The sequence below is a fragment of the Phyllostomus discolor genome, chromosome 12 (genome assembly GCF_004126475.2).
Source record: "Phyllostomus discolor isolate MPI-MPIP mPhyDis1 chromosome 12, mPhyDis1.pri.v3, whole genome shotgun sequence".
In the NCBI taxonomy this organism is placed as follows: Eukaryota; Metazoa; Chordata; class Mammalia; order Chiroptera; family Phyllostomidae; genus Phyllostomus; species Phyllostomus discolor.
The window spans coordinates 24,532,964-24,819,036 of NC_040914.2; the positions used below are offsets into that span (position 1 = coordinate 24,532,964).

At 48.4% G+C, this 286,073-nt stretch overlaps 5 protein-coding genes, 4 long non-coding RNA genes and 8 pseudogenes across 12 annotated transcripts in view; 2 read left to right on the forward strand and 15 right to left on the reverse strand.

Annotated features, from left to right (window-relative positions):
• Window positions 1-32,517: 32,517 nt before the first annotated feature.
• On the reverse strand, window positions 32,518-70,197 carry LOC114510929 (leukocyte immunoglobulin-like receptor subfamily A member 6). 2 transcript variants are annotated; one of them, XM_036012657.1, is made up of 7 exons: window positions 50,058-50,194; window positions 49,541-49,837; window positions 48,980-49,285; window positions 34,180-34,464; window positions 33,733-34,035; window positions 33,218-33,514; window positions 32,518-32,960 (listed from the first exon to the last, which is right to left on the reverse strand). In XM_036012657.1, the coding sequence occupies exons 1-7, from the start codon at window positions 50,158-50,160 to the stop codon at window positions 32,626-32,628; spliced, it is 1,926 nt and encodes a 641-aa protein (XP_035868550.1). In that variant the 5' UTR covers window positions 50,161-50,194; the 3' UTR covers window positions 32,518-32,625. The 2 variants fall into 2 exon arrangements, with proteins under 2 accessions (XP_035868550.1, XP_035868549.1); XM_036012656.1 differs by lacking the exons at window positions 48,980-49,285; window positions 49,541-49,837; window positions 50,058-50,194 and adding exons at window positions 70,004-70,039; window positions 70,159-70,197.
• On the reverse strand, window positions 57,663-61,330 carry LOC114510676 (annotated as a pseudogene).
• LOC118497643 lies at window positions 67,615-69,944 on the reverse strand (annotated as a pseudogene).
• On the forward strand, window positions 70,098-78,594 carry LOC118497616. Its single transcript, XR_004900155.1, has 3 exons — window positions 70,098-70,108; window positions 72,221-72,229; window positions 78,525-78,594. It is a non-coding gene; the product is annotated as an uncharacterized LOC118497616 (long non-coding RNA).
• On the reverse strand, window positions 76,068-209,480 carry LOC114510963 (annotated as a pseudogene).
• Window positions 79,780-81,120, reverse strand: LOC118497612. Its single transcript, XR_004900151.1, has 3 exons — window positions 80,747-81,120; window positions 80,536-80,571; window positions 79,780-79,923 (listed from the first exon to the last, which is right to left on the reverse strand). It is a non-coding gene; the product is annotated as an uncharacterized LOC118497612 (long non-coding RNA).
• Window positions 102,449-113,338, reverse strand: LOC114510927 (annotated as a pseudogene).
• On the reverse strand, window positions 144,144-164,798 carry LOC114510678 (leukocyte immunoglobulin-like receptor subfamily A member 6). Of its 3 annotated transcripts, none has more exons than XM_036012654.1 (7): window positions 164,645-164,798; window positions 164,490-164,525; window positions 154,672-154,956; window positions 154,226-154,528; window positions 153,721-154,017; window positions 153,172-153,439; window positions 144,144-144,168 (listed from the first exon to the last, which is right to left on the reverse strand). In XM_036012654.1, the coding sequence occupies exons 1-6, from the start codon at window positions 164,676-164,678 to the stop codon at window positions 153,195-153,197; spliced, it is 1,200 nt and encodes a 399-aa protein (XP_035868547.1). In that variant the 5' UTR covers window positions 164,679-164,798; the 3' UTR covers window positions 144,144-144,168; window positions 153,172-153,194. The 3 variants fall into 3 exon arrangements, with proteins under 3 accessions (XP_035868547.1, XP_035868546.1, XP_035868548.1); XM_036012653.1 differs by lacking the exon at window positions 144,144-144,168 and adding an exon at window positions 150,864-151,064 and having other exon boundaries at window positions 153,172-153,474; XM_036012655.1 differs by lacking the exon at window positions 144,144-144,168 and adding an exon at window positions 151,015-151,064.
• Window positions 146,341-155,306, forward strand: LOC118497613. Its single transcript, XR_004900152.1, has 4 exons — window positions 146,341-146,424; window positions 148,948-148,952; window positions 151,342-151,345; window positions 155,297-155,306. It is a non-coding gene; the product is annotated as an uncharacterized LOC118497613 (long non-coding RNA).
• LOC118497644 (leukocyte immunoglobulin-like receptor subfamily A member 5) lies at window positions 160,514-164,343 on the reverse strand. The gene is made up of 4 exons (XM_036012750.1): window positions 164,013-164,343; window positions 163,558-163,863; window positions 162,778-162,839; window positions 160,514-160,703 (listed from the first exon to the last, which is right to left on the reverse strand). Exons 1-4 carry the CDS (start codon window positions 164,341-164,343, stop codon window positions 160,554-160,556), a joined length of 849 nt encoding a protein of 282 aa, XP_035868643.1. The 3' UTR covers window positions 160,514-160,553.
• Window positions 169,727-173,875, reverse strand: LOC114510679 (leukocyte immunoglobulin-like receptor subfamily A member 5). The gene is made up of 6 exons (XM_028529204.2): window positions 173,842-173,875; window positions 173,686-173,721; window positions 173,221-173,505; window positions 172,774-173,076; window positions 170,052-170,102; window positions 169,727-169,909 (listed from the first exon to the last, which is right to left on the reverse strand). Exons 1-6 carry the CDS (start codon window positions 173,873-173,875, stop codon window positions 169,773-169,775), a joined length of 846 nt encoding a protein of 281 aa, XP_028385005.1. The 3' UTR covers window positions 169,727-169,772.
• On the reverse strand, window positions 180,169-184,536 carry LOC114510964 (annotated as a pseudogene).
• On the reverse strand, window positions 202,987-203,795 carry LOC118496645. The gene is made up of 2 exons (XR_004900150.1): window positions 203,554-203,795; window positions 202,987-203,474 (listed from the first exon to the last, which is right to left on the reverse strand). It is a non-coding gene; the product is annotated as an uncharacterized LOC118496645 (long non-coding RNA).
• A 5,610-nt stretch (window positions 209,481-215,090) lies between the features above and the next one.
• LOC118496651 lies at window positions 215,091-219,817 on the reverse strand (annotated as a pseudogene).
• Window positions 219,818-227,678: 7,861 nt separating this feature from the next.
• On the reverse strand, window positions 227,679-245,674 carry LOC114510681 (annotated as a pseudogene).
• Window positions 245,675-250,456: 4,782 nt separating this feature from the next.
• LOC114510682 lies at window positions 250,457-254,667 on the reverse strand (annotated as a pseudogene).
• Window positions 254,668-265,675: 11,008 nt separating this feature from the next.
• Window positions 265,676-286,073, reverse strand: part of LOC114510683 (leukocyte immunoglobulin-like receptor subfamily B member 3) — a 21,533-nt gene continuing 1,135 nt past the window's right edge. Inside the window, 16 exon segments of the mRNA XM_036012899.1 lie at window positions 265,676-265,873; window positions 266,620-266,736; window positions 268,330-268,629; window positions 268,925-269,206; window positions 269,428-269,733; window positions 269,890-270,174; window positions 275,783-275,903; window positions 275,905-275,946; window positions 275,948-276,087; window positions 276,336-276,455; window positions 276,458-276,631; window positions 276,852-276,948; window positions 276,950-277,059; window positions 277,062-277,154; window positions 277,297-277,581; window positions 285,976-286,073. The exon segment at window positions 285,976-286,073 is cut by the window's right edge and continues 205 nt beyond it. Of these exon segments, the coding sequence (XP_035868792.1) occupies window positions 265,722-265,873; window positions 266,620-266,736; window positions 268,330-268,629; window positions 268,925-269,206; window positions 269,428-269,733; window positions 269,890-270,174; window positions 275,783-275,903; window positions 275,905-275,946; window positions 275,948-276,087; window positions 276,336-276,455; window positions 276,458-276,631; window positions 276,852-276,948; window positions 276,950-277,059; window positions 277,062-277,154; window positions 277,297-277,581; window positions 285,976-286,073 (2,722 nt within the window). The 3' untranslated portion in view covers window positions 265,676-265,721.

The window sequence follows — 286,073 nt, forward strand, 5'->3', positions numbered from 1 at the left end:
GTGTCTGGAGCTGGAATATGCACAGCAGTATCTCCCTACACTGTTGGGGCTCATGGACTTAATGGGGAACTTGGTCTTGTTTCTGGAGGCCTGTGGTATCCTTGTGTCCAAGTTCTGAGAGTCCCTGTCTTTATACAGATTGTAGCAATCTGCCTGCAGACACCCCTGACACCAGATGGTCACAGGATTCCCCTTGCTGACCATGGGACCTGGGTCAGCCCAGATGGAGGGTTTGGGGGGAATTCCTGGAAAGGAATCAGTCCTGCAGTATCAGGGGGTGTCCTTTTCCCCTCAGCTTCCCCAGCTTTCATTCCAAGACCCTCCCACACTGGTTACCATCAGCCCAGACCCACTCTGTGTCCCTCAGCTGCCCAAGGGCATCATTGGGCTGAAGCAGGAGGTCTGGGGGAGGACTCACCTGCTGGGACCTGGTCCCACGGGCCCGGACACAGCCCTGGAAGAGTCCCTGTGAGTTATCCTTCACCCCCTACACAGAAGCTCCAGGCCTGTCCTGGGCCCCTGAGCACTGGGGTCACACATGGGTCTGAGCCATTTCTTCTTCCACCAGGAGGTCTGTCCACACTGAGCCTCCTCAGTCTCAGGGCCCTTCAGGGAATCGGACCTGGGAGGGAAGGGCACCCCATCCCTCTCTTTTTGCCAAAACTCACCAAGAGCGAGAAGAGTGATGAAGGTCAGGGTCATAACGCTGTCTCCCAGGGTTCCCAGTGGTGCAGATGATGTACAATGTCCACAGCTCAGCAGGACAGACACACCCATAGGGTGTAGCTCCGTGTGACAAGTCTCAGTTTCCTACTCAGTGGCAATCTGCCCTTCCTGAAAGGTAGTGGAGGAGACAGCAGGTTCTGGGACTTTTCAGTAGACCTCTGAGTCTCAGCAGATGCCACACGCACTGCCTCCATGTCATGTGACACTCAAGTCCAGAGGGTAACACCTCAACATGAGGGCAGAAGATGCTGGGTAGGATGCAGGAGCAGCCCAATTTCTGTGTCAGTTCTGACTCTGCCTTTTCTAGAACCCACATAACCGTAGGCATTCATTTTCTTTCCTGAGACAACGTAAATGCAAAGTTTCTTTCAGCCTTTCTCGATTCTGGCATCTGGCTGATGTTGACTGAGCAGGTGCCTGTCCAGCAAAAGACAAGCCCAGGGGGTGAGAGGACATCACCATGGACCAGAAAGAGGGTGATTATTCTAAGAGCTGTGAGTCACCAAGGTATGTGGTGCCCTGGTGACATGGGGCCTCTGCTCCCTACAGGGACTATTGGGTTTGATCGTTACAGTTAGAGAAGAATTCAGTAAAAAAAATGTGTGAGCAGATTGGTGTGTTCAGAAGATACCACTGTGTGGGAATAGACTGTAGTAAGATTTGTGGATAATAAACAGTGATAAAACTACAACACCATAGGATACCTGGTGATGAGTTAATCAGCATTCTAAGTGGTTTGTGAGGATTTGTTATGAAATCTTAAGCAATCCCTAACACAAAAGTGTGCGTAGAGTTGAGTGAGAAGTGCTGGAAGTCTTCTTTGTGTTTTTTGGTCTAGGAGGTGTGCAGTGGAGTCTGCACAGAGCAGACTGGTTCAGGGGCACCCAGGACAGGCCCAGTGTGTCCATGACCAAGGTGTGTGAGTCTGGGGAGGGGAGGTGGGCACTGGGAAGGGTCCGGTTTGTAGGAAAGAGTTGACTCTGCTGGGGATGGAGACTTTAGCCCAGACTGATCTCCAACAACATGGACCATTAGGTGGGGCTCCTTGGGTGTGCTGGAGTGAGGTGGAGACCTGTGGAAAGACTTTGTGCAGGGAGGACCTGCGACAGGTAAGTTCAGGTCCATGGGAGTAAACCCCTCAACTGGGAGTGAGGGTCTACAGGAGGCCAGGCAGAGGATGATGGGCTTGCACTCACTCAATGTCTTGGGTCTTCACCTGACTGTGACTGTGGAGGGGAACTGGGTCACAGAAAGAGGGTCTCAGGGTCAGAGCTGTGGGTGTGTTCATCATGTGGGGGGAAGAGAGGGAAGAGCTGAGGGCATGTCAGCTCTCTGCCTGGGTGGCCTGGGCAGCTGATGGGGCTGTCTCCAGACTGACCACCCACTGAAGGGCAAGAGGCATGGGGAGAGGATTACAGCACGGTCTCCTGACCCACAAAGAGAGCCACCTGCCCTCCCGGTCATGTGTGTGGTTTGGTCTCTGCCTCACACCTCCCATATCAGACTTCCTCATCTCTGTGAGCAGGAGACCTTCTCTCCATCCCTCCCATCCAGGCCCCTGAGCATGTCTGCCTCCTCACTGCCCTGCTCTGTGAGGGGTAACCCTGCATCTGACACTGGTCACTCTGTGTCCATAAGCTGAGCAAAAGTAGCAGTTGCACACTACTCACAGGTTTTAATCTAAGAGAAGAGGAAACATTTTTGACCTTCGGTTCTGAGCCAATCACTTCCTCTCTCCTTTTTCCCTCATTGCAAACAAGGGTAAGAACTCAGCTCTCATGGGTGTTGTGAGGATCAGCAGAGCCTGAGACCTGAACAGGTTCCCTTTGTGTGATTTATGGGTCCTGATTAAGATACAGGTTTGAGAGAGTTGTGGGAGGAAAGGCTACTTGGAAGCCACATACAAATCCCTTAAGCTCTCAGGAGGCATCAGAAGCTATAAGCCATCCTTTGTTGATTGGCACATGAGCCCAGACTGAGAAGAAACAGGAAGGACGCTGTTCATCCTGGATCCTGGACTCACCACACTCAGGAGTGAGGGTGGGACTCCCACCAGGGACTGAGCCTGAGCACTGGGAGCCTCTGACCTGGTGGGAGTCCTGTCTCTCATGAAAATGCCTGGGGACGTGGGGTCACTTGTAAGGCAAAAAGGATCCATTGGGGGTCATGGGTATTGACTTGCATTTGTTATTAATGCGGTAAAATCACATAACATAGATTTGAGCCTTTTAAAATGTAGAATTCTCTGGAATGTAGTAAATACAGTATCTCAATCACAACTTTTATGTTGTTTTAATAAGGAATTTGTGTAATCCTGCCCCCAAATTACACAAAGCTGTCAGTCTCTCAACTCTCCTCCTCATCAGCCCCCAACAAGCCCACCTGACTTCTGTCTCTGTGGGTTTCCTCCTCCTGGATGTTTAATACAAACACAGTCACAGAAAATGTGACCCTTTCTCTCTGGCTTCTGTCACTTAGCTGCAGAATGTTGATGTTCACCCACCAGGTAGCAAGTGTCAGTATATTGTTTTTATGGCATAAAAAAGGAACTCCAGCCTTGGCTGATGTAGCACAGTGGATTGAGCACAGGCCTGTGAACCAAGGGGTTGCTGGTTCGATTCCCAGTCTAGGGCACATGCCTGGGTTGCAGGCTGGGTCCCCAGTGTGGGGTATGTGAGATGCAAACACACACTGATATTTCTCTCCCTCTTGTGCTCCTTCCTTTCCCCACTCTCTAGAAATAAATAAATAATTTTTTTTTTAAAGAAAAGAACTCCAGGGTTATAAAGACACAAGATTTTGTTTATATGAGTGGGATCCAGCATGAAGGGGTGTGTAGATGTGAACCCAAACCTGCCATGTGGGGTGGCCTCTCAGGTCACAGGGGTGAGAACAGAAGGACTGTCAAGGGGAGTCAGTGAGAATGAGGAGGGACAGGCCCACAGTGGGAGGCAGGAGATATCTCCACAGGAACATGGCTCACGTTTCCTGTCCCCAAACCTCATCTGCCACCTCTGTTCTCCTGGACACATCAGCAGACAGTTTCCCCACCTGTGGTCAAGCTGTCATCCACCACCTCCTGGGTCATCAGATGGGCTCCACGGTTCTCCCCTCTCTGAATGGTGCCCTGTCCCCTCTGTGTCCAAGTCCTGGCTGCAGAGTGGGCCCTCCTCTCAATGTTCAGAGGCTGAAACAGCAGGACCTGAGGTGTTCTGACTTGTTCTGTGATGGGCTGATGCTGTTGGCTGTCCCTGAGGATCATGACATGGGGGTTTGAGTGAGGACCTGGGGAGACTCGAGCTGCCCTCCTGGGGTCTGTGCTCCCCGACGCCCCACTTCTCAGAGTGTAACTTTCACACAGTTTTGTCATGAGCCCTGACTCAACTCTGCCAGCTTCCTGTCTCTTCCTGGATCATTGCAGCCTCTTGTTGTCTCTCAACCTGCACAGATTCACTTTCTTTTTAGAAAATATATTTTATTGATTATGCTATTACAGTTGTTCCATTTTTCTCTTACCTTTATTTTCCTCCATCTTGTTGCCCCCTCCCATCAGTATTCCCCCACCTTCGTTCATGTCCATGGGTCATACATATAAGTTTTCTGGCTTCTCCATTTCCCGTCCTATTCTTACCCTTCCCCTGTCTATTTTGTACCCACCATTATGCTTCTTACTCTCTGTACCTTCCCCCTCATTTTTCCCCCTCCTTCTCCCTGCCTACAACCCTCCATGTGATCTCTGTTTCTGTGAATCTGTTCCTATTCTAGGTTGAATTTTTAGTCTGTTTTTGGTTTTGTTTCTTTAGGTTCACTTGTTGATAGTTGTGAATTTGTTGTCATTTTACTGTTCATGTTTTTGATTATCTTCTTTTTCTTAGATTAAGTCCCTTTAACATTTCATAGAATAAATGTTTGGTGATGATGAAGTCCTTTAACTTGACCTTATTTGAGAAGCACTTTATCTGCCCTCCCATTCTAAATGAAAGCTTTGCTGGATAGAGTAACCTTGGATGTAGGTCCTTCCCTTTCATGACCACAAATACTCCTTTCCAGCCCCTTCTTGCCAGCAGGGTTTCTTTTGAAAAATCAGCTAACTGTCTTATAGGAACTCCTTTGTAGGTTACTGTCTCCTTTTCTCTTGCTGCTTTTAAGATTCTCTCCTTATCTTTAATTTTGGGCAATGAATTATGATGTGCCTTGAAGTGTGCTTCCTTGGGTCCAACTTCTTTGGGGCTCTCTGAGCTTCTTGGACTTCCTGGAAGCCATTTTTTTTCATATTAGGGAAGTTCTCCTTCAATATTTTTTCAAATAAGTTTTCTTGCTCTTCCTCTTCTCCTTCTGGCATTCTGATGATTTGGTTGTTGAATCATTTAAAGTTTTCTTGGAAGTTCCTAATCCTGTCCTCATTTTTTGACATCTTATTTCATCATTCTGTCCTGGTTGAATGTTTATTTCTCATTTCTACTCCAAACCATTGATTTGAATACTGGTTTCCTTCCCATCACTCTTGGCTCCCTTTATTTCACTTTGCATAGCCTTCAGTTCTTCCTCTATTTTATGACCATACTCAACCATTTCTGTGAGTATCGTGATTACCAGTGTTTTGAACTCTGCATCTGAATAGGTTGGTTATCTCTTCATCACTTAGTTGTATTTTTTTTCTGGAGCTTTGATCTGTTCTCTCATTTGGGCCATATACATTTTTTTTTCTCTCATTGTGCCTCTTATGTAGTAAGGGATGGAGCCTTAGGTATTTGCCTGGACACGACCATCCATATTGTTATGTTGTGGTGCTGTATGTGGGAGAGGGGTCCAAGAGGGAACAATGCTGCTTGCTCAGCTCTCAGTGGGCTTTCAGTCCCTTCCTCTGCAACCCACAAGCAAATTGGGCCCTTCTGGTGCTCATTCCCAGGTGGGTGGTTTTGTGTATTTCTAGCATCCAATGGGTCTCTGCAAAGAACTCTCCTGTGAGGCTGGGAATTTCTTCTGCTCCCTCTGCCCCCGCAGGTTCTTTCAGTTAGAGGTGTTGATTCTTTATTTCCCCACACTGGAACCCTGGGTTGTGCTGTCTGTCTCGCTCCCCAGTTGTTCCTCCTGGTTTATCTGCACACAATTGCGGGACTGCTCACTCTGCCAGTTGCCACCTCATTTGGTCTTCCATCCACTGCCTTGGTGCAAGTCCTCTCCACTCCATCTGCCTGTCTCCACCCCTTCTAGTGGTCTGTATGAATGTTTCTTCTTCAACTCCTTGGTTGTCAGACTTCCACAGGGTTCAATTATCTGGAAGTTTTTGTTATTTTTTGTTTTTAAATTATGTTGTCCTTCCTTAGGTTGTTCAGGGAGGCAAAGTGTATCCACCTATATCTCCATCTTGGCCAGCAGTCTGCACAGATTCACTTTGGACTAGAGTTTACTGTGCCTCAGAGCTCAGGATTAGTAATAAATGGGCACAATATGGAAATGGTTAAGTTGGGTGATCTGGGTTCTGTCTGAGAGTCAGACCCTAAGAGCTCATTCCCCTACAGCTGAGAGATCCACTAAAAAGAAACAACAACTGATGAGCCAGGTTCTATGAATTAGGGGTTGGTGGGAGGGGCTCCTGAATACCTTCTCTATGAAGCCCCTTAAATTCCCCCATGTAATACAGTTTCAAACTGAAGGGACAGAGACCTCAGCTGAGTGAGATCAGAATGGACAGGGTTTGCATCCCCTCCCCTTAGACCAGGATCTCCAGGGTTCCCTACAGCTTGGGGAAGTGTGGTGTGAGTTGTAGCACCTGTAGATCCCACCATGGGCTGAGGTCAAGGGACTCATTAAGAGTTGGGGGAGGTGGGAATGGGCTCACCCTTTCATGGAAAGAAGGAAAGTGGCCCTCGGGCTCTGTGACTGACACAGCAGGGTCATGTTCCCTCTTCAGACCACCATGGGGCTTGGCTGGACTGAGAGGGATGGTCTGTGAGGGGGCCATGACAGAGAAAGGAGGTTCAGGCTGGGCTGGGCTCTGCCTTTCTGAGCTATGTGAGACCTCTTATGTCACCACAGGCGTGTGAGGAGCAGGGAACCAGGGATGAACAGATATGAACCTGACACTCAGAGAGAAGAAGGGATGCCCCCCCCCACCCCCAGCCTAACAACAGAAGCAGCAGAGCCAGGACCTGGACCAGGCCTGACTCCAGCCCTTGTTCCCTCCTCTGAGCTGAGCACCTGAGCTGAGGGACAGAGCCTGAAACCCCCGACATTGTCTGCTTATCCCTCCGTGTGTACTGTCACTGTCACTGCTACAGAGAAGACAGTCTCCAAAACATCACATTCTAGGGCACTTCCCTGTGAGGCCCCCCTCCAAGGATATCAGAGCCACAACTGAAAGAATTTAAAAAAGAAGAAGAAGAAGAAGCTCTGAACCACGATTCTCTCCTTTTACACTTGGAGACACTAAGGCACAGACAGGGGAAGGGTGTGTCCAAGTCAGAGCCTTCAGAGGTGCCTGAGCTTGCACAGGACTCAGCCCCTGTCCCCATGGACACACCCACCACCTCCCCACAGAGACCCTCACTTACTGCTCTGTGGGCCTGACTGTGTGACTGGGGCTTCTCGATCCTCAGAGACTTCTGGAAATCCAGGATGGGGGTGAGTGGTGGGTGCTGCCTTCTCCCCATTTTATCTGACTGTGCCTCTGGCAGCCTGGACCCAGCATGTTCCTCTGCCATGCCCACCCCTCTGTCACCTGTCAGCCCCAGAGCCCCAGGGGCCCTGTGGTTCCAGCATCTCTGCTTGACTCCCAGTCCCTGGGACACAAGCCCATCCCTGAGTGTCTGGGGGACATGAGACCCCCTGATGGATGCTCAGAACTTCCTGGGGCTGTTCTGTGCTCCCTCTGAGCAGAGTTCTCAGGGACTCAGCAGCTGTGGGGATGGGTCCTGTGGGTAGAGGGCAGGGGCCTCCAGAGGGTCCTGGGAATGAAGACAGAAGTGGGTGGAGGTCTGGGACTAACCCTGGAGTCAGCAGTAACCCAGGATCTTCTGCCACATAGCCTCTTTGGCCCCCTAGACATGCCTCCTGCCCATCTGTCATCTTTGGAACCCACATGAAGGGGAGGGGTGGGCAGGACTGGGAGGGTCTCTGGGGGCAGATCTCTGTTGGGCAACCACCACTCAGAGCCCCTCACTTTCATCCAACTCCAGACATCTCCTGGGGACAGGACCCTGAGCTTACTGTGCACTCAGAGAGGATGGGGTCAGGGCCCCTCACCTGAAATGGGGAGATCCAGGGTGTCTCTATGCCCTGACCACACCTGGGGAGGGGTGTTCCTATAACAGCCATAGCACCTGAATGTCCACCCGTGGCTGGGGGTCACAGGGCTCACAGTGAACTGGGCCAGCATCTGCCCACTGGGGTGAGGCTGTGAGTTCAGGGTCCAGGAGAGCCTGTCTTCTCCTTCCTTAGAATGAACCTGTCAAATTCCTCCCATGTGCCACACTGGAGGGTCACAGCTCCTCCTGAGGTCACCACAGGGCTGGGCAGGGCTGAGAGCCTGGGTGTGCTATAGGCTCCTAGGAGAGAAGGAGGCAGTGTGTTAAATGAGGCTTATACCTTCCTCACATCCCCCAGGTCTGGGCTGTGAAAGGGAGACACTCTGAGAGCATCCCCCTTCCTGAGGGCAGAGCCTGAGGCTGGGACTCCTGGTTGTCCCCTCACCTGTCACCACCAGGTCCAGGAGGTCACTGTGGTCCAAGAAGTCAGAGGGACAACAAAATATTTCCCTGCACTGATGTCTTCCATGAAGAACTTGGCCTGGTTCCCGGGAACCAGAGGTTTCTGTCTGTCCAAGGGTATATCCATTTCTTCTGCATACGCACAGCACTCTGGGTCCCCCAACACATGATCATCACAGGGTTCCCTAAGGGGATCACAGAGCCTGGCTCAGGCCAGATGGTGGGTTTGGGGAGGGTCCCTGGAAGGAATCAGAGGCTGCATTCCCCACTCCCTCATTCCCCCAGCTCAGCCCATGTCCCTCCTCTTTTATCACCTAATCCCTGGACCTCTGTGCCACCTCCTGAGCCCCAGAGGTGAAGTAGGAGGAGGGACAGGGAGATTGGGGAGGACTCAGCATTCTGCTCACAGGTTTTGTGGCCCAGATTCAGCCCTGGAAGAGAGTCCCTGTCAGATTTTCACCAAAATGTCTCAGCTGATTCCCTGCTATTAGGGCCTCATCTGCTCCAGCTGCCTGAGCCCTGAGGTTCCCCATGAAACAGCCTATGAAGCTGCCCCATCTTTTCCTGCTGCCCCATCTCTGTGTCCACAATTGACCAAGGCAGAGAAAAGCAGGGATGATGGACATCTGCTCTGAGTGCTCCTGCTCTGCAGGTAGATGAGACCCTAGGTGTTTCTCTGTCCTCCAGGCTCCAATCCTGAGCCTGGAGGACAGAGATGCACAGGATGTGGTGAGTCAGGGGCTGCTGCCACCCTTCCAGGTTCCCACAACTGTGGACCCACAGCAAAGGGTCAGCTGCACCTTGGACCTGGCTCTGGGTTTTTCCATGATGAGGGCTCAGGAGGACATGAGGCACTCAGGAAGCTCTCAGTCCAGATCTGGGGTCTCTTCTCACTGCCAGGACCCTCTGCCTGGTCTGTGCTCCTGTCAGAGAGGGCGGGACCCAGGCTATGGTCCTCCATCTACCCTCCACAGACTGATGCTAAATAGAACTTGCTACTCATTGTCTCAGCCTCCCACAAAGAGGATATACTTCTTTACTGATCACCTTGTAAAGCCAAGTGTGTCAGAGCTAGAAATACATCCATGATCCAAGAGACTGATTTTCTGCATTTTGAGAACTCTTATTAGCAGAAAATAAGCATCGTAAGTCTAAAGTGGAAATGCCTTTACTTACAAAGGAGAAATGAGAAAAAATATGAGAACTCCTGGGACCATGAGTGGTCTGTGGCTGAGGGAACAGCTGTTTTTTTTCATCTTCATTGAGGGATATGTTTATTGATTTTGTAGAGAGACGATGGGAGAGACAGTTAGAGAGGCATTGATGAGAGAGAGAAACATTGATCAGTTGCCTCCCCTACATGTCTGGACTGGGACTGAACTCACAATCTTTTGGTGTACGGGATGACACTCCAAGCAATTAAGCCACTGGGCCAGGGCTGAGGGAAGAGCTGTTGAATGAGGTGGAACCCTAGAAGGTGGGAGTGAGAATACTCTGGAGAGGAAAGAATATTATAAAGAAATTCAGAAACAGAGACTGTCTGATAGCAGTAAGGGAAGGTGAGGTGGTGGATGGTCATGGGAATGATCTATGCCACACAAGGATGTTGGATTAAGTGTGTAAGGGCAGAGGAATATACAGGAATGAACTGTTACAGTCACACTGGGTTATGAATCTCATAGGTGCTGTGTGTTACAGAGGAGCTAGAGCAGTGTAATCTGTGTGTGTAATGTATAATGTGAACAGTACTTGAACTCCAATCCTGTGTATCCAACAATATTAGATGAAAGGCTTCCATGGATTCACCACACAATCCATGCATATTTTCAGCTGTCACAACACATGCAAAGAAGAGAAATAATAAGAAGAAATCTCAGTGTTGCTTCTAATCCTGTGCTTTTAGCTGGAAACTTGGGAAGGAATATGCTAATTCTACAGAACTCTAAGCAAGCAGAGATGGAGGAGAACAGATGGTCCATAGGAGGTGGTGTGAGTGTGTCTCTGAGTGCAAGTATATATGTGTGGGAGTGTATATGTGTGAGTGTGTGTATGTGTGTGTGTGTGTGTGTGTGTGTGTGTGACTGTGTGTTCACAAAGTAACTTTACCTGTGTGGTTGAGGGAAGCAGCAGTGGGAGCTGAGGATGGAGGGTCACAGGTGGATGATCATGAACAGCTGTAAGTTCAGAAGAGTTAAAATTTACCCTAAAGACAGTGAGGACCATGGATGGATTGGAGAAGAAATGGACAGATTCTGAAAAAGAGGTGGAGAGACTGATAAGGAGGGTAAACTGCAGAAGAGAGTGAGGACGCAGGTGGTGGATGTGGCCATTGCTGTGGGGATGTGAAGGATGACCTTCCCTCTCCACTTTGTTGACTGCAGACCCCAAGGAGCCCTCATGACAGAGAGCCATGGGGAGGGGCAGGGACAAGCCTGGGGTCTGTGCACACACTCTGCTCCCACAGGAGAGCTCAGCACTCCCTCTAGGCCCTGGAACACAGGGGCTGCATCTCACACTGTTTCCACATGACTCTGTCTCTGTGAGATGTGGTCTCTTTCTCTCTTCCTCTTGGGGTTAATCCTTTGGGTTATTTCTGCCTCAGAGCAACTTTGATGCTGGGTGTCACTCTTTTATTGAAATTGTTAAGACTTTGAGGATTTGGAAAACAATGGACATTTGTGAGAGTTCTGTTGGAGGCAGAACAACACCCCCAACACTTTAAATGTCAGTTGCTTCAATACTACATCGTGAATGGCTGAAGGACCCTTGAGCAGCTTGCTTCCTCTGCTGCTCTCACTTTTCTCACTCATAGCTCATTGATACCAGCACCACCACCACAAGTGTGATCAGAATTCACGCTGCCTGAGATATGGGGCAAAGGAAACCAGGAATTCAGATTTAGAGACATTGGAAGTTTGAGAAACTGAAAGGCAGAGATACCTCATCCAATGGAGCTGAGGAAAAGATCAGACTCAGACCACAGTGCAGGGTCACGTAATCAGGACAGAGACCCTCGCAGTGCAGTTGGCAGCTCCTGGTCTTTCTGTCACGGGTGCTGGGCCAGTTGGGGGCGTCTGTGGAACAAGGTGAACTTTATTCCACAAATGAAATTCACTCCATACACAAAATGGATGCCAGATTTACGATGGACTGAAGAGGAAACCAATTACTTTTTCTTTAGCAAAATATGTAGGAGATGTCTTTGTGTTTTTTTTTGAGAGAAGCTTGTTTAAAAAATATTTTAATTTTTTTTATCCTATTACAGTCTTCCCAATTTTCCCCCTTGGCCCTCCTCTGCCCATGCCAGGCCCCCACTGCCACAGTCAATTCCCACACTGTTGTCCATGTCCATGGGCCATTCATACATGTTCTTTGAGTAGTCCCTTCCCCTTTTCCCCACTAGTATCCCTCTCCTCCCCGCTCTGTTAACTGTCAGTCTGTTCCATGATTCCATGCCTGTGGTTATACTTTGTTCATGAGTTTATTTTGCTCATTAGATTCCTCTTATAGGTGAGATCATATGACATTTGTCTTTGACCAACTGGCTTATTTCACCTAATTAGCATACTATTCTCCAGTTCCATCCATGTTGTGAAAGGTAGGAGCTCCTTCTTTCTTTCTGCTGTGTAGTATTCCATTGTGTAAATGTACCACAGTTTTCTGATTCACTCATTTGCTGATGTGCACATGGGTTGTTTTCAGCATTTGGCTCTTGTAAATAGTGCTGCTATGAACATAGGGGTGAATAATTTCTTTTGAGTTGGTGAATAGGAAGTCTTAGGTCTATTCCCACAGGAAGAGAGGATGGGATGGGCAGGGGAAGGCAAAGAAAAAACTGGGACAACTGTAATAAAACAACAATAAAACATTGAAACACACAGACATACACACGCACAGAACAGAAATGAGACACAGCTAGGTGGGCTGTAGACAGGGGTGGGAGGTGGGGGGGTGGAGGGATGGAGCTGTCCGCCACCCAGTGCTGAAATCTCCACCACCTCTTGGGATTCACATTCAAAATAGAACAGAATCAGGGGAGACATATGTGGTCCATGGTTTTGAGGAAAGCCTCTTAGATACACGTGCACACTCCTTTTCAAGGCTGGACTCGGTTTTGGTCAGCACACCCTCTGGACAGTAGATGAGCTGTCCTTACTTGGGGATTCTGTGATGACTTTTGTGGATTTACTTTGCAGTATCAGGTTTGTGCTATTCTTACATTAGGAAAAAGGATAAAGTCTCAGTGGACAATGCTATAGCAGAGCTTTTGATGATTTGTTTTTCAGTTGTTAAGGTGAAGCTCAAGATCAAAATGACAGGATGTGGTGGACAGGGTCCCCACACCACTGTGTGTACTGTGCAAGGTGCCAGTCACACAGGAAGAGGACCAGCTCTGCTCACCCTAAAAATAGCAGGTGCTGAGGAGCTGCCCTGAGCCACATCACTCAACACCCCTAGTGTCTAAGCTGTGACATTTGTCTTTCCTCAACTCTACAGTCAGAGATAGATTTTAACATAGTTTGCTGCCATTTGAAAGTGATAACAACAACTTAGTTCACAGTATTTAATATTTCTGGGTCAAGCTGATGTAGGAAAAGGTTAGGGATATCAACTTATTTATAGGAGAAATATGAAGTCTCTCTCTTCTAATATCTATTAGGTTTTATACCAGATGCATATTTTTATTCTCTTGCCAAACATAAAGCAAAGTAAACAGCTTGATTCTGCATTTCTAGAAGAGAAGAAAACCTATGAAGTCTGTTTTATGTTGTTGAAATCATGTTTTTACCTATGAGTCAAAACCCATTTTCTTCTATGAGAGAGAGAATTTTTTTGTTTGGCCACAATAAAATACAGCTAAGTGGGTGGCTTAGGTCAGAAGAAATTAGTTTTATTAGATTCCAGATATCACATGAATTGATTGACAGATGAATATTATATATACTATAAATATATAATATTAGTAAATATACATTTCACATATAAATAGTTATATAATTATATATAAATATGTAATAATATAACAGATATAATTACATTATATATAATTATATAATGAAAATATAAATATAATATAAACATATTATACATATGATATAAATATAACATCATATAACTGTACAATATAAAATATGAATATATAAGTATATAATGTATATGATGCCATGACATGTAAACAATTATAAATATATAACATATAACATGTTTATTATATTATACACTATTATACAATAAACATAATATAATATATCATTATATTGTGCACTATATATCATATGTTATATAATATATACTATACTATACATGATATAATATGTAGTATTTATATATTATAAACATCATATATTACACATAAATTTCTACATTATTTAAATATTTATATTATATATTTATATATTCATAATATATAAAATATATTTATATATTTATGTACATCATATTTATATACTATATAAGCATGTATTTATATATTTATATATTCATATATTCATATATTCGCATATATTATATTTATATGTTTGCATATTATATATAAAACATATTTATATGTTTATATACTCACACATTTATATATTATATTTATATATAATGTATAATATATATTTATATATTTATTAAATATTTTTATTATACATTATATATAAATATATAATGTTTATATATAATATATATTATATGTATAAGCATACACAGGTACATAGACATGCAGATAGTAGATAAACGAGACATATGTCCATATAGTCTAAACTTTTCAACATTTGCTCTAGTCAGCCCCATTAGTTGTCCAGATTTTTAGGTAAGTTGTTTTTACATAAAGCCTGTGGATAATTTTTTCCAGCTTCACTGACATATAATTGAGAAATGTGTTAGGTAAAAATATGTTGATTTGATACATTTAAATAATGTAATATGATACCTTCATAGCTTTAATGGGAGTCGGGGGTACATGGGGTGGGAGGAGGAGGGCAAAGGGGGGAAAATCGGAACAACCGTAATAGAATAACAATAAAATATAACAAAGAGGTATGAGCAAAAATATCTATGAGTCACATAATTGTCACTTTTTTGTGATGAGAACATTTAAGATACATTCTCTTAGCAACTTCCAGGTCCATCACACAGTCTGGTTAACTGTACTTACCAGGCTGTACGTGAGGTCCCAGGATGTACTAATCTCATAACTGAAAGTTGATGCTTTTTGACCAACTTCTCTCCTTTCTCCTCACTCCCTGTGGTCACCACCATTCCACCCTCTGTTTCTACATGTTTGGACTCTTTAAAAAAAAAAGATTTATTCATTTATTTTTAGAGAGGGGAGGGAGGGAGAAAGAGAGAGAGAGAGAGAGACATGAATGTGCAGTTGCTGGGGGCTGTGGCCTGCAACCCAGGCATGTGCCCTGACTGGGAATCGATCCTGCGATGCTTTGGTTCGCAGCCCAAGCTCAATCCACTGAGCTGCACCAGCCAGGGCAGTACATGTTTGGACTCTTTAGATTCCACATATTCATGAGATGATTCAGTCTTTCTCTTTATCTTCCCAATGGATCTCACTTAGCATAGTGCCCTAAGATTCCATCAGTGCTCTCATGAAAGCCAGGATTTCCTTCGCTCTTGTGGCTGATTCACATTTCATTCCATTGACACTCAGACATCCCCAAAAACCACCCATGAGAGCATTCTGAAAGTGTTTTACACCAAGGCAACACTCCTCCAAGCTGTCCCTTCACATGCCAGTGGATTGATCCCAAGTGATGGGATTTCTGCAAAAATGAGACTGGTGACACCTGAGGAAGAGAGAAAGAATTGTGGGGTCCAGAGAGCCTGGCAGGTTTATTTTCTGCACGTGTGTCTCATTTTCCCCACTTATTCAGTGATGGAATTTATGTCAAGTCCTGTGAACTGAACTGTTGAGGGTTCAATAATATTCATCTAGTAATGTGGTTATTAGAAATTTAAAAAAATTGTATTAGGTGAAGTTGGAGGAGGGCATGAGGTTTTAGATGTGTGGACCCAAAGCACCATGGGGGATGGACCCTCATATCACAGGGCTGAGAGTGAAGGGAGCCATGGCAGGGAGAGAAAATACACATTGAGTGGAGGAAGCATCCTCAGCCCCAGGGCTGAAGTAGGGATGGGGCATTGAGCTTGGGGACAGATCCTCCTGCCATCTCCTTTGACCCACACTCAGCCCTGAAAGAGAGTCTGGAACTTCCTAAAGCTGAAATTCTCTACAAACCAGGAAGAATAGCCTCCCCAGTCCCTCTTGCTGCCCTATCCCCATGTCCCCACAACTGACCAAAGCAGAGAAGAGCAGGGAGGATGGACATCACGCTGTCCACTCTGAGTACTCCTGTTCTGTAGGTGGGCAAGACAGTGGGCCTTAGACATGCAGGTTGTGGTGAGTCAGGGGCTGCTGCCATCCTTGGTTCCCACCCATGTGGACCCACAGCAAGGGAATGGCCCCAGCCTGGACCTGGCTCTGGGTTTTTCCATGATGAGGGCTCAGGGTTCTCTTCAACCTTCAGGAGATGCTCGGCACAATCTGGGGTCTCTTCTCACTGCCAGGACCCTCTGCCTGGTCCGCACTCCTGCTCAGAGAGAGTGGTACCCAGGCTCTGGTCCTCAGTTCAACTCTGATGGCCTTGCTGTAAGTAGGACAGTCACTTACTTTTCTCAGCCCTGCATAAGTGAAATAGAGTTTTAGACTTTGACTAGTCAAGAAACAAATAATTAGTGATCACCTACCCTCTACCAGGTATTTGTGCCAGAACCAGAAATACATCTGTGATCCAGGAGACCCACTTCCTGTTTTTTAAAACTCTGATTAGAAGAATATGGGAAGTCTAAGGCTACTATTTTAGTTAAACTATTTGCAAAGGAGAAATAAGTGAAAATATATGAACAACTGGGGACCATGACTAGAACAACTGTGGTTGGGGGAATGGGTGTTTGAAGAGGTGGAAACTAAACAGGTAAATTAGAGAACATTCTAGAGAGGAAGAAACATTCCAGAGAACCCTCAAGACATGGAGACTGTCCAATAGGGAGGCAGAGAGTTTGAGGTGGTGGCTGGTCATGTGAGTGCTATCCATCATGCATGGATGTTAGGTCACCAATGTAGGACAAAGGGAGTATGTGAGGAATGGACTGTGATGGACAGATTGTGTTATCAAAGTCCTGTGTGCCCTGTGTCACAAAAGGACTGGAGACACACAGTATTTGTTAAGAAAAAGAAAATATCAGTATTTGCTGAACTTTAACATTGTGTCTTCAACTATGTTCCATAAATATCTTTCCTGAATATATCACATGATTCTCACATACCCCTAGCAGTCATGAACACATTTAGAGAAGAGAAATAAAAAGATGCTAGCCCCGTGGTATTTCTCGTTCTGTGACTATCTCTGGGGGCTTGGAGTGATTACTGGGTCTACATGGCTCTGGAACAGCCTATATGAAAAAAGAGAGCTGTATTGAGTGGCAGATTGTATTTGAGTCTGTGTAAGTAGATAGTGCAAACAAGTATATGCATGTGAATGTGCATGTTTGGGTCTGAGTGTGTGTGTGAATTTATATGTGTATAGGTTTGTGTGTGTATAAGTGCATGTGTGTATGACTGAGTGTTCTCACAGATAACTGCATGTGTGTTGTTGAGGGAAACAGAAGTGTGAGCTGAGGATGGAGGGTCACATCTGGATGATCATGAATAGTTTTCATTTCAGCAAGAATTGCCTGAATCTGCTGTGAAGACTGTGAGGACCATGGAAGAATTTTCAGCAGAAAATGGACAGATTTTGAAACTGAAGTTAGACTCATATGTGAATGGTGAACAGTAGAAGGGAGTGAGGACTTAGAGCTCAGAACGCAGGCAGGTGGTGGATGTGACCACTGCCTTGGGGACGAGAAGGGTGACCTTCCCTCCCTGCCTCATTGACTACAATCCCCAAGGAGCCCTCATGACAGTGAGCCAGGGGGAGGAGCAGGGATGAACCTGAGGTCTGTGCGAATGCTCTGCTCTGACAGAGGAGCTCAGCACACACTCCTGGTCCTGGAACACAGGGGCTGCATCTCACATTGTTTCCACCTGACTCTGTCTCTGTGAGACATGGTCTCTTTCTCTCTGCCTATTCTTGGGGTGAGTCATTTGGGTTATTTCTGCCTCCTCAGAGCATTTTCAATACTGGAGCTCACTTTCTTCTTCAACCTCTGGACAGTCTAAAGTATTCAGACAATAATGATATTCATGAGTGTTTTTATTAGAAGGCAGTAAACACACACACACACACACACACACACACACACACACACCTTAAATACCAATTGTTGCAATACCACATCCTGAATGGCTGAAGGACCCTCGAGCAGCCTGCTTCCTCTATTGCTCTCACTTCCCTCATTTATACCCCAGTGATAACAGCCCCACTCCCACAGACATGGTCAGAATTCACCGTATTTGAGATGTAGGGGGAAGGAAACCAGCCATTCAGATTTACATGGAGACATTGGAGGTTTCAGAACCTGAAAAACAGACATACCTCGTCTAGTGAAGGAAGAATGAGACTCAGATCACAGTGCAGTGTCACATGATCATGAAAGAGACCCTCGAAGTGCAGCGAGCAAACTGTAGATGTCTGACCACACTGTGCTGGGCCAGCTGGGGGAGTCTGGGGAACACAACTGACTTCATACCTGCCTCACTCCATTAACCTTTCTTCTTTACTTCCAAACCCTGCCATGTTAAGCTGCACTTACAGCTGAAACGTATATATTGCTCATTAACTATTCTTTTTTAAAAAAGATCTTTTTTATTGATTCATTTTTAGGGACAGTGGAAGAGAGCAAGAAAGAGAGAAACGTCAATGTGTGGTTGTCTCTTGTCCCCCACCCTCACCACTGGGGACCTGGCCCACAACCCAGGCACATGACCTGACTGGGAATCAAACCAGAGACCCTTTAGTTCACAGGCCAGTACTCAGTCCACTGAGCCTCACTAGTCAGGGTCTATTCTTAAAAAGTTATTGAAGCTAATGCCTTCCAATCTGTTTGCAGCTTGCCAGACATCTGCCCAAGGGCCAGATATCCAGGAGGTAAGAGGAGGGAAGACATGGTTTTATGGGGGGCATCCCATCCATCTAGGACCAACCTGTTCTCTAAAGGAATAAAGCTTCAGGGGGGTTCCTGCACTGGAGCCAGGTGGAGGTGGAACCAGGGCACCCCAATAATATTTTTACCACAGTGTCACTGTGTTTTCAAGGCATTGTATGGGGTCCATTTGTGGTCCCCCACCCACTGCAGCCCAGGATGCCAGGATCTGGGTCAGAAAAGGGGGTGACAGTGTCTCACAGCAAAGGCCATTTTCCAGGCTTGGTGTCCTAAAGCATCAGCTCAGGGCCTCCCTACCCACACGGTTCCCCGGACAGAGAGCCATGCTCTCGCATGACCATCTGCCTGGTTGTGCTTGGACTCACACCCTGATTCCCCACACACACCCGTGCTCACAAACACAGACAGAAACTCAGACACACTCACCCCCACCCCCAAGCCTGCACCCATGTTCAGGAAACAGCAAGCTCGCCTTTTCCGTGGTATGAACGTTAGAATAACAGCAGCAGGGTTTGTGGACAGTTGTCTCTGTGGGCTTTCCTGTGTGAGCATGCAGAGAGCACACCGTGGTGACCTTATAAGGCACACTGCCATTTTTGAAAATGTCACTCATCATTGACAAGGTACTGAAGTGTACACTGTCAGGGACAGTAAGTTTCCATAATGGCCTGTGATGATGAAATTACTCAAGCCCCAGAATCATGTGCACTTTCCTCAAGTTTCATACAACACATGGCCGAGCAGGGCCTGTCACCCAAGCTGGGATGGGTTCCCAGGTCACAGGGTGCTGGGTCCTAAGCTCAGGGGTCTGGTCAGCCCCCAAACCCAAGCCGTGTTGTTCCTGGACAGGATGCACTGGGTAGGTTTGTTGAAATGCTCTTTTACAACAAAGGAAGGGAAAAGAAAAGATGTTAAGATTACCAACATCTTCCTAAAACAGTTACAGGTCCCAAATACCTTTTCTAGAAAACAGGCAAATAAACCAACAAAAACGTGAAATGGGGTAAAAGTAAAGTGGTGTCACCACTTAGAAGAGATGGGTGGAGGGGTCAGCAAGACTCTGTCTCTGGGCAGCTGGTAATAAACTTGCCCTTGTCAGCGTGGTCCCCTCCCCATGGACCATGTTAAAGGGTTTTCTCTCTATAGACTTTTGGGGCATCTGGTAACACTGCTCTGGGGGGAGTCACTCAGAACTTCCCTTTCACTCCCAGTCAGTCCTGTAGCTGACAGGTGAGCCTGCTCTTTATTGGACCATGGAGCTTGACTTCAAATGACACAGAAACACTGTTCTGCCTAAATATGTCTTCCAGCCTGAGCTCCATATTTGGGGCTTCCTCTTCCTATGGATTATCCTCCATCAACATGGTTATTTTGTATTCAGCATGGTGCACCATGAGCCCTTACTTGTGTCCAGGGAAAGGAGAGTGTTCACACTGCTTGTGGATCCCCACACCTCAGGGCTCAGGTGCTGCACGGAGGTTAATTTTGCACCTTTACTGCAGCCTGTGGGGGAGCCACGGTGATCACTATAGGGATTCAGCAAAATTCAGAGCACAAGACATCCCTGGGAGAGGCGTGGACTTCTGGCCAAGATGGAGGTTTAGGTAGATACATTTGCCTTCTTGAACAACCAATAGAAGGACAACAATGAGTTTAAAAACAAAAAATAAGCAGAACTTCCAGAAAATCAAACTGTATGGAAGTCCAACAACCAAGAAGTGAAAAAAGAAACATTCATCCTACCACTAGGAGGGGTAGAGATGGGCAGTTGGGGCAAAGAGGACTCATTTCAAGGTGGTGGCTGGAGGACTGGATGAGGCAGTGGCTGGTGGAGTGGGTGAGGTGGAGCAGGCAGTCCCACATGTGCATGCAGATAAACCAGGAGAAACAACTGGGGAGTGAAACAGACCATGCAACCCAGGGCTCCAGTGCAGGAAGAGAAAGCCTCAAAACCTCAGTAGAAATTCTCAGCCTCACAGGAGAGCCTATAGGAGGGACCCACAGGGTCGTAGAATGTACACAAAAACATCTGCTTGGGAATTAACACCAGAAGGGCCCAACTTGCTTGTGGGCAGCAGAGGAACTGACTGAAAGCCCACTGAGAGCTGAGCAAGCAGCATTGTTCCCTCTCGGACCCCTCCCCACCAACAGCACCACAATACAGTCATGTGGGTTGCCCCGCCCTGGAGAATACCTAAGTTTCCACCCCTTACTATCTAACACTTGTGCCAAGACAAAAATATGGTCCAAATGAAAAAACAGACCGAAGCTCCAGAAAAAGCTTAGGGGTCCAAGAACGTGGACAAAGAGGTTCCCTGAATGGCCACCCTTGGACAAGATTGTCATCCCAGGTTTGTTAAAAACTTTTTCTCAGGGGACAAGCCATGGACCTGACAGGAGATTGGCCACTTCAAAGACCTCCTTGTTCGGTGGGGTGGTGTTGGGGACAGGTCGGGGGATGACTCTCAGAGAGGAAAATGCTTGGTGTGTCCTGTGGTTGGAATGTGCTGGAGGCACCATGGCCTTGATGACCTTCGTTCTAGTCAGGATCCCACAGACCTCTGAGTGGACCCACCTTAAGGGTGCACAGGCAGAGCTGTGCCAGGATCACAGAGTCCCAAGAATTGTCCTGCTGCTGCTTCATGCAGCTCGCAATCCAGCATGATAGAGCATGGAGAGCCAGCAATTAGAAGTCAGCCTGTTGGGCATGTGAGTGTGGTGGCACAGAGCCTCTGGGGACAAGAGTAACTATGACCATGAGGAAGAGACACTGCAGTGAAAGTAATGTCTGTACCAAAATGCTCTAGAAATCTAGGAATGTGTCCAGTGGAGGAACAGCACATTCTAACACCAAGAGCTGAGCAGGATTTTTTATTGTATGTAGTGCTCTGTGGGTTGTTTCTGTAAATACTGATTCCATTAGAAAGTAAAGAAATAAAGGGTAAGACAGGGAGATCTACAGAAGCCAACATTCACCGGTGCACTGTGTGCTAAGAACAGATGTTTGGAATTTCTCCAGAAGACAGTAGTTGCAAAAAAAAAAAATATGCACAAACAGCAGGTAGTAGTCTCAGAATTTGTGGGACACTATACATGGCAGAAATTTTTATGAATTGAGACATGATAAGACATTTCAGGACAGAGCTTGTTGCTCACATGTCACTAGAGATGGTCATCTCATAAGAGATGTTAAATATGACCATTTCCTGTGGGTCTCTTGCGTCAGGCTGAGACCCACAAGAATGTGGACTCTTTCTTTCTGGGCATCATCAGTCTACAACAGCTATCACACACTGCAAAAATGACAACTCCTGTAGTTGCTCTGTGGTATATGGCATTCCTGAGTGACATGTATATGCAGCTGGTGAGAACATGGGTTCAGGCTAGTGTGGCTGGGGGACTAAGGTTAGGCATTTATTTAATCTGGGTGTTTATCCAAAGAAATGAAACATTAATTTGAAAAGATATATGCATCCCCATGTTTGCAGCAGCATTATTTATAAGAGCTAAGATATGGAAGCAACCCAGGTGCTCATCAATAGATGAACAGATAAAGAAGTGGTACATATATACAGTGGAATATTACTCAGGCATGAAAAAGAATAAACCTAGCCCTTGGGAAAACATGAATGGACATAGACTCATTGTGCCAAGTGAAATAATTCAGACAGAGAAAGAAAAATGCCATATTATTTAATCAGAATTTGTTTTATTTTCCCCAGCTTTTTGAGGAACAATGACAAACAGGAATTGTGTTTCTTTAAGGTGTACATCTTGGTGTTTTGGTATATAGGTACACTCTGAAAAGAGCACCACACTCAAAATAGTAACATATACATCACGTCACACAGTTTCCATTTTTTTGTGTGTGTGTGTGGAGAACACACAAAATTTCCAGTGTATAATTAATTATTTTGAACTATGATCAACACTCTGTACATTAGGTCTCCAGAATGTATTTACCATATAACATAAAGTTTACTTGTATTGACCAATATTTTCTTCTCCCAACTCTCAGCCTCTGGTAATCACCACTCTCCCCTATTTTACTTGAGTTCAGATCCCTAAAATATTTATTCTACATATGAGGGAAATCATGCAGGATTTCCTCACTGTGTCTGGCTCATGTCACTCAGCATAAGGTCCTCCTGGTGCATCCGTGTTGTCTCAAATGGCAGCACTTCCTGCTTTTTATGGCTGAAGAGTATTCCATTGTGTATCTGTACACCACAGCTGCCTTATCCATCATCTTCTGGTGGAAAACTGAGGTGGTTTCCATGTCTCTGCTGTCGTGAATAACCCTGCAGTGAACCTGGGAGTGCAGATATCTCTTTGAGATCCTGGTTTCATGTCTTCTGAATAGAAATTCACAGTGAAAGTGCTGGATCCTATGAAAGTTCTAAGCTGTGCACACTGATACTTACAGAGTAGTCTTGGGGATGTCAAGTCCAGCCTAGGGAACAGAGTTGCCAAAGAACATAGATGCATAACCCATGGACACGGACAACAGTGTTGGGACTGTCTGAGGGACTTGGGGGGTGCTGGGTGGAGGGGGGCAAAGGGAAACACTTGGGATGACTGTAATAACACCAACAATAACATATAATTAAATAAAAAAAGTTCTATTTTCAATTTTTGAGGAACTCAGCATCAGCTCTAGGGTCTGTGGGTGGGCTGGCTGTTGAGACCTACACATCAATTACCCTGAATCCTCCCCATTTCCTCATTCTCAGCTGCCCCCAGAGGATCCAACCTGCAGACCCCTCAGCCAGACAGAGGCTGGCCCTTTGGGCAGTGATGGAAAGGCTGTGGGGGTGGAGGCTCCCTTCCTCCCTGCCCCCCCTAGGAGAAATTGCAGGTGAAGGGAGTTTCCCTGTGCAGAGACCCACAGGAGGGAGGGCTGATGAGGGTAAAGTGAAGCTGTTCTTCTCACCCTTTTCAATGTGATTGTTCTTGGGCTTTTTACTCCATGGGGTGCTGGTTCTGGGACTTCATACCTTCACCTCAGAGTGTGAGTGTAGTTTTGTCCGTGGATGGTGGTTAAATTGTGGCTTCTGTGGGTGAGCAGAGCCCAGACTTCTTATCTTGCCACCATCTTGCTGACGTTGGTCACTGGCATTTTCATGGTCATTCTCCTAATCTGACCATGGGGGAGCATGTTTTCCTGAGCTCATTTTTCCATTTACAGAGCTTGTCTTCTTTGCAGAATATCTTTTTGGTAGAAATGCCTACTCAAGTACTTTGACCACTTTTATGAGTTGGATTTTTTTGTGTGTGTGGTTGAGTTATAAGTATGCTTTAGGTATTCTGGACCAGATCATTATCTGATATAATTTGAAAAAATTTTCTTCAGTTTTGTATGTCACTTTTTTCACTCACTTGATAGTGTTCTTTGATTCACATACATTATTATTTTGATAAAATCTAACATTTGTTTTTGCTTATTGTGCTTTTGGTGTCAATTCTAAGACAATGCAAGTAAGCCCACACTCATGAAGGTTTACTCATTTGATCCTAAGTTTTGTAATGCTAGCTGTTATACTGATCCATTTTGAGGTCATTTTGGTGTGGGGTATGTAGTACATAGCCAACTTCATTCTTTTGCATTTTTTGTACAATCAATTATCCAACACCATTTGTCAACAACTTTGGGTCTTATTGATACTGAGTCTGTTTTTTCAAAGTCAGGCATCCAGGGAGTTTCCATCTGGAATGGAATCAAGTCAAGCCTGACATCAACATCTGGCATCTCCTGCCCACTGCTGCCTTCAACTGAGTCCTCCTCAGTGGGGTCTAGGAGGAGATGAGGAATCCTGAGTACTGTTCACTCTGCAGCCAAAACCTGTGTGACCCCAAACGAGTGCCTGATGGAATTGAAACCCATTCTGTGAAATAACCCACATGTGCATGTTGGTGACCTACAAACATCCAGATGGTTGAAGCAACATGGGATCAGAAGCTGTTGTGGATGTTTAACATGGTCAGTTGCATGTCAGGCGGTGATGCACAGGGTGTCTTCTGAGATCCAGTGTCTGCCCCCAGCAGGGACTCCTCATTTGGTTGGACTTAGTGCAGCTGTTTGGGCAGGTGCTGATCATGTTTTGAGGGAACCGTATTGCCAACATGACACTTTTCCTTTAACACATCAACAGCCATTTTTTAGAAAGTGCACTGCCTAGGTTAGCCCATGGATTTTACCACCCTACTTCATGACGGCTCACCAAATTGTGTGAAGATACAGATGAGTCACCAAATAGAAAGGCAGCATTTCCTATGATGACAACTGGACTTTGAAGTCACCAAATGAAACTTACAAAGGAAATTTGAACAAACCTTCAACATTGCTCTATGTTTAACCCCTAAACAGATCACAAGGGTTCTATTCCTACTTTCGTTCATAGGGCTTCTCTTAGGTGTGCCTGCCTGAGTGACAAATGGTGTCTCTTTCTGAAGTTTGCACAATGGAACAACCCTGCCTGCCTTCTTTTGAGAATCTTCTTTTATTGACTCACCAGCATGTTTGAAGGTTGACATGAATTATTTTGGTGATTTAATTTGTGCTTTTGCACTGCCATGAAGTAGGTCATGGTGAACAAATACCACCCATTTTTCTTTTTTATTCATGGGGTTTTGTGACGTGTGCTTGCTTTATGAAGGTCACACTGGTCCATGTTCTTGTGAGTATAACTGGTGCCTGCATATACAGCTTCTCCAGCATGTGTATGTTATGGTCAGAACTCTGTGTCTCCTCCTTTTACCTAGATAATTCCAATGTACTCCCCAAACAGTTGAAGTAATTTTTACCTCCACCACAAGTGTATTTAAATTCTGCATCTATTTGTCTCAAATTAATATCTTTTCTCTTGACTCTTGTGTGATTATCTGGGATTCTGTTGTCACAGTTTCACTGACACTGCACTCACAGTGCAATAGAAATTATCATCATGTCTAAAAGATGATGAAATGCAGGTCAACAGAGGGCGTGTGGGGAGGTGTGGGGCAGATGGGTCTTACTTGGTGGTGATGATGATTCTGGCATTTCCCAACTCTGCACTAGGTGAAGTCACATTGGCATTTTGGGTTGGTCATTAAGGGAGAATTTACACCACGCTAATTGGCAAATACCACTAGTCAGAACTCTCTAAACAGGTGTTTTCAGAGCAGCACACCACCAGGCTGTCCCTTCGAGGGATGACTTTTCTGGGGAAATGGCACACAGAGCATCTCATGGAGATGGTAGGGACTTTGGGAACAGAGAGGGTGGTGGCATTGGTTTGCATCTATCTGACATAGTTCATTTAATCAGTTATTGAATCCATGTTAACCTTGTGAACTCATGAGATATAGATTCAATAATGCTCATCTGGTAATGTGATTAGAAATAAAGAATGTTTTATTACAGAACAGTGGAAGAGGGTATGAGGTTTTAGATGTGGGGACTCAATGCAGCCATGTAGGAAGGATACTCACGTGAGAATACAAGGTGGGTCATTACAGTCAGCACAGATAAAGAGAGAAAACAGACATTTAATGGAGGAGGAGCCCTGCACAGGGAGCACTCAGACATTCCCTGCATCCAAATCTTGTTCACTGCCCTGGACACATCAGCAGGCAGGCTCCCCACCTGTGGTCCAGATTGTCCTTCACCACCTCCTGGGTCATCAGATGGGCTCCATGGGTCCCTCCACTCTGAATGGTGCCCTGTCTCCTTTGTGCTCACATCCTGGCTGCAATGTGGGTCTTCCCCTCACTATCTCGAGCCTCAAAGATCAATACCCCAAGGACCACCAGGACCAATCCAGTCATGCCCATTCAGATGACAGTCTTCACTGTACTGTCTTGGAGGTGGAAGGTTAGGAAATGTGGGCAAAAAAGTCACAGAGGTCAGAGGAGACCAAAGACACCCTAGGACCTTGATTGTCCACCCGGGACACCTGCCTCCCTCTGGCAGTACATGACCCTCTGCACCCAGCACCATCACTGAGAATTTCTCCCACTCCTCACTCCTGGGGCCTGACTTGTTCTGTGATGGGCTGATGGTGTGGGCTGCCCCTGAGGATCATTACATGAGGGTGTGAGTGAGGACTTGGGGAGACATGAGCCTCCCTCCTGGGGTCTGTGCTCCCCGATGCCCCACTTCTCAGACTGTAACTTTCACACAGTGATGCCATGAGCCTGGACTCTACTCTGCCAGGTGCCTGTCTCCTCCTTGGATCATCTCAGCCTGTTGGGATCTCTGGATTCAGAGCTTGTTCTGAGTCACTTCTGTAGGAACTATACCTCAGGGTTCAGGATGAGGGATGAAAATGGTCTCCATCCAGAAATAAGTAAGAGCTATGTGTTCTGCTTTTAGTGGGAGGCACAGAACTCAGGAGCTTATTCTCCTACAGCTGAGGGATCCCACTAACACAACAGCTGGGGACCCAGGGTGCATGGGGGTGTTGGTGTCAGGGGCTCCTGAGTGTCCAGTCCATGGAAACTCCCTGAGTACTCTAACTTATTACTGCCTCAGACTCTCCAGGGACAGGACCCTGGGCTGAGGAGCCCCAGAACTAGCTGCTGGAGGGGGAGCAAGCACACCCTGACTTTCCCTGTCTCCAGGGTTCCCATTAAAGATACACAGTGGAGCTGTCAGGGTCGTTGAACCTGGCTCCCCAGGCTGTCATCACTTGCACTAGTTCATAGCCCATCAACAAGACCTCAGTGACCATATTCTCAGAGGACTGACCTATCACAAGTGCACTTGTTGCATTGTCAAAAAGGCTTCACAGGGAAGAATGTCTGGATGTCCTGTCTGTTGATGGGAGCTCCTGCTGGCTCTTCTGCCAGGTTCTCCTGCTTGGTGGCACCAGCAGGTGCAGGTTCAGAAGAAGCTGTGGTGGACGCTGGAGAGATAGGTGCAGGGGTGGGAGTGGGAGCCAAAGCAGGGGCAGGGGGTGGGACCTGACCACAGCTGGGGCTGTGCAGGAGCCAACTGCTGCAGGTGCTGGCCACTGGGCAGGGCCTGTGGCTGGGTGGGGCCCTGGGGTGGCCACATTCCTAGTGCCTTGGTGAGGAAGGTGGTGGGCATGGGGGTGTCACATCTGCAAAGAAGAGAGGACTTTTCTCCCACCCAAAACACCTGGGGGATGGGGCCAGGCTGGCCAAACGTGCAGGCATGGGTTGCAGAGAGGCTTTGTGCATGTACAGTTCCATAGTGACTGTTTTTGTACCAGGCTCAATTGCAGGCCAAGGGTTTTCAAGAATTTACTGTTAAGCATTATTTCCTTTGTAAAGCTTTTCAAAGATGCTTTGATAAATGATAGAAAATTCCCTTTTACTTCTGAAGAGTTTTTCATTATAGACTGATGCTGTATTATAACAAAAGTTTTGCATCTATTGATAGGGTTTTTTTTCATTTTCTTTGAAAATTATTTTATTTATTTATTGTTAGAGAGGTGAAAGGAAGGAGAAAGAGAGGGTGAGAAACACCAGTGCATGGCTGCCTCTCACAAGCCCCCCAGCAGGGACCTAGCCCACAACCCAGGCATGTGCCCTGATCAGGACTCAAACCTGGGACTCCCTGGTTCGCAGGTCAGTGCCCAATCCACTGAGCCACACCAGCCAGGGCTTTCTCATTTCCTTCTAATGTTTGAGTTTTACTGATTGATGTTTTGAACATGAAACCAACCGGCATCCCTGAAATCACATACCTGCCTGGTCAGGGTGGATGACACAGTTTATGCTTTGATACATCTTGGTGACACTTTGTTTAGGACTCTGCACCTGAGTTCATGTGAGAGACCTTCCTGTGAGGTCCCCTCTTTGTACCTCCCTTGTTTGGTTTCGTCATCAATTTATTTCTGCTTGATAAAGTTGGCTGGGGCATGTGCCTTCTTTATTCTCAGGACATTGTTTTATAAGGCTGTGATGCTTGTGTTGTGTGTATGTTTGTGTCTCTGTGTGTCCGTGTATGTATGTGTTTCATACATGCATACGTGTTCAGAAGCATTTACCAGTGAAGGTTTTCAGACTTCGAGTTCAGTTTGCAGGAAAATTTTTAATTACAAGGTCAATATAGTTAATACATACAACAGTGCAGAGTTTCACATTTCACCCACATATGAGTGAAGTCGTACGGTCCTTGTGCTGTGGGGTCTGACTTACCCCACGTAGCATGACACACTCATGATGCCTACCTGTTGCTGCACTGACAGGATTTCATCTCTGTGGCCGAGTGACACTCCATCGCACAGGTTGCCACACCTTCATCTCAGCATGTGTGAGAGGACACTGAGGTGGTTTCTACCTCTTTGCCTTTTTCTTTTCTAAGATGTTTATTCATGGTTGTTAATGTTCCATTTTGTAGGTTTAATGTGTAGTATTTACACTATCATTCATTGAAAGCATTCTCTCACTTCCCTTTTGGTTCTAAATTCACACATTGATGCTTGAGAATTTTGTTTCTTTGATTCCAAAGTGTATGGATGTTAGTTATTTCTAATTGCAGAATCAGGGGACTCCCAGAGGGTCCCAGAAGCTGTTGGGGGTCCATATCGGGTCTCCAGGCTGACTGGGGCCACTAACTGGGAATCCTCAGGGGCAGATCTATACCTTCTGGGGTCCCTGCAGGCCCCCTCCCTGGAGTGTGTGACCAGGGTCCTCTCTGGGCTAGTGGATGGCCAGAGCAGCATACACACTCGGCTTATCTGGGGGCTTCCCAGATGGGAAGGAAGGGGGTGTCCTTTCCTCCCGTCTGAGGTCCAAGTGCATCAACATCAGCTGGGCATAGGTCACATCCTTGGGGGCAGCAGATGCAGCAGCCTGGAGCAGGGGGACAGTGAGAGAGAAGAAAGGTGGTTGGGGTTGGGGAAGCCTGGGTCCTGGGGAAGATGGGACCCACTTGACTGTCAGTCATTTTCTGCTTCTCTGCCCTTCATGACCAGCAATCCCCATGACAAAGAGGAAGGAGAGGTGGTCATTTCCTGCCTGAGCCTCAATGTTGAGAGGGTCACCTGGGCACATGTCACTCCCTGGGGGTCGTGACTGGGCCTGTTCTGCTGCAGAGAGACAGTGAGACAGAACCAGTGTGTCCTTGATCCCACAGTTGAAACCCTCCAGTCACGTGTCCACACGGTGTCAGAGTGATGACTTAAACTTCAGATCAGATGAAGTCACTCTTCTGATGGAGTCTGCATGGACTCCCTCAGCCTTGGGACTCCTGGTGCTTCTGTGGATCTGCTCTTAGCCTAACGCTGTCTGTTGCTCATTTAGCTCCAGCCACAGGGCCCATCTGGCTGAAGCAGCAGGTCCTGCCTCAGGGCCTTTGCACCTGCTGTCTCCTCTGTTCTCCCCCCTCACCACACACTCGTCCCTCTTCTCTTGATTCATTCTCCTTCAAAGCACTTGGCTCTCCAGGACATCATCTGCCTGTTTGCAGGTGTCTCCCTTACCCACAGGGGAGCTCGAGGAGGGTGGGGACAGGCTGCTCAGGGCTACACTGTGGCATTGACATGAAGCTGGTAATCAGTGAGCTCCATGTCAATGCCACATGGAGTCAGGTGGTTCACTCATTCAGGCCTCCTCCTGAGACCTGGGGCTGCACAAGGTCAGACAGAGGGCGAGGAACCAGCAGAGAGGACCACCCAGGAGGATCCATGAGGTCACATGAAAGTGGGAGGAGTGAGTCACAGCAGGACGGCCTGGTGCCCAGAAGGAGAGGTCAGTGTGGGTGCTGCTGAGATACTGGGGAGGTGAGGACAGGGAAGTGATCATTGGACTCAACAGGGCAACAGGAAGGTCTTTGGTGGCCTGGACAGGAGTAGAGTTCTCACCTGAGGGTCCAGCTCCACACTCTCCCCAGGCTGTGGGTCCTTTATGACAGCATCTGCTGGGACAGGATGGGGTTTGTCTTCTGAAAGGGTTCCTGAGTTTTCAGGGCTACAGACCCACCTGCTCCCACATGGACCACTAACCCAGGGTGAGGTGACGGGCCAGATCACCCAGTGTGGATTTCAGTCCCTCTCACCCCTGGTCCCACACTATCCCAGGGTGTCCCCTCCCCCATCGCCTCCTGAAATCCTGTTTCCCCTTCCCAAGGGCAGCTGTCCCTTCCCCTCACAGAGGGGCTCTTCCTAGATCTCCACAGCTGTGCTGGAGGACAGACCAAAGCCTCTATCTGGGCTGGTCAAGAGGGACAGTCTCAGCTTTGGGAGGGTAGAACCCCCTCCAGTGTGATTCCAGAGGAAAGAAGGACATTTTTATACTTGCTTGTGCATATATTTCATGTTACAGAAGATTGAAAACAATAAAAAATTAACTTACACTCATTTGTACATCCATGCTGACATTGAGTGTTTTCTTTCTAGATTTTCTGATGTGAGATTCTAGAGAACTCTATTTCTCAGCTGACCTTCCCCATGTACTTGTTTCCTGTGGCAGGTTCTCTGAGCCCTTCTCTCCTGTGACCCAGGTCACCCCCTTCCTTACTCACCCAATGTCCTGCCTTTGCTCTGACACCGATGTCGGAGGAAGAGGAAGAGGAGGAGGGAGAACAGCAAGATGAGGGCCACTGAGACTCCAATCAGGATGTTCAGGGGCTGTTGGACACCTTGGGCAGCAGCGACGACATGAATCAGTCAAAATTGCCATTTAACGAACACCTACTATGTGTGAGGCACAGGCTGGGGTCTGTCGTTCATTAAATCTGACCTCACAGCCCTCATGCACCAGGCATAGCTGACACACCACCCAGTCCACTGCAGCTCAGACAGGTTAGCCACATGCCCCAGGTCCCCAAGCCTGGCTGGGACAGGGCTGGGCCTGGACCCCAGGATGTGGGTTCCCTGTGCTGTCCTCCTGCTGTTGTCAGGTGGACACCAGCTCTGAGTTCTGGGCTCCTTATCTGCAGGGGCCAGTCCTGTCTTGCCTGGACCTGAGGATCCTTCCTTATTACTTGTCCCCCAGCACAGCAGGGATGCAGCAGGGACACGAGAGGAGTTTTTGGTGTGTGGTGAACGTGATGCCCTCTTGGAAGGTCCGCCTTCCTGAGCTCTGTGAGACCCCTTATGTCACCTAATGTCACTGCAGCCCTAGAAGCAGGAGGGGACCAGGGGTGAACACACATGAACCCGACACTCAGGGAAGAGAAGGGACCACAGGTTCCACAGCGGGAGCAGCAGAGCCACGACCTGAACCAGGTCTGACTCCAGCCCTTGTTCCTTCCTCTGAGTGTGCACCTGAGCTAAGAAATAGATCTGGGTGTCCCAAACCCATGTTATTCCTGTCCCTTCATGTCCAGTGTCACTGTCACTGCTGCAGAGGGGACAGTTTCCATAACATCATGTCCTGGGTACCTCCCTTCATGGCCCCCCTCTGAGGAGGTCAGAACTAGAACTGAAAGGAAATCTAAGCTCTGGATTGTGATTCTCTCGTTTTACACTTGGAGACACTGAGACACAGAGAGGGGAAGGGTGTGTCCAAGTCAGAGCCTCCAGAGGAGCCTGAACTTGCAAAGGACTCAGCCCCCATCCCCATCGACTCACCCACCACATCCCCACAGAGACCCTCACTTTCCGGTTTGCAGGCCTGACTCTCTTGGGAAAGGGGGGCAATGGGCCAAACCTTGGAGCCCCTGCCACCCTGTCGTTCCCCCTTGGATTTGTCTTTGACTTCTTGTACCCCTGGGACTCAGTCTGTCCTTCTCTAACATCTGAGGGCATTGAATTCCCTGAGAGACTCAGAATGGCCCTTAGGTAGGCTGTGCCCTCTCTGAACAAAGGGCCCCACTAACTCACTGGTTGTGGAAAGGGGCCCAGTGGGTGGTGGGCTGGGGCCTCAGAGGGCTCTGGGAAGGAGGACACAAGTGGGTTAGAGTCTGGTGTGGACCTTGGGGTCCCACATCTCTCAGACTCTTCCCATATAGCTGTGTGGTGGCCCACTGAAGCCCCTTTTGCTGAGCACCTGGCATCTCCTGTACTCAGGTGAGGGAGAGGGATGAACAGGTGTACAAGGGTCTGTGAGGGGCAGATCTCGTCTTGGTGACCATCCCTGGAGCCCTGTCCCTCCCCTTGCAGCCCACAATTCTTCTGAGGAAGAGAACCTGAGCTCACATCTCAGAAAGACAGTCAGGGGTCTTACCTGTGAGTAGGAGCTCCAGGGGCTTACTGGGCTGTGACAACAGGTAGGGGCTGCTGTGGTTTGTGCTGTAGCACCTGTAGGTCCCATCGTGAGCTGAGGTCACAGGACCCAGGGAGAACTCTGCCTGGTGCTGCTGAGCTCGGGACTGTGATCTGAGACGCAGTGGGGGATCAGCTGACCCCTCCTTCATCAGAAGGAAAGTGTCCCTCTGGCTCTGTGACTGACACAGCAGGGTTACGTTCTCCCCCGAGGCCACTGTGGGGCCTGGCTGCACCAATAGGGAGGGTCTGTCAGGGAGCCAACCTAGAGAGAGGGGGACGGGTGAGGAGTTGCTGCCCACCAAATTGTGACCTGAGAGTCACCAGGCCACTTTCTAGGACCCTCGTTGCTGTTGGTCTCTGTTTTCTCTGCATCTCCCCCTCCCATCCCATCACCTATTTCTCTCTCTGTAACTCTCTTCATGGAGACCCCACACCCCTTATCTTGGCCATCACCACCTGAGACCATCAGCAGGGCCTGAGCAGACTCTGGGTCCCTGACTGAACCCACTGGTTCCTCACCTGCCACCAGGATGTCCAGAGGGTCACTGGGGGCTGACCACTTGGAGGAGAGGCTGTGTCCACCATAGCACCTGTACCGGCCCCCGTGGGTACTGCTCACAATGCCCAGGTGGAATTCGGCCTGAGAGAGCCCAGCCTGGGGCTGCAGGACAGTGCTCTGGGGGATGTCCTGTTGCCCCTCCTTGGACAGAGCGAATCTGTCATAGCTGATGTTAGAGTGACACTGGAGGGTCAGGCTCTGTCCAGAGCCCACAATGGGGCCCTGCTGGGTCAGGAGGGAGGGTTTCCCTGAGCCACCTGCATGGAACAGACAGGAGTGACAGGGCTGCTCCCATGAACCCTTCTCCTGGCCTGATCCCCAGGTCCCCCTGTCTCTCTCTCTCTGTGTCTCTGACCCAGGATCCCCTGTGCTCCCCTCACCCTACCTTTCACATGGGGCTACCCTCCCAGAAAAAGCCCCAGGAACCTATCTGGAGTCTGAATCCATGGGTAGGACCAGGATAGGAATTCCTCACCTGAGACTAGAAGCTCCAGGGAGTTACTGGACTGTGACCACTTCTGGGGTGTCTCCCTGTAACAGCCATAGCATCTGAACCTCCATCTGTGGTTGGGAATCACAGGGCCCACAGAGAACAGGGCCTGGACCTGCCCACTGGGGTGGGTCTGTGAGTCCAGAGTCCAGGTAAGCCTGTCTTCTCCTTCCTTAGTCAGAATGAACCTGTCAAATCCCTGCTGTGAGCCACATTGGAGGGTCACATTTTCTTCTGAGTTCACCACAGGACTGGGCAGGGCTGAGAGGCTGGGTTTGCCATAGGATCCTAGGAGAGAAGGGGGAAGCATGTTAAATGGGGTCACACCTCCCTCATGTCTCCCAGGGCTCGGCTGTAAGGCTCAGTCCCCCTGAGAGCATCCTTCTTCCTCAGTGTAGAGCCTGAGGATGGGACCCCTAAGTGTCCTCTCACCTGTCACCACCAACTCCAGGGGGTCACTGCGCTGTGACCAGCCAGTGGGGCTGAGATAGCAGCAGTGATATTTCCCTGCATCATACTCTGTCATGTGTGTGATGGAGAACTTGACCTTGTCTGCTGGATGTAGTGGCTTCTGTCTGACCCAGGGCTGTGTGCTTCCCTCTTTGTTCAGATGGAACTCACGAGCCTGCAGGGTCCCCTGACACCAGATAGTCACAGATCTCTGCAACAGGATCAGAGGGCCTGGCTCAGCCCAGAGGGTGGGCTTGGGGAGGGTCCCTGGAAGGAATCAGAAACTGGGTCACAAGACATTTTCATCCCTGGTGCCCAAATCTAAGCCCCAGGACCTTCTTTGATATTCCCCATCCATTAACCCAGAACTTCTGTTCTCCATCCCAAGCTGCCTAATGGGGAAGGCCCTTGTTCTTTATGCAGAGATGGTCCTAGGGCCCCTGGGGACAGACTCACCTGCCTGCAGTGGGGTCCTCAGGCCCACACTCAGACCTGCAAAAGAGTCCCTGTGAGAGATTTTCCCTGAATCCTCAGCAGAATTCTCCTCCCCTGGAAACTCCTGAGTGCTGGGATCCTGACAGAGTGGGGCTACCCCTCCCCTCTCACATCTCACCGAGGAAGAGCAGGGCTGTGAGGCTGGGGGGCATGGTGCGCTTCTCTGAACCTGAATGTGTAGAAGGAAGAGACCACGGTGTGCTCAGTGTAGACAGACTCACAGGGTGTGGCCAGTGGGAGGTTGTCCGTCCGTATCACGGGGCTATTACGTCAGCACCCCCTCAGAAATGGGAACAGTGTCTCTACAGGAGTCCAGCTCTCATTCTCATGATGCAGGAAGAATTAAAGCTGGAGGCTTCTGAGATGACTCTTGCAGGTGAGGTGACCCAGGGCCCGACCTTCCAGGTTAGAGTCTTCCCCATAGGCTGCCTTTCCCACCTCACCCAGCCATCAGCCCCTCTCTGTGGGTCCTGCCCATGGACAGCGAGCACCCAGGTTCTGGAGATGTTTCAGGAAGATGGGGTTCCTGTGCCTGCAGAGCTCAGCTCAGCAGAGATAGGGTCTTCTCCTCACTATGCAGTTGAGGCGAGTGTCACTGTGACAATGAGCACGAAGGACAGACACAGGAAAGTGAGGGAAGGACACACTCCCCTTCCCCTGGCCCCAGAGTGAGGTTTTCTTTCTATCACAGCCACCCTCACTGACTTCTCATTGTTTCCTAGCAGCAGCATCCACCCCACCTTCCTGGGGACAAGCCTCTGAGTGCCCCCTGCCCCCTCAGTGCCCCTTGTTTCCTGGTTCAAGCCTCTGCCTCATGCTGTGGTCCTGCCTTCAAGCTTCAGGGGATATTGATTTGGGCTACAGTACTGATTTTTACTTAAAGCAGATATTTACTTAAATACTCATCATCCAATGTTCATGTATCCTTGAGTGGTAATATCCTGTCTGTGCCTCAGTTTCCTCATCTGGATGACGTTGTCACAAAGCCCAGTCCCCACAGTGGCTGTGTGTCAGTGGTGATGGTTCACGGGGGAGAGATCTCCATTTCCAGACCAGATGAAGATATGAGTGGGCTGGGACATGAGACTATCAACATGTCCAGGGTCAAGGGAAAGATTATTGCACTTGCTTGAGACCATGTCTGCTCTGAATACCAAGTCTACTACTCACAACAGCTCTAAAGTATGTAGGCACAGACACATGTGGGAAAAGGGAGATGAAAGTTCCCCAAATGGAAGAGACCCACATGGAGGAAAGACACTGACTGAGTGGCCCCCAGCACTGAGTCCACTTTGCAGTATGTGATTCAGAGAGACTGGAATAGAAAACTAAGCTACATGGAGACTAGGAAGAGGGTGTCCAATGGATCCTGGGAGTTTCAGGGAGAGCGGGGAGACTGATGCCTGTGTCCACCCTAGAGACCAAGGTTTGGGCATTTCACAGAGGGGCAGAGAGACCCAGCAGGGCCAGGGAGCATGCATGTGGTGTAGGATGAAATGTGTGTCTTTTTATTGATGGCAGGAGGGGGAGATTGATGAGAGCTGACTTTCAAACAAACACAATACTAAAGATGGGGGAAGTACACTCGTGGATTTGATTGTAAATGTAGAATTCTGTACTGACCTAAATTTTTATCAAAAGCCAGGAAAAATGTTCAGAAGGGAATGACCCATTAGTATGACCAGATGGAATCAGGTCTGACCTGCTTGAACTCTTGTCTTTGGTGTCAAATCCACCACGTCAGGCTCTGGCTTCTGATGGCTAGGCGTACAGAATGAAACTAACAGAGGAGTCCCACACCTTGTATTGGAATTATATCCTTTATTTGAAAAAAGGAAATGTTTTCAACTATCCTAATGAAAATAAGATATTCTCAGACATAACACGTCTCCAATACTTTATTGTTTACAAGCTCATGGAAAATAAGCAAAAATAGGCACTTAAACCAAAAGAATAATGAACAAAAGTGGAGTCTGTGAGATGCAAACATGAGAAAAATAATGACAAAAAATAAACTTTGCAAAAGTACATGTGTACATACATTCACATATATATATATAAATGTAAATATATATATATATTTACATTTAAGACAGGTTAAAATATTTGGAGTGTGTGTCAGTGAGAAAGAAAGGATATAGACACACACGGAACTTTGGGAATTAGATACCAAGAGTTAAATTAATGTGTAATAACCTTTTCTTATACAGAGAGGAGGAAGCAAAAGAGGTTTGCAATCATAAATTCTAATTCTAACAATGGGGGTAACTACCCTAATTGGAAATGCACATACAATGTCCAAACTGGCTGATGTAATAATATATAACACAGTCAATTCAAAATTGGTCTGGAAAATTTTAAAAAGAACTATTTAAAATCAAACGTACTTACTATTTAAATAAAAAGGTGGAAAACACCCAGAATGATTTATTTATCATCAGACTTTGAGACTTCTGCACAAGATGGTGGCATAGGTAAAGACAGAACTCACACCCTCCCACAACGACCACCAAATGAAACAGTCACCTGAAAGGCAGCTGAATGGAAGTCCCAAAGCTAAAGGTTTAAAATGAGCCACACTGAGACAAGTAGAGGGCTGAAGACGTGCCTTGAGCTGGTGCCACACCCATGTAGATAGTTCAAATTAGGGGGTTATATCTTGACTGCAGAGATCCCCCCTATGGAGTAAGTGATCCCAGCCCCACACCAAGTTCCCTAGCCCAGGGGTCCAGTGATGGGAAGTGATGTCCCCATCACTTCTGGTTGTAGAAACCAGCAGGGATTACAGCTGAGTGAGGCAGAGGCAACAGGAGTCACAGGTGTCCTATTAATGGGCCTGTGCATGGACTTACTGGAACTCAGTCCCTTGGAGCTCCAGCACTGGGGCAGCACTGTGAAAGGCACCAGGGACATATGGGGAGGAAGTGAATTGTCTGACTTTGGGGCCTGGGCTGGAGGGGCAGCTTCTCCCAGACACACATGCTGAGTGCTCCCCACAGGCACAGGAAGGTACCAAATCTGAGTCTCTATAAACATGGCTCACACTGCTCACCCTACCCTGATGATTCCCTGAGGCTCTGCCCATCCAACTTGTCAGCACACTCTAGCCACTTCCAGGCGATTGTCATACAAACAGCCTGTCTTGGCTCACACCAAAGTCTCTCAGAGTCTGCAAAACCCAAACCAGCAGTGTCTGGGCTTAGTGTACCCTGCACCTCAGCTAAGAGTCCCCAGGACAGGCAGTAGTGGCAGCCAGCCTCAGGGGGGAGTGTGGCCTCTCCCTGGCACCTACATGTGGCAGCCTTTAGCAGATTTCTTGGTAGCTCATGCTAGGTGTCCCCGGGATGGGCACAGATGGTAGCTGACCTTGGCCTGCACATCCCAGGAGACCTTGGAGCCAACACACCAGTGGACAGCTTCAGAGCACATCAGAGTGCCACCTGATCACCCCCACCAGTGACACACACAAGGGGTGGAGTCAGCAGACACCACAGCCCTGCTGAAGTGAGTTCTGCCCAATGGGGTGTGCCCCCTCCAAGCTGTTCCTCTGTTGTGGTTGCTGGCCCTATCTTTGCTGTTCACCAGACTGAAGTGAATTCCTCCCATTGATGTGCCTGTAGCAGCTTTGCAAGCCCTCCATGATTGGCATGAAATATATAAAGCAATGAAAGGCAAGTACCTACAACCAAGATTATTCTGCAGAAAAGCTGACATTTAGAATCCAAGAACAGATAGAGAGCTTCCCAGCCCAGAGGAAGCCAAAGGAGTTTATCATCTCCAAACCAGTATTACAAGAAATGCTAAAGGGTCTTCTTCAGGTAGAAAAAAACAGCTAAAAATTTGAAATAAAATGGAAATAAGTATGTGTTTCTGAACCATTAGTTTCAAGGCTAACAGAGAACATGCTCCATTCAAAAACTATAGGGGAGCAGAATGAACAAGGAAACAAGACATGCTCCCTGCTTAAGACTCACTTTAGGGGGAAACACACACACAGACTGAGAATAAAAAGATAGAAAAATAAATGTTCTGAAAATAAAAACAAAAAGAAATCGGGGTATCAATGCTTACAGCAGACACAATCTTCTTTCAAACAAAGGCTATAAAAAGAAGCAAAGAAGGACTGGTACTGAGAAGACTTAAGAAGCAGAAATGTGTAAGACAACACCAGACAGCCATAGAAAAACCACCCAAAATGTTTAACATTCAACTTACAAAACTTGCTATTCATATGTATGGTGAACTTCAAAAAGTTTTTCAGCTTCATATTTCACTAGAGAGTGAACATTAACCCACAGCATCATATCAACACATGCATAGAATGACTCTTACAGTACTTTTCTCATCATGTAAATTTTAGAATCAGCTTGTCAGTATTAAAAGCACAATCTTGTGGTGCTTCATCTTAACTGGATGTTTTTCAAAATGTCCCTGAGAAGATATTTACTCTTGAGACTAGGATTTGAAGGTCTGACATTTTTGTCCTGGAAAATGCAGAACTGGGGCCATTCATGTATCTCAGGCTCATCCACCCAGACACTACATTCTACCCAGAAGTTTCACCTCCTTCCTAACAGGACACTGTTTGTGAAACAGGGGTATTTCACATTTTTAGGCTACAACTAATCCTTTTGATGTGCTTGACAGAAGTCAACAAAGAATCAGCCCCCAGACACTCATGGGTACTTTTCTGTGACTGAAATGAGTATGAGGGGGAATCTCATTCCCTACACAAGGTGAGTCTATCTTCCTATTGTTTTCAGATGAATTACTACCCTACGTGGAAGAGTCTCCATCCCTGGGCCTTAACTGAACTCCAAGTTCCTGTTACGTCTTTTGAAGCAAGATGTATGTTGTGCTGTGGAATGTGTTCTGGCTTCTCAATCCACCCAAAGAGCAAATACCTACATGTGGTTAAAATGAAGTTGTTGTGCATATCAACTATGGAAGAAAGTGTGTACTTATACAGTATCCTGCACAAAACATGGAAACCATGTAGTCCTACTTCTTCCCCTTGTACATTAAGTTCAGGGACCCCTGGATAAGACACATGGGCTGGCTGACCCTTAAAGGGTGGAGCTGCCTGGCTCCCAGTGCTGAATTCACTCCCAGTCTCTCAGGATTGACAAAAGAAAGGAGAGGTGGTTATTATAGGTGGTGGTGGTCCAAGGTCTTAAGGAAAGCATTTTAGATACATATGAACATTTCTGGTCAAGGTTGGACGATGTCTAAAACCAGAGAGCTGTCCTGACATTCAAATTCCATGATTAGAAATTTGAATTTACTTTGCACCCTCAGGTTGGGGCTACTCATCCATCAGGGAATGTGGTGCAGTCCCACTGCAAGGTCTCCAGCAGAGCTCTTGAGAATTTGTCTTTCACTTGTTAAAGTGAAGCTGAAGAGGTGAAGCCACAGGATGTGGTGGGCAGGGTCCCCACACCACAGTGTGCACTGTGCAATGGGCCTGCCACACAGGAAGAGGACCAGCTCTGCTCACCCTAAAAATAGCAGGTGTGGGGGGTTTCACTTGAGCCACATTAGTCAACGTGCCTCAGTTCTCAAGGGTCACTTTTGGTTTTCCTAAACGCTACAAACACATATTGATTTAACATCACTTCCTGCCACTTGAAATGCATACCAATTATACCATTTCTGACATTCAATATTCCTGGGCCAAGCTAATATATAAAATGGTTACTAATGTGAAACTATTTTTAGAAGAAATAGGAAATCCATCCCCCACCTAGTATTTATTACGCCTAGGTCCAGTTGCATATTTTTTTTACTCTCCTGTCTAGCAGAAATCAATGTGTTGGACAATTTGATTGTGCATTTCTAGAACAGGACAAAACAGGGAAAATCTGCTTTTATTGTTTTAGCTGAAATCATTTCTTGCATATGAGTCAAAACTCAGTTCCTCATTCCTTGTGTCACTATAGACACAGAGACAAATTATATATGTGTAGAGAGAGAGAGAGAGAGAGAGAGAGAATGAATTAGTTTTGCAAGTTTGCCTCAGCAAAAGACAACAAACTGGGTGGCTTAAGACAGCAGATATTTCTTGTATTGTCTCACATTCTGGATGCCAGAGAGGTTGATTGATAGGTGCAGATAAATAGACACACTGACTGATACACAGGTGCATAGACACACAGATGCAGAATACTGGTTACATAAATAGATGGGTAGATACACAGCATCTCCAACATTTGCCGTCAGCAGGCACCATTAACTTCCCTTCTCTCTCTGTAAGTTTTTCTAACATCAGGCTAGAAGAAAAATGTTTATCCAGCTTTATTGAAAGTCAGTAGGAAAATATAAGAGTAATTTAAAATGATCATGTGTAAATATCTGAAAAAGAAAGAGAGGATTCAAATTTTGAGCCAAAAATTGTTTTACAGTAGAATATAATGAGTTAGAAATCTTTTTCCTCTTTCTTTAATATACTTTATTGGTTATGCTATTATAGTTGTCCCATTCTCCTTTGTTTATCCCCCTCTGCCCTGTACACCCCTGCCACTATCATTCCCCCAACTTAGTTCATGTCTGTGAGTTGTACTTGTAAGTTTTTTGACTTCTCCATTTCCCCTACTATTCCAAACATCCCTCTGTCTATTTTACCTACCTTTTATGCTTCTTATTCCCTGTATCATTTCCCCCATTCTACCCCTCCCCACTGATAACCTTGCATGTGATCTCTATTTCTCTGAATCTGTTCCTGTTCTAGTGGTTTGCTTAGTTCATTTTTCTTTTTTTTTAATGCTAAGATACTGATAGTTGTGAGTTTGTTATCATTTTACTGTTCATAGTTTTGATCTTCTTTTTCTTAGGTAAGTCCCTTTAACATTTCATATAACAAGGGCTTGGTGATGGTGGACTCCTTTAACTTGACCTTATCTGGGAAGCACTTTATCTGCCCTTCCATTCTAAATGATAGCTTTGCTGGAAAGAGTAATCTGGGATGTAGGTCCTTGTCTTTCATGACTGTGATTACTTCTTTCCAGCCCCTTCTTTCCTGAAAGATTTCTTTTGAGAAATCAGCTGATAGTCTTATGGGAAGTCTTTTGTAGGTAACTATCTCCTTTTCTCTTGCTGCTTTTAAGATTCTCTCCTTAATTTCAATCTTGGCTAATGTAATTGTGGTGTGCCTTGGTGTGTTCCTCCTTGGATCCAACTTCTTTGGGACTCTCTGAGCTTCCTGGACTTCCTGGAAGTCTGTTTCCTGTGCCAGATTGGGGAAGTTCTTCATTATTTTTTCAAATAAGTTTTCAATTTCTCGGTCTTCCTCTTCTCCTACTGGCTCCCCTATGATTCAGGTGTTGGAATGTTTAAAGATGTGCTAGAAGTTCCTCAGCCTCTCCTCATTGTTTTGAATTCTTGTTTCTTCATTCTTTTCTGGTTGAAAGTTTATTTCTTCCTTCTGCTCCAAACCATTGATTTGAGTCCTGGTTTCCTTCCCATCACCATTGGTTTCCTGTAGATTTTTCTTTACTTCACATAATGCAACCTTCAGTGCTGCCTGGGTCTTTTTTATGCTGTTGAAGTACCCAGTGAGTTCCTGGAGCATCCTGATAACCAACCAGTGTTTTGAACTGTGCATCTGATAGGTTGGCTATCTTTTCATTGCTTAGTCGTATTTTTCCTGGTGCTTTGAACTGTTCTTTCATTTGGTCCATTTTTGTTTCTGTCTCAGTGCACCTGTTCTGTAGTAAAGGGTGGAGCCTTAGGTATTAACCAGGGCAGGGCAACCCACGTGGAGGTGCTTGATTCTGTGTTGGGGAGGGGTCTGAGAAGTAACAGTGCTGCTTGCTCTGCTCTCTGCTCATTTTCAGTCACTTCCCCAGCTTCCCACAATCAAATTTGGCCCTTCTGCTGTTGATTCCTGGGTGGATGGGTTTGTGTACTTTCTAGGAACTCATGGGTCTGTCCAATCAACTCTCCTTTGAGGCTGGGAGTTTCTCCCACTGGAGCCTCAACCCCTACAGGTTTTTCAATCAGAGGCTTTGAGGCTTTATTTTCCTGTGCTTGGACACTGGGTTGTGTGGTCTGTCTCGCTCCCCAGTTGTTCCTTCCAGTTTATCTGACTGTCAGTGTGGGACTACCCAGTCTGCCAGCCACTGCCTTCCCCACTCTGCCAGTTGCCACCTTGCTGTGAATTCTCTCCACCTGTCTGCCCATCTCTGCCCCTCCCACAGGTCTGGATGAATGTTTCTTCTTTACCTCCTTGGTTGTTGGACTTCCATTCAGTACAATTTTCTGTCAGTTCTGGTTGTGTTTTGTTTTTAAATTTGATCTTCTCCCTCTTTTGGTTGTGCAAGGAAGCACAGTGTGTCTACCTACACCTCGATCTTGGTTGGAAATCTTTGAGTTAGAAATGTGAGAGGGGAAATACCCAATTGAATAGACACATTCAATCAATTCTTCCTCCCTGTCTGGTTTGGCTCAGTAGATAGAGTGCTGGCCTCTGAACCAAAGGGTCACTAGGTAAATTTCCAGTGAGGACCATGCCTGGGTTGTGGGCCAGGTCCCCTGTAGGGAGTGCATGAGAGGCAACCACACATTGATGTTTCTGTTTCTGTCTTTTTCACTCCCTTACCCTCTGTCTAAAAATAACTAAATAAAAATATTTTTAAAAATAAAAACAATTTTTCCCATGAGTGTTGAGACACAGCTGAAGTTCGAATCATGACAGTGGAGTACCATATTTAGAAAATTTCCAAAATGCAGCATGGGGAGACCAGAAGTTGGGATTTAAGTTACTGGGGATTAGAATAAGGAGGGCCAATGTCATATCTATGGTGTCAGAAGGAAAGAAGAGAGCATGGTGTTTAGTAACAGCTCCAGAGAACAATAATCGAACATTTTACAGAGATGAGGAAGACCAGCTAAGTGACAGGGTGTGTGTATGTAAAAATAAAACCTGTATCTTGTCCTTGTGGTAATTGAAGCAAATGAAAGATGAGTTAAAATAAAAAACTCATATTTTAAACTGGATTGTACACATTAAAAAGATAAGTTTTATTTTATGTGCATTGAACTCAAAATCACATCAAGAGGCTCTGGGAGTAAACTGCTCAGCTGGGCCTCAGCTGGGAATATCTGAGGAGGTTGCTGCTTTGAGAAAATGACATTCTCTGGGGAAAAAAAAACCCTGTAGGAGTGAAGAAGGGATAATGAACTGTGATAAAACTCCAGCCCTAAACTTACACAGAGGTGATGAGCTGATCCGTATTCTGTGTGGTTTATGAAAATTTCTCATGAAACCCAACATAACTCCTGTAACACAAATACATTTGAAGTTGAGTGAAAAGAGGCAGGAACATTTCTTTGTCATTGTCTCAGTCTAGAGGTGTGCAGAGAGTGTGCTCTGTTCCGATGGGCTCAGAGGGTGCCCATGACAAGTCTAATGTGGCCATGACCCAGGTGTGTGAGTCTGGGGAGGGGAAGTGGGCACTGGGAAGGGTCTGCTTTGTAGGGACCAGTTGTCTCTGTTTGGAAGGAGAGTTTAGCTCAGCCTGATCCCCAACAACATAGAAGTTCAGGTGGGGGTCCTTGAATGTGCTGGAATGAGATGGAGACCTATGGAAAGGCTTTGTGCAGGTAGGGTCCATGACAGGTAAGTTTAGGTGCATGGAGTAAACTCCTCAGCTGGCAATGAGGGTACACCAGAGAGGAGGCTGATGGGGTCACATGCCCATGATGTCCTGGGTCTTCACCTGAGTGTGACTGTGGAGGGGGGTTGGATTGCAGAAAGAGAGCTGTGAGCATGTTCATTGTGTGGGGGAAAGAGAGGGAAGAGCTGAGGGTTTGTCTGTACTCTGCTTGGGCCTGGACAGCTTATGGGGCTTTCCCTGGGTTGACCATCCCAGTGTGGGGCAGGAAGCATGGGGAGAGGATTATAGTACTGTCATGTGACCCACAGTGAGAGTCAAACACCTTCCTTGCCAAGTGTGTGATTTTCTTTCTTCCTCTCACTTCCTCTCTCTGACTTCCTCATCTCTGTGAACAGGAGAGCTTCTCTCCATCTCTCCCATCCAGGCCCCTGAGCATATCTGCCTCCTCACTGCCCTGCTCTTTGAGGAGCAACCCTGCATCTGACACTGGTCATTTTGTCTCCATGTGCTGGACAGAAGCAGTAGTTGCAGACAATTCACAGGTTTTCATCTAAGACAAGGGGAAACATTATTGACAGTCTGTTCTGAGCCAGTCCCTTCCCCTTTCCCTTTTCCCTCTTCCCTCACTCTAGGCAAAGGTGGAAGCTCAGCTTTCATGGGTGTTATGAGGATCAGCAGAGCCTGAGACATGAAAAGGCTCCATCTGTGTCATTTCTTCATTTCTGGGCTTGATTAAGAGGAGGGCATGAGAGAGTTTGGGGGCAAGGGCTACTCGGAAGCCACACATGTATCCCCCAAGCCTTCAGGGGACATCAGAAGCTACAGGGCATCCTTGATTGAATGGCCCAGACTGAGGAGAGACAGGAAGGAGGCTGCTCATTCTGGATCCTGGACTCAACCACACTCAGGAGTGAGGGTGGGAATCTCACCAGGGGCTGAGCACTGGGCACTGAGGGCATCTTGGAACTAGTGAGAGTCCCATCTTTCATGAGATTGCCTGGGGATATGAGGCCACTTGTAAGGCAAAAAGGATCCACAGGGAACCATGGCGACTTACATATCTTTTTAGTAAGTTTCTGTAACATAGAATTGAGCATTTCAAACTATACATTTCACTGGAATGTAGTAAATACACAATGTCTGGACCACAGATTTTATCTAGTTTTAGTAACAAATTTGTGTAACCCCACACCCAAATTACATGAAGCTGTCTGTCTCCCATCTCTCCTCCTCATCAGCCCCAGACAAGCCCACCTGACTCCTGTCTCTGTGGGTTTCCTCCTCCTGGATGCTTCATACAAACACAGTCACAAAAAACGTGATCTTTTCTCTCTGGGTTCTGTCACTTAGCTGCAGGATGTTGATATTCACCCACCAGGGGACAGGTGTTGGTACTTTCATTTTATGGCTTAAAAAACCATCCTGGGTTAAGAAGACACAAGATTTTGTTTATATGAGTGGCATCCCGCATGTCACTCATATAAAAAAAGGGGCATGTAGATATGAACCCAAACCAGCCATGTGGGGCAGCCCCTCAGGTCACAGTAGTAAGAACAGAAGGACAGTCAGGGGGAGTCAGTGAGGATGAGGAGGGACAGCCCCACAGTGGAATGGAGGAGGCGTCTCCACAGGAACACGGCTCACATTTCCTATTTCCAAACCTCGTCTGCCCTGTCTCCTCTCCTGGACAAATCAGCAGTTTCCCCAACTGTGGTCAGACTGTTCTTCAGCACCTCCTGGGTCATCAGATGGACTCCATGGCTCTTTCCTCTCTGAACGGTGCCCTGTCCCCTCTGTGTTCACATTCTGGCTACAGCATGGGTCCTCCTCTGGCTGTCTTGAGCCTGAAGCAGCAGTATCCTGAGGACCACCAGGACCAACCCAGCCATGCCCAAGTGGATCAGGTTCTCCACTGTGGTTTGAGAGCCTGCACAATGGGGATACAAAGGTCACCATGGTCAGGCAGCCCCAAACCCCCAGGACTCTAATATCTCCCTCATGGTCCTTCCTCTCATGGATGTCAGCATCTCTGGGATGTCTGACTCCAGGTCTGGCTCTGTGGCAGCATGACAAGAGTGAGCTCTGCCCAAGAACTCAGGATTAGGGAAAAAATGGTCTCAGTTCAGGAACAATGTGGAGCTGTTGTGAGTTCTGTGTTCAGTCTGAGACTAAAGACCCAGAAGCTTACTACCCTGGAGCTGAGAGATCCCGCATTTTCCACATGTGGGGGCCCAGGTCCATGGAGGAGGGGTAGTGTTGGGGGCTCCTGAGTGGCAGGCATACAAGGGGGTGAAAGTCTGGGGCAGCGTCTCCTTCACCCCACTCTCTGGGGTCTGCTGTTTAATCATCACCTGGACATTTTCAGTGTTTATCGTTTCATTAGTTCATTTTATATGATGACAAAACTACCACAGGAGATATAATTACCAGGTTAGATATATGGGCATATGGATGAAAACTTGTAGATGTAGTGTAGACACATAAATTTAATATCTATTTTAGAGTAAATATTGGGTGGGATAAGAGTAGGTTTACAGTTGCGAATTCATGAAATACAGAGTTATTTATTGTGTTTTTAGTATTAATTGTTGCATTATTTTTTGTGCAAACAGCTTTAGTCCTACTTTTCCCTCACTCTCTCTGTGTACATTTTATAGAGTATACTATAAAATGTCATATAAAATGAATCTGTATATATAGTTACACATATATCCACTCTTACATAAATACTAACTTATATATCATCATCTGAATCTACATATATTTGTGTGGTACCAATAATTATTGTTGTGTGTGTGAGGACAGAGGGACATGAAATGAACAGGTGATAAGGAGGCAGATCCCCTGTAGGGTCTAGTCTGGTCTTCCACGGGGAATGAAGTCTTCTCTGTGGGATGTAGGGAGGGGGCAGAGGAGAAGGGGAGCTCGGACTCGGGGCCTTGGAACATGGGGTCAGAGGTCAGGTCAGGGGCCAGAAGGGGCAGGCACCATTTTCTTCTTTTGGACAAACTCTAGGCAGTATGGCAAGATTTCTTGGATGGAGAGCTAATCATGTGATTTTTACCCCAAAACACAATCTCCACTCATTGCTTGTCAATGCTGCTAAAAAAGGAAGCCTGCAGTTGCGGTTTTCAAACTTTAAGGAACAGAAAAGTTGTCCCAAGTTGTACTATTTTGTGAGCACCAAAAGTAGGAAATTATGGGAATCTGCTTCCCCACTTGATATAGAAAACAAAATGTAACAAAATTATTGTCTTGTCCTAATTCCAAAGATGTACACAAAAATTCCAAATATCAGCTCATACAATTCAGAAAATGCACATGGAGAAGAAATGTTATTCATTTGCACTAATATCCAAGTGGTTAAAACTAAGAAACTTCTATAATTGTGACTCAAGTGGTTATAAATCAGACAGAAAAGATAATTTTTAGGAGATCAGTATATGTCAGTTAAAAAAACATCCCTAACAACACTAATGAAACAGAAAAACACATTGAAACATAAAAGTCAATAGTGTATTTGATATAAAATGCAGACATCTTAATGAGTTTGCCTTGAAATAATTTGGGCTATGAATAAAACTCTTTTTCACAGGTAAAGCTGTGGAATGTTTTACTTGGTCTTTTTATTATGAGGAATCTGGAGTGAGAAAAATAGGTATACAGTGTGCAATACGTGAAATGACCTTTGACTTGTGGTTATTATAATTTTCTCAGTGTACCAGTGAGATTATTTGAAAAACAGTCCAAAGAGAGAGGGTTTTAGGAAGCTGTACTGGTCAGGAAATAAATATGCCCAAACCAATAGCTTTCCTATGGGTACTTACTACTATTTAGACTGTAAAAAAGAATCAAAGACCTTACACACAAATTACATTATTAGATGTGCAGTTCTGAAAGTTGGTATAAATTTACTCAGTTTTACAAATATCTATCAAGGTGCTTCTGAAGTTCACTAAAACTTCATTTAAAATAATGTGTAACACAAAGACTTAATAGTAACAAAATGTGATTCTCTGCAGCAAATGTCTGAATTCAGACTTCCCTATGAAAATAGGAATAGCATTACATACATTTGAAGGTTGACTCCATATAATGTAAATTACACTGTTACTCTGTATACTGACACACTGCCCAAAAGTTCTCAGAAAACAAAAAGAACAGACAAGGGCCCCCAGAACCATGGAGCAGACAGGAGACCCTCAGTGTGGGTGGGAGCCCCCAGCTCTTCCTGAGCCTGGCACAGCCCCTTCTCATTCTCAGGTGAGCACTGAGTGCTGGAGGATCCACTTGAGCTCAGGGGTCTACAGAGCTGGACACTCAGGGGAGGGGAAGGGGTTTTCTTTGGGAGAGGGTCCAGTGGGGGCCTGGACCCCAGGGGCTCAGACTCTGAGATGAAGATGCAGGAGGTGAGTGGGGGAGGGGATCTGTCCTCTCTGCTCAGTCTAATCATCTTTCTCCTCACTTCTCACACATCTCACTCCACCCTCCTGCTCTTTCTCTCTGCTGAGATTCAGAACAGGGGGCTCAGGGGTGGAAGGCCCTGGCTGTTTCCACCTCTCAGGGGCTGGACCTTCTCTGTGAAGACTCCTGCACTCATTTATTTCTATCCTTGAATCTCCAAGGGATAGGGCCCAGTGGGAGTCCAGAAAGGACAGTGTCAGGGGCTTCACCTGAGATCAGGAGCTCCAGGGGCTCACTGGGATGTGATAGCAGGTAGGCAGAGGTGCTGAGGTTTGTGCTGTAGCACCTGTAGGTCCCCCCATGGGCTGAGGTCACAGGACCCAGGGAGAACTCTGCCTGGTGCTGCTGAGCTCGGGACTGTGATCTGAGACACAGGGGGGGATCAGCTGCCTCCTCCTTGGTCAGAAGGAAAGTGTCCCTCAGGCTCTGTGACTGACACATCATGGTCACGTTCTCTCCTGTGGCCACCATGGGTCCTGGCTGCATTGAGAGGAAGGGTCTGTCAGGGAGCCATCCTAGAGAGAGGGGATCAAGTGAGGGGCTGCTGCCACTTGGTACTGTCCTAAGAGTCACTAGGACCCTTTTGGAGAACCCTCCTCTCTGTCTGTCTTTGTTTTCTCTGCATCTCCCCTTTCCCTCCTGTTCCCTGTCTCTGTGTCTCCTTCCCTCCCTGGGTACTCCTCACCCCTTCTCCTGGCCATCACCACCTGAGACCACCAGCAGGGCCTGAGCAGACTTTGGGTCCCTGAATGAACCTGCTGGCTCCTCACCTGCCACCAGGATGTCCAGGGGGTCACTGGGGGCCGACCACTCAGAGGACAGGCTGTGTCCACTATAGCACCTGTATTGGCCCCCATGGAATCTGCTCACAGTGCCCAGGGGGAAGTTGGCCTGAGAGGGACCAGCCTGTGGATTCAGGACAGTGCTCCATGGGAGGTCCTGTTCCCCCTCCTTGGACAGAACGAATCTGTCATAGCTGAGGTCAGAGAGACACTGGAGAGTCAGGCTCTCTCCAGAGGCCACAATGGGGCCCTCCTGGGTCAGGAGGGAGGGCTTCCCTGAGCCACCTGCAGGGACCAGACAGGAGTGACAGGGCTGCTCCTCCCATGAACCCTCCTCCTGGCCTGGCCCCAGGCCCCACTGTCTCTCTCTCTCTGTGCCTCTGACCCCGAAGCCCCTGGGCTCCCCTCACCCCACCTCTCATATGGGGTTCCCTTCACTGCAAAGACCCCAGTCACCTGTCTGGTGCCTCTATCCATGGTTGAGACCAAGATAGGACTTCCTCACCTGAGACCAGGAGCTCCAGGACATCACTGGGCTGTGACCACACCTGAGGTCTGTTTCTGTAACAGTCATAGCACCTGAATGTCCACCTGTGGCTGGGTATCATGGGGCCCACACCGAACAGGGCCTGGACCTGCCCACTGGGATGTTACTGTGAGTCCAGGGCCCAGGAGAACGTGTCTTCTCCTTCCTTAGTCAGAATGAACCTGTCAAATCCTAGTCCAGAGCCACACTGGAGGGTCACGTTCCCTCCTGAGGTCACAACAGGGCTGGGCAGGGCTGAGAGGATGGGTTTGCTGTAGGACCCTAGGAGAGAAGGAGGCAGCATGTTCAATGGGGCTCACACCTCCCTCTTGTTCCCCAGGGCTGGGCTGCAAGGGAGGGACACCCTAGAGCATCCCCCTCCCTGAGGATGGATCATCAGGCTGGGACCCCTCGTTTTCCCTCACCTTTTAGCAGCAGCTCCACGGAGTCACTGTGCTCTGACCAGCCAGTGGGGTAGAGATAGGAGCAGTGATATTTCCCTGCATCATACTCTGTCTTGAGTGTGATGGAGAACTTGATCTTGTCTGCTGGATGTAGTGGCTTCTGTCTGCCCCAGGGTTGTGGGTTTCCCTCTTTATCCAGACAGAACTCACGAGCCCCCAGTGTCCCCTGACACCAGATAGTCACAGATCTCTGCAACAGGGCCAGAGGGCCTGGCTCAGCCCAGAGGGTGGGCTTGGGGAGGGTCACTGGAACGAATTACAGCCTGAGTCAGCTCCAGTGCCCAGATCTTAGCCCCAATCTTCCCAGACATCCCCCATCCATTAACCCAGAAATTCTGTTCTCCATCCCCAGCTGCCTAATGGGGAAACACCTTGTCATTTATGTGGAGAGGCCCCTGGGAGCCCTGGGGACAGACTCACCTGCTTGCACTGGGGTCCTCAGGCCCACACTCAGCCTTGTAAGAGAGTCCCTGTGAGAGATGTGCCCTGAATCCCCAGCAGAACCCTGGTCTCCGGGAGCCCCCTAAGTCCTAGGGTCCTGACAGAGCAGGGCTTCTCATCCTCCCTCACATCTCACTGAGGCAGAGCAGGGCTGTGAGGCTGGGGTGCATGGTGTCTCCTCTCTGACCCAGCTGTGCAGAAGAGACCACAGTGTGTTCAGTGTAGACAGACTCACAGGGTGTGGCCAGTGGGAGGTTGTCTGTCCCTATCACGGGGTTGTTACGTCACCAGACCCTGAGGAAGGGAAGAGTGTCTCCCCAGGAGCCTGGCTCTCATTCTCTTGATGCAGGAAGAATTAAACCTGGAGCCTCCTGAGATACTTCTTGAAGGTGAGGTGACCCAGGGCCTGACCTTCTAGGTCAGAGACTCCCCCATGGGATCCCATTTCTTCTCTGCCCAACAATCAGCCCCTCTCTGTGGGTCCTCCCCATGGACAGTGAGCACCCAGGCCCTGCAGATGCTGCAGGAAGATGGGGGTCCTTGTGCCTGAAGAGCTCAGCTCAGCAGAGACACAGTGTTCTCACTGTGCAGTTCAGGTGAGTGTCAGTGTGACAATGAGCACAAAGGACAGACACAGGGAAGTGAGGGAAGGATACATGCCCCTTTCCCTGGCCCAGAGTGTGGTTTTCTTTCTATCCCAACCACCCTCACTGACTTCTCATGTTTTCTTAGCAACAGCATCCACCCCACCTTCCTGGGGACAAGCTTCTGAGTGATCTCTATCCCCTCAGTGCCCCTTGTTTCAAGGGGCACTGAGGTTCAAGCCTCCTCCTGATGCTGTGGTCCTCCCTTCAAGCTTCAGGGGACATTAATTTGGACTAGGCTCTGATTTTTACTCTTAATAAATATTTATTGGAATACCCATCACCAAATGCCTGAGTGATCTGTGTGGTAACATCCTGTGTTTGCCTCAGTTTTCTCATCTGAACCATCTTGTCCCAATTCCCAGTTCTCAGTGGGGCTGTGGGTCCGTGGTGCTGGTTCATGGGGGAGAAACTTCCATTTCCAGACCAGATGAAGATGTGATTGTGCTGGAACATGAGAGGACCAAGGTGTCTAGGGTCAAGGGCAGGACTGTTTCATCCTCTTCAGACTTTTTCTATTCTGAATACCAAGCACAGCTACTCACAAAAGCTCTAAAGTATGTAGGAACACACACATGTGGGAAAGAGAAATGAAAGTTCTCCAAAATGGAGAGGGAACCACAGTGGAGAACAGAGACTGAAACTGAGTGACTGTCCTGCTGCAGAGTGTCCACAGGTCATAGAGACATGATTCCCTCCCCCTGAGAAAAAGGAAAGGGACTCCAGGACCTCACAGGAAGGGGATAAGGATGAAGGTAAAGGTTGGAAGTGTGGTCCTTGCCCCGTATTTTTGTGTGGACTCTGGGATGTCTCGGCCCACTCACCCAAGTTCATGGTCAGCAGTGAGCTGTCTCTCCTGTGTGTCCTGAAACAGACTGAGTCCAGTATGTCAACTGTGGGTGTCTGTCCCATGTGTGCATGTGAGGCTCCCATTGGACTAGCCCTGGTGAGCAGAATGCTGAGCAGGTTCTGAGACTCAGGGAGTGGACTGCATGGGGCAGGGGCCACAGCCCCTGGCCACCCTGAATCAAGGGCAGCCCTGAAGAATCTGTGGGAGACCAGGTGTGTGAGGGGAGAGACTCCTACAAGAGTGAACAGTGGAGAAATCCTAATGATGACAGATAGTGCTGTGGACACTGTCTACTGATACTGGGGACTGTCCCAGACAATGAAAGAGAGCCAGTGGGAAATATGACAGTAATTTAAGATGATCACCTGTAAATATCTGAAAAGGAAAGGGAGGATTCAAATTTTGATCCAAAACTGTTTTATAGAAGAATATAATGAGTTAGAAATCTGAGAGAGGAAATACCCAATTGAATGGACACATTAAAACAATTCTTCCTCCCTGACTGCTGTTGTTCAGTGGATTGAGAGCTGGTCTGTGAACCAAAGGGTCACTGGTTTGATTTCCAGTCAGGACACATGCCTGGTTTTTGGTCCAGGTCCCCAGTAGGGGGCACAAGAGAAGCAAAAACACACTGATGTTTCTCACCCTCTCTTTCTCACTTCCTTCTCCCATTATAAAAATAAATATATAAAATATATGTCTTTAAAAAAACAATTTTTCCCATGAAGAATGAAACCCAGCTGAAGTTCCAATTATTACAGTGGAGTACAATATTGAGAAAATTTCCAAAATGCAGCCTGGTGAGACCAGAAGTAGGGATGTCCATTACTAGGGACTAGAATGAGGAGGGTCAATGTCATATCTATGGTGTCAGAAGGAAATAAGTGAGCATGGCATTTAGTAACAGCTCCAGAGAACAGTAATTGAACATTTTAGAGATGAGGAAGACCGGGTCTCACTCACTCACTGAGGGCTCCAAGGCTCCCCACCCCAACAAGCAGATATCACTGCCTCTGAGACATGGGTGCTATCAGGGTCCCCCCTTGGCCTTGAGTCATAAAACACTTATGTTTTGTATATTTCCAGGGAAGTTTAGCCTTTTAAGGACCCACAATAACAGGGAAAATTCTCCTTGCTCAGTGATCTTGAGAGGGTCCAGTCCCAAAAGTTGCAAATGGTTAATAATTGCAAAGTAATCATGTCTGTATTCTGTAACCCATGCATTGTCTCATGTGAGCTTCACAGCTACTCTGTGGAGTAATACTTACCTCATTGGTTAAGCAGAGGCAGAAACTCTGCCTAAGAAAGGAAACGTGACTTGTCCACATTCCACATGCCAACCTGTGACCCTCTTAGCTGGAACTGATGGTTCAAACTCCCAGTTCCCTGCTGTCCCCACGCATGTCTATCACCTGGAGTCTTGCATTTGAGAGACAGCAGTTTCTCCAGTAAGGAGCCCCAGGGAAGGCAGGTGTGAGGACTCTCAACTGAAGGGCCTTGAAGACCCCCTGCTGGGCCATTGGGTACACAATCTCTCCTGGACTCACCTGGTTTTTCAGGAGGGAAAGACCCCCATTTGGGTGAATATTGTCTCTGTTCCACAGACAGTTCTAGGATGTGTCTCATCATGAAAAGGACAGGCTCTGTGGGGACTTTCATGTGCCCTCTAATGGCCACAGGGGGAGGCTTCATGCAGGAAGACAAGTGCCTCTCAAGACCTAGGGCCCTCCTCACACAAGGCTCTATTCTTGAGCTTCAGGTCCTTGTCTCCAGCCACCTCCTCTGTTTTCCACCTGCATTCAGTTCCCCCCTTAGCTGTGATGTTCAGTGTAGGCTTTGTACCTGCCCCTTTATCAGATGGAGGAAGTCCCCTTAAAGTTCTGAAGATCCCAGAGTTTTGTTGGATTTTGCCAAATGCTTTTACTCTGGCATTTTTCATTAATGCATGGGTTTATCTCCAGAGTTTTAATTCTGTTCCATTGGTCTGCATGCATTTTTTTTTTTGCAATTACCATGCTCCTTTAATTACTATAGCTCTGTATACTTTGATAACAGACAGTGTGAAGTTTTCAGCTTTTTTCTTATTTCTTTTTTTAGATTGACTTAGCTACTGTGAGTTTTTGTGGTTTTGTATGCATTTAATCATTTCCTTCTCCATTTTTATGAAAAGAGTATGTGACATTTTGGTAGGGATTGCATTCAGTTTGGAGACTGGGCAGTACAGATATTTTAATGAATGGTTCTAAATTGTGAATAGGGGTATATTTCCATTTACTTGTGTCTTCAGTTTATCTTACCAAAGTCTTAGAGTTTTCAATGTCCACATCTTTCACCTCCTCGGTCATAGTCTATTTTTATTGATGCTATTGCAAATGCAATCACTATCTTTCTTTCTTTTTCTCAACTTTCATGATTTGTGTGTAGAAATGCAACTGATTCCTGTATTGTCATTTTGTATGCTGCAACTTTACTGTATTCTTTTTATTAGTTCTAACCACATTTTTTTGGTGGAAGCTTTAGTATTTTTTATTTATAAGATTGTATCACCTGCAGATATTTTTATTTCTTTCTTTCCATTTCGGATCCCTTTCATTCTTTCCTTGTCTGACGGCTCTGCCTAGGACGGTTAGTGTGAGTTGCACAGGAGTGGGGAGAGTGGGCTTCCTTGTTCTGTCACTGATCTCAGAAGAGAAACTCTTAGCTTTTCAGTGTTGAGTCCGATGTGAACTGTGGACTTCCACACATGACCTGTATTTTGCTGAGCTGTTTTCCTTCCATTCCCAATTCATCAACAGTGTTTATTATGAAAAGTCTATTATGAAAGAATGGTGTATTTTCTCCAACACCTTCTCTGCATCTGTTCAAAGAAGCTTATGTTTCATGTCATTTATTTATTATTGTACTGAAAACATTGATTAATTTGCATATGTTGAAATATTTTTTTGCCAATATTCAGGGCCCTGTGTTAAATCCCATTTGATCATGGTATATATAACTTTAAACATGCTCTTGAATTTGTCATGCTAATATTTGTTGAGACATTCTACATCTATATTCCACCAGAATATTGGCCTCTTGTTTTGCTTCCCTTTGGTTGATGCCCTCTGTGCCATTGTTCATGTCATTCACTTAATTTTTCAGCCCCAGAAGTTATGGGATTTATTTTAGGATTTCTGCCTCCTTGTTGAATTTGCTATTTGGTTCACGTAAGGTTTTCCTGACTTTATTCAATTGCATTTCTATTTTTGTCTTATACTTCATTGAGCTTCTTTTGTATTATCTACTGACTACACTGCTGTTCTCCATGTCTTTGAGTTCAGTTATTGGGATGTTATTATGATCGTTGGTGATGGCAGACATTGTGATTCTTCGTGTACTTTGGAGTGCTGTGTTCTCTTTTTGTATCTGACATTGTAGTCACCTCCTGCAAGCTTGACCAGCTGCCCTCAGGGCAGAGATGGTTTCTGTTGGTCCTGCCTGTGTTCTGGGGCTTCTGGGACTTTGTGTGGATGGACTGGCTTTGTGCTTCCTGCCTCCTCTTGTGGCAGGATCTCAGGTTGTAGGTCTGGTCCTCATCTTTCAGTGTATCTGGGCAGTTATTGGTAATCTCCCTCCTCCTCCCCTCCCCGTCCTCTTCCCCTCCCTTCTCCCCTCTCCCTCCTCTTTCATGTTTGTTTTTCTTTAAATTAACAGCCCATGGTTTTACAGACATGGTCCCCAGGTCCCATGCATGATGGCCATCGCCAAGGTCCAGCTGACTGCCGTCCAGTCTCAGACCTCTTCCTTGCACTCTTGAGGGGACAGAGGCATCTTAGGGTCCTCAGGGGATCGCTGGAAGGCGGTCGGGACAACAGGCCTGTTGCTGGTGCTCTGGACCAGGCGAGCTCCTCCGGGGAGCTGCATGGGGCGCTGGCAGCAGCCAGGGTTCAAGTTGAGAGTTGGGCTGTTCCCGGGACTCCCTCCAGGCTGCTGGGCCAGGTGCTGGCTGGGCTCCGGGCTGCAGGGGGAGTTACAGGGGACGCTGAGTGGTGGCGCGCTAATTTGGATACTGAGTCGCTGCAGGTGAAGCACTTGCAGCAGGGAGGAAAGGGGAAACACTTCTGGCCCCTGTGCATCCGGCGGTGGCGGGCACCTGCCGCAGCCCGCGAACTTGTACTCGCAGCCAGGCATGTCGCCTGCACAGGGCACTGAGCAGTGTGTGTTCGCAGTACAGTGTGAGGGATGAGGACTAGAAGGAGCTTTGGGGCAGCCTAGGAAAGAAGCCTGGTGGCTCTTGGCGGCAGTGGTGCGGGCCTAGGACCCAGACCTGGTGCAGGAGCACTGGGACCAAGAGGGCGGGGAGGGGAGCATAGCGCAGCATCTGCCCCGGACCCCCGTTGCCCACCTCGAAGTTCCGCCAGGATCCTGGTTGCCAGCAGGGGTGTCGTTGCACTGGCTACGGGTTCCGGTGAGACATCCCGAGACCACTCAGGCTTGTGGGCGGGTTGGGGCCCCTCTGGGCAGGCCTTCCCCCAGGGCTCCTTGAGCCCCCAGAGACTGCCCTGAGTAGGTCCAGGCGAAGTAATCCCTGAAGGTCACTGCAACCCACTGGCCATGAAGGGTGCACAGCTGGGACTCAGTGAGGTTTCTGGAGGAGGAGAAAGACTCAGGCACTGGGGAGAGGGTGGTGGTGGCTCTCCCCGCCCTCAAGGAGCGTTTACACCCAGGAATTAGGCAAATGCCACAAATCCACTGAACCACACCACTGCCCTGCCCAAACTATTTTTGATGATTATCCATTTGTTCAGGTGTTTGAAAAAGATTTTGTGTGTGACCAATCTGACCAAACGAGATGCAAAATGAGTGAATGTGGACAATAAAAACAAGAAAAATGCCCTACATGAAAGTGGACCAGAGATGGAAGGTGAGCCCAGGAGTGAATCTGAACCTGTGATGTGGGCTGAGTCCCAGGTCACGGGGTTGAGAACAGAGGGACCAATCAAGGAAGGTCAGCAGTGCAGTGAGGTGAGACGCCCACAGTCTAACTGTGGAGAAGCCTCTGCAGCAGCAGCCCCGCCTCTCCCTGCATGGGAACCACACCCACACCCTCCACCTTCTCAGCAGACTCTTTCCACAGGTGCCCATAGTTCCCTCCAGAGATTCTTGGGATCACCAGACTCTTCTGCAGGCTCCACCTTGCTGACTGGTGGATTTGTTGTTCCCTGTGTTCAGCTGCTGGCTGCATCGTGGGGTCTTCTTTGACTGTGCCAAGCTTCACATAGCAGCACCCCGAGGACCATGAGGATCAAGCCAGACACACCCAATATGATGAGGTTCTCCACTGTGTAGTCTTGGGTGTTTGAGCCTAGACATAGAGGACAAAGGGGTCACAGGGGTCACAGAGGTCACAGTAATGATAAGTCACCCCAGGACCCCTGGATGTCTGTCCAATGCACCTCAGTTGCATTGACTGGATTGACCCTCTGCCCTGAGCCCTATAACTGGGACTTAGGCCTTACCCACTACTCTGGGAGTCTGGCTCACTGTGTGACGGTCCCAGGGTGTTAGCTGCTTCTGTAAATCAATGACATATAGGGTGTGGGAGAGGAGGTGTGGGAATACCTCAGTCCTCTCTTCTCTCATCTCCAGTGAGTCCCTGTCAATAGCCATGCCCATGGCCTCCCTTGAGATGAGCATCTTTGGCCTCTTGTCTGCATGTAATTAACATGCCAAGGTGACATTTGGGGCCTTAGTTTTTCTTCAGGTCAGGAACATGGGGGAGTAAAGTGTTGGTTCTACGTTTTCATTCCTCCACCTCAGCTCCTGCTTTGTGTCTCCAATTTAGGATTATATATTTTCACATCACTTTTGTTTCTCTATCAATCACTTCTTTAGAAAATAAATGATGGAATATATACAATACACCGTGCAACCTTTCTGTGATTAAGGATACCACACTTACCAGACCTAAGCATTTATTGATTTGTATCCTGGATAGTGAGACTGATAAGAAACAAGCAGAAAAGATACATGACAGAATAAAATATTTAGATAAACACTTGGATGAAAATACAGCTATGTAGTGATGTAAGACAGGCTCTGCTACGTTGACAAATGAAATCAGGAAAGTCCCTGGAAACTCTGGGAGGGGTAAGGGGGCACAGACAGGAGTTCTAATGGGAGGTGTTTTGGAGGATGATCTGACCCGGTTGACCACCTGATGTTTGTGGAAAAGGAGCAGAAACACTGCTGTCCTCCCACACCCACGTAATGACAGTAGTCCCCTATGGAGACAGGACAAGCTCAGAGTGGATTCATGTTCTTTCTCCTACTGGGATTCACTGGTACCTAAGTTGTAAACTGATTGATCTTTTTCAAATCCTGGATTGGATTCTGCTCTGATAGATGGGAGAAGCAAGTCCCAGATACAGGTGGGATTTTGTCACTGGGATTCACTTGAAGGGGATTGAGCCCACTCCACTTCAGCTTAGACTCCAAGTGTACCCACACTTCTCCTGACCCATATAAACGAGAGACCCCTTGACTCTGTCTCCCTTGTGGGCCTGATTCCACAGGTGCCAGAACTACTCAGGGGCCTAGAATCAGCACCACCGGGGACAGAGGCAGGAGTGGTTCCTGCTCTATTCTTCCCTCCTGAGCTGGGCATCTTCCCCTTCATCATTTCCTCCCTGCTGATCGCATGGCACCCAGTGACCTTCCTGCTGCTTGAGACATGAGGCCCCCTCGTAATCTCCACCTTTTTCTCCAGGACTTTAGGAAACAAGGCCTCCTGGAACTATTTGATATGCTGAAGTATAAAGTGAGAAGTAGCAGAAGCCTGGTGGAGTCTGTGTCTCCTCTAGGCTAAGGGGACTCTGCTACCCAAAAGACATAAAGTTTGTCTGTGTGGGGGCAGGTCTGAAGACCCCAGCTGCTGCATGACACAGGAACCAGGGGAGGCTGTGGGTGTGCCTGAGCCTTCATGCCTCCTATAGTCCAATAGATGTTCCACAAATGTTGTTCTTCACATACTTCAGTCTCCTCCCTGCACACACCAGCACTGGATGGACCCTCAGGTGGGGTGAGGCATGGAGAGGGAGGGGGACTCCCTGTTTTCTTGATCTGTTTATGGGGTGGGATTCCCCCTATTGATGACCTCACTGTTTCACCCTCCTTCCCATCCCAGCCCAGAGCTGTCCTGGGACAGAGTCTACTCCCTCAATGGACATGGGGTGGGAGCCCCTCACCTGAGACCAGGAGCTCCAGGGGGTCACTGGGCTGTGACAGCTGGAAGGGGGGAGCTGTTTGAGCTGTAGCACCTGTAAGTCCCATTATGGCCCCAGGTCACAGGGCTTATGGTGAAGTTGGCCTGAGAGGGGGCAGCTGTGTCCTGCAGATGAAGCTGCTGGGGAGGATCCAGGGACCCCTCCCTGTGCAGGTGGAAGCTGTCAGCCCTTTCCTCAGATCGACACTGCAGGGTCACGCTTGCTCCCCAGGACACTGAGGGCCCTGGCTGGGCTGAGAGGGAGGGTTTCCTGTCCATTCCTGAGGAGAGGAGGGCTGTGATGTGTAGAGTCACCCCTCTCCCATACCCTTGGCACTGAGTTGAGTGACCATGTCCCTCCCCAGGAAAGTGACCCCTCTCAGCTTCTCTCAGTCCTTCTGAGTGGCATCTTTTATCTCCATGTCCTTCACTCGCCATTCTCCCTCCTCCCTGAAAACTCAGTCCTCTCTGCCTCTGCTCCAGGACCTGAACCAGGACCCCATCACCACTAAGGTGATGCTGGGCCTGAGCCCTCAGCAGACAGTCAGGACACGGGGAGAGGCAGGGTTCCTCACCTGCGATCAGGATTTCCAGGGGGGTACTGGAGGTTGACCACACATAAGAGAGGTTGTGTCCACTGTAGCACCTGTAGCAGCCCCCATGGGTGAGGTTCACAGGGCCCAGGGGAAAGTTGGGGTTGTACTGCCCATGGAAAATCTGGAGGGCTGTTGGCCCCTTTCCTTGGTCAGAGTGAATCTGTCAAAGCCAGGCTCTGAGTGACACTGGAGAGTCAGGTTGTCTCCAGGCAGCAGCAGGGGGCCTGGCTGGGCTGAGTGGGAGTGTTCCCTCTACATACCTGGGGAGAAGGTCATTGTCACCAAGGACACACACACACACACACACACTGCCCACTAGGACTGCAGGGAGAGCTCTTACTTGTCCCTCCCTAAGTCTGCTTTCTGTGGTTCTGTCCCCAATAAACCCCTGTCACTGAGCCTCGCATCCCCCAGGGCTTTACCAGGCACTGGGTTAGATTAGATATTTGGGACACAGGAAAGAACTGAAGCAAGTGTGGGTCACCTCACCTGTGACCTTGAGGTGCAGAGGGTCACTGGGCTGTGACCACACATTGGGGTAGGAGCTGGAGGAACCATAGCATCTGTAGGTACCCCCATGGGAGGAGCTCACAGAGCTCACAGAGAAGATGGCCACCCACCACCACCTCCCAGCATAGTACTTCAATTCTGATTTCCTGTGTTGGGGAGGCTCAGCTCCTCCCTCCTTCAGCAGGTGGAAAGTGTCCCATGTGAGCTGTGAGCTGTACAAGAGGGACACGTTCCCTCTGGAGTTCATCACAGGACCTTGCTGGGCTGAGAGGGAGGGTGCGCTGTATACTCCTGAGAGAGAAGGAGGATCTGAGTTAAAGGGGATCATCACCCCACCTTCCCCAGGTATGGGCTGTGAGGGATGTGGCCCCTCTAAAGTCTCACTCTGTTCCCTTCATCCTCTGAGAGGAGCCCACACTACAGAGGAGACCCAGGTTCCCCCTTACCTGTCACCACCAGGAGCAGGGGCTCACTCCTCTCAGACAGCATGCTCCCAATGCTGTATGTACCCTGGTACAGACCTGTGTGCTGTGAGCTCATGGACTGAATGAGGAAGCCAGTCTTGTTGCTGAAAGCCTGTGGGATCCTCCATTCCAAGGGCTGAGAGCCCCTGTCTCTATACAGAATATAGGCATTTGCCTTCAGAGACCCCTGACATCAGATGGTCACAGGGCTCCCCTCTCTGACCCCGGGGCCTGGGTCAGCCCAGGTGGAGGGTTTGGGTAGAACTGCTGGAAAACAATAAGACCTACAGGGTCAGGGGTGTCCTTGTTCCCTCAGTTTCCCCATCTGTCACTCCAAGGCTCCTCCCACACTGGTCACCATCAGCCCAGACCCACTGTGTGTCCCCCTGCTGCCCAGGGACATCTTTGTACTAAAGCAAGATGTCTGGGGGAGGACTCACCTGCCTGGACCTGGTCCCATGGGCCCCGACCCAGCCCTGGAAGAGAGTCCCTGTGAGACCCACACATGGAATCTCCAGGCTTGGTCTGGAGCCCTGAGTGCTGGGGTCAGAGTTGGGGCTGAGCCAATATCTCTCTCCTAACAATTTCTGTTTCCATGGAGCCTCCTGGGTCCTGTACTTGGGAGACAAGGAGACCCATCCCTTGGAGGGTCTTTTTTTCCCCAAACTCACCGAGACAGAGAATAGCAATGAAGGCAAGTGTCATGACGTGTTTCCCAGGGTCTGCAGTGGTGCAGGTGATGGACAATGTCCACAGGGTCCTGCAGGACAAATGGACACACGAGGTTGACAAGGTCAGGGTTCTGTATGAACTGAACAGTCACAGTTTTCTCCTTAGCCAAACCACCTTCCCTGAAGGGTGGTCAAGGAGACAGCAGGTTCTGGGACCTTTCAGACCAGATCCAAGTGTCAGCAGACCCCATACATACTGCCTCCTCCTCATGTGATGCCCAAGACCAGAAGGTGACACCTGTCCCAAAAAATGAGAGCAGAGGATGCTGGGCAGGACTCAGGAACTGCCCAGTTCCTGTTTTAGTTGTGACTCTGCCTTTTTTGGAACCCCCCTAAGCTTGGGCAATTCACTTCCTTTTTCTGAGAAGGTAAATGGAAAGTTTCTCTGTCCATTCTCCATCCCTGCATCCAACTGATGTTTCCTGAGCAGGTGCCCAGTCCAGCCACAAATTTCCTTGGGGAAGGTGACCGATCCCTCCCCTTGACACATGCAGTGCTGGTTAGTGACATCAGACGGTACAAATATGTAGGCAATGGATGATGTGGGTGTCGTTTTGGTAAGTTTCAGAGAACAAGAAGAATGGAGCACAGAGACTTCATACTGATGGCCATCACAGAATGTGGGGACCTGCAGATGAGGAAGAGACCAGGACACACTAGGGGTCAGCACAGGGGGTTGAGAGGACCCTCAACCAGGAAGAGGGTGATTATTCTAGGAGCTGTGAGTCACCAGGCTGTGCTGGGCCCTGGTCACACAGGGCTTCTGCTCCCTGCAAGGACTCCTGGGTTTGATCTTTGAGGTAATGGAACACTTTTCAGTAAAGGAATGTATGAGTAGTTGCTACTTTGAGAAGATGACATTCTGTGGGAATTGGCTGTAAGAGTAAGAAATGGATGATGAACTGTGATAAAACTCCAGCCCTAATCTAACACCAAGGTAATGAGCTCATCAGTACTCTCTGTGGTTTATGACAATTAATCATGCAACCCAACACAAATCCCATAGCACAAGTATGTTTGAAGCTGAGTGAGAAGAGCAGGAACATTTCTATGTCATTTTCTCAATCTAGGAGTTGTGCAGAGAGTGTGCTCTGTTTCAATGGGCTCCGGGGGTGCCCATGACAAGCCCAGTGTGGCCATGACCTAGGTGTGTGAGGCTGGGGAGGGGAGGTGGGCGCTGGGAAGGGTCTGCTTTTTAGGGACCAGTTGTCTCTGCTTGGGATGGAGAGGTTATCTCAGCCTCATGCCAACAACATAGAGCATTAGGTGGGGCTGCTTGGGTGGGCTGGAGTGAGGTGGAGATCTGTGGAAAGACTTTGTGCAGGGAGGGTCCATGACAGGTAAGTTCAGGTGCATGGGAGTGAAACCCCTCAGCTGGGAGTGAGGGTCCACAGTGAGGCCAGAGAGGAGGCTGATGGGGTCACACCCCCACGATTTCCTGGGCCTTCATGTGAGTATGACTGTGGAGGGGAACTGGGTGACAGAAGGAAGGTTGCAGGGTCAGAGCTGGGTGTGTTCATCCTGTGGAGGGGAGAGCTGAGGGCATGTGTGTACTCTGCCTGGCTGGCCTGGGGAGCCAATGGGGTTGTCTCCAGATTGACCACCCACTGAGGGACGCAGGGATGGGGATAGGATTACAACACAGTCACCTGACCCACTGCAAGAGCCACCCACTGTCCTGGCTGGGTGTGTGGTTTGGTCTCTCCCTCTCACTTCCTCTCTCTGACTTCCTCATCTCTGTGAGCAGGAGACCTCTCCATCCCTCCCATCCAGACCCCTGAGCATGTCTGCCTCCTCACTGCCCTTCTCTGTGAGGGGTAACCCTGCTTCTGACACTTGTCACTCTGTCTTTATGTGCTGGGCAAAAACACCAGTGACAGACAATTCACAGGTTTTAATCTAAGACAAGGGAAAACATTATTGACAATCTATTCTGAGCCAGTCCCTTCCTCTTTCCCTTTTCCCTCACTGCAGACAAGGGTGGAAGCTCAGCTCTCACGGGTGTTGTGAGAATCAGCAGAGCCTGACTCATGGAGAGGCTCCATCTGTGTCATTTCTGGGTCTGATTAAGAGATGGGCTTGAGAGACTTGTGGAAGGAAGGGCTACTCAGAAGCCGAAAGGGAATCCCTTAAGCCCTCAGCAGGCATCAGAAGCTACAGGGCATCCTTAGTTGACAGTACATGAGCCCAGATTGAGAGGAGACAGAAAGAACGCTGCTTGTCCTGGATCCTGGACTCACCACACTCAAGAGTGAGGGTGGAAATCCCACTAGAGGCTGAGCCCGAGCACTAGGCACTAAGGGCATCTGGGGCCCGGTGTGAGTCCTGCCTCCCATGAGACTGCCTGGAGACATGGGGCCACTTCTAAGGTAAAAATGAACCACAGGAGCCCTGGTAATTTAGTTACATTTGTTTTTAATGACAAGAGTTCCTGTAACATAGAAGTTAGCATTTTAAAATATAGAATTTACTGGAATGTAGTCAATACACAATGTCTAAACCATAATTTCATCTGTTTTTAATAACAATATTGTATAACCCAACCCCCAAATACTCACAAAGTGATTTATCTCTCCTCTTTCTCTCCTTGTCAGCTCGACAAGCCCACTTGACTTCTGTCTCTGTGAGTTTCCTCCTCCTGGACACTTTATACAAACGCAGTCACAGAAAACGTGATTTTTTCTCTCTGGCTTCTGTCACTTAGCTGCAGAATGTTGATGTTCATTCACTCTGTTGCTGGTGTCAGTACTTTGTTTTTATGGCTTAAAAAACCCTCCTGGGTTATGAAGACACTAGATTTGTTTATATGAGTGGGATCCAGCATGAAGGGGTGTGTACATGTGAACCCAAACCAGCCTCATGTCATAGTGGTGAGAACAGGATAGTCAAGAGGAGTCAGTGAGGATGAGGAGGGACAGCCCCACATTGGGAAGGAGGAGGCGTCTCCACAGCAACACAGCTCACATTTTCTGTCCCCAAACCTCATGTGCCACCTCTGCTTCCCTGGACACATCAGCAGAGAGTTTTTTCACCTGTGGTCCAGCTGTCCCTCATCACCTCCTGGGTCATCAGATGGGCTCCACGCCTCCCCCCACTCTGAACGGTGCCCTGTCCCCTCTGTGTTCATGTACTGGCTGCAGCCTGAGCCATTCTCTCGCTGTCCCAAGCCTGAAACAGCAGCACCCTGAGGACCACCAGGACCAATCCAGCCATGAACATGTGGACCAGGTCTCCACTGTGTAGTCTTGGGGTTGGGAGGTTGCAAAATGTGGAGACAGAGGTCAGCATGGTCAGGCAGCAATCTCCTGGACTCTGGTGTCCCCCCAGGCTCTCCCCTCCCCTTGATGTCAGTGTCACTGGGACATCTGAATCCAGCTCTGGCTCCCAGCTGCCATAACAAGAGTGACCTGTGCCCAAGAGCTCAGGATCAGTGAAAAAATGGTCTCAGTTCAGGAACAATTTAGAGCTGTGCGTTCTGTGTTGAGTGTGAGACTAAAGACCCAGAAACTTAGTTCTGTGTAGCTGAGAGATCCCGCATTTTCCACCTGTGGGGGCCCTGGTCCATGGAGGAAGGGTGGTGACATGGGCTCCTGAGTGGCAGGCGCACAAAGGGGTGAAAGTCTGGGGCAGCATCTCCTTCACCCTACTCTCTGGGGTCTGCTGTTTAATCATTACCTGGAAATTTTCATCTGTTCATTGTTTTATTAATTCATTTTATATGATGACAAAACTACCACGGGAGATATAATTACCAGATTAGATATATGTGCATGTGGATGAATATTTGTAGATATATACATTTAATATCAATATACAAGTAAATACAGAGTGGGGCAAAAGTAGGCTTACAGTTGTGAATTCATGAAACACAGAATTATTTACTGTGTTATAATTCTTCTATAATTGTTATATGTATTAATTCTTGCATTATTTTTTGTGCAACTTTAATCCTACTTTGGCCCATACCTTGTATATGTACATTTTATAGATAATATTATGAAATATTTTATAAAATGCGTGTGTATATATAGTTACACATATATCCACTTTTACATGAATACTAAATTATATATCATCATCTTTATCTACATATATTTGTGTGGTACCGATAAATATTGCTGTGTGTGTGGGGACAGAGAGAGAGACTTGAAATGAACAGTTGGTAAGGAGGCAAATCCCCAGAAGGGTCTAGTCTGGCCTTCAACACGGAAAAACATCTCCTGTGTGGGATGTAGGGAGGGGCCAGAGGAGACGGGGGACTGGGACTCAAGGCCTTGGAACATGGGGTCAGAGGTCAGGTCAGGGGCCCAGAAGGGGCAAGCACCATCTCTCCTCCCTTTGGACGAACTCTAGGAAGTGTGGCAACATTGCATGGATGGATAGCTAATCATGTGAATTCTACTTCAAAAACATAACGTCCACGCACTGCTTATCAAAGTTCCTAACCAGGGAGTCCCCAGTGGATGTTCCAAACTTTAGGAACAGAGAAATTGCCCCAAGTTGTCATACTTTGCAAGCACCAAAACTAGGACATTATGGAAATCTCCTTCCCCATTTTGATATAGAAAACAAGATACTAACAAATGACTCACTTATATTCTAACCTCAGAGATCCATGCCAAAATTCTAAATATCAGCTCATACAATATGGAAAATGAACACAGACAATAAATGTTATTCATTTGCATTATTATCCAATGGTTAAAAGCAGGAGGCCTTTGCAATGTGTCCCATGTAGTTGTAAATCAGAAAGCAAGATAATTTTTAGGAGATGTGTATCTGTCAGTAAAAAAAAAAAAACATTCCTAATGAAATAAAAAAACATATTGGAATATTAAGGTCAATAGTGCATTCAGTATAAAATGCAAACATCTTAATCAGTTTGACTTGAAATAATTTGAGCTATGAAGAAAACTGTTTTTCAGAGGAAAAGCTGTGCAATATTTTACTTGGTCTTTTTATCATGTGGGGTCTGGAGTGAGAAAAACAGGTATGCAGTCTGAAAAAAGTTGATTTCCCTTTTACTCATCATTATTATAATTTTCTCAGTGTATCAGTGAGATTAATTGAAAAACAATACAAAGGGAGGAGATTTTAGGAAACTATACTGGTTATGAAATAAACATGCCCAAACCAATAGCTTTCCTACGTGTACTTACTACTATTTAGATTGTATAAAGGAATCAAACAGCTTACTCACAAATTACATTAGATGTGCAGTTCTGAAAGTCGGCTATAAGTTTACTTTGATAGATATTTGCAAATATCTATCAAAGTGCTTCTTAAGTTCACTAAAACCTCATTTGAAATATATGTAATACAAAGATTTAATAGTACCAAGAAGTAATTCTGCAACAAATGTCTGAATTTAGTCTTCCCTATGAAAATAGAAATAGCCTTATAGACATTTAAAGGTTGACTTTATATAATGTAAATTAAACTGTCCCTCTGTATACTGACATACAGCCCAGAAGTCCTCAGAAAAGAGCAGGAACAGACAAGGGCCCCCAGAACCACGGAGCAGACAGGGGAGCCCTCAGTGTAGATTGGAGCCCCCAGCTCCTCCTGAGCCTGGCACAGCCCCTCCTCACTCTCAGGTGAGCCCTGAGTGCTGGAGGGTCCAGGGCAGCCCAGGGGCCTGCAGAGCTGGGTCCCAGGACTGTGGAGAAGCTGTTCTCTGTGGAAGAGGGTCCAGTGGGGCCTGGACCCCCAGGAGCTCAGACTCTGAGATGAAGATGCAGGAGGTGAGTGTGGGAGGGGATCTATCCTCTCTGCTCAGTCTAATCACCTTTCTCCTCACTTCTCACACATCCCACTCCACCCTCCTGCTCTTTCTCTCTGCTGAGATGCAGAACAGGGGCTGGGGTGGGAGGCCCTGTCTCTTTCCACCTCTCAGGGGCTGGACCCCACTCTGTGGAACCTCCTGCACTCCTCACTTATTTCTGTCCCCAGATCTCCTAGGGACAAGGCCCTGAGCTGAGTGAGCACAGAGAAGACAGGGTCAGAGGCTCCTCACCTGAGACCAGGAGCTCCAGGGGTCACTGGGCTCTGACACCAGGTAGGAGGAGGTGCTGTGGTTTGTGCTGTAGCACCTGTAGGTCCCCCCATGGGCTGAGGTCACAGGACCCATGGAGAACTCTGCCTGGTGCTGCTGAGCTCTGGGCTGTGATCTGAGACGCCGGGGGAGATCGGTTGCCCCCTTCTTGGACAGGAGGAAAGTGTCCCTCCAGCTCTTTGACTGACACAGCAGGGTCACCTTCTCTCCTGAGGCCACCATGGGACTTAGCTGCACTGAGAGGGAGGGTCTGTCAGGGAGCCATCCTGGAGAGAGGCGAATGGGTAGGGGGCTGGTGGCTACCTAGTTCTGTCCTAAGAGTTACCATGCCCCTTTTGGAGGACTCTCCTCTCTGTCTGTCTCTGTTTTCTCTAAGTTTCTCCTTTCTCCTCCCTGCAGATCCCATACCCCTTGTTCTGTCCATCACCACCTGAGATCCCCAGCAGGGCCTGAGCAGACTCTGGGTCCCTGACTGAGCCTGCTGGCTCCTCACTTGCCACCAGGAAGTCCAGGGGTCACTGGAGACTGACAGGTTTTGTCTACCACAGCACCTATACTGGCCCCCATGGGAGCTGCTCACAGTGCCAATTGGGGAAGTCGGCCTGAGAGAGCCCAGACTGGGGCTGCAAGACAGAGCACTGGGAGAGGTCCTGTCCCTGCTCTTTGGACAGAATGAATCTGTCATAGCCGATGTCAGAGCAACACTGGAGGGTCAGGCTCTGTCCAGAGGCCACTATGGAGCCCTGCTGGGTCAGAGGGAGGGCTTCCCTGAGCCACCTGCAGGGACCAGACAGGAGTGACAGGGCTGCTTCTCCCATGAACCCTCCTCCTGGCCTGGCGCCCAGGTCCCACTGTCTCTCCCTCTGTGTCTCTGGCCCAGAAGCCGCTGTGCACCCTTCATAGTACCTCTAACATGGGGATCCTATTCCTGCAAAGACCCCAGTCACCTGTCTGGTGCCTCTATCCATGGATGGGACAATAATGAGACATATCTGAGACCAGAAGCTCCAGAGCATCACTGGAGTGAGACCACACCTGAAGATTCTTCCTGTTATATCCATAGCATCTGAATGTCCAACTGTCACTGGGGGGTCACTGGACCCACAAGGAACAGGGCCTGGACCTGCCCACTGGGCTGTCACTGTGAGTTCAGGGCTCAGGAGAGCCTGTTTTCTTCTTCCTTGGTCAGAATAAACCTGTCAAATCCCTGCCATGAGCCACACTGGATGGTCACTTTCCCTCCTGAGGTCACCACAGGGCTGGGCAGGGCTGAGAGCCTGGGTTTGATGTAAGACTTTTAGAAGAAGAGGGGACAGCATGTTAAATGGGGTCACACTTCCCTTATGACAGACACCCAGGGCTGGGCTTTGAAGGGGAGTCCCTCAAATTTTGAGAGAGCATCCCCCTTTCTGAGGGCAGAGGTTGAGTCTGAGGCCCCTGAGTGTCTTCTCACCTGCCACCACCAGCTCCAGGGGGTCGCTGTGCTCTGACCAGACACTTTGGCTGAGATAAAAATAGTAATATCTCCATGCAGTGTGCTCTGTCATGTGTGTGATGGAAAACTTGGCCTTGTTCTCAGGATCCAGTATCTTCTGTGTGTCCCAGGGTGCTGGGTTTCCCTCTTTATACAAATGGAACTCTTGGACCTGCAGGATCACTTGACACTAGAGGGTCACATTGCTCTCCTAGGGGATCACAGGACCTGGCTCAGCCCAAAAATTGGGTGTGGGGAGGGTCCCTGGAAGGAAAGAGTCTGGGTCACCAAATATTCTGCATTTCCATTCCCCAGCTCTCAGCCCCAGCATCCACCCTGATGTCCCCCAGCCATTAACACAGAACTTCTGTGTCTCCATCCCTTGCTGCCTCATGGGCAAGCCCCTAGTCCTTTATGTGGAAACAGTCCTGGGACCCCTGGGGACAGACTCACCTGCCTGCACTGGGGTCCTGAGGCCCATGCTCAGCCCTGCAAGAGTCCCTGTGAGAGATTTGCCCTGAATCCTGAGCAGAACCTTCCTTCCCAGGAGCCTCCTGAGTCCTGGGGTCCTGACAGAGCAGGGCTTCCCCTCCCCCCTCACATCTCACCAAGGCAGAGCAGGGCCATGAGGCTGGGGGACATGGTGCCCTCTCTGAACCTGACTGTGTAGAAGGAAGAGACCAAGGAGTCCTCAGGGTACACAGACTCACAGGGTGTGGTCACTGGGAGGCTGGCCGTTCCTATCACAGGGTTGTCATGTCAGCAGCCCTTCAGGAAGAGGAACAGTGACTTCCCACGTGTCTGGCTCTCATTTTCATGACAAGGGAAGTTATAGACCCTGAAACTCCTGAGATGCCCCTTACAGGTGTGGTGGGCCAGGGCAAGTTCTTCCAGGTCAGGGCCTCCCCCAAGGGTTTCCCCTCACCCTCTGCCCAGTCATTGGCCCTTCCATGTGTTCCCTACCCGATGAACAGTGGTCATCCAGACCATGAAGATGCTTCAGAAAGATGCTACAGAGCTCAGCTCAGCAGAGACATGGTCTCTTCCTCACCGTGCAGTTCAGGCGAGTGTCACTGTGACAATGAGCACAAAGGACAGAGACAGAGAAATAAGGAAAGGAAATACATCCTTTCTTCTGGCCCCAGAGTGTGGTTTTTTCTCATCCCTGCCACCCTCACTGAATTGTCATTTTTTCTTAGCAACAGTGTCCACCCACCTTCCTGGGGACAAGCCTCTGAGTGATCCCTGCCCCCTCAGTGCCCCTTGTTTCCTGGTTCAAGTTCCCCCCTTGTGTTGTGGTCCTCCCTTCAAACTTCAGGGGACATTGATTGGGACTAGGCTCTGATTTTTATTCTTAACAAATATTTATTGGAATACCCACCATCAAATGCCTGAGTGATCTGTGTGGTAACATGCTGTCTCTGCCTCAGTTTCCTCATAGGACCATTTTGTCCCAAATCCCAGTTCTCAATGGGGATGTGCATCAGTGGTGCTGGTTCAAGGGGGAGAGACTTCCATTTCCAGACCAGGTGAAGAGGTGAATAGGCTGGGACATGAGAGGACCAAGGTGTCTAGGGTCCAGGGCAGGATTGTAGTACTTGCTCAAGACCTTGTCTACTCTGAATAGCAAGCACAGCTGCTCACAACAGCTCTAATGTATGTAGGCACAGACACATACGGGAAAGAGAAATGAAAGTTCTCCAAATGGAGAAGGTACCACAGTGGAGAACAGAGACTGAAACTGAGTGACCATCGTGCTCTGGACTGTCCATGGGTCATAGGGATATGATTCCCTCCCCCTGAGTAAAAATAAAGGGACCCCAGGTCCTCACAGGAAGGGGATGAGGATGCAGGTGAAGGGTGGAAGTGTGATCCCTGCCCCGTGTTTCTGTGTGCACTCTGGGATGTCTCTGCCCACTTACCCAAGTTCATGGTCAGCAGTGAGCAGTCTCCCCTGTGTGTTCTGAAACAGGCTGAGTCCAGTACGTCAGCCATGGGTGCCTGTCCCATGTGTGTGTGTGAGGCTCCCATGTACCAGTCCTGGTGGGCAGAATACTGAGGAGGTGCTGAGTCTGAGAGTGGTCAGCATGGGGCAGGGGCAGCTGCCACAGGCCCTGATCAGCCTGACTCCCAGAAGAGCCCCTGAGAAACTGTGGGAGAGCAGGTGTGTGAAGGGAGAGACTCCTACAAGAGTGGGCAGTGGAGAAATCCTAATGGTGACAGACAGTACTATGGACATCGTCTACTGATACTGGGGACTGTCACAGGCAACCATGTAAGGAAATATGAAAGCAAATTAAGATTATCATGTTTAAATACCTGGAGAATAAAGGCAAGATTCAAATTTTGAGCCAGAAATATGAATTGTTTTACAGAGGAATGTTTTGATTAGAATTCTGAGAGTTGAATAATCTGATAGAATGGACACATTAAAACAATTCTTCCCATCAAGGTTGAGACACAGCTGAAGGTCCAATTATGACAGCAGAGTACAATGTTGAGGAAATTTCCAGGATGCAGCTTAGAGAGACCTGCAGTGGGGAATGAAGGCACTTGGGGACTAGAGTGAGGAGGGCCAGTGTTGTATCTACGGTGTCAGAAGGAAAGAAGTGAGCATGACATTTAGTAACAGCTCCAGAGAATAATAAGCAAACATTTTACATAGATGAGGAAGACCAGGTAAGTGACAGGGGCATGTATGTAAAAATGAAATCTGTATTTTGTCCTTGTGGTCAATGAAGCAAACAAAGGATGAATTAAAATGAAAAAATCTTATTTTACATCAAGTGGTACACATTAAAATGGTTAACATTGTTTTGTGTGAATTTCCACTTTAAAAAATCAAGAAGCACTGACCAGGGGTCCCAAAGAAAAGTCCTAACATTATTTTCTATGAAAAATGCAAATTACTATAATAACAAGCTCACTGACACCAGACTTTCTCACAGCAAAGAGTGACACCAGAAGACAGTGGGGACATACCTCCAGGAGCAGATTGTCAGTGAAGATTGTGCTCTGAGCCCCATCAGCTGTGCCATCCCAGTTTCTGAATCCTTCACTCCTGGGATTTCTGGGATCACTGCTCTGAAGTTGTCTGGAGGTGGTTCTATGTATTCCTGTTCCTTTCAAACCTTTCTGCTTTTGAACCAAGCCTTCAATCTCCCATGTGGGCTAAAATAAAAGACCATCCTCAGAGCAACTGCACAGCAAGCCCAAGCCAGGGGTGTTAGCTGCTGCTGCCCTTTCCTGCTGCCCACAGAGGAGAGCCAGCCACAGGCAGCAGAGAGACCCATTTCCCCTGGCAAGCCTGGTCCTGCTGGGTCCTTGGGCAGCATCCCAGCCTCCTCCATCCTGGGTCTCACTCACTCACCTGGGGCTCCAGGGATCCCCAGCCCAACAAGTAGACAACACTGTCTCTAAGACATGGGAGTTACCAGGGTCTCCCCTCAACACTCAGTCAGAAAACATTTCTGTTTTGTGAGTTTCCAGGAAAGTTTAGCCTTGTAAGGACCCACAATGAGGGGGAAAATGTACATCCATGCTCTTTGCTCTCAGTGATCTTGCGAAGGTACAGTCCCAAAAGTTGCAAGTGGTGAATAAAAGTAATTATGTTTGTATTTTGTGACACATACATCATGGTATGGTGAGCCTCACAACTACTTTGTGGAGTAATACTTACCTCATTTTGTGAAACAGAGGCAGAAAGTGTGCCTGAGAAAGGAAATGTGACTTGTCCATATTCCACATGCCAACCTGTGACCCTGTTTGTTGGGAACCCCCTGCCTGGTTTCAGAAGCTGTGACACCTTATGACTAAGGCTGGGTCAAAAGACCTTGGGACCATAAGCCACTAAGGAGACAAAGCTTATCTTCCTGGTAGAGGCACCTCCTCTGCCCCATTTTACTTCACTCTGCTTGTCTCCAGGCAGTTGACTGGTTAGCCAATGACAAGTAAGCTCCCTCAATGGGGGGACCACCTAAGACAGGCATGGTCATGAAGGGGACCTCAGGGAAGCACTTGGGGGGCTATAGAAAAAAAAACCCTCGCCCCTTGGCTTTGACATAGCCTGAGTCCTCATTCTGTCTGCAAGAAGTCTCCTAATCCCTTGGCTGCCTTACTTCCCTGGCCTGACGTAAGCCTGAAACAATGCCAGAGGATGGTGCAGCCCTGGGCAGGAATGGGTGGTTCACCAGAAAGATCAGGCTGAAGAAAGAATGCATGAAATCCTGTGAAACCTACTTTGCCAATATCCTCAATTTAAATGGTAAGAGTCCAAGCATGAAATGAGTTTGGTTCCTTGAGGTTTTTTTTTAAAGATTTTATTTATTTATTTTTAGAGAGAGAAGGGAGAGAGAGAGAAAGAGAGAGAGAGAGAAACATCAATGTGCGGTTGCTGGGGGTTATGGCCTGCAACCCAGGAATGTACCCTGGCTGGGAATTGAACCTGCGATGCTTTGGTTCGCAGCCCACGCTCAATCCACTGAGCTACGCCAGCCAGGGCAGTTCCTTGAGGTTTTATGGCCCTTTGGCTATCTGACTGACTCAAACTAAGCCCTCAGAGTTCTTTGAATTTTATCTATGGTTTGATGGTTACTGCCTGAAAATGATTGATGAGCTTGACCTATAGGCCCTGTGTTACTATGCAGATTGAACCTAGTAACAGCCCATTGAGGAACAGGCTCCTGGCCCTTCTCCTTTGAGACATCGTCCACCTTTTCTCCCCAAGCAGATTATGTCTTGGTAGACTTATTTTCATCCCTGGTGGCTAAGGGTGGGCCCTGTGGGTGGAGACCCCCAAACCTCTTAGCTGGAACTGATGGTTCAAACTCCTAGTCCCCTGCTGTTCCCACCCATGACTGTCACCTGGAGTCTCAGGCACAGAGAGTTGGCAGAGCTGTAAGAGCTAATGGTTTAGGAGAAGGTACAGTTAAAAAGGAAGGAGCCTCAGGGGAGACAGGTGTGAGGGCTCCCCTCCTGAAGGGCCTTGAAGACTCTCTGCTGGGCCAGTGGCAGCACAATCTCTCCTGGACTCACCTGGCTTTTCCTGAGGGCAAGACTCCCATTTGGGTGAACTATGGCCCCTGCTCCTCAGGAAGTTCTAGGCTCTGTCTCATCCTGAGAATGACAGGTTCTGTCACTGTGATCTTTGGTGATGGCAGACATTCTGATTCTTCCTGATCTTTGGAGTGCTGTGTTCTCTTTTTGTATCTGATGTCGCAATCACCTCCTGCAACCTTGATCAGCTGCCCTCACGTGAGAGATGGTTTCTGTTGGTCTTGTGTGTGTTCTGGGGCTTCTGGGACCTTGTGTGGATGGACAGGCTTCGTGCTTCTGCCTCCCTCTTGTGGCAGGATCTCAGGTTGTAGGTCTGGTCCTGACATTTCGATGTTTCTGGCCAGTTGTTGGTAAACTTTGTATTTTCTTTAATTTTTTTTTTAAATGGGTGATGGCTTTATAAACAAGGGCCCAAGCCAACTATTCTCGACGGCCATCACTAAGGCCCAGCTAACTTCAGTCCAGTCTCAGGCCTCTTCCTTGCTTTCTTGAGGGGACAGAGGTATCTCAGGGTCCTTAGGGTATCATTTGGAAGGTGGCCAGGATAATAGGCTTGTTACTGGTGCTCTGGGCCAGGCAAGCTCCAGGCAGGCTGCATGGGGTGCTGGGAGCTGCCCGGGCAAGAGCTGAGGGTCGGGCTGTTCTTGGGTCTTCCACCAGGCTGCTGGGCGAGGTGCTGGGTGGGCCTGGGGATCCAGGAAGAGTTACAGGGGAAGCAGAGTAGTGGCGAGCTAAGTTTGGGCAGGGAGTCACTCAGGTGAAGCACTTGGAGCAGAGAGGGAAGGGTAAAGGCTTCTGCCCCCTGTGTTTTCCCTGGTGGCGGGCACCTCATCTCAGCACTTGAACTTGTACTCCCCGCCAGGCATGCTGCAGGCACAGGGCACCCACTGGTGTGCATTTGCAGGGTGACGTAAGGGACGAGGACTAGAAAGAGCTTTGGGGCAGCCCAGCAAAGAAGCCCAGCAGCTCTTGGTGGTGGCTCTGCAAGCCTAGGATCTGGACCAGGTACAGAAGCACTGGGGCCACGAGTAGGGGGAGGGGACCACAGTGCGGTGTCTCCCCCAGCCTCTGCAGCTCACCTTGCAGGTCGACTAGGATCCTGGTGGCCAGCAGGTGTGTCGCTGCACTGGCTTCGGTCTGAGCAAGACTTCCCTAAGCACACCAGGCCTGTGGGCGGGGTGGGGCCACTCTGCACAGGCCTTTCCCCAGGGCAACTTGAGCCCGCAGAGACCGTCCTGGGCAGGTCCAGGCAACATAATCCCTGTAGGTCACCGCCACCCACTGGCCCTAAAGGGTGCACATCTGGGACTCAAGTGAGGTTGCTGGAGGAGGAGAAAGACCCGGGCACCAGGGAAGAGGGTGGTGGCTTCTCTCCCCATACTCAAGGAGCATTTACACCCAGGAATTAAGCAAATGCCACAAACCCACTGAACCACGCCAATGCCCTGGCCAAACTATTTTGGATATTTATCCATTTATTCAGTTGTTTAAAAATCTTTTTGCATCTGATCAATCTGACCAAAAGAGATGCAAAATGAGTGAATATGGGCAATAAAAACTAGAAAAATGTCCTACATGAAAGTGGACCAGAGATGGAGGGTGAGCCCAGGTGAGGATCTGAACCTGTGATGTGGGCTGAGCCCTGGGTCACAGGGTTGAGAACAGAGGGGCCAGTCAAGGAAGGTCAGCAGTGCAGTGAGGTGAGACGCCCACAGCCTAACTGTGGAGAAGCATCTGCAGCAGCAGCCCCGCCTCTCCCTGCATGGGAACCACACCCACACCCTCCACATTCTCAGCAGAGTCTTTTCCAAGGGCACCCACAGTTTCCTCCAGAGATTCCTGGGCTCACCAGACTCTTCTCCAGGTTCCACCTCGCTGACTGATGGGTTTGTTGTCCCTTGTGTTCAGCTGCTGGCTGCATTGTGGGGTCTTCTCTGACTCTGCCAAGCTTCACACAGCAGCACCCCAAGGACCACAAGGATCAAGCCAGACACACCCAATCTGATGAGGTTCCCCACTGTGTAGTCTTGGGTGTTTGAGCCTAGACATTGAGGACAAAGAGGTCACAGAAGTCACAGTAATGATAAGTCACCCCAGGATCCCTAGATGTCTGCCCAAGTCACCCGACTTGCATTGACTGCACTGACCCTCTGCCCTGAGCCCTATAACTGGGGATTAGGCCTTACTCACCACTCTGGGAGTCTGGCTCATTCTGCGACAGTCCTAGGATGTTAGCTGCTGCTGGGAATCAATGACATGTAGGGTATGGGAGAGCAGGTGTGGGAATACCTCAGTCCTCTCTTCTCTCATCTCCATTGAGTCCCTGTGACTAGCCATCCCCATTGCCTCCCTTGAGATGAGCATCATTGGCCCCTTGTCTGCATGAAATTAGGATGCCAAGGTGACATTTGGGGCCTTAGTTTTTTCTTCAGGTCATGAACATGAAGGAGTGAAGGGTTAGGCCTACCTTTCAGTTCCTCCACTCAGCTCCTGCTTTGTGTCTCTGACTAGGATTATATATTTTCACATCACTTTTGTTTCTTTTATCAATCCCTTCTTTACAAAATAAATGATGGAATATATACAATACACCGTGCAACCTTTCTGGGACCAAGGATTACCACACTTACCAGACCTAAGCATTTATTGATTTGTATCCTAGATAGTGAGACTGATAAGAAACAGGCAGGAAAGATACATGACAGAATAAAATGTTTAGGCAAAAACCTGGACAAAAATACAGATATGTAGTGATGTAAGACAGGCTGTGTTAAACTGAAAAATGAAATTCAGGGAAATCCCTGGAAACTCTGGAAGGGGGAAGGGGACACAAACAGAAGTTGTGGTGGGAGGTGATTTGGATGATGACCTGACCCAGCTGACCACATGGTGTCATGGAAAAGGAGAAGAAATCCTCCCTTCATCCCACACCCATGTAGTGACAGTGGTCCCCTCTGGAGACAGGACAAGCTCAGAGTGGACTCATGTTCTTTCTCCCACAGGGATTCTCTGGCATCAAAGTTATAAACTAAGTGAGCTTTTTCAAATCCTGGATTGGATTCTGCTCTGATAGATGGGAGAACAAAATCCCAGATACAGGTAGGAGTTTGTCACTGGGATTCACTTCAAAGGGCCTGAGCCATGAGCACTTCAGCTTAGACTCCAAGTGAACCCCCACTCACCCTAACCCAGAAAGAAGAGGCCCCCTTGTCTCTGTCTTCCATGTGGGCCTGGTTCCCCAGGTGCCAGGATGACTCAGGGGCCTTGAATCAGCACCAGGACAGAGGCAGGAGTGGCTCCTGCTCTTTTCTCCTGAGCTGGGCATCTTCCCTTCATCATTTCCTCCCTGCTGATCACATGGGACCTGTGATATCACTGCCTATTGAGACATGTGGCTCTTTCCTACTTTCTCTACCTTTACCCCCAGGAATTTAGTAAACAAGGCCTCCTGGAACTATTTGATGTGTTGAAGTATAAAGTGAGAAAGTAGCAGAAGCCTGGTGGAGTCTGTGTCTCCTTTAGACAAAGGGGACTTTGCTGCCCGGCAGACATGAAGTTTGTCTTTGTGGAGGAGGGTCTGCAGACCCCAGCTGTTGCATGACACAGGAACCAGGGGAGGCTATGTGTGTGCCTGCCTCTTACATCACTCTTGTAGTCCAATAGATGTCCCACAAATGTTGTCCCTTCACACACTTCAGTCTCCTCCCTGCACACACCAGCACTGGATGGACCCCCAGGTGGAGTGAGGCATGGAGAGGGTGGGGAATCTCCAAATTCTCCACTCGTTATGGGGTGGGATTCCTCCTATTGATGACCTCACTGTTTTACCCTCCTTCCCATCCCAGCCCAGAGCTGTCCTGGGACAGAGTCTGCTCCCTCAATGGACATGGGGTGGGAGTCCCTCACCTGAGACCAGAAGCTCCAGGGGGTCACTGGGCTGTGACAGCTGGAGGGGGGAGGAGCTGTTTGAGCTGTAGCACCTGTAAGTCCCATGGTGGCTTGAGGTCACACGGTTGATGGTGAAGTTGGCCTGAGAGGGGGCAGCTGTGTCCTTCAGATGAAGCTGCTGAGGAGGATGCAGGGACCCCTCCCTGTGCAGGTGGAAAGTGTCAGCCCTTTCCTCAGATCGACACTGCAGGGTCACGCTTGCTCCCCAGGACACTGAGGGCCCTGGCTGGGCTGAGAGGTAGGGTTTCCTGTACATTCCTGGGGCGAGGAAGGCTGTGATGTGCACAGGGACACTCCTCCCCCCAACACCTTGACCCTGAGCTGGGGGACTGTGTTCTTCCCCAGGGACTCTGTGTGTGACTCCTGTCAGCTTCTCTCAGTTCTTCCAGTTGGCAACTTTTATCTCCATGCCCAGTACCCTCTCTCCTAGACTTCAGCCCCACATAGCCTCTGCTCCAGGACCTGACCCTAGACCTCCTCATGACCCCGGTGACCCCGGAGTAGAGTCCCAAGGCAGAGAGTCAGGACAGGGGGCATGGCAGGGCTCCTCACCTGCAGTCAGGATGTCCAGGGGGGTGCTGGGGGCCGACCACACATAGGAGAGTTTGTGTCCACTGTAGCACCTGTAGCGGCCCCCATGTGAGGGGTTTACAGGGCCCAGGTGGAAGTCGGGGCTGTCCTGCCCATGGAGACTCTGGGGGTGTGTGAGCCCCTCATCCTTGGTCAGAGCAAATCTGTCAAAGCCGGGCTCTGAGTGACACTGGAGGGTCAGGTTGTCTCCAGGCAGCACCAGTGGGTGTGGCTGGGCTGAGAGGGAGGGTTCCCTGTACACACCTGGGGAGAAGGTCATTGTTACTCAGGGGACACACACACCCACTGCCCACTGGGGATGCAGTGAGAGCCCTTACTTCTTCCTTTCTAAGCCTTTTACCTGTTGTTTTGTCCCCAGTAAACCTCTGTCAGTGGCCCCCACATCTCCCAGGGCTTTACTAGGCACAAGGTTTAGATCAGATATTTGGGCATAGCAATGAACTGAAGCCAAGTGTGGGCCATCTCACCTGTGATATCGAGGTGCAGAGGGACACTGAGCTGTGACGACACATTGGGGTTGGAGCTGTTAGAACCATAGCATCTGTAGGTCCCCCCATGGGAGGTGTTCACCGGGCCCACAGGGAAGACGGCCACCAGCCACCACCTCCTACCATAGTACTTCCTTTCAGATTCTCTGTGTTGGGAAGGCTCAGCCCCTCCCTCTTTCAGCAGGTGGAAAGTGTCCCATGTGGACTGTGAGCTGCACAAGAGGGACATTCTCCTTCCTGAGGCCACCACTGGGCCTGGGTGGGCTGAGAGGGAGGGTGTGCTGTGCTCTCCTGAGGGAGAAGGAGGATTTGAATTAAATGGGACCATCACCCCTCTTTCCCCAGGTGTAAGCAGTGAGGGATGAGGCCCCTAAAACTGCACTGTGTTCCCTTCATCCTCTGAGGAGGAGCCCACAATGGGGAGGAGACCCAGGTTCCCCCTTACCTGTCACTCCCAGGAGCAAGGCCTCACTCCTTTCAGACAGCATGTCCCCAGTAGTGTATGCACACTGGTACAGCCCTGTGTCATATGTGCTCATGGACTGAATGAGGAACATGGTTTTGTTGCTGGAGGCCTGAGGGATCCTTGTTTCCCAGGGCTGAGAGCCCCTGTCTTTATACAGAATATAACCATCTGCCTGCAGAGACCCCTGACACCAGATGGTCACAGGGCTCCCATGCCTGACCCTGGGTCCTGGGTGAGCCCAGATGGAGGGTTTGGGGAGAACTCCTGGAAAGGAATCAGACCTGCAATGTCAGGAGGGTCCTTGTCCCCTCAGTTTCCCCATCTGTCACTCCAAGGCTCCTCCCACACTGGTCACCACCAGCCCATACCCACTGTGTGTCCCCCGGCTACCCAGGGGCACCATTGTGCTGAAGCAGGAGCTCTGGGGGAGGACTCACCTGCCTGGACCTGGTCCCATGGGCCCTGGCACAGCCCTGGAAGAGAGTCCTGTGAGTTATCCTCAACGCCCACACAGAAGGTCCTGGCCTGGTCTGGAACCCTGCTGAGCTGATATCTTCTCTCCTTAGGATTTCTGCCCCCACTGACCCTCCTGAATCCTAGATCTGGGAGTGCAGAAGGCCCCATCCTTCTGTTTTCCCCAGAACTCACCGAGACAAAGAAGAGAAATGAAGGCCAGGGTCATAACACTGTCTGCCAGGGTTCCCAAGGGTTCAGATGACATAAAATGTCCCTGAGCCCTGCAGGACAGACAAACACACAGGCTGTACCAAGGTCCCGTCTCTGTGTGAGAAGTCACAGTTTCTTTCTGAGCTTCAACCTGCCCTCCCTGATGGTTGGTGGAGGAGACAGCAGGTTCTGGCACCTTTCAGACCAAATCTCAGTCTCAGCAGACCTCACAAGTCCTGCCTCCACCTGATGTGATGCCCAAATCCAGAGGGTGACCCCTGTCCCAGAACATGAGGGCAGAGGATGAGAGGCAGGACTCAGGAGCTGCCCAGTTCCTGTTGCATTCTGACTCTGCTTGTTTTACAGCCCACGTAACCGTGGACAATTAACTTCCTTTTTCTGAGAAGGTAAATGGAAAGTTTCTTCCGGCCTTTCTCCATTCCGGAAACCAGCCAATATTTCCTGAGCAGGTGCCCAGTTCAGCCACAAAGTTCATTGGGGAAGGTGACTGACTCCTCCCCTGGACACATGCAGTGCTGGTTAGTGACATCAGACAGTACAAATGTGTAGGCAATGGATGATGTGGGGGTCATTTTGGTAAGTTTCAGAGAACAAGAAGAATGGAGCATAGAGACTCCATACAGGTGGATGTCATGGAGTATGGGGACTTGCAGGTAAGGGAGGGACCAGGACACACTAGCGGTCAGCACAGCAGGGTCAGAAGACCCTCGACCAGGAAGAGGGTGATTATTCTGAGAGCTGTGGGTCACCAGACTGTGCTGGGCCCTGGTCACACGGGGCCTTTGCTCCCTGCAGGGACTCCTGGGTTTGATCTTTAAGGTAATGGAACACTTTTCAGTAAAGGAATGTGTGAGCAGGTTGATGCTTTGAGAAGATACTGCTCCATGAGAAAAGACTATACTAATGAGGAATGGATGATAAACTGTGATAAAACTCCAGCCCTAATCTAACACCAAGGTAATGAGCTCATCAGTACTCTCTGTGGTTTATGAGAATTTCTGATGAAACCCTACTCAAATCTCATAACACAAACACATTTGAAGTTGAGTGAGAAGAGGCAGGCATATTTCTTTGTCATTATCTCAGTCTAGGAGGCGTGCAGAAAGTCCGCTCTGTTCCGATGGGCTTAGGGGATGCCCATGACAAGCACAGTGTGGCCTTGACCCAGGTGTGTGAATCTGGGGAGGGAAGGTGGACACAGGAAAGGGTCTGCTTTGTAGGGACCAGTTGTCTCTGCTTGGGACAGAGAGTTTAGCTCAGCCTGATCTCCAACAATGTGGACCATTAGTTGGAGCTGCTTGGATGTGCTGGAGTGAGGTGGAGACCTGGAGAAAGGCTTTGTGAAGGGAGGGTCCATGACAGGTAAGTTCAGGTGCATCAGAGTAAAACCCTCAGCTGGGAGTGAGGGTCCACAGTAGGCCAGAGAGGAGGCTGATGGGGTCACACCCACACGGTGTCCTGGGTCTTCACATGAGTGTGACTGTGGAGGGGAACTGGGTGTCAGAAAGAAGGTCTCAGGGTAGAGCTGTGGGTGTGTTCATTGTGTCGGGGGAAGAAAGGGAAAAGCTGAGGGCATGTCTGTGCTCTGCCTGGATGGTCTGGGGAGCCCGCCCAATGTGGCTGTCTCCAGACTGACCACCCACTGAGGGGCAGGAGTGGTGGGGAGAGGATTACAACGTGGCCACCTGAGAAACTGCAAGAGTCATCCACTCTCCTGGCCATGTGTGTGGTTTGGTCTCTCTGTCTCACTTCCTCTGTCTGACTTCCTCATCTCTGTGAGCAGGAGAGCTTCTCTCCATCCCTCCCATCCAGGCCACTGAGCATGTCTGCCTCCTCACTGCCCTGCTCTGTGAGGGGCAACCCTGCATCTGACACTGGTCACTCCATCTCCATGTGCTGGGCAAAAGAACCAGTTCAAACTATTCACAGGTTTTAAGATAAGACAAGGGTGAATCTCAGCTCTCACGGGTGTTGTGGGGATCAGTAGAGCCTGAGACATGAAGAGACTTCACCTGTGTCATTTCTGGGCCTGATTTAGAAATCAGCATGAGACACTTGTAGGAGGAAGGGCTATCTGGAAGCTGCGTACAAATCCCCCAAGCCCTCAGGGGGCATCAGAAGCCATAGGACATCCTTAGTTGATGGCAGATGACACCAGACTGAGGGGAGACAGGAAGGACGCTGCTTGTCCTGGATCCTGGACTCACTACACTCAGGAGTGAGGGTGGGAATCCCACCAGGGGCTGAGCCTGAGCACTGGACAATGAGAGCATTTCAGATCTGGTGGGAGTCCCACCTCCCATGAGACCGCCCTGGAACACGGGGTCACTTCTAAGATAATAAGGATCCACAGGGGACCATGTCAATTGACTTGCATTTCTTATTAATGTGGTAATATCACATAACATAGAATTGAGCCTTTTAAAACATAGAATTCACTGGAATGTAGTCAACACACAGGGTTCAACCACAACTTTAATGTTTTAATAAGGAATTTGTGTAACCACACCCCCAAATTACACGAAGCTGTCAGTCTCCCATCTCTCCTCCTTGTCAGCCCCCGACAAGCCCACTTGACTTCTGTCTCTGTGGGTTTCCTCCTCCCGGATGCTTCATACAAACACAGTCACAGAAAACATGATCTTTTCTCTCTGGCTTCTGTTACTTAGCTGCAGAATGTTGACATTCATTCACTGTGCTGCTGGCGTCAGTACTTTGCTGTTTATGGCTTAAAAAGGCTTGCCAGGGTATGAAAAGACATTTTGTTTATGTGAATAGGATCCAGCATGAAGGGATGTGTTTATGTGAACCCAAACCAGCCACTGGCGGAAGCCCCTCAGGTCACAGGGGTGAGAAAAGGACAGTCCAGGGGAGTCAGTGAGGATGAGGAGGGACAGCCCCACAGTGGGAAGGAGGTGGTGTCTCCACAGGAACATGGCTCATGTTTCCTGCCCCCAAACCTCGTCTGCCATGTCTGCTCCCCTGGACAAATCAGCAGCTTCCCGCCTGTGGTCCAACTGTCCTCCCCCACGTCCTGGGTCATCAAATGTACTCCACGACTCCCCCCACTCTGAATGGTCCCCTGTCCTCTCTGTGTTCACATCCTGGCTGCAGCCTCAGCCATTCTCTCGCTGTCCTGAGCATGAATAGCAGCACCTTGAGGACCACCAGGACCAATCCAGCCATGCCCATGTGGATGAGATTCTCTACTGTGTAGTCTTTCGGTTGGGAGCCTGGAAAATGTGGAGACAGGGCAGCATGGTCTGGCAGCCCCAAATGTCCAAGACTCTGATGTCCCCCCAGGCTAACCCCTCCCCTTGATGTCAGTGCCCCTGGGACATCTGATCCAGCTCTGGCTCTCAGCTGCCATGACAAGAGCGAGCTGTGCCCAAGAGCTCAGGATCAGGGAAAAAATGGTCTCAGTTCAGGAACAATTTAGGGCTGCTGTTTATTTTGGGTTTCATCTGAGACTGAAGACCCAGAAGCTTAGTGCTGTGTAGCTGAGAGATCCCTTGTTTTCCACATGTGGGGGCCCTGGTCCATGGAGGAGGGGTGGTGTCAGGGGCTCCTGAGTGGCAGGCGCACAAAGGGGTGAAAGTCTGGGGCAGCGTCTCCTTCACCCCACTCTCTGGGATCTGCTGTTTAATCATCACCTGGAAATTTTCATCTGTTTATTGTTTCATTAATTCATTTTATATGATGACAAAACTACCGTGGTAGATATAGTGACCAGATGAAAAATATGGACATGTATATGAATATTTGTAGGTATGTTGTAGACACATAAATTTACTATCAATATTAGAGAAAATACAGGTTTTTCAGTTGTGAATTCCTGAAATACAGAGTTATTTATTGTGTTACTAGTATTGATTGTTGTATTATTTTTTGTAAAAATAACTTTAAACCTACTTTTGCCCATACCTTGTATATGTACATTTTATGGAGTATGTTATAAAATGTCATATAAAAGAAATCTGTATATAGTTAAACACATATCCACTCTTACATAAATACTAAGTTATATATCATCATCAATGCCTACATATATTTGTAAATCACCGATATATATTATGTGTGCGTGTATGGAACTAGAGAGAAGAAGAGAGACTTGAAAAGGTCATAAGGAGGCAGATCCCCAGAAGGAGGGTGTAGTCTGGTCTTCAGTGGGGAATGAAGTCTCCTCTGTGGGATGTAAGGAGGGGGCGGAGGGGGCAGAGGAGAAGGGGGACTGGGACTTTGGGCCTTGGAACATGGGGTCAGAGGTCAGGTCAGGGGCCCAGAAGGGGCAGGCACCATCTTCTTCTCCTTTTGGACAAACTCTGGAAATACTGGCAAAATTTTGTAGATGGATGGCTAATTATGTGATTTTTACCCCAAAACACCACTTCCATGCACTGTTTATCAACCCTGCTAACCAAGGAAGCCTGCAGTTGTGGTCTCCAAACTTTGAGGAACAGAGAAGTTACCCCAAGTTGTAGTATTTTGTGAGCTCCAAAAGTAGGAAATTATGGGAATCTGCTTCCCCACTTGATATAGAAAACAAGATGTAACAAAGTTATTGACTTATCTAATTCCAAAGATCCACACAAAAATTCCAAATATCAGCTCATACAATTCAGAAAATGCACATAGAAAATAAATGTTATTTATTCACAATAATATTCAAATGGTTGAAAGCAGGAAGTTTTTGGAATGGGTCTCATGTAGTTATACATCAGAAAGAAGAGATAATTTTTAGGAGATGCGTACCTGTCAGTAAAACAAAACAAAACAAAAAAACAACATTCCTAATAAAACCTTAAGGAAATCAAAAAACATATTGAAACATAAAGGTCGATAGTGCATTAGATATAAAATGTAGATATCTTAATGAGTTGGCATTGAAATAATTTGTGTTATGAATGAAACTTTTTCAGAGGTAAAGCTGTGGAACATTTTACTTGGTCTTTTTATCATGAGGAATTTGGAGAGAGAAAAATAGGTATACAGTGTACAATAAGTGAAATGACCTCTGACATGTGGGTATTATAATTTTCTCAGTGTTTCAGAGGGATCAATTAGAAAACAATAGAGGGACTTGGAAGATGGTGGCATGGTAGGAGGGAGCAGATTCCACTGCCCTCTACACAGGGAAGAAAAACTAACTGATCAACAGAGGAACAGAGCAAAAAGCCAACAATATCACAACATTTATGAAAATTGGAGTTCAAAAATCATAGCAGACATTGAAAAACCAGACAATAAGGAGACTGCTTCAGGATAATAAGGTCCTAGGAATTAGCGTGGGGACCAGGGAGGTTGTAGCCCCCAGGCCAGGCGCTTCCGGGTCTGTCTCAGGGCACTTAGGAGAGAGCTGGGTCAACCACTCCCTCCCCACCAAACAAGGATTGAGCAGTACTGGGGGAGGCCTCCTTGCTTGAAGGCACAGAGATGGGAATGAGGACTGAGAGACAATCACACAGGAGCTGCAAGCACCCACACATAGCCCTGGGAAGAGTGAGTGCCCCAGCCTGTGCAACCAAGGGTGGCCTGGCTTTGCTCCTGCACCACCATCCCAGAGAGAGTGTGGTTTTGTGGAAGATCCAGACCCCACAGCCCTGAACACAGAAGAGACACGGGTGCTCCACAGGATCCCGGGTGCCCAGGCTGTGAACTCAGTGGGGAAGTGAGCGCCGCCCCCCCCCCCCCCCCCCCCCCCCCCCCCCCGGTATCCCCAGAGCTCACACCGTAAACCCGGAAAAGGCACGGGTGTTCCCCAGGATCCTGGAGTCCTGCAGTGTGAGCTCCAGAGAGTGTGCTTAGGAGGGCCCAGACCCACACACAGGGCCCTGAGAAGAGGCACCAGACAGGCTTTGGCGAGAGCACTCGGCCAGCCCTGGGGACAGTATGGGAGAGACTGATTGAGTTCTAACTTGGAAGGAAGAAAAGCATTCCAATCGCCCCTCAGCCTGCTGAAGTTAGCAAGACCAGAAAAACTGGTTTTGCTGGTTAGAAACCAACAAGAGGTTTTTTTTGTTGTTGTTGTTTGGTTGTTTGATTTTATCTTCTTTTTTGTAAGTAACTTTATTTTTTAAATTCTTATTATTTTTATATCTCTCAATTCCTTATGCTTCTCTTTCTTTCACTCTAGTGTTATTTCTTACTTTCCAAATTTATCTCTTCTTCATTCTATCTTCTGCTTTTTTTCCTTCTTTTTTTTTTGAACCTAGAAGTTATTGCATATTTGTATTACTTTTTTCATTATTCTTACATTTTTATTTTAACACTATTTTGGTATTCCTCTTCTTTCCGTATAGTCTTCTTTGCTTAGCTGCTTATACTGTATCGTTTGATAGGTTTTCCCCTGTTATTCATAGTGTATTGCTAATTTACTGTCCTTCATTTGTGTTCCATTAGCACACCACTCAAGGTCCTATACTCCCTATTCTTGTTATCTAAATCTCATAGATTCTGTCATATGATCATTGCTCTAATATTACTGTAAGTAAGACCTATTCCACATCACTGTAAATACTACACAACATTCCTCCCAGATCTCAGCCCACTTCGCAGTTTCCCAAACTCCATTACTATAGTGATTAACTCTATTCTCTCACACATTACACCTATTTACTATTCTTTACTTTCACCCTACCTCAGAATCTGACCTCCCACAGCCTCACTGCTTTCTAGATCCAACTCACAATCCTTTCCTCCCCAATAAGAGTCTTATCTTCTTTCCATCCTTTCTAAAACATGGCTAGTGGGGCGGAAGATCATGGTTAACACTATATGTAGCCAAAGGATCTCCTATCTCTTTTCTACTGGCTGCTATTGTAAATATCATAGAATACTCTCTTGCTGTCTTAAACCATTTTGCCTTACCCCTCCAACTTATCACAAAAAAGAGTAGGGGGAAGCTGTGAACAACAGGATACCCAAAGGAGGCTGCACCACTGAATCCCACAGGCATTCTACCACAGAACTGCACACCATAAACCCATGGAACCAGAACAGATCAATTTAAGAAACAGAGGCTAACAAGAAGAGTCTCATGAACAATGAGAAGACAAAGAAACAATTCCCAAATGAAGGGAAAGGAGTAAGCCTCACAAAGAATAATAAATGAAATAGAGGCTACTCAACTATCAGAGATCGAGTTCAAAGCAATGATTATCAGGAACCTAATGAGCTCAGAATGAGCTATGAGAAATTACAGAGAAACCACAATGAAGTCACTGCAAACTATATCAACATAAAAAAGGAAATAGAAACTATGGACAAGGGCCAAGAGGAAATGAAGAATACAATTTCTGAACTGAAGAACACAGTAGAAGAAATGAAAAGCAGGATCAATGAAGCAGAAAATCGGATCAGCGAATTGGAGGACAAAGTAGAAAAAAACACCCAGACATAACATGAAAAGGAAAAGAGACTCAGAAAGAATGAAGAGGGATTAAGAGAAATGCAAGGCAATATGAAATGTAATAATATCCATATAATAAGGATACCAGAAGGAGAAGAAGAAGAGCAAGGGATAGAAAACCTATTTGGAAAAGTAATGATGGAAAACTTCCCTAATTTGATGAGAGAAAAAGTCACACAAATCCAGGAAACACAGAGAGTCCCAATCAAGAGGAACCCAAAGAGGCCCACTTCAAGACACATCATAATTGAAATGTTAAAATTCCAAGACAAAGAGAGAATCTTAAAGGCAGCAAGGGAGAAAAAGGAAGTAACATAGAAGGGAGCCACAATAAGGCTAGCAGTTGACTTCTCAATGGAAACACTCCAAGCCAGAAGAGAATAGCAAGAAATGTTTCAAGTAATCAGAACCAGAGGTCTGCAACCAAGGCTACTTTACCCAGCAAGGCTCTGAATCAAGATAGAAGGCCAAAATAAGAAGCTTCTCAGACCAAAGAAGTCTAAAAGAATACACCTCCACCAAACCACCTCTGTAAGACATACTAAAGGGACTGCTTTAAGGAAAGGAAGGAAAGGAGAGAGAGATGAACACAGGCACATAAATGGCAATGAATAAGTACCTATCAATAATAACCTTAAACATATATGGATTAAATGCTCCAATCAAAAAACATAGAATAGCTGAATGGATAAGAAAGCATGACCCACACATATGCTGCCCACAAGAGACCCACCTCAGGATAAAAGACCTACACAGGCTGAAAGTTAAGGGCTGGAAACAAATTTTTCAAGCAAATGGACAGGAAAAAAAAAAGCCAGGGTAGCAATACTCATACTCATGAGACAAAATAGACTTCCAAAAATGGGCCATAAAGAGAGACCCAGAAGTTCACTTCATAATACTCAAGGGAAGAATCCACCAAGAAGACATAAATATTGTAAACATATATGCACCCAACATAGGAGCACCCAAATACATAAAGAAAATCTGAGAAGACTTCAAGAAAGATATTGACAGCAACCCAATTATAGTGAGGGACTTTAACACCCCACTATAAAAAAAATGGACAGATCTTCCAAACAAAATATCAACAAAGATATTGTGGCATTGAACAATATCCTAGAAGAAATGGACTTAATTGATATATATGGAGGTCCATCCAAAAGAAGCTAAATATACATTCTTTTCAAATGTACATGGAACATTTTCAAAGATAGACCACATGATAGGATACAAAACAAGCCTCAACAAATTCAAGAAAATTGAAATCATACCAAGCATTTTCTCGGATCACAAGGGACTGGAACTAGAAACCAACCCCAAAGAAAAAAACCCCAAACACTCAAAATCATGGAGATTAAATAGCATGGTATTAAACAATGAATGGATCAAGAATGATATTAGGGAAGAAATCAAAAGATTTCTGGAAACAAATGCAAATGAACTCACAACAACCCAAAAATTATGGGACACAGCCAAGGCATTTCTGAGAGGGAAGTTCATAGTGATACAGGCCCACCTAAAAAAGATAGAAACATTTCAAACAAACAACCTAACCCTACATCTACAAGAACTGGAGGAACAACAACAACAAAGACAGCCCAGAGCAAGCAGAAGGAAGGAAATAACCAAGATTAGAGCAGAATTAAATGACATAGAGACTGAAAGCACAATTCCAAGGATCAATGAATCCAGGAACTGGTTCTTTGAAAAGATAAACAAAATCAACAAGCCTTTAAGCAGACTAATCAAGAAAAAAAGAGAAAGGATCCAAATAAACACAATCAGAAATGAAAGAGGAGAGATTACAACAGATACCACAGAAATACAAAGGACTGTTAGAAATTACTATGAAGAACTGTATGCCAAGAAATTTGATAACCTAGGTGAAATGCGCAAATTTTTAGAAAAATATAATCTTCCAAAACTCAATGAAAAAGAAGCTGAAAGCCTGAATATACCAATAACAACAAAATAAATTGAAGCAGTAATAAAAAATTCCCAACACACAGAAGCCCTGGACCAGATGATTTTACAGGAGAATTCTACAAAGCATTTAAGAAAGAGCTAACCCCCATACTTCACAGACTATTTCCAAAAATCCAAAATGATGCAAGACTCCCAAACTCTTTTTACAAAGCTAACATCATCCTAATCCCAAAACCAGGTAAAGACACAACAAAGAAAGAAAACTTCAGGCCAATATTGCTCATGAACATTGATGCTAAAATTCTCAACAAAATATTGCCAAACTGCATCCAACAATACATTAAAAAGGTCATATACCATGACCAAGTGGGATTCATCCCAGGGATGCAAGGATGGTACAATATTCACAAATCAGTAAATGTAATTCATCACATAAACAAAAGCAAAGACAAAAATCACACGATCATATCAATAGATGCATAAAAAGCATTTGACAAGGTGCAGCACCCATTTGTGATAATAACACTCAGCAATGTGGGAATAGAGGGAACATTCCTGAACATAATAAAGACCATATATGAGAGACCTACAGCCAACATTATACTCAATACACAAAAATTAAAATCTTTCCCAGTAAGGTCAGGAACACGACAAGGCTGTCCACTTTCACCACTTCTATTCAATATAGTACTGGAAGATTTAGCCACAGTGATCAGACAAGAAAAGGAAATAAAAGGCATCCAAATTGGAAAAGAAGAAACAAAACTGTCACTGTTTGCAGATGACATGATAGTGTACCTAGAAAATTCTATAGACTCTACCAAAAAACTGCTTGACCTAATAAATGAATTTCGCAGAAAAGCGGGGTACAAAGTCAGTATCCACAAATCAAAGGCATTTCTGTACACCAACAATGAGACAGCAGAAGCAAAAATCAAGAAAAAAATCCCATTTGATATAGCAACAAGAATAATAAAATACCTAGGCATAAACCTAACCAAAGAGGTAAAAGTCCTGTACTCACAAAACTACATAACACTGAAGAAAGAAATCAAGGAAGACACAAACAAATGAAAACATATACTGTGTTCATGGATCAGAAGAATTGACATCATCAAAGTGTCCATACTACCCAAAGCAATTTACACATTCATTGCAATACCTATTAAAGTACCAATGGCTTATTTCACAGACATAGAACAAACACTTCAAAAATTTATATGGAAACATAAACAACCCTGAATAGCTACTGCCATTTTGAGAAAGAAGAGCAATGTAGGAGGGATCACAATACCTGATACCAAACTGTATTACAAGGCCATTGTAATCAAAACAGCCTGGTACTGGCATAAAAACAGGTGCATGGGCCAATGGAACAGAACAGAGAGCCCAGAAATAAACCCAAGTCTCTATGGTCAATTAATATTTGACAAAGGGGGCAGCAACATAAAATGGAGTAAAAATAGCCTCTTCAGCAATTGGTGTTGGGAGCACTGGATAGCTACGTGCAAAAAAATGAAACTAGAGCACCGACTTACAGCTTACACAAAAATAAATTCAAGGTGGATAAAAGACTTAAATATAAACTGTGACACTATTACAGTCCTAGAGGAGAATGTAGGTAGGAAAATCTCAGATATTTCACGCAGAAACTTTTTCACTGATATGTCCCCTAGAGCAAGGGACATAAAAGAAAGAATAAACAAATGTGATATCATCCAAATAAAAGCTTCTGCAGAGCTAAAGAAAACAGTATTAAAATAAAAAGAGAACCAACTATATTAGAAAACATATTTGCCGATGATACCTCAGACAAGAGTTTAATCTCCAAAATATATAAAGAATTCAGACGACTCCATTCTTAGAAGACTAGCAACCCAATTAAAAAAATGTGCAAAGGACTTGAACAGACACTTCTCCAGGGAGAACATGCAGAGGATCCAGAGACTCATGAAAAGATGCTCAATATCGCTAGCTATCAGAGAGATGAAAATTAAAACTACAATGAGATACCACTTCATGCCTGTCAGAATGACCATCATAAACAATGCAACAAACAACAAGTGTTGGAGAGGTTGTGGAGAAAAGGGGTCCCTAGTGCACTGTTGGTGGAACTGCAGACTGGTACAACCACTATGGAAAACAATATGGAACTTCCTCAGAAAACTAAAAATGGATCTTCCTTTTGACCCAACAATTCCACTGCTGGGACTATATCCTAAGAACCCTGAAACATCAATCTAAAAGAACCTATGCACCCCAATGTTCATAACAGCACAATTTACAATAGCCAAGTGCTGGAAGCAACCTAGGTGCCCATTAGTAAATGAATGGGTCAAAAAACTATGGTACATTTACACAATAGAATTCTATGCAGCAGAAAGAAAGAAGGAGCTCCTACCCTTTGCAACAGCATGGATGGAGCTGGAAAGCATTCTGCTAAGTGAAATAAGACAAGCAATGAAAGACAAATACCATATGATATGGTATCTCACCTTTAACAGGAACCTGAAAAAAAAACACACAAAGGAACAAGCAAAATATAGTGAAAGATACTGAAATAGAGGACAGGGGTGACCAGAGGGGAAAGAGGAGGGAATTTCAGGGGAGAATGGGAAGGGTTTACAGGAACAAATATAAAGAACACATGGACAAAAACTGGGGGTTGGGGGTGTGGAAATTGGAGGAAGGTGGGGAGGAATGGGTGGGTGGGCTGAAATGGGAGTAAAGGACAGAAAAAAAAAAGAAAAACAATAGTAAGAGAATTTTAGGAAGGTATATTGCTTATGAAATAAATATGCCCAAACCAATAGCTTTCCTACATGTACTTACTGCTATTTAGATTGTATAAAGGAATCAAACAGCTTACTCACAAATAACATTATTAGGTGTGCAGTTCTGAAAGGTGGCTATAAATTTTCTCAGTTTTAGAAATATCTACCAAATACTTCTGAAGTTTACTAAAACCTCATTTAAAATGTGTGTAACATAAAGACTTAATAGTAATAAGAATTTATTTTCTGAAACAAATGTATGAATTTAGTCTTTCCTATGAACATAGGAAGAGCATTATAGACATTTGAAGGTTGACTCCATATAATGTAAATTAAGCTGTTACTCTATATACTGACACACTGCCTGAATGTCCTCAGAAAAGAGCAGGAACAGACAAGGGCCCCCAGAACCACGGAGCAGACAGGGGAGACCCTCTGCATGAGTGGGAGCCCCCAGCTCTTCCTGAGCAGGGCACAGCCCCTTCTCACTCTCAGGTGAGCACTGGGTGCTGGAGGTTCAAGGGCAGCCCGGGGGCCTGCAGAGCTGGGTCCCAGGACTGTGGAGAAGTTGTTCTCTATGAAGAGGGTCCAGTGGGGGCTGGGACCCCAGGAGTTCAGACTCTGAGATGAAGATGCAGGGGGTGAGTAGGGAAAGGGATCTGTCCTCTCTGCTCAGTCTAACCACCTTTCTCTTCACTTCTCACAAATCTCACTCTACCTTCCTGCTCTTTTTTTCTGCTGAGATTCAAAACAAGGGGCTCAGGGGTGGGAGGCTATGTGTCCTTCTGCCTCTCAGGGGCTGAACCCACTTTGTGGAGCCTCCTGCATTCCTCATTTATTTGTGTTCCTGACTTTCCTTGGGACAGGGCCCTGAGCTGAGTGAGCACAGAGAGAACAGGGCCAGAGGCTTTACCTCAGACAAGGAGCTCCAGGGGGTCACTGTGCTCTGACCAGACACCTTGGCTGAGATAGTAACAATGATATCTCCCTGCAGTGTGCTCTGTCATGTGTGTGGTGGGCAACTTGACCTTGTTCCCAGGATCCAGTGTCTTCTCTGTGTCTAGGGAGATGGGTTTCCCTATTTATATAGATGGAACTTCTGGCCTTAGAGAACCATGACACCAGATAGTCACCACGCTACCCCAGGGGATCACAGGGCCTGGCTCAGCCCAGAGGGTGGGTTTGGGGATAGTCCCTGGAAGGAATCAGAGTCTGGTTCATGAAGTATTCTGCATTCCCATTCCCCAGCTCTCAGCACTAACATCCACCCTGATGTCCCCCAGCCATTAACACAGAACTTCTGATCTCCATCCCCTGTTGCCTCATGTGCAAGCCCCTAGTCCTTTATGTGGAGACAGTGCTGGGACCCCTGGGGACAGATTCACCTGTCTGTACTGGGGTACTTAGGTCCACCCTCAGCCGTGCAAGAGAGTCCCTGTGAGAGATTTGCCCTGAATCCTGAGCAGAACCCGCCTCCCCAGGAGCCTCCTGAGTCCTGGGGTCCTGACAGAGCAGGGCATCTCCTCCCCCCTCACATCTTACCAAGGCAGAGCAGAGCTCTGAGGGTGGGGACATGGTGTCTCCTCTCTGAACCCAGGTGTGCAGAAGGAAGACACCACAGTGTCCTGAGGGTGATAGACACATAGAATGGAGGCTGATCATCCTTGTCACGGGTTTCTCATGTCAGCAGCCCCTCAGGAAGAGGAACAGTGTCTTCCCACAAGTCTGGCTCTCATTTTCCCAATAAGGGAAGTTATAGACCCTGAGCCTCCTGAGACGCCCCTTGCAGGTGAGCTTGGCCAGGGCAAGTTCTTCCAGGTCAGAGCCTCACCCATGGGGTTCCCTTCACCCTCCACCAAGTCATCGGCCCTTCTGTGTAGGTCCCCACCCCATGGACAGTGGTCATCTAGGCCCTGAAGATGCTTCAGGAAGACACTACAGAGCTCAGCTCAGCAGAGACACAGTCTCCTCTTCACTGTGCAGTTCAGGCGAGTGTCACTGTGACAATGAGCACAAAGGACAGACACAGAGAAATAGGGGAAGAAAACATGTCCTTTCTTCTGGCCCCATAGTGTGGTTTTTTCTCATCCCAGCCACCCTCACTGAGTTGTCATTTTTTCTTAGCAATAGCGTCCACCCACCTTCCCAGGGACAAGCCTCTGAGTGACCCCTGCACCCTCAGTGCCCCTTGTTTCCTGGTTCAAGCCTCCTCTTCATGCTGTGCTCCTGCCTTAAACCTTAAGGGGACATGGATTTTGGTTGGAGTCCTGATTTTTACTCTTAAGAAATATTTATTTAAGTAACCGCTACCCAATGCCCAAGTGATCCATGTCTCTTGGGCATGGTGTTCAGTCTCTGCCTCAGTATCCTCATTTGGATGCTGTTGTGTCAAAGCCCAGTCCCCACAGTGGCTGTGGGTCAGTGGTACTGGTTCACGGGAAGGAGACTTCCATTTCCAGACCAGATGAAGACATGAGTGTGCTGGGACATGAGAGGATCAAGGTGTCCAGAGTCAAGGGCAGGACTGTAGCACCCACTCAATACCTTGTCTCCTCTGAATGCCAAGCATAGCTGCTCACAAAAGCTCTAAAGTGTATAGACACAGATACATGCATGAAAGAGAAATGAAAGTTCCCAAATAGAGAAGGAATGACATTGGAGAACAGAGACCAAAACTGAGTGGCCATAGTGCTCCAGACTGTCCATGGGCCATAGGGACATGATTCCCTCCCCCTAAGTGGACAGAGAGGGACCGCAGGTCCTCACAGGAAGGGGGTCAGGGAGCAGGTGAAGGCTGGAAGTGTGATGTCTGCCCCGTGTTTCTGTGCAGGGTCTGGGATGTCTCTGCCCACTCACCCAAGTTCATGGTCAGCAGTGAGCAGTCTCCTCTGTGTGTCCTGAAACAAACTGAGTCCAGTATGTCAGGCATGGGTGTCTGTCCCATGTGTGTGTGTGTGTGTGAGGCTCCCATAATCAGCCCTGGTGGGCACAATACTGAGGAAGTGCTGAGTCTGAGAGAATGGTCAGCATGGGGCAGGGGCAGCTGCCACAGGCCCTGATCAGCCTGACTCCCAGGAGGGCCCCTGAGAAACTGTGGGAGAGCAGGTATGGGAGGGAAAAGCCTCCTACAAGAGTGGACAGTGGAGAAATCCTAATGGTGACAGACAGTACTATGGACACCGTCTACTGATATTAGGGACAGTCACAAGCAACCATGTAAGGAAATATGAAAGTAAGTTAATATTATCATGTTTAAATACCTGGAAAATAAAGACAAGATTTAAATTTTGAGCCAAGAATATGAATTGTTTTACAAAAGAATGTTTTGATTAGAATTCTGAGAGTTGAATAATCTGATAGAATGGACACATTAAAACAATTCTTCCCATCAAGGTTGAGACACAGCTGAAGGTCCAATTATGACAGCAGAGTACAATGTTGAGGAAATTTCCAGGTTGCAGTTTAGAGAGACCTGCAGTGGGGAATGAAGGCACTTCGGGACTAGAGTGAGGAGGGCCAGTGTTGTATCTACGGTGTCAGAAGGAAAGAAGTGAGCATGACATTTAGTAACAGCCCCAGAGAACAATAAGCAAACATTTTACATAGATGAGGAAGACCAGGTAAGTGACAGGGGCATGTATGTAAAAATGAAATCTGTATTTTGTCCTTGTGGTCAATGAAGCAAACAAAGGATGAATTAAAATGAAAAAATCCTATTTTACATCAAATGGTACACATTAAAATGGTTAATATTATATTATGTGAATTTCCATTAAAAAGATCAAGAAGCACTGGCCAGGGGCCCCAAAGAAAAGTCCTAACATTATTTTCTATGAAAAATGCAAATTACTATAATAACAAGCTCACTGACACCAGACTTTCTCACAGCAAAGAGTGACACCAGAAGACAGTGGGGACATACCTCCAGGAGCAGATTGTCAGTGAAGATTGTGCTCTGAGCCCCATCAGCTGTGCCATCCCAGTTTCTGAATCCTCCACTCCTGAGATTCCTGAGGATCACTGCTCTGAAGTTGTCTGGAGGTGGTTCTGTGTATTCTTGTTCCTTTCAAACCTTTCTGCTTTTGAACCAAGCCTTCAATCTCCCATGTGGGCTAAAATAAAAGACCATCCTCAGAGCAACTGCACAGCAAGCCCAAGCCAGGGGTGTTAGCTGCTGCTGCCCTTTCCTGCTGCCCACAGAGGAGAGCCAGCCACAGGCAGCAGAGAGACCCATTTCCCCTGGCAAGCCTGGTCCTGCTGGGTCCTTGGGCAGCATCCCAGCCTCCTCCATCCTGGGTCTCACTCACTCACCTGGGGCTCCAGGGATCCCCAGCCCAACAAGTAGACAACACTGTCTCTAAGACATGGGAGTTACCAGGATTCCCCCCTTGACACTCAGTCAGAAAACATTTCTGTTTTGTGAGTTTCCAGGAAAGTTTAGCCTTGTAAGGACCCACAATTAAGGGGAAATGTACATCCATGCTCTTTGCTTTCAGTGATCTTGCAAGGGTACAGTCCCAAGTTGCAAAAGGTGAATAATAGTAATTACGTCTGTATTTTGTGACCCGTACATCATGGTATGGTGAGCCTCACAAATACTTTGTGGAATAATAGTTACCTCATTTTGCTAATCTTAGGCAGAAACTCTGCCTAAGAAAGGAAATGTGACCTGTCCACATTGCACATGCCAACCTGTGACCCTGTTTGTTGGGAACCCCCTGCCTGGTTTCAGAAACTGTACCCCCATGGCTAAGGCTGAGTAAAAAGACCTTGTGACCACAAACCACTAAGGAGACAAAGCTTTCTTCCTGGCAGGGGTGCTGCCTCATCCCCACTTTACTTCACCCTGCTTGTCTCCAGGCATTTGACTGGTTGGCCAATGACAAGTAAGATTCCTCAATGGGGGGACAACCTAAGACAGGCATGGTCACAAAGGGGCCCTCAGGGAAGCACTTGGGGGGCTATAGAAAAAGACCCTCGCCCCTTGGCTTTGACATAGCCTGAGTCCTCATTCTGTCAAGAAGTCCCCTAATCCCTTAGCTGCCTTACTTGCCTTGCCTGACTTAAGCCTGAAACAATGACAGAGGGTTGTGCAGCCCTGGGCAGGAACAGACAGTTCCCTGGGGCAATCAGGCCTAACAAAGAATGCATGAAATCCTGTGAAACTTACTTTGTCAATATCCTCAATTTAAATGATAAAGGTCCAAGCAGGAAATGAGTTTGATTCCCAGGCCTTTTGTGGCCCTTTAACTATCTGACCATGACTCAAAATAAGCCCTCAGAGTTCTTTGAATATTATCTATTGTTTTATCATTACTGCCTGATAATGATTGATGAGCTTTACCTATATGCCCAGTATTCCTATGCAAATTGAACCCAGTTAAAGCCCATTGAGGAACAGGCTCCTGGCCCTTCCCCTTTGAGAGATCAGCCACCTTTCCTCCCCAAGCAGATCATGTCTTGGTAAAGTTATTCTCATCACTGGCGGCTAGGGGTGGCCCTGTGGGTGGAGACCCCCAAACCTCTTAGCTGGAACTGATGGTTCAAACTCCTAGTCCCCTGCTGTTCCCACCCATGACTGTCACCTGGAGTCTCAGGCACAGAGAGTTGGCAGAGCTGTAAGAGCTAATGGTTTAGGAGAAGGTACAGTTAAAAAGGAAGGAGTCTCAGGGGAGACAGGTGTGAGGGCTCCCCTCCTGAAGGGCTTTGAAGACTCTCTGCTGGGCCAGTGGCAGCACAATCTCTCCTGGACTCACCTGGCTTTTCCTGAGGGCAAGACTCCCATTTGGGTGAACTATGGCCCCTGCTCCTCAGGAAGTTCTAGGCTGTGTCTCATCCTGAGAATGACAGTCTCAGTCATTGTGATCTTTGGTGATGGCAGACATTCTGATTCTTCATGTACTTTGGAGTGCTGTGTTCTCCTTTTGTATCTGATGTCGCAATCACCTCCTGCAACTTTGACCAGCTGCCCCAGGTGAGAGATGGTTTCTATTGGTCTTGCGTGTGTTCTGGGGCTCTGGGACCTTGTGTGGATGGACAGGCTTCGTGCTTCTGCCTCCCTCTTGTGGCAGGATCTCAGGTTGTAGGTCTGGTCCTCACCTTTCAATGTTTCTGGCCAGTTGTAAGTAAACTTTCTATTTTCTTCCTTCCTTCCTTCCTTCCTTCCTTCCTTCCTTCCTTCCTTCCTTCCTTCCTTCCTTCCTTCCTTCCTCTTCCTTCCTTCCTTCCTTCCTTCCTTCCTTCCTTCCTTCCTTCCTTCCTTCCTTCCTTCCTTTCTTTCTTTTTCTTTCTTTCTGGCTTTATAGACACAGGCCCCAGCCAACCATGCTGGACGGCCATCTTCAAGGTCCAGCTGACCTCAGTCCAGTCTCAGGCCTCTTTCTTGTACTCTTGAGGTTATCAGAGGCATCTCAGGGTCTTCAGGGGATCACTAGAAGGCAGCCAGGACAACAGGAGTGTTGCTGGTGCTCTGGGTGGGCTGCAAGGGGTGCTGGGAGCCACCAGGGGTCTATCTGAGGGTCAGCTTGGGCTGTTTGGTGAGCTACCACCAGACTGCTGGGCTAGGCACTTGATGGGCCTAGGGCTCCAGGAGGAGTTACAGGGCAAACGGAGTGGTGGCGTGCTAGTTTGGATGGGGAGTCATTGAGGGTGAAGCACTTGGAGCAGAAAGGAAAGGGGAAATGCTTCTGCCCCCTGTGTTTCTTGTGATGGCTGGCAGTTCCTCCCAGCCCACGAACTTGTAAGCACAGCTTGGAGCATTGCAGGCACAGGGCACTCACTGGTGTGCATTTGGAGGGCAACATGAGGGATAAGGACTAGAAGGAGCTTTGGGACAGCCCAGGAAAGAAGCACCATGACCCTTGGCAGCGGTGGCACAGCCCTAGGACCAGGACCTGGTGCAGGAGCACGGGGACCAAGAGGGCAGGGAGGGGAGGATGGCGCGGCATCTCCCCGGGCCTCTGCTGCCCACCTCGCAGGTCCGCCAGGATCCTAGTGGCCAGCAGGGGTGTCGCTGCACTGGTTACGGCTTGGGGTGAGACATCCTGCTCCAACCCAGGCTGGTGGGCAGGGTGGGGCTGCTCTGGGCAGGCCTTCCCCCAGGGCACCTTGAGCCCCCAGAGACTGCCCTGAGCAGGTCCAGGTGAAGTAATCCCCGCAGGTCACCGGAACCCACTAGCCCTGAAGGGTGCGAGCCTGGGACACCAGCCTGGGTGAGGTTGATAGAGGAGGAGAAAGACACTTACTTGCACCAGGGTGGAGGTGGGTGTCCTCTACACACCACTCAAGGAGCATTTACACCCAGGAATTAGGCAAATGCCACAAACCCACTGAACCATGCCAGTGCCCCAGCCAAACTATTTTTGATATTTATCCATTTATTCAGTTGTTTAAAAAAGGTATCTGCATCTGACCAATCTGACCAAAAGAGATGCAAAATGAATGAATATGGAGAATAAAAATGAGAAAAATGTCCTACATGAAATTGGACCAAAGATGGAGGGTGAGCCAAGGTGTGGGTCTGAACCTGTGATGTGGGCTGAGCCCCAGGTCACAGGGTTGACAACAGAGGGGCCAGTCAAGGAAACAAAGAAGTGAAGTGAAGTGAGACACCCACAGTCTAACTGTGGAGAAGCCTCTGCAGCAGCAGCCCCGCCTCTCCCTGCATGGGAACCACACCCACACCCTCCACATTCTCAGCAGACTCTTTCCCAGGGGCGCCCACAGTTTCCTCCAGAGCTTCTTGGGCTCATCAGACTCTTCTCCAGGCTCCACCTCGCTGTCTGGTGGGTTTGTTGTCCCCTGTGTTCAGCTGCTGGCTGCATTGTGGGGTCTTCTCTGACTGTGCCAAGCTTCACACAGCAGCACCCCAAGGACCACAAGGATCAAGCCAGACACACCCAATCTGATGAGGTTCCCCACTGTGTAGTCTTGGGTGTTTGAGCCTAGACATTGAGGACAAAGAGGTCACAGAAGTCACAGTAATGATAAGTCACCCCAGGATCCCTAGATGTCTGTCCAAGTCACCCGACTTGCATTGACTGCACTGACCCTCTGCCCTGAGCCCTATAACTGGGGATTAGGCCTTACTCACCACTCTGGGAGTCTGGCTCATTCTGCGACAGTCCTAGGATGTTAGCTGCTGCTGGGAATCAATGACATGTAGGGTATGGGAGAGCAGGTGTGGGAATACCTCAGTCCTCTCTTTTCTCATCTCCATTGAGTCCCTGTGACTAGCCATCCCCATTGCCTCCCTTGAGATGAGCATCATTGGCCCCTTGTCTGCATGAAATTAGGATGCCAAGGTGACATTTGGGGCCTTAGTTTTTTCTTCAGGTCATGAACATGAAGGAGTGAAGGGTTAGGCCTACCTTTCAGTTCCTCCACTCAGCTCCTGCTTTGTGTCTCTGACTAGGATTATATATTTTCACATCACTTTTGTTTCTTTTATCAATCTCTTCTTTACAAAATAAATGATGGAATATATACAATACACTGTGCAACCTTTCTGGGACCAAGGATTACCATACTTACCAGACCAAAGCATTTATTGATTTGTATCCTAGATAGTGAGACTGATAAGAAACAGGCAGGAAGAATACACGACAGAAAAATGTTTAGATAAACACCTGGACTAAAATACAGATACATAGTGATATAAGACAGGCTCTGCTAAAATGAAAATGAAATTCAGAGAAATCCCTGGAAACTCTGGGAGGGAGTCAGGGACACAGACAGGAGTTCTGACGGGAGGTGTTTTGGAAGATGACCTCACCCAGCTGACCACTTGGTGTCATGGAAACAGAGCAGAAATCCTCTCATCCTCCCACACCCACATAATGACAGTGGTCCCCCATGAAGACAGGACAAGCTCAAAGTGGATTCATGTTCTTCTCCCACAGAGATTCTCTGCCATCAAAGTTGTAAACTATCTGAGGTTTTTCAAAGCCTGTACTGGATCCTGCTCTGATAGATGGGAGATCTGAGTCCCAGATACAGGTGGGAGTTTGTCACTGGGATTCACTTCAAGGGGGCTGAACCAACTCCACTTCAGGTTAGACTGTCAGAGGATCTCCCTGACCCATAAAGGCGAGGCCTCCCTGACTCCATCTCCTATGTGGGATTTATTCCACAGGAACCAGGACAACTCACAGGCCTAGAATCAGCAACACAGAAAGAGGCAGGTATGCCTCCTGTCCTTTCCTCCCCACCTGAGCTGAGCATCTTCCCCTTCATGTATTTGCTCCCCACTGACCACATGGGACTCAGTGTCCTCACTGCCTATTGAGACATGAGGCCCCTCCCTAATGTCTCCACTTTTATCCCTAGGACTTTAGGAAACAAGGCCTCCTGGACCTATTTGATGTGTTGAAGTATAAAGTGAGAAAGTAGCAGAAGCCTGGTGGAGTCTGTGTCTCCTCTAGGCTAAGGGGACTCTATTACCCAACAGACATGAAGTTTGTCCATGTGTAGAAGTGTCTGCAGACCCCAGCTGCTGCATGACACAGGAACCAGGGGAGGCTGTGGGTGTGCCTGCCTCTTACATCACTCCTGTAGTCCAATAGATGTCCCACAAATGTTGTCCCTCACACACTTCAGTCTCCTCCCTGCACACACACCACTGGATGGACCCTCAGGTGGAGTAAGGCATGGAGAGGGTAGGGGGTCCCCCATCTTCTCCATCTCTTTATGGGGTGGGATTCGCCATATTGATGACCTCACTGTTTCACCCTCCTTCCCATCCCAGCCCAGAGCTGTCCTGGGACAGAGTCTGCTCCCTCAATGGACATGGGGTGGGAGTCCCTCACCTGAGACCAGGAGCTCCAGGGGGTCACTGGGCTGTGATAACTGGAAGGGGGAGGAGCTGCGTGAGATGTAGCACCTGTAGGTTCCGTTGTGGCCCAAGGTCACAGGGCTGATGGTGAAGTTGGCCTCAGAGGGGACAGCCATGTCCTGCACATGAAGCTGTTGAGAAGGATGCAGGGACCCCTCCCTGTACAGGTGGAAGGTGTCAGCCCTGACCTCAGATCGACACTGCAGGGTCACGTTGGCTCCCCAGGGCACTGAGGGTGCAGGCTGGGCCGAGAGAAAGGGTTTCCTGTACATTCCTGGGGCGAGGAGGGCTGTGATGTGCACAGGGACACCCCTCCCCCCATGCCCTTGACCCTGAGCTGAGGGACCATGTCCTTCCCCAGGGACACTGTCTGTGACCCCTCTCAGCTCCTCCCAGTCCCTCTGGTGGGCAACTTTCATCTCCATGCCCATCCCTTCTTCTCTTCCCAAAACTTCAGTCCTCTCAGCCTCTATTTCAGGACCCTATTCTGGAGCCCATCACCACCAAGGTGACCCCGGGAAAGAGCCCCAAGTCAGAGAGTCAGGACAGGGGGCAGGGCAGGGCTCCTCACCTGCAATCAGGATTTCCAGGGGGGCGCTGGGGTCCGACCACACATAGGAGAGGTTGTGACCACTGTAGCACCAGTACCAGCCCCCATGGGAGAGGTTCACAGGGCCCAGAGGGAAGTTGGAGCTGTGCTGCCCATGGAGATGCTGGGGGGGTGTGGGCCCTTTGTCCTTTATCAGAGCAAATCTGTCAAATCCAGCCTCCGAGCGACACTGGAAGGTCAGGTTGTCTCCCGGCAGCACCAGGGGCCCTGGCTTGGCTGAGAGAGAGGGCTCCCTGTACACACCTGGGGAGAAGGTCATTTTAACTCAGGGGCACACATACTCACCACCCACTGGGGCTGCAGGGAGAGCCCTCACTTGTCCCTCCATAAGTCTCCTGCCTGTGGTTGTGTCCCCAGTAAACCCCTGTCATTGACCCCCACATCTCCCAGTGTTTTACTAAGCACTAGGTAAGATCAATTGTTTGGGGCTTAGGAAATAATTGAAGCCAATTGTGGGCCTCCTCACCTGTGATCTCAAGGTGCAGAGGGGCACTAAGCTGTGACCACTCATTGGAGTTGGAGCTGTTGGAACCATAGCATCTGTAGGTCCCCCCATGGGAGGTGTTCACGTGGCCCATGGGGAAGATGGCCACCTGCTGCCATCTCCTAGCATAGTACTTCTGTTCTGATTTCCTGTGTTGGGGAGGCACAGCCCCTCCCTCCTTCAGCAGGTAGAAAGTGTCCCATGTGGTCTGTGAGCTGCACAAGAGGGACACTCTCCTTCCTGAGGCCACTACTGGGCCTGGGTCAGCTGAGAGGGAGGGTGTGCTGTCCACTCCTGAGGGAGAAGGAGGATCTCAATTAAAGGGGACCATCACTCCACATTCCCCAGGAGTGGGCTGTGAAGGGTGTGGCCCCCCTAAAACTGCACTCTGTCCCCTTCATCCTCTGAGAGGAGCCCACACTACAGAGGAGACCCAGGTTCACCCTTATTGTCACCACCAGGAGCAGAGGCTCACTCCTCTCAGACAGTGTGCCCCCAGTGCTGTATGCACACTGGTACAGCCCTGTGTGCTATGAGCTCATGGACTGAATGAGGAACTTGGTCTTGTTGCTAGAGTCCTGTGGGATCCTCCTTTCCAAGGGCTGAGAGCCCCTGTCTCTATACAGAATGTAGGCATTCCCCTGCAGAGACCACTGACACCAGATGGTCGCAGGGCTCCCATGTCTGACCCTGGGGCCTGGGTCAGCCCAGATGGAGGGTTTGGGGGGAACTCCTGGAAAGCAATCAGACCTACAGTGTCAGGAGGGTCCTTGTCCCCTCAGTTTCCCCATCTGTCACTCCAAGGCTCCTCCCACACTGGTCACCACCAGCCCAGACCTACTGTGTGTCCCCCAGCTGCCCATGGAGGGCCAGGGGCACCATTGTGCTGAAGCAGGAGTTCTGGGGGAGGACTCACCTGCCTGGACCTGGTCCCAAGGGCCCTGACACAGCCCTGGAAGAGAGTCCTGTGAGTTATCCTCAACGCCCACACAGAAGCTCCAGGCCTGGTCTGGAACCCTGCTGAGCTGATATCTTCTCTCCTTAGGATTTCTGCCTCCACTGGCCCTCCTGAGTCCTAGATCTGGGAGTGCATAAGACCCCATCCTTCTGTTTTCCCCAGAACTCACCGAGACAAAGAAGAGAAATGAAGGCCAGGGTCATAACGCTGTCTGCTAGGGTTCCCAAGGCTTCAGATGACATAAAATGTCCCTGAGCCCTGCAGGACAGATTGACACACAGGCTGTACCAAGGTCCCATCTCTGTGTGAGAAGTCACAGTTTCTTCCTCAGCTGCAACCTGCCCTCCCTGATGGTTGGTGGAGGAGACAGCAGGTTCTGGCACCTTTCAGACCAGATCACAGTCTCAGCAGACCCCAAAGGTGCTGCCTCCACCTCATGTGACGCCCGAATCCAGAAGGTGACCGCTGTCCCAGAACATGAGGGTAGAGGATGCCGGGCAGGACTCAGGAGCTGCCCAGTTCCTGTTGCATCCTGGCTCTGCCTGTTTTGCAACCAGGTAACTGTGGGCAATTCACTTCCTTTTCCTGAGACAACATAAATGAAAGTTACTTTCGGCTTTTCTCCAACCCAGAAAATGGTGAATATTTCCTGAGCAGGTGCCCCGTCCATGCACGAAGTTTATTGGGGAAGGTGACTGACTCCTCCCCTGGGACATGCAGTGCTGGTTAGCGACATCAGACAGTACAAAAATGTGTAGGCAATGAATGATGTGGGGGTTCATTTTGGTAAGTTTCAGAGAAGGAGAAAATGGAGCACAGAGAGACTCCATACAGGTGGGTGTCATGGAGTGTGGGGACCTGCAGGTGAGGGAGGGTCCAGGACACACTAGGAGTCAGCACAGGGGGTTGACCAGGAAGAGGGTGATTATTCTGAGAGTTGTGAGTGACCAGGCTGTGCTGGGCCCTCGTCCCCCAGGGCCTCTGCTCCCTGCAGGGACTCCTGGGTTTGATCTTTCAGATAATGGAACACTTTTCAGTAAAAGAAGGTGTAAGCAGTTGCTGCTTTGAGAAGATGACATTCTGTGGGAATTGGCTGTAGTAGTGAGGAATGGATGATAAACTGTGATAAAACTCCAGCACTAATGAAACACCGAGGTAATGAATTGCTCAGTGCTCTCTGTGGTTCATGAGAATTTCTGATGAAACCCAACACAAATCCCATAGCACAAGTTTGATTGAAGCTGAGTAAGAAAAGGCAGGCACATTTCCTTGTCATTATCTCAGCCTAGGAAGTGTGCAGAGTCCGCCCTGTTCTGATGGGCTCAGGGGACGCCCATGACAAGCCCAGTGTGGCTGTGACCCAGGTGTATGAGTCTGGGGAGGGGAGGTGGGCACTGGGAAGGTCTGCTTTGTAGGGACCAGTTGTCTCTGCTTGGGATGGAGAGGTTAGCTCAGCCTAATCTCCAACAACGTGGAGCATTAGATGGAGCTCCTTGGATGTCTCCACCATGGGGAAAGGCTTTGTGCAGGGAGGGTCCATAACAGGTAAGTTCAGGTGAACCAGAGTAAAACCCTCAGCTGGGAATGAGAATCTCAGGAGCCCAGAGAGGAGGCTGATAAGGTTGCACCCACATGATGTCCTGGGTCTTCACCTGAGTGTGACTGTGGAGAGGAACTGGGTCTCACAAAGAGGCTCAGGGTCAGAGCTGTGGGTATGTTCATCATGTGGGGGTAAGAGCAGAGGCTACATTTGTGCTTCACCTGGGTGGCCTGGGGAGCTGATGGCGCTGTCCCAGGACTGAGCACCCCACTGAGGGCTTGAGGTAGGGGAGAGGATTACAACATGGTCATCTGATCCACTGCAAGAGCTACTTACTCTCCTAGCCTGGAGTGTGGTTTGGTCTCTCCCTGTCACTTCCTCTGTCTGACTTCCTCATCTCTGTGAGCAGGGGACCTTCTCTCCATCTCTCCCACCCAGGCTCTTCAGCATGTCAGCCTCCTCACTGCCCTGCTCTGTGAGGAGTGACCCTGCATCTGACACTTGTCACTCCCTCTCCAGGTGCCTGGCAGAAGCACCAGTTGCAGACAATTCACAGGTTTTAATCTAAGACAAGAGGAAACGTTACTGACCATCTGTTCTGAGCCAGTCCCTTCCTCTCTCCCTTTTCCCTCATTGCAGACAAGGGTGGAAGCTCAGCTCTCATGGGTGTTGTGAGAATCAGTGGAGCCTGAGACACAAAGAGGCTCCATCTGTGTCATTTCTGGGCCTGATTAAGACATGGACATGAGAGACTTGTGGGAGGAAGGGCTACTCGGAAGCAGCGTATGTATCACCTCCAAACCTTCAGGGGGCATCAGAAGCTACAGGACATCTGGGGCTGAATGGCAGGTGAGTCCAGACAGAGAGGAGACAAGAAGGACATTGCCCATCCTGGATCCTGGACTCATCACACTCAGGAGTGAGGGTGGGAATTCCACCAGGGGCTGAGCCTGAGCACTGGCCACTGAGGGCATCTCGGACCTGATGGGAGTCCTGTCTCTCATGAAACTTCCCGAGGACAGGGGGCCACTTGTAAGGCAAAAATGAACCACAGGGAACCATGGCAATTTCATTACATTTGGTTTTAATGACATAAGTTCCTGTAACATAGAACTTACCATTTTAAAATATAGAATTCACTGAAATGTAGTAAATATACAATGTCTAAACCACAATTTTATCTGGTTTTAATAACAATATTGTATAACCCCACACTCAAATACCCACTAAACCATCAGTCTCCCATCTCTCCTCCGCATCAGCCCCCGACAAGCCCACCTGACTTTGGTCTCTGTGGGTTTCCTCCTCCTGGACGCTTCATACAAATGCAGTCACAGAAAACGTGATCTTTTCTCTGTGGCTTCTGTCACTCAGCTGCAGGATGTTGATGTTTACTCACCAGGTGACAGATGTTGGTACTTTGTTTTTATAGCTTAAAAAACCCTCCCAGGTTATGAAGACACCGCATTTGTTTAAATGAGTGGGATCCAGCATGAAGGGGTGTGTAGATGTGAACCCAAATCAGCCATGTGGGTGGCCTCTCATGTCACAGTGATGAGAACAGAGGGACAGTCAAGGGGAGTCAGTGAGGATGAGGACAGGCAGCCCCAAAGTGGGAAGGAGGAGGCGTCTCCACAGGCACACGGCTCACGTGTCCTGTCCCCAAACTTCATCTGCCACCTCTGTCCTCCCAGTCAAATCAGCAGACAGTTTCCCCACCTGTGGTCCAGCTGTCCTTCCCCACCTCCTGGGTCATCAGATGGGCTTCACGGCTCCCCCACTCTGAACGGTCCCCTGTCCCCTCTGTGTTCACCTCCTGGCTGCAATCTGGGCCATTATCTCGTGGTCTCGAGCCTGAAACAGCAGCACCCCAAGCACCACCAGGACCAAGCCAGCCACACCCATGCGGACCAGGTTCTCCACTGTGTAGTCTTGGAGTTGGGAGGCTGCAAAATGTGGAGACAGAGGTAAGCGTGGTCAGGCAACCCCAAATCTCCAGGACTCTGATGTCCCTCCAGGCTCTCCCCTCCCCTTGATGTCAGTGTCCCTGGGTTGTCTGAATCCAGCTCTGCCTCTCGCTGAATCCAGCTGCCATGACGAGAGTGACCTCTGCCCAAGAACTCAGGATTAGGGAAAAATTGTCTCAATTCAGGAACAATTTAGAGCTGCTGTGTGTTCTGGCTTCTGTCTGAGACTGCAGACCCAGGAACTTACTGTCCTGAAGCTGAGAGATCTGGCATTTTCCACCTGTGGGGGCCCTGGTCCATGGAGGAGATGTGGTGTCAGGGGCTCCTGAGTGGCAGGCGCACAAGGGGTGAAAGTCTGGAGCAGCGTCTCCACCCCACTCTCTGGGGTTTAATCATTACCTGGAAATTTTTGTCTATTTATTGTTTCATTGGTTCATTTTATATAATGACAAAACCTACCATGGTAGATATAGTGACCAGATGAAAATATGGGCATATATGTGAATATTTGTAGGTATGTTGTAGATGCATAAATTTAATATCAATATTAAAGAAAATACAGGGTTTTAAGTTGTGAATTCCTGAAATGCAGAATTATTAATTGTGATATTAGTATTAATTGTTGTATTATATTCTGTACAAATATCTTTAAACCTACTTTTGCCCATACCTTGTATATGTACATTTTATGGAGTATGTTATAAAATGTCCTATAAAATGAATCTGTATATATAGTTACACACATATCCACTCTTACATAAATACTAAGTTATATATCATCATCTATGCCTACATATATTTGTATAGCACCGATATATATTATGTGTGCGCGTACAGAAATAGAGACAGGAAGAGAGACTGAGAAAGAGACTTGAAATGAACAGGTCATAAGGAGGCAGATCCCCAGAAGGATGGTCTAGTCTGGTCTTCAGTGGGGAATGAAGTCTCCTCTGTGGGATGTAGGGAAGGGGCAGAGGAGAAGGGGGACTGGGACTTTGGGCCTTAGAATATGGGGTCAGAGGTCAAGTCAGGGGCCCAGAAGGGGCAGGCACCATCTTCTTCTCCTTTTGGACAAACTCTGGAAATACTGGCAAGATTTTGTGGATGGATGGCTAATCGTGTGATTTTTACCCCAATACACAACTTCCATGCACTACTTATCAATGCTGCTAACGAAGGAAGCCCACAGTTATAGTTTTTCAAACTTTGAGGGACAGAGAAGTTACCCCAAGTTGTAGGATTTTGTAAGCAGCATAGGAAATGCAGAGTTATTTATTGTGATAATAGGAAATTTTGTAATTCCCATAGGAAATTATGGGAATCTGCTTCCCCATCTTGATATAGAAAACAAGATGTAACAAAATTATTGATTTATCTGCCCTGGCTGATGTAGCTCAGTGGATTGAGCGTGGGCTGCGAACCAAAGTGTCACAGGTTCAATTCCCAGTCAGGTCACATGCCTGGGTTGCAGGCCACAGCCCCCAGCAACCGCACATTGATGTTTGTCTCTCTCCCTTTCTCTCTTCCTTCCCTCTCTAAAAATAAATAAATAAAATCTTTTAAAAAATTATTGATTTATCTAATTCCAAAAATCCACACAAAAATTCCAAATATCAGCTCACGCAATTCAGAAAATGCACATGGAAAATAAATGCTATTCATTCACAATAATATCCAAATGGTTGAAAGCAGGAAGCCTCTGGAATGTGTCTCATGTAGTTATAAATCAGAAAGAAAAGATGACTTTTAGGAGATGCGTATCTGTCAGTAAAAAAAAGAATGTTCCTATTAAAACCCTAAGGAAATAAAAAAACATATTGAAACATAAAGGTTGATAGTGCATTCGATATTAACATGTAGACATCTTAATGAGTTTGTGTTGAAATAATTTGTGTTATGAATGAAACTTTTTCATAGGTAAAGATGTGGAACATTTTACTTGGTAATTTTATCATGTGGAATCTGGAAAGAGAAGAATGGGTATACAGTGTGCAGTAAGTGAAGTGACCTTTGACATGTGGGTATTATAATTTTCTCAGTGTTTCATAGGGATCAATTGAAAAACAATAGGAAGGGAATTTTAGGAAGCTATATTGCTTATGAAATAAATGTGCCCAAACCAACAGCTTTCCTACATGTACTTACTACTATTTAGACTGTATAAAGGAATCAAACAGCTTACAAATTACATTATTAGATGTACAGTTCTGAAAGTTGGCTATACATTTTCTAAGTTTTACAAATATCTATCAAATGCTTCTGAAGTTCACTAAAACCTCCTTTAAAATGAGTATAACATGAAGACTTAATAGTAATAATAAGTTATTTTCTGCAACAAATGTATGAATTTAGTTTTTTATATGAAAATAGGAATAGCATTATAGACATTTGAGGGTTGACTCCATATAATGTAAATTAAACTGTTACTTTGTATACTGACACACTGCCTGAAAGTCCTCAAAAAAGAGCAGGAACAGACAAGAGCACCCAGAACCATGTAGCAGACAGCGGACCCCTCAGTGTGGGTGGGAGCCCCCAGCTCCTTCTGAGCATGGCACGGCCCCTCCTCACTCTCAGGTGAGCACTGAGTGCTGGAGGCTCCAGGTGAGCCCAGGAGCCTGCAGAGCTGGACACCCAGGGAGGAAGTTACTCTCTCAGGAAGAGGGCCCAGTGGTGGGGGCAGGGTCTCAGATTCTGAGATGAAGATGCAGGGGGTGAGTGGGGGAGGGGATCTGTCCTCTCTGCTCAGTCTAATCACCTTTCTCCTCACTTCTCACATCTCTCACTCCTCCCTCCTGCTCTTTCTCTCTGCTGAGATTGAGAACAGGGGGCTCAGGGGTGGGAGGCCCTGTCTCTTTCCACCTCTCAGAGGCTGTTCCCTTCTGTGGAGCCTCCTGCACTCCTCATTTATTTCTATCCCTGACTTTCCTAGGGACAGGGCCCTGAGCTGAGTGAGCACAGAGAGGACAGGGCCAGAGGCCTTACCTGAGACCAGGAGCTCCAGGGGCTCACTGGGCTGTGACAACAGGTAGGGAATGCTGTGGTTTGCGCTGTAGCACCTGTAGGTCCCCTTGTGGGCTGAGGTCACAGGACCCATGGAGAACTCTGCCTGGTGCTGCTGAGCTCGGGACTGTGATCTGAGTCTCAGAGGGGGATCAGCAGCCCCCTCCTTGGTCAGGAAGAAAGTGTCCCTCCAGCTCCTTGACTGACACAGCAGGGTCACGTTCTCTCCTGTAGCCACCATGGGGCCCGGCTGCACCAAGAGTGAGGGTCTGTCAGGGAGCCATCCTAGAGAGAGGGGAGCAAGTGAGGGGCTGCCGCCCACCTTGTTCTGACCTGAGAGTGACCAGGCCCCTTTCTGAGGACCCTCCTTGCTGTTGGTCTCTATTTTCTCTGAGTCTCCCATTCCCTCCCATCTTCTGTCTCTCTCTGTCTCTTTCTGTGGGGACCCCTCAACCCTTGTCTTGGCCATCACCACCTGAGACCCCCAGCAGGGCCTGAGCAGGCTCTGGTTCCCTGACTGAACCTGCTGGCTCCTCACCTGCCACCAGCATGTCCAAGGGGTCACTGGGGGCTGACCACTCAGAGGAGAGGCTGTGTCCACTATAGCACCTGTACTGGCCCCCATTGGCACTGTTCACAGTGCCACTGTTCACAGTGTTGGGGGATGCCCTGTCCCCCCTCCTTGAACAGAACGAATCTGTCATAGCTGATGTCAGAGCGACACTGGAGGGTCAGGTTCTGTCCAGAGGCCATGATGTGGTCCTGCTGGGTGAGGAGGGAGGGCTTCCTTGAGGCATCTGCAGGGACCAGATAGGAGTGACAGGGCTGCTCCTCCCATGAACCCTCCTCCTGTGCTGGCCCCCAGGGCCCCCTGTCTCTCTCTCTCTGTGTGTCTCTGACCCAGAAGTCCCTGTGCTCCCCTTACCCAACCTCTCTCATGGGGATCCCCTCCTAGTAAAGACCCCCGGAACTTGTCTAATGCCTAAACTAGGGGTGGATCCAGGATAAGACTTCTTTACCTGAGACGAGAAGCTCCAGGGAGTCACTGGGCTGTGACCACACCAGGGGTATCTTCCTGTAACAGCCATAGCATTTGAACCTCCATCTGTTGTTGGGGGTCACAGGGCCCACAGGAAACAGGGCCCGGAACTGCCCACTGGGATGTCGCTGTGAGTCCAGGGTCCAGGAAAGCCTGTGTTTTCCTTCCTTGTTCAGAATGAACCTGTCATATTCCTCTCGTGAGCCACACTGGAGGGTCACATTCCCTCCTGTGGCCACCACAGGGCTGGCCTGGGCTGAGAGGCTGGGTTTGCTATAGACTCCTAGGAAGAAGGAGGTAGTATGTTAAATGGGGGTGACACCTCCCTACATCCCCCAGGGCTGGTCTGTAAGGGGGAGATGCCTAGAGAACACCCCCCTTTTTGAGAGCAGAGCCTGAGGCTGGGACCCCTGAGTGTCCTCTCACCTGTCACCACCAGCTCCAGGGGGTCACTGCGTTCTGACCAGACACTTTGGCTGAGATAGTAACAGTGATATCTCCCTGCAGAGCGCTCTGTCACGTATGTGATGGAGAACTTGGCCTTGTTCCCAGGATCCAGTGGCTTCTGCTTGTCCCAGGGCTTTGAAGTTCCTTCTTTATCCAGACGGTACTCCTTAGCCTCCAGGATCCCCTGACACCAGATGGTCACTGAGCTCCCCCAGGGGATCACGGAGCTTGTCTCAGCCCATAGGGTTGGTTTGGGGAGGGTCTCTGAAAGGAATGAAAGATTGAGTCGGAACATTTCCTACCCAAGTGCCCAGCTGTAGCCCCAAACATCTCAGATGTCCTTCATCTCTCGTCCCAGAAATGCTGTTTTTCTTCCTCAACTTTCCAACAAGTGGACCCTGGTCTCCAGTGAAGAATGACACCCGAGAGCCCTGGGGACAGACTCACCTGCCTGCACTGAGGTCTTCAGGCCCATGCTCAGCCCTGCAAGAGAGTCCCTGTGAGAGATTTGCTCTGAATCCTGAGCAGAACCCTCCTCCCCAGGAGCCTCCTGAGTCCTGGGGTCCTGATGAAGCAGGGCTTGCCCTCCCCCCTCACATCTTACCGAGGCAGAATAAGGCCATGAGTCTGGGGGGCATGGTGTCTCCTGTCTGAACCCAGCTGTGCAGAAGGAAGAGACCACAGTGTCCTACGGTGGAGAGATACAGAATGTGGTCACTGGGAGGCTGACTGTCTCTGTCCTGGCGTCGCCACATCAGCAGCCCCTGAGGAAGGGGGACAGTGTCTCCCCAAGAGTCTGGCTCTCATTCTCATGAAGGACTATCTCACTCTGATCATCCTGAGATGCCCCTTGCAGGTGAGGTGACCCAGGGCACATCCTTCCAGGTCAGAGACTCTCCCATGTGTTCCTGTTCCCCCTTAGTACGACCATCAGCATCTCCTTGTGGGTCCTCCTGATGGACAGTGGTCACCAAAACTCTGGAGTTGCTTCAGGAAGATGCGGGTTCCTATGTCTGCAGGGTTCCACTCAGCAGAGACACGGTCCCCTCCCCACTGTGCAGTTCAGCCAAGTGTCACTCTGACAATGAGCACAAAGAACAGATACAGGGAAGTGTTGGAAGGACACATATACCTTCCCCTGCCCCCAGAGTGTGGTTTTCTTTCTATCCCAGCCGCTCTCACAGACTTCTTATTTTTTCTTAGCTACAGCACCTACTCACCTTCCTGGGGACAAGCCTCTGAGTGATCCCTGGCTCCTCAGTGCCACTTGTTTCCTGGCTCAAGCCTCCTCCTCATGCTGTGGTCATGCCTTCAAGCTTCAGGGGCCATTGATTTGGGATGGAGTCCTGATTTTTACTTAAAGCAAATATTTACCCAAATACTCATCATGCAATGTCTGTGTATTATTGAGGGGTAATGTCCTGTGTCCACCTCAGTTTCCTCATCCGGATGATATTGTCACAAAGCCCAGTCCCCCACAGTGGCTGTGTGTTACAGGTGCTGGTTCATGGGAGGGAGACTTCTATTTCCAGATGAGATGAAGACGTGAGTGGGCTGGGACATGAGAGGATCTAGATGTCCAGTGTCAAGTGTAGGATTATTTCATCCACTCCAGACCTTGTCTACTCTGAATACCAAGCCCAGCTACTCACAACAGCTCTAAAGTATGTAGGCTCAGACACATGCAGGAAAGAGAAATAAAAGTTTCCCAACAGAGGAGGAACCACAGTGGAGAACAGAGACTGAAACTGAGAGGCCTCCAGTGACCAGGACCATCCCAGGGTCATAGGAAGGGGCTTTCCACCTGAGTGGACAGAGAGGGACCCCAGGTCCTCACAGAAAGGTGGTCATGGAGCAGGTGAAGGCTGGGAGTGTGGTCCCTGCCCCGTGTTTGTGTGTGGACTCTGAGATGTCTCTGCCCAGTCTCCCAAGTTCATGGTCAGGAGTGAGCAGTCTCCCCTGTGTGTCCTGAAACAGACTGAGTCCAGTATGTCAGCCATGGGTGTTTCTCCCGTGTGTGTGTGAGGTTCCCATTGGACCACCCTGGTGGGCACAACGCTGACCATATGCTGAGTCTGAGAGAGTGGGCAGCATGGGGCAGCGGCAGCTGCCACAGCCCCTGGTCAGCCTGACTCCCAGGAGTACCCTGGAGAATCTATGGGTGACCTGTTGTGTGAGGCAAGAGACTCCTAAAGTAGTGGAGAGTAACAAAATCCTAATGATGAGAGAGCTATGGACCTCTGTCTACTGATACTGGGGGCTGATATAGACAATAAAAGACAGTCAGTGGGAAATATGAGAGCAATTTGACTGTAAATATCTGAAAACAGAAGGGAAGATTCCATTTTTGAGCCAGGAATTTGAATGGTTTTACAGAGGAATGTTTAGAACTAGAAATCTGAAAGATGAACAAGCCAGTAGAATGGACACACTAAAACAATTCTTTCCATTGAGGATAAGACACAGTTGAAGGTCCAGTTATGACAGTGGCTTACAATATAGAGGAAATTTCCAGAATGCAGCCTAGGGAGACCAGAAGTGGGGGCTGAAGGTACATGGGGACTAGAATGGGGAGGGCTAACATCATATCCATGGTGTCAGAAAGAAAGAAGTGAGCATGGCATTTAGTAACAGCTCAAGAGAAATGTAATCAAACTTTTTACAGAGATAAGGAAGACCAACTAAGTGATAAGAGGCATGCATGTAAATATGAAATCTGTATCTTATCCTTCTGTGGTAAATGAAGCAGAAATTAAAATGAAAAATACTATTCTATACTGAATTGTACACATTAAATGGTAAGCATATTATGTGAGTTTCAGCTAAAAAAAATCAGGAAGCACTAGCCAGAAATCCCCCCCGCAAAAAAAAAAATCCTAATAGTATTTTCAATGGAAAATGCAAATTACTTTAATGACAAGCTCACTGACACCAGACTTCCTCACAGCAAAGAGTGACACCAGAAGACAGTGGGGACACACCTCCAGGAGCAGATTATCAGTGAAGATCGTGCACTGAACCCCATCAGCTCTGCCATCCCAGTTTCTGAATCCTCCACTCCTGGGATTCCTGGGATCGCTGCTCTGAAGTTATCTGGAGTTGGTTCTGTGTATTCCTGTTTCTTTCAAAACTTTCTGCATTGGAAACAACCCCTGAATCTCCCATGTGGGCTGAAATAAAAGACCTTCCTCAGAGCAACTGCACAGCAAGCCCAAGCCAGGGGCATTGCTCAGTCTTGCCCATACCTGCTGCCCACAGCAGACAGCCAGTCATGGGCAGCAGAGAAACCTGTAGCCCCTGGTAAGTAGTCCTGCTGGGTCCTTGGGCAGCATCCCAGCCCCCTCCAGCCCAGGGCTCAGTCACTCACGATGGGCTCCTGGGCTCCCAACAAACTCAGGAAACACCTCCTCTGAGACATGAGGGCCACCAGGGTCCCCCCTCGACCCTCGGTCAGAAAAGACTTATATTTTATGTATTTCCAAGGAAGTTTTAGCCATTTAAGGACCCACAATGAGGGGGGAATATACATTGATGCTCCTTGTTCTTACTGACCTTAAGAGAATACTGTCCCAAAAGTTGTAAATGGTTAATACTTGTAAAGTAATTACGTTTGTATTCTGTAACTCACGCATCATCTCATGCAAGCTTCACTACTACTTTGTGGAATAGTATTTGCTTTTTTTTTTTTTAACAGAGGCAGAAACTGCATGAGAAAGGAAATGTGACTTGTCCACATTCCACATGCCCGACCTGTGACCCTCTTAGCTGGAACTGATGGTTCAAACTCCCAGTCCCCTGCTGTTACCACCCACACATATCACCTGGAGTCTCATGCCCTGAGAGACAGCAGAGCTGTGGGAGCTATTGGTTTATGTGTAGGTGCCTTTAACTAGCAAGGAGCCTCAGGGAAGGCAGGTATGAGGACTACCCTCCTGAAGGGCCTTGAAGACCCCTGCTGGGCCAGTAGGTACACAATCTCTCTTCGACTCACCTGGCTTTGTCTGAGAACAAGATCCCCATTTAAGTGAACTATTGCCCCCTTTCCACAGGAAGTTCTAGTATGTGTCTCATCGTGAGAATGACAGGCTCTCTGGGGACTCTCCTGTGCCCTCCCATGGCTACAGGGTGGAGGGTTCATGTAGGAAGACAAGTGCCTTTGAAGACCTGGGGCCCTCCCCACACAAGGCTCCTTTGTTGTGCTGAGCTGTGTTCATTCCATCCCCAACTTGTTGACACTGTTCATTATGAAAAGTTTATTTTGAATGAATGGTGTGATTTCTCCAATGACTTCTCTTCATCTATTCAAACAACCATTTGTTTCATATCAGTTACTTTATTGTTGTGGTGAAAACTTTCCCTGATTTGCACATGTTAAAATCTTTTTGCCAATTTTCAGGGCCTTGTGTTAAATCCCATTTGACTATGGTGTACAAAACTTTTCATGTGCTCTTGGATTTGTCATGCTAATATTCTTTGAGAAATTTTGCATGTGCATTCACAAGAATATTGGCTATTGTTTTTTTTTTTGTTTTTTTGTTTTTGTTTTTGGTGAATGCCCTCTGTACCATTGTTCATTTCATTCATGTAATTTTACAGCCCCAGAAGTTACGAGTTTTATTTTATGACTTCTGTGTCTTTGTTGAATTTGGAATTTGGTCCCTGTAATGTTTTCCTGACTTTGTCAGTTGTCTTTTTGTTTTGTCTTGTAGTTCATGGAATGTCTTTTGAATTACCTGTTGGGTAAATGGCAGTTCTCCATGCCTTTGGTTCAGGATTGGGACGTTATTATGATCATTGGTGATGGCAGAGACTTTGATTCTTCCTGATCTTTGGAGTGCTTTGTTCTTTTTTTGTATCTGATGTCGCAGTCACTTCCTGCAAGCTTGACCAGCTGTCCTCAGGGCAGAGATGGTTTCTGCTGGTCCTGTGTGTGTTCTGAGGCTTCTAGGACCTTGTATGGGTGCCCAGCTTCGTGCTTCTGGCTCCCTCTTGTGGCAGGATTCTCAGGTTGTAAGTCTGGTCCTCATCTTTCAGTGTGTCTGGCCAGTTGTAGGCAAACAACTGTCTCTCTCACTTAAAAATGTTTTTTTTTTAAAAGCTAGGTGATGGCGGTTACAGACACGGGCCCCAGCCCCCCATGCTGACAGCCATCTTTAAGGTCCAGCTGACCTCAGTCCAGTCCAGGCCTCTTCCTCCTTGCTCTCTCCATGGCATCAGAAGCATCTTAGGGTCCTCAGGGGACCCTTGGAAGGCGGCTGGGACAACGAGCCTGTTATATTGGTGCCTGTTATATTGGGCGGAGCGAGCTTCCGGAGAACTGCACGAGACCCTACAGGCAGTCAGGGGCTGGGCTGAGGGCTGGGCTGTGCCCCGGGCTCGGCCGGGCTGCGGGCAATGAGTCTTGAGCCAGGTGCTGCGGCTCCGGGCTCGGGAGCAGTGACAGTGGCAGGCGTGATGGCAGCGCGCCAGCTTGGACTGGGGGTCGCTGTGGGCGAAGCTCCTCGAGCAGAGCGGGCGGGGGAAGCGCTTCTGTCCCGAGTGCATTCGGTGGCGGAAAACAAGTGGTCGGAGCTCAAGAGCTTCTTGTCGCAGCCGGGTGTGTGGCAGGCACGGGGCGCCCACCTCTGTCGTTCCAGGGCGAAGTGGGGGTGGGGGGGGGACTTGAAGGAGCTCTGGAGCAGCTCCGAAGGGACGGAGGTCGCTTTCGGCAGCACCGCAGTCGTAGGCCCCGGACCAGGTGAGAAAGGACAGGGACCATGGTGGGGGGCGGGGCCTGGGAGGACCGGACTGGGTGCCCCGGGACTGGGACTGCGTGTCCCCCACACAAGTGAGGCAGGAGATAGTCAGGAAGGAAGCTCCAGAGGCCCCCCGCAGGGCTGAGGTAGAAAACCTCTATACATGACAAAGACCCCCTAAGACAGGTTGTTCCTGTTTACTGGGATAACTCTGAATCATAGAATGCGCCTGCGCGCTACCCCTGATTCATTATAATATCATTATAATGAAATAACATCGTGGGACTCCCTTCTCCAGTAGCCAATCAAGAAAATCATAGGAAACCACACATGCGCAGTAGCTTTGAAATCCAACTCCTTGTACCTGCGCAGGAAAAGCCCGCCAAAGATGAGCAAGGGGGCTTCTGCCCTATAAGAATAGAATCCCCCAGCCCACGTGCCCCCTCTTTTTCTCTGCTCAGAGCTGGCCCACTCCCGTGTCCTGTGGAGTGTACTATCACTTAATAAATCTTCCCTCTTTCTTTATGCTATAAACTTTGTGTGTTCGGTTCAATTCTTTGTCCTCGATCACTAAGAACCTGGTTACCTGTGTACACCTGTGACAGTTTTTGGCGAGCCAGCCAGGAGAAGACACCGGAGTGGTAAGCCTTCTTTGCTGCTCTGACACCTGGGATGCCCTTTTCCGTTATCACCTATTCTGTTTCGGTGACTCTGATGTTCCGTGATGGAAGGTCGGCCGCTAATTTGCGGGCACAGGTCGGGCAGTTAAAAGCCACAAGGGCGCCTGCCGCTTGAAGACTCCTGTGATAGGATAACTTGGATGCGGAACGGGGTTAGCCTTAGTCCCCGCCAGGTACAAGAAAATGTCCGCACAACGGTCAGGCACACTGTGGAAAGCACAAAACACTGCCCCACCCCGCGGCCACTCCCCCAATAGGCATAGTCGGACCTTCCATGCGGGATATCAGTCACCACCTCACCTGCGCTATGGCTTCCTTTTGCAGTCTCCTCATCAGGCCCACAGATAGTCTTTTATGCTTTTCCTCCCCAACTGACTTCTGGTCTTTATGCCTTCACTCATACCCCACTTGCCTTTTATGTATGAAGGGCTCCTGCTGTCTTTGTACTAGGATATCTACCTTGGGGTCATTGACAGGCTAGCGCTAAGTACAGTTGCAGGAATGAGCCACTCCCATCTTTGCCACGTGTATACTCTCATTGTAAGCAGCAACATCGCTCAGAACCACACAACAGGTGCCTGCTGGTCGCTGGTTACTAAATGGCTGCGTAGAGCCACTCTTACCTAATTAATTGAATTTGGGAATCTAAGGTGGTTTACTTGTTCCTATAAGGGTATTTTAATTTCCCCTCTCAGTCCATTGTCCCTCTATGAGATCCGCCTCCAGTATAAAGGGTGGTGTTTTAGACATCTCTTGAGGTCCCTTCTGCGAGACTTCAGACGCAGGTACAATTTCTTAAAGCTCTGGAAAATTACATAGGATATTTAAGGGTCTTCTTTGTGATCTAGAAAAGAGTCATTTTATAATAAGATCATCTTGGTGCTTCTTGAATGGTTTACAGGGCCAGAAATTATTTTTCTAGTAACACACTTCCTTTGCCCCAGATCTTAAAGCTTACAGGAAAATGAGGGTCCCCATAGACGAAGAATACAGAAATGGAAATGTACTAGGGCCACAAGGGTAGAGTCTGGGATTGTTGGGATTATAGGCAATTGCTCAAGAATGCAGGACTGGTTCCTTCCCAATAGTTAGAGACAAAAGTAGACTGTGGTGATTCTCTCAAGTCTTTTAGATTTCTGTCGGCCGACACTCACTAGGATTTCTTTCGCCAGAGACGTCTGGTAGTTCGGTGGGATCCCAGGGGACGCCCTGTGGCCCACTAGGAAGCTCCTGAGGCAAGAAAAGGGGGACGCCTCTCGATTGCAAAGGAGTATCTCTCTCACTAGAATCTCTTTCGCCAGAGACGTCTGGTAGTTCGGTGGGATCCCAGGGGACGCCCATGGCCCACTAGGAATCTCCTAAGGGCAGCAAAGAGAGGGACGCCTCTAGTCTGCAAAGGAGTATCTTTGTGTTTCTTTTCCTTCTCTCTTAGGATCACTGCAGTCGAGATGGGAACTACATCTTCCATCCCTTCCAAATCACCATTGGGTTGCATTCTTAGCAACTGGGATAAATTTGACCCCAAAAATTTAAAAAAGAAGAGATTAGTTTTCTTTTGTAACACAGTTTGGCCCCAATATAAATTAGGGGATGGAGAAATATGGCCTGAGAATGGGAGCAAAAATTATAATACTATCCTACAGCTAGATCTATTCTGCTGGAGGGAAGGCAAATGGTCTGAAGTTCCTTACGTGCAGGCATTCATGGCTCTGTACCGAGATCCCTCGTTTGGCTCCAGCCCCACCCTGACAAAACCTATAGGCCCAAGTGTTGATCAATTAGAAGATACTCTCCTTAGCTCCCCACCTGTCTCTCAAGGGAGATTAAGGGAACCCCAGAGTTCTGGAGACTCTGCCCCTACCTTAGAGGAAGCGACCTCTCCACCACCCTATGCTATAAACCTAAAGCCACCAGCTGAGGAAAAACCCAGCCCTGCAGGACATACTAGAAGTGGCGCTTCTTATCTCCCTACCACTCCTGCACTCCTACCCTTGAGGGAGGTAGCAGGCCCTGAAGGTGCTATAAGGGTACAAGTGCCATTCTCTGTAACTGATTTACAACAATGTAAAGACAGGCTTGGGAGTTTTTCAGAGGATCCTTCACGTTTCACTAGTAATTTCCAGACTCTTACTCTAGCATTTAGTATGTCGTGGAGGGATTTGTACATAATTCTGACCACCTGCTGTTCCCCAGATGAGAAACAGCGGATCTGGGAGGAGGCCCGTAAGTATGCAGATCAGCTGCATACCCAGAACCCTGGCACTAACCAGCCAGCTGCCCAAGCTGTCCCGGACCAGGAACCTGACTGGGGATACAATACTCAGGCAGGGATCCGGAGTAGGGATGCAATGATAGATTGCTTACTGGCAGGAATGAGAAACTGCATCAAGAAACCTGTGAATTACGAAAAGGTTAGGGAAATCTTTCAGGGCAAGGAAGAGAACCCAGCTCTCTTCAGAAACAGACTAGTGGAAGCCTTCCAAAAATATACAAACTTGGACCCTTCATCCCCAGAGGGTCGAATCTTGATAGGACAGCATTTTATAAGTCAATCTGCCCCTGATATTCGCAGGAAGCTTCAGAAATTACAAATGGGCCCGCAGACCCCCTTAGATCAGCTCATGGATACAGCCTTTTCAGTCTTTAACAATAGGGATTTGGAGGAAAGAAAACAGGGAAAGAAGGAAAGAGAGAAGCAAGCAGAGCTCCTTGCACTAGCCTTTAGTAGTGCCATTGGCGGAAACCAGCCCCATCAGGGGAGCTCGGGGAGGCCTCAAAAGAATCAGGGGCAAAAGGATCAGACCTGTTATAAGTGCAAGCGCCCTGGACACTGGTCAAAGAACTACACTCAGCCACCTCCGAGGCCCTGTCCTCTATGCAAGAACTTCAGTTCTGATCCCTGGCACTGGAAGGTAGACTGCCCCCGTTCCCATAGTGGAAAGGGGTCATCTCCCAAGGCCATGGCTACTCTTGAGGACTGAAGGTGCCCGGGGAACAGGTCGGCCCCAGGGAATACTCATATTCCCATCTCTACCGAGGAGCCCCGGGTAACTCTAGATGTGGCAGGTAAGAAAATCAACTTTCTTGTTGATACAGGGGCCACTTACTCTGTCCTTAACTCTTACTCTGGACCTCTTTCCTCCAAATCAACTAAAGTAATGGGGGTCGAAGGAAATCCTAAGGCATATTTCTATACATTCCCTATCACTTGCCAATTTGAGAGTCGAATATTCAAACACTCCTTTTTAATTGTTCCTCAGTGCCCTATTCCTCTGTTAGGCCGGGACCTTTTAGCTCGGATGGGAACTATCTTGTTGTTCCCTGAAGTGCCATTTGAGTTAAGTAAGGTGATGATAATCAGTAGTGTTCAAAATCAAGAAGAAATCCCAAGTTCAGTTCTGGACGCAGTAAACCCACTAGTTTGGGAGTCAGGAATTCCTGGAAGAGCAAAGACTGCATTACTGGTTAAAATCCAGTTAAAACCCAGGTCAGATTACCCTCACAGGAAGCAGTATCCTATTAAACAAGAAGCTTTGGAGGGCTTACAGCCCATCATAACTAAATTTATACAACATGGGCTCATAGTCCCTTGTCAGTCTCCTTGCAACACTCCCATCTTACCAGTGATGAAACCTACAGGAGAATACAGGCTAGTCCAGGATCTAAGGTTAGTCAATGAAGCAGTAGTCCCTTTACATCCAATAGTAGCTAACCCTTACACCTTGCTCTCGCAGATACCAGATGATGCTCGGTGGTATTCAGTATTAGATTTGAAAGATGCCTTCTTCTGCATCCCTTTGCATCCTGACTCTCAGTATTTATTTGCTTTTGAGTGGACTGATCCAAAGACGATGATACATCAGCAATATACTTGGACTGTATTGCCACAAGGGTTTAGGGACAGTCCCCATCTCTTTGCTAGGGTATTAGAAAAGGATCTTAGAGATTTACAGCTAGAAGGAGGGGCCATTTTACAATATGTAGACGACATACTAATCTGCAGCCCCTCCAAGGAGGCTTCTGATCAAAATACCATCCAGACTCTGAATTTCCTAGCTGAAAGAGGATATCGGGTATCAAAGAAAAAGGCTCAGATTACCAAACAAAAAGTAAATTACTTAGGGTATATTTTGACTCCTGGATGTAGGCAATTATCACAGGAGAGAATTAAAGCGATTACTGAATTAACTCCACCTGCTACTAAACAGCAGCTTCGCTCCTTCTTAGGAATGGCAGGATTCTGTAGGATTTGGATCCCCAACTTTGGGCTAATCGCCAAACCTCTGTATGAAGCCATTAAGGGGCCAGACACTGAACCCATTATATGGGAAAAAGAATGTGATCAGGCTTTTAATAAAATCAAGCAGGCTCTAATCGAAGCCCCAGCCTTAGGCATCCCCAATTTAAGTAAGCCTTTCTCTCTATACATAGCAGAGAAGCAAGGGATAGCTTTAGGGGTCTTAGTCCAACGACTAGGGAATGAACCTCAACCAGTTGCATATTTCTCAAAAAAACTGGACACTGTAGCAGCTGGGTGGCCTCCGTGCCTAAGAGCAGTTGCAGCCACAGCCATGCTAACCGAGGAAGCTAGTAAACTAACTCTCGGGCAGAAGTTAGAAGTCTTAACTCCACATCAGGTACAAGGGGTGTTAGAAATGAAAGGGCACCTCTGGCTAACAGGAAATAGACTGACCAAATATCAGGCCCTTCTTCTAGACAATCCTGAAATAACTATAAAGACCTGTAACACCCTAAACCCAGCCTCCTTAATGCCTACAGAATCGTCCCCAGATTTGATCCATTCCTGCTCAGACATTATTAGTCTTACTCAATCGAGCAGGACTGACTTATTAGACCAGCCCTTAGAAAACCCTGATGATGAGTGGTTCACTGATGGGAGCAGCTTTGTACAGAATGGGCAGAGAAAAGCAGGATATGCAGTAGTTAGTTTATATAACACCATTGAGGCACAGCCCCTTCCATCCTCAACCTCGGCCCAAAAGGCTGAAATTATAGCCCTTACCCGAGCTCTCATCCTAGGACAAGGAAGAAGGGTCAATATCTATACAGACTCCAAATATGCCTTCCTTGTTCTGCATGCTCATGCCGCCATATGGAAAGAAAGAGGGCTCCTCACCGCTAAGAATTCCCCTATTAAACATGGACCAGAAATCTTAAATTTATTAGAAGCAGTTAGGCTCCCTAAGCAAGTGGCAGTTATGCATTGCAAAGGCCACCAAAAGGATATGTCCCATATCTCTCAGGGAAATAGGAGAGCAGACCAGGAAGCAAAGAAAGCAGCGCTAGGGACTGATAAACAAATGGCTTTATTCCCCCCTGTAAATGTCTCAGATATCAAGCCCAACTATACATCTGAGGAAATATCTTGGGCTTTGGAACAAGGAGGTGTCCATGAAGGACCCTGGATATATATCGGCCAGAGGCTCTTCCTTCCTCAAGCCTCCCAGTGGAAGTTCTTAAAGGCTTTGCATGACTCCTTCCACCTTGGAAGGGATGCTACAATGACAATGGTTAACAAATTATTCATAGGTAGGGGAATAGCTACTACCATAAAGAATATTTGCCAGGCTTGTACTCTTTGTGCCTATAACAATCCTGGGCAAAAGCCATCCCTGCCCCCGCTGATAGAACCTATTCAGCGAAGAGGGACCTATCCTGGAGAGGACTGGCAGATTGATTTTACCAAAATGCCTCCTTGTAAAGGATACAAATACTTACTAGTCCTGGTAGATACCTTTACTGGATGGATTGAGGCCTTTCCAACAAGGACAGAGAAGGCCACAGAAGTAGTAAAGGCTCTCCTAAAGGAAATAATACCCAGGTTTGGTCTTCCACGATCCCTACAAAGTGATAATGGGCCATCCTTCACTTCTAAGATCACTCAAGCAGTTTCTGAAGCTCTAGGTATAAAATATTATCTTCACTCTGCTTGGAGACCACAGTCCTCTGGAAAGGTAGAACGAGCAAATCAAACTTTAAAAAGGACATTAGCAAAACTTTGCCAAGAAACTTCTGAAAACTGGGCTAAGTTACTACCTATAGCCCTCATGAGAATTAGGGGCTCCCCTAAGGCCAATACTAAACTCAGTCCATTTGAAATGTTGTATGCCCGGCCCTTTTTAACTCTAGATCTGATATTCGATACAGAAACCCATCAAGCAATTAAGTATATAATAAACTTAGGACAAGTGCAGAAAGCTTTACAGGAATATGGAAATAAAGTTTTACCAGCTCCGAAAGGGAATTTTCAAACTGCCATATCTCCGGGAGACTGGGTACTCCTTAAAACCTGGAAGGAGGGATCACCAGCAGACCAACTCAACCCTAAATGGAAAGGGCCTTACCAGGTAGCCCTTAGTACCCCTATGGCTGTGAAACTCTTAGAGGTCAATAGTTGGGTTCATATTTCCAGGGTAAAACTAGCCCCCACGGATCCCAATCTGACTCAGGACCAGCTGGAGACCCAAAGGCCAGACTATACCTGCGAGCCACTGGAGGACCTCAGGTTCCTGTTCAAAAAGAAGAAGCCCTAAAAAGATAAGTAATAACCAATAACAGTGCACTGAAATCACCATTGTTCTGCATAGTTGCACTTCTTGAAAACTTCCTATTCATACTGGTCCTCTGCTTCATATAAAGGCTTGCTCAATTCCTTCTGGGTAGAATCATATCTGGGTGGATTGTCTAAAATGAAAATGTCTTTGTTATTTCTATTAACCATTCTCTACTTGCCTGCACCCTGTATAACGGAATGGGATGAAAATTTTCTAGTGAATGCTTCTCGGACCTTAGCAGCAGGAGAAAACCTGGCCCAATGTTAGATATGTCATCCTAACCCGGAAACTCCTTCCAGATACAATACTCATATAAAAGCCTACCCAATAGCTAATGAATCCTTAATCAGTGCTTTGAATTCCTCCGCCAATTACACGCGTTCCTCTTTTTCTTTAAGAGTCAGATGGGAGCGAAATCCTCCTTTGTGTTTCCGTATGACCCCACTAGAATTGAAGCCATTTAATTACTCCAGCACCTCTCTTAAGTGCAACAATACAATGGGATGTACCCCATGTTATAATAATACTCATACAAGGGCCATCGACCCATTTCAAGCCCTGGCTTCTCTTTCAAGTTCCAGCTTTCTGGAGAATCTTTCTGAGGAAGAAATTTTCAAACCATTAAATTGGTCACATATAGTATGCTACCCAAATTATGGTTCTAACTGTATTCCTAATAGTACCCATTGTTGCTTTGACAAAACTCACAATGCAGATACAAACGATACTTCTAAATGTGTTACTTGGAAATTAAACCAATCTCTTCAAGGAGTATTAGCAAAATTTCTACCACCTCCTGCAGGTGGGAAAGATCAGAGAAATAACTTAGGCCCTTTTAAGGACTGCCTTTCCCCCTTGCCATATGCCCTCCTTAACAAATACAACTCCACTAATGCCACAGTTATTGCAGCACCCCCGGGGCTCGTCTGGCTATGTGGGACTCCCAATAACTGGCTAACAGATCATTCAGAATTTCAAGAAGCTATTGCTTATACTCATCTCAGCAACTCTAAACATGGGGGTGACTGCACCTTAGGGACCTTGGCACCCCAAGACCTAACCATTATAAATATAACCATGGGTCCTGGGAGTCCATCTCTCAGCAAAAAAAAACGAGCTTTTGGTCTAGTAGTGGCTGGAGCTGCTGCCACTATAGCCGCTGCAGCCCCCTGGGGAGGCTTCGCCTATCATGAGGCCACTCTAAGGGAACTCACTAAGATTATAGAAGTCGTCTCCAAAGATACTGCTGGTACTCTAGCTGGACTCTCAAGATCAGTAGACTCATTGGCAAATGTAGTCATGGATAACCGCCTTGCCCTTGACTATCTTCTAGCAGAACAAGGAGGGGTATGTGCTGTTATCAATAAAACCTGCTGCACCTATGTAAATAACTCTGGAATGATCGAAACTAACATAAAGAAAATTTATGAACAGGCAGAATGGCTACATAAGTATAATCAACAGGGCCAAGGGATTAAAGAAGCCCTGACCTCATGGTTCCCTGGCTTAACATGGTTATTACCCTTCTTAGGGCCCTTAATAACACTGCTGGTTTTACTACTTTTAGGGCCTTGCTTATTTAATTTACTTGTTAAATTTGTTTCTTCTAGACTTAAGCAGTTCCACGTCAAACTGATGACGCTCCAAGGTTTCCAACCAATCCCTGAGAACGATGTCGAAGCTGACCAACATACAGCATCCGCGGTGGCCTCAGGAATTCCTCTTCAACCTCTAGATAGAATAGGGCGAGAGTTCCGTGGTTCTCAATAGGCAGGGTCTACTGTCCAATCTAAGCCTGAAGCAGCTATGGAAGACGGATCTTCATCCTTCAACAACCCCAAAAAGATTTTTGAGAACCATGTCTCTCAGGGGGAAGTTGAGGCAGGAGATAGTCAGGAAGGAAGCTCCAGAGGCCCCCCGCAGGGCTGAGGTAGAAAACCTCTATACATGACAAAGACCCCCTAAGACAGGTTGTTCCTGTTTACTGGGATAACTCTGAATCATAGAATGCGCCTGCGCGCTACCCCTGATTCATTATAATATCATTATAATGAAATAACATCGTGGGACTCCCTTCTCCAGTAGCCAATCAAGAAAATCATAGGAAACCACACATGCGCAGTAGCTTTGAAATCCAACTCCTTGTACCTGCGCAGGAAAAGCCCGCCAAAGATGAGCAAGGGGGCTTCTGCCCTATAAGAATAGAATCCCCCAGCCCACGTGCCCCCTCTTTTTCTCTGCTCAGAGCTGGCCCACTCCCGTGTCCTGTGGAGTGTACTATCACTTAATAAATCTTCCCTCTTTCTTTATGCTATAAACTTTGTGTGTTCGGTTCAATTCTTTGTCCTCAATCACTAAGAACCTGGTTACCTGTGTACACCTGTGACACAAGTAGGACTGGATCCTGGCGGCAAGCAGGGGTGGGGCGGCTGTGGCTTCGGCCTGGGTGAGACACCCTGCGCCCATCCAGGCGGTAGGCAGGGACCGCACTCTGGGCCCGGCCAGTTGCAGCGCACTGTGCGCCCCCGGATAAGGCCCTGAGCACTTCGTGGTGAACCCGCCGGAAAAGGGGCGAGGCTGGGACTCAGTGAGGCTGGTGGCCGGAAAGAAAGACTCGGGACACCGGGGAGAGGATGGTGGGCAGCTCTGCCCACCCTCAAGAAGCATTTACACCCAGAAACAGGACAAATGCTTCGGAAAAAAAACGGTGTTTTCTGGGAGCTGGTTTACAAATACACCGCCTGACTGTCACTTCAAAGACCAGTTGCTCTTTCAGAATTAAGGCGTTTCTGGAGGAACCACACCAGGACCATCACCTGTCACACAGACCAGTCCTTCGCTGGACCAGGCAGTATTTTTCACAATGGTTTTGGATTTATGTGTTCGAAACTAGTATTTTAAAATCAAATTTATTGGGGTGATATGAGTTCATACAATTCCACAGGTGTCAGTCCTTGCTGGTGTGGCTCAGTGGGGTGAGCACCAGCCTGCCAACCAAAGGGTCCCCTGCACCATCCTTGGTCAGGGTGCGTGGCTGGGTCTCAGGCCAGGGCCCAGGCAGAGGGCACGTAAGAGGCAACAAATCCATGTTTCTGTGGCACATGGATGTCTCTCTCCCTCTTTCCCTTCCCCTCTCTAAAAAAGTAATAAATGAAATCTTAAAAATATTACAGAGGTTTCAAGCACACAATTCTATGATACATCACCTGTATATGGCATTGTTTTCCCATTCCCAAGTCAAATCTCTCATCACTGTGTATTCCACTCTCTTCACCCTCCTCTGTCTCACTCTGACCTCCTCCCCCTGGTGACCAGCACACCATTGTCTGTGTCCATCAGTCCAAACTATTCCTAATGTTTATCCTTTTAACCAGTCATTTGACACAGATTTGTTGTCTGACCCAAAGACATGAACAGTCAGTGAATGTGGAAAATGAAAGTGAGAACAATATCCTACATGAAAGTGGACCAGAGATGGGAGGTGAGCCCAGGTTTGGGTCTGAACCTGTGATGTGGGCTGAGCCCCAGGTCACTGGGTTGAGAACAGAGGGGCCAGTCAAGGAAAGTCAGCAGTGCAGTGAGGTGAGACGCCCACAGTCTAACTGTGGAGAAGCCTCTGCAGCAGCAGCCCCGCCTCTCCCTGCACGGGAACCACGCCGACACTTTCCAGATCCTCAGCAGACTCTTTCCCAGGGGCGCCCACAGTTCCCTCCAGGGCTTCTTGGGGTCATCAGACTCTTCTGCAGGCTCCACCTTGCTGACTGGTGGATTTGTTGTTCCCTGTGTTCAGCTGCTGGCTGCATCATGGGGTGTTCTTTGACTGCCAAGCTTCCCACAGCAGCACCCAGAGGACCACGAGGACAAAGCTGAACACACCCAAGCAAAGAGGTTCCCTACTCTGTAATCTGGGGTGTTTGTGGCTGGAAATGGAGGATGAAGAGGGTGATACACTGTAGTCTTTCTGGGGTCAAGGATTACCACAATTATCAGACCCAATCATTTATTGAGGCTGTAGCCTGGAGAGCAAGATTGATGAGAAACTAGAGGAAAAGATAAACTGATAGAATAAAATGTTTAGATAAGCACCTAGACCAAAATACAGACGTGTGGTGATGTAAGACAAGCTCTGCTAAACTGACTAATGGAATTCTGGGAATTCTCCAGGAACTCTGAGAGGGGGAAGGGGGCACTGACATGAGTCCCAGTTGAGAAGCATGACTGGCTAAATGCCTTTTCTGATTCCCATGCTGACCACCACCAACACTAGTGCTGATGAAAAATTTGGGAATTTCCCTAGGCCAAAGGCATGGAGCAGAGAGGTAGCAGAGCCTTTGCCTTCCAGAGACCATGGATCAAATTAAGGGGCCCCCTTGCTTACCTTTTGTCGTGCTTGACTGTGTGGGTGAGAGGCAAGTACTTGTAGAGGATCCTAGGAAAAGGGTGAGAGAAATGTCAGCAGGTGTACTCCTTACCCCACTAAGCACCATTTTTTCCTGGAAGGGTGGCTCCCTGCCCACCCCTTACTCTGTCCTGCCCTGAAAGAAAGATGTGGCCTTCTGGTCCTTCTACCTGAGCATCATGAGTAGTGACCACCTGAGATGTGACAGTGGGGAGGGGCAAAGTGAGATAAGCCTGGTGACCAAAGACTGTTGTGGTCAAGAGACATGTCACCTTGGGTGATATATATCTGTGCCCCTCAGTGGGGAAATCACTTGTATGTCAGAGTGTGCTTCTGCAAAACAAATAAGGGTGAGAGGCTGATGCAACCTCTATGCTCCCCAGATTGCATCCAGCCCCTCCCACTCCCAGGTCTGCTCTGACTTCTTTCTTCATCTGCCTGGGTACCTAGGGGCCTGCTGTGAGCATCCATACAGGAGGTGAAGGACGGTCTGAAGGTCTCTTGCCCTGCATCTGCTCTTTTCCTCCCTGCATTTCTCAGTGCTTCCTTTTCTCCAGAGTCCCTAAGATGCCTGTCACCAGCAGGGCAGCCTTCAGATGCAGTTCCATGATTCAGTGTCTAGTAAGACAGGAACAGGTACAAGGTTTCTCAGCTATGACAGCAAGGTGCAGTGGTTCACTCGGGTGAGACCATACATTGAAAAAGCTGTAGCATCTGTAGGTTCCTCTGTAGGCTGAGGTCGCAGGTCCCAGAGGGAAGTCTGCCTGGAACACACCATGGTGACTCTGCTCCCCAGCAAGCTGGCACCCGTGAGCCTCGTCCTCATTGTCCTTCCTGCATAGGTGGTACCGGTCGCTTGGACTCTCTGGCAGAACAAGGTCATGTTATCCTCTGACATCACTGTGGGGACTGGCTGGCCTGAGAGAGTTGGTTTCTTCTGCATTCTTAGAAGAAACAGAGACCTCGATCTTAGCCCACAACTTACCCTGTCCTTGGCAGAGAAGGAAGAATTCTGTCTTCCCTCCCTGCAGTGTCCACTCTGTGTGTCTTCTAGGGTCTGTCAGCCTCACTTTGATCCCTGCAGTGCTGACTCCTGTGTGCGTGTGTCTTGGACTCTGCTTTTCCCTGAACCTCTGCTCTTTTCTGCATGTACCTCTCTGCTTAATGCCCCTCAAAGCCGTGAGACCTGGGGTTGTCTTCAATAATGGAACTGAGAGCACACTTTAGGGACTCCCCAGAACACAGATTGATCTTAGGTTTCTTCATCTGAAATGAAGAGATTATGGAGTGAAAAGTTCCAGAATCTCCCCAGGATCTGTGCGTACCTCATTCTGCAGACAGGACAGCATGGTCCTGCACCCTGGGTGTTCGGAGTGAACACTCCTCCATCTTTGTGCAAAAATCACTGTTAAACCATGTGATTGGGCAATTCCTCTGGGTCCTCATCTCTCATTGGATCTTTCACAGAGCTGGCTGAGGGGTGTCTGGTGTGTTGCTGTGTTGTGGCTGCAGAGGAAGAGCGTTGTGGTGTCAGAATGGGAACTCTCTGTTTCTGAGCTGGGGAAACAGCCCTCATCCCCATGTTCATGGGTCTTCTGGTCCCATTCTCTGTCTGTCTGTCTGTCTGTCTGTCAATGTTGTAAACATAAGAAATATCCAAACCTGTAGAGAAACCTGTGACTCTATTGGATATAAATGGACGACAATTAGCAGGAGACAAAACATCAAAAAGTTGAGAAAATGCTCCAAAGAATGTCAGTTTGCACCTTATTTTGTACATTACAGTGAAAAGAGGAAGCATAAATGGATTACATGAAATCCACTGGTGACAGATTAGGGAGGTGGGAAGAAGTAAAGTGAGAACCTCTGGGATTGGATAAATAGTAAAATGATAGACACATCTTTCACATAGGTGGGTACAGGTAGTTAACAGTCAACAATTAACATGATAACAGTAACAATGAGGGGTTTCCAGGTCTCCCTCTGATGTGGTGCCAGTGCTTGGAGGGGGTCTGGAATAAAGAAATTTGACATTCCAAAGGCATGTTATCAGACACAAAAAGAGAATAGACAGGCTCGGGTGAAGTAAAGATTGACCTTTTTAAGGGAAAAACACCAGCCTAGAACACAGCTACCCACCATGATCTGTTTCTAGTTAGGCTGTTTTTACTTTCAGACCATCCTATGTGGGTAATTGAGGTCTCTGAGATTGTAAGATGCCATGCAAGCTTTCCCTGAGCTTGTCAAGTTTAATATGTGGTCCCTTTTCTACCTCAGAGTGTCAGTTGTTTTCTCTTTGCATTACAACACCATGTTATCTGTTCTCCATTTATTCTTCTTTTCCCTTGACACCCTGCCATACGAGCTCCCTCTCCTGAATTTTTTATTCTCTGAATGTCTGTCTTTCTCTCCCCAATACTAACGTTGTACACAACACCACATTACCCCTTAAAGCTTGCAAAACACAAAGAGAATTAGGGCCAGTGTGGCCACACTCACCTGTGATCATGACCTGCAGGGGGTCACTGGGGACTAACCACTCACAGGGGGAGTGGTTGACAGAGCCATAGCACCTGTAGGTCCCTGCAGGTGCAGGTGTCATGGGGCCCATGGAGAAGTGAGCTTGTCTGTTCCCAGCATGGAACTTCTCAGCAACCTGCCAGGAATGCTGTGCATTCCCCTCCTTGCACAGGATAAACTGGTCAAACATGAGTTCTGAGTGACAGTGCAGGGTCACAGCCTCTCCTGCGTGCACAAAGGAGCTTGGTTGTACTTAAAGGGAGGGTTTTTTGAACACACCTAGGAAGAAAGAGAGTAGTTTTCATGTGTTGCCCCCCTCACCCCTTCTCCTGATATTCCAGGAGTGGATTTCTTCCTCCCTCAGCCCTGTGATGTCTCCTTGCCTTCCTAAGTCTTTGTGCTGCATTCCCCCTGAGCATACTGGTCCATCTTCTGGCTCATGAGGTTCACAGCCTGGATCTCACCACCCCACCTGGACCTGCTTTTCTGTCTCTCTTGACTAAAAGACCCAGACTCTTAGGGCTGGTTCGAAGCTGCATGGCTGTGTGATCCACTCCCACTCTATCGTGTCCCTGCTCTCTATGTGTGGGGTGGGGTTGACCCTGCTGGATGCATTACCCGACTCCCTGCACACATCTCCTAGAGCAAAAAAGACAATAGGCAGGAGACGAGGGAAGAATGTGGAGACAAAAAGGGTATTTCCCAATCCATGCCCTAACCTGTGCCTCTGGAGACCACTCCCAATGTGACAGGTGACGTTGGCTAATCTGAGGCTCTGGCTGCTCCAAGGCAGGGTTTCAAGACCCCTGGAGGGTCTCTGGAGCTAGGATCAGGTGACATGGCCCCTGCTGGGTCCTCCCTGCCTGCTCCAGGCAGCAGCATTCTGCTCTTGCTAATTCCTGAGTTGATTCTCCTGCTTGTTGGCACCTCATCCTTTCCCTGGGCTACCCATTCCTTATGTTACACACCCTGTCTCTGTGTTCTCATAGCAGCCTCTCCTTCTAAGGTTCATCCTGATTGGGAATGCAGTGATAACTCTTGGTTTCAAGGGCATCTGACTCTGACTGCTTGGTAGTCAAGGGCTGGGCCGGACGCCGCCTACCTGTGACCACTATGTCCAGGGCATCACTGGATACTGACCATCCAGACGTGTGGCTGTGATGTCCAAAACATCTGTAGGATCCTACATGCTCAGTGGTCACAGGGCTCATGGTGAAGGTGTTGATGTGATCTCTCTGGAGTTCAGGACTGGGGGTCTCATTCCTTTTGGTTACTTTAAATGAGGTAAATGGAGGGTGGAAATGATACTGAAGAGTCACACTCCCTCCTAGGGGAACCACAGGGCCCAGCCAGGCTGACAGGGAGGGCTTGTTGTGCCCACCTGGGAGAGAGGGGTCACTGCCTTAGAGCTCAGAATGGGGAGCTGCCCCTCTTCTTACCCCTTGTGGGGCTTTTTCTCCTCTTCATTCCCCCAAGGCTTCCCCCAAACTGAGTCTCCTAATGCCCAGGGTGACCTGGTGGGGGACCAGAGACACAGTCCAACCCCACATGGACCTGCAGGTCACTCCACAACAAGGATTATTCTTGAGTGTTTATAAAATGTTTGTGCAAAGTTAACTTAAAACACAATTTGAATAAAAGAAATTGACATGGGAGAAACGAGCAAGTTCTACTTGATGAAAATAAGGTGAAATAGAACCCTGATCTTTTGTGAAGTTCTCCTCCATCAGAGTTGCCCCAAGGGCCAGGACTGGCCCCTTCCCCTGAGGCAGGTCCAGTGGGAGGCCCTGCAGTTCCTATGGTGAAGGGCAGCTTAGGGAAGGCATGGCACACCTGATCCTAGGAGGCCTGTGTGGGACCAGGCATCTTGTTCCCCTAATTATGGAGATGACAGCAACCTGCCACAGAACACAGCTTTGGAAATCCACAGCCTCCTTCATGTGAACACAGACCTGAGATTTGTAGCCTCAGGGAGAGACTAGGAAGGTTCTCCCAGCAGAAATAAGACCCTAGGATCCCACAGGACTTGCCACTCTCCTTGTGTTTCCAGAAGTCTCATGCTGGCCCTCCAGTGCCATCCACAACAGCCCCAACTCCTCTCTCCCTGCAAAATCCCTGGCTGACACCCAGAGAGTTTGCTGTACACTGTACTGAGGGGATGGAGAGGACTCACCTACAAGTGTCCAGATCCTCTGGCCCAGAGAGAACCCTGGAAGGAAACCACATGAGAGGCAACTGATTCCCAATGGATCCCGTGCTCGCATGCAACCCATCCATGGAACTGGTCCTGTGCCTTGTGGAAGCCCAGATTTCCTCCATGACCCACCCCTCCCTTCCTTTCCAGGACTCACCAACACCCATGAGGCTGAGGTATTTGGGGAACATGCTGCTGCTGCTGTTGAGCAAGAGACAGGAGCTGAGCAAAGCTGACAAAGTCACAGGATGTGGTGGGAAGGTCCCCACACCCCAGTTTGTACAGTCCACAAGGTGCCATCACTCAGGAAGCTGACCAGTGTCTTTTCACCATGAGGACAGCAGGTGCTGAGGGTCTGATTCGAGCCACATCACAAAATACCCTCAGTGTCTAAAGTATCACTTTTTTTGCCTAGAATCCACAGTCATGTGAGGGTGTTACATTCTCTCGCTACCCTTTTTACGTTGTAGTTACTATTCAGTGTGTTATATGCCCTATTCCTTTCCCAAGATAATAAGTAAATATTAATGTTAAAAAACTATTTGCAGAAGGAATATCTAATGTGTGCCCTAGTTAATATTCTTTAGGGCTCATGCTTGCTGCAGATGCTTTACTTCTTTAAAAAAAAGTTATTGAACCAAGAACATTCTTTCCCCTAGCTTTTTGAGAAATAATGACACATGGGAATTGTATATATTTAAGGTGTACATCTTGGTGTTTTGGTATATATGTACACTCTGAAAAGATCACCACACTTGAATGATTGATATACCCATTACCTCACACAATTTTCATTTTGTTTTGGTGTGTGGGGTGAGAACACAGCAAATTTCCAGGGCACAATTCATAATTGTTTAACTATGATTAGCACTCAGTGCATTTGTCTCCAGAATGTATTTATCATGTAACAGAAAGTTTACATGTATTGATCAATGTTTTCTTCTTCTCCCAATCCCCAGCCTCTGGTAGTCACTACTCTCCCTTATTTTACTTGATTTCAGATCTCTAAAAAATTTATTCTACATATGAGTGAAATCATGCAGGATTTCCTCACTGTGTCTGGGCTCATGTCACTCAGCATAATGTCCTCCTGGTGCATCCGTGTTGTCTCAAAGGGCAGCACTTCCTGCTTTTTGTAGTTGAAGAGTTTTCCATTGTGTATCTACATACCACAGCTGCCTTATCCATGATCTGCTGGTGGAAAACTGAGGTGGTTTCCATGTCTCTGCTGTCCTGAATAACCCTGCAGCAAACCTGGGAGTGCAGATACCTCTTTGAGATCCTGGTTTCATGTCCTCTGAATAGAAACTCACAGTGAAAGTGCTGGATCCTATGAAAGTTCTAAGCCGTGCACACTGATAACTACAGAATAGTCATGGGGGTGTCAAGTCCACTCTAAGGAACAGAGTTGCCTAAGAATACAGATGCATAACCCATGGACATGGAAAACAGTGTGGGGACTGCCTGAGGGACTTGGGGGGTGCTGGTTGGAGGGGGGCATAAAGGGAAAAATGGGACCACTGTAATAGCATAAATATAAAATATAATTAAAGAAAGAAAGCTCTGGTTTCATTTTTGTGAGGAACTCAATGCCAGCGGCAGGGTTCGTGCATGGGCTGGCTATGGAGACCTGCACATCAATTACCCTGAGCCCTCCCCATTTCCTCATTCTCAGTTGCCCCCAGAGTATCCAGTCTGCAGACCCCTCAGCCAGACAGAGGCTGGACCTTTGGGCAGTGATGGAAAGGCTGTAGGGGCAGAGGCTCCTGTTATCCCCGCCCCCACAGAAGAAATTGCAGGTGGAGGGCATCTCACTGTAGGGAGCAGGACCCACAGGTGGGAGGGCAGATTCAGTAAAGTGAAGCTGTTCTTCTTCCCCTTGTCAAGGTGCTATTTCTTGGGTTTTTTGTTCCACAGGGTGCTGGTGCTGGGACTTTGCATGTTCACCCCAAAGTGTGAATGTAGTTTTGAGTTTTGTCGGTGGATGGTACTTAAATTGTGGCTTCTGTGGGTGAGCACAGCCAAGACTTCTTATCTAGGCACCATCTTGCTGACGTTGGTCACTGTCATTTTCAAGGTAATTCTCCTAATGACTGACCATGGGGAGCATGTTTTCCTGAGCTCATCTTTCCATTTTTAGCTATTGTCTTTGCAGAATGTCTTTTTGGTAGAAGTACCGACTCACGTCCTTTGACCAGTTTTATGAATTGGGCTTTTTTGGTGTGTGGGGGGTTGAGTTACATACTTGTTTTGTGTATTCTGGACTAAGTCATTATCAGGTATAATTTGCAAATATTTTCTCCAGTTTTGTATGTCTGAGTTTTTTTTTACTCTCTTGATAGCATTTTTTGATTCACATACATTATTACTTTGATAAAGTCTAACATATATTTTTGTTTATTGTACTGTTAGTGTCATTTCCAAGAAAACATAAGTTAGCCCACACTCATGAGGATTTTTGTCCATTAGATCCTGATTTTTATAATATTAGTTGCTATACTGATTTATTTTGAGTTCATTTTGGTGTGGGGTGTGTGGTACATACACAACTTCATTCTTTTGCATTTTTTGTACATTCATTTATCAAACACCACATGTCAGTGACAACAAGTCTTATTGATACTGAGTCTGTTTTTCAAAGTCAGGCATCCAGGGAGTTTCCATCAAGAAAGGAATCAAGACAAGCCTGACCTCAACATCTGGTACCCCCTGCACTCAGCTGCCTTCCCTTGAGTCCTCCTCAGTGGGGTCCAGGAGGACAGCAGATATCCTGAGCATTGTTCAGTCTGCAACCAAAAGGTGTGTGATCTGAAAAGAGTTCCCAATGGAGTTGAACCCTATTCTGTGAAATAACCCACATGTGCATACTGGTGACCTACAAGCATCCAGACAGTCGGGGCAATGTGGGATCAGAAGCTGCCGTGGACCTTTAACATGGTCAGTTGTATGTCCAGTGTGATGCACAGGCTGTCTTCTGAGACCCAGCATCTGCCTCAGGCAGGGACTCCTCTTTTGGTTGGACTTAGAGCAGCTGGTAAAGCAGGTGCTGATCATGTTTTGAGGGAACTGTAATGCCAACACAACACTTTTCCTGTAACACATCAACAACCACTTTAAAGAAGCACATTGGCTGGGTTAGCCAGTGGAATTTACCACCTAACTTCATGACAGCTCAGTAAATTGTATGAAGATATAGAGAAATCACCAAATAGAAAGGCAGCATTTCCTATAATGACAATTGGACTTTGAAGTCACCAAATGAAAGTCACAAAGGACATTTGAACAAACCTTCAACATTGCACTACATTTAACCCCTGAACGGATCACAAGGGATCCACTCCTACCTTTGTTCATAGGGTTTCTCTTAGGGGTGCCTGCCTGAGTGACCAATGGCATCTCTTTCTGAAGGTTGCACAACGGAACAGCCCTGCCTGCCTTCTTTTGAGAATTTTCTTTCATTGACTCACCAGCACGTTTGAAGATTGAAATGCATTGTTTTGGTGATTTAATTTGTACCTTTGCACCATCATCTGGTAGATCATGGTGAACAAATACCACCCGTCTTTCTTTTTTACTCATGGGGTTTTGTGATGTGTGCTTGCTTTATAATATGAGGGTCACACTGGTCCATGTTCTTGTGAGTGTAACTGCTGCCTTCATACACAGTTTCTCTAGCATGTATATGTTATGGTCAAAACTCTGTGTCTCCTCCTTTTACTTAGATAATTCCAACATACTCTCCAAATGGGTTGAAGTAATTTTTACCTCCACCACATTTATTTGAATTCTAAACCCATTTGTTTTCAGATTTTTTTTTTTACTCTTGTGTGAATATCTGGGGTTATGTTGTCACAATTTCACTGACACTGCATTTTCACACTACAGTAGGAATTATCATTATGTCTACAAGATGATGAATGCAGGTCAACAGAGGGCATGTGGGGAGGTGTTTGTCTGATGGCTCTTTCTCGGTGGTGAGGATGATTCTGCCATCTCCCAACTCTGCACACAGTGAAGTCAGGTTGGCATTTTGGGTTGGTCATGAAGGAAGATTTACACCACAAAAATGGTCAAGCATCACAAGTCAGGATGCTCAAATAGATGAGTTTTCAGAGCAGCACACCACCAGGCTGTCCCTTCAAGTGATGACGTTTCTCGGGAAATGGCACAGGTGGCATCTGATAAGGACAGGAAGGACTGTGGGAACAGAAAGGGTGGTGGCGTGGGTTGGGATCTGTATTTCCCAGGCTTGTATCTGACTTAGTGCATTTAATCAGTTAGTGAATCCACGTTAATTCTGTGAACTGAAAAAATATAAATTCAATAATGCCCATCTGGTAATATGATTATAAATGAAGAACATTTTATTACATAACAGTGGAAGAGGGCATGATATTTTAGATGTGAGGACTCAAAGCAGCCATGTGGGATGGACCTGAAGAAAAAAAACAAAGGGAGTCATTGCAGAACATCAACAAAGAAACCCCCTGGTCCCCTCCTTTAGTACTGTCTCAGGCTCTGCAGGGACAGGGCCCTGGGCTGAGGAGCCCCAGAACTAGCAGCTGGAAGGGGAGCAAGCACAGCCTGACTTTTTCTGCCTCCAGGGTTCCCTTTAAAGATACAGTAAGGCTCTCGGGGTGGTGAACCTGGCTCACATGGCTGCATCCCTTGCTATGGTTCATAGCCCATCGACATGACCTCAGTGGCCAAATTCTCAGAGAATTGATCTGTCACAAGTGCACTTGTTGCATCCTCAAAAAATGTTTAACAGGGAAGAATGGCTGGATGTTCAATTGTTGATGAAAGTTCCAGGTGTCTCCTACTTGGTTGCACTAGCAGGTGCAGGATCAGAAGATGCTGTGGTGAATGCTGGAGAAACAGTTGAAGGTGTAGATGTGGGAGTGGGAGCCAAAGCAGGGGCAGAGGTGGGACTTGACCCACAGCTGAGGCTGTGAGATAGGGAACTGCTCTGGGTGCTGGCCTCTGGGTGGGGCCTGTGGCTGGGTGGGGCCCCAGTGTGGCCACCCTCCACTCCCCCCTCAGAGGGGCCCCTCCCCTCCCAGCAAAACCTGTGGGGTGGGGTTCGGCTGGACTGACACGCAGGCATACCATAAGGCCAGGAGCTGAGCCTGTGCAGCTCCCTAGCAACTATTTTTGGCCCAGGCTCAATTGCAGGTAAAAAGTTTTCAAGTTTTTATGTTTAAACATCATTTCTTTTTAGAAAGCTTTTGAAAGATGCTTTGATAGGTGATAGAAAATGCCCTCGTCTTTCTGAAGTGTTTTTCACTAGAAATTGGTGCTGTATTTTAACACAAGTTTTGCGCCAGTTGGGAGGATCCTTTTATTTTATTTTATTTTTTATTACTATTCTTTGAAAGTTTGAATTGTACTGATGATGTTCTGGATATGAACCAACCGTGCATTCCTGAAATCACATACCTGCCTGGTCAGGATGGATGACACAGTTTATGCTTTGATGCATCTTGGTGAAATTTTGTTTAGGACTCTGCACCTGAGTTCACATGAGAGAGCTTCCGGTAAGGTCCGCTCTTTGTAGCTCCATCGTTTGGTTTCATCATCAATTTATTTCTGGCCTGATAAACTCTGTTGTGGGATGTGCCTTTCTTCTCTGTTGTCAGGAGAAATGCGTGTAAGGCTGTTGTGTGTATGTTTGTATATCTGAGTGTGTGTGTGTGTGTGTGTGTGTGTGTGTGCTTTTGCATACAAAAGCATTTGGAAGATTTTATCAGTGAGTTTTCCCAGACTCCACATTCATTTTGTGGGAAAAGTTTGAAGTACAAGGTCAAAATGTTTCAGTGGAACAGTTCAGAGTTTCTATTTATTCTATGTCTGTCATTTTCGTAAATTGTAAATTTGTGGATTCCATCTACATTTTTTATTATGTTGGTGTGAAAATGTTAGTAGTGTTCTTGTGAAAATTCATGACCTGTTTATTAAAGGGCAGTAAAGCACAGCACTCTTATTTGCGTCTCAGTGGTATGCGTTTCACAGTGTTCTGTTATCTATTTGAAAGGAAGGCTGTGAGATGCTGTCCTGATAGGGGTGATGGGAGGCTTCTCTCTTTGTTCTGTGTCCAGTGTGCTAGACCTTAGAAGTGTGATTAATGTTTGCAAGAATGAAAATTTTTTGGCCTTCCTGATTTTTCCTCAGTAGCTACTCTTACTGTTACGATTTTCCACATTCTACCCTCATTGGGTATACTTTGCCATTCTTTTTGTAATTTTTTGTAAATCTTTGGTGTAGTATATCACCTATCTACTTCATTGTGTCCCCACCACTGAAAGGCTCCGTCTCCTTCTGTCACTGCACACTTAATACCCTTCACTTTTTCATCTCCCCCCTGCCAACACCCTTCCCCTCCAGTGACCAGTTTTTTGATGTCTATCTCTATGAGTTTGTTTTCTTTTTTATGTGTTTCTCTCTGTATGTCTGTGTATGCCCCTATGTGTGTGCATGGGTGTGTGTTTCATACATGCATATGTGTTCAGAAGCATTTGCAAATAAAGCTTTTTGGAATCCACATTCACATTGCAGGAAAATTTTTGTTACAAGTTCCACATAGTTAATACATATGACTGTAGAGTTTCGCATCTCACCCACATATGAGTGAAGTTGTATGGTCCTTGTGCTGTGGGGTCTGACTTACCCCATGTAGCATGGCATGCTCACGATGCCTCTGTGTGGCTACACTGACAGGATTTTATCTCTGTGGCTGAGTGACACTCCATCGCACAGGTTGCCACACCTTCATCTCAGCATGTGTGGGAGGACATTTAGGTGGTTTCAATGTCTTCACCTTTTTCTTCTCTAAGATGTTCATTCATGGTTGTTAATGTTCCATTTCATAGGACTAATGTATAACATTTACATGATCATTCATTGAAAGCATTCTCTACCTTCCATTTTGGTTCTAAATTCACACGTTGATTCTTAATAAGTCTGTTGCTTGGATTCCAAAGTGTAGAGATAGTACTTATCTGTGGTTGCCAAATAAGGGGACTCCCAGAGGGTCCCAGAAGTTGCTGGGGTCCATGTCAGGTCCCCAGGCTGGCTGGGGCCACTAGTGAGTGTCTTTTCAGATAGCTCCTGTGCCTTCTGGGGTCCCTGCAGGCCCCTTCCCTAGAGTGTGTGGTCTGGATCCTTCCTCAGCTAGTGGACAGCCAGAGCAGCATACACACTGGACTCATCTGGGGGCTCCTCTGATGGGGAGGAAAAGGGTACACTTGCCTGCTGTCTGATGGCCAAGTGGGTCAGCTGGGCATAGGTCATATCCTGGGGGGCAGCAGAGGCAGCAGCCTGGAGCAGGGGGACAGTGAGAGGGGTGAAAGGTGGTTGGGGTTGGGGAAGCCTGGGGTCTGGAAAGGACGGGACCCACATGACTGTCCATGTGTGTGTCCTCTTCTGCTTGTCTGTCCTTCATGTCCAGCAATTCCTCTGACAGGGGGGAAGGAGAAGAGACCATTCCCTGCCTGAGCTTTGATGTTGAGAGGGTCACCTGGGCGTATGTCTCTCCCTGGGAGTCATCATGGGTCCTGTTCTGCTGCAGAGAGACAGTGAGACAGAACCAGTGTATCCTTGACCCCACAGTTGAAATCCTCCAGTCATGAGTGCACCTGGTGTCAGACTGATGAGTTAAACTTCAGGTCAGATGAGGTCACTCTCCTGGTGGAGTCTTCAGGGGCTCCCTGAGCCTTGGGATTCCTGGTGCTTCTATGGATCTGACTCTTAACCTAATGCTCTGTCTCTTGCTCTTTCAGCTCCAGCCACAGGGACCATCTGGCTGAAGCAGCAGGTCCTGCCTCAGGACCTTGCACCTGCTGTTTTCTCTGTTCTCTCCCCTCACCACACACTCCACCCCCTGCTCTTGCTTCATTCTCCTTTACAGCACTTGGCTCTACAGGATGCTATTTGCCTGTTTGCAGGTGTCTCCCTCACCCACAGGGGAGCTGGAGGAGGGTGGGGACAGGCTGCTCAGGGCTTCACTGGGGCACTGACATGGAGCTAGTAACCAGTGAGCTCCTGTCACAGCTGCTGGGTGAATGAGTGATGGGACCCTGGGATCTGCAGGTCATTCAGTCATTCATGCCTCCTCCTGAGACCTGGGGCTACACAGGGACAGGAGTTGAGGAGCCAGCATAGGGGACCACTCAGGAAGGGTCATGAAAACAAAAGAAAGCTGTGGGAGTGAGTCACAGAAGGACGACTCGGTGCCCAGAAGGACAGGTCAATGTGGACGCTACTGAGAACCAGGTGAGGTGAGGACAGGGAGTGGCAAATGGAGTAAACTGGGCAACAGGAAGGTCCTTGGCAGCCTGGACAGGAGGAGCCAGTATCTCACCTGAGGGTCCAGCTCCATGCCCTCCCCAGGTTGTGGGTCTTTCACAGCAGCATCTGTGGGGGCAGAACAGGGAGTGTCTCCTGTCATGGTCCCTGAGATCTCAGGGCTGCAGACGTGCCTGCTCCCAGTTGGGCCACTAACCCAAGGGTGAGGCAGGAAGCTGGGTTGGGGTGTATGGATTTCAGTCTCTCTGATCCTTGACTCCATACCCTTTCAAGCTGTCCCCTCCCCCACAACTTCCTGAAATCCTTGTGTCCCCTCCCCAGGGCAGCTGTTCCTTCCTCTCACAGAGGGGCTCTTCTTGGGTGTCTGCAGGTGGTTTGGATCTGGGGAAAGAGACAGGGGTGTTAGGGGCAGAGCGGGTCCTGTTGGGGTGGGGGTTGGGGCCTTTGGGGCAGGAGTTACCTGGTCTGCAGGCCCCTGTCCTCAGGCTCCAGGCCTGTGGCCCCTGCAGGAGGTCAGATATCAGCCTTTCTTTAGGCTGGTCAAAAGCAACACTCTCGGCATTGGGAGGGTCGGGACGACCTCTCTTCCTCCTCCCATGTGGCTCCAGAGTAAAGAAGGAAACCTTAACATGCTTGTGTGTATGTTTCATGTTTCAGGAGACTGAAAATGATTAAAGACCACCTCACTTTGCACATCTGTGCTGATGGTGAGTTTTTTCATTCTAGATTTTCTGATTGGAGATTCTGGAGAAATCTGTTTCTCAGCTGCCCTTCCCCACCTATTTATTTTCCTGCAGCATGTGCTCTGAGCCCCTCTCTCGTGTGACCCAGTCACCCCTTTTCTACTCACCCAGTGTCCTGACTTTGCTCTGACACCAGAGTCTAAGGAGGAGGAAGAGGAGGAGGAAGAGGAGGAGGAAGAGCAGCAGGGTGAAGGCCACTGAGACTCCGATTAGTATGTTCCAGTACCATTGGAGACCTTGGGCTGGAGTGATGTCATGAATGAGCCAAAGGTGCCATTTAATGAACACCTACTCTGTGCAAAGCACTTGCTGGGGTCTGTTGTTTATTTCTTCTAACTCCTCAACCCTTGTGCACCAGGGATGGTTGACCCTCAACTCAGTCCACTGCAGCTCAGAGAGGATAGCCACATGCCCCAGGTCACCTAGCCTGTCCAGGACAAGGCTGGGACTGGACCCCTGGATATGGGTCTCCTTAGCTGTCCTTCTGCTGCCCCAGGTGGACACCAGCTCTGAGCTCTGGGCTCCTCATCTGCAAGGGCCTGTCCTATCTCACCTGGACCTGAGAGTCCTTCCTTATTACCTGCCCTTAGCACAGCCGGAACACGAGAGGGGTGTTTGGTGTGTGGTGAACCTGATGCCCCCTTGGAAGGTCTGTCTTCCTGAGCTCTGTGAGGCCCCTTATGTCACCTAATGTCACCATAGGCCTGTGAGCAGGAGGGGACCAGGGATGGACAGACATGAACCCAACTTTCAGAGAAGAGAAGGGACCGTAGGCCCCACAGCAGGAGCAGCAGAGCTGGGACCTGAACCAGGTCTGACTCCAGCCCTTATTCCCTCCTCTGAGCTAATTCTGAGCTGACAGAAAGGACCTGGTTGTCTCGGACCCTTTTCCTGTGTGTCCCTCTTTGTATATTTTCATCATCACTGCTATAGAGGGGACAGTCCTCATAACATCATGTACTGGGGGGCTTCCTTGTGAGGCCCCCTCCCAGGAAGTCAGAGTCAGACTGAAAGGCAATCTAAGCTCTGGGCCACAATTCTCCCCTTTTCCACTTGGAGACACTGAGGCACAGAGAGGGGAAGGGCGTGTCCAAGTCAGAGCCTCCAGAGGAGCCTGAACTTACACAGGACTCAGCTCCTGTCCCCCTGGACACACCCACCACCTTCCCACACAGACCCTCACATAGCTCTATGGTCTTGTCTCATGGGGGAGATGGTGGGATCCTCAGAGCCTTTTGGTGGTCAAAATAAGGATGAGGGGTGGGAGCTGCCTTCTCCCCACTTGAGCCTGGTGCCCCTCCCCTAAGTGGGACCACAGTATCTCCCTCCCCCATGACCAAAGGACCTGTCACCTTTCAACCTCACATCCCTGAGGGCCCCATGATCCCCCCAAGCATCACTGTCTGGCCCCAAGGCTCCCTGGGATACAAGTGTGCAAGAGTAGGGGATCTGGTTCTCTTTGGAAGCAAGTCCTCTGCTAATCACCACGCTCACCCTGGGGTCTGGGTGAGGCCATGGGCACTCAAAAAGGAAGGGATCAGGATGGGTGTCCTTGGCTTCTCCCTTTGCTCAGCCTAAGGCATCTCTAGCCTCCCTGGGCCCCTGGAAACTGTCTGAGCCTCAGATGTAATGATGAGGATGAGGCAGGGGTGGGTTAGCTATGCTTTTCTATCCCTCTGGGAGGTTAGAGTCCCCTCATGCTGACCCTCCTTTGGTGACCCCCTCACTCCATATGCAGCCTAAAGGTCCCATGGGGACAGGGTCCTAAACTGACCACGAGGACACAGGGGTAGGGAGGGGATCCTCACTGAGACCAGGAGCTCCAGGGGGTCACTGGGTTTTGACAGCTGGAAGGGGGAGGAGGTGTGTGAGCTGTAGCACCTGTAGGTCCCGTTGTGGCCCAGATCACAGGGCTGATGGTGAAGTTGGCCTGAAAGAGGGCAGCCATGTCCTGCAGATGAAGCTGCTGGGGAGGATGCAGGGACCCCTCCCTGTGCAGGTGGAAGGTGTCAGCCCTGTCTTCAGATCAACACTGCAGGGTCACATTTACTCCCAAGGGCACAGAGGGCCAAGAGGAAGGGTTTCCTGTCCATTCCTGGGGAGAGGAGGGCTGTGATGTGCAGAGTAACCTCTCTCCCTATGCCCTTGACCCTGAGCTGAGGGACCATGTCCTTCCCCAGGGACACTGCCTGTGACCCCTCTCAGCTCCTCCCAGTCCCTCTGGCGGGCAACTTTTATCTCCATGCCCATCCCTCCATCCCTGCCCAAAACTTCAGTCCTCTCAGCCTCTATTTCAGGACCCTATTATGGAGCCCATCACCACCAAGGTGACCCCGGGCCAGAGCCCCAAGGAACACAGTCAGGACAGGGCAGGGCAGGGCTCCTCACCTGCAATCAGGATGTCCATGGAGGCGCTGGGGGCCAACCACACATAGGAAAGGTTGTGTCCACTGTAGCACCTGTACTGGCCCCTGTTGGCAAGGTACACAGGGCTGCAAGTGAAGCGGGGGCTGTGCTGCACATGGAGATGCTGTGTCTTCCCCTCATCCTTGGTCAGAGCAAATCTGCCAAAGCCAGGCTCTGAGTGACACTGAAGGGTCAGACTGTCTCCAGGCAGCAGCAGGGGGCCTGGCTTGGCTGAGAGGGAGGGCTCCCTGTACACACCTGGGGAGAAGGTCATTGTCACTCAGGGGACACACATACCCACTCCCCACTGGGGCTGCAGGGAGAGTTCTCACTTGTCCCTCTCTAAGTCTCCTTCCTCTGGTTCTGTCCCCAGTAAACCCCTGTCAGTGACCCCACAACCCCCAGGGCTTTACTAGGCAGGTTTAGATCAGAAATTTGGGGCCCAGGAAAGAATTGAAGCCAAGTGTGGGCCACCTTACCTGTGACCTCGAGGTGCAGAGCAGCACTGGGGTGTGACCACACATTGGGGTTGTAGCTGGCAAAACCATAGCATCTGTAGGTTCCCCCATGGGAGGAGCTCACGGGGCCCACAGGGAAGACAGCCTGCCACTTCCTAGCATTGGAATTCCATTCTGAATTCCTGCGTTGGGGCTGCTGAGCACCTCCCTCCATCAGCAGAAGGAAAAGGCCCTGTGTGGACTGTGAGCTGCACAAGAGGGACACGTTCCCTCCTGAGGCCACCACTGGGTCTGGATGAGCTGAGAGGGAGTGTGCGCTGTCCACTCCTGAGGGAGAAGGAGGATCTGAGTTAAAGGGGGCCACCACTCCACATTCACCAGGTGTGTCCTATGAGGGGTGAGGCCCCCCTAAAGCCACACTCTGCCCCCTTCAGCCTCTGACAGGAGCCCACAGTGTAGAGGAGACCTGGTTTCCCCCTTACCTGTCACCACCAGGAGCAGCATATCACCCCTCTAAGACAGCATGTCCCCAGTGCTATGTGCACTCTGGTATAGCCCTGTTTGCTCAGAGGTCATGTACCGAATGAGATACCAGGTCTTGTTGCTGGAGGCCTGTGGGATTCTCTTATCCAAGGGTGAAGAACCCTTGTTTTTATAGAAAATGTAGCCATCTGCCTGCAGAGACCCCTGACACCTGATGGTCACAGGGCTCCCCTGTCTGACCTTGGGGCCTGGGTCAGCCCAGATGGAGGGTTTGGGGAGAACTCCTGGAAAGGAATCAGACCTGCAGTTTCAGGGGTGTCCTTGTCCCCTCTGTTCCCCAGTTGTGACTCCAAGGACACTCCCACACTGGTTACCATCAGCCCAGACCCACTGTGTGTCCCCCAGCTGCCCAAGGGCATCATCGTGATCAAACAGGAGCTCTGAGGGAGCACTCACCTGCCTGGACCTGGTCCCAAGGGCCCTGACACAGCCCTGGAAGAGAGTCCCTGTGAGATTATCCTTCACCCTCACACAGAAGGTCCAGGCCTGGTCTGGGCCCCTGCTGAGCTGATGTCTTCTCTCCTTAGGATTTCTGCCCCTTCTGACACTCCTGAGTCCTAGATCTGGGAGTGCAGAAGAGCCTACCTTCCGTTTTTCCCCAGAACTCACCAAGACAGAGAAGAGCAATGAAGGTCAGGGTTATTACGCTGTCTGCTAGGGTTCCCAGGGGGGCAGATGACATAAAGTGTCCCTGAGCCCTGCAGGGCAGACAGGACACCAAGGTCCCGTCTCTGTGTGAGAAGTCACAGTTTCTTCCTCAGCTGCAACCTGCCCTCCCTGATGGGTGGTGGAGTAGACAGCAGGTTCTGGCACATTTCAGACCAGATCTCAGTCTCAGCAGACCCCAAAGGTGCTGCCTCCACCTCATGTGATACCCAAGTCCAGAGGGTGACTCCTTTCCCAGAATATGAGGGCAGAGGATGCCAGGGAGGACTCAGGAGCAGCCCAGTTCCTGTCAAACTTCTGACTCTGCCTGATTTACAGCCCACGTTACCATAAGCAATTCGCTTCCTTTTCCTGAGACAATGTAAATGCAAAGTTTCTTCTGGCCTTTCTCCATTCTGGCATCTGGCTAATGTTTACTGAGCAGGTGCCCTGTCCAGCACAGGACCAGCCCAGGCGGGTGAGAGGACATCACCATGGACCAGAAAGAGGGTGATTATCCTAAGAGTCATAAGTCACCAAGTTGTGTGGTGTCCTGGTCACACAGGGCCTCTGCTCCCTGCAGGCACTATTGGGTTTGATCTTTAAAGTTACAGAAAAGAACTCAGTAAAAAACCATGTGAGCAGATGGGTATTTTTCAGATGATACCACTGTGTGGGAATAGACTGTAGTAAGATTTGTGGATAATAAACAGTGATAAAACTCCAACACCATCGAATACCCGTTGATGAGTTAATCAGCATTCTAAGTGGTTTGTGAGGCTTTCTTATGAAATCTTAAGGAATCCCTAACTCAAAAGTGTGTGTCGAGTTGAGTGAGAAGTGCTGGAAGACTTCTTTGTGAGTCTTGGTCTAGGAGATGTACAGTGGAGTCTGCACAGAGCAGGCTGGCTCAGGGGTACCCATGACAAGCCCAGTGTGTCCATGACCAAGGTGTGTGAGTCTGGGGAGGGGAGGTGGGCACTGGGAAGGGTCTGCTTTGTAGGACCAGTTGTCTCTGCTTAGGATGGAGAGTTTAGCTCACCCTGATCCCTAACAACGTGGAGGGTCAGGTGGACCCACTTGGATGTTCTAAAGCAAGGTGGAGACCTGCAGAAAGGCTTTGTACAGGGAGGGTCAATGACAGGTAAGTTCAGGTGCATCAGAGTAAAACCCTCAGCTGGGAAGGAGGGTCCTCAGGAGGCCAGAGAGGTGGCTGATGAGGTTGCACCCACATGATGTCCTGGGTCTTCATCTTAGTGTGACTGTGGAGGGGAACTGGGTCTCAGAAAGAGAGGCTCAGGGTCAGAGTTGTAGGTGTGTTTATCATGTGGTAGGAAGAGAAGGAAGAGCTGAGGGTTTGTCTGATCTCTGCCTGGGTGGTCTGAGGAGCCAATGGTACTGTCCTAGGAATGACCACCCACTGAGGGGCTGGAGGCTTGGGGAGTGAAATACAACATGGTCACCTGACCCACTGTAAGAGCCACCCACTGTCCTGACCTGGAGTGTGGTTTGGTCTCTCCCTCACACTTCCTCTCTCTGACTTCCTCATCTCTGTGAGCAGGAGACCTTCTCTCCATCCCTCCCATCCAGACCCCTGAGCATGTCTGACTCCTCACTGCCCTTCTCTGTGAGAAGTAACCCTGCATCTGACGCTGGTGACTCTATCTCCATGTGCTGGGCAGAAGCACCAGTTGCAGACAATTCACAGGTTTTCATCTAAGACAAGGGGAAGCATTATTGATAGTTCTGAGCCAGAAACCTCCGCTCTCCCTTTTCCCTCACTGCAGACAAGGGTGGAAGCTCAGGTCTCACAGGTGTTTTGAGAATCAGTGGAGCCTGAGACATGAAGAGGCTCCATCTGTGTCATTTCTGGGCCTGATTAAGACATGGGCTTGAGGGAGTTGTGGGTGCAAGGGCTACTTGGATGCAGCGTATGTATCCCCCCCTAGCCATCAGGGGGCATCAGTAGCTACAGGGCATCCTTGGTTGAATGGTAGGTGAGTCCAGACTGAGGGGAGACAGGAAGGATGCTGCTTGTCCTGGGATTCACCACACTCAGGAGTGAAGGTGGGAATCCCATCAGGGGTTAAGGCTGAGCACTAAACACTGAGGGCACCTTGGACCTGGTGGGAGTCCTGCCTCCCATGAAACTGCCTGGGGATGTGGGGCCACTTGTAAGGCAAAACGGATCCACAGGGAACCATGGCCCTTTACTTACATTTCTTTCTAATGGCATAAATTCATGTAACATACAATGGAGAATTTTCAAATATAGAATTCACTAGAATCCAATATACACAGTGTCTGAACCACAATTTTATCTGGTTTTAATAAGAAATTTGTCTTACACCTCACCCATATAGCACAAAGCTGTCAGTCTCCCATCCTTCCACCTCGTCAGCCCCCGACAAGCCCACTTGACTCCTGTCTCTGTGGGTTTCCTCCTCCTGGACACTTCATACAAACGCAGTCACAGAAAATGTGATCTTTTCTCTGTGGCCTCTATCATTTAGCTGCAGAATGTTGACATTCACCCACCAGGTGACAGATGTTGGTACTTTGTTTTTATGGTTTAAAAAAGCCCCCGGGTTATGAAGACAGCAGGTTTTGTTTAAATGAGTGGGATCCAGCATGAATGGGTGTGTAGATGTGAACCCAAACCAGCCATGTGGGGCGGCCCCTCAGGTCACAGGGTTGAGAACAGAGGGACAGTCAAGGGGAGTCAGTGAGGATGAGCAGGGACAGCTCCACAGTGGGAAGGAGGTGGTGTCTCCACAGGAACACGGCTCACGTTTCCTGTCCCCAAACCTCATCTGCCATGTCTGCTCCCCTAGACACATCAGCAGACAGTTTCCCACCTGTGGTCCAGACTGTCCTTCCCCACCTCCTGTGTCATCAGATGGGCTTCATGCTCCCCCCACTCTGAATGGTGCCCTGTCCCCTCTGTGTTCATGTCCTGACTGCAGCCTGGGCCATTCTCTTGCTGTCTCGAGCCTGAAACAGCAGCACCCCAAGGACCATGAGGACCAGCAGAGCCATGGCCATGCAGATGTGATTCTCCACTGTGTAGTCTTGGGGTTGGGAGGCTGCAAAATGTGAAAACAAAGGTCAGCATCATCAGGAACCCCCAAATCTCCAGGACTCTGGTGTCCCCCCAGGCTCTCCCCTCCCCTTGATGTCAGCATTCCTGGGACGTCTGATCCAGCTCTGGCTCCCAGCTGCCATGACAAGAGTGAGCTGTGCACAAAAGCTCAGGATCAGGGAAAAAAATGGTCTCAGTTCAGGAACAATTTAGAGCTGGTTGTTCTGTGCTCAGTCTGAGACTCAAGACCCAGAGCAGGTCATAAGGAGGCAGGTCCCCAGAAGTGTCTAGTCTGGTCTTCAATAGGGAATAACTTCTCCTCTGTGGGATGTAGGGAGGGGGCAGAGGAGAAGGGGAATGGGGACTATGGGCCTTGGAACATGGGGTCAGAGGTCAAGTCAGGGGCCCAGAAGGGGCAGGCTAATCATCTTCTCTCTCCTTTCAGACAAACTCTGGGAATTCTGGCAAGATTTCATGGATGGATGGTTAATCCTGTCATGTTTACCCCAAAACACAACCTCCATGCACTGCTTATCAACCCTGCCAACCAAGGAAGCCCACAGTTGTGGTATTCACACTTTGAGGAACAGAGAAATTGCCCCAAAATATTGTCTTTTGAAAGCACCAAAACTAGGAAACTATGGGAATCTGCTTCTCCATTTTGATATTGAAAACAAGATGTAAAAAATGATTCCGTTCTATTCTAATTTCACAGGTCCATGCAAAATTCTCAGTATCAGCTCACACCATTTGGAAAATGCACATGGACAATAAATGTTATTCATTTGCATTAATATCCAAGTGGTTGAAAGTAGGAAGCCTTTGTAATGTGTCTCATGTAGTTATAAATAAGAAAGCAAGATAATTTTTAGGAGACGTGTATCTGTTGCTAATAAAACTCTAAGGAAATCAGAAAACATATTGAAATAAAGGTGAATAGGTCATTGAATGTAAAATGCAGACATTGTAATGACTTTGCTTTGAAATAATTTGGGCTATGAATAAAACTGTTTTCAGAGGTAAAGCTGTGGAATATTTTACTTGGTCATTTTATCATGTGGAATCTGGAGTCAGACAAACAGCTGTACAGTCTGGAAAAAGTGAATTTACCTTTCAATCATCATTATCATTATTATAATTTTCTCATTGTATCAGTGACATCAACTGAAGAACAATCTGAAGGGAGAGAATTTTAGGAAGCTATACTGGTTATAAAATAAACATGCCCAAACCAATAGCTTTCCTACATGTACATACTACTATTCAGATTGTATAAAGGAATCAAACAGCTTACACACAAATTACATTATTAGATGTGCAGTTCTGAAAGTTGGGTGGAAATTTACTCACTTTCACAAATACCCATCAAAGTGCTTCTGAAGTTCACTAAAACCTCATTTGAAATGTGTGTAATACAAAAACTTAATAATAACAAGAAGTAATTCCCTGCAACAAATGCCTGAATTTAATCTTCTCTATGAAAATAGGAATAGCATTATAAACATTTGAGGGTTGACGCCATATAATGTAAATATATGTTACTCTGTATACTGACACACTGCACAGAAAGTCCTGGGAAAAGAGCAGGAACAGACAAGAGCACCAGAACCACAGAGCAGACAGGGGAGCCCTCAGTGTGGGTGGGAGCCCCCAGTTCCTTTTCAGTCTGGCATAGCCCCTCCTCACTCTCAGGTGAGCACTGAGTGCTGGAGGGTCCAGGGCAGCACAGGGGCCTGCAGAGCTGCACACCCAGGGGAGGTGAAGCTGCTCTCTCTGGAAGAGGGTCCACTGGAGGCTGGGACCCTAGGGCCTCCAACTCTGAGATGAAGATGCAGGAGGGGAGTGGGGGAGGGGATCTGTCCTCTCTGCTCAGTCTAATCATCTTTCTCCTCACCTCTCACACCTCTCACTCCACCCTCCTGCTCTTTCTTTCTGCTGAGATTCAGAATAGGGGGCTCGGGGTTGGGAGACTCTGTGTCTCTCCATCTCTCAGGGGCTGGACTCCCCTCTGTGGAGCCTCCTGCACTCCTCACTTATTTCTGTCCCCAAATCTCCTAGGGACAGTGTCCTGAACTGAGTGAACACAGAGAGAACAGTGCCAGGGATCTCACCTGAGATCAGGAGCTCCAGGGGCTCACTGGGATGTGACAGCAGGTAGGGGCTGTTGTGGTTTGCACTGTAACACCTGTAGGTACCCCCCTGGGCTGAGGTCACAGGGCCCAGGGAGAACTCTGCCTGGTGCTGCTGAGCTCCAGACTGTGATCTCAGACGCAGGGGGAGATCGGCTGCCCCCTCTTTGGTCAGAAGGAAAGTGTCCCTCAGGCTCTGTGACTGACACAGCAGGGTCACCTTCTCTCCTGAGGCCACTGTGGGGCCTGGCTGCACTGAGAGGGAGGGTGTGTCAGGGAGCCATCCTAGAGAGAGGGGCGTGGGTGAGTGGCTGCTGTCACCTAGTTCTTACCTGAGAGTCACCAGGCTCTTAGGACCCTCCTCTCTGTCTGTCTCTGTTTTCTGTGAGACTCCCCCTCCCCTCCCATCCCCTGAGCTGTCTCCTTCTCTCCCTGAGGTCCCCACACCTCTGGTCCTGGAAATTACCACCCAAGACCTCCAGAGAGCCTGAGCAGACACTGTATCCCTGACTGAACCCCCTAGCTCCTCACCTGCCACCAGGATGTCCAGGGGGTCACTGGGGGCCGACCACTCAGAGGACAGGCTGTATCCACCATAGCACCTGTACTGGCCCCCGTGGGAGCTGGTCCCAGTGTCCAGGGGGAAGTCACCCTGAGAGAGCACAGCCTGGAGCTGCAGGACAGGGCTCTGGGGGAGGTCCTGTCCCCCTTCCTTGGACAGAACAAATCTGTCATAGCCGAAGTCAGAGTGACACTGGAGGGTCAGGTTCTGTCCAGAGGCCACAATGGGTCCCTGCTGGGTGAGGAGGGAGGGCTTCCCTGAGCCACCTGCAGGGAACAGACAGCAGTGACAAGGCTGCTCCTCCCATGGACCCTCCTGGACTGGCCCCCAGGTCCCACTGTCTCTCTGTCTGTGGCCCAGAAACCCCCGTACTCCCCTCACCCCACCTCTCACAAGGGGCTCCCCTCACATCAAGAGCCCCAGGAAACTCTGGAGACTAAATCCATGGATCGGACCAGAATGGGAATTCCTCACCTGAGACCAGGAGCTCCAGGGCATCACTGGGTGGTGACCACACCTGGGGTCTATTCCTGTTAGAGCCATAACATCTGAATGTCCACCTATGGGTGGGTGTCACAGGGCCCACAGAGAACAGGGCCTGGAACTGCCCACTGGAGTGTCGCTGTGAGTCCAGGGTCCAGGACAGCCTGTCTTCTCCTTCCTTAGTCAGAACAAACTTGCCGTATCCCTCCTCTGAGCGGCACTTGAAAATCACACTCTCTCCTGAAGTCACAATAGGGCTGGGCAAGGCTGAGAGGATGGGTTTGCTGTAGAATCCTAGGAGAGAAGGAGGTAGCTTGTTAAATGGGGCTCATACCTCCCTCATGTCTCCCAGGGCTGGGCTGTGGTGGGAGAACCCTGAAAGCATCCCCCTTCCTGAGGGCAGAGCCTGAGGCTGCGACCCTTGGTTGTCCCCTCACCTGTCACAACCAGCTCCAGGGGGTCACTGCGCTCTGACCAGCCAGTGGCGCTGAGATAGGAACACTGATATCTCCCTGCTGTGTGCTCTATCATCTGTGTGATGGAGAACTTGGCCTTGTCCCCGGGATCCACTGGCTTCTGTTTGTCCCAGTGTGTTGAGATCCCCTCTTTATCCAGATGGTACTCCTTAGCCTCCAGGATCCCCTGACACCAAATGGTTACTGAGCTCCCCCAGTGGATTACAGAACTTGGCTCAGCCCAGAGGGTAGGTTTGGGGAGGGTCCCTGGAAGGAATGAGGGGTTGAGTCAGTACATTTCCTACCCCCAGTGCCCAGTTCTCAGCCCCAAACATCTCTGATGTCCATCTGTGATCACAGAACTGGCGTTCCTCATCCCCAACTTTCCAAGGACTGGTCTCCAGTGGAGAGTGACACCTGGGAGCCCTGGGGACAGACTCACCTTCCTGCATAGAGGTCCTCAGGCCCACACTCAGCCCTGCAAGAGAGCCCCTGTCAAAGATTTGTTCTGAATCCTGGGCAAAACTGTCCTCCCCAGGAGCTTCCTGAGTCCTGGGGTCCTGACAGAGTAGGGCCCCTCCCCCCTTCATATCTCACCAAGGCAGAGCAGGGCTGTGAGGGTGGGAAACATGGTGTCTCCTCTCTGAACCCAGCTGTGCAAAAGGAAGACACTACAGCGTCCTCAGTGTAGACAGACTCACAGGGTGTGGTGACTGGGAGGTTGGCCACCCCTGTCACGAGGTTGTCACGTCAGCAGCCCTTCAGGAAGGGGACAGTGTCTCACCAGGAGTTTGGCTCTCATTCCTGTAATGGAGGAAGAAATAGATCCTCAGCCTCCTGAGACACCTCTTGCAGGTGAGGTGACCCAGCGCACAGCCTCCCAGGTTAGAGTCTCTACCACCAGATCCCTTCACCCTTAACCCACATAACAGCCCCTCACTGTGGGTCCTTCCCATGGACAGTGGTCACCCAGGCACTGGAAGTGCTTCAGGAAGATGGGGTCCCTGTGTCTGCAAGAGCTCAGATCAGCAGGGACATGGTTTCCTCTTCACTGTGCAGTTCAGGCGAGCGTCACTGTGACAATGAGCACAAAGGACAGACACAGGGAAGTGAGGGAAGGACACACACCCCTTCCTCAGGCCCCAGAGTGAGGCTTTCCTTGTATCGCAGCCACCCTCACCCACTTCTCATTTCTTCTTAGCAACAAAGTCCACCCACCTTCCTGGGGACAAGCCTCTGAGTGATCCCTGCCCGCTCAGTGCCCCTTATTTCCTGGTTCAAGTCTCTTCCTCATGCTGTGGTTCTGCCTTCAAGCTTCAGGGGACACTGATGTGGGTTACAGTCCTGATTTTTACTTAAAGCAGATGTTTACTTAAATACTCATCATCCAATGTCCATGTGTCCTTGACTGGTAATGTCCTATCTCTGCCTCAGTCCCCCTGAGGGACTCTGGATAATGCTGCTGCAAATCCCAGTCCCCACAGTGGTTGTGAGTCAGTGGTGCTGGTTCATGGGAGGGAGACTTCCATTTCCAGATGAGATGAAGACGTGAGTGGACTGGGACATGAGAGGATCAATATGTCCAGGGCCAAGGAAAGACTATTGGACTCGCTCGAGACCATGTCTGCTCTGAATACCAAGCCCAGCTACTCGCAACAGCTCTAAAGTATGTAGGCACAGACACGTGAAGGAAAGAGAAATGTTCCCAAATAGAGAGGAAACCACAGTGGAGAAGAGAGACTGACACTGATTGGGCCCAGTAATCAGGACTATCCATGAGTCATAGGGAGGAAATCCCCCCGAGTGGACAGAGAGGGACCCCAGATCCTCAAGGGAAGGGGAGCAGGGAGCAGATGAAGGCTGGAAATGTGGCTCCCGCCCCATGTTTCAGTGGAGGCTCTGGGATGTCTCTACCCACTCACCCAAGTTAATGGTCAGGAGTAAGCAGTCTCCCCATGTGTCCTGAAACAGGCTGAGTCCAGTATGTCAGCCATGGGTGTCTGTCCCATGTGTGTGTGAGGCTCCCATTGGATCACCCTGGTGGGCAGGACGCTGAGTGGATGCTGAATCTGAGAGAGAGAGAGTGGCAGGAGATAGGGAGTCACAGCCCCTGCTCAGCTTGGCTTCCAGGACAGCCCCGGAGAATCTGAGGGAGATGAGGTGTGTGAGGGGAGAGACTTCCTATAGGAGTGAACAGTAGAGAAATCCTAATAGTGACAGACAGTGCTATGGACACCGTCTGCTGACACTGGGGACTGTCACATGCAATGAAAGAGAGTCAGTAAGAAATATGAGACCAATGGAAGATGATCAGGTGTAAATATCTAAAAAATAAAGGCAAGATTCAAATTCTGAGCCAATAATATGAATTGTTTTATGTAGGTGAACATAATGATTTAGAAACCTTAGAGATGAGAAAACCCAATAGATGGACACATGAAAATAGTTCTTCCCATGAAGGATGAGACAGAGCTGAAGGGCTATTTATGACAATGGAGTACAATACAGAGGAAATTTCCAGAATGCAGCACAGAGAGACCAGAAGTGGAGACTGAAGGTGCTTGGGGACTAGAGTGAGGAGGGTGGACATCATATGTATGGTGTCAGAAAGAAAGAAGTGAGTGTGACATTTGGTAACAGGTCAAGAGATAAATAATCAAACATTTTACTGAGATGATGAAAGACCAATCTAGTGTTAGGGAGCAGGTATATAAAAATGAAATGTGTATCTTCACTTTTTGTGGTTAACAAAGATAATGAAAGTCAAATAAAAACACAAGAACATATCCTACACCCAATTTTATGCACCAGAAATGGTTCATTTGAGGCCCTGGCTGGGTTGCTCAGTGGGTTAGAGCATCATCCCAATATCCAAGGTTGTGGGCTTGGTCCCCAGTCAGGACACACACAGGGAGCAAGCAGTGGATGCCTCAGTAAGTGGATCAACAAGCGATGGCTTTTTCTCTCTTTCTGCCCCACCCCTCAAATCAATAAATAAAAAAATATTTTTACATGGTTGATTTTATTTTAATGTGAATTTTAACTCAAAAATAAAATCATAGAGGGCTGGCCTGAGGTCCTAAAATGTCCTAAAATTATTTTCTAGAGGAATTGCACATCACCATAGTGACAAGCTCGCTGGGACCAGACTTCCTCATAGCAAAGAAGACACCAGAAAACAGTGGGGACACACCTTCCAGGAGCATATTGTTAGTGGAGATTTTGCACTGAGCCCCATTAGCTTTAAGTAACAAGGTGAACATGTCAGCCAGGCCAGTCCCTAAGTGGGAACCTGTGTCTCCTCCCAACCCCACCCTGTGAGGCTGCATCTCCAGGAGAGAGAACAGATTTCTGGGAAGAGAGCCAGAAGTCTGTTGTCTGTTTTCTCTCCAAGGAGTTGAATCACACACTTTAACTGGAATAGTAAAGTGTTTTCTAGTTCCTTGATAAAGCAAATGAGCCTGAAACAAAGGCATTTCCAGAGAAGCAAGTTTTTAGATATTTTCATATTTTCACACTTGGTGAAAGGAATAGAAAGTGATATAATTCAGTTAGAAGAACAATGACACCAAACTGGAGAAAGTGACATGCAAGAGTGAGGGAAAGTGGCAAAAAATAATTAAAAAATGCATTTTAAATCTATGGTGTGACCCAGACACTTATATAATATTTGATGTCAACTTTATTGAGAAGTAAAACTTATCATAAAAGATGGAAAGGAGGTCACATGCTACATGGATGCATCTGAAGGACAAGTAAAAGGAACAATCACAAAACAACAAAACAAAACAAAAACCACATGCAGACTTGTCAACCCCATCAGAACTACTACTGAACTACAGAAAAAACATCATCCAGAACTTCCTGAATTCTAGCTGAACAGAGGTCCCACAGCTAAGGGTGCAAAGAAGAAGTCACATGGAGACTAGGAGACATAAAACGGGCTGCTCCCACACCCATATGTGGCAGACAAGAGTCAGGAGAGAGAGCTGTTGAGTCAGGGGATGGCTGGAGTCCCAGGAACTTCCACTGATAGGAACCACGCATGGACTTACTCAGACTCACCCCCTCTGAGCTCCAGGCCTGGGGAAGCAGCTTGAAAGAAAGCAGGGACACACAAGGATGAACTGAGTTGTCTGGCCTCAGGGCAAGAGGTAGGGGGGCAACTTTCTGCCAACAGAGGTACTGACACAGGATATGGTTTCTTTGATGGGCCCTCCCTACACAGCTTGCAGGCAAGTGCTATATCTGAGTCTCTATCTACCTGGATAACATTCTTCCTAACACTGTGGTGACTCTCTGAGACTGCACCACACACAACTCAGAAGCCCATCCAAGCTTTCTGTTGTGGCTTTTCCATACGGGTGGCCTCTGTTGCCTCACACTTCACACTTCCCTGAAAACTCTCAAAGCAGTAGCACCTGAACCCTAATCAATGTCCTTGTGAATGCTGCCCATGTACACATGTTCTCTAAGGCAGGTACTTAAAGGTAGGGCTGTGTGTCTCTAACTGGGTAAGTGTAATGTATCCACTAAGTTGGTGACTATAATTTGCACTCCTACAAGTGATGCATTAGAATTCCATCTGCTCACTGTTCTCTCCCCCAAGGGATAGTAGCATTTTCCCCTCGGCATCTCACCTGGATGCATTGGGACTGTGGTCTCTGCTTTCATGGAAAATCAGTTACAACACTAAAGTAGAAATAGCCTTACACATAAAAGGGCAGGCAGCTTAGGTGCACTCTGAGGCTGTCAGACTGGTGTGACTGGTGTCCCACACTGGCCTGTACAGTCTGTGAAAGTCAGTTTGTGAGTCACTTCCCAACTCTGCATCAGAACCTCACAGAGGTACCTCCAAGTTGGCCACAAAGAAAACATACATACCAGAAATGGGAAAATGCCAAAAACCAGTGTTTTATTAAGTAGAATTCAGTTAATCAGTAATAAAATTATGTAGATTTCAATGTACAATTCTCTAACACATTATTTGTACACTACACTGTGTTTTTAACAATGGGTTGTTCTCAGGCAGTGCAACTCAGCTGATCCCTTCAAACAAAAATGGTTTGATTTACCCCAGGCTGGTGTGGCTGAGTTGGTTGGAGCATCGTCCCATAACCAGAAGTTTGTGGTTTTCATTCCCAGTCAGGGCACATACCTAGATTGCAATTTCCATCCCCTCTCCAGGCACATATGGGAAGCAATGAATCAATGTTCATTTCTAACATTCATATTCCTCTCACATCCATATATCTCTGTCTTTCTTCTACCTCTCCAAAAAAAGCAATGTAAATATTTTTGCTTCCAAGGATACAACAATAGCCTTGATTCCGAGTGAAGAGGTTCTTAGGGAAAGTCCACAGGTGCCATCTGAGGAAAGATGAGGGCACATGGGGTCCAGAGAGGGCACTAGGGCATCATTTGAGATTTATCTCTGGTGGGCTGAATGTTTGTGATGCCAGCTCATGGGTTCATTAAAATAGAATGCATGCTGTGAACTGAGTGGATGGGCACTTCATATGAACATCAAGGAAGCTGTAATTAGAAATACAGAAGAACAAGTTTACTGAAAGTGCAGGGAGGTATGGACGTGACCATGCCATGTGGGATCAACACTAATTTAACTGAAATGGGAAAGGTAGGAACCGGTCACATGACTCAACAGTGGTCGGGAAAGGATGGGCTGAATTAAATGGAAGAAGTATCTAGACCTTCTCCTCCTGCATATGACTAAAGGGTACTCCACCTGCAGTGTGCTTAATACAGATCACACAGCATGTCCCAGATTATCTTCCACAACCTTGTGAAGACATGACTTCATTTCCAAGGTTCTTACTCTGACCAGTGCTCCTTTACCTCTGTGTTCAGGTCTTGGTGGCAGCCTGGGCCATTCTCTCACTGTCTCGAGCCTGAAACAGCAGGACCCCGAGGACCACCAGCACCAGCAGAGCCATGCCCATGTGGATGAGATTTCCCACTGTGTAGCCTTGGGGGTGGGAGTCTAGGAAATGTGGACAAAGATGTTACAGAGGTCATAGCAGACAGAGTCATCCCCCAGATCCTGGATGCCCACCCAACACACTAGTCTGACCCTGACAGACAGGACCCTCTGCACCCAGCCCCACAACTGAGGATTCTCCTACTCACTGCTCTTGTTATCTGAGCTGTTGTGTGATGAGCTGATGGTGTCAGCTGCTCCTTGAAAACCATAAAGACGTGGACACGTGAGGAGTAGATGCCACTCAAGCCAATTGTTCTCAAAACTCACACATTCCTCATGATGTGAGTGTTTCCAACCACTTCGTGGACCCTCTCTCTGGTATGAGGGTCCTGTCTGCTGTCATGGGTCCTGTCAGTCTCCCAAGGACTTCTGAGTGCAGACTTTGCTCCTGAGCCTTGGGACATAGGTTGGCTTTGCCCCAAGAATTCATGTTTGGTGAGAAATGTGGTCTCTCGTTACAGAACAGAGGACATTCTTCTAATCCCCCTGTTCACTGTGGGAGACTGAACCATCCAAGATCACTCTTGTGGAGATGAAAGTGTATATTTGTTCAGCAGCTGAGGACTAAGGCTCAATGGGTTAGTCTCATTTATACACACAGATATAAATGGGGTACTCGAATAATTCTGGAGCTGTATGTATGGACAATTTTATGAAAAATACTTCAAAATGTATCTAAAGTCTAAAACAAATCTTGTAAAGCATCTTTATTTTTTAATTTCCTTTTAATAAAATATTATTTTTCTTTTAAAAATTATTTATTTATTTATTTATTTATTTATTTATTTATTTATTTTTGAAATGGAAAGAGAGGGAAACATAAATGTGTGGATTCCTCTTGAGTGCCCCCTATTGCAGACCTGACCCACAATCCAGGCATGTGCCCTGACTGGGTATCAAATCAGTTACCATTTGATTTGCAGGCTGGCACTCAATGTACTGACCCACAGTAGCCAGGCCAAAAGGTTACTTTTCATAATAAAGGGATCAATTTAACATAACCACTGTGAAAATAGGAGTAGATTTACCTTTTTAAAGTCAGAAATATCTATAACTTAAATTTATATATAGAAGCATTGCTTTACATTTCTCAGAAAACATGCCATGACAGAGGTGTGGGCAGACATGTAGAAAGCAGACATGAATTTCACAACGTATCTGGACAGGAACCCCCAGTTCCTCATCAGCCATCCATAGCCCCCTACACTTAACCTGAGTCTCATGTGAGCACTGAGTGCTAAGGCCTCCAGGTGAGCCCAGGGGCGTGCAGAGTGATGTCCACAGGTGGGGGCACTTCTCCCCATAGGAGAGTGTCCAGAGGGGACTCCACCATCCCCCACAGCAGCCCCACCTTGGCCCAAGCCACCTTTTGCCCTGCTCTGGGAGGGTTCAGGGACACCCATACAGGTTGGTGAGTCCACTAAAGGTCTCTGGAAATGAGGTGCCGAGGCAGAGTCTAACTGTCCTCTTTCCAGACCTCCTGACGTCTCCTCCTCCATAGCCCAGCTATCTTCCCTGTATTACAAGACAGACTTGGACACCAAATTCTGCAAACTGACATCAGGCAAACTATTCAGGGGCTTAGGCTTTTGGTGGAAAATCCCACAGATTCAGTGTGGCAGCAGAAAGTTGGCACCCTCAATTGGAATTTCCTAATCCTCACAGTCTCCCTGATATGAAGGCTTCTGCTTGCTAAGCTGAGTCCACAGGCTGGGTGGACCTGCTCCCCCACACACCTGTCTCCCTGAGCTGTTTCATCTGTACAAGGTCCCAGTTAGTAGGACAAGCAGGACAGGCCTAGAGAGGGCGGGACCAGGAGAAGTTGCCACTTTTTCAGGTGACGCAGAAAGTCAGAAATGGGCATGCCCCTGTGGTTCCTAGTGAGGCAGCTCTCCTTTACTCAGGTGGGGAAAGATCTTCAGAGCTCACCTCCCTGGGCAGGTGAGTCCACACACACTCTGCCCTCTATCCTAGGGGTCCTGCCTGTGGGGTGTGTGTCTGGAGAGCAGCGCTGCTCTGGTTCTGAGATGGAGACACCAGAAGGCAGTGGGCTGGGACTCCATCCTCTGACTCCAGTCCACTCTCACTTGCCTCTTGGTGTTATGGTCCAGCAAGGCTATCTCCCTCCCTTGCTCAGTACTGTCTGAGCCTGCAGGGTCAGGAGGTGTCACAGGTGGGACATGCCCACCTGCTTCCACCTCTCACAGGTGGGACATGCCCGCGTGCTTCCACCTCTCACAGGATGACCCTTCTCTGTGGAGCCACCTGGCACTCCCATCATGCCTTAGACTTTCCTGAGGACAGGGCCCGCAAGTGACCTTGCAGCCAGAAAGGACAGGTCCAGGGGTGGCTCAACTGAAACCAGGAGCTCTGGGGCCAGAAACTAGATGACATCTTGACCCCAGGGCACCATGGCAGCCTTTGCCACTGCATCCCAACCACAGGTCATATGCCCAGGTTGGGTAGTGGAGGGCAGAGGCTGCCCTCTGCTGACATGAGCTGGGCTGCTCCTCTGTTTAGCTGGTCTCCCAACATCTCCCTCCACTATGACCACCTCACCTGTCACCTGCCTCCCTTACCCCTGGACAGGACTCACTGGGCTGGGGTGAAGGGCAAACCATCAGAGACCCTGGAGCCCCATGGCTCCCCTGAAATCTCTACCTACTGACACCCAGAGCCCCAAGACACTAGCCTGACCTTGAATATCTGAGTGACATTAGATCCTCGGAGAGGCTCAATCTCCTCAGTCTTCTTCTGTGGACAAGGAGCCCCTGTGGGCTTCCTCTCACCCCACCCTTTACATGGGGCTCCCCTCCCAATCACCTGTCTGGTGCCTCACTCATGGATGGGAACAGTATGGGACTCACCTCCGACCAGGAGCTCCAGGGGGTCACTGGGTGGTGACCACAGCTGGGGGGTGTGCCTGTAATAAGCATAGCATCTGAAAGTCCCACTCTGTCTGGGGATCATGGGGCCCACAGGGAACAGGGCCTGGAACTGCCCACTGGGGTGTTGCTGTGAGTCCAGCGTCCAGGAGAGCCTGTCTTCTCCTTCCTTAGTCAGAATGAACCTGTCAGGATCCTGCCGTGAGCCACACTGGAGGGTCATGTTCCCTCCTGAGGTCACAACAGGGCTGGGCAAAGCTGAGAGTTTGGGTTTGTAGTAAAATATGCCTAGGACAGAAGGGGGCAGCATATTAAATGGAGCTCACACATCCCTCACCCCCCCCCCAGGGCACAGTTGGGTGAGGGGGAGACCCCTGAAGAAAGTCCCCCTTCCTGAGGGCAGAGCGTGAGACCAGGAACCCTGAGTGTCCTCTCACCTGTCACCACCAGCTCCAGGGGGTCACTGCTTTCTGACCAGACATGTTGGCTGAGATAGTAACACTGATATCTCCCTGCAGACCGCTCTGTCATCTGTGTGATGGGAAACTTGGTCTTGTCCCCGGGATTTAGTGGCTTCTGTTTGAACCAGGGCTCTGAACTTCCATCTTTATACAAATGGTACTCCTCAGCTTGTAGGATTCCCTGACACCAGATGGCCACTGAGGTCTCCCAGGGGATCACAGAGCCTGGCTCAGCCCAGAGGGTTGGTTTGGGGAGGGTCGGTTTGGGGAGGGTTCCTGAAAGAAATGAAAGGCTGAGTCTGAACATTCCTTACCCCCAGTGCCCATCTCTCAGCCCCCAACATCTCAGATGTCCTTCATCTATCATCCCAAAAATGCAGTGCTTCATCCTCAACTTCCAAGGACAGGTCCCCAGTGGGGAGTAACATGTGAGAGCCTTGGCAACAGACTCACCTGCCTGCACTGGGGTCCTCAGGCCCATGCTCAGCCCTGCAAGAGAGTCCCTGTGAGAGATTTTCTCTGAGTCCTAACCAGAACCCTCCTCCCAGGGAGCCTCCCAAGTCCTGGGGTCCTGACAGAGCAGGGTTTCCCCTCCCCTCACATCTCACCCAGGCAGAGCAGGGCCGAGAGGGTGTGGGGCATGGTGTCTCCTCTCTGAACTCAGCTGTGCAGAAGGAAGAGACCACGGAGCCCTGAGGGTAGACAGACTCACAGGGTGTGGTCACTGGGAGGCTGGCTGTCCCTATCACGAGGTTGTCACGTCAGTAGCTGAGCAGAAAGAGAGACCGTGTCTCCTCAGGAGTCTGACCCTTATTCCCATGGTGGAGGCAGAAATAGATGCTCAGACTCCTGAGGCAACCCTTCCAGGTGAGGTGACCCAGAACATGGCCTTCTAGGTCCTCCTCCATGAGGTCTCCTTCACCCTCAGCCCAACCATTAGCCCCTCCCTAGGCATCCTGCCCATGGACAGTGGTCCCCCAGGCCCTGAAGACATGCCAGGAAGACGGGGGTCCCTGTGCCTGCAGAGCTCAGCTCAGCAGAGACACAGTCTCCTCATCACTGTGCAGTTCAGGCAAGTGTCACTGTGACAATGAGCACAAAGGACAGACACAGGGAAGTGAGGGAAGGACACACGCCCCTTCCCCTGGCCCCAGAGTGAGGTCTTCTTTCTATCCCAGCCGCCCTCACAGACTTCTTATTTTTTCTTAGCTACAGCACCTACCCACCTTCCTGGGGACAAGCCTCTGAGTGATCCCTGCCCCCTCAGTGCCCCTTGTTTCCTGGTTCAAGCCTCCTCATGCTGAGGCTCTTCCTACCTTTAACCTTCAGGGGACATTGATTTGGCTTAGAGTCCTCATTTTTACTTACAGCAGTTACTTATTTAAATAACCATCAACCATTGCCCAAGTGATCTGTGTGCTAAAGTCCTGTCTCTGATGCCCAGTTTCCTCATCTGAATCCTATAGTCACAAAGCCCAGTCCCCACAGAGGGGGTGGGTCAGTGGTGCTGATTCATGGGAGGGAGACTTCCATTTCCAGACAGATGATGATGTGAGTGGGCTGGGACATAAGAGGATCAAGGTATCCAGGGTCAAGGGCAGGATTGTAGCACCCACAGGAGACCTTGTCTCCTCTGAATACCAAGCACAGCTACTCATAACAGCTCTAACATATATAGGCACAGACATGTGCAGGAAAGAGAAATGAAAGTTCCCCAAAAGGAGAGGGAACCACAGTAGGGAACAGAGACTGAAACTGAGTGTCCCCTAGTGACCAGGACTATCCATGAGTCATAGGGATGAGATCTCCCTAAGTGGACAGAGAGGGACTTCAGGTCCTAACAGGAAAGGGAGTCAGGGAGCAGGTAAAGGCTTTAGTGAGGTCCCTGCCCGATGTTTCTGTGTGAGCTCTGGGATGTCTCTGCCCACTTACTCAAGTTCATGGTCAGCAGTGAGCATTTTTTCCTGTATGTACTGACACAGACTTAGTCCAGTATGTTACCCATGGGTGTCTGTCCTGTCTGTGTGTGTGAGGCTCCCATTGGACAAGCCCTGGAGAGCAGAACGCTGAGCAGATGCTGAGTATGAGAGAGTAGAGAACATGGGGCAGGGGCAGCTGCCACAGCCCCTGGTCAGCCTGACTCTCAGAAGAGCCCCTAAGAAACTGTGGGAGATCAGGTGTGTGAGGGGAGAGACTTCTACAAGAGTGGACAGTGGAGAAATCTTCATGGTGATAGACAGTGCTATGGATGCCGTCTACTGACACTGGGAACTGTCACACACAATGAAAGAGTGTCAGTAGGAAATATGAGAGTAATGGAAGATGATCACGTGTAAATACCTGAAAAATAAAGGGAGGATTCAAATTCTGAGTCAGTAATATGAATTGTTTTATATAGATGAACATATGAGTTATAAATCTTAGAGATGAGAAAACCCAATAGATGGACACATGAAAATAATTCTTCCCATCAAGGATGAGACAGAGCTGAAGGGCCATTTGTGACAGTGAAGTACAGTATAGAGGAAATGTCCAGAATGCAGCATAGGGAGACCAGATATGGGGACTGAAGGTACTCAGGGACTAGAGCGAGGAAGGTGGACATTATATGTATGGTGTCAGAAAGAAAGAAGTAAGTGTGACATTTAGAAACAGCTCAAGAGGGTAACAACCAAACATTTTACCAAGATGAAGAAAGACTAATCTAGTGTTAGGAAGCAGACATATAAAAATGAAATCTGTATCTTGACCTTTTGTGCCTAATGAAAATAATGAAGTTCAAATAAAAACACAAGAATGTATCCTACACCCAATTTTACGCATCAGAAATGGTTCATTTTAGGCCCTGGCTGGGTCACTCAGTGGGTTAGAGCATCATCCCAATATCCAAGGTTGTGGGCTTGGTCCCTAGTCAGGACACACACAGGGAGCAATCAATGGATGCATCAGTAAGTGGATCAACAATCGAAGTTTCTCTCTCTCTCTCTCTCTCCTCCACCACTCAAATGAGTCAATAAAAAAATTTTAAATGATTAATTTTGTTTTAATGTGAATTTCAACTAAAAAAAATCATGAAGGACTGACCTGAGGTCCTAAAAATTCCTAAAATTACTTCATAGAGGAAATGCAAATCACCATAGTCACAAGCTTGCTGAGACCGGATGTCCTCATAACAAACAGGACACCAGACGACAGTGGGGACACACCTTTCAGGAGCAGATTGTCAGTGAAGATTGTGCACTGGCCCCATTAGCTTTAAAGGACAAGGTGAAGGTGTCAGCTGGGCGAGTCCCTAAGTGGGAACCTGTGTCTCCTCACAGCTCACTCAGTGAGATTGTGTCTCCAGAAGAGAGAACACATTCCTGGGGAGAGAGCCTTAACCACAAGGGACATTTTTTCTCTCTGAGGAGTTGAATCACACACTTTAATTGAAAAAAAGAAAGTGTTTTATAGTTCCTTGATAAAACAAATGAGACTGAAATAAGACATTTCTAGAGAAGAAAGCTTTAGATATTTTCATCTTTTCACACTTGGTGAAAGCAATAAAATTCAGTGATGTATTTCAGTTAGAAGAGCAAAGATCCAAACTGGAGAAAATGAGATGCAACAATGAGGGAAAGTGGTAAAAAATTTAAAGAATAAATTTTTAATATCTATGTTGTGACCCAGACACTTATATAATATTTGATGTCAACTGCATTGAAAAATAAAACTCATTTATAAAGAAGGAAATGATGTCACATGATGCAAGGATTATCTGGAGGACAAGGGAAATAAACAAGTCATAAACAACAAAGTGAAACAGAAACCACAGACACTTTTATCAACCTCATCAGAATTACAGCTAAACTACAGAAAAACGTCATCCAGAACTTCCTGTGTTCTAGGTGAATAGAAGTCCTACAACTAAGGGTGTAAAGAAGAAGCCACATTGAGACTCAGAGACATGAAAAGAGCTGGTCTCACATCCACGTGTGGCAGACAGAAGTCAGGAGGGGGGCTCTGCTGCAGAGGTCCCCCCTGAGGAGTCAGGGTTCCCAGCCCCACACAGGGCACCCCAGCCCAGGGTTCCAGAGCCAAGGAAAGAAATTCTCATAACTTCTGGCTGTGAAAACCAGTGGGGACTGTGGCTGAGTGAGACTAGGACTTCTCAAGTCCCAGGCAGTGCCCACCCCACCTAACTTGCAATCTCCACCCAGCTTTTTCCAGTGTGTTTTCCACACAAATGCCCTCTCTTGCCTTACGCTTCAGAATTTCCTGAAACCTCTAAAATCAGCAGCACCCAAACCCTAATCAATATCCTTGTGAATGGCACACAGGGACACATTTTCTCTAAGGCAGGTACTTAAAGGTAGAGCTGTGTGACTCTAACTGGGTAAGTGTAATGTATCCTCTTGGTTGGTGACTATAATTTGCCCTCCTACAAGTGATGCATTAGAATGCTACTGGCTCACTGTCCTCTCCCCCAAGGGGTAGTAGGATTTTTCTCTCATCTGGATGCATTGGGACTATGGCCTTGTACTTTTGTAGAAAATCTGTTACAACACTGAAAAAGAAATAATCCTTACACATAAAAGGGCAGGCCACTTAGGCACACTCTGGGACTGTCAGACTGGTGTGACTGGTGTCCCACACTGGCTTGTACTGTCTGTGAAAGTCAGTTTGTGAGTCACTTCCCAACTCTGCATCAGGGCCTCACAAGGGGGAACTCGAAATTAGCCACAAAGGGACCATAGATATCAAAACATGGGAAAACACCAAGAACCAGTGTTTTATTAAGAGGAATTCATTGGGGTGACATTGGGTAATAAAATTAAATATAAGTTTCAATGTACCATTCTCTAATACATCATCTGTATACTGCACTGTGTTTTTAACAGTAGGTTCTTCCCAGGCAGTGCAACCAAGGTGATCCCTCCAAATAAACACATCTTGATTTCCCCCAGGCTGGTGTGGCTCCATTGGGTGGAGCATTGTCCCATAACCAAAACTTTGTCCTATCCATTCCCAGTTAATACACATAACTAGATTGCAAGTTCAATCCCCTGTCCATATGGACGTATGGGAGGCAACCAATTAATGTTCATTTTTCTCATCTGTGTTTCTGTTTCTCTGTTCTACCTCTCCAAAAAAAAAAAAAAAAACAATATGAATATCGTCAGGTGTGGATAAAAAAAAGTCTTGACTCCATGTGAGGAGGTTCATGGGAAAGTCCACAGGTGCCATCTGAGGAAAGGTGAAGACACATGGGGTCCAGAGGGGGCAGTAGGGCATTATTTTGGATTTACCTCTTGTGGGTTGAATGTTTGTGATGTCAGCTCATGGATGTATTAAAATAGATTGCAGGCTGTGCACTGAGTAGATGGGCCCTTCATATGAACATCAAGGCAGGTGTAATAAGACATAAAGAAGAACATGTTTCTGAAAGTGCAGGGAGGTATGGATGTGACCATGCATGTGGGATAAATATTATCTTAGCCTAAATGGGAAAAGTTGGGAACAGGTCACATGACTCAACAGTGGTCCGGAGGAGATGGGCTGAATTTAATGGCAGAAGGGTCTAGACCTTTAATGGCAGGGGGTCTAGACCTCCTGCATATAACCAAGGACTCCTCCACTGCAATGAACTGCAGACAGGTCACACAGCATGCCCTAGATTATCTTCCACAACCTTCTGGATAAAGACCTCATTTCCAAGGCTCTCCCACTCTGAAAGGTGCTCCTTTACCTCTGTGTTCAGGTCCTGGTGGCAGCGTGGGCCATTCTCTCGCTGTCTCCAGTCTGAGACAGCAGCACCCCAAAGACCACAAGGACCAAGCCAGCCAGGCCCATGCGAATGAGATTCCCCACTGTGTAGTCTTGGGGGTGGGAGGCTAGGAAATGTGAAGAAAGAGGTCACAGAGGTCACAGCAGACAAAGTCATCCCCAGATCCTGGATGCCCACCCAGCACACTTGTCTCCTCCTGATAGACAGGACCCTCTGCAACCAGCCCTATAAATGAGAATTGTACTCACCACTCGTGTTGTCTGAGCTGTTGTGTGATGGGCTGATGGTGTTGGCTGCTCCTTCAAAACCATAAAGAAGTGGGTGTGTGAGGAGTTGATACTACTCAAGCCATTTGTCCTCAAAACTCTCCCATTCCTCATGATGTGACTGCTCCCAGCCCCTTCTTGAGCCCTCTCTCAGCTATGAGGGTCCTGTCTGCTGTCATGGGCCCTGTCAGTCTCCCAGGGACTTCTGAGTGCAGACTTTCCTCCTGAGCCCTTTGGGACATAGGTAGGCTTTGCCCTGAGAATTCAGGTTTCATGAAAAATGTGGTCTCTCATTACAGAACAGAGGACGTTCCTCTCATCTCCCTGCTCTCTGTGGGAGACTGAACTATCCAAGCTCAATCTTCTGAAGCTGAGAGTGTATATTTATTCAGCAGCTGAAGACTAAGGGTCCATGGGTTACTCTCATCTATACACACAGACGTGAACGGAGTACTCGAGCAATTCTTGAGCTGTATGTATAGACAATTTTTTTTAAAAAAACTTGAAAATGTATCTGAAGTCTAAAACAACCCTTGTAAAACACCTTTATTTTTTTACAACTTTCTTTTAACCTATCATTACTTTTCTCTTAAAAATATTCTATTTATTTATTTATTTATTTATTTATGTATTTATTTATTTTAGAAATGGAAAGAAGAGGGAGAGAAACATCAATGTGTGGTTTCCTCTTGAGTGCCCCCTATAGGAGACCTGACCCACAATCTAGAAATGTGCCCTGACATTGAATCGAACCAGCAACCATTTGATTTGCAGGCTGGCACTCACTCTACTGAGACACAACTCCAGGCCAAAAGGTTACTTTTCATAATAAAGGGATGAATTTAACATAATCACAATGAAAATAAGAGTAGATTTACCTTTTAAAGTCAGAAATGTTCATAACTTAAATGTATATATGGAAGCATCGCTTTAAATTTCTCAGAAAATATGCCATAATAGAGAGGTGTGGGCAGACGTGTAGAGAGCAGACTTGAATTTCACAGTGTATCTGGGCAGGAATCCCCAGTTCCTCATGAGCCATCCACAGCCCCCAACACCCAACCTGAATCTCAGGTGAGCACTGGGTGCTAGAGGCCTCCAGGTGAGCCCAGAGTCCTTCAGAGTGATGCCCACAGGTGGGGGCTTCTCTCCATAGGAGAGTTTCCAGAGGAGACTCCACAATCCCCCACAGCAGCCCCACCTTGGCCTGAGCCACCTCTTGCCCTGCTCTGAGAGGGTTCAGGGACCCCATACAGGTCGGCTGGTTCCATTAAGGGTCTGGAAATTGGGTACCAAGGGAGAGTCAACCTGTCCTCTTTCCAGCCCTCCTGGCCTCTCCTCTTTCATAGTCCAGCTATCTTACCTGTATCATAAACCATACCTGGACACCTAGTTCTGAAAACTGGTACCAATCTATGCAGGGGCCTAGGATTTTGGTGGAAAATCCCACAGATTCAGTGTGGCAGGGGGAACAGTTGGCAGCCTCAATGATAATTTCCAAATCCTCACAGTCTCCTCGATATGGAGGCTTCTGCTTGCTAAGCTGAGTCCCCAGGCTGGGTGGACCTGCTCCCCAACATTCCTGTTTCCCTGAGTTGTTTCATGCACACAAGGTTCCAGTTAGTGGGACAAGCAGGACAGGCCCAGAGAGGGGGGGACCAGGAGCAGGTGCCACTTTTTCAGGTGACCCAGAAAGTCAGAAATGAACATACCCCTGCGGGTCCTGGCGAGGCAGCTCCCCCTTACTCAGGTGGGGAAAGATCCTCAGAGCTCACCTCCCTGGGCAGCTGAGTCCACACACACTCTGCCCTCTATCCTGTGAGTCTTGCCTGTGGCTTGTGCCTCTGGGGAGCAGCTCTGCTCTGGTTCTGAGATGGAGACACCTAAGGCAGTGGGCTGGGACTCCGTCCTCTGACTCCAGTCCACTCTCATTTGCCTCTTGGTGTTATGGTCCAGCAAGGCTGTCTCCCTCCCTTGCTCAGTACTGTCTGAGCCTGCAGGGTCAGGAGGTGTCACAGGTGGGACATGCCCACCTGCTTCCACCTCTCACAGGATGACCCTTCTCTGTAGAGCCACCTGGCATTCCCATCATTTCCATCATGCCTTATGCTTTCCTGGGGACAGTGCCCTTAAGCGACCTTAGAACTCAGACAGGACAAGGTCAGGGTCAGCTCACCCAAGACCAGGAGCTGTGGGGCCAGAAACTAGATGACATCTTGACCCCAGGGGGCACAAGGAGCCTCTGCCATTGTATGCCACCCATAGGCCGTAACCCCAGGTTGGATAGCAGGAGGTGGGGGCTGCCTTCTGCTGACATGAGCCAGGCTGCTCCTCTGTTCAGCTGGGCTCCTAATATCTTTCTCTGTCATAACCACCTCACCTGTCACCTACCATCCTTCCCCTGGACAGGCGTCACTGGGCTGGGGTGAAGTTCAAACCATCAGAGACTCTGGAGCCCATGGTTCCCTGAAATCTCTACCTGGTGATGACACCCAGAGCCCCGAGACACAAGTGTAATCTTGAATATCTGAGGGGCATTAGATCCTTAAAGAGACTCAATCTCCATGGCTGGTCTGTGTCTGTGGACAAGGAGCCCCTGTGCTCCCCTCACCCCACCCTTCACATGGGGGTTCCCCTCCCAACAAATACCCCAATCACCAGTCTGGTGTCTCAAATCATGTATGGGACAAAAAAGGGAACTCACCTAAGACCAGGAGCTCCAGGGCATCACTGGGTAGTGACCACAGCTGGGGTTTGCTCCTGTAATAACCATAGCATCTGAAAGTCCCACTCTGTCTGGGGATCACGGGGCCCACAGGGAACAGGGCCTGGAACTGCCCATTGGGGTGTTGCTGTGAGTCCAGGGTCCAGGAGAGCCTTTCTTCTCCTCCCTTAGTCAGAGCAAACTTGCCAAATCTCTCATCTGAGTGACATTTGAGAGTGACATTCCCTCCTGAGGTCACAGCAGGGCTGGGCAGGGCTGAGAGGCTGGGTTTGCTATAGACTCCTAGGAGAGAAGGAGGCAGTGTGTTAAATGAAGTCACACCTCCCTCACATCTCCCAGGACTGGGCTGTGAGAGGGAGACCCCCTGAGAGTGTCCTCCTTCCTGATGCTACAGCCTGAGGCTGAGAACCCTGAGTGTCCTCTCACCTGTCACCACCAGCTCCAGGGGGTCACTGTGCTCTGACCAGACATCTTGGCTGAGACAGTAACACTGGTATCTCCCTGCAGTGTGTTCTGTCATCTGTGTGATGGAGAACTTGGCCTTGTTCCTGGGATGCAGTGGCTTCTGCCTGTGCCAGGGCTTTGAGATTCCTTGTTTATCCAGACGGTACTCATTAACCTCCAGGATCCCTTGACACCAAATGGTTACTGAGCTCCCCCAGGGGATCACAGAACTTGGCTCAGCCCAGAGGGTGGGTTTGGGGATGTTCCCTGGAAGGAATCAGGGGCTGAGTCAGATTTCTGCCCCCAATACTCAGCTCTCAACCCCCAACATCTCAGATTTCCTTCATCTGTCATCCCAGAAATGCTGTTCTTCTTCCCCTACTTCCCAACAAGTGGCCCCTGGTCCCTGGTGGGAATGACATCTGTGAGCCCTGGGGACAGACTCACCTGCCTGCACTGGTGTCCTCAGGTCAATGCTCAGCCCTGCAAGAGAGTCCCTGTGAGAGATTTTCCCTGAATCCTGAGCAGATCCATCTTCCCCAGGAGACTCCCAACTTTGGGGGCCTGACAGAGCAGAGCTTCCCTTCTCTGCTCACATCTCACCAATGCAGAGCAGGGCCATGAAGGTGGGGGACATGGTGTCTCCTCTCCGAACCCAGCTGTGCAGAAGGAAGAGACCACAGCATCCTCAGTGTAGACAGACTCACAAGGTGTGGTCACTGGGAGGTTGGCCATCCCTGTCACGAGGTTGTCACGTCAGCAGCCCATCAGGAAGAAGGACAGTGTCTCTCCCCAGAAATCTGGCTACCATTTTCTTGATGAGGGAAGTTATAGTCCTGGAGCCTCCTGAGATGCCCCTCGCAGGTGTGTTAATACAGGACACAGGCTTTCAGGTCAGAGCCTCCACTACTGAGTCCCTTCACCCTCTGCCGGCTTTCAGCACCCCTTTGTGATTCTTCTCCATGGACAGTGGTTACCCAGGCCCTACAGATGCTTCAGGAAAATGAGGGATCCCTGTGCCTGCAGAGCTCAGCTCAGCAGAGACACAGTTTCCTCCTCACTGTGCAGTTCAGGCGAGTGCCACTGTGACAATGAGCACAAAGGACAGACACAGGGAAGTAAGGGAAGGACGCATGCCCCTCCCCTGGCACCAGAGCGTGGTTTTCTTTCTATTGCAGCCACCCTCATAGACTTCTTGATTTTTCTTAGCAACAGCATCCACCCCACCTTCCTGGGGACAAGCTTCTGAGAGATGTCTGCCCCCTTGGTGTCTCTTATTTCCTGGTTCAAGCCTCATGCTGTGGTCCTGCCTTCAAGCTTCAGGGGACACTGATTTGGCTTAGAGTCCTCATTTTTACTTATAACAGATACTTATTTAAATAACCATCAACCATTGCCCATTGCATCTGTGTGCTAATGTCTTATCTCTGAGTCTCAGTTTCCTCATCTGAATTCTGTTGTCACAAACCCCAGTCCCCACAGTGGCTATGGGTCCATGGTGCTGGTTCACGGGGGGAGACTTCCATTTCCAGGCCATATGAGGATGTGAGTGAGCTGGGACATAAGAGGATCAAGGTGTCCAGGGTCAAGGCAAGACTGTTGGACTTTTGTGAGACCATGTCTTCTCTGAATACCAAGCCCAGCTACTCATAACAGCTCTAAAGTATGTAGGCACAGACAGGTGCAGGAAAGAGAAATGAAAGTTCCCCAAATGGAGAGGGAACCAGAGTGGAGAACAGAGAATGAAACTGATTGGCCCCCAGTGACTGGGACTATCCATGGTTCATATGGATGAGATCTCCTTAAGTGGACAGAGAGGGACCCCAGGACTTCACAGAAAGGGGGTAAAGGTGTAGGGGAAGGCTTCAGGTCTTGTCCCTGACCCATGTTTCTGTGCATGGTCTGGGATATCTCTGCCCACTCACCCAAGTTCATGGTCAGCAGTGAGCAGTCTACCCTTTTTGTCATGAAACAGAATGAGTCCAGGATGTCAGCCATGGAGTCTGTCCCACGTGTGTGCGGCGGGGGGGGGGGGGGGGTGGTGGTGGTGGTGGTGTTCTCATTGGACCGGCTCTGGTGGGCAGAATGCTGAGCAGGTCCTGAGTCAAAGAGCGTGGACAACATTGGACAGCTGCCATAGCTGACTTCCAGGACAGCCCTGGGGAATCTGTGGGACATTAGGTGTGTGAGGGGAGAGACTCCTACAAGAGTGGACAGTGGAGAAATCCTAATGATGACAGACAGTGCTGTGGACACCATCTACTGATACTGGGAGCTGTCACACCCAGTGAAAGAGAGTCAGTAGGAAATATGAGAGCAATTTCAGATGATCACATGCAAATATCTGAAAATTAATGGGAAGATTCTATTTTTGAGGCAATAATATGAATTGTTTTATATAGATGAATATAATGAGTCAGAAATCTTAGAGATGAGAAAAATCCAATAGATAAACATGTGACAATAATTCTTCTCACAAGGATGAGACAGAGGTGAAGGGTCATTTATGACAGTGGAGTACAATACAGAGGAAATGTCCAGAATGCAGCATAGGGAGACCAGAAGTAGGGACTGAAGGTACTCGGGGACTAGAGTGAGGAGGGTGGACGTCTTATCTATGGTATTAGAAAGAAAGAAGTGAGTGTGACATTTAGAAACAGCTCAAGAGAAAAACATCAAACATTTTACTGAGATGAAGAAAGACCAATCTAGTGTTAGGGAGCAGGTATATAAAAATGAAATCTGTATCTTGACCTTTTGTGCTTAATGAAGATAATGAAGGTCAAATAAAAACACAGGACCATATCCTACACCTAATTTTACACATCAAAATTGGTTAATTTGAGGCCCTGGCTGGGAGTTCAGTGGGTTAGAGCATCATCCCAATATCCAAGGTTGTGGGCTTAGTCCTCAGTCAGGGCACACACAGCAAGCAACCAATGGACACATCAGTAAGTGGAAAAAAAATTGAAGTTTCTCTCTCTCTCTCTCTCTGTCCCACCTCTCAAATGAATCAATAAAAAATATTTTTAAATGATTAATTTTATTTTAATGTGAATTTCAACTCAAAAAGAAAATCATGAAGGGCTGGCCTGGGGTCCTAAAAAGTCCTAAAATTACTTTGTACAGGAAGTGCACATCAGCATAGTGACAAGCTCCCTGGGACCAGACTTCCTCATAGCAAAGAGGACACCAAAAGACTGTGGGGCACACCTTCCAAAGGCAGATTGTTAGTGAAGACTCTACGCTAAGCCCCATTAGCTTTAAGGAACAAGGTGAATGTGTCAGCCAGGTCAGTCCCTAAAGTGGGAACCTGTGTCTCTTCACAACCCACCCAGGGAGATTGTGTCTCCAGAAGAGAGAACAGATTTCCGGACAGAGAGTCTTAATGACAGGGGATGCTTTTTCCACTCTGAGGAGTTGAATCACACACTTTAATTGAAATAGTAACGTTTTCCCTAGTTCTTTAATGAAGCAAGTGAGATTGAAATAAGGCATTTACAGAACAGCAAGTTTTTAAATATTTTCACACTCAGAGAAAGGATAAAATTCAGTGATATAACTCAGTTAGAAGAACAAAGACACCAAACTGGAGAAAGTGAGATGCAATAGAGAGGGAAAGTGGCAAAAATTATTAAAAAATATCATTGTACCGTCTATGTTGTGACCCAGACACTTATACAATATTTGATGCCAACTGTATTGAGAAATTAAACTGATTTAGAAAAGAAGGAAATAATGCCATGTGCTACATGGATGCATCTGAAGGACAAGTGAAATAAACAATCACAAAAGAGCAAAACAATAACAACAACCCACAAACACTTTTTTCTTTTTTTAATTTTAATCATTGTTCAAGTACAGTTTTCTCCCTTTTACTCCCATTCCAGCCGACCCACCCATCCCTCTCCACTTCCCTCCCATTACCACTCTCCTCCTACTTTTTGTCCATGTGTCCTTTAAATTTGTTCCTATAAACTCTTCCCATTCTCCCCTGAAATTCCCTCTTCTCTCCCCTCTGGTCACTGTCAGCCTGTCCTCTATCTCAGTGTTTTTGAGTATATTTTGCTTGTTTCTTTGTTTTGTTAATTAGGTTCCTGTTAAAGGTGAGATCATATGGTATTTGTCTTTCACTACCTGGCTTATTTCGCTTAGCATAATGCTTTCCAGCTCCATCCAAGCTGTTGCAAAGGGTAGGAGCTCTTTCTTTCTTTCTGCTGCATAGAATTCCATTGTGTAAATGTACCATAGTTTTTTGATCCATTCATTTACTGATGGGCATCTAGGTTGCTTCCAGCACCTAGCTATTGTAAATTGTGCTGCTATGAACATCGGGGTGCAAAAGTTCTTTTGTATTGGTGTTTCAGGGTTCTTAGGATATAGTCCCAGCAGTGGAATTCCTGGGCCAAAAGGCAGATCCATTATTAGTTTTCTAAGGAAGTTCCATACTGCTTTCCATAGTGGTTGTACCAGTCTGCAGTCCCACCAACAGTGCACTAGGGTCCCCTTTTCTCCACAGCCTCTCCTACACTTGTTGTTGCTTTGTTTATGATGACCATTCTGACTGGTGTGAAGTGGTATCTCATTGTGGTTTTAATTTGCATCTCTCTGACAACTAGCGGTATTGAACATTGTTTCATGTGTCTTTGGATCCTCTGTATGTCCTCCTTGGAGAAGTGTCTGTTCAACTCCTTTGCCCATTTTTTATTTGGGTTGCTTGTCTTCTTAGAGTGGAGTTGTGTAAGTTCTTTATATATTTTGAAGATTAAACCCTGTCTGAGGTATCACTGGCAAATATTTTTTCCATACAGTTGGTTTTCTTTTTATTTTGAAAAATATGTTTTCTTTAGCTGTGCAGAAGCTTTTAATTTTGATGAGGTTCCATTTGTTTATTCTTTCCTTTATGTCTCTTGCTCTAGGAGACATGTCAGTAAAAAAGTTTCTGCATGAGATTTTCTTACCTACATTCTCCTCTAGGACTTTAATGGTGTCATGGTTTACATTTAAGTCTTTTATTCACCTTGAATTTATTTTTGTTGAAGGTGTAAGTTGGTGCTCTAATTTCATTTTTTTTTTTTGCATGTAACTGTCCAGTTTTCCCAACACCATTTGTTGAAGAGGCTATTTTTACTCCATTTTATGTGGCTGCCTCCTTTGTCAAATATTAATTGACCATAGAGACTTGAGTTTATTTCTTGGCTCTCTGTTCTGTTCCATTGGTCCATGTACCTGTTTTTATGCCAGTAGCAGGCTCTTTTGATTACAGTGGCCTTGTAGTATAGTTTAGTGTCAGGCATTGTGATCCCTCCTACTTTGCTCTTCTTTCTCAAAATTGCAGCAGCTATTTGGGGTCATTTATGGTTCCGTAAAAATTTTTGAAGTGTTTGTTCTATGTCTGTGAAATAAGTCATTGGTACTTTAATAGGTATTGCATTGAATGTGTAAATTGCTTTGGGTACTATGGACATTTTGATGATATTTGTCCAATCCATGAACACGGTATATGTTTCCATTTGTTTGTGTCTTCCTTGATTTCTTTCTTCACTTTTTTCAACCACATTGGAATTATAGCTAAACTACAGAAAAACTTCCATCCAGAACTTCCTGCTTTATAGGTGAACAGAAGTCCCACAGCTAAGAGTGTAAAGAAGAAGCCACATTGAGACTCAGAGGCACGAAATGGGCTGATCCCTCACCAATGTGTGACAGACAGAAGTCAGGAGGGAGAGCTCTGCTGCAGAGGTCCCCCATAAGGATCCAAGGGTCCCAGCCCCACACAGGGCACCCCAGTCCAGGGTTCCAGAGCCAAGGAAATAAATCCTCATAAATTCTGGCTGTGAAAACCAGTAGGCACTGTGGCTGAGTGAAGCTAGGACTTCTGAAGCCCAAAGCAGTGCCCATCCCACCCAACTTGCAGTCTCGCCCAAACTGTTTCCACTGTGTTTTCCACACAAATGCCCTCTCTTGCCTCATGCTTCAGACTTTCCTGAAATCTCTCAAATCAGTAGCACCTGAACCCTAATCAGTGTCCTTGTGAGTGATGCCCATGTACACATGTTCTCTAAGACAGGTACTTAAAGGTAGAGCTGTGTGTCTCTAACTGGGTAAGTGTAATGTATCCTCTTGGTTGGTGACTATATTTTGCACTCCTACAAGTGATGCATTAGAATGCTATTGGCTCACTGTCCTCTCCCCCAAGAGATAGTAGGATTTTCCCCTTGGCTTCTCGTCTGGATCCATTGGGACTATGGCATTGTACTTTCATGAAAAATCAGTTACAACACTGAAGTAGAAATCATCATTACATATAAAAAGGCAAGTAGCGTAGGTGCACCTTGGGGCTGTCAGACTGGTGTGACTGGTGTCCCACACTGGCTTTTACTGTCTGTGAAAGTCAATTTGTGAGCCACTTCCCAACTCTGCATGAGGACCTCACAGGGGCACCTTAACGATCACCATGAGAGGAAAACAGATACCGAAAAATGGGAAAACAGCAAGAACCAGTGTTTTACTAAGAGGAATTCATTGGGGTGACATTGGGTAATGAAATTATATATAAGTTTCAATGTACAATTCTCTAATACATTATCTGTATACTGTACTGTGTTTTTAACAATAGGTTTTCCCAGGCAGTGCAACCCAGGCAGTACCTTCAAACAAACAGGTCTTGGTTTTCCCCAGGTTGGTGTGGCTGTATTGGTTGGAGCATTGCCCCATAACCAAAACTTTGTGGTTTTCATTCCCAGTCAGGCCATATACCTAGATTGCAAGTTAAATCCCCTGTCCAGGCACGTATGGGAGGCAACCAATCAATGTTCGTTTCTCACATAGGTGTTTCTCTTTCTTTCTTCTACATCTCAAAAAAAAGCAATATAAATATCCTCATATGTGGATTTGAATAAATCTTGATTCCATGCAATCAGGTTCCTGAAGAAAGTCCACAGGTGCCATCTGAGGAAAGGTGAAGGCTAGTGGGGTCCAGAGCAGGTGCTAGGGCATCATTTGGGATTTTTTGCTTGTGGGCTGAATCTCTGTGATGCCAGCTCATGGATGTACTAAAACAGATTACAGGCTCTGAACTGAGTGGATGGGCACTCCATATGGACAACAAGGCAGGTGTAATGAGATATAAAGAAAACGTGTTTTCTGAAAGCTCAGGGAGGTGTGGACGTGACCATGCCATGTGGGATCAATGCTAATTTCACTGAAATTGGAAAGGGCAGGAATGGGTCACATGGCTCAGCAATGGTTGGGAGGAGATGGGCTGAATTTAATGGCTGAAGGGTCCAGACCTTGTCCCACTACATATGACCAATCTGTCCTCAACCTGCAGTGAGCTGCAGACCGGTCATGCAGCATGCCCCAGATTATCTTCCAGAACCTTCTGGGCACAATTCCAAGGCTCTTACTCTGAACAGTGCTCCTTTACCTCTGTGTTCAGGTCCTGGTGGCAGCCTGGGCCCTTCTCTTGCTATCTCAAGCCTGAAACAGCAGCACTCTGAGGACCACCAGGACCAAGCCAGCCAGGCCCATGCAGATGAGATTTCCCATTGTGTAGTCTTGGGGGTGGGAGTCCAAGCAACATGGACAGAAGTTGCAGATGTCAGAGCAAACAAGTCTCCCTGGATCTGGGATGCCCACCCAGTTCACCAGCCTCCCCCTGACAGAGGACCCTCTGCAACCAGCCCCACAGGTGAGGACTCTTCTATTCACCACTTGTATTATCTGAGCTGTTGTGTGATGGGCTGATGGTGTTGGCTGCTCCTTCAAAACCATAAAGAAGTGGGCACATGAGGAGTTGATACCACTCAAGCCAACTGTCCTCAGACCTCTCCCATTCCTCATGATATGACTTTTTCCAGCACCTTCTGGAACCCTCTCTCTGCTATGAGGGTCCTGTCTGCTGTCAGGCTAGTTTCCTGGGGACTTTTGAGTGCAGACTTTGCTCCTGGGGCCCTTTGGGACATAGGTTGGCTTTATCCCGAGAATTCAGGTTTGGTGACAAATGTGGTCTCTCATTACAGAACAGAGGATGTCCTTGCAATCTCTGATCTGTGTGGGAGACTGAACCATCCAAACTCAGTCTTCTGGAGATAAGAGCTTTTACTTATTCATCAGCTGAGGACTCAGGGTCCATGGGTGGGTCTCATCTATACACTCAGACATATATGGGGTACTCAAACAATTCTTGAGTTCTGAGTATAGATAATTTTATGACTAATGCTTCAAAATGCATTTGAAGTTAAAAATAAACTTTTTAAAGTATGTTTTTAAAAACTCCTTAATAATAACAGGTGATATTCATAATAAATGCGTGAATTTAACATAATCCCAATAAAACAGGAGTGGAATTACCTTTTAATGTCAGAAATGTTTATAACTCAAATTTATACATGTAATTATTTCCTAAAAGTTGTTAGAAAAGAGCAGGAACAGACCAGGTGGCCCAAATCCACAGGGCAGACAGGAGACCCTCAGAATGGGTGGGAGTCCCCAGCTCCTCCTGAGCCAGGCACAACCCCTCCTCACTCTCAGGTGAGCAGTGAGTGCTGGAAGCTCAGGTGAATCCTGGGACACGCAGAGGTGGACTCCCAGGGAGGGAGTTATGCTCTATGGGAGAGGGTCCACTGATTGGGGAGACAGGGGCTCAGACTCTGAAATGAAGATGCAGGGGGTGAGTGGGGGAGGGGATCTGTCCTCTCTGCTCAGTCTAATCACCTTTCTCCTCACTTCTCACACATCTCACTCCTGCCTCCTGCACTTTCTCTGCTGAGTTTCAGAACAGGGGGCTCAGGGGTAGGAGGCCCTGTCTTTTTTCACCTCTCAGGGGCTAGACCTTCTCTGTGGGACCTCCTGCACTCCTCATTTATTTCTGTCCCCAGTTTTCCTAGGGACAGGGCCCTGAGCCAAGTGAGCACAGAGAGGTCAGTGCCAGGGGTCTCACCTGAGATCAGGAGCTCCAGGGGGGCCCTGGGCTGTGACAACAGGTAGGGAATGCTGTGGTTTGCACTGTAGCACTTGTAGGTCTCTCCCTGAGCGGAGGTCACAGAACCCAAGGAGAACTCTGCGTGGTGCTGCTGAGCTCAGGACTGTGATCTGAGACACAGAGGAGGATCGCCTGCCCCCTCCTTGGTCAAAAGGAAAGTGTCCCTCCAGCTCTGTGACTGACACAGCAGGGTCACATTCTCTCCTGAAGCCAAAATGGGACCTGGCTGCACAGAGAGAGAGGGTCTGTCAGGGAGCCATCCGAGAGAGAGGGTGCCAGGTGAGGGTCTGCAGTGGACCTACTCTGACCTGAGAGTCAGCAGGCCCCTTACTAGGATGTTCCACTCTGTCTGTCTCTGTTTTCTCTGAGTCTCCCCTTCCCTCTTCCATTCCCCCTCTCTGTTTCTCATTCCCTCCCAGGGGACCCCACAACTTTTGTCCTGGCCAGCACCTGTGACCCCAAGCAGGACCTGAGCAGATGCCAGGTCCCTGACTGAACCTCTTGGCTCCTCACCTGCCACCAGGATGTCCAGGGGGTCACTGGGGCCTGACCACTCAGAGGAGATACTGTGTCCACCATAGCACCTGTACCGGCCTCCATGGGAGCTGTTTGTTCCCAGTGTCCGGGTGGAATGTGGCCTGAGAGAGCTCAGCCTGGGGCTGCAGAACAGTGCTCTGGTGGAGGTCCTGTCTCCCCTCCTTGGACAGAGTAAATCTGTCATAGACAATGTCGGAGCCACACTGGAGGGTCAGGTTCTGCCCAGAGGCAACAATGGAGCCTTGCTGGGTCAGGAGGGAGGGCTTCCCTGAGCCACCTGCAGGGACCAGACAGGAATGGCAGGGTTGCTCCTCCCATGAACCCTCCTCCTGGCCTAGCCCCCAGGCCCCACTGTTTCTCTCTCTGTGTCTCTGACCCAGGATCCCCTATGCTCCCCTCACCCCACCTCTCACATGGGCCTCCCCTCCCTGCAAAGACCCCAACAACCTGTCTGATGTCTCACCTATGGATGGGACTAGTAAGGGACTCACCTGAGACCAGAAGCTCCAGGGGGGCACTGGGTGGTGACCACACCTGGGGTTGCTCCTGTAATAACCATAGCATCTGAAAGTCCCGCTCTGTCTGGTGATCATGGGGCCCACATGGAACAGGGCCTGGAACTGCCCACTGGGGTGTTGCTATGAGTCCAGCGTCCAGGAGAGCCTTTCTTCTCCTTCCTTGGTCAGAAAAAACTTGCCAAATCCCTCATCTAAGTGACATTTCACAGTCATGTTCCCTCCTGGGGTCACAACAGAGCTGGGCAGGGCTGACAGACTGGGTGTGCTGTAGGCTCCTAGGAGAGAAAAAGGCAGTGTGTTAAATGGGGCTCACACCTCCCTCATGTTCCCCAAGGCTGCTCTGTGAGGGGGAGACCCCCTGAGAGCATCCCCCTTCCTAGGGCAGAGCCTGAGCCTGGGTCCCCTGGTGTCTCCTCACCTGTCACCACCAGCTCCAGGGTGTCACTGTTCTCTGACCAGACACCTTGGCTGAGATAGTAACACTGATATCTCCCTGCAGTGTGCTCTGTCATGCATGCGATGGGGAACTTGGTCTTGTTCCTGGGATCCAGTGGCTTCTGTTTCAACCAGGGCTCTGAAGTACCATCTTCATATAAATGGTACTCCTCAGCTTGTAGGGTCCCCTAACACCACATGATCAGTGAGCTCTCCCATGGGATCACAGAGCCTGGCTCAGCCCAGAGGGTTGGTTTGGGGAGGGTCCCTGAAAGGAAAGAAGGATTGAGTCTGAACATTTCCTGCCCCAGTGCCCAGCTCTCAGCCCCCAACGTCTCAGATGTCATTCATCTTTCATCCCAGAAATGCATTTCTTCATTTCCAACTTCCCATGGGATAGCATCATGTCCCCAGGGGGGAATGACACCTGAGAGCCCTGTAGACAGACTCACCTGCCTGCACTGAGGTCCTCAGGCCCACACTCAGCCCCACACTCAGCCCTGCAAGAAGTCCCTGTCAGAGATTTGCCCTGAATCCGGAGCAGAACCCTCCTCCCCAGGAGCCTCCTGAGTCCTGGGGTCCTGATAGAACAGGGCTTCCCCTCACCCCTCACATCTCACTGAGGAAGAGCAGGGCCATGAGGGTGGGGGACATGGTTTCTCCTCTCTGAACTCAGCTGTGCAGAAGGAAGAGAGCACAGTGTCCTACGGTGGATAGATACAGAATGTGGTCACTGGGAGGCTGACTGTCTCTGTCCTGGCGTCGCCACATCAGCAGCCCCTGAGGAAGGGGGACAGTGTCTCCCCAAGAGTCTGGCTCTCATTCTCATGAAGAACTATTTCACTCTGATCATCCTGAGATGTCCCTTGCAGATGAGGTGACCCAGGGCACATCCTTCCAGGTCAGAGACTCTCCCATGTGATCCTGTTCCCCCTTAGTACGACCATTAGCATCTCCTTGTGGGTCCTACCCATGGATAGTGATCGCCAAAGCCCTGGTGTTACTTCAGAAAGATGCAGGTCCCTGTGTCTGCAGAGCTCAGCTCAGCAGAGACACAGTCTCCATACTGTGGAGTTCAGCAAAGTGTCACTCTGACAATGAGCACAAAGGACAGATACAGGGAAGTGAGGAAAGGACATGCACACCTTCCCCTGCCCCCAGAGTGTGGTTTTCTTTCTATCCCAGTCACCATCACTGAGTTCTCATTTTTTTTCTTAGCAACAGCACCTACCCACCTTCCTGGGGACAAGCTTCTGAGTGATCCCTGGCTCCTCAGTGCCCCTTGTTTCCTGGCTCAAGCCTCCTCCCCATGCTGTGGTCCTGCCTTCAAGCTTCAGGGGCCATTGATTTGGGTTGGAGTCCTGATTTTTACTTAAAGCAATTATTTACTTAAATACTCATCATGCAATGTCTTTGTACTGTTGAGGGGTAATGTCCTGTGTCTACCTCAGTTGCTTCATCTGGATGATATTGTCACAAAGCCCAGTCCCCCACAGTGGCTGTGGGTCAGTGGTGCTGTTTCATGAGAGGGAGACTTCTATTTCCAGACCAGATGAAGGTGTGAGTGGGCTGGGCCATGAGGGGATCAAGGTATCCAGGGTCAAGTGTAGGATTGTTTCATCCACTTGAGATTTTGTCGGCTGTGAACACCAAGCCCAGCTACTCACAACAGCTCTAAAGTATGTAGGCTCAGACACATGCAGGAAAGAGAAATGAAAGTTTCCCAACAGAGGAGGAACCGCAGTGGAGAACAGAGACTGAAACTGAGAGGCCTCCAGTGACCAGGACCATCCCAGGGTCATAGGAAGGGGCTTTCCACCTGAGTGGACAGAGAGGGACCCCAGGTCATCACAGGAAGGTGGTCAGGGAGCAGGTGAATGCTGGGAGTGTGGTCCCTGCCCTATGTTTCTATGTGGGCTCTGGAATGTCTGCTCACTCACCTGAGTTCATGGTCAGGAGTCAGCAGTCTCCCCTGTGTGTCCTGAAACAGACTGAGTCCAGTATGTCAGCTATGGGTGTCTGTCTCGTGTGTGTGTGTGTGTGTGTGTGTGTGTGTGTGTGTGTGAAGTTCCATGGGACTAACCCTGCTGGGCAGAACACTGAGCAGATGCTGAGTCTGAGAGAGTGGACGGCATGGGGTAGGGGCACCTGCCACAGCCCCTGGTCAGCCTGACTCCCAGGATTATCCTGGAGAATCTGTGGGAGACCTGTTGTGTGAGGCAAGAAACTCCTAAAGTAGTGGAGAGTAGCCAAATCCTAATGCTGACAGAGCTATGGAGACCTGTCTACTGATACTGGGGGCTGTCATAGGCAATAAAAGACAGTCAGTGGGAAATATGAGAGCAATTTGAGTGTAAATATCTGAAAACCGAAGGGAACATTCCATTTTTGAGCCAGGAATTTGAATGGTTTTACAGAGGAATGTTTAGAACTAGAAATCTGAAAGATGAACAATGCAGTAGAATGGACACACTAAAACAATGCTTTCCATTGAGGATAAGACACAGTTGAAGGTCCAGTTATGACAGTGGCTTACAATATAGAGGAAATTTCCAGAATGCAGCCTAGGGAGACCAGAAGTGGGGACTGAAGGTACTTGGGGACTGGAATGAGGAGGGCTAACATCATATCCATGGTGTCAGAAAGAAAGAAGTGAGCATGGCATTTAGTAACAGCTCAAGAGAAATGTAATCAAACTTTTTACAGAGATAAGGAAGACCAACTAAGTGATAAGGGAAATGTATGTAAATATGAAATCTGTATCTTATCCTTCTGTGGTAAATGAAGCAGAAATTAAAATGAAAAATACTATTCTATGCTGAATTGTACACATTAAATGGTTAGCATATTATGTGAGTTTCAGCTAAAAAAAATCAGGAAGCACTAGCCAGAAATCCGCCCCCCCCCAAAAAAAAAAAATCCTAATAGTATTTTCAATGGAAAATGCAAATTACTTTAATGACAAGCTCACTGACACCAGACTTCCTCACAGCAAAGAGTGACACCAGAAGACAGTGGGGACACACCTCCAGGAGCAGATTATCAGTGTAGATTGTGCACTGAGCCCCATCAACTCTGCCATCCCAGTTTCTGAATCCTCCACTCCTGGGATTCCTGGGATCACTGCTCTGAAGTTATCTGGAGTTGGTTCTGTGTATTCCTGTTTCTTTCAAAACTTTCTGCATTGGAAACAATCCCTGAATCTCCAATGTGGGCTGAAATAAAAGACCTTCCTCAGAGCAACTGCACAGCAAGCCCAAGCCAGGGGCATTGCTCAGTCCTGCCCATACCTGCTGCCCACAGCAGACAGCCAGTCATGGGCAGCAGAGAAACCTGTAGCCCCTGGTAAGTAGTCCTGCTGGGTCCTTGGGCAGCATCCCAGCCCCCTCCAGCCCAGGGCTCAGTCACTCACGATGGGCTCCTGGGCTCCCAACAAACTCAGGAAACACCTCCTCTGAGACATGAGGGCCACCAGGGTCCCCCCTCAACCCTCAGTCAGAAAGGACTTAGATTTTGTGTATTTCCAGGGAAGTTTTAGCCATTTAAGGACCCATAATGAGGGGGGAATGTACATTGATGCTCCTTGTTCCTACCAACCTTAAGAGGGTACAGTCCCAAAAGTTATAAATGGTTAATACGTGTAAAGTAATTATGTTTGTATTCTGTAACTCATGCATCATCTCATGCAAACTTCACAACTACTTTGTGGAATAATATTTATGTTTTTTCTTAAATAGAGGCAGAAACTGCGTGTGAAAGGATATGTGACTTATCCACATTCCACACGCCAAACCTGTGACCCTCTTAGCTGGAACTGATGGTTCAAACTCCCAGTCCCCTGCTGTTTATCAACTGGGGTCTCATGCCCTGAGAGACAGCAGAGCTGTGAGAGCTATTGGTTTATGGGTAGGTGCCTTTAACCAGCAAGGGGCCTCAGGGAAGGCAGGTGTGAGGACTACCCTCCTGAAGGGCCTTGAAGACCCCTGCTGGGCCAGTAGGTACACAATCTCTCTTCGACTCACCTGGCTTTGCCTGAGAACAAGATCTCCATTTGGGTAAACTATTGCTCCCTTTCCACAGGAAATTCTAGTATGTGTCTCATCGTGAGAATGACAGGCTCTGTGGGGACTCTCCTGTGCCCTCCCATGGCCACAGGGAGGAGGCTTCATGCAGGAAGACAAGTGCCTTTGAAGACCTGGGGCCCTCCCCACACAAGGCTCCTTTGTTATGCTGAGCTGTGTTCATTCCATCCCCAACTTGTTGACACTGTTCATTATGAAAAGTTTATTTTGAATGAATGGTGTGATTTCTCCAATGACTTCTCTTCATCTATTCAAACAACCATTTGTTTCATATCAGTTACTTTATTGTCATGGTGAAAACATTTACTGATTTGCACATGTTTAAACCTTTTTGCCAATTTTCAGGATCTTGTGTTAAATCCCATTTGATCATGGTGTACAAAACTTTGCATGTGCTCTTGAATTCATCATGTAATATTCATTGAAAAATTTTGCATCTGTATTCACAAGAATATTGACCATTGGGTTTTTTTGTTTGTTTTTGGTGGATGCCCTCTGTACCATTGTTCATTTCATTCATGTAATTTTGCAGCCCTAGAAGTTACGGGCTTTATTTTATGACTTCTGTATCTTTGTTGAATTTGGAATTTGGTCCCTGTAATGTTTTCCTGACTTTGTTGGTTGTCTTTTTGTTTTGTCTTGTAGTTCATGGAGTGTTTTTTGAATTACCTGTTGGGTAAATGGCAGTTCTCCATGCCTTTGGTTCAGGACTGGGACATTATTATGATCATTGGTGATGGCAGAGACTTTGATTCTTCCTGATCTTTGGAGTGCTGTGTTCTCTTTTTGTATCTGAAGTCGCAGTCACTTCCTGCAAGCTTGACCAGCTGTCCTCAGGGCAGATTGTTTCTGTTGGTCCTGTGTGTTCTGAGGCTACTAGGACCTTGTATGGGTGCCCAACTTCGTGCTTCTGGCTCCCTCTTGTGGCAGGATTTTCAGGTTGCAAGTCTGGTCCTCATCTTTCAGTGTATCTGGCCAGTTGTAGGCAAACAACTGTCTCTCTCGCTTAAAAATGTTTTTTTTAAAAGCTAGGTGATGGCGTTTACAGACACGGGCCCCAGCCCCCCATGCCTGACGGCCATCTTTAAGGTCCAGCTGACCCCAGTCCAGTCCAGGTCTCTTCCTCCTTGCTCTCTCCAGGGCATCAGAAGCATCTTAGGGTCCTCAGGGGATCCTTGGAAGGGGGCTGGGACGACGAGCCTGTTATACTGGTGCCCTGCGGGGAGCGAGCTCCAGGCCGACTGCGCTGGGGGCCCTTTAGGCGGCCGGGGGCTGGGCTAAGGGCTGGGCTGTGGGCAACGAGTCTTGAGCGAAGTGCTTTGGCTCTGGGCTCCAGAGCACTGAAGGTGGCAGCCGCGGTGGCGGCGCTCGAGCTTGGACAGGGGGTCGCTGCGGGCGAAGCTCCTGGAGCAGAGGGGGTAAGGGGAAGCTCTATTGCTCCGTGTGCATTCGGTGGCGAAGAATAAGTGGTCGGAGCTCCAGAACTTCTTGTTGCAGCCGGGTGGGTGGCAGGCACACGGCGTCCACCTGTGCCATTTGCAGGGCGATGTGAGGGGGGAGGACTTCAAGGAGCTCTGGAGCAGCTCAGAAGGGACAGCGGTCTCTTTCGGCAGCGACGGCGGCGGCGCAGGCGGAGGACCCAGACCAGGTGAGAAAGCACAGGGACCGGGGTGGGGGGCGGGGCCTGGGAGGACCGCACTGGCCTCCCCAGGGACTTCGAGCCCCCCACGTGGGTAGGCCGGGATCCTGGCGGCAAGCAGGGTTGGGGCGACCATGGCTTCGGCCTGAGTGAGACACCCTGCGCCCATCCAGGCGGTAGGCAGGGACCCCGGTCTGGGCCGGGCTGGTTGCAGCGCACTGTGCACCCCGGGATAAGGTCCAGAGCACTTCGTGGTGAACCAGCTGGAAAAGGGGCGCGGCTGGGACTCAGTGAGGCTGGTGGCCGGAAAGAAAGACTGTGGACACCAGGGAGAGGATGGTGGGCAGCTCTGCCCGTCCTCAAGAAGCATTTACACCCAGAAACAGGACAAATGCTTCGGGAAAAAAACGGTGTTTTCTGGGAGCTGGTTTACAAACACACCGCCTGTCACTTCAAACGCCAGTTGCTCTTTCAGAATCAAGGCATTTCTGGAGGAACCACACCAAGTGCATCATCTGACACACACAGCAGTCCTTCACCGAACCAGGCAGTGATTTTCACGATGCTTTTGGATTTATTTGTTCCAAAGTAGTCTTTTAAAGTCAAGTTTATTGGGGTGATACAAGTTCATACAATTCCACAGGTGGCAGACCTCACTGGTGTGGCTCAGTGAGGTGAGCAAGGGCCTGTGAACCAAAGTGGGCCCTGCTCTATTCTTGGTCAGGGCACACAATAAATTCATGTTTCTGTGGCACATGGATGTTTCTCTCCCTCTTTCACCTCCCCTCTCTAAAAAAGTAATATATGAAATCTTAAAAATATTACAGAGGTTTCAAGTACACAATTCTATGATACATCACCTGTATATGGCATTGTTTTCCCATTCCCAAGTCAAATCTCTCATCACTGTGTATTTCACTCTCTTCACCCTCCTCTGTCTCACTCTGACTCCTTCCCCCTGGTGACCAGCACACCATTGTCTGTGTCCATCAGTCCAAACAAGTCCTGGTGTTGATCCTTTTAACCAGTCCTTTGACACAGATTTGTTGTCTGACCCAAAGACATGAACAGTCAGTGAATGTGGAAAATGAAAGTGAGAAAAATGCCCCACAGGAAAGTGGACCAGAGATGGAGGGTGAGCCCAGGTGTGGATCTGAACCTGTGATGTGGGCTGAGCCCCAGGTCACAGGGTTGAGAACAGAGGGACCAGTCAAGAAAAGTCATCAGTGCAGTGAGGTGAGACACCCACAGTCTAACTGTGGAGAAGCGTCTGCAGCACCAGCCCCACCTCTCCCTGCATGGGAACCACGCCCACACCCTCCAGATCCTCAGCAGACTCTTTCCCACGGGCTCCCACAGTTCCCTCCAGGGCTTCCTGGGGTCATCAGACTCCTCTGCAGGCTCCACCTCACTGACGGTGGGTTTGTTGTCCCCTGTGTTCAGCTGCATCATGAGGTGTTCTCCAACTGTGCCAAGCTTCCCACAGCAGCACCCCAAGGACCACGAGGATCAAACCAGACACACCCAAGTGGATGAGGTTCCCTATTGTTTAGTCTTGGGTGTTTGTGGCTGGAGATGGAGGATGAAGAGGGTGATACACTCTAGTCTTTCTGGGGTCAAGGATTACCACAATTATCAGACCCAATCATTTATTGAGGCTGTACCTAGAGAGCAAGATTGATAAGAACCTAGCAGAACAGATAAACTGATAGAATAAAATGTTTAGATAAGCACCTAGACAAAAATACAGATGTGTGGTGATGTAAGACAAGCTCTGCTAAACGGACTAATGAAATTCTGGGAATTCCCCAGGAACTCTGAGAGGGGGAAGGGGGCACTGACATGAATCCCAGCTGAGAAGCATGACTGGCTAAATGCCTGTTCTGATTCCCATGCTGACCACCACCAAAACCAGTGCTGATGAAAAATTTGGGAATTTCATTAGGCCAAAGTCACGGAGCAGGGAGGTGGCAGAACCTTTGCCTTCCAGAGACCATGGACCAAATTAAGGGGCCCCCTTGCTTACCTTTTGTCGTGCTTGACTGTGAGGGTGACAGGCAAGTACTTGTAGAAGATCCTAGGAAAAGGGTGAGAGAAATGTCAGCAGGTGTACTCCTTACCCCACTAATGTAGTACCATTTTTTCCTTGAAGGGTGGCTCCCTGCCCACCCCTTACTCTGTCCTGCCCTGAAAGAAAGATGTGGCCTTCTGGTCCTTTCACCTGAGTACCTTGAGCAGTGACCACCTGAGATGTGACAGTGGGAAGGGACAAAGTTAGATAAGCCTGGTGACCAAAGACAGGTGTGGTCAGGAGACAGGTCACCTTGGGTGATATATATCTGTGCCCCTCAATGGGGAAATCGCTTGTAGGTCAGAAGGTGCTCTGGGAAACAAATAAGGGTGAGAGGCTGATGCAACCTCTATGCTCCCCAGATTGCACCCAGCCCCTCCCGTTCCCAGGTCTTCCCTGACTTCTTTCTTCATCTGCCTGGGTACATAGGGCCCCGCTGTGGGTGTCCATACAGGAGGTGAAAGAAGGTCTGAAGGGCCCTGCCCTGTATCTGCTCTTTTCCTCCCTGCATTTCTCAGTGCTTCCTTTTCTCCAGAGTCCCCAAGATGCCCATCACCAGGAGGGCAACCTTCAGATGTAGCTCCATGATTGAGTGTCTAGTAAAACAGGAACAGTTACAAGGTTCCTCAAGTATGACGGCAAGGTGCAGTGGGTCACTCAGGTGTGACCATACATGAGAGTGATTGAAAGAGCTGGAGCATCTGTAGGTTCCTCTGTAGGCTGAGGTCTCAGGGCCCAGAGGGAAGTCTGCCTGGAACACAGTATGGTGACTCTGCCCCCCAGCAAACCAGCACCCATGAGCCTCGCCCTCCCTGCATAGGTGGTACAGGTCACTTGGACTCTCTGATTGGCAGAACAAGGTCATGTTATCCCCTGACATCACTGTGGGGCCCAGCTGGGCTGAGAGAGTTGGTTTCTTCTGCATTCCTAGAAGAAACAGAGACCTTGATCTTAGCCCACAACTTACACTGTCCTTGGCAGAGAAGGAAGAATTCTGTCTTCCCTCCCTGCAGTGTCCACTCTGTGTGTCTTCTGGGTCTGTCGGCCTCACTTTGATCCCTGCAGTGCTGACTCCTGTGTGCGTGTGTGTTGGACTCTGCTTCTCCCTGAACCTCTGCTCTTTTCTGCATGTACCTCTCTGCTTAATGCCCCTCAAAGCCATGAGACCTGGGGTTGTCTTCAATAATGGAACTGAGAGCACACTTTAGGGACTCCCCAGAACACAGATTGATCTTAGGTTTCTTCATCTGAAATGAAGAGATTATGGAGTGAAAAGTTCCAGAATCTCCCCAGGATCCGTGAGCACCTCATTCTGCAGAGACAGACCAGTGTGATCCTGCACCCACATGTTAGGAATGACCACTCCTCCCTCTTTGTGCAAAAGTCCCTGTTAAACCATGTGATTGGGCAACTCCTCTGGGTCCTCATCTCTCATTGGATCTTTCATAGAGCTGGCTGAGGGGTATCTGGTGTGTTACTGTGTCCTCGCTGCAGAGGAAGGGCGTTGTGGTGTCAGAATGGGAACTCTCTGTTTCTGAGCTGGGGAAACAGCCCTCATCCCCATGTTCATGGGTCTTCTGGTCCAACTTTCTCATTCTCTGTCTGTCTGTCAATGTTGTGAAAATAAGAAATATCCAAACCTGTAGAGAAACCTGTCACTCCACTGGAGACTAACTGATGACAATTGGCAGGAAACAAAACATCAAAAAGTTGAAAAAATGCTCCAAAGAATGTCAGTTTGCACCTTATTTTGTACATTACAGTGAAAAGAGGAAGCATAAATGGATTACATGAAATCCATTGGTGATAGATTAGGGAGGTGGGAGGAAGTAAAGTGAGAACCTCTGGGATTGAATAAAGCAAAATGATAGACACATCTTTCACATAGGTGGGTACAGGTAGTTAACAGTCAACAATTAACATGATAATAGTAACAATGAGGGGTTTTGAGGTCTCCCTCTGATGTGGTGCCAGTGCTTGGAGGGAGTCTGGAATAAAGAAATTTGACATTCCAAAGGCATGTTATCAGACACAAAAAGAGAATAGACAGGCTCGGGTGAAGTAAAGATTGACCTTTTTAAGGGAAAAACACCAGCCTAGAACACAACTACCCACCATGATCTGTTTCTAGTTAGGCTGTTTTTACTTTCAGACCATCCTATGTGGGTAATTGAGGTCTCTGAGTTTGCAAGATGCCATGCAAGCCTTCCCTGAGCTTGTCAAGTTTAATATGTGGCCCCTTTTCTACCTCATAGTGTCAATTGTTTTCTCTTTGCATTACAACACCATGCTATCTGTTCTCCATTTATTCTTCTTTTCCCTTGACACTCTGCCATACAAGCTCCCACTCCTGAGTTTTTTATTCTCTGTGTGTCTGTCTTTCTCTCCCCCATACTAATGTTGTACTCAACACCATATCACCCCTTAAAGCTTGCAGAACACAAAGAGAATTAGGGCTGGTGTGGCCACACTCACCTGTGATCACGACCTTCAGGGGGTTACTGGGGACTGACCACTCACAGGGGGAGTGATGGACAGAGCCATAGCACCTGTAGGTCCCCGCATGTGCAGGTGTGCAGGCCCATGGAGAAGTGAGCTTGCCTGTTCCCAGCCTGGAACTTCTCAGCAACCTGCCAGGAATGCTGTGCATCCCCTTCCTTGCACAGGATAAACTGGTCAAACGTGACTTCTGAGTGACAGTGCAGGGTCACAGCTTCTCCTGTGTCCACAAAGGAGCTTGGTTGGACTGAGAGGGAGGGTTTCTTGAACACACCTAGGAAGAAAGAGAGTAGGTTTCATGTGTTGCCCCCCTCACCCCTTCTCCTGATATTCCAGGAGTGGATTTCTTCCTCTCTCAGGCCTGTGATGTCTCCTTTCCTTCCTAAGTCTTTGTGCTGCTTTCCCCCTAAGCATCCGGGTCCATCCTCTGGCTTATGACATTCACAGCCTCGATCTCACCACCCCACCTGGACCTGCTTTTCTGTCTCTCTTGACTAAAAGACCCAGACTCTTAGGGCTGGTTTGAAGCTGCATGGCTGTGTGATCCACTCCCACTCTATCGTGTCCCTGCTCTCTATGTGTGCGGTGGAGGTGACCCTGCTGGATGCATTTCACAACTCCCTGCACATGTCTCCTAGAGCAAAAAAGATGACAGGCAGGAGACTAGGGAAGAATGTGGAGACAAAAGGGGTATTTCCCAATCTATGCTCTAACCTGTGCCTCTGGAGACCACTCCCAATGTGACAGGTGATGTTGGCTAATCTGAGGCTCTGGCTGCTCCAAGACAGGGTTTCAAGACCCTAGAGGGTCTCTGGAGCTAGGATCAGGTGACATGGCCCCTGCTGGGTCCTCCCTGCCTGCTCCAGGCAGCAGCATTCTGCTCCTGCTAATTCCTGAGTTGACTCTCCTGCTTGTTGGCACCTCATCCTTTCCCTGGGCTCCCCATTCCTTATGTTACACACCCTGTCTCTGCCTTCCCAGAGCAGCCTCTCCTTCTAAGGTTCATCCTGATTGGGAATGCAGTGATAACTCTTGGTTGCAAGGGCATCTGGGTACTGACCAACCAGATGTGTGGCTGTGATGTCCAAAACATCTGTAGGATACTGCATGCTTAGGGTCATGGGGCTCATGGTGAAGGTGTTGATGTGATCTCTCTGGAGTTCAGGACTGGGGGTCTCATTCCTTTTGGTTACTTTAAATGAGGTAAATGGAGGGTGGAAATGATACTGAAGAGTCACACTCCCTCCTAGGGGAGCCACAGGGCCCAGCCAGGCTGACAGGGAGGGCTTGTTGTGCCCACCTGGGAGAGAGGGGTCACTGCCTTAGAGCTCAGAATGGGGAACTGCCCCTCTTCTTACCCCTTGTGGGGCTTTTTCTCCTCTTCATTCCCCCAAGGCTTCCCCCAAACTGAGTCTCCTAATGCCCAGGGTGACCTGGTGGGGGACCAGAGACACAGTCCAACCCCACATGGACCTGCAGGTCACCCCACAACAAGGATTATTCTTGAGTGTTTATAAAATGTTTGTGCAAAGTTAACTTAAAACACAATTTGAATAAAAGAAATTGACATGGGAGAAACGAGCAAGTTCTACTTGATTAAAATAAGGTGAAAAAAAACCCTGATGTTTTATTAAGTTCTCCTCCATCAGAATTGCCCCAAGAGCCAGGACTGGCCCCTTTCCCTGAGGTAGGTTCAGTGGGAGTCCCTGCAGTTCCTATGGTGAAGGGCAGCTTAGGGGAGGCATGGGACACCTGGTTCTAGGAGGCCTGTGTGGGATCAGGCATCTTGTTCCCCTAATTATGGAGATGACAGCGACCAGCCACAAACCACAGCTTGGGAAATCCACACCTCCTTCATGTGAACACAGACCTGAGATTTGTAGCCTCAGGGAGAGACTAGGAAGGTTCTCCCAGCAGAAATAAGACCCTAGGGTCCCACAGGACTTGCCACTCTCCTTGTGTTTCCTGAAGTCTCACTGCTGGCCCTCCAGTGTCATCCAGAGAAGCCCCAACTCCTCTCTCCCTGCAAAATCCCTGGCTGACACCCGGAGGGTTTGCTGTACACTGTACTGAGGGGATGGAGAGGACTCACCTGTGAGTGTCCAGATCCTCTGGCCCAGAGAGAGCCCTGGAAGGAAACCACATGAGAGGCAACTGATTCCCAATGGATCCCGTGCTCACATGCAACCCATCCATGGAACTGGTCCTGTGCCTCATGGAAGCCCAGATTTCCTCTATGACTCACCCCTCCCTTCCTTTCCAGGACTCACCAACACCCAGGAGGCTGAGGAATTTGGGGAACATGCTGCTGCTTCTGTTGAGCAGGAGACAGGAGCTGAGCAAAGCTGACTAGGTAACAGGATGTGGTTAGCAGGTCCCCACACCCCAGTTTGTACAGTCCACAAGGTGCCAATCACTCAGGAAGCTGACCAGTGTCTTCTCACCACAAGGACAGAAGGTGCTGAGGGTCTGACTCGAGCCACGTCACAAAATACCCTCAATATCTAAAGTATCACTTTTTTTGCCTAGAATCCACAATCATGTGAGGGTGTTACATTCTCTCACTACCCTTTTTATGTTGTAGTTACTATTCAGTGTGTAACATGCCCTATTCCTTTCCCAAGATAATAAGTAAATATTAATGTTAAAAAACTATTTGCAGAAGGAATATCTAATGTGTGCCCTGGTTAATATTCGTTAGGGCTCATGTTTGCTGCAGATGCTTTACTTCTATTTAAAAAAAAAAGGTATTGAACCAAGAACATTCTTTTCCCTAGCTTTTTGAGAAATAATGACACATGGGAATTGTATATATTTAAGGTGTACATCTTGGTGTTTTGGTATATATGTACACTCTGAAAAGATCACCACACTTGAATGATTGATATATCCATCACCTCACAATTTTCATTTTGTTTTGGTGTGTGGGGTGAGAACACAGCAAATTTCCAGGGCACAATTCATAATTGTTCAACTATGATTAGCACTCAGTACATTAGTCTCCAGAATGTATTTATCATGCAACAGAAAGTTTACATGTATTGATCAATGTTTTCTTCTTCTCCCAATCCCCAGCCTCTGGTAGTCACTACTCTCCCTTATTTTACTTGATTTCAGATCTCTAAAAAATTTATTCTGCAGATAAGGGAAATCATGCAGGATTTACCTCACTGTTTCTGGCTCATGTCACTCAGCATAATGTCCTCCTGGTGCATCCGTGTTGTCTCAAAGGGCAGCACTTCCTGCTTTTTGTGGTTGAAGAGTTTTCCATTGTGTATCTACACACCACAGCTGCCTTATCTATCATCTGCTGGTGGAAAACCGAGGTGGTTTCCATGTCTCTGCTGTCGTGAATAACTCTGCAGTGAACCTGGAAGTGCAGATATCTCTTTGAGATCCTGGTTTCATGTCCTCTGAATAGAAACTCACAGTGAAAGTGCTGGATCCTATGAAAGTTCTGAGCCGTGCACACTGATAACTACAGAATAGTCATGGGGATGTCAAGTCCACTCTAGGGAACAGAGTTGCCAAAGAACATAGATGCATCATAACCCATGGACATGGACAATGGTGTGGGGACTGCCTGAGGGACTTGGGGGGTGCTGGGTGGAGGGTAGCAAAGGGAGAAAAATGGGACTGCTGTAATAGCATAAATATAAAATATAGTTAAAGAAAGAAAGTCCTGTTTTCATTTTTGTGAGGAACTCAACACCAGCTGCAGGGTTCATGCATGGGCTAGCTGTGGAGACCTGCACATCAATTACCCTGAGCCCTCCCCATTTCCTCATTCTCAGTTGCCCCCAGAGTATCCAGCCTGCAAACCCCTCAGCCAGACAGAGGCTGGATCTTTGGGCAGTGATAGAAAGGCTGTGGGGGCAGAGGCTGTGTTATCCCCATCCCCCAGAAGAAATTGCAGGTGGAGGGCATCTCACTATTGGGACCAGGACCCGAGGGTGGAAGGGCAGATTCGGTAAAGTAAAGCTGTTCTTCTTCCCCTTGTTAAGGTGATATTTCTTGTTTTTTTTTTTTGTTGTTTGTTTGTTTTTTTGTTTTGTTTTGTTTGTTTTTTTTCCACAGAGTGCTGCTCCTGCTGGGACTCCGTGGATGGTGGTTAAGTTGTGGTTTCTGTGGGTGAGCAGAGCCGAGACTTCTTATCTGGCCACAATCTTGCTGACGTTGGTCACTATCATTTTCAAGGTCATTCTCCTAATGACTCACTGTCATTTTCAAGGTCATTCTCCTAATGACTGACCATGGCGAGCATGTTTTTCTGAGCTCATCTTTCCATTTGTAGCTATTATCTTTGCAGAATATCTTTTTGGTAGAAATACCTACTCACATCCTTTGACCAGTTTTATGAATTGGGCTTTTTTGGTGTGTGGGGGGTTGAGTTACATACTTGTTTTGTGTATTCTGGACTAAATCATTATCAGGTATAATTTGCAAATATTTTCTCCAGTTTTGTATGTCTGAGTTTTTTTTTTTTTACTCTTTTGATAGTGATTTTTGATTCACATACATTATTACTTTGATAAAGTCTAAAATATATTTTTGTTTATTGTGCTTTTAGTGTCATTTCCAAGAAAACATAAGTTAGCCCACACTCATGAGGATTTTTATCCATTAGATCCCAATTTTTATAATATTAGTTGCTATACTGATTTATTTTGAGTTCATTTTGGTGTGGGGTGTGTGGTACATACACAACTTCATTCTTTTGCATTTTTTGTACATTCATTTATCAAACACCACATGTCAGTGACAACATGTCTTATTGATACTGGGTCTGTTTTTCAAAGTCAGGCATCCAGGGAGTTTCCATCAAGAAAGGAATCAAGACAAGCCTGACCTCAACATCTGGTACCCCCTGCACTCAGCTGCCTTCCCTTGAGTCCTCCTCAGTGTGGTCCAGGAGGACAGCAGATATCCTGAGCATTGTTCAGTCTGCAACCAAAACCTGTGTGATCTGAAAAGAGTTCCCAATGGAGTTGAACCCCATTCTGTGAAATAACCCACATGTGCATACTGGTGACCTACAAGCATCCAGACAGTTGGAGCAATGTGGGATCAGAAGCTGCCGTGGACCTTTAACATGGTCAGTTGCATGTCCAGTGTGATGCATAGGCTGTCTTCTGAGACCCAGCATCTGCCTCAGGCAGGGACTCCTCTTTTGGTTGGACTTAGAGCAGCTGGTAAAGCAGGTGCTGATCATGTTTTGAGGGAACTGTAATGCCAACACAACACTTTTCCTCAAACACATCAACAACTACTTTAAAGAAGCACATTGCCTGGGTTAGCCAGTGGACTTTACCACCTAACTTCATGACAGCTCAGTAAATTGTATGAAGATATAGAGAAATCACCAAATAGAAAGGCAGCGTTTCCTATAATGACAACTGGACTTTGAAGTCGCCAAATCAAACTCACAAAGGACATTTGAACAAACCTTCAACATTGCACTACATTTAACACCTGAACCGATCACAAAGGATCCATTCCTACTTTTGCTCATAGGGCTTCTCTTAGGGGTGCCTGCCTGAGTGACCAATGGGGTCTCTTTCTGAAGGTTGCACAATGGAATGGCCCTGCCTGCCTTCTTTTGAGAATTTTCTTTCATTGACTCACCAGCACGTTTGAAGATTGAAATGCATTGTTTTGGTGATTTAATTTGCACTTTTGCACCATCACCTGGTAGGTCATGGTGAACAAATACCACCCGTCTTTCTTTTTTACTCATGGGGTTTTGTGATGTGTGCTTGCTTTATAATATGAGGGTCACACTGGTCCATGTTCTTGTGAGTGTAACTGGTGCCTGCATACACAGTTTCTCTAGCATGTATATGTTATGGTCAAAACTCTGTGCCTCCTTCTTTTACTTAGATAATTCCAACATACTCTCCAAATGGGTTGAAGTAATTTTTACCTTCACCACATTTATTTGAATTCTGAACCCATTTGTTTCCAGATTTTTTTTTACTCTTGTGTGAATATCTGGGGTTATGTTGTCACAATTTCACTGACACTGCATTTTCACACTACAGTAGGAATTATCATTATGTCTACAAGATGATGAAATGCAGTCAACAGAGGGCATGTGGGGAGGTGTTTGTCCGATGGCTCTTTCTTGGTGGTGAGGATGATTCTGCCATCTCCCAACTCTGCACATAGTGAAGTCAGGTTGGCATTTTGGGTTGGTCATGAAGGGAGAATTTACACCACAAAAATGGTCAAGCATCACAAGTCAGGATGCTCAGATAGATGAGTTTTCAGAGCAGCACACCACCAGGCTGTCCCTTCAAGTGATGACGTTTCTCGGGAAATGGCACAGGTGGCATCTGATAAGGACAGGAAGGACTGTGGGAACAGAAAGGGTGGTGGTGTGGGTTGGGATCTGTATTTCCCAGGCTTGTATCTGACTTAGTGCATTTAATCAGTTAGTGAATCCACGTTAATTCTGTGAACTGAAGAAATATAAATTCAATAATGCCCATCTGGTAATATGATTATAAATGAAGAACATTTTATTACATAACAGTGGAAGAGGGCATGATATTTTAGATGTGAGGACTCAAAGCAGCCATGTGGGATGGACCTGAAGAAAAAAAACAAAGGGAGTCATTGCAGAACATCAACAAAGAAACCCCCTGGCCCCCTCCTTTAGTACTGTCTCAGGCTCTGCAGGGACAGGGCCTGGGCTGAGGAGCCCCAGAACTAGCAGCTGGAAGGGGAGCAAGCACAGCTTGACTTTTTCTGTCTCTAGAGTTTCCTTTAAAGATACAGCGAGGCTCTCAGGGTGATGAACCTGGCTCACATGGCTGCGTCCCTTGCTATGATTCATAGCCCATCGACATAACCTCAGTGGCCAAATTCTCAGAGGATTGATCTGTCACAAGAGCACTTGTTGCATCCTCAAAAAATGTTTAACAGGGAAGAATGTCTGGATGTTCGATTGTTGATGGGAGTTCCAGGTATCTCCTACTTGGTTGCACTAGCAGGTGCAGGATCAGAAGATGCTGTGGTGGATGCTGGAGAAACAGGTGCAGGTGCAGGTGTGGGAGTGGGAGCCAAAGCAGGGGCAGAGGTGGGACCTGACCCACAGCTGAGACTGTGAGGGAGGGAACTGCTCTGGGTGCTGGTTGCTGGGCAGGGCCTGTGGTGGGGCGGGGCCCCAGTGTGGCGCCCTCCACTCCTCCCTCAGAGGGGCCCCTCCCCTCCCAGCAAATCCTGGGGAGTGGGGCTGGCCTGGACTGACATGCAGGAGTACCAGGAGGTGAGAAGCTGAGTGTCTGCAGCTCCCTAGCGACTATTTTTGGCCCAGGCTCAATTGCAGGTAAAAAGTTTTCAAGTTTTTATGTTTAAACATCATTTCTTTTTAGAAAGCTTTTGAAAGATGCTTTGATAGGTGATAGAAAATGCCCTTGTCTTTCTGAAGTGTTTTTCATTAGAAATTGGTGCTGTATTTTAACACAAGTTTTACATCAGTTGGGAGGATCCTTTTATTTTATTTTATATTTTATTACTATTCTTTGAAAGTTTGAATTGTACCGATGATGTTCTGGATATGAACCAACCGTGCATTCCTGAAATCACATACCTGCCTGGTCGGGATGGATGACACAGGTTATGCTTTGATGCATCTTGGTGAAATTTTGTTTAGGATTCTGCACCTGAGTCACATGAGAGACCTTCCTGTGAGGTCCCCTCTTTGTACCTCCCTTGTTTGGTTTCGTCATCAATTTATTTCTGGCCTGATAAACTCTGTTGTGGGATGTGCCTTTCTTCTCTGTTGTCAGGAGAAATGCGTGTAAGGCTGTTGTGTGTATGTTTGTATATCTGAGTGTGTGTGTGTGTGTGTGTGTGTGTGTGCTTTTGCATACAAAAGCATTTGGAAGATTTTATCAGTGAGTTTTCCCAGACTCCACATTCATTTTGTGGGAAGAGTTTGAAGTACAAGGTCAAAATGTTTCATGTAGAACAGTTCAGAATTTCTATTTATTCTATGTCTGTCATTTTTGTAAATTGTATTTTTGTGGATTTCATCTACATTTTTTATTATGTTGGTGTGAAGATGTTAGTAGTGTTCTTGTGAAATTTCATGACCTTTTTATTAAAGGTCAGTAAAGCACAGCACTCTTATTTGCATCTCAGGGGTATGCGTTTCACAGTGTTCTGTTATCTATTTGAAAGGAAGGTTGTGAGATGCTGTCCTGATAGGGGTGACGGGAGGCTTCTCTCTTTGTTCTGTGTCCAGTATGCTAGACCTTAGAAGTGTGATTAATGTTTGCAAGAATGAAAATTTTTTGGCCTTCCTGATTTTTCCTCAGTAGCTACTCTTACTGTTACGATTTTCCACCTTCTACCCTCATTGGGAATACTTTGCCATTCTTTTTGTAATTTTTCGTAAATCTTTGGTGTAGTATATCACCTATCTACTTCATTGTGTCCCCACCACTGAAAGGCTCGTCTCCTTCTGTCACTGCACACTTAATACCCTTCACTTTTTCATCTCCCCCCTGCCAACACCCTTCCCCTCCAGTGACCAGTTTTTTGATGTCTATCTCTATGAGTTTGTTTTCTTTTTTATGTGTTTCTCTCTGTATGTCTGTGTATGCCCCTATGTGTGTGCATGGGTGTGTGTGTTTCATACATGCATATGTGTTCAGAAGCATTTGCAAATAAAGCTTTTTGGAATCCACATTCACATTGCAGGAAAATTTTTATTACAAGTTCCATATAGTTAATACATATGACAGTGCAGAGTTTCACATCTCACCCACATATGAGTGAAGTTGTATGGTCCTTGTGCTGTGGGGTCTGACTCCATGTAGCATGACATACTCACGATGCCTCTGTGTGGCTACACTGACAGGATTTTATCTCTGTGGCTGAGTGACACTCCATCGCACAGGTTGCCACACCTTCATCTCAGCATGTGTGGGAGGACATTTAGGTGGTTTCAATGTCTTCACCTTTTTCTTCTCTAAGATGTTCATTCATGGTTGTTAATGTTCCATTTCATAGGACTAATGTATAACATTTACATGATCATTCATTGAAAGCATTCTCTACCTTCCATTTTGGTTCTAAATTCACACGTTGATTCTTAATAAGTCTGTTGCTTGGATTCCAAAGTGTAGAGATAGTACTTATCTGTGGTTGCCAAATAAGGGGACTCCTAGAGGGTCCCAGAAGCTGCTGGGGTCCATGTCAGGTCCCCAGGCTGGCTGGGGCCACTAGTGAGTGTCCTTTCAGACAGCTCCTGTGCCTACTGGGGTCCCTGCAGGCCCCCTCCCTAGAGTGTGTGGTCTGGATCCTTCCTCAGCTAGTGGACAGCCAGAGCAGCATACACACTGGACCCATCTGGGGGCTCCTCTGATGGGGAGGAAGAGGGTGCACTTGCCTCCTGTCTGATGGCCAAGTGGGTCAGCTGGGCGTAGGTCACATCCTGGGGGGCAGCAGAGGCAGCAGCCTGGAGCAGGGGGACAATGAGAGGGGTGAAAGGTGGTTGGGTTTGGGGAAGCCTGGGGTCTGGAAAGGACGGGACCCACCTGACTGTCCATGTGTGTGTCTTCTTCTGCTTGTCTGTCCTTCATGTCCAGCAATTCCTCTGATAGGGGGGAAGGTGAGGATGCTATTCCCTGCCTGAACTTTGATGGTGAGCGGGTCACGTGGGCGTATGTCTCTCCCTGGGAGTCATCATGGGTCCTGTTCTGCTGCAGAGAGACAGTGAGACAGAACCAGTGTATCCTTGACCCCACAGTTGAAATCCTCCAGTCATAAGTCCATGCGGTGTCAGACTGACGAGTTAAACTTCAGATCAGATGAGGTCACTCTCCTGGTGGAGTCTGCAGGGGCTCCCTGAACCTTGGGACTCCTGGTACTTCTACGGGTCTGACTCTTTACCTAACGCTCTGTCTCTTGCTCTTTTGGCTCCAGCCACAGAGCCCATCTGGCTGAAGCAGCAGGTCCTGACTCAGGACCTTGCACCTGCTGTTTTCTCTGTTCTCTCCCTTCACCACACATTCCTCCCCCTGCTCTTGCTTCATTCCCCTTCATAGCACTTAGCTCTCCAGGATGCCATCTGCCTGTTTGCAGGTGTCTCCCTCACCCACAGGGGAGCTGGAAGAGGGTGGGGACAGGCTGCTCGGGGCTGCACTGGGGCACTGACATGGAGCTGATAACCAGTGAGATCCTGTCACAGCTGCTGGGTGAATGAGTGACAGGACTGTGGGACCTGCAGGTCATTCAGTTATCCATGACTCCTCCTGAGATCTGGGGTTACACAGGGACAGAAGATGAGGAGCCAGCACAGGGGACCACCCAAGATGGGTCACGAGGACACAAGAAAGTTGGGGGGGGGTGAGTCACAGCAGGACAACTTGGTGCCCAGAAGGACAGGTCAGCGTGGGTGCTACTGAGAACCAGGGGAGGTGAGGACAAGGAGTGGCAACCGGAGTAAACTGGGCAATAGGAAGGTCCTTGGCAGCCTGGACAGGAGCCAGGATCTCACCTGAGGGTCCAGCTCCATGTCCTCCCCAGGTTGTAGTTCCTTCATGGCAGCGTCTGTGGGGGCAGAACAGGGAGTGTCTCCTCTCATGGTCCCTGAGATCTCAGGGCTGCAGACCTGCCTGCTCCCAGTTGGGTCACTAACCCAGGGGTGAGGTGAGGGGCTAGGTTGGGCTGTGTGGATTTCAGTCTCTCTCACCCCTGACCCTCACAGCCTCCCAGGCTTCCCCTCCCCCATAGCCTCCTGAAATCCTTGTGGCCCCTCCCCAGGGCAGCTGTCCCTTCCTCTCACAGAGGGGCTCTTCTTGGGTGTCTGCAGCTGGTTTGGATCTGGGGAAAGAGACAGGGGTGTTAGGGGCAGAGCAGGTCCTGTTGGGGTGTGGGACTGGGGCCTTTGGGGAAGGAATTACCTGGTCTGCAGGCCTCTGTTCTTGGGCTCTACGTCTGTGGCCCCTGCAGGAGGTCAGATATCAGCCTTTCTCTAGGCTGGTCAAGAGCAACACTCTCAGCATTGGGAGGGTCGGGACCACCCCTCTTCCTCCTCCCCATGTGACTCCAGAGGAGAGAAGGAAATTTTAACACACTTGTGCATACATTTCATGTTTCAGGAGACTGAAAACAATTAAAGACCACCTCACATTTGCACATCTGTGCTGATGGTAAGTGTTTTCTTTCTAGATTTTCTGAGTGGAGATTCTGGAGAAATCTGTTTCTCAGCTGCCCTTCCCCATCTATTTATTTTCCTGCAGCATGTGCTCTGAACCCCTCTCTCCTGTAACCCAGTCACCCCCTTTCCTACTCACCCAATGTCCTGACTTTGCTCTGATGCCAGAGTCGAGGGAGGAGGAAGAGGAGGAGGAATAACAGCAGGGTGAGGACCACTGAGACCCCAATCAGGATGTTCCAGTACCATTGGAGACCTTGGGCTGGAGTGATGTCATGAATGAGCCAAAGGTGCCATTTAATGAGCACTTACTGTGTGCAAGACATGTGCTGAGGTCTGCTGTTCATCTCTTCTAACCTCACAGCCCTCATGCACCAGGGATGGCTGACCCTCTACCCAGTTACTGCAGTCAGAGAGGTTAGCCACATGCCCTAGGCCACCCAACCTGTCCAGGGCAGGGCTGGGACTGGACCCCGGGATATGGGTCTCCTTAGCTGTCCTCCTGCTGCCCCAGGTGGACACCAGCTCTGAGCTCTGGGCTCCTCCTCTGCAAGGGCCTGTCCTGTCTCCCCTGGAGCTGGGGGTCCTTCCTTGGTACCTGTCCCACAGCATAGCAGGGACACGGAAGGGGCAGGGATTGGGGTGAATCCTAACGCCTGTTTGGGAAGGCCAGGCAGGGCTGAAGCTCTGCCTTCCTGAGCTCTGTGAGTCCCCTTGTGTCAACTAATGTCACCATAGTCCTGTGAGCAGAAGCGGGCTAGGGGTGAACAGACTTTCAGAGAGGAGAAGGGACCTCGGGCCCCACGTTGGGAGCAGCAGAGCTGGGACCAGAACCAGATCTGATTCCAGCCCTTGTCCCCTCTTCTGAGCTGAGTCTGAGCTGAGGGAAAGGACCTGGGTGTCTCAGACCCTTTTCCTGTGTGTCCCTCTTTGTATATTCTCATTGTCACTGCAGCAGAGGGGACAGTCCCCATAACATCATGTGCTGGGGGCTTCCTTGTGAGGCCTCCTCCCAGGAGATCAGAGTCAGACTGAAAGGCAATCTGAACTCTGGACCACAATTCTCCCCTTTTCTACTTGGAGACACTGAGGCACAGGGAGGAGAAGGGTGTGTCCAAGCCAGAGCCCCCAGAGGAGCCTGAACTTGCCCAGGACTCAGCCCCTGTCCCCCCGGACACACCCACCACCTCCCCACACAGACCCTCACATAGCTCTATTGTCTTGTCTCATGGGGGAGATGGTGGGATCCTCAGAGTCTCCTGGTGGTCAAAATAAGGGTGAGAGGTGGGAGGTGCCTTCTCCCCACTTGAGCCTGGTGGCCCCCCCCTAAGTGGGACCACAGTATCTCCCTCCCCCATGACCAAAGGACGTGTCACCTTTCAACCTCACATCCCTGAGAGCCCCATGATCCCACCCTGCATCACTGTCTGGCCCCCAGACCCCCTGGGATACAAGCGTGCCAGAGTGGGGATTCTGGGTGAGGCCATGGGCACTGGAGAGGGAGGGGACCGGAATGGGTGCCACTAGCCTCTCCTTCCTTTGCTCAGCCTGAGGCATCTCCAGCCTCCCTGGGCCCCTGGAAATTGTCTGGGCCTCAGATGTAATGAGGATGAGGCAGGGGGGGGTAGCTATGTTTTTCTGTCCCTCTGGGAGTTGAGAGTCCCCTCATGCTGACCCTCCTTTGGTGACCCCCTCACTCCATATCCAGCCTAAAGGTCCCCTGTGGACAGGGTCCTGAAGAGACCATGAGAACACAGGGGTGGGGAGGGGTTCCTCACCTGAGACCAGGAGCTCCAGGGGGTCACTGGGTTGTGACAGCTGGAAGGGGGAGGAGCTGTGTGAGCTGTAGCACCTGTAGGTCCCATTATGGCCCCAGGTCACAGGGCTAATGGTGAAGTTGGCCTGAGAGGGGGTGGCTGTGTCCTGCAGACGAAGCTGCTGGGGAGGATCCAGGGACCTCTCCCTGTGCAGGTAGAAGATGTCAGCCCTTTCCTCAGAGTTACACTGCAGGGTCACGTTGGCTCCCCAGGGCACTGAGGGCCCACGCTGGGCCGAGAGGGAGGGTTTCCTGTACATTCCTGGGGAGAGAAGGGCTGTGATGTGCAGAGTCACCCGTCCCCCCATGCCCTTGTCCCTGAGCTGAGGCACCCTGTCCTTCCTCAGGGACACTGTCTGTGACCCCTCTCAGCTCCTCCCAGTCCCTCTGGTGGGCAACTTTTATCTCCATGGCCATCACTCCATCCCTCCCCAAAACCTCAATCCTCTCAACCTCTGCTCCAGGACCTGAACCTGGATCCTATCACCACCAAGGCGACCCCAGACCAGAGCCCCAAGGAAGACAGTCAGGACAAGGGGCAGGGCAGGGCTCCTCACCTGCAATCAGGATGTCCAGGGGGGCGCTGGGGGCTGACCACACATAGGAGAGGTTGTGTGCACTGTAGCACCTGTACCGGCCCCCGTGGGCAAAGTTCAGAGGGCCCCGGGGGAAATCCGGGCTGTGCTGCCCATGGAGACTCTGGGGGGGTGTGGGGCCCTCGTCCTTGGTGAGAGCGAATCTGTCAAAGCTGGGCTCTGAGAGACACTGGAGGGTCAGGCTGTCTCCAGGCAGCAGCAGGGGGCCTGGCTTGGCTGAGAGAGAGGGCTCCCTGTAAACACCTGGGGAGAAAGTCATTGTCACTCAGGGGACACACACACACACTGCCCACTGGGGCTGCAGGGAGAGCTCTCACTTGTCCCTCCCTAAGTCTCCTCCCTCTGGTTCTGTCCCCAGTAAACCCCTGTCAGTGACCCCGCAACCCCCAGGGCTTTACTAGGCAGAAGGTTTAGATCAGTTATTTGTGGCCAGGTAAGAATTGAAGCCAAGTGTGGGCCACCTCACCTGTGACCTCGAGGTGCAGAGGGGCACTGGGCTGTGACCACACATTGGGGTTGTAGCTGGAGGAACCATAGCATCTGTAGGTGACCCCATGGGAGGTGTTCACAGGGCCCACAGGGAAGACAGCCTGCGAACTCCCAAGATGGTAATTCCATTCCGATTCCTTACATTGGGGCTGCTCAGCCCCTCCCTCCTTCAGCAGGTAGAAAGGACCTGATGTGGACTGTGAGCTGCACAAGAGGGACACATTCCCTCCTGAGGCCACCACTGGGCCTGGGTGGGCTGAGAGGGAGGGTGCATTGTACGCTCCTGAAGGAGAAGGAAGATCTGATTTAAAGGAGACAGTCACCCCAACTTCCCTAGGTGTCGGCTGTGAGGGGTGAGGCCTCCCTACAGCCACATTCTGTCCCCTTCATCCTCTGAGGAGGAACCCGCAGTGGGAAGGGGACCCAGGTTCCCCCTTACCTGTCACCACCAGCAGCAGGGCCTCACTCCTCTCAGACAGCATGCCCCCGTGCTCTATGCACACTGGTAAACCCCTGCGTAGTATGAACTCATGTACTGAATGAGGAACCCAGTCTTGTTGCTGGAGGCCTATGGGATCTTTTCCGAGGGTGCAGAGCCCTTCCTTTTATAGAGAATGTAGTCATCTACCTGTAGAGACCCCTGACACCAGATGGTCACAGGGATCCCCTCTCTGACCCTGGGATCTGGGTCAGCCCAGATGGAGGGTTTGGGGAGAACTCCTGGAAAGGAATCAGACCTGCAGGGTCAGGAGGGTCCTTGTCCCCTCCGTTTCCCCAGCTGTCACTCCAAGGCTCCTCCCACACTGGTCACCACCAGCCCAGACCCACTGTGTGTCCCCAGCTGCCCAGGGGCATCTTTGTGCTGAAGCAGGAGTTCTGGGGGAGGGCTCACCTGCCTGGACCTGGTCCCACGGGCCACGACACAGTCCTGGAAGAGAGTCCTTGTGAGACTGTCCTTCACCCACACACAGAAGCTCCAGGCCTGGTCTGGAAACCTGCTGAGCTGGTATCTTCTGTCCTTAGAATTTCTGCCACCTCTGACCCTCCTGAGTCCTAGATTTGGGAGTGCAGAAGAGCCCATCCTTCTGATTTTCCCCAGAACTCACCAAGACTGAGAAGAGCAATGAAGGTCCGGGTCATAATGCTGTCTGCCAAGGTTCCCAGGGGTGCAGATGACATAAAATATCCCTGAGCCCTGCAGTACAGACAGCCACACAGGGTGTACTAAGGTCCAGCTCTGTGTGACAAGTCACAGTTTCTTCCTCAGCTGCAACCTGCCCTCCCTGAGTGTTGGTGGAGGAGACAGCCGGTTCTGGCACCTTTCAGACCAGATCTCAGTCTCAGCAGACCCCAAAGGTGTTGCCTCCACCTCATGTGACACCCAAGTCCAGAGGGTGACCCCTGTCCCAGTGTTACAGGGTGCAGCCAAGAGGGGGGACCCCAAATAGGCATTTGAAATGGGGTCCAGAACTTAAGGTGTCCAGGAGATTTTGGGATGTCTCCATCAACCCTCCCAGGGTGTGGGTTGGGGGAGGGGACAGATGGAGCAGGGCCATTGAGAGCTGTTTAGCATAGCAACAGCCTTGCAGCTAAGGTCTGGCGTGGTCGTTTTGTTACAGAACACAACAAGGGGGCCTGGGATGATATACTATTGTTGAAAGAAGGCCCCGGGTCCGTTATGTCCGCCGCCAGAGGAAAGACATCTCTCAATACCAGAGATTTGTGAAAAGGAAAGGAGACGTTTATTTAATGCTATACTAACTTAAAGTAGTGACCTAATGTCTTTACCAAAATCCCAAAGTCCCTTAAAACACCCACAAACACACAGTCCTTCCTTCCTTCCCCCTTTGCCCAGTCCAGAGTACCGTATCTCAGGAAAGGAAATAGAAGTCCATGGCTTAGGCAGTCCTCTGGTTCTTCCCAGTTAGTACTCGATCTCGACTGGGAGACCTCCCTGGATTCCCGGCACACTCGGCTGAGTCACCAGGATCTCTGCTAAAACCAGGTGGTGGTTCCCCCTTCTAAAGCTGTGGAGGTCCCCACTCTGCCAGGCCACGTGGTTCCCTCTCTCTGGGATGCGGGAGTCTCCACTCTGCTAAAGACGCGTGGTTCTCCTCCTCTCAGGGCTGTGCATGGTTCTCCCTCTCAGGGCTGTTCATGGCTCTCCTCCTCAGGGCTGTGCATGGCTCTCCCTCCTAAAGCAGCATGGTTGTCCTCCTCAGGGCTGTGCATGGCTCTCCTTCCTAAAGCAACATGGTTCTCCTCCCAATGACCATGATCTTCTCTGCACCTCCACAGCCACATGATTCTCCTTCTCTATGGCCGCCAAATCTGGATTTTAAATCCACGCGGCCAATCTTCCTCTGCAGCCTCATTTCCGACTCCTCCCACACTCGGCTTCACATGCCGGAACTCGTATCCTTCTAGCTTTACTGGACTGCCATCATGAGTCTGGGCAGGTGTGGCCCCATGTCCTGGAGCCAATCCTCTCTGAGCTCCCACGCAGGCGCTGTAACTCAGGGGACCTACACCCCCCCCCCCCAGTTACATCTAGGTGGGGAAGTTACTTCTGGGTGGGGAAGTTACTTCTGTTCCCCTGTCTTAGAGCTTATCATAGCTACTTAACCTATCTATGCAACCAGCCAAAGGCTATAGATATGTTAAATGACCAACCCAGGGCTTAGGTGCATGGCTGTTGCTATGCAAAACAGCTCTCAATGGCCCTGCTCCATTTGTCCCTTCCCCCAACCCACACCCTGGGGTGCGGGATGGAGACATCCTAAAATCTCCCAGACACCTTATGTTCTGGACCCCATTTCAAATGCCTATTTGGGGTCCCCCCTCTTGGCTGCACCCTGTAACAGTTTGGCACATCCTGGCCAACCTTTGACTGGTTGCATAGATATGTTAAGTGGCTGTGGTCGGCTCTAAGCCAGGGGAATGGAGGTGACTTCCCCACCCAGATGTGGCTGGGGGAGTGGGTCCCCTGAGTTGCAGTGCCTGCGTGGGAGCTCAGAGAGGATTGGCTCCAGGACATGGGGCCACGCCTGCCCAGACTCATGATGGCAGCCCAGTAAAGCTGGAAGGATATGAGTTCTGGTATGTGAAACCGAGTGTGGGAGGAGTCGGAAATGGGGCTGCAGAGGAAGGTTGGCTGCGGGGATTTAAAAACCCAGATTTGGCGGCCATTGAGGAGGAGAACCACGCGGACTTGATGGAGTGGAGACTCCTGCAGCCCTGAGAGAGAGGATCACGGCCATTGGAGAGGGAGCCACACAGCTTTAGCAGAGTGAAGACTCCCGCAGCTCTGAGAAAGGGAGAACCACGCGGCCTTGACAGAGTAGGGACCCCCCCCCCCCCCCGCAGCTTTAGAAGGGGGAACCACCACCTGGTTTTAGCAGAGATCCCGGTGAATCAGCAGAGGGTGCTGGGAATCCAGGGAGGTCTCTCAGTCGAGGGGGAGTACTAACTGAGAAGAACTAGAGGACTGCCTGAGCCATGGACTTCTATTTCCTTTCTTGAGATACGGTACTCTGGACTGGGCAAAGGGGGAAGGAAGGAAGGACTGTGTGTTTGTGGGTGTTTTAGGGACTTTAGGATTTTTTTGATAAAGACATTAGGTCACTACTTTAAGTTAGTATAGCATTAAATAAATATTTCCTTTCCTTTTCACGAATCTCTGGCATTGAGAGATGTCTTTCCTCTGGCGGCGGACATAACAGACCCGGGGCCTTCTTTCAATAATAGTATATTGTCTCAAGGCCCCCCCCCACCCCTTGTTGTGTTCTGTAACACCAGGACATGAGGACAGAGGACTCCAGGCAGGACTCAAGAACAGCCCATTTCCTGTCAAACTTCTGACTGCGTGTTTTACAGCCCATGTAACTGTGGGTAATTCACTTCCTTTTCCTGAGACAATGTAAATGAAGTTTCTTCTGGCCTTTCTCCATTCCGTCATCTGGCTGATGTTGACTGAGCAGGTGCCCTGTCCTCTTGGGAACTGCCCTGACTGGCATCAGAAGCTGAAACCCCCGCCTAGGCTAAGACTAAGGGAATGCCCTTTGAACCGTAAGCCAGCAAGGAGACAAAAGCTTATCTCCCTGGCAGGAATCCTGCTTCTGCTGCTTTATTCATAACTGAACCCTAAAAAGCTTGGTCAGTTAGCCAAAGACAGGTAAGATTCCCCAAGGGGGGAACGACCTAAGACAGGCACGATCACTTTGGGAGGCCCCCCAAAAGAAGGACTTGGGGGGCTGTAGCAAAAGGGGGTGATGGACCCTCACTCCTCGGCTTTGACAAAGCCTGAGTTCTCATTGTCTGGACAAAAAACTCCTTATCTCTTGGTTGCCTTAGTTCCCTTGCTCCACCTAAGCCTGAAACAATGACAGGGTGGTGCAGCTCTGTGCTGAAAAGGGTGGATTCTCTGGGTGATCAGGCCTAAGAAAGAATATGTAAATTACTGTGAAACCTTCTTTGTTTAGAATGCTCTCAGTTGAATGAGAGCGGTCCAAGGAGGAAATTAGTTTGTTCCTCAAAGTCTTACAGCTCTTTGACCCTGACTCAAAATAGACCCTCAGACTTCCTTGTTTTCTATGGTTCCTTACTTCCCCCTAATGAGTACTGTACTTTACCTGAATTATTATGCAAAATGAGCCCAATAAAAGCAGGTATGGACAGTAAATCAGCACTCCCCACTAGAGGGGGGTGGCCATTCCGACCCTACTTCTCCACAGAAACTGTTCTGTCTCTGTGCATGTTTTTTTCTCGCGTGTTTTTTGGTGAGCCATCTGCAGCGTTCCGTGATTACTGCTGGCCGGTGACCCACGCATCACTGTCCAGCACAGAACCAGCCCAGCGGGGTGAGAGGACATCACCATGGACTAGAAAGAGGGTGATTGTTCTAAGAGCAGTGAGTCACCAAGGTGTGTGGTGTCCTGGTCACATGGGGCCTCTGTTCCCTGCAGGCACTACTGGGTTTGATCTTTAAAGTTACAGAAAAGAATTCAGTTAAAAAATGTGTCAGCAGATTGGTGTGTTCAGAAGATACCACTGTGTGGGAATAGACAGCAGTAAGATTTATGGATAATAAACAGTGATAAAACTCCAACATCATAGGATACCCAGTGATGATTAAATCAGCATTCTAAGCGGTTTGTGAGGCTTTCTTATGAAATCTTAAGCAATCCCTAACTCAAAAGTGTGTGTAGAGTTGAGTGAGAAGTGCTGGAAGACTTCTTTGTGAGTCTTGGTCTAGGAGGTGTGCCGTGGAGTCTGCACAGAGCAGACTGGCTCAGGGGGGGCCATGACAAGCCCAGTGTGTCCATGACCCAGGTGTGTGAGTCTGGGGAGGGGAGGTGGGCACTGGGAAGGGTCTGCTTTGTAGGACCAGTGGTCTGTGCTTGGGATGGAGAGTTTAGCTCACCCTGATCCCCAACAACATGGAGGGTCAGGTGGACCCACTTGGATGTGCTGGAGCAAGGTGGAGACTTGTAGAAAGGCTTTGTGCAGGGAGGGTCTATGACGGGTAAGTTCAGGTGCATCAGAGTAAAACCCTCAGCTGGAAAGGAGGGTTCTCAGGAGGCCAGAGAGGTGGCTGATGAGGTTGCACCCACATGATGTCCTGGGTCTTCATCTTAGTGTGACTGTGGAGGGGAACTGGGTCTCACAAAGAGAGGCTCAGGGTAGGAGCTGTGGGTGTCTTCATCATGTGGGAGGAAGAGAGGGAAGAGCTGAGGGTTTGTCTGATCTCTGTCTGGGTAGCCTAGGGAGCCAATGGTACTGTCCCAGAACTGACCACCCACTGAGGGGCTGGAGGCTTGGGGAGTGAAATATAACATGGTCACCTGACCCACTGCAAGAGCCACCGACTGTCCTGACCGGGAGTGCGGTTTGGTCTTTCCCTCTCACTTCCTCTTTCTGACTTCCTCATCTCTGTGAGCAGGAGACCTTCTCTCTATCCCTCCCATCCAGACCCCTGAGCAGGACTGCCTCTCTGCCCTGCTCTGTGAGAAGTAACCCTGCATCTGACACTGGTGACTCTATCTCCATGTGCTGGGCAGAGGCACCAGTTGAAGACAATTCACAGGTTTTGATCTAAGACAATGGGAAACATTATGCATAGTTCTGAGCTAGTCACCTCTGCTCTCCTTTTTCCCTCATTGTAGACAAGGGTGGAAGCTCAGCTCTCTGGGTGTTGTGAGGATCAGCAGAGCCTGAGACATGAAGAGGTTCCATCTGTGACATTTCTGGGCCTGATTAAGACATGGGCTTGAGAGACTTGAGGGAGAAAGGGCTACTTGGATGCAGTGTATCTATCCCCCTCAAGCCATCAGGGGGCATCAGAAGCTAAAGGGGATCCTTGGTTGAATGGTAGGTGAGCCCAGACGGAGGGGAGACAGAAGGATGCTCCTTGTCCTGGATCCTGGACTCACTGGACTCAGGAGTGAGGGTGGGAATCCTACCAGGGGTTGAGCCTGAGCACTGGACACTGAGGACATCTTGGACCTGGTGGGAGTCCTTCCACCCATGAATCTGCCTGGGGATGTGGGGCCACTTCTAAGTTAATAAGGATCCACAGGGAACCAGCACCCTTTAGTTACATTTCTTTTTAATGGCATAAGTTCATGTAACATACAATGGAGCACTTTCAAATATAGAATTTGCTAGAATCCAATTTATACAGTGTCTGAACCACAATTTGGTCTAGTTTTAATAAAAAATTTGTCTAACAGTGCACCCATATAGCACAAAGCTGTCGTCCTCCCATCTCTCCACCTTGTCAGCCCCTGACAAGCCCACCTGACTCCTGTCTCTGTGGGTTTCCTCCTCCTGGACACTTCATACAAACGCAGTCACAGAAAACATGACCTTTTCTCTCTGACTTCTGTCACTTAGCTGAAGAATGTTGGCATTCACCTACCAGGTGACAGATGTTGGTACTTTGTTTTTATGGTTTAAAAAAGCTCCTGGTTTATGAAGACACAACATTTTGTTTACATGAATAGGATCCAGCATGAAGGAGTGTGTAGATATAAACCCAAACCAGCCATGTGGGGCGGCCCCTCAGGTCACAGGGGTGAGAACAGAGGGACAGTCAAGGGGAGTCAGTGAGGATGAGGAGAGGCAGCCCCACAGTGGGAGGGAGGAGGAGTCTCCACAGGAACAAAGCTCATGTTTCCTGTCCCCAAACCGCGTTTGCCACCTCTGCTACCCTGGACAAATCAGCAGTTTCCCGCCTATGGTACAGACTGTCCTTCCCCACCTCCTGGGTCATCAGGTGGGCTCCACGCTCCCCCTCTCTCAATGGTGCCCTGTACCCTCTGTGTTCACATCCTGGCTGCAGCCTGGACCATTCTTACTGTCCTGAACCTGAAAGAACAGCACCCCGAGGACCACCAGGACCAGCACAGCCACGCCCATGCGGATGTGATTCTGCACTGTGTAGTCTTTGGGTAGGGAGGCTAAAAATGTGGGGACAGTGGTCACAGAAGTCAGGCAGCTCCAAATGTCCAGGACTCTGGTGTCCCCCCAGGTTCTCCCCTACCCGTGATGTCAGCATCCCTGGGATGTCTGATCCAGCTCTGGCTCCCAGCTGCCATGACAAGAGTGAGCTGTGCACAAAAGCTCAGGATTAGGGGAAAAATTATCTCAATTCAGGAACAATTTAGAGCTGATTGTTCTGTGCTCAGTCTGAGTCTCAAGACCCAGAGCACGTCATAAGGGGGCAGGTCACCAGAAGTGTCCAGTCTGGTCTTCAATAGGGAATAACTTCTCCTTTGTGGGATGTAGGGAGGGGGCAGAGGAGAAGGGGGATGGGGACTTTGGGCCTTGGAACATGGGGTCGGAGGTCAAGTCAGGGGCCCAGAAGGGGCAGGCCAATCATCTTCTCTCTCCTTTCAGACAAACTCTGGGAATTCTGGCAAGATTTCATGGATGGATGGTTAATCCTTCATGTTTACCCCAAAACACAACCTCCAGGCACTGCTTATCAACACTGTGAACCAAGGAAGCCCACAGTTGTGGTATTCACACTTTCAGGAACAGAGAAATTGCCCCAAATTATTGTCTTTTGCAAGCACCAAAACTAGGCAACTTTGGGAATCTGCTTCCGCATTTTGATATTGAAAACAAGATGTAAAAACTTATTCCCTTCTATTCTAATTCCAAAGGTCCATGCAAAATTCTCAATATCAGTTTACACCATTTTGAAAATGCACATGGACAATAAATGTTATTCATTTGCATTAATATCCAAATTTCTGAAAGCAGGAAACCTTTGTAATGTGTCTCATGTAGTTATAAATCAGACAGCAAGATACATTTTAGGAGACGTGTATCTGTTGGTAAAAAATAAATAATAATAAAACTCTAAGGAAATCAGAAAACATATTGAAATAATGGTTGATAGTTCATTCAATGTAAAATGCAGACATCTTAATGAGTTTGCCTTGAAATAATTTGGGTTATGAGTGAAACTGTTTTCCAGAGGTAAAGCTGTGGAATAGTTTACTTGGTCATTTTATCATGTGGAATCTGGAGTCAGACAAACAGGTGTACTGTCTGAAAAAGTGAATTTACCTTTCACTCATCATTATTATAATTTTCTCATTGTATCAGTGAGATCAACTGAAAAACAGTCCAAAGGGAGAGGATATTGGTCATGCAGTAAATATGCCCAAACCAATAGCTTTCCTCCGTGTAATTACTACTATTTAGACTGTATAAAGGAATCAAACAGCTTACACACAAATTACATTATTAGATGTGCAGTTCTGAAAGTTGGGTGTACATTTACTTTGTTTCACAAATACCCATCAAAGTGCTTCTGAAGTTTACTAAAACCTCATCTGAAATGTGTGTAATACAAACACTTAATAGTAACAAGAAGTTATTCTCCACAACAAATGTCTGAATTTAGTCTTCTCTATGAAAATAAGAATAGCCTAATAGACATTTGAATGTTCACTCCACATAATGTAAATTAAACTGTTTTTCTGTATATTGACACACAGCCAGGAAGTCCTCAGAAAGGAGCAGGAACAGACAAGGTCCTCCAGAACTATGGAGAAGACAAGGGAGCCTTCAGTGTGGGCAGGAGCCCCCAGCTCCTCCTGAGCCTGGCATAGCCCCTACTCACTCTCAGGTGAGCACTGAGTGCTGGAGGCTCAGGTGAGCCCAGGAGCCTATAGAGGTGGACACCCAGAGAGGAAGTTACTCTCTCAGGGAGAGGGCCCAGTGGGGTGGAGTGGGGGGTCAGGGGCTCTAAGTCTGATATGAAGATGCAGGTGGTGAGTGGGGGAGGGGATCTGTCCTCTCTGCTCAGTCTAATCACCTTTCTCCTCACTTCTCACACATCTCACTCCACCCTCCTGCTCTTTCTCTCTGCTGAGATTCAGAACAGGGGACTCAGGGGTGGTAGGCCCTGTCTCTTTCCACCTCTCAAGGGCTGGACCCCCCTTTGTGGAGCCTCCTGCACTCCTCATTTATTTCTATCCCTTACTCTCCTAGGGACAGGGCCTTCAGCTGAGTGAGCACAGAGAGGACAGTGTCAGGGCTCCTCACCTGACACCAGTATCTCCAGAGCGTCATTGGGCTGTGACAACAGGTTGGGGAGGTGCTGAGTGAGCTGTAGCACCTGTAGGTACCCCCGTGGGCTGAAGTCACAGGACCCATGGAGAACTCTGCCTGGTGCTGCTGAGCTTGGGACTGTGATCTGAGACTCAACAGGGGGGTCAGCTGTCTCCTCTTTGATCAGAAGGAAACTGTCCCTCAGGCTCTGTGACTGACACAGCAGGGTCACGCTTTCTCCTGAGGCCACTGTGGGTACTGGCTGCATGGTGAGGGAGGGTCTCTCAGGGAGCCATCCTAGAGAAGGGGGTGGGTGGGTGAGGGTCTGCCACAGACCTAAGAGTCACCAGGCCCCTTTCTGAGGACCCTCTCTTCTGTCTGTCTCTGTTTTCTCTGCATGTTCTGCTCCCCTTCTCTCTCCTATCCCCTGTCTCTGTCCCCTTCCCTCCCTGGGGACAGACCCCACACCCCTTCCTGTGACCATCATCACCTGAGACCCCCAGCAGGGCCTGAGCAGACTCTGGGTCCTGGGCTGAATCCACTGGCTCCTCATCTGCCACCAGGATGTCCAGAGGGTCACTAGGGTCTGAACAGAGGACAGGTTGTGTCCACCACAGCGCCTGTACTGGCCCCCGTGAGAGCCGCTCACAGTACCCAGGGGGAAAGTCAGTCTGAGAGCCCAGCCTGGGGCTGCAGAACAGTGCTCTGGTGGAGACCTTGTACCCTGTCCTTGGACAGAGCAAATCTGTCATAGCAGAGGTTGGAACAACACTAGAGGGTCAGGTTCTGTCCTGAGGCCACAATGGGGCCCTGCTGGGTCAGGAGGGAGGGCCTTCCTGAGCCACCTGCAGGAACCAGACAGGAGTGACAGGGCTGCTCCTCCCATGAACCCTCCTCCTGGCCTGGCCCCGCCCCCAGGCCCTGCTGTTTTTCTCTCTGTGTCTCTGACTCAGGAGCCCCTGTGCTCCCCTCACCCCACCTCTCACATGGGGATTCCCTCCCAGCAAACACCACTGGTACTTGTCTGGAGCCTCAGTTCATGGATGGAACAATAATGGGATGTACCTGAGACCATGAGCTCCAAGGAGTCACTGGGCACTGACCACACGTGGGATGTATTCCTATAACAGCCATAGCATCTGAACCTCCATCTGCTGTTGGGGGTCATAGGGCCTACAGTGAACTGGGCCTGGACCTACCCACTGGGGTGAGGCTATGAGTCCAAGGTCCAGGAGAGCCTGTCTTTTCCTTCCTTAGTCAGAACAAACTTGCCAAATCCCTGAAATGAGTTACATCTGAGAGTCACATTCCCTCCTGGGGTCATGACACGTCTGGCCAGGGCTGAGAGGCTAGGTTTGCTGTACACTCCTAGGAGAGAAGGAGGCAGCATGTGAAATGGGACTCACACCTCCTTCACATTCCCCAGGGCTGGGCTGTGAGGAGGAGAACCCTTAGAGTACCCTCCTTCCTGAGGACTGAGCCTGAGGCTGGGACCCTGATGTGCCCTCACCTGTCACCACCAACTCCAGGGTGTCACTGGGCTCTGACCAGCCAGTGGGGCTGAGATAGTAACAGTGATATCTCCCTGCTGAGAGCACTGTCATGTATATGATGGACAAGTTGGCCTTGTCCATGGAATCTAGTGGCTTGTATCTGCCCCAGGGTTGTGTGTTTCCCTCTTTATCCAGATGGAACTCTTGGGCCTTCTGGGAGCTCTGACACCAGATGGTCACCATTCTACCCCAGGGGAATCACAGAGCCTGGCTCAGTGCACAAGGTGGGTTTGGGGAGGGTCCCTGGAAGGAATCAGAGGCTGGATTACAAGACATTTATCCCCAGTCCCCAGATTTCAGCCCCAGGACCTTCCCTGCTATTCCCTATCCATTAACTCAGAACTTCTATTCTTCATCCCCAAAGGCTAGAGAAAGTGACCCTTTGTCCTTTGTACACAGAAGGACCTAGAACACCTGGGGACACACTCACCTTCCTGCTCCCGGGTCCGCAGGCCCATGCTCAGCCCTGCAAGAGAGTCCCTGTGAGAGATTTGCCCTGAATCCTGAGCAAAGCCCTCCTCCCAGGGAGCCTCCTGAGTCCTGGGGTCCTGTCAGAGCAGGGCTTCCCTTCCCTCCTCACATCTCACCAAAGCAGAGCAGGGCCGTGAGGCTGGAGAGCATGGTGTCTCTCCTCTCCGAGCCCCGCCAGTCAGAAGGAAGAGACCACGGAGTCCTCAGGGTGGGTAGACACAGGATGTAGCCACTGACAGGCTGGCCATCCTTGTTATGGTGATATCAAGTCAGCAGTCCCTCAGGAAGGGGCACAATGTCTCCCCATGAGTAAGATTCTCATCTCCATGATGAAGCAGGAAATCAACCCCAGGTTTTCTGAGATGCTGCTTGAAGTTGAAGTGACCCAAGGCACATCCTTCCAGTCAGAGCCTTCCTCACAGAGTCCCTTCACCCTGTATCTGTCCATCAGGACCTCTCTTTGGGTCCCCCACATTGACAGTGGTCACCCAGGCCCTGGAGACACTTCAGGAAGATGCTGGTCCTTGTGCCTGCAGAGCTCAGCTCAGCAGAGACATAGTCTCCTCCTCACTGTGCAGTTCAGGCGAGTGTCACTGTGACAATGAGCACAAAGGACAGACACAGGGAAGTGAGGGAAGAACACATGCTACTTCCCCTGGCCCCAGAGTGTGGCTTGCTTTCTATTCCAAAAACCACCACTGACTTCTCATTTTTCTTAGCAATGGCGTCCACCCCACCTTCTTGGGGACAAGCCTCTGAGTCGTCTCTGCCTCCTCAGTTCCCCTTGTTTCCTGGTTCAAGCCTCCTCCTCGAGTGTGGTCCTGCCCTCAAGCTTCAGGGGACATTGATTTGGGTTAGAGTCTTGATTTTTACTTAAAGCAGATATTAACTTAAATATTCATCATCCAATGTCCATGTATCCTTGAATGGCAATGTCCTATCTCTGCCTCAGTCCCCTCATCTGGATCTTGTTGTCACAGTCCCAACAGTGGCTGTGGGTGAGTGGTGCTGGTTCATGGTAAGGAGACTTCCATTTCCAGACAAGATGATGATGTGAGTGGGCTGGGACATGAGAGGATCAAGATGTCCAAGGTCAAGGACAAGATTATTGCACTTGCTTGAGACCATGTCTGCTCTGAAGACCAAGCCCAGCTACTCACAAGAGCTCTAAAGTATGTAGTCATACATAGTATGTAGTATGTAGTATGTAAAGTATGTAGTATGTAGTCACAGACATGTGTGGGAAAGAGAAATGTCCCCAAATAGAGAAGAAACCACAGTGGAGAACAAAGACTGAAACTGAGTGGGCCCAGTATCCACGACTATCCATGAGTCATAGGGAGGAAATCCCCCCCCTGAGTGGACAGAAAGGGACCCCAGGTCCTCACAGGAAGGGAGGTCAGGGAGCAGGTGAAGGCTGGAAGTGTGGCCCCTGCCCCGTGTTCCTGTGTGGGCTCTGGGATGTCTCTGCCTGCTCACCCAAGTTCATGGTCAGCACTGAGCATTCCCTCCTGTGTGTCCTGAAACAGACTGAGACCAGTATGTCAGCCATGGGTGTCTGCCCCGAGTGTGTGTGTGAGGCTCCCAGAATCAGCCCTTCTGGGCAGAACGCTGAACAGGTGCTCAATCTGAGAGCATGGTTGGCATGGGGCAGGGGCAGCTGCCGTAGACCCTGCTTAGCCTGACTCCCAGGACAGCCCTGGAGAATCTGTGGGACATCAGGTGTGTGAGGGGAGAGACTTCTACAAGAGTGGACAGGGAGAAATCCTAATGGTGACAGACAGTGCTATGGATGCTATCTACTGACACTGGGGACTGTCACATGCAATGAAAGAGTGTCAGTGGGAAATATGAGAGCAATGGAAGATGATCACATATAAATACCTGAAAAATAAAGGGAGGATTCAAATTCTGAGCCAATGATATGAATTATTTTATGAAGATGAATATAACGAGTTAGAAACTTTAGACATGCGAAAACTCAATAGATGGGCACATGAAAATAATTCTTCCCATCAAGGATGAGACAGAGCTGATAGGCCAAGTATGACGATGCAGAGGAAACGTCCAGAATACATCATAGAGAGACTAGAAGTGGGGACTGAAGGCACTCAGGGACTAGAGTCAGGGGGGTGGATGTCATATCTATGGGGTCAGAAAGAAAGAAGTGAGTGTGACATTTAATAACAGCTCAAGAGATAAATAATCAAATATCTTACCAAGCTGAATAAAGACCAATCTAGTGTTAGGGAGCAGGTATATAAAAATGAAATCTGTATCTTGACTTTTGTAGTTAATGAAGATAATGAAAGTCAAATAAAAACACAACAACATATCCTACACCCAATTTTACGCATCAGAAATGGTTAATTTCAGGCCATGGCTGGGTCACTCAGTGGGTTAGATCATCATCCCAATATTCAAGGTTGTGGGCTTGATCCCCAGTTGGGGCACACACAAGAAACAACCAATGGATGCATCAGTAAGTGGATCAACAATTGATGTTTCCCTCTCTCTCTCTCTCTCTCTCTCTCTCTCTCTCTCTCCCACCTCTCAAATGAAACAATAAAAAATATTTTAAAAGGTTAATTTTATTTTAATGTGAATTGCAACTCTAAAAGAAAATAATGGAGGACTGCCCTGGGGTCCTAAAAAGTCCTAAAATTAACGTCCTAGATGCAATGCACATCACCATAGTGACAAGTTCGCTGGCACCAGACTTCCTCATAGCAAACAGAGACACCAGAAGACAGTGGGGACACACCTTCCAGGAGCAGAGTGCTAGTGAAGATTCTGCACTGGCCCCATTAGCTTTAAGGGACAAGGTGAATGTGTCAGCCAGGCCAGTCTCTAGGCAGGAACCTGTGTCTCCTCCCAATCCACCCTGTGAGGCTGTGTGTCCAGGAAAGAGAACAGATTTCCCGGGAAAGAGTCTTACCACAGGAAAAGTTTTTCTCTCTGAGGAGCTGATTCACAAACTTGAATTGAAATAAGAAAGTCTTTCCTAGTTCTTTGGTAAAGCAAATGAGACTGAAATGAGGCATTTCAAGAGCAGTACATTTTTAAATATTTTCATCTTTTCACACTCGGTGAAAGGAATAAAATTCAGTGATGTATTTTAGTTAGAAGAACAAAGATCCAAATTGGAGAAAGTGAGATGCAACAGCGAGGCAAAGTGGGAAAAAAAATTAAAAAATAAATTTTTAATGTCTATGTTGTGACCCAGACACTTATATAATATTTGATGTCAACTGTATTAAGTAAAACTTATTTGGAAAAGAAGGGAATGATGTCATATGCTACATGGAGGTATCTGAAGCACAAGTGAAATAAGCAATCACAAAAGAGCAAAAAAAAAAAAAAATCCATACACACTTTTTTCAACCACATCAGAATTATAGCTAAGCTACAGGAAAAGCATCATCCAGAACTTCCTGCTTTCTAGGTGAACAGAAGTCCCACAACTAAGAGTGTAAAGAAGAAGCCACATCGAGACATGAAATGGACTGGTCTCACATCCACGTGTGGCAGACAGAAGTCAGGAGGGAGAGCTCTGCTGCAGAGGTTCTCCCTGAGGAGCCAGGGGCCCCAGCCCTACACAGGGCACCCCAGTCCAGGGTTCCAGAGCCAAGGAAAGAAATCCTCATAAATTGTGGCTGTGAAAACCAGTGGGGACTGTGGCTGAGTGAGACTAAAACTTCTGAAGTCCCAGGCAGTGCCCACCCCACCCAACTTGCAATGTCCCCCAAGCTGTTTCCAGTGCATTTTCCACACAAATGGCCTCTCTTGCCTCATGCTTCAGACTTTCCTGAAACCTCTCAAATCAGCAGCACCCAAACCCTAATCAATATCCTTGTCAATGATGCCCATGTACACATGTTCTCTAAGACAGGTACTTAAAGGTAGAGCTGTGTGTCTCTAACAGGGTAACTGTAACGTATCTGCTTGGTTGGTGACTACAATTTCCCTCCTACAAGTAATGCATTAGAATGCTATTGGCTCACTGTCCTGTTTCCCAAAGTATAGTAGGATTTTTCTCTTCGCTTCTCCTCTGGATGCATTTGGACTGTGCCCTTGTACTTCTGTGGAAAATCAGTTACAACACTGAAGTAGAAATCATCATTACATATAAAAGGACAGGCAGCTTAGGTGCACTCTTGGGCTGTCAGACTGGTGTGATTGGTGTACCACACTGGCTTGTATTGTCTGCGAAAGTCAGATTGTGTGTCACTTCTGGACTCTGCATCAGGACCTCACAGGGGCACCTCCAAGTTGGCCACCAGGGGAACACAAATACCAAAACATGGGAAAACACCAAGAACCACTGTTTTACTAAAAGGAATTCACAGGGGTGACATCAGGTAGTGAAATTATATATAAGTTTCAATGTACAATTCTCTAATACAACATCTGTACCCTGCACTGTGTTTTTAACAGTGGGTTTTTTTCGGGCACTGTAACCCAGGCTATCCCTTCAGACAAACACATCTTGATTTTCCCCACGCTGGTGTGGCTCCATTGGTTGGAGCATCATCCATAACCAAAACTTTGTCCTATTTGTTCCCAGTCAACCCACATACCTAGATTGCAAGTTCAATCCCCTGTCAGGCACCTATGGGAGACAACCAATCATTGTTCATTTCTCACATCAGTGTTTCTGTTTCTCTCTTCTACCTCTCAAAAAAAAACAATGTAAATATCCTCAGGTGTAGATAAAAAAAAGTCTTGACTCCAGGTGAGGAGGTTCCTGGGGAAAGTCCACAGGTGGCATCTGAGGAAAGATGAAGGAACATGGGTCCACAGACGGTGCTAGGGCATCATTTTGGATTTATCTCTTGTGGACTGAATGTTTGTGATGCCAGTTCATGGATTTATTAAAATAGATTGCAGGCTGTGCACTGAGTAGATGGGCAATTTATACCAACCTCAAGGCAGGTGTAATAAGACATGAAAAAGAACATGTTTCTGAAAGTGCAGGGAGGCGTGGACGTGACCATGCCATGTGGGATCAATGCCAATTTAACTGAATGAGAAAAAGTAGGACCTGGTCACATGACTCAACAATGGTCAGGAAAGGATGGGCTGAATTTAGTGGCAGAAGGGTTCAGAACTTGTCCCCTGCATGTGACCAAGAAATCCTCCACCTGCAATGAGTTACAGACAGGTCACATGGCATGCCTCGATTATGTTCCAGAACTTTCTGGGCACATGACCTCGTTTCCAAGGCTCTTACTCTGAATGGTGCTCCTTTACCTCTGTGTTCAGGTCCTGGCCACAGCCTGGGCCATTCTCTCGCTGTCTCGAGCCTGAAACAGCAGCCCCCCGAGGGCCACCAGGACCAGCAGAGCCACACCCAGGCGGATGAGATTCCCCACTGTGTAGTCTTGGGGGTGGGAGTCTAGGAAATGGGGACAGAGAGGTTTCAGAGGTCACAGCAGGCAAGACCCCTGGATCTGGGATGCCCACACAGCACACCCTTCTTCCCCTGACAGGCAGGACCCTCTGCACCCAACCTCATAACTGAGGATTCTCCTACTCACCATTCATGTCATCTGAGCTGTTATGTGATGGGCTGATGGTGGCAGCTGCTCCTTTAAAACCATAAAGAAGTGGACGTATGAGCAGTTGATCCCACTCAAGCCAATTGTCCTCAAAACTCTTGAGTGTCTCATGACCTCATGCTTCTAACTCCTTCTCAAACTGTGTCTCTGCTGTGAGGGTCCTGTCTGCTGCCATGGGCCATGCCCGTCTCCCGGGTACTTCTGAGTGCAGATATTGCTCCTGAGAGTTCAGGTTTTGTGAGAAAGGTGGGCTCTCATTACAGAAGAGACATTCATATAATGCCCCTGCTCTCTGTGGCAGACTCAACCATCCAAACTCACTCTTCTGGAGCTGAGAGTGTGTATTTATTCAGCAGCTGAGGACTCAGGGTCCATGGGTGGGTCTCATCTATACACTCATATATATATGGGGTACTCGAACAATTCTTGAGCTCTGAGTATAGATAATTTTATGAAAAAACTTCAAAAGGTATCTAAAGTCTAAAACAACCCCTTTAAACATCTTTATTTTTTTTTAAAAAAGCTTCCTTTTAGTATAATGTTACTTTTCTCTTAAAAATATTCTATTTATTTATTAATTTTAGGAATGGAAAGAGAGGAAGAGAAACATCAATGTGTGGTATCCTCTTGAGCACCCCCTATTGGACACCTGACCCACAACCTAAAAATATGCCCTGACAGGGAAAGGAACCAGCAACCATTTGATTTGCAGGCTGGCACTCTCTCTACTGAGCCACACCACCAGGTCAAAAGGTTACTTTTCATAATAAAGGGATGAATTTAACATAATCACAGTGAAAATAGGAGTAGATTTACCTTTTTAAAGTCAGAAATGTTCATAACTTAAATGTGTATGTGGAAGCATTGCTTCAAATTTCTCAGAAAACATGCCATAATAGAGAGGTGTGGGGAGACATGCAGAGAGCAGACAAGAATTTCACACCGAATCTGGGCAAGAACCCCAAGTTCCTCATGAGCCATCCACAGCTCCCTACACCCAACCTGAGTCTCAGGTGAGCACTGAGTGCTAGAGGCCTCCAGGTGAGCCCAGGGGCCTGCAGAGTGATGCCCATAGGTGGGGGCACTTCTCCCCATAGGAGAGTGTCCAGTGGGGACTCCACCGTCCCCCACAGCAGCCCCACCTTGGTTCAGCCTCCTCTTGCCCTGCTCTGAGAGGGTTGAAGTACCCCCATACAGGTCAGTGGGTTCCACTAAGGGTCTGGAAATGAGGTGCCAAGGGAGAGTCCACCTGTTCTCTCTCCAGCCCTCTTGGCTGCTCCCCCTCCATAGTTCAGCTATTTTCCCTGTATTACAAGCCAGACCTGGACACCAAATTCGGCAAACTGGCACCAAGCAAACGACTCAGGGGCCTAGCCTTTTGGTGGAAAATCCCACAGATTCTATGTGGCAGTGGGAACAGTGGCACCCTCAATGGGAATTTCCAAATCCTCACAGTTTCCTTGATACCAAGGCTTCTGTTTGCTAAGCTGAGCCCCCACACTGGATGGACCTGCTCCCCCACACATCTGTCTCCCTGTGCTGTTTCATCTGTACAAGGTTAACTGTCCCAGTTAGTGGGACAAGTAGAGAGGGTGGGACCAGGAAGAGGTGCCACTTTTTCAAGTTCCCCAGAAAGTCAGAAATGGACATGCCCCTGTGGGTCCTGGGGAGGCAGCTCCCCCTTACTCAGGTGGGGAAAGATCCTCAGAGCTCACCTCCCTGGGCAGCGGAGTCCACACACACTCTGCCCTCTATCCTAGGGTCCTGCCTGTGGCATTTGCCTCTGGGGAGCAGTGCTGCTCTGGTTCTGAGATGGAGACACCTGAAGGCAGTGGGCTGGGACTCCATCCTGTGACTCCAGTCCACTCTCACTTGCCTCTTCCTGTCATGGTCTGGCAAGGCCATCTCACCCCCTTGCTCAGCCCTGTGTGAGCCTACAGGGTCAAGATGTCCCAGGTGTGGGAGATGCCCAGCTGCTTCTGCCTCTCACAGGATGACCCTTCTCTGTGGAGCCACCTAGCCCTCCCATTATGCCTTAGACTTTCCAGGGGACAGAGCCCACAGTGGTCCTTCGAGCTCAGAGAGGACATGGCAGGTGAGGCCCACCCAAGACCAGGATCTCTGGGGCCAGAAACTAGATGACATCTTGACCCCAGTGGGGCACTGGCAGCTTCTACTATTGGAACCCACCCATAGGCCATAAGCCCGGGTTGGGTAGCAGAGGGCAGAGGCTACCTTCTGCTGACATGAGCCAGGCTGCTCCTCTGTTCAGCTGGGCCCCTAACATCTCCCTCCACCATGACTACCTTACCTGTCACCTGCCTCCCTTACCCCTGCACAGGCCTAACTGGGCTGGGGTAATAGGCAAACCATCAAAGACCCTGGAGCCCCATGGTTCCCATGAAATCTCTCCCTGCTGACACCCAGAGCCCCGAAACTCTAGCCTCACCTTAAATATCTGAGGGGCATAAGATGCTCAGAGAGACTCAATCTCCATGGCTGGTCTGTGTCTGTGGACAAGGAGCCCCTGTGCTCCCCTCACCCCACCCTTCACATGGGGGCTCCCCTGCCAACAAATACCCCAATCACCTGTCTGGTGCCTCAATCCATGGATTGGACAAGAATGGGACTCACCTGATACCAGGAGCTGCAGGGGCTCACTGGCTGGTGACCACACCTGGGGGTTGCTCCCGTAGTAACCATAGCACCTGAAAGTCCCACTCTGTCTGGGGATCATGGGGCCCACAGGGAACAGGGCCTGGAAATGCCCACTTGGGTCTTGCTGTGACTGCAGGCTCCAAGAAAGCCTGTTTTCTGCTTCCTTACTCAGAACAAACTTGCCAAATCCCTCATATGAGTGACATTTGAGAGTCACATTCTCTCCTGAGGTCACAACAGGGCTGGGCTGTGCTGAGAGGCTAGGTTTGCTGTAGATGCCTAGGAGAGAAGGAGGTAGCATGTTAAATGGGGCTCATGGCTCCCTCACAACCCCCAGGGCTGGGCTGTGTGGGGGAGACCCCCTGAGAGTGTTCTTTCTGAGAGAAGAGTCTGAGGCTGGGATCTCTGAGTGTCCTCTCACCTGTCACCACCAGCTCCAGGGGGTCACTGTGCTCTGACCAGACACCTTGGCTGAGATAGGAACACTGATATCTCCCTGCAGTGTGATCTGTGATCTCTGTGATGGGGAACTTGGCCTTGTTCCCTCGATCCAGTGGCTTTTCTCTTTTCCAGGGTGCTGGGCCTCGCTCTTTATCCAGACAGAACTCCTGAGCCTGCAGGGTCCCCTGACACCAGATAGTCACAGGGCTTCTCCAGGGAATCACAGTGCCTGGCTCAGCCCAGAGGGTGGGTTTGGGGAGGGTCTCTGGAAGGAATCAGAGGCTGAGTCAGAAGATGTCTTACCCCCAATGCCAAGCTCTCAAACCCCAACATCTCAGATGTCCTTCATCTGTCATCCCAGAAGTGCTGCTCTTCATTTCCAACTTCCCAATGAGTGGCCCCTGATCTCCAGTGGGGAATGACATCTGGGACCCCTGGTGACAGACTCACCTGCCTGCACAGGTGTCCTCAGGCCCATGCTCAGCCCTGCAAGAGAGTTCCTGTGAGAGATTTGCCCTGAGTCCTAACTAGAACCCTCCTCCCCCAGAGCCTTCCAAGTCCTCGGGTCCTGACAGAGTAGGGCTTCCCCTGCCTGCTCACTACTCACCAAGGCAGACCAGGACCATGAGGCTGGGGGTCATGGTGTCTCCTCTGTGACCCAGCTATGCAGAAGGTAGAGACCAAGGAGTCCTCAGTGTAGAGATTCACAGGGTGTGGTGACTGGGAGGTTGACTATCCCTGTCATGAGGTTGTCACACCAGCAGCCCATCAGGAACAATGACAGTGTCTCTCCCAACAGTCCAAACATCAATTTCTTGATGAGGGAAGTTATAGACGAGGAGCTTCCTAAAACGCCCCTCACAGGTCATGTGGACTAGGGCACAGCCTTCCAGCTCAGAGCCTCCACTATGGAGTCCATTCACCCTCTGCCCATCTTTCAGCACCTCTTTCTGTGTTCTCCCCATGGACAGTGGTTACCCAGGCACGGGAGACACTTCAGGAAGACAGGGGTCCCTGTGTCTGCAGAGGTCAGCTCAGCAGAGACTTGATCCCCTCCTCACTGTGCAATTAGGCAAGTGTCATGGTGACATTGAGCATAGACAGACACAAGGAAGTGAGAGAATGTTGCAAGCCCCTTCCCCTGGCCCCAGAGTGTGATTTTCTTTCGGTCCCAGCCACCCTCACTGACTTCTCATTTTTTCTTAGCAACAGTGTCCACCCACCTTCCTGAGGACAAGCCTCTGAGTGACCCCTGCCCCCTCAGTGCCCCTTATTTCCTGGTTCAAGTCTCCTCCTCATGCTGTGGTCCTGTCTTCAAGCTTCAGGAAACATTGATTGGGACTGGGCTCTGATTTTTACTCTTAACAAATATTATTGGAATACCCATAACTGAATGCCTGAGTGATCCTTGTGCTAATGTCCTATCTCTGAGCCTCAGTTTCCTCATCTGAATCGTGTTGTTACAAACCCAGTCCCCAAAGTGGCTGTGCATCAGTGGTACTGGTTCATGGTAAGGAAACTTCCACTTCCAGACGAGATGAAAATGTCAATGAGATGGGACATGAGAGGATCAAGGTGTCCAGCATCAAGGGCAGGATTGTAGCAACCACTTGAGACCTTGTTTGCTCTGAACACCAAGCCCAGCTACTCACAACAGCTCTAACGTATTGGAGGCACAGACACGTGCAGGAAAGAGAAATGAAAGTTTCCCAAATGGAGAGGGAACCACAGTGGAGAACAGGCACTGAAACTGAGTGGCCCCAAGTGACCAGCACCATTATGAGTCATGAGGGATGAGATCTCCCTAAGTAGACAGAGAGGGACTCCAGATCCTTAAGGGAAGGGGAGCAGAGAGCAGGTGAAGGCTGGAAGTGTAGTCCCCACCCTGGGCTTCTGTGCAGGCTCTGGAATGTATCTGCCCACTCGTCCAGCTTCATGGTAAGTAATGAGCAGTCTGTCCTGTGTGTCCTGAAACAGACTGAATCCAGCATGTCAGTCATGGGTGTCTGTCCCGAGTGTGTGTGTGAGGCTCCCATTGGACCAGCCCTGGTGGGCAGAATGCTGAGCAGGTGCTGAGTCTGAGAGAGTGGTCAGCACAGAGCAGGGGCAGCCACCACAATCCCTGCTCTGCCTGACTCCTGGGTCAGCCCTGGAGAACCTGTGGGAGATCAGGTGTGTGAAGGGAGAGATTCCTACAAGAGTGGACAGTGGAGAATTCCTAATGGCGAAAGACAGTACTATGGATGCTCTCTACTGATACTGGGGACTGTCACATGCAATGGAAGAGAGTCAGCAAGAAAGCAAGAAAGCAATTTAAGATGATTGCATGTAATACCTGAAAAAGAAAGGGAGGATTCCATTTTTGAGGCAATAATATCAATTGCTTTATGCAGGTGAATATAATGAGTTAGAAACCTTAGAGATGAGAAAACCCAATAGATGGACACATGAAAATAATTCTTCCCAGCAAGGATGAGACACAGCTGAAGGGCCATTTATGACAGTGGAGTACAATATACGGGAATTTCCAGAATGCAGCAGAGGGAGACCAGAAATGGGGACTGAAGGTACTTGGAGACTAGAGTGAGGAGGGTGGACATCATATGTATGGTGTCAGAAAGACAGAAGTGAGTGTGACATTTGGTAACAGGTGAAGAGATAAATAATCAAACATTTTACTGAGATGATGAAAGACCAATCTAGTGTTAGGGAGCAGGTATATAAAAATGAAATCTGTATCTTCACTTTTGTAAAAATTGCTGCTCAAGTACACTTTTCTGACTTTTACCCTCATCCCAGCCCACCTTCCCCACACCTCCCTACCTCCCTCCTGTTTCCAAACCCCCTTGTTTTTGTCCACATGTCCTTTATACTTTTTCCTGCAAACCCTTCCCCTTTTCCCCCAAAATTCCCTCCCCTCACCCCTCTGGTCACTGTCAGCCTATTCTCTATTTCAGTGTCTGACTATATTTTGCCTGTTTGTTTGTTTTGTTGATTAGCTTCCTGTTAAAGGTGAGATCATATGGGGTTTGTCTTTCACTGCTTGGCTTACTTTGCTTAGCGTAATGTCTTCCAGTTTCATCCATGCTGTTGCAAAGGGTAGGAGTTCCTTCTCTTTTTTCTGCTCCATAGAATTCCATTGTGCAAATGTACCGTAGTTTTTTGATCCATTCATTTACTGATGGGCACCTAGGCTGCTTCCAGCACTTGGATATTGTAAATTGTGCTGCTATGAACATTGGGGTGCATAGGTTTTTTGAATTGCTGTTTTTGGGTTCTTAGCATATAATCCTAGCAGTGGAATTGCTGGGTGAAAAGGCAGATCCATTTTTAGTTTTCTGAGAAAAATTCCATGCCGTTTTCTGTAGTAGTTGTACTAGTCTGTAATCCCACCAACAGTGCACTAGTGTTCCCTTTCCTCCACAACCTCTCCAACACTTGCTGTTTCTTCCTTTGTTTATGATGGCCATTCTGACTGGTGTGAAGTGGTATCTCATTGTGGTATTAATTTGCATCTCTCTGATAGCTAGGGATACTGAGCATCTTTTCATGTGTCTCTGGACTCTCCATGTGTCCTCCTTGGAGAAGTGTCTGTTCAAGTCCTTTGCCCATTTTTTTTTAATTGGGTTGCTTGTCTTAGACTGGAGTCATCTGAGTTCTTTATATATTTTGGAGATTAAACCCTTGTCTGAGGTATCATTGGCAAATATGTTTTCCCATACAGTTGGTTCTCTTTTTATTTTAATACTGTTTTCTTTAGCCATGCAGAAGCTTTTTATTTTAAACGATACCTTTTTTTAATTAATTTATTTTTTAGAGAGGGAAGGGAGGGAGATAGAGAGAGAGAGAGAGAGAGAGAGAGAGAGGGAAACATCAATGTGCGGTTGCTGGGGGTTATGGCCTGCAACCCAGGAATGTACCCTGGCTGGGAACCGAACCTGGGACACTTTGGTTCCCAGCCTGTGCTCAATCCACTGAGCTACACCAGCCAGGGCTAGAAGCTTTTTATTTTGATGAGATTGCATTTGTTTATTCTTCCCTTTATGTCCCTTGCTCTAGGGGACATATAAGTGAAAATGTTGCTGGGTGAAATACCTGAGATTTTCCTGCCTATGTTCTCCTCTAGGACTTTAATAGTGTCACAGTGTATATTTAAGTCTTTTATCCACCTTGAATTTATTTTTGTGTATGGTGTAAGTTGGTGCTCGAGTTTCATTTTTTGCACATAGCTGTCCAGCTCTCCCAACACCATTTGTTGAAAAGGCTATGTTTACTCCATTTTATGTTCCTGCCTCCTTTGTCAAATATTAATTGACCATAGAGACTTGGGTTTATTTCTGGGCTCTCTGTTCTGTTCCATTGGTCCATGTGCCTGTTTTTATGCCAGTACCAGGCTGTTTTGATTACAATGGCCTTGTAATACCGTTTGGTATCAGGTATTGTGATCCCTCCTACATTGCTCTTCTTTCTCAAAATTGCAGCAGCTATTCGGGGTCGTTTATGGTTCCATATAAATTTTTGAAGTGTTTGTTCTATGTCTGTGAAGTATGCCATTGGTACTTTAATAGGTATTGCACTGAATCTTTAAATTGCTTTGGGTAGTATGGACATTTTGATGATGTTAATTCTTCTGATCCATGAACACAGTATATGTCTCCATTTGTTTGTGTCTTCCTTGATTTCTTTCTTCAGTGTTGTGTAGTTTTCTGAGTACAGGTCTTTTACCTACTTAGTTAGGATTATTCCTAGGTATTTTATTTTTCTTATTGCTATATAAAATGGGATTTCTTTCTTGATTTCTGCTTCTGCTGTTTTATTGTTGGTGTACAAAAATGCCTTTGATTTCTTGATACTGACTTTGTATCCTGCTGTCTTGCCAAATTCATTTATTAGGTCAAGCAGTTTTTTGGCAGAGTCTGTAGGATTTTCTAGGTACACTATCATGTCATCTGCAAACATGACAGTTTTGTTTCCTCCTTTCCGATTTGGATGCCTTTTTTTTAATTTACTTGTCTAATCTCTGTGACTAAAACTTCCAATACTATGTTGAACAGAAGTAGTGAAAGTGGACAACCTTGTCTTGTTCCTGATCTTAGTGGAAAAGATTTTAGTTTTTGCCCATTGAGTATCATGTTAGCTGTAGGTCTCTCATATATGGTCTCTATTATGTTGAGGAATGCTCCCTCTATTCCCACTTTGCTGAGAGTTTTTATCATATATGGGTGCTGTACTTATCAAATGCTTTTTCTGCATCTATTGATATGATCATGTGATTTTTGTCTTTGTTTTTGTTTATGTGATATATTACATTCATTGATTTGTGAATATTGTACTATTCTTGCATCCCTGAGATTAATCCCACTTGGTCATGGTGTATGATCTTTTTAATGTATTGTTGGATGTGGTTTCCTAATATTTTGTTGAGGATTTTAGAATCTATATTCATCAGCTATATTGGCCTGAAGTTGTCTTTCTTTGTTGTGTCTTTATCTGGTTTTGGGATTAGGACAATGCTGGCTTCATAAAAACAGTTTGGGAGTCTTCCATTATTTTGGAGTTTTGGGAATAGTCTGTGGAGGATAGGGGTTAGTTGTTCCTTAAATGCTTTATAGAATTCTCCTGTGAAACCATCTAGTGCAGAGCTTCTGTGTGTCAGGAGTATTTTGATTACTGCTTCAATTTTATCGGCTGTTATTGGTCTGTTCAGTCTTTTTGCTGATTCTTTACTGAGTTTTAGAAGATTACATTTTCCGAGAAATTTGTCCATTTCACCTAGGTTTTCAAATTTCTTGGCATATAGATCTTCATAGTAATTTCTTACAATCCTTCGTATTTCTGTGGTATCAGTTATAATCCCTCCTCTTTCATTTCTGATTGTGTTTATTTAGGTCTTCTCTTTTGTTTTTTCTTGATGAGCCTGCTTAAAGGCTTGTCAATTTTGTTTATCTTTTCAAAGAACCAGCTCCTGGATTCATTGATCCTTAGAATTGTGCTTTTAGTCTCTATGTCATTTAACTGTGCTCTGATGTTGGTTATTTCCTTCCTTCTACTTGCTCTGGGCTGTCTTTGTTGTTGTTCCTCGAGATCTTGTAGGCATAGGGTTAGGTTGTTTGTTTGAAATGCTTATATCTTTTTTAGGTAGGCCTGTATCACTATCTACTTCCCTCTCAAGACTGCCTTTTCTGTGTCTCATAAGTGCTGGGTTGTTGCGAGTTCATTTTTGTTTGTTTCCAGAAACATTTTGATTTCTTTCCTAATTTCATTCTTGATCCATTCATTGTTTAATAACATGCTATTCAATCTCCATGATTTTGAGTGTTTGGGGGTTTTTTCCTTGGGATTGATTTCCAGTTTTAGTCCCTTACAGTTGGAGAAAATGCTTTGTATTATTTCAATTTTCTTGAATTTGTTGAGGCTTGTTTTGTGTCCTATCATGTGATCTATCTTTGAAAATGTTCCATGTGCATTTGAAAGGAATGTGTATTTAGCTTCTTTGGGATGAAGGGCTCTCTCTATATATATATCAGTTAAGTTCATTTCATCTGGGCCATTGTTCAATGCCACAATATCTTGTTGATATTTTGTTTGGAAGATCTGTCCATTTTTGACAGTGGGGTATTAAAATCCCCCAGTATAATTGTGTTGCTGTCAATATTTGTCTTGAAGTTCTCTAAGATTTTCCTTTATGTATATGGGTGCTCCTATGTTGGGCGCATATATATTTACAATGTTTATTTCTTCTTGGTGGATTCTTCCCTTGAGTATTATGAAGTGAACTTCTGGGTCTCACTTTATGGCCCTTTTTTTTAAAGTTTATTTTGTCTGATATAAGTATTGCTACCCCAGCTTTATTCTCCTGTCTGTTTGCTTGGAAAATTTGTTCCCAGCCCTTCACTTTCAGTCTGTGTGGTCATTTGTCCTGAGGTTAGTCTCTTGTGGGCAGCATACGTGTGGGTCATACTTTCTTATCCATTCAGCTATTCTATGTCTTTTGATTGGGGCATTTAATTCATTTACATTTAAGGTTATTATTGATAGGTACTTATTCATTGCCATTTTCATATCTGTGTTTCTCTCTCACTTTCCCCTCCCTCCCTCCCTCCCTCCCTCTCTCTCTCTCTCTCTCTCTCTCTCTCTCTCTCTCTCTCTCTCTCTCTCCCTCTCTCTCCCTCTCTCTCCCTCTCTCTCTCTCTCTCTCTCCTTTCTTTTCCTTCCTTTTCTTTAAAGCAGCCCGTTTAGCATCTGTTGCAGAGCTGCTTTGGAAGATGTGTACTATTTTAGACTTCTTTTTTCTGGGAAGCTCCTTATTTGGCCTTCTATCTTGATTGAGAGCCTTGCTGGGTAAAGTAGCCTTGGTTGCAGACCTCTGGTTCTCATTACTTGGAGCATTTCATGCCATTCTCTTCTGGCTTGAAGCGTTTCCATTGAGAAGTCAGCTGCTAACCTTATCGGGGCTCCCTTGTATATTACTTCTTGTTTCTCTCTTGTGCCTTTGAGATTCTGTCTTTGTCTTGGAATTGTGCTATTTTAATTATGATGTGTCTTGAAGTGGGTCTCTTTAGGTTCCTCTTGATTGGGACTCTGTGTTTCCTAGATTTGTGTGACTTTTTGTCTCATCAAACTAGGGAAGTTTCTCTTATCATTACTTTTTCAAATGGGTTTTCTATCCCTTGCTCTCCTTCTTCTCCTTCTGGTATCCCTAGCGTACAAATATTTAATACATTTCATATTGTCCTGCATTTCTCCTAATCCATGTTCATTCTTTCTGAGCCTCTTTTCGTTTTCTTGCTCTTTCTGGGTGTTTTTTTCTACTTTGTCCTCCAGCTCACTGATCCAATCTTCCGCTTCATCGATCCTACTTTTGATTCCTTCTACTGTGTTCTTCAGTTCAAAAACTGTGTTCTTCATTTCCTCTTGGCCCTTGTTGATAGTTTATATTTCCTTTCTCATGTTCATATAGTTTGCAGTGAGTTCATTGTAGTTCCCGTGTAGTTTCTGGTGAACTACACTGTGAGCTCATTGAGCTTCCTGATAACCATTGCTTTGAACTCAATATCTGATAGTTGAGTTTCCTCTATTTCATTTAGCATTCTTTCTGAGGCTTCCTCCTTTCCTTTCATTTGGGGATTGTTTCTTTGTCTTCCCATTGTTAGTGAGACTCTTCTTGTTAGCCTCATCTTCTTAAATTGATCTGCTCTGGCTCCCTGGGTTTATTCTGTGAACTTCCCTGGTGGAATACCTGTGGGACTCACTGGTGTTGTCTCCTTGATCTCTTGAGCTCACTGGTCTTGGGCTGTCATTTAAGTTGGCTCTGTGTTTGTCTTTGGGTTTTGATTATTGTTGGGTCCTTCTTTGGTGGTTCCTTCCCACCAGCTGGTTACATGAGAGTCACTCTGTCCACCACCTCTTGTATTTTGTTGTGCTGGTGTGGGTAGGTTGTGATGAAGCTGGTTTTTCCGTGTGTACAAGGTTTTGAGGATTCTCTCTTGCTCTTGTTCAGTTTTTTTTTTTTTTCTGGGTAATTTCTCCACTATTTAGTTGTATTTCCAGATAGGTCCTGGTTTGAGGTTAGTGTGGCTTCCACTCCCTCCTTCACCTTCTTCTGTTGTTATCTGTTGATGGTTCCTTTGTTGTTGGGTTTCCTTTTCCAGTGGGTGTCCTGGTGTTCACAGTTTCTACCTACTCTTTTTTTGTGATCAGTTGGAGGGGAAGGCAAAATGGTTTAAGACAGCAAGAGTATTCTATGATATTTACAGTAGCAACTGGTAGAGAAGAGATAGGAGATCTTTTGGTTATCCAAAGTGTTAACTGTGGTATTCCACCCAACTAGCCACTTTTTAGAAAGGATGGAAAGAAGATAAGGATCTTGTCAGGGAGGGAAGATTCTGAGTTGGATCTAGAAAGCAGTGAGGTTGTGGGAGGTCAGATTCTGAGGTAAGGTGAGAGTAAAGGATAGTAAATAGGTGTAGTGTGTGAGAGAATAGAGTTAACCACTACAGTAATAGAGTTCAGAAAACCGTGACGTGGGCTAAGATCTGGGAAGGGTGTTGTGTAGCATTTACAATTGTATAGAACAGCTATTATTTACAATAATATTATAGCAACAACCATATGACAGAATCTAGGTTTTCTAGATAACCAGAATAGGAAGTATAGGACCTAGAGTAGTGTGCTAATGGAACACAATTGAAGGACAGTAAATTGACAATACACTATGAAAGAGAGAAGAAGGGAAATCTGTCAAACGATACAATTTAACCAGCCAAGCAGAGAGGACTCAACAGAAAGAAGAGGAATACAAAAATACTATTAAAATAAAAGATGTAAGAATAATGAAAAATAATAATACAAATATGCAATAACTTGCAGGTTCTCTGTAATAACAAAGTGAAATTTTTCTCACTGTCTCAGCTTTTGGGATGCCCCCTCTTGGGTCCAACTCTGGTCTTTTCACAGTTCCAGGTTTTTTTGTCTCAATTGTAAATACTTAAAAAAATTAAAAAGTAAGAATATTAAAAAACAGGAAGGAAGGAAGAAGAGATAAAATTGGAAAGAAAGGAAGAAGGAATAAAACAAGAAAGAGTCAGAGAGAAGAAAAAGGAATTGAAGATAAGAAAAAGTAATAAATATTAAAAAATAATGAATTACTTTAAAAAAAACAGCCTCTTGCTGGTTTCAAACTGGCCAAACCACTTTTGCTGGTCTTGCTGGCTGCACCAGGCTGAGGGGCAATTGGTTTCACTTTTCTTTCTTCCATATCCACAGTCAGTCACCCTCCCCAGGACTATCCCGGTGCCTCTCCCAGGGGCTTTGGGTGTGGGATGCAGGCCTTCCCCAGAGCACACTCTCCCGGGGTTTCAGGCATGCTCACTCAGCTAGGCTGCCTCCAGTCTCTCAAGTTTGGGTGCACACCCTTTCTGGGGCTATGGCGGGCACAGAGCTTTCTATGCCACCTCGGGGGCACTGCCTGGCTGGGTGGGGAGGAGGCCTGAGTGGCTGCTGCAACAGAATTCCCCAAACAGTGTCTCTTTTTTCACTTTTTCTTTTTGAGAAATTCTTCCTACTCAAGCCTGCTTCTCCACACAGAGGTCTGGCCTCTCACATAGCCCAATTCTCCAGCAAGACTAGGGACTATTAGAATCAGGGCCCATCCAGGCCCAACTCCAACTCTCCTCAGCCAGTGTCCACAGACTTCATGGGTGCTCACAGCCTCTGTGTGTTTGCCACTTAGTCCTTATTCCCCTCTCTGTGACTTCAAGCAACCAGGTCTCTCCTGGTGCTACTCAAGCCTTGTTTGGCCAGGGAGGGAGCCATTGACCCAGCTCTCTCCCAAGAACCCTGTGGTAGACCCGGCAGGCACCAGGCCTGGGGCTGCAGCCACCCTTGTTCCTGCACTGGTCCCAGGGACCTTACTGTCCTGAAGCACTTTCCTTATCATCTGGTTTTTCAATGTCTGCTACACTCTTTGGTCTCCTATCTTCATATATGCTGGGGCACTGTTGCCTGTTTGCTCTGTTCCTCAGTAGATTGGACATGTTTTTCTCCCATGTGTTAAGGGCAAGTGGAATGCGCTCCCTTCTACCTTGCCACCATTATTCCTCCTATCTGTGTCCTCACTTATTGTGCTTAATAAAGATAATGAAGGTCAAATAAAAACACAACAACATATTCTACACCGACTTTTATGCATCAGAAATGGTTAATTCTATGCCCTGGCTGGGTCACTCAGTGGGTTAGAGCATCATCCCAACATGCAAGGTTGTGGGCTTGGTCCCAAGTCAGGGCACACACAGCAAGCAACCAATGGATACATCAGTAAGTGGATCAGCAATCAATGTTTTTTTTCTCTCTCTCTCTGCCCTACCTCTCAAATCAATCAATAAAAAATATTTTTAAATGATTAATATTATTTTAATGTGAATTTCAACTCAAAAGAAGATCACGGAGGGCTGGCCTGGAGTCCTAAAAAGTCCTAAAATTACTTCCTAGATGCAATGCACATCACCATAGTGACAAGTTCCCTGGTACCAGACTTCCTCACAGCAAAGAGGACACCAGAAGACAGGGGGCACACCTTCCAGGAGCAGAGTGCTAGTGAAGATTGTTCACTGAGACCCATTAGCTTTAAAGGACAAGGTGAAGGTGTCAGCTGGGCCAGTACCTAAGTGGGAACCTGTGTCTCCTCCTAACCCCAGCCCGTGAGGCTGTGTCCCTAGAACAGAGAACAGATTTCCCGGGAAAGAGCCTTACCACAGGAAAAGTTTTTCTCTCTGAGGAGCTGATTCACAAACTTGAGTTGAAATAAGAAAGTTTTTCCTATTTCCTTGGTAAAGCAAATGAGACTGAAATGAGGCATTTCAAGAGCAGTACATTTTAAAATATTTTCATCTTTTCACACTCGGTGAAAAGAATAAAATTCAGTGATGTATTTGTGGTTGAAGAACAAAGACACCAAACTGGAAAAAGTGAGATGCAACAGTGAGGGAAAGTGGGAAAAAAATTAAAAAATAAATTGTCAATGTCTATATTGTGATCCAGCCACTTATATAATATTTGATGTCAACTGTATTGAGAAATAAAACTTATTTGGAAAAGAAGGAAATGAGTTCATATGCCACATGAATGTATCTGAAGGACAAGGGAAAAAAAAGATCACAGAGCAAAAAAAAAAAAAATCCACACACACTTTTTTCAAACACATCGGAATTATAGCTAAACTAAGGAAAACCATCATTCAGAACTTCCTGCTTTCTAGGTGAACAGAAGTCCCACAACTAAGAGTGTAAAGAAGAAGCCACATCGAGACTCAGAGTCACAAAATGGGATGGGCTGGTCCCTCATCCACGTGTGGCAGACAGAAGTCAGGAGGGAGAGCTCTGCTGCAAAGGTCCCACCTGAGGAGCCAGAAGTCCCAGCCCCACACAGAGCACCCAAGCCCAGGGTCCCAGAGCTGAGGAAATAAATCCTCATAACTTCTGGCTGTGAAAACCAGTGGGGATTGTGGCTGAGAGAGACTAGGACTTCTGGAGTCCCAGGCAGTGCCCACCCCACCCAACTTGCAATCTCTCCCAAACTGTTTCCAGTGCGCTTTCCACCAAATGGCCTCTCTTGCCTCATGTTTCAGACTTTTCTGAAATCTCTCCAATCAATACCACCCAAACCCTAACAGTATCCTTGTGAATGATGGCCATGTACATATTTTCTCTAAGGCAGGTACTGAAAGGTAGAGCTGTGTGACTCTAACTGGGAAAGTGTAATGTATCCACTTGGTTGGTGCCTATAATTTGCCCTCCTACAAGTGATGCATTAGAATGCTATTGGCTCACTATCCTCTCCCTAAAGGGGTAGTAGGATTTTTCTCTTGGCTTCTCCTCTGGATGCATTGGGACTGTGCCCTTGTACTTCTGTGGAAAATCAGTTACAACACTGGTAGAAATCATCATTACATATAAAAGGACAAGCAGCTTAGGTGCACTCTGGGACTGTCAGACTGGTGTGACTGGTGTCCCACACTGGCTTGTACTGTCTGTGAAAGTCAGATTGTGTGTCACTTCTGAACTCTGCATCAAGACCTCACAGGGGCACCTCCAAGTTGGCCACCAGGGGAACACAAATACCAAAACATGGGAAAACACCAAGAACGAGTGTTTTATTAAGAGGAATTCATTCAGGTGACATTGGGTAATGAAATGATATATAAGTTTCAATGTACAATTCTCTAACACATCATCTGTATCCTGCACTGTGTGTTTAACAATGGGTTCTACCCAGGCAGTCCCTTCAAACGAACACATCTTGATTTCCCCCAGGCTGGTGTGGATCCATTGGTTGGAGCATGATCCCATAACCAAAACTTTGTCCTATCCAATCCTGGTCAATACACATACCTAGATTGCAAGTTCAATCCCCTGTCCAGGCACCTATGGGAGGCAACCAACCAATGTTCATTTCTCACATCAGTGTTTCTCTTTGTCTCTTCTACCTCTCCCAAAAAACAATGTAAATGTCCTCAGGTGTGGATAAAGGAAGTCTTGACTCCATCAGCAAAGCCTTGACTCTGTCTGGACTCCATGTGTGGAGGTTCCTGGGGAAAGTCAACAGGGGCCATCTGAGGAAAGGTGAAGACACATGGGATCCAGACAGAGCAGTAGGGCATCCATTTGGATTTATCTCTTGTGGGCTAAATGTTTGTGATGCCAGCTCATGGATGTATTGAAATAGATGGCATGCTGTGCACTGGTTGGATGGGCACTCCATACAAACATCAAGGCAGGTGTAATGAGACATAAAGGAGAATGTGTTTCTGAAAGTGCAGGGAGGTGTGGACGTGACCATGCCATGAGGGATCAACACTAATTCAACTGAAATGGGAAAATGTGGGAATGTGCCACATGACTCAACAGTGGTCAGAAGAAGACAGACTGAATTTAATGGCAAAAGGGTCCATACCTTGTCCCCCTGAATATGACCAAGGACTCCTCCACCTGCAATGAGCTGCAGGCAGTTCATGCAGGATGTCCCAGGTTATCTTCCAGAACCTTCTGGGTACATGACCTCATTTCCAAGGCTCTCCCACTCTTAATGGTTCTCCTTTACCTCTGTATTCAGTTCCTGGTGGCAGCCTGGGCCATTCTCTCCCTGTCTCGCACCTGAAACAGCAGGACCCCAAGGACCACCAGGACCAAGCCAGCCACACCCATGAGGATGAGATTCTCCACTGTGTAGTGTTGGGGGTGGGAGGCTAGGAAATGTGAAGAAAGAGGTCACAGAGGTCACAGCAGAAAAAGTCAACCCCAGTCCTGGATGCCCACCCAGCACACTAGTCTCCCCCTGACAGAGAGGACCCTCTGCACCCAGTCCCACATCTGAGAATTGTACCCACCACTCGTGTTATCTGACTTGTTGTGGGATGGGCTGATGGTGTTGGCTGCTCCTTCAAAACCATAAAGAAGTGGGCGCATGGAGAGTTGATCCCACTCAAGCCAATTGTCCTCAAAACTCTCCTGTTCCTCATGATGTGACTGTTTCCAGCCCCTTCTGGAACCCTCTCTCTGCTATGAGGGTCCTGTCTGCTGTCATGGGTCCTGTCATTCTCCCGGGGAACTCCTGAGTAGAGACTTTGCTGCTGAGGCCCTTTAGGAAATAGATTGGCTTTGCCCCAAGAATTCAGATTTGGTGAGAAATGTGGTCTTTCGTCACAGAACAGAGGACATTCTTGTAATCCCCCTTTCTGTGTGGGAGACTGAACCATCAAGCTCACTCTTCTGGAGCTGAGAATGTATATTTATTCAGCAGCTGAGCACTCAGAGTCCACAGGTTGGTCTCATCTATACACTCAGACATATATGGGGTACTCGAACAATTCTTGAGCTCTGAGTATAGGTAATTTTATGACTAAAACTTCAAAATGCATTTGAAGTTAAAAATAAACCTTTTAAAATATGTTAAAAAAACTCCTTAATATAACAGGTGATATTCATAATAAATGGGTGAATTTAACATAATCTCATGAAAACAAGAGTAGAATTACCTTTTGAGGTCAGAAATGTTTATAACTTAAATTTGTACATGCAGGTGTTGCCTAAGAGTTCTCAGAATGGAACAGGAAGAGAGAAGGGCCCGCAGAACCATGTAGCAGACAGGGCACGCAGAACCATGTAGCAGACAGGAGACCCATGTGTAGGAGGGAGCCCTCAGCTCCTCCTGAACCTGCCAAAGCCCCTCCTCACTCTCAGGTGATCACTGAGTGATGGAGGCTCCAGGTGAGCCCACAGAGCCTGTAGAGCTGAACACTCAGGGGAAGGAAGCTGTTTTCTCTGGGAGAGGGCTCAGTGGCAGGGGGGTGGGGAAGGGGGGACCCCAAGGGCTCAGACTCTGAGATGAAGATGCAGGGGGTGAGTGGGGGAGGGGATCTGTCCTCTCTGCTCAGTCTAATCACCTTTCTCCTCACTTCTCACACATCCCACTCCACCCTCCTGCTCTGTCTCTGCTGAGATTCAGAACAGGTGGCTCAGGGATAAGAGGCCCTGTCTCTTTCCACCTCTCAGGGGCTGGACCTTCTCTGTGGAGCCCCCTGTACTCCTCATTTATTTCTGTCCCTGACTTTCCTAGGGACAGGGCTCTGAGCTGAGTGAGCACAGAGAGGACAGGGCCAGAGGACTTACCTGAGAGCAGGAGCTCCAGGGGCTCACTGGACTGTGACAACAGGTAGGGAATGCTGTGGTGTGAGCTGTAGCACCTGTAGGTCCCCCCCTGGGCTGAGGTCACAGGACCCATGCAGAACTCTGCCTGGTGCTGCTGAGCTTGGGACTGTGATCTAAGGCGCAGGGAGGGATCAGCTGCCCCCTCCTTGGTCAGAAGGAAAGTGTCCCTCGGGCTCTGTCACTGACACAGCAGGGTCACCTTCTCTCCTGAGGCTACTCTGGGGCCTGGCTGCACCAAGAGGGAGGGTCTGTCAGGGAGCCATCCTAGAATGAGGGGAGTTGGTGAGGGGCTGCTGCATCTTTTTCCGACTTGAGAGTCACCAGACCCCTTTCTGGGACCCTTCTCTCTGTCTATTTTCTCCACATCTCCCACTCTCCCCTTCCATTCCCTCTCTCTTTGTCTCTTTCCCTCCCTGGGGATCCCATACCCCTTGTCCTAGCCATCACCACCAGAGACCCCCAGCAGGGCCTGAGCAGACTCTTGGTCCACCATGACTGAACCTGGCGGCTCCTCACCTGCCACCAGGATGTCCAGGGGTTCACTGGAGCCTGACCACTCAGAGGAGAGACTGTGTCCACCATAGCACCTGTATTGGCTCCTGTGGGTACTGTTCACAGTGCCCTGGGGAAGTTGGCCTGAGAGAGCCCAGCCTGGAGCTGCAGGACGGTCCTCTGGGGGAGGTCTTGTTTCCCTTCCTTGGACAGAGCGAATCTATCATAGCTGAGGTCAGAGAGACACTGGATGATCAGGTTCTGTCAAGAGGTCACAATGGGGCCCTCCTGGGTCAGGAGGGAGGGCTTCCCTGAACCACCTGCAGGGAACAGACAGGAGTGACAGGGGCTGCTCCTCCCAAAACTCTCTTCCTAGCCTGGGCTCCAGGCCCCACTCTCTCTCTCTCTCTGTGTCTTTGGCCCAGGAGCCCTTGCGCTCCCCTCACCCCATCAATCACATGGGGCTCTCTTGCCTGCAATGACTCCACTAACCTCTCTGGTTCCTCACTCATGGATGCGACCACTATGGGACTCACCTGAGACCAGGAGCTCCAGGGGCTCACTGGGTGGTGACCACACCTGGGGTTTGCTCCTGAAATAACCACAGCATCATAAAGTCCCACTCTGTGTAGGGGTCATGGGGCCCACAGGGAACAAGGTCTGGAACTCCCAACTGGGGTGTAGCTGTGAGTCCAGGGTCCAGGAGAGCTCGTCTTCTCCTTTCTTAGTCAGAACAAACTTGCCAAATCCCTCATTGAAGTGACATCTGAGAGTCACATTGCCTCCTGAGATCACAACAAGGCTAGGCAGGGCTGAGAGTCTGGGTGTGCTATAGGCTCCTAGGAGAGAAGGAGGCAGCATGTTAAATGGAGTTACATCTCCCTCTCTTACCCCAGGGTTGGGCTGTGGTGGGGAGACCCCCCTGAGAGTATCCTCCTTTCTGAGGGCAGAGCCTGAGGCTGGGACCCCTGAGTGTCTTCTCACCTGTCACCACCAGCTCCAGGGGGTCACTGTCCTCTGACCAGACACCTTGGATGAGATAGGAACAATGATATCTTCCTGCAGTGTGTTCTGTCATCTTTGTGATGGAGAACTTGCTCTTGTTCCCTGGATCCAGTGGCTTCTCTCTTTTCCAAGGTGCTGGGCCTCCCTCTTTTCCAGACGGAACTCCTAGGACTTCAGGATCCCATGACACCAGATAGTCACTGAGCTCCCCCAGGGGATCACACTGGCCTGTCTCAGCTGAGAGGATGGGTTTTGGGGAGGGTCCCTGGAAGGAATCAGAGGCTGAGTCAGAACATTTCCTACCCGCAATGCTCATTTCTAAGCCTCCAACATCTCAGATGTCCTTTATCTGTCATCCCAGAAATGCTGTTCTTCATCCCTAACTTCCCAATGAGGGGCTCCTGGTCTCCAGTGGGGAATGACACCTGGGAGCCCTGGGGACAGACTCACCTGCCTGCACTGGGGTTCTCAGGCCCACACTCAGCCTGCAAGAGGAGGCATTTGCTCTGTGAGACATTTGCCCTGAATCCTGTGCAGATCCCTTCTTCCCAGGACCCTCCTGAGTCCTGGGGTCCTGTCAGAGCAGGGCTTCTCCTCCCCCATCACATCTCACTGAGGCAGATCAGTGCTGTGAGGCTGGGTGTCATGGTGTCTCCTCTCTAAACCCAGCTGTGCAGAAAAAAGAGACCAAGGAGTCCTCAGTGTAGACAGATTCACAGGGTGTGGTCACTGGGGGGTTGGCCATCCCTGTCACAAGGATGTCATATCAGCAGCCCTACAGGAAGAAGGACAGTGTCTCTCTCCAGGAGTCCAGCTACCATTTCCTTGATGAGTGAAGTTATAGACCTGGAGCCTCCTGAGTTGCCCATCACAGGTGTGTTGATATAGGGTATGTTCTTCCAGGCCAGAGCCTACACTACAGAGTTCCTTCAACCCTCTGCCAGCTTTCAGCACCTCCTTGTGGGTTCTCTCCATTGATACTGGTTACCAGGCACTGGAGACACTTCAGGAAGAAGGGGGAACCTGTGCCTGCAGAGCTCAGCTCAGCAGAGACACGGTCTCCTCCTCACTGTGCAGTTCAGGCAAGTGTCACTGTGACAATGAGCACAAAGGACAGACACAGGGAAACAGGAGATGGAAACATTCCCCTTCCCCTAGCCCAGAGTGTGGTTTTCTTCTATCCCAGCCACCGTCACAGACTTCTTGTTTTTTCTGAGCAACTGCGTTCACCCCACATTCCTGAGGACAAGCTTCTGAGTGATGTCTTCCCCCTCAGTGCCTCTTGTTTCCTGGTTCAAGACTCCTCTTTGTGCTGTGGTCCTGCCTTGAAGCTAGAGGGGACATTGATTTTGGTTACTGTCCTTATTTTTACTTATAAAAGATACTTATGTAAATAACCATCAAGCATTGCCCAAGTGATCTGTGTGCTAATATCCTGTCTCTGAGCCTCAGTTTCCTCATTTGAATCCTGTTGTCATAATGCCCAGTCCCCAAAGTGGCTGTGGGTCAGTGGTACTGGTTCATGGTAAGGAAATTTTCCACTTCCAGACTGGATGAGGATGTGAGTGGGCTGGGTCATGAGAGGATCAATGTGTCCAGGGTCAAGACAAGACTGTTGGAGTTGCTCCAGACCATTTCTGCTCTGAACACCAAGCCCAGCTACTCACAACAGCTCTAATGTATTGTAGGCACAGACATGTGCAGGAGAGGGAAATGAAAGTTCCCCAAATGGAGAAGGAACCACAGTGGAGAACAGAGACTGAAACTGAGTGTCACCCAGTGACCAGCACCATCCATGAGTCATAGGGATGAGATCTCCCTAAATGGACAGAGAGGGACCCCAGAACTTCACAGGAAGGGGGTCAAGGTATAGGTGAAGGCTGGAAATGTGGTCTCTGCCCTGTGTTTCTGTGCATGGTCTGGGATATCTCTGCCCACTCAACCAAGTTCATGGTCAGCAGTGAGCATTCTGCCCTTTGTGGCATGAAACAGACTGAGTCCAGGATGTCCGCCATGGGTGTCTGTCCCACGTGTGTGTGTGAGGTTCCCATTGGACCATCCCTGGTGGGCAGAATGCTGAGCAAGTGATGAGTCAGAGAGAGTGGACAGCATGAGGCAGGAGCAGCTGCCATAGTCCCTGTTCAACCCAACTTCCAGGACTACCTTGGGGAACCTGTGGGAGACCAAGTTTGTGAGGGGAAAGACTCCTCCAAGAGTGGACAGTGGAGAAATCCTAATGGTGACAGACAGTGTTATGGACGGCCTCTATTGACACCTGGGGCTGTCACACCCAGTGAAAGAGAGTCAGTAGGAAATATGAGAGCTATTTCAGATGATCACATGTAAATACCTGAAAATTAAAGGGAAGATTCCATTTTTGAGGCAATAATATGAATTGTTTTATATAGATGAATATAATGAGTCAGAAATCTTTGAGATGAGAAAACCCAATAGATGAACACGTGACAATAATTCTTCCCATCAAGGATGAGACACAGCTGAAGGGCCATTTAGAACAATGGAGTAAAATACAGAGGAAATTTCCAGAACGTAGCATAGGGAGACCAGAAGTGGGGACTGAGGGTACTTGAGGACAAGAGTGCAGAAACTGGACATCATATCTATGTTACAGAAAGAAAGAAGTGAGCATAACGTTTAGTAACAGCTCAAGAGATAAATAATCAAACATTGTACTGAAATGAAGAAAGACCAATCTAGTGTTAGGCAGCAGGTATATAAAAATGAAATCTGTATCTTCACTTTTTGTGCTTAATAAAGATAATGAAGGTCATATAAAAACACAACAACATATCCTACACCCAATTTTATGCATCAAAAATGGTTAACTTTAGGTCCTGGCTGGGTCGCTCAGTGGGTTAGAGCATCATCCCAATATCCAAGGTTGTGGGCTTGGTTCCCAGTCAGGACACACACAGCAAGCAACCAATGGATGCATCAGTAAGTGAATCAACAATCGATGTTTTTTTTTTATCTCTCTCTGCCCCACCTCTCAAATGAATCAATAAAAAATATTTTTATTTATTTTTTATTTTTTATTTATTTATATATTTTTTAAAGATTTTATTTATTTTTAGAGAGTAAAGGGAGGGAGGGAGGAGAGAGAGAGAGAGAGAGAGAGAGAGAAACATCAATGTGCGGTTGCTGGGGGTTATGGCCTGCAACCCAGGAATGTACCCTGGCTTGGAATCGAACCTGGGACACTTTGGTTCCCAGCCCGTGCTCAATCCACTGAGCTACACCAGCCAGGGCAATAAAAAATATTTTTAAATGATTAATCATTTTTAATGTGAATCTCAACTCAAAACAAAGAACATGGATGACTGGTCTGGGGGTCCTAAAAAGTCCTAAAATTTCTTCCTAGATGCAATGCATGTCACTATAGTGACAAGTTCCCTGGGACCAGACTTCCTCATAGCAAAGAGGATACCAGAATACAGGGGGACACACCTTTCAGGAGAAGATTGTTAGTGAAGATTGTGCACTGGCCCCATTAGCTTTAAGAGACAAGGTGAATTTGTCAGCTGGGCCAGTCCCTAAGTGGGAACCTGTGTCTCCTCCCAACCCACCCAGTGAGGCTGCCTCTCCAGGAGAGAGAACAGCTTTCTGGGGAGAGAGCCTTTAACCTCAGGGGACATTTTTTCTCTCTGAGGAGTTGAATCACAAACTTCAATTAAAATAGTAAAATGTTTCCTAGTTCCTTGATGAAGCAAATGAGACTGAAATAAGGCATTTCCAGAGCAGCAAGTTTTTAAATATTTTCATCTTTTCACACTCAGAGAAAGGATAAAATTTAGTGATGTAATGCAGTTAGAAGAGCAAAGACACCAAACTGGAGAAAGTGAGATGCAACAGTGAGAAAAAGGGGCAAAAAAACCATTAAAAAATATCATTGTAATGTCTATATTGTGACCCAGTCACTTATATATTATTCTATGTCAACTGTATTGAGAAATAAAACTGATTTAGAAAAGAAGAAAATAATGTCATGTGCTACATGGATGCATGTGAAGGACAAGGAAATAAACAATCACAAAAGAGCAAAACAACAACCCCAAACACTTTTTTCAACCATTTTGGAATTATAGCTAAACTACAGATAAACCACTATCCAGAACAGAAGTCCCACAACTAAGAGTGTAAAGAAGAAGCCACATCAAGACTCAGAGTCATGAAATGGGCTGGTCCCTCATCCACGTGTGGCAGACAGGAGAGCTCAACTGCAAAGGTCCCACCTGAGATCCAGGGTCCTAGCCCCAAACAGGACACCCCAGTCCAGGGTTCCAGAGCCAAGGGGAGACATGCTCATAAGTTATGGTTGTGAAAAGCAGTGGGGATGGTGGCTAAGTGAGACTAGGACTTCTGGGGTCCCAGGCAGTTCCTCCCCCACCCAACTTGCAATCTTGCCCAAGCTGTTTCCAGTGCATTTCCCACACAAATGGCCCTCTCTTGCCTCATGCTTCAGACTTTCCTGAAATCTGTCAAACCACTGGCACCCACACCCAATGAATGTCCTTGTGAATGATGCCCATGTACACATGTTCTCCAAGGCAGTACTTAAAGTAGAGCTGTCTGTCTCTACCTGTCTCTAACTGGGTAAGTGTAATTATTTGCTCAATTGGTGACTATAAACTGGCCTTCCTACAAGTGATGCATTAGAATGCTATCAGCTCAGTGTCCTCTACCCCAGGAGATAGTATCATTTTTCTCTTGGCTTCGCATCTAGATGCACTGGGGCCGTGGCCTTTGTACTTCCAGGGAAAATCATTACAACACTGAAGTAGAAATAATCATCCACATAAAAGGGCAGGCAGCGTAGGTGCACTCTGAGGCTGTCAGACTGCTGTGACTGGTGTCCCGCACTGGCTTTTACAGTTTGTGAGTCACTTCCAGAATCTGCATCAGGACCTCACAGGACACCTCAACGATCACCACCAGGGGAACATAGATACCAAAACATGGGAAAACAGCAAGAACTAGTGTTTTATTAAGAGAATTCATTCAGGTGACATCGAGTAATGAAATTATACATAAGTTTCAATGTATAATTCTCTAATACATCATATGTATACTGCACTGTGTTTTTAACAGTGGGTTTTCCCCAGGCAGTGCAACCCAGGCAATCCCTTCATACCAACACATCTTGATTTCCCCCAGGCTGGTGTGGCTGTGTTGGTTTGAGCATCATCCCATAATCAAAACTTTGTGGTTTCCATTCCTGGTCAGGCCATATACCTAGATTGCAAGATCAATCCCCTGTCCAGGCATGTATGGAGGCAACCAATCAATGTTCGTTTCTCACATAGGTGTTTCTTTTCTCTCTTCTACCTCTCCAAAAACACAATGTAAATATCCTCAGGTGTGGGTTTGAATAAGTCTTGATTCCATGCAACCAGATGCCTGAAGAAAGTCCACAGGTGCCATCTGAGGAAAGGTGAAGGCATGTGGTGTCCAGAGCAGGTGCGAGGGCATCATTTGGGATTTTTTGCTTGTGGGCTGAATCTCTGTGATGCCAGCTCATGGATGTACTAAAACAGATTACAGGCTCTGAACTGAGTGGATGGGCACTCCATATGGACATCAAGGCAGGTGTAATGAGATATAAAGAAGAAGGTGTTTTCTGAAGTGTAGGGAGGTGTGGACATGACCATGCCATGTGGGATCAACACTAATTTAACTGAAATGGGAAAGGGTAGGAATGGGTCACATGACTCAGCAATGGTTGGGAGGAGATGGGCTGAATTTAATGGCAGAAGGGTCCAGACCTTGTCCCCCTGCATATGACCAATGAGTGTTCCACATGCCATGAGCTGCAGACTGGTCATTCAGCATGCCCCAGATTATCTATCAGAGCCTTATGGGCACAATTCCAAGGCTCTTACTCTGAACAGTGCTCCTTTACTTCTGTGTTCAGGTCCTAGTGGCAGCCTGGGTCCTTCTCTCGCTGTCTTGAGCCTGAAACAGCAGCACTCCTAGGACCACCAGGACCAAGCCAGCCAGGCCCATGAGGATGAGATTCCCCACTGTGTAGTCTTGGGGCTAGGAGTCTAGGAAATGTGGACAAAGAGGTCACAGAAGTCACAGCAGACAACTCCCCATGGATCTGGGATGCCCACCCAGTTCACCAGTCACCCCCAGACAGAGGACCCTCTGCACCCAGCCCCACTCTCCTATTCACCACTTGTATTATCTCAGCTGTTGTGTGATGGGCTGATGGTGTCAGCTGCTCCTTCAAAAGCACAAAGAAGTGGGCGCATGAGGAGCTGATACCACTCAAGCCAACTGTCCTCAAAACTCTCCCATTCCTTATGATGTGACTTTTTCCAGCCCCTTCTGGAACCCTCTCTCTGCTATGAGGGACCTCTCTGCTTCCATGGGTCCTGCCAGTCTCCCAGGGACATCTGAGTGCACACCTTGCTCCTGAGGCTCTTTGGGACATAGGTTGTCTTTGCCCCAAGAATTCAGGTTTGGTGAGAAATATGGTCTCTCATTATAGAACAGAGGATGTCCTTATAATCTCTCTGATCTGTGTGGGAGACTGAACCATCCAAACTCACTCTTCTGGAGATGAGAGCTTTTATTTATTCATCAGCTGAGGACTCAGGGTCCATGGGTGGGTCTCATCTATACACTCAGACATATATGGGATACTTGAACAATTCTTGAGTTCTGAGTATAGACATTTTTATGACTAAAACTTCAAAATGCATTTGAAGTTAAAAATAAACCTTTTAAAGTATGTTTTTAAAAACTCCTTAATAATAATAGGTGATATTCATAATAAATGCATGATTTTAACGTAATTCCATGAAAACAGGAGTGGATTATAAACTTACTTCTGCCTTTTGAAGGCAGAAATGTTTATAACTCAAATTTATACATGCAAGTATTGCCTAAAAGTTCTCAGAATAGAACAGGAAGAGAGAAGGGCCCCCAGAAGCATGTAGCAGAAAGGAGACCCTCTGTGTGGGCAGGAGCCCCCAGCTCCTCCTGAGCTTGACAAAGCCCCTCCTCACTCTCAGATGAGCACTGAGTGCTGGAAGCTCAGGTGAGACCAGGAGCCTATTGATCTGGACACCCAGGGAGGAAGTTACTCTCTATGTGAGAGGGTCCACTCATAGAAGAGGCAGGAGCTGAGACTCTGAAATGAAGATGCAGGAGGTGAGTGGGGAAGGGGATCTGTCCTCTCTGCTCAGTTTAATCACCTTTCTCCTCACTTCTCACACATCTCACTCCACCCTCCTGCTATTTCTCTCTGCTGAGATTCAGAACAGAGGGCTCAGGGGTGGGAGGCCCTGACTCTTTCCACCTCTCAGGGGCTGGACCTTCTCTGTGGAGCCCCCTGTACTCCTCATTTATTTCTGTCCCTGATTTTTCTAGGCACAGGGCCCTAAGCTGAGTGAGCACAGAGAAAACAGTGCCAGGGGTCTCACCTGAGATCAGGAGCTCCGGGGGGGAAATGGGCTGTGACAGCAGGTAGGGGCTGTTGTGGTTTGCACTGTAACACCTGTAGGTCCCCCCCTGGGCTGAGGTCACAGGACCCAGGGAGAACTCTGCCTGGTGCTGCTGATCTCCGGACTGTGATGTGAGATGCAGGGGGGGATCACCTGCCCCCTCTTTGGTCAAAAGGAAAGTATCCCTCCAGCTCTGTGACTGACACAGCAGGGTCACATTCCCTCCTGAGGCCACTGTGGGGCCGAGCTGCACCGAGAGAGGGTCTGTCAGGGAGCCATCCTAGAAAGAGGGTGGCAGGTGAGGGGCTGCTGTGGACCTAATCTGACCCTGAGGGTCAGCAGGCCCCTTTCTAGGATGCTCCACTCTGTCTGTCTCTGTTTTCTCTGAGTCTCCCCTTCCCTCTTCCATTCCCCCTCTCTGTTTCTCATTCCCTCCCTGGGGACCCCACACCCTTTGTCCTGTCCATCAGCACCCGTGACCCCCAGCAGGGCCTGAGCAGACTCCAGGTCCCTGACTGAAACTGTTGGATCCTCACCTGCCACCAGGATGCCCAGGGGGTCACTGGGGCCTGACCACTCAGAGGAGAGGCTGTGTCCACCATAGCACCTGTACAGGCCTCCATGGGAGCTGTTTGTTCCCAGTGTCTGGGTGGAATTTGGCCTAAGAGAGCTCAGCCTGGGGCTGCAGAACAGTGCTCTGGTGGAGGTCCTGTCTCCCCTCCTTGGACAGAGCGAATCTGTCATAGACGAGGTCAGAGCAACACTGGATGATCAGGTTTTGTCCAGAGACCACCAGGGGGCCCTGCTGGGTCAGGAGGGAGGGCTTCCCTGAGCCACCTGCAGAAACCAGACAGGGGTGACAGGGCTGCTCCTCCCTTGAACCCTCCTCCTGGCCTAGCCCCCAGGCCCCACTGTCTCTCTCTCTGTGTCTCTGACCCAGGATCCCCTGTGCTCCCCTCACCCCACCTCTCATATGGGGCTCCCCTCCCTGTAGTGACCTCAGCAACCTGTCTGATGCCTCACCTGTGGATGGGACTAGTAAGGGACTCACCTGAGACCAGGAGCTCCAGGGGCTCACTGGGTGGTGACCATACCCGGGGTTTGCTCCTGTAATAACCATAGCATCTGAAAGTCCCACTCTGTCTGGAGATCACGGGGCTCACAGGGAAGAGGGCTTGGAAATGTCCGATGGCATCTTGCTGTGAGTCCAGGGTCCAGGAGAGCCTTTCTTATCCTTCCTTAGTCAGAAAAAAACTTGCTAAATCCCTATCTGAGTAACATATGACAGTCATGTTCTCTCCTGTGGTCACAACAGGACTGGGCGGGGCTGACAGGCTGGGTTCGCTGTAGAATCCTAGGAGAGAAGGAGGCAGCAAGTGAAATGGGGCTCACACCTCCCTCATGTTCCCCAAGGCTGCTCTGTGAGGGGGACACCCCCCAAGAGCATCCCCTTCCTAGGGCAGAGCCTGAGGCTGGGACCCTTGAGTGTCCCCTTACCTGTCACCACCAGCTCCAGGTTGTCACTCTTCTCTGACCAAACACCTTGGCTGAGATTGTAACACTGATATCTCCCTGCAGAGTGCTCTGTCATGTATGTGATTGAGAACTTACCCTTGTTCCTGGGATCCAGTGGCTTCTGTTTCAACCAGGGCTCTGAAATACCATCTTTATACAAATGGTACTCCGCAGCTTGTAGGGTCCCTGACACCAGATGGTCACTGAGCTCCCCCAGGGGATTACAGAGCCTGGCTCAGCCCAGAAGGTCAGTTTGGGGAGGGTCCCTGAAAGGAATGAAGGATTGAGTCTGAACATTTCCCACCCCAGTGCCCAGCTCTCAGCCCCCAACATTTCAGATGTCCTTCATCTGTCATCCCAGAAATGCCGTTCTTCATTCCCAACTTCACAGGGGATGGCCTCATGTCCCTAGTGGGAAGTGACACCTTGGAGCCTAGGGGACAAACTCACCTGCCTGCGCTGGGGTCCTCAGGTGCACACTCAGACCTGTAAGAGAATCCCTGTGAGAGATTTGCCCTGAATCCTGAGAACATCCCTCCTGCCCTGGAGCCTCCAGAGCCCTGGGGTTCTGACAGACCAGGGCTTCTCCTCCCCCCTCACATCTCACCAAGGCAGAGCAGGGCCATGAGGGTTCGGGGCATGGTGTCTCCTCTCTGAACCCTGTTGTGCAGAAAGAAGACACTACAGTGTTCTCTGGTGGATAAATACAGAATGTGGACACAAGGGGCTGACTGTTGTTGTCACGGGGTTGTCACGTCAGCAGCCCCTCAGGAAGGGGGACAGTGTCTCCCCAGGAGTCTGGGTGTCATTCTCATGAAGGACTATCTCACTCCGATCGTCCTGAGATGCCCCTTGCAGGTGAGGTGACCCAGGCACATCCTTCCAGGTCAGAGGCTCTCCCACGGGGTCCTGTTCCCCCTTAGTATGACAATCAGCATCTCCTTGTGGGTCCTCCCCATGGACAGTGATCACCAAAGCCCTGGAGACACTTCAGGAAGATGCTGGTCCCTGTGCCTGCAGATCTCAGCTCAGCAGAGACACAGTCTCCTCCCCACTGTGCAGTTCAGGCGAGTGTCACTGTGACAATGAGCACAAAGAACAGACACAGGGAAGTGAGGAAAGGACACACACACCTTCCCCTGCCCCCAGACTGTGGTTTTCTTTCTATCCAAGCCACTCTCACTGAGTTCTCATTTTTTCTTAGCAGCAGCATCCACCACCTTCCTGGGGACAAGCCTCTGAGTGATCCCTTCCCCCTCAGTGCCCCTTGTTTCCTGGTTCAAGTCTCCACCTCATCCTGTGGTCCTCCCTTCAAGCTTCAGGGGACATTGATTGAGGTTGGAGTCCTGATTTTTACTTAAAGCAAATATTTACTTAAATATTCATCATCCAATGTCTGTGTATCATTGAATGGTAATGTCTTGTGTCTACCTCAGTTTCCCCATCTGGATGATATTGTCACAAAGCCCAGTTCCCACAGCTGCTGTGGGTGTGATGCTGGTTTATGGGAGGGAGACTTCCATTTCCAGACCAGATGAAGATGTGAGTAGCTGGGACATGTGAGGATCAAGGTGTCCAGGGTCAAGTGTAGGATTGTTTCATCCACTCCAGACCTTGGTCTACTCTGAATGCCAAGCTTTGAAAAGTGCCAGAATCTCCCCAGGATCTGTGAGCACCTCATTCTGCAGGGACAGACCAGCATGGTCCTGCAGCAGGTGTTAGCAGCGACTACTTCTCCCTCTTTGTGCAAAAGAACCTGTTGAACCACGTGATTGGGTGACTCCTCTGGGTCCTCATCTCTAATTGGATCTTTCACACAGCTGGCTGAGGGGTGTCTGGTGTGTTGCTGTGTTGTGGCTACAGAGGAAGGATGTTGTGGTGTCAGAATGGGAACTCTGTGTTTCTGAGCTAGGGAAACAGCCCTCATCCCCATGTTCATGGGTCTTCTGGTCCAACTTTCTCATTCTCTGTCTGTCTGTCTATCTGTCTGTCAATGTTGTGAACATAAGAAATATCCAAACCTATAAAGAAAACTGTGACCCTATTGGAGACAAACGGATGACAATTGGCAGGAAACAAAACATCAAAAAGTTGAGAAAATGCTCCAAAGAATGACCTTATTTTGTACATTACAGTGAAAAGAGGAAGCATAAATGGATTACATGAAATCCATTGGTGATAGATTAGGGAGGTGGGAGGAAGTAAAGTGAGAACCTCTGGGATTGGGTAAAGTAAAATGATAGACACATCTTTCACATAGGTGGGTACAGGTAGTTAACAGTCAACAATTAACATGATAACAGTAACAATGAGGGGTTTCCAGGTCTCCCTCTGATGTGGTGCCAGTGCTTGGAGGGGGTCTGGAATAAAGAAATTTGACATTCCAAAGGCATGTTATCAGACACAAAAAGAGAATAGACAGGCTCGGGTGAAGTAAAGATTGACCTTGTTTAGGGAAATACACCAGCCTAGAACACAACTACCCACCATGATCTGTTTCTAGTTAGGCTGTTTTTACTTTCAGACCATCCTATGTGGGTAATTGAGGTCTCTGAGTTTGCAAGATGCCATGCAAGCCTTCCCTGAGCTTGTCAAGTTTAATATGTGGCCCCTTTTCTACCTCATAGTGTCAATTGTTTTCTCTTTGCATTACAACACCATGTTATCTGTTCTCCATTTATTCTTCTTTTCCCTTGACACCCTGCCATACAAGCTCCCTCTCCTGAGTTTTTTACTCTCTGTGTGTCTGTCTTTCTCTCCCCTATACTAACGTTGTACTCAACACCATATCACCCCTTAAAGCTTCCAGAACACAAAGAGAAATAGGGCTGGTGTGGCCACACTCACCTGTGATCACGACCTTCAGGGGATTACTGGGGACTGACCACTCACAGGGGGAGTGATGGACAGAGCCATAGCACATGTAGGCCCCCACATGTGCAGGTGTGTTGGCCCGTGGAGAAGTCAGCTTGCCTGTTCCCAGCCTGGAACTTCTCAGCAACCTGCCAGGAATGCTGTGCACCCCTCTCCTTCCTTGCACAGGATAAACTGGTCAAACATGACTTCTGAGTGACAGTGCAGGGTCACAGCTTCTCCTGCGTCCACAAAGGAGCTTGGTTGGACTGAGAGGGAGGGTTTCTTGAAAACACCTAGGAAGAAAGACAGTAAGTTTCATGTGTTGCCCCCCTCACCCCTTGTCCTGACTTTCCAGGAGTGGATTTCTTCCTCCCTCAGCCCTGTGATGTCTCCTTTCCTTCCTAAGTCTTTGTGCTGCTTTCCCCCTGAGCATACTGGTCCATCTTCTGGCTCATGAGGTTCACAGCCTGGATCTCACCACCCCACCTGGACCTGCTTTTCTGTCTCTCTTGACTAAAAGACCCAGACTCTTAGGGCTGGTTCGAAGCTGCATGGCTGTGTGATCCACTCCCACTCTATCGTGTCCCTGCTCTGTATGTGTGCGGTGGAGGTGACCCTGCTGGATGCATTTCACAACTCCCTGCACATGTCTCCTAGAGCAAAAAAGATGACAGGCAGGAGACTAGGGAAGAACGTGGAGACAAAAGGGGTATTTCCCAATCCATGCTCTAACCTGTGCCTCTGGAGACCACTCCCGATGTGACAGGTGATGTTGGCTAATCTGAGGCTCTGGCTGCTCCAAGGCAGGGTTTCAAGACCCCTGGAGGGTCTCTGGAGCTGGGATCAGGCGACATGGCCCCTGCTGGGTCCTCCCTGCCTGCTCCAGGCAGCAGCATTCTGCTCCTGCTAATTCCTGAGTTGACTCTCCTGCTTGTTGGCACCTCATCCTTTCCCTGGGCTCCCCATTCCTCATTCCTTATGTTACACACCCTGTCTCTGTGTTCTCATAGCAGCCTCTCCTTCTAAGGTTCATCCTGATTGGGAATGCAGTGATAACTCTCGGTTGCAAGGGCATCTGGGTACTGACCAACCAGATGTGTGGCTGTGATATCCAAAACATCTGTAGGATACTGCATGCTCTAGGGTCATGGGGCTCATGGTGAAGGTGTTGATGTGATCTCTCTGGAGTTCAGGACTGGGGGTCTCATTCCTCTTGATTAGTTTAAATGAGGTAAATGGAGGGTGGAAATGACACACTGAAGAGTCACACTCCCTCCTAGGGGAACCACAGGGCCCAGCCAGGCTGGCAGGGAGGGCTTGTTGTGCCCACCTGGGAGAGAGGGGTCACTGCCTTAGAGCTCAAAATGGGGAGCTGGCCCTTTTCCTACCCCTTGTGTGGCTTTTTCTCCTCTTCATTCCCCCAAGGCTTCCCCCAAACTGAGTCTCCTAATGCCCAGGGTGACCTGGTGGGGGACCAGAGACACAGTCCAACCCCACATGGACCTGCAGGTCACCCCACAACAAGGATTATTCTTACAGTGTTTATAAAATGTTTGTGCAAAGTTAACTTAAAACACAATTTGAATAAAAGAAATTGACATGGGAGAAACGAGCAAGTTCTACTTGATGAAAATAAGGTGAAATAGAACCCTGATCTTTTGTGAAGTTCTCCTCCATCAGAGTTGCCCCAAGGGCCAGGACTGGCCCCTTCCCCTGAGGCAGGTTCAGTGGGAGTCCCTGCAGTTCCTATGGTGAAGGGCAGCTTAGGGGAGGCATGGGACACCTGGTTCTAGGAGGCCTGTGTGGTATCAGGCATCTTGTTCCCCTAATTATGGAGATGACAGCAACCAGCCACAAACCACAGCTTGGGAAATCCACAACCTCCTTCATGTGAACACAGACCCGAGCTTTGTAGCCTCAGGGAGAGTCTAGGAAGGTTCTCCCAGCAGAAATAAGACCCTAGGATCCCACAGGACTTGCCACTCTCCTTGTGTTTCCAGAAGTCTCACTGCTGGCCCTCCAGTGTCATCCACAGCAGCCCCCACTCCTCTCTCCCTGAAAAATCCCTGGCTGACACCAGGAGGGTTTGCTGCACACTGTACGGAGGGGATGAAGAGGACTCACCTGTGAGTGTCCAGATCCTCTGGCCCAGAGAGAGCCCTGGAAGGAAACCACATGAGAGGCAACTGATTCCCAATGGATCCCATGCTCACATGCAACCCATCCATGGAACTGGTCCTGTGCCTCATGGAAGCCCAGATTTCCTCTATGACTCACCCCTCCCTTCCTTTCCAGGACTCACCAACACCCAGGAGGCTGAGGAATTTGGGGAACATGCTGCTGCTTCTGTTGAGCAGGAGACAGGAGCTGAGCAAAGCTGACTAGGTAACAGGATGTGGTTGGCAGGTCCCCACACCCCAGTTTGTACAGTCCACAAGGTGCCATCACTCAGGAAGCTGACCAGCATCTTCTCACCACAAGGACAGAAGGTGCTGAGGGTCTGACTCGAGCCACATCACAAAATACCCTCAATGTCTAAAGTATCACTTCTTTTGCCTAGAATCCACAATCATGTGAGGGTGTTACATTCTCTCACTACCCTTTTATGTTGTAGTTACTATTCAGTGTGTAACATGCCCTATTCCTTTCCCAAGATAATAAGTAAATATTAATGTTAAAAAAACTATTTGCAGAAGGAATATCTAATGTTTGCCCTGGTTAATATTCGTTAGGGCTCATGCTTGCTGCAGATGCTTTACTTCTGTTTAAAAAAAAAGGTATTGAACCAAGAACATTCTTTCCCCTAGCTTTTTGAGAAATAATGACACATGGGAATTGTGTATATTTAAGGTGTACATCTTGGTGTTTTGGTATATATGTACACTCTGAAAAGATCACCACACTTGAATGATTGATATATCCATTGCCTCACAATTTTCATTTTGGTGCAGTGTGTGGGGTGAGAACACAGCAAATTTTCAGTGCACAATTCATAATTGTTTAACTATGATTAGCACTCAGTGCATTAGTCTCCAGAATGTACTTATCATGCAACAGAAAGTTTACATGTATTGATCAATGTTTTCTTCTTCTCCCAATCCCCAGCCTCTGGTAGTCACTACTCTCCCTTATTTTACTTGATTTCAGATCTCTAAAAAATTTATTCTGCATATAAGGGAAATCATGCAGGATTTACCTCACTTTGTCTGGGCTCATGTCACTCAGCATAATGTCCTCCTGGTGTATCAGTGTTGTCTCAAAGGGCAGCACTTCCTGGTTTTCGTGGTTGAAGAGTTTTCCATTGTGTATCTACACACCACAGCTGCCTTATCTACCATCTGCTGGTGGAAAAACTGAGGTGGTTTCTATGTCTTTGCTGTCCTGAATAACCCTGCAGTGAACCTGGGAGTGCAGATATCTCTTTGAGATCCTGGTTTCATGTCCTCTGAATAGAAACTCACAGTGAAAGTGCTGGATCCTATGAAAGTTCTAAGCCGTGCACACTGATAACTACAGAATAGTCATGGGGATGTCAAGTCCACTCTAGGGAACAGAGTTGCCAAAGAGCATAGATGCATCATAACCCATGGACATGGACAATGGTGTGGGGACTGCCTGAGGGACTTGGGGGGTGCTGGGTAGAGGGTAGCAAAGGAAGAAAAAATGGGACTGCTATAATAGCATAAATATAAAATATAATTAAAGAAAGACAGTCCTGTTTTCATTTTTGTGAGGAACTCAATGCCAGCGGCAGGGTTCATGCATGGGCTGGCTGTGGAGAACTGCACATCAATTACCCTGAACCCTCCCAATTTCCTCATTCTCAGTTGCCCCCATAATATCCAGCCTGTAGACCCCTAGCCTTCAACATTGCACTACATTTAACCCCTGAATGGATCACAAGGGATCCATTCCTACTTTTGTTCATAGGGCTTCTCTTAGGGGTGCCTGCCTGAGTGACCAATGGGGTGTCTTTCTGAAGACTGCACAATGGAATGGCCCTGCCTGCCTTCTTTTGAGAATTTTCTTTCATTGACTCACCAGCACGTTTGAAGTTTGAAATGCATAGTTTTGGTGATTTAATTTGCACCTTTGCACCATCACCTGGTAGGTCATGGTGAACAAATACCACCCGTCTTTCTTTTTTACTCATGGGGTTTTGTGATGTGTGCTTGCTTTATAATATGAGGGTCACACTGGTCCATGTTCTTGTGAGTGTAACTGGTGCCTGCATACACAGTTTCTCTAGCATGTATATGTTATGGTCAAAACTCTGTGTCTCCTTCTTTTACTTAGATAATTCCAACATACTCACCAAATGGGTTGAAGTAGTTTTTACCTTCACCACATTTATTTGAATTCTGAACCCATTTGTTTTCAGATTTTTTTTTTACTCTTGTGTGAATATCTGGGGTTATGTTGTCACAATTTCACTGACACTGCATTTTCACACTACAGTAGGAATTATCATTATGTCTACAAGATGATGAAATGCAGGTCAACAGAGGGAATATGGGGAGGTGTTTCTCTGACGGCTCTTTCTCGGTGGTGAGGATAATTCTGCCATCTCCCAACTCTGCACATAGTGAAGTCAGGTTGGCATTTTGGGTTGGCCATGAAGGGAGAATTTACACCACAAAAATGGTCAAGCATCACAAGTCAGGATGCTCAAATAGATGAGTTTTCAGAGCAGCACACCACCAGGCTGTCCCTTCAAGTGATTACGTTTCTCGGGAAATGGCACAGGTGGCATCTGATGGAGATAGGAAGGACTGTGGGAACAGAAAGGGTGGTGGCGTGGGTTGGGATCTGTATTTCCCAGGCTTGTGTCTGACTTAGTGCATTTAATCAGTTAGTGAATCCACGTTAATTCTGTGAACTGAAGAAATATAAATTCAATAATGCCCATCTGGTAATATGATTATAAATGAAGAACATTTTATTACATAACAATGGAAGCGGGCATGATATTTTAGCTGTGAGGACTCAAAGCAGCCATGTGGGATGGATCTCAAGAAAAAAACAAAGGGAATCATTGCAGAACATCAACAAAGAAACCCCCTGGTCCCCTCCTTTAGTACTGTCTCAGGCTCTGCAGGGACAGGGCCTGGGCTGAGGACCCACAGAACTAGCAGCTGGAAGGGGAGCAAGCACAGCCTGACTTTCTCTGCCTCTAGAGTTCCCTTTAAAGATACAGCAAGGCTCTCAGGGTGATGAACCTGGCTCACATGGCTGCATCCCTTGCTATGATTCATAGCCCATCGACATGACCTCAGTGGCCAAATTCTCAGAGGATTGATCTGTCACAAAAGCACTTGTTGCATCCTTAAAAAATGTTTAACAGGGAAGAATGTCTGGATGTCCGATTATTGATGGGAGTTCCAGGTGTCTCCTACTTGGTTGCACTAGCAGGTGCAGGATCAGAAGATGCTGTGGTGGATGCTGGAGAAACAGTTGCAGGTGCAGGTGTGGGAGTGGGAGCCAAAGCAGGGGCAGAGGTGGGACCTGACCCACAGCTGAGACTGTGAGGGAGGGAACTGCTCTGGGTGCTGGTTGCTGGGCAGGGCCTGTGGTGGGGCGGGGCCCCAGTGTGGCGCCCTCCACTCCCCCCTCAGAGGGGCCCCTCCCCTCCCAGCAAAACCTGGGGAGTGGGGCTGGGCTGGACTGACACACAGGAGTACCAGGAGGGGAGAAGCTGAGCGTGTCCCTAGCGACTATTTTTCGCAGCTCCCTAGCGACTATTTTTGGCCCCAGGCTCAATTGCAGGTAAAAAGTTTTCAAGTTTTTATGTTTAAACATCATTTCTTTTTAGAAAGCTTTTGAAAGATGCTTTGATAGGTGATAGAAAATGCCCTTGTCTTTCTGAAGTGTTTTTCATTAGAAATTGGTGCTGTATTTTAACACAAGTTTTACATCAGTTGGGAGGATCCTTTTATTTTATTTTATTTTATTTTTTATTACTATCCTTTGAAAGTTTGAATTGTACCGATGATGTTCTGGATATGACCAACCCATGCATTCCTGAAATCAGATACCTGCCTGGTCGGGATGGATGACACAGTTCATGCTTTGATGCATCTTGGGGATACTTTTGTTTTAGGACTCTGCACCTGAGTTCACATGAGAGGCTTCCTAGTGATGTCCCCCTCTTTGTAGCTCCATCGTTTGGTTTCATCATCAATTTACTTCTGGCCTGATAAACTCTGTTGTGGGATGTGCCTTCCTTCTCTGTTGTCAAGGAGGAAACACGTGTAAGGGCTGTTGTGTTGTATGTTTGTATATCTGAGTGTGTGTGTGTGTGTGTGTTTGTGTGTGTAGCTTTTGCATACAAAAGCATTTGGAAGATTTTATCAGTGAGTTTTCCCAGACTCCACATTCTTTTGTGGAAAAGTTTGAAGTACAAGGTCAAAATGTTTCATGTAGAAACAGTTCAGAGTTTCTATTTATTCTATGTCTGTCATTTTTGTAAATTGTATTTTTGTGGATTTCATCTACATTTTTATTATGTTGGTGTGAAGATGTGAGTAGTGTTCTTGTGAAAATTCATGACCTTTTTATTAAAGGTCAGTATAAAGCACAGCACTCTTATTGCATCTCAGTGGTATGCGTTGCACAGTGTTCTGTTACCTATTTGAAAGGAAGGTTGTGAGATGCTGTCCTGATAGGGGTGACGGGAAGGCTTCTCTCTTTGTTCTGTGTCCAGTGTGCTAGACCTTAGAAGTGTGATTAATGTTTGCAAGAATGAAAATTTTTTGGCCTTCCTGATTTTCCTCAGTAGCTACTCTTACTGTTACGATTTTCCACTTCTACCCTCATTGGGAATACTTGCCATTCTTTTTGTAATTTTTTGTAAATCTTTGGTGTAGTATATCACCTATCTATTTCATTGTGTCCCCCACCACTGAAAGGCTCGTCTTCTTCTGTCACTGCACACTTAATACCTTTCACTTTTTCATCTCCCCCCTGCCAACACCCTTCCCCTCCAGTGACCGGTTTTTGATGTCTATCTCTATGAGTTTGTTTTCTTTTTTATGTGTTTCTCTCTGTATGTCTGTGTTATGCCCCTATGTGTGTGCATGGGTGTGTGTGTTTCATACATGCATATGTGTTTAGAAGCATTTGCAAATAAAGCTTTTTGGAATCCACATTCACATTGCAGGAAAATTTTTATTACAAGTTCCATATAGTTAATACATATGACAGTGCAGAGTTTCACATCTCACCCACATATGAGTAAGTTGTATGGTCCTTGTGCTGTGGGGTCTGACTCCATGTAGCATGACATACTCACGATGCCTCTGTGTGGCTACACTGACAGGATTTTATCTCTGTGGCTGAGTGACACTCCATCGCACAGGTTGCCACACCTTCATCTCAGCATGTGTGGGAGGACATTTAGGTGGTTTCAATGTCTTCACCTTTTTCTCCTCTAAGATGTTCATTTATGGTTGTTAATGTTCCATTTCATAGGACTAATGTATAACATTTACATGATCATTCATTGAAAGCATTCTCTACCTTCCATTTTGATTCTAAATTCACACGTTGATTCTTAATAAGTCTGTTGCTTGGATTCCAAAGTAGAGATAGTACTTATCTGTGGTTGCCAAATAAGGGGACTCCTAGAGGGTCCCAGAAGCTGCTGGGGTCCATGTCAGGTCCCAGGCTGGCTGGGGCCACTAGTGAGTGTCCTTTCAGACAGCTCCTGTGCCTTCTGGGGTCCCTGCAGGCCCCCTCCCTAGAGTGTGTGGTCTGGATCCTTCCTCAGCTAGTGGACAGCCAGAGCAGCGTACACACTGGACTCATCTGGGGGATCCTCTGATGGGGAGGAAGGGGGTGCACTTGCCTCCTGTCTGATGGCCAAATGGGTCAGCTGGCGTAGGTCACATCCTGGGGGGCAGCAGAGGCAGCAGCCTGGAGCAGGGGAAGAATGAGAGGGGTGAAGGTGGTTGGGTTTGGGGAAGCCTGGGGTCTGGAAGGATGGGACCCACTGACTGTCCATGTGTGTGTCTTCTTCTGCTTGTCTGTCCTTCATGTCCAGCAATTCCTCTGATAGGGGGGAAGGTGAGGATGCTATTCCCTGCCTGAACTTTGATGTTGAGCGGGTCACCTGGGCATATGTCTCTCCTGGGAGTCATCATGGGTCCTGTTCTGCTGCAGAGAGACAGTGAGACAGAACCAGTGTATCCTTGACCCCACAGTTGAAATCCTCCAGTCATGAGTCCATGTGGTGTCAGACTGATGAGTTAAACTTCAGATCAGATGAGGTCACTGTCCTGGTGGAGTGTGCAGGGGCTCCCTGAACCTTGGGACTCCTGGTACTTCTATGGGTCTGACTCTTAACCTAACTCTCTGTCTCTTGCTCTTTGGCTCCAGCCACAGGGACCATCTGGCTGAAGCAGCAGGTCCTGACTCAGGACCTTGCACCTGCTGTTTTCTCTGTTCTCTCCCCTCACCACACATTCCTCCCCCTGCTCTTGCTTCATTCCCCTTCACAGCACTTAGCTCTCCAGGATGCCATCTGCCTGTTTGCAGGTGTCTCCCTCACCCACAGGGGAGCTGGAGGAGGGTGGGGACAGGCTGCTCAGGGCTGCACTGGGGCACTGACATGGAGCTGATAACCAGTGAGCTCCTGTCACAGCTGCTGGGTGAATGAGTGACAGGACCGTGGGACCTGCAGGTCATTCAGTCATTCATGCCTCCTCCTGAGACCTGGGGCTACACAGGGACAGGAGATGAAGAGCCAGCACAGGGGACCACCCAAGATGGGTCACGAGGACACAAGAAAGTTGGGGGGGGGTAAGTCACAGCAGGACAACTTGGTGCCCAGAAGGACAGGTCAGCGTGGGTGCTACTGAGAACCAGGGGAGGTGAGGACAGGGAGTGGCAACTGGAGTAAACTGGGCAATAGGAAGGTCCTTGGCAGCCTGGACAGGAGCCAGGATCTCACCTGAGGGTCCAGCTCCATGTCCTCCCCAGGTTGTAGTTCCTTCATGGCAGCGTCTGTGGGGGCAGAACAGGGAGTGTCTCCTCTCATGGTCCCTGAGACCTCAAGGCTGCAGACCTGCCTGCTCCCAGTTGGTTCACTAACCCAGGGGTGAGGTGAGGGGCTAGGTTGGGCTGTGTGGATTTCAGTCTCTCTCACCCCTGACCCCCACAGCCTCCCAGGCTTCCCCTCCCCCATAGCCTCCTGAAATCCTTGTGTCCCCTCCCCAGGGCAGCTGTTCCTTCCTCTCACAGAGGGGCTCTTCTTGGGTGTCTGCAGCTGGTTTGGATCTGGGGAAAGAGACAGGGGTGTTAGGGGCAGAGCAGGTCCTGTTGGGGTGTGGGACTGGGGCCTTTGGGGCAGGAATTACCTGGTCTGCAGGCCTCTGTTCTTGGGCTCTACGTCTGTGGCCCCTGCAGGAGGTCAGATATCAGCCTTTCTCTAGGCTGGTCAAGAGCAACATTCTCAGCATTGGGAGGGTCGGGACCACCCCTTTTCCTCCTCCCCATGTGACTCCAGAGGAAAGAAGGAAATTTTAACATGCTTGTGCATACATTCCATGTTTCAGGAGACTGAAAACAATGAAAGACCACCTCACATTTGCACATCTGTGCTGATGGTGAGTGTTTTCATTCTAGATTTTCTGAGTGGAGATTCTGGAGAAATCTGTTTCTCAGCTGCCCTTCCCCATCTATTTATTTTCCTGCAGCATGTGCTCTGAACCCCTCTCTCCTGTAACCCAGTCACCCCCTTTCCTACTCACCCAATGTCTCACCTTTGCTCTGACGCCAGAGTCGAGGGAGGAGGAAGAGGAGGAGGAATAACAGCAGGGTGAGGACCACTGAGACCCCAATCAGGATGTTCCAGTACCATTGGAGACCTTGGGCTGGAGTGATGTCATGAATGAGCCAAAGGTGCCATTTAATGAGCACCTACTGTGTGCAAGACATGTGCTGGGGTCTGCTGTTCATCTCTTCTAACCTCACAGCCCTCATGCACCAGCGATGGCTGACCCTCCACCCAGTTACTGCAGTCAGAGAGGTTAGTCACATGCCCGAGTCCACCCAACCTGTCCAGGGCAGGGCTGGGACTGGACCCCGGGATATGGGTCTCCTTAGCTGTCCTCCTGCTGCCCCAGGTGGACACCAGCTCTGAGCTCTGGGCTCTTCATCTGCAGGGGCCTGTCCTATCTCCCCCAGAGCTGAGGGTCCTTCCTTGGTACCTGTCCCACAGCACAGCAGGGACACAGCAGGGGCAGGGGTTTGGGGTGAATCCTGACGACTGTTTGGGAAGGCCAGGCAGGGCTGAAGCTCTGTCTTCCTGAGCTCTGTGAGTCCCCTTGTGTCAACTAATGTCACCATAGGCATGTGGCAGGAGGGGACCAGGGGTGAACAGACATGAACCTGACTTTCAGATAGGAGAAGGGACCACAGGTCCCACAGTGGGAGCAGCAGAGCTGGGACCAGAACCAGGTATGACTCCAGCCCTTGTTTCCCTCTCTGAGTTGAGTTTGAGCTGAGGGAAAGGACCTGGGTGTCTCAGACCCTTTTCCTGTGTGTCCCTCTTTGTGTATTCTCATCGTCACTGCAGCAGAGGGGACAGTCCCCCATAACATCATGTGCTGGGTGGCTTCCTTGTGAGGCCCCCTCCCAGGAGGTCACAGTCAGACTAAAAGGCAGTCTAAGCTCTGGGCCACAATTCTCTCCTTTTACACTTGGAGACACTGAGGCACAGAGAGGGGAAGGGCGTGTCCAATTCAGAGCTTCCAGAGGAGCCTGAACTTGCACAAGACTCAGCCCCTGTCCCCATGGATACATCCACCACCTTCCCACAGAGATCCTCACTTATCGCTCTATGGTCTTGTCTCATGGGGGAGATGGAAGGATCCTCAGGGCCTCCTGGTAGTCAGGATAGGGGCAAGGTGTGGGAGCTGCCTTCTCCCCACTTGAGCTTGGTGCCCCTCCCCTAAGTGGGACCAGAGCATCTCCCTCCCCCATGACCAAAGGACCTGTCACCTTTCAACCTCACATCCCTGAGGGCCCCATGATCCCCCCAAGCATCACTGTCTGGTCCCAAGGTTCCCTGGGATACAAGTGTGGAAGAGTAGGGGATCTCATTCTCTTTGGAAGCAAGGCCTCTGCTAATCACCATGCTGGCCCTGGAGTCTGGGTGAGGCCATGGGCACTCAAAAAGGAAGGGATCAGGATGGGTGTCCTTGGCTTCTCCTCCCTTTGCTCAGCCCAAGGCATCTCCAGCCTCCCTGGGCCCCTAGAAACTGTCTGGGTCACAGATATAATGATGAGGATGAGGCAGGGGTGGGTTAGCTATGCTTTTCTATCCCTCTGGGAGGTGAGAGTCCCCTCATGCTGACCCTCCTTTGGTGACCCCCTCACTCCATATGCAGCCTAAAGTTCTCATGTGGACAGGGTCTAAAATGACCATGAGGACACAGGGGTGGGGAGGGGATCCTCACCTGAGACCAGGAGCTCCAGGGGGTCACTAGGCTTTGACAGCCAGAAGGGGGAGGAGCTGTGTGAGCTGTAGCACCTGTAGGTCCCATTGTGGCCCAAGGTCACAGGGCTGATGGTGAAGTTGGCCTGAGACGGGGCAGCTGTGTCCTGCAGATGAAGCTGCTGGGGAGGATCTGGGGACCCCTCTTTGTGCAGGTGGAAGGTGTCAGCCCTGATTTCAGATCCACACTGCAGGGTCACAGTCTCTCCCCAGGGCACTGAGGGTTGTGGCAGGGCCAAGAGGGAGGGTTTCCTGTCCATTCCTGGGGAGAGGAGGGCTGTGATGTGCAGAGTAACCTCTCCCGCTATGCCCTTGACCCTGAGCTGAGGGACCATGTCCTTCCCCAGGGACACTATCTGTGACCCCTCTCAGCTCCTCTCAGTCCCTCTGGTGGGCAACTTTTATCTCCATGCCTATTACTTCCTCCCTCCCCAAAACCTCAGTCCTCTCAGCCTCTACTTCAGAACCTGATCCTGGACCCCATCACTACCAAGGTGACCCCAGACCAGAGCCCCAAGGCAGACAGTCAGGACAGGGGGCGTGACAGGGTTCCTTACCTGCAATCAGGATGTCCAGGGGGGCGCTGGGGGCCGACCACACGTAGGAAAGGCTGTGTCCACTGTAGCACCTGTACTGGCCCCTGTCAGCAGGGTACACAGGTCCCCAAGTGAAGTTGGGGCTGTGCTGCTCATGGAAATGCTGAGGGGGTGTGAGCCCTTGGCCCTTGGTCAGAGCGAATCTGTCAAAGCCTGGATCTGAGTGACACTGGAGGGTCAGGCTGTCTCCAGGCAGCAACAGGGGGCCTGGCTTGGCTGAGAGAGAGGGCTCCCTGTACACACCTGCGGAGAAAGTCGTTGTCACTCAGGGGACACACATACCCACCACCCACTGGGGCTGCAGGGAAAGCTCTCACTTGTCCCTCCCTAAGTCTCCTTCCTCTGGTTCTGTCCCCAGTAAACCCCTGTCAGTGACCCCACAACCCCCAGGACTTTACTAGGCAGGTTTAGATCAGAAATTTGGGGCCCAAGAAAGAACTGTAGCCAAGTATGGGCCACCTCACCTGTGACCTCGAGGCGTAGAGGGGCACTGGGGTATGACCACACATTGGGGTTGTAGCTGTCAAAACCATAGCATCTGTAGGTCCCCCCATGGGAGGAGTTCACAAGGCCCACAGAGAAGACAGCCTGCCACCTCCTAGCATTGGAATTCCATTCCGACTTCTGGCGTGTGGGCAGCTCAGCTCCTCCCTCCTTCAGCAGGAGGAAAGGGCCCTGTGTGGACTGTGAGCTGCACAAGAGGGACACGTTCCCTCCTGAGGCCACCACTGGGCCTGGCTGGGCTGAGAGGGAGGGTGCGCTGCCCACACCTGAGGGAGAAGGAAGATCTGATTTAAAGGGGACAGTCACCCCAACTTCCCTAGGTGTCAGCTATGAGGGGTGAGGCCTCCCTACAGCCACATTCTGTTCCCTTCATCCTCTGAGGAGTGGTCCACAGTGGGGAGGAGACCTGGGTTCCCCCTTACCTGTCACCACCAGGAGCAGGGGCTCACTTTTCTCAGACAGCGTATCCCCAGTGCTGTATGCACACTGGTACAGCCCGGTGGAATATGAGCTCATGTACTGAATGAGGAACTTGGTCTTGTTGCTGGAGTCCTGTAGGATCCTCCTTTCAAAGGGCTGAGAGCCCATGTCTCTATACAGAATGTAGGCCTTCCCCTGCAGAGGCCCCTGACACCAGATGGTCACAGGGATCCCCTCTCTGACCCTGGGGCCTGGTTCTGCCCAGATAGAGGGTTTGGGGGGAACTCCTGGAAAGGAATCAGACATGCATTGTCAGGGGGTGTTCTTGTCCCCTGGTTGTCACTCCAAGGCCCCTCCCACACTGGTCACCATCAGCCCTGATGCACTGTGTGTCCCCAGCTGCCCAGGGGCATCTTTGAGCTGAAGCAGGAGCTCTGGGGGAGGACTCACCTGCCTGGACCTGGTCCCACGGGCCACCACACAGTCCTGGAAGAGAGTCCCTGTGAGATTGTCCTTCACTCACCCACAGAAGCTCCATGCCTGGTCTGGAACCCTGCTGAGCTGATATCTTCTCTCCTTAGAATTTCTGCCCCCTCTGACCCTCCTGAGTCCTAGATCTGGGAGTAGAGAAGAGCCCATCCTTCTGATTTTCCCCAGAACTCACCAAGACTGAGAAGAGCAATGAAGGTCCGGGTCATAACGCTGTCTGCTAGGGTCCCCAGGGGTGAAGATGACATAAAATGTCCCTGAGCCCTGCAGGGCAGACAGACACACAGGCTGTACCAAGGTCCCGGCTCCGTGTGACAAGTCACAGTTTCTTCCTCAGCTGCAACCTGCCCTCCCTGAGGGGTGGTGGAGTAGACAGCAAGTTCTGGCACCTTTCAGACCAGATCTCAGTCTCAGCAGACCCCAAAGGTGCTGCCTCCACCTCATGTGACGCCCAAGTCCAGAGGGTGACCCCTGTCCCAGAACATGAGGACAGAGGACGCCAGGCAGGACTCAGAAGCAGCCCAGTTCCTGCTGCATTCTGACTGCCTGCTTTACAGCCCACGTAACTGTGGGCAATTCACTTCCTTTTCCTGAGACAATGTAAATGCAAAGTTTCTTCCGGGCTTTCTCCATCCTGGCATCCAGCTGATGTTTACTGTGCAGGTGCCCTGTCCAGCACAGGACCAGCCCAGAGGGGTGAGAGGACATCACCATGGACCAGAAAGAGAGTGATTATTCTAAGAGCAGTGAGTCACCAAGGTGTGTGGTGTCCTGGTCACACAGGGCCTCTGCTCCCTGCAGGCACTACTGGGTTTGATCTTTAAAGTTACAGAAAAAATTTCAGTATAAAAATATTTGAGCAGATTGGTGTGTTCAGAAGACACCACTGTGTGGGACTAGACTATAGTAAGATTATGGATAATAAACAGTGATAAAACTCCAACATCATAGGATACCCTGTTGATGAGTTAGTCAGCATTCTAAGTGGTTTGTGAGGCTTTCTTATGAAATCTTAAGCAATCCCTAACAAAAAAGTGTGTGTAGAGTTGAATGAGAAGTGCTGGAAGTCTTCTTTGTGTGTCTTGGTCTAGGAGGTGTGCCGTGGAGTCTGCACAGAGCAGACTGGCTCAGAGGGTGCCCATGACAAGCCTAGTGTGGCCATGACTCAGGTGTGTGAGTTTGGGGAGGGGAGGTGGGCAGTGGGAAGGGTCTGCTTTGTAGGACCAGTTGTCTCTGCTTGGGATGGAGAGTTTAGCTCACCCTGATCCCTAACAATGTGGAGGGTCAGGTGGACCCACTTGGATGTTCTGGAGCAAGGTGGAGACCTGTAGAAAGGCTTTGTACAGGGAGGGTCAATGACAGGTAAGTTCAGGTGCATCAGAGTAAAACCCTCAGCTGGGAAGGAGGGTCCTCAGGAGGCCAGAGAGGTGGCTGATGAGGTTGCACCCACATGATGTCCTGGGTCTTCATCTTAGTGTGACTGTGGAGGGGAACTGGGTCTCAGAAAGAGAGGCTCAGGGTCAGAGTTGTAGGTGTGTTTATCATGTGATAGGAAGACAGGGAAGAGCTGAGAGTTTGTCTGATCTCTGTCTGGGTGGCCTAGGGAGCCAATGGCACTGTCCCAGGACTGACCACCCACTGAGGGGCTGGAGGCTTGGGGAGTGAAATACAACATGGTCACCTGACCCACTGCAAGAGCCACCCACTGTCCTGACCTGGAGTGTGGTTTGGTCTCTCCCTCACACTTCCTCTCTCTGACTTCCTCATCTCTGTGAGCAGGAGGCCTTCTCTCCATCCCTCCCATCCAGACCTCTGAGCAGGTCTGCCTCCTCACTGCCCTGCTCTGTGAGAAGTAACCCTGCATGTAACACTGGTCACTCTGTCTCCATGTGCTGGGCAGAAGCACCAGTTGCAGACAACTCACAGGTTTTCATCTAAGACAAGGTGAAACTATTGATAGGTCTGAGCCAGTCACCTCCGCTCTCCCTCTTCCCTCACTGCAGACAAGGGTGGAAGCTCAGCTCTCACAGGTGTTGTGAGGATCAGCAGAGCCTGAGACATGAAGAGGCTTCATCTGTGTCATTTCTGGGCCTGATTAAGACATGGGCTTGAAAGAGTTGTGGATGGAAGGGCTACTTGGATGCAGCGTATGTATCTCCCCCTAGCCATCAGGGGGCATCAGGAGCTACAGGGCATCCTTGGTTGAATGGTAGTTGAGTCCAGACTGAGGGGAGACAGGAAGGATTCTGCTTGTCTTGCGACTCACCACACTCAGTAGTGAGGGTGGGAATCCCACCAGGGGTTGAGCCTGAGCACTGGGCACTGAGGGCATCTTGGACCTGATGGGAGTCCTGCCACCCATGAAACTGCCTGGGGATGTGGGGCCACTTCTATGGTAATAAGGATCCACAGGGAACCATGGCCTTTTAGTTACATTTCTTTCTAATGGCATAAATTCATGTAACATACAATGGAGCATTTTCAAATATAGAATTCGCTAGAATCCAATATACACAGTGTCTGAACCACAATTTTATCTGGTTTTAATATGAAATTTGTCTTACACCTCACCCATATAGCACTAAGCTGTCGTTCTCCCATCTCTCCACCTGGTCAGCCCCCGACAAGCCCACCTAACTCCTGTCTCTGTGGGATTCCTCCTCCTGGACACTTCGTACAAACATAGTCACAGAAAATGTGATCTTTTCTCTGTGGCTTCTGTCACTTAGCTGCAGAATGTTGACATTCACCCACCAGGTGACAGATGTTGGTACTTTGTTTTTATGGTTTAAAAAAGCTCCCGGGTTATGAAGACACCAGATTTGTTTATGTGAATAGGATCCAACATAAAGGGGTGTGTAGATGTGAACCCAAACCAGCCATGTGGGGTGGCCCCTCTGGTCACAGGGGTGAGAACAGAAGGACAGTTAATGGGAGGCAGTGAGGACGAGGAGGGGCAGCCCCACAGTGGGATGTAGGAAGCATCTCCACAGGAACACGGCTCACGTTTCCTGTCCTCAAACCTCGTCTGCCACATGTGGTCCCCTGGACACATCAGTAGACAGTTTCCCACCTGTTGTCACACTGTGCTTCATCACCTCCTGGGTCATCAGATGGGCTCCACGGCTCCCCCCTCTCTGAACAGTGCCCTGTCCCCTCTGTGTTCATGTCCTGGCTTCAGCCTGGGCCATTCTCTCGTTGTCCTGAGCCTGAAAGAGCAGCACCCCAAGGACCACAAGGACCAGCACAGCCGTGCCCATGCAGATGAGATTCCCCACTGTGTAGTCTCTGGTTTGGGAGGCTAAAAAATGTGGAGACAGTGGTCACAGAGGTCAGGCAGCCCCAAATCTCCAGGACTCTGATATCCCCTGAGGCTCTTCCCTCCCCGTGATGTCAGCATCCCTGGGATGTCTGATCCAGCTGTGGCTCTTAGCTACCATGACAAGAGTAAGCTGTGCCCAAGAACTTGGGATTAAGGAAAATATGATCTCAGTTCAGGAATAATTTAAAGCTGGTTGTTCTGTGCTCAGTCTGAGACTCAAGACCCAAAGCACGTCATAAGGGGGGAGGGCCCCAGAAGTTTCTAGTCTGGTCTTCAATAGGGAATAACTTCTCCTCTGTAGGATGTAGGGAGGGGGCAGAGGAGAAGGGGGATGGGGACTTTGGGCCTTGGAACATGGGGTCGGAGGTCAAGTCAGGGGCCCAGAAGGGGCAGGCCAATCATCTTCTCTCTCCTTTCAGACAAACTCTGGGAATTCTGGCAAGATTTCATGGATGGATGGTTAATCCTTTGATGTTTACCCCAAAACACAACCTCCAGGCACTGCTTATCAACACTGCTAACCAAAGAAGCCCACAGTTGTGGTTTTCACACTTTCAGGAACAGAGAAATTGCCCCAAAATATTGTCTTTTGCCAGCACCAAAACTAGGCAACTATGGGAATCTGCTTCTCCATTTTGATATTGAAAACAAGATGTAAAAAATGATTCCCTTCTATTCTAATTCCAAAGGTCCATACAAAATTCTCAATAACAGCTCACACCATTTGGAAAATGCACATAGACAATAAATGTTATTCATTTGCATAAATATCCAAATTTTTGGAAGTAGGAAACCCTTGTAATGTATCTCATGTAGTTATAAATCAGACAGCAAGATAATTTTTAGGAGACCTGTATCTGTTGGTAAAAAATAAATCCTAATAAACCTCTAAGGAAATCAGAAAACATATTGAAATAAAGGTCAATAGTTCATTCAATGTAAAATGCAGACATCTTAATGAGTTTGCCTTGAATTAATTTGGGTTGTGAGTGAAACTGTTTTTCAGAGGTAAAGCTGTGGAATAGTTTACTTGGTCATTTTATCATGTGGAATCTGGAGTCCGACAAACAGGTGTACTGTCTGAAAAAGTGAATTTACCTTTCACTCATCATTATTATAATTTTCTTATTGTATCAGTGAGATCAATTGAAAAACAGTCCAAAGGGAGAGGATTTTAGGAAGCTATACTGGTCATGCAATAAATATGCCCAAACCAATAGCTTTCCTATGTGTACTTACTACTATTCAGATTGTATAAAGGAATCAAACAGCTTACACACAAATTACATTATTAGATGTGCAGTTCTGAAAGTTGGGTGTACATTTACTGTTTCTCAAATACCCATCAATGTGCTTCTGAAGTTCACTAAAACCTCATCTGAAATGTGTGTAATACAAAGACTTAATAGTAACAAGAAGTAATTCTCCACAACAAATGTCTGAATTTAGTCTTCTCTATGAAAATAAGAATAGCATGATAGACATTTGAACGTTGACTCCATATAGGGTAAATTAAACTGTTATTTTGTATACTGACACACAGCCAGGAAGTTCTCAGAAAGGAGCAGGCACAGACAAGGGTCCCCCAGAACCACAGAGCAGACAGGGGAGCCTTCAGTGTGGGCAGGAGCCCCCAGCTCCTCCTGAGCCTGGCACAGCCCCTACTCACTCTCAGGTGAGCACTGAGTGCAGGAGGCTCAGGTGAGCCCAGGAGTCTATAGAGGTGGACACCCAGGGAGGAAGTTACTCTCTCAGCGAGAGGGCGGGGTGGGGGGGTCAGGAGCTCTGAGTCTGATATGAAGATGCAGGAGGTGAGTGGGGGAGGGGATCTGTCCTCTCTGCTCAGTCTAATCATCTTTCTCCTTACTTCTCACACATCTCACTCCACCCTCCTGCTCTTTCTCTCTGCTGAGATTCAGAACAGGGGGCTCGGGGTGGGAGGCCCTGTCTCTTTCCACCTCTCAAGGGCTGGACCCCCCTTTGTGGAGACTCCTGCACTCCTCATTTATTTCTGTCCCTTACTCTCCTAGGGACAGGGCCTTGAGCTGAGTGAGCACAGGGTGGACAGGGTCAGGGCTCCTCACCTGAGAGCAGGAGCTCCAGGGGCTCACTGGACTGTGACAACAGGTTGGGGAAGGTGCTGACTGAGCTGTAGCACCTGTAGGTCCCCTTGTGGGCTGAGGTCACAGGACCCATGGAGGACCCATGCCTGGTGCTGCTGAGCTCAGGACTGTGATCTGAGACTCAACAGGGGGGTCAGCTGTTTCCTCTTTGAGCAGAAGGAAACTGTCCCTCAGGCTCTGTGACTGACACAGCAGGGTCACCTTCTCTCCTGAGACCACTGTGGGGCCCAGCTGCACCGAGAGAGACGGTCTGTCAGGAAGCCATCCTAGAGAGAGGGGAGGGGGGGTGGGTGAGGGTCTGCCACAGACCTAAGAGTCAACCAGACCCCTTTCTGAGGACCCTCTCTTCTGTATCTGCATGTTCTGCTCCCCTTCTCTCTCCCATCCCCTGTCTCTGTCCCCTTCCCTCCCTGGGGACAGACCCCACACCCCTTCCTGTGACCATCACCACCTGAGACCCACCACAGGGCCTGAGCAGGCTCTGAGTCCTCGGCTGAATCCACTGGCTCCTTACCTGCCACCAGGATGTCCAGAGGGTCACTGGGGTCTGACCACTCAGAGGACAGGTTGTGTCCACCACAGCACCTGTACTGGCCCCGGTGAGAGCCGCTCACAGTACCCAGGGGGAAAGTCAGTCTGAGAGCCCAGCCTGGGGCTGCAGAACAGTGCTCTGGTGGAGGACTTGTACCCTGCCCTTGGACAGAGCAAATCTGTCATAGCTGATGTTGGAACAACACTGGAGGGTCAGGTTCTGTCCTGAGGCCACAATGGGGCCCTGCTGGGTCAGGAGGGAGGGCCTCCCTGAGCCACCTGCAGGAACCAGACAGGAGTGACAGGGCTGCTCCTCCCATGAACCCTCCTCCTGGCCTGGCCCCGCCCCCAGGCCCTGCTGTCTTTCTCTCTGTGTCTCTGACTCAGGAGCCCCTGTGCTCCCCTCACTCCACCTCTCACATGGGGATTCTCTCCCAGCAAAGATCCCTGGAACTTGTCTGGAGCCTCAGTCCATGGATGGGACAATAATGGGATGTACCTGAGACCAGGAGCTCCAGGGAATCACTGGGCACTGACCACACCTGGGAGGTATTCCTATAACAGCCATAGCATCTGAACCTCCATCTGTGGTTGGGGGGTCACAGGGCCCACAGTGAACTGGGCCTGGACCTAACCACTGGGGTGAGGCTATGAGTCCAGAGTCCAGGAGAGCCTGTCTTTTCCTTCCTTAGTCAGAACAAACTTGCAAATCCCTGGAATGAGTTACATCTGAGAGTCACATTTCCTCCTGGGGTCATGACATGTCTGGGCAGGGCTGAGAGGCTAGGTTTGCTGTATACTCCTAGGAGAGAAGGAGGCAGCATGTGAAATGGGACTCACACCTCCTTCACATTCCCCAGGGCTGGGCTGTGAGGAGGAGAACCCTTAGAGTATCCTCCTTCCTGAGGACTGAGCCTGAGGCTGGGATCCTGATGTGCCCTCACCTGTCACCGCCAACTCCAGGGTGTCACCGGGCTCTGACCAGCCAGTGGGGCTGAGATAGTAACAGTGATATCTCCCTGCTGAGAGCACTGTCATGTATATGATGGACAAGTTGGCCTTGTCTGTGGAATCTAGTGGCTTGTATCTGCCCCAGGGTTGTGTGTTTCCCTCTTTATCCAGATGGAACTCTTGGGCCTCCTGGGAGCTCTGACAGCAGATGGTCACAATTCTACCCCAGGGGATGACAGAGCCTGGCTCAGCGCACAAGGTGGGTTTGGGGAGGGTCCCTGGAAGGAATCAGAGGCTGGGTCACAAGACATTCATCCCTAGTCCCCAGATTTCAGCCCCAGGACCTACCCTGGTATCCCATATCCATTAACTCAGAACTTCTATTCTTCATCCCCAAAGGCTGGAGAAAGTGACCCTTTGTCCTTTGTACACAGAAGGACCTAGAACACCTGGGGACACACTCACCTTCCTGCCCCCAGGTCCACAGGCCCATGCTCAGCCCTGCAAGAGAGTCCCTGTGAAAGATTTGCCTTGAATCCTGAGCAGAGCCCTCCTCCCAGGGAGCCTCCTGAGTCCTGGGGTCCTGTCAGAGCAGGGCTTCCCTTCCCTCCTCACATCTCACCGAGGCAGAGAAGGGCCGTGAGGCTGGAGGGAATGATGTTTCTCCTCTCTGAGCCCCGCCAGTCAGAAGGAAGAGACCACGGACTCCTCAGGGTGCATAGACACAGGATGTGGCCACTGGCAGGCTTGTCATCCTTGTTATGGTGATATCACATCAGCAGTCCCTCAGGAAGGGGCACAATGTCTCCCCAGGAGTAAGATTCTCATCTCCATGATGAAGCAGGAAATCGACCCCAGGTTTCCCGAGATGCTCCTTGAAGTTGAAGTGACCCAAGGCACATCCTTGCAGATCAGAGCCTTCCCCACAGAGTCCTTTCACCCTGTAACTGTCCATCAGGACCTCTCTTTGGGTCCCCCACATTGACAGTGGTCACCCAGGCCCTGGAGACACTTCAGGAAGACGGGGGTCCCTGTGTCTGAAGAGCTCAGCTCAGCAGAGACACAGTCTCCTCCTCACTATGCAGTTCAGGCGAGTGTCACTGTGCAATGAGCACAAAGGACAGACACAGGGAAGTGAGGGAAGAACACATGCTCCTTCCCCTGGCCCCACAGTGTGGCTTGCTTTCTATTCCAAAAACCACCACTGACTTCTCATTTTTCTTAGCAATGGCGTCCACCCCACTTTCTTGGCGACAAGCCTCTGAGTGGTCCCTGCCTCCTCAGTGCCCATTGTTTCCTGGTTCAAGCCTCCTCCTCGAGTGTGGTCCTGCCCTCAAGCTTCAGGGGACATTGATTTGGGTTAGAGTCTTGATTTTTACTTAAAGCAGATATTAACTTAAATACTCATCATCCAATATCCATGTATCCTTGAATGGCAATGTCCTGTCTCTACCTCAGTCTCCACATCTGGATCTTGTTGTCACAAAGCCCAGTCCCCACAGTGGCTGTGGGTGAGTGGTGCTGGTTCAAGGTAAGGAGACTTCCATTTCCAGACAAGATGATGATGTGAGTGGGCTGGGACATGAGAGGATCAAGATGTCCAGGGTCAAGGACAAGATTATTGCACTTGCTCAAGACCATTTCTGCTCTGAATACCAAGCCCAGCTACTCACAAGAGCTCTAAAGTCTGTGGGCACAGACATGTGTGGGAAAGAGAAATGTCCCCAAATAGAGAAGAAACCACAGTGGAGAACAAAGACTGAAACTGAGTGGGCCCAGTAGCCACGACTATCCATGAGTCATAGGGAGGAAATCCCCCCCTGAGTGGACAGAGAGGGACCCCAGGTCCTCACAGGAAGAGGGGTTAGGGAGCAGGTGAAGGCTGGAAGTGTGGCCCCTGCCCCGTGTTCCTGTGTGGGCTCAGGGATGTCTCTGCCCGCTCACCCAAGTTCATGGTCAGCACTGAGCATTCCCTCCTGTGTTCCTGAAACAGACTGAGACCAGTATGTCAGCCATAGGTGTCTGTCCCAAGTATGTGTGTGAGGCTCCCAGAACCAGCTCTGGTGGGCAGAACGCTGAACAGGTGCTGAATCTGAGAGATAGGTCGGCATGGGGCAGGGGCGGCTGCCATAGACCCTGCTTAGCCTGACTCCCAGGACAGCCCTGGAGAATCTGTGGGACATCAGGTGTGTGAGGGGAGAGGCTTCTACAAGAATGGACAGTGGAGAAATCCTAATGGTGACAGACAGTGCTATGGACGCCATCTACTGACACTGGGGACTGTCACATGCAATGAAAGAGTGTCAGTGGGAAATATGAGAGCAATGGAAGATGATCACTTGTAAATATCTGAAAAATAAAGGGAGGATTCAAATTCTGAGCCAATAATATCAATTGTTTTATGAAGATTAATATAATGAGTTAGAAACTTTGGACATGCGAAAACTCAATACATGGACACATGAAAATAATTCTTCCCATCAAGGATGAGACAGAGCTGATGGGCCTTTTATGACAGCGGAGTACGATACAGAGGAAATGTCCAGAATACCTCATAGGGAGACCAGAAGTTGCGACTGAAGGCACTCAGGGACTAGAGTGAGGGGGGTGGATGTCATATCTATGGTGTCAGAAAGAAAGAAGTGAGTGTGACATTTAATAACAGCTCAAGAGATAAATAAACAAATATCTTAACAATCTGAATAAAGACCAATCTAGTGTTAGGGAGCAGGTATATAAAAATGAAATCTGTATCTTGACTTTTGTAGTTAATGAAGATAATGAAGGTCAAATAAAAACACAACAACATATCCTACACCCAATTTTATACATCGGAAATGGTTAATTTTAGGCCCTGGCTGGGTCACTCAGTGGGTTAGATCATCATCCCAATATTCAAGGTTGTGGGCTTGATCCCCAGTTGGGGCACACACAACAAACAATCAATGGATGCATCAGTAAGTGGATCAACAATTGATGTTTCTCTCTCTCTCTCTCTCTCTCTCTCTCTCTCTCTTTCTGCCCCACCTCTCAAATGAAACAATAAAAAATATTTTAAAAGGTTAATTTTATTTTAATGTGAATTGCAACTCTAAAAGAAAATAATGGAGGACTGCCCTGGGGTCCTAAAAAGTCCTAAAATTAACTTCCTAGATGCAATGCACATCACCATAGTGACAAGTTCGCTGGCACCAGACTTCCTCATAGCAAACAGAGACACCAGAAGACAGTGGGGACACACCTTCCAGGAGCAGAGTGCTAGTGAAGATTCTGCACTGGCCCCATTAGCTTTAAGGGACAAGGTGAATGTGTCAGCCAGGCCAGTCTCTAAGCAGGAACCTGTGTCTCCTCCCAACCAACCCTGTGAGGCTGTGTGTCCAGGAGAGAGAACAGATTTCCCGGGAAAGAGTCTTACCACAGGAAAAGTTTTTCTCTCTGAGGAGCTGATTCACAAACTTGAATTGAAATAAGAAAGTCTTTCCTAGTTCCTTGGTAAAGCAAATGAGACTGAAATGAAGCATTTCAAGAGCAGTACATTTTTAAATATTTTCATCTTTTCACACTCGGTGAAAGGAATAAAATTCAGTGATGTATTTTAGTTAGAAGAACAAAGATCCAAATTGGAGAAAGTGGGATGCAACAGTGAGGCAAAGTGGGAAAAAAACATTAAAAAATAAATTTTTAATGTCTATGTTGTGACCCAGACCCTTATATAATATTTGATGTCAATTGTACTGAGAAGGAAAACCTATTTGGAAATGATGTCATATGTACATGGAGATATCTGAAGGACAAGTGAAATAAACAATCACAAAAGAGCAAAAAAGAAAAAAAATCCATACACACTTTTTTCAACCGCATCAGAATTATAGCTAAGCTACAGGAAAAGCATCATCCAGAACTTCCTGCTTTCTAGGTGAACAGAAGTCCCACAACTAAGAGTGTAAAGAAGAAGCCACATCGAGACATGAAATGGGCTGGTCCCACATCCACGTGTGGCAGACACAAGTCAGGAGGGAGAGCTCTGCTACAGAGGTTCTTCCTGAGGTGCCAGTGGTCCCATCCCCATACAGGGCACCCCAGCCCAGGGTTCCAGAGCCAAGGAAAGAAATCCTCATAACTTCTGGCTGTGAAAACCAGTGGGGACTGTGGCTGAGTGAGACTAGAACTTCTGAAGTCCCAGGCAGTGCCCACCCCACCCAACTTGCAATGTCCCCCAAGCTGTTTCCAGTGCATTTTCCACACAAATGGCCTCTCTTGCCTCATGCTTCAGACTTTCCTGAAAACTCTCAAATCAGCAGCAGCCATACCCTAATCAATATCCTTGTGAATGATGCCCATGTACACACATTCTCTAAGACAGGTACTTAAAGGTAGAGCTGTGTGTCTCTAACAGGGTAACTGTAATGTATCTGCTTGGCTGGTGACTATAATTTGCCCTCCTACAAGTGATGCATTAGAATGCTATTGGCTCACTGTCCTCTCCCCCAAGGGGTAGTAGGATTTTTCTCTTGGCTTCTCTGGATGCATTGGGACTGTGCCCTTGTACTTCTGTGGAAAATCAGTTACAACACTGGTAGAAATCATCATTACATATAAATGAATAGGCAGCTTAGGTGCACTCTCGGGCTGTCAGACTGGTGTGACAGGTGTCCCACACTGGCTTGTACTGTCTGTGAAAGTCAGATTGTGTGTCACTTCTGGACTCTGCATCAGGACCTCACAGGGGCACCTCCAAGTTGGCCACCAGGGGAACACAAATACCAAAACATGGGAAAACACCAAGAACCACTGTTTTACTAAGAGGAATTCATAGGAGTGACATCGGGTAGTGAAATTATATATAAGTTTCAATGTACAATTCTCTAATACAACATTTGTATCCTTCACTGTGTTTTTAACAGTGGGTTTTTCCTGGGCACTGTAACCCAGGCTATCCCTTCAGACAAACACATCTTGACTCCCCCCCCGGGCTGGTGTGGCTCCATTGGTTGGAGCATCATCCATAACCAAAACTTTGTCCTATTTGTTCCCAGTCAACCCACATGCCTAGATTGCAAGTTCAATCCCCTGCCAGGCACCTATGGGAGGCAACCAATCATTGTTCATGTCTCACATCAGTGTTTCTCTTTCTCTCTTCTACCTCTCAAAAAAAAAAAAAACAATGTAAATATCCTCAAGTGTAGATAAAAAAAAGTCTTGACTCCATGTGAGGAGGTTCCTGGGGAAAGTCCACAGGTGCCATCTGAGGAAAGGTGAAGGCATGTGGGTCCACAGACAGTGCTAGGGCATCATTTTGGATTTATCTCTTGTGGGCTGAATGTTTGTGATGCCAGTTCATGGATTTATTAAAATAGATTGCATGCTGTGCACTGAGTAGATGGGCAATTTATACCAACCACAAGGCAGGTGTAATGAGACATAAAGAAGAACATGTTTCTGAAAGTTCAGGGAGGCGTGGACGTGACCATGCCATGTGGGATCAATGCCAATTTAACTGAATGAGAAAAAGTAGGACCTGGTCACATGACTCAACAATGGTCAGGAAAGGATGGGCTGAATTTAATGGTAGAAGGGTTCAGACCTTGTCCACTGCATGTGACCAAGAAATCCTCCACCTGCAATGAGTTACAGACAGGTCACATGGCATGCCTCGATTATGTTCCAGAACTTTCTGGGCACATAACCTCATTTCCAAGGCTCTTACTCTGAATGGTGCTCCTTTACCTCTGTGTTCAGGTCCTGGCCACAGCCTGGGCCATTCTCTCGCTGTCTCGAGCCTGAAACAGCAGCCCCCCGAGGGCCACCAGGACCAGCAGAGCCACACCCAGGCGGATGAGATTCCCCACTGTGTAGTCTTGGGTGTGGGAGTCTAGGAAATGGGGACAGAGAGGTTTCAGAGGTCACAGCAGGCAAGACCCCTGGATCTGGGATGCCCACACAGCACACCCTTCTTCCCCTGACAGGCAGGACCCTCTGCACCCAACCTCATAACTGAGGATTCTCCTACTCACCATTCATGTCATCTGAGCTGTTATGTGATGGGCTGATGGTGGCAGCTGCTCCTTTAAAACCATAAAGAAGTGGACGTATGAGCAGTTGATCCCACTCAAGCCAATTGTCCTCAAAACTCTTGAGTGTCTCATGACCTCATGCTTCTAACTCCTTCTCAAACTGTGTCTCTGCTGTGAGGGTCCTGTCTGCTGCCATGGGCCATGCCCGTCTCCCGGGTACTTCTGAGTGCAGATATTGCTCCTGAGAGTTCAGGTTTTGTGAGAAAGGTGGGCTCTCATTACAGAACAGAGACATTCGTATAATGCCCCCGCTCTCTGTGGCAGACTCAACCATCCAAATTCACTCTTCTGGAGCTGAGAGTGTGTATTTATTCAGCAGTTGAGGACTCAGGGTCCATGGGTGGGTCTCATCTATACACTCAGATACATATGGGGTACTCGAACAATTCTTGAGCTCTGAGTATAGATAATTTTATGAAAAAACTTCAAAAGGTATCTAAAGTCCAAAACAACCCCTTTAAACATCTTTATTTTTTTAAAAAAGCTTCCTTTTAGTATAATGTTACTTTTCTCTTAAAAATATTCTATTTATTTATTAATTTTAGGAATGGAAAGAGAGGAAGAGAAACATCAATGTGTGGTTTCCTCTTGAGCACCCCTATTGGACACCTGACCCACAACCTAAAAATATGCCCTGACAGGGAAAGGAACCAGCAACCATTTGATTTGCAGGCTGGCACTCACTCTACTCAGCCACACCACCAGGTCAGAAGGTTACTTTTCATAATAAAGGGATGAATTTAACATAATCACAGTGAAAATAGGAGTAGATTTACCTTTTTAAAGTCAGAAATGTTCATAACTTAAATGTGTATGTGGAAGCATTGCTTTAAATTTCTCAGAAAATATGCTATAATAGATAGGTGTGGGCAGACATGCAGAGAGCAGACAAGAATTTCACACCGAATCTGGGCAAGAACCCCAAGTTCCTCATGAGCCATCCAAAGCTCCCTACACCCAACCTGCATCTCAGGTGAACACTGAGTGCTAGAGGCCTCCAGGTGAGCCCAGGGGCCTGCAGAGTGATGCCCATAGGTGGGGGCACTTCTCCCCATAGGAGAGTGTCCAGTGGGGACTGCACCATCCCCCACAGCAGCCACACCTTGGTTGAGCCGCCTCTTGCCCTGCTCTGAGAGGGTTGAAGGACCCCCATACAGGTCAGTGGGTTCCACTAAGGGTCTGGAAATGAGGTGCCAAGGGAGAGTCCACCTGTTCTCTCTCCAGCCCTCTTGGCTGCTCCCCCTCCATAGTTCAGCTATTTTCCCTGTATTACAAGCCAGACCTGGACACCAAATTCGGCAAACTGGCACCAAGCAAACGACTCAGGGGCCTAGCCTTTTGGTGGAAAATCCCACAGATTCTATGTGGCAGTGGGAACAGTGGCACCCTCAATGGGAATTTCCAAATCCTCACAGTTTCCTTGATACCAAGGCTTCTGTTTGCTAAGCTGAGCCCCCATGCTGGATGGACCTGCTCCCCCACACACCTGTCTCCCTGAGCTGTTTCATCTGTACAAGGCTAACTGTCCCAGTTAGTGGGACAAGTAGAGAGGGTGGGACCAGGAACAGGTGCCACTTTTTCAGGTGCCCCAGAAAGTCAGAAATGGACATGCCCCTGTGGGTCCTGGGGAGGCAGCTCCCCCTTACTCAGGTGGGGAAAGATCCTCAGAGCTCACCTCCCTGGGCAGCTGAGTCCACACACAGACACTCTGCCCTCTATCCTAGGGTCCTGCTTGTGGCATTTGCCTCTGGGGAGCAGCTCTTCTCCGGTTCTGAGATGGAGACACCTGAAGGCAGTGGGCTGGGACTCCATCCTGTGACTCCAGTCCACTCTCACTTGCCTCTTCCTGTCATGGTCCGGCAAGGCCATCTCCCTCCCTTGCTCAGCCTTGTCTCAGCCTGCAGGGTCAGGAGGTCCCAGGGGTGGGAGACACCCACCTACTTCTGCCTCTCACAGGATGACCCTTCTCTGTGGAGCCACCTAGCCCTCCCATTATGCCTTAGACTTTCCAAGGGACAGAACCCACAGTGGTCCTTCGAGCTCAGAGAGGACATGGCAGGTGAGGCCCACCCAAGACCAGGATCTCTGGGGCCAGAAACTAGATGACATCTTGGCCCCAGTGGGGCACTGGCAGCCTCTACCATTGGAGCCCACCCATATGCCATAAGCCCGGGTTGGGTAGCAGAGGGCAGAGGCTACCTTCTGCTGACATGAACCAGGCTGCTCCTCTGTTCAGCTGGGCCCCTAACATCTCCCTCCACCATGACCATCTTACCTGTCACCTGCCTCCCTAACCCCTGCACAGGCCTAACTGGGCTGGGGTAATGGGCAAACCATCAGAGACCCTAGAGCCCCATGGTTCCCATGAAATCTCTCCCTGCTCACACCCAGAGCCCCGAAACACTAGCCTCACCTTAAATATCTGAGGGGCATAAGATGCTCAGAGAGACTCAATCTCCATGGCTGGTCTGTGTCTGTGGACAAGGAGCCCCTGTGCTCCCCTCACCCCACCCTTCACATGGGGGCTCCCCTGCCAACAAATACCCCAATCACCTGTCTGGTGCCTCAATCCATGGATTGGACAAGAATGGGACTCACCTGATGCCAGGAGCTGTAGGGGCTCACTGGGTGGTGACCACACCTGAGGATTGCTCCTGTAGTAACCATAGCATCTGAAAGTCCCACTCTGTCTGGGG

Excerpts from the sequence above, each read along its gene's own strand:
- LOC114510929 (XM_036012657.1), bottom strand. The coding sequence starts at position 50,160 with ATGATACCCAGCCACAGGTGGACATTCAGGTGCTATGACTGTTACAGA. Across the intron at positions 49,286-49,540 it reads CCTGGACATCCTGGTGGCAG|GATGGCTCCCTGACAGACCC; the intron begins GTGAGGAGCCAG and ends CCCTCTCTCTAG. Across the intron at positions 34,036-34,179 it reads CCTGGAGTTGGTGGTGACAG|GATCCTATGGCAAACCCAGC; the intron begins GTGAGAGGACAC and ends CTTCTCTCCTAG.
- LOC118497644 (XM_036012750.1), bottom strand. The coding sequence starts at position 164,343 with ATGTTCAGACTCAGCCTTTCATTTCTTTCAGGAACCCTCCCCAAACCG. Across the intron at positions 163,864-164,012 it reads CCTGGAGCTGGTGGTGACAG|GCATATTTTACTACAAACCC; the intron begins GTGAGAGGACAC and ends CTTCTGTCCTAG. Across the intron at positions 162,840-163,557 it reads CCTGGAGCTCCTGGTCGGAG|GCTCAGACAGTACTGAGCAA; the intron begins GTGAGTCCCATA and ends CTGACCCTGCAG.
- LOC114510678 (XM_036012653.1), bottom strand. The coding sequence starts at position 164,678 with ATGCCCCACACCCTCTCGGCCCTGCTCTGCCTGG. Across the intron at positions 164,526-164,644 it reads CTCGGCCCTGCTCTGCCTGG|GGCTGAGCATGGGCCTGAGG; the intron begins GTGAGATGTGAG and ends ACTCTCTTGCAG. Across the intron at positions 154,529-154,671 it reads CCTGGAGCTGGTTGTGACAG|GATTCTACAGCAAACCCATC; the intron begins GTGAGGGGACAA and ends CTTCTCTCCTAG.
- LOC114510679 (XM_028529204.2), bottom strand. The coding sequence starts at position 173,875 with ATGTCCCCCACCTTCATGGCCCTGCTCTGCATTG. Across the intron at positions 173,077-173,220 it reads CCTGGAGCTGGTGGTGACAG|GAGTCTATAGCAAACCCAGC; the intron begins GTGAGAGGACAC and ends CTTCTCTCCTAG. Across the intron at positions 170,103-172,773 it reads CCTGGAGCTCCTGGTCTTAG|GAGCAGCCAACACCATCAGC; the intron begins GTGAGTTCCCTT and ends ATGGTTTTGAAG.